The sequence below is a fragment of the Xenia sp. Carnegie-2017 genome, unplaced genomic scaffold (genome assembly GCF_021976095.1).
Source record: "Xenia sp. Carnegie-2017 unplaced genomic scaffold, XeniaSp_v1 HiC_scaffold_13, whole genome shotgun sequence".
NCBI classification, from domain to species: domain Eukaryota; kingdom Metazoa; phylum Cnidaria; class Anthozoa; order Malacalcyonacea; family Xeniidae; genus Xenia; species Xenia sp. Carnegie-2017.
The window spans coordinates 1,284,913-1,529,560 of NW_025813436.1; the positions used below are offsets into that span (position 1 = coordinate 1,284,913).

The 244,648-nt window shown below is 34.7% G+C and overlaps 16 protein-coding genes, 5 long non-coding RNA genes and 1 pseudogene across 25 annotated transcripts; 14 read left to right on the top strand and 8 right to left on the bottom strand.

Annotated features, from left to right (window-relative positions):
* Window positions 1-52,746: 52,746 nt before the first annotated feature.
* On the top strand, window positions 52,747-54,157 carry LOC124455135. Its single transcript, XM_047005863.1, has 5 exons — window positions 52,747-52,825; window positions 52,886-53,028; window positions 53,117-53,477; window positions 53,583-53,704; window positions 53,822-54,157. Exons 1-5 carry the CDS (start codon window positions 52,747-52,749, stop codon window positions 54,155-54,157), a joined length of 1,041 nt encoding a protein of 346 aa, XP_046861819.1.
* A 193-nt stretch (window positions 54,158-54,350) lies between these two features.
* Window positions 54,351-55,009, bottom strand: LOC124452976. The gene is made up of 2 exons (XR_006950926.1): window positions 54,881-55,009; window positions 54,351-54,765 (listed from the first exon to the last, which is right to left on the bottom strand). It is a non-coding gene; the product is annotated as an uncharacterized LOC124452976 (long non-coding RNA).
* A 9-nt stretch (window positions 55,010-55,018) lies between these two features.
* Window positions 55,019-58,199, bottom strand: LOC124455146 (annotated as a pseudogene).
* Window positions 58,200-90,322: 32,123 nt separating this feature from the next.
* LOC124455047 lies at window positions 90,323-95,030 on the top strand. Its single transcript, XR_006951675.1, has 3 exons — window positions 90,323-90,333; window positions 93,266-93,270; window positions 94,828-95,030. It is a non-coding gene; the product is annotated as an uncharacterized LOC124455047 (long non-coding RNA).
* A 6,417-nt stretch (window positions 95,031-101,447) lies between these two features.
* Window positions 101,448-102,595, bottom strand: LOC124455039. Its single transcript, XR_006951672.1, has 2 exons — window positions 102,463-102,595; window positions 101,448-101,615 (listed from the first exon to the last, which is right to left on the bottom strand). It is a non-coding gene; the product is annotated as an uncharacterized LOC124455039 (long non-coding RNA).
* Window positions 102,596-103,177: 582 nt separating this feature from the next.
* Window positions 103,178-105,545, top strand: LOC124455158 (eukaryotic translation initiation factor 5B-like). The gene is made up of 6 exons (XM_047005875.1): window positions 103,178-103,534; window positions 103,731-103,948; window positions 104,032-104,100; window positions 104,174-104,473; window positions 104,627-104,692; window positions 104,760-105,545. The coding sequence occupies exons 1-6, from the start codon at window positions 103,243-103,245 to the stop codon at window positions 105,405-105,407; spliced, it is 1,593 nt and encodes a 530-aa protein (XP_046861831.1). The 5' UTR covers window positions 103,178-103,242; the 3' UTR covers window positions 105,408-105,545.
* A 3,354-nt stretch (window positions 105,546-108,899) lies between these two features.
* On the top strand, window positions 108,900-116,604 carry LOC124455037 (dual specificity mitogen-activated protein kinase kinase 1-like). The gene is made up of 10 exons (XM_047005788.1): window positions 108,900-109,190; window positions 109,268-109,496; window positions 110,061-110,207; window positions 111,115-111,192; window positions 111,305-111,356; window positions 111,932-112,056; window positions 113,545-113,814; window positions 114,496-114,557; window positions 114,635-114,680; window positions 116,008-116,604. The coding sequence occupies exons 1-10, from the start codon at window positions 109,117-109,119 to the stop codon at window positions 116,104-116,106; spliced, it is 1,182 nt and encodes a 393-aa protein (XP_046861744.1). The 5' UTR covers window positions 108,900-109,116; the 3' UTR covers window positions 116,107-116,604.
* Window positions 116,605-117,876: 1,272 nt separating this feature from the next.
* LOC124448047 (histamine H2 receptor-like) lies at window positions 117,877-120,789 on the top strand. The gene is made up of 2 exons (XM_046999070.1): window positions 117,877-118,381; window positions 119,384-120,789. The coding sequence occupies exon 2, from the start codon at window positions 119,503-119,505 to the stop codon at window positions 120,430-120,432; it is 930 nt and encodes a 309-aa protein (XP_046855026.1). The 5' UTR covers window positions 117,877-118,381; window positions 119,384-119,502; the 3' UTR covers window positions 120,433-120,789.
* On the bottom strand, window positions 120,611-122,213 carry LOC124448074 (protein JTB-like). The gene is made up of 6 exons (XM_046999095.1): window positions 121,989-122,213; window positions 121,824-121,906; window positions 121,643-121,698; window positions 121,474-121,562; window positions 121,356-121,395; window positions 120,611-121,098 (listed from the first exon to the last, which is right to left on the bottom strand). Exons 1-6 carry the CDS (start codon window positions 122,066-122,068, stop codon window positions 120,985-120,987), a joined length of 462 nt encoding a protein of 153 aa, XP_046855051.1. The 5' UTR covers window positions 122,069-122,213; the 3' UTR covers window positions 120,611-120,984.
* On the top strand, window positions 122,189-130,809 carry LOC124448040 (GPI ethanolamine phosphate transferase 3-like). Its single transcript, XM_046999057.1, is given in 8 exon segments — window positions 122,189-122,597; window positions 122,600-122,833; window positions 124,312-124,452; window positions 125,721-125,937; window positions 126,933-128,755; window positions 128,818-128,964; window positions 129,801-130,018; window positions 130,080-130,809. Coding segments are annotated over 8 exon segments (3,219 nt in total). The 5' UTR covers window positions 122,189-122,416; the 3' UTR covers window positions 130,338-130,809.
* Window positions 130,810-131,334: 525 nt separating this feature from the next.
* On the top strand, window positions 131,335-137,689 carry LOC124448059 (oxidoreductase HTATIP2-like). Its single transcript, XM_046999074.1, has 6 exons — window positions 131,335-131,550; window positions 132,081-132,192; window positions 133,178-133,278; window positions 134,828-134,971; window positions 135,804-135,906; window positions 137,322-137,689. Exons 1-6 carry the CDS (start codon window positions 131,419-131,421, stop codon window positions 137,483-137,485), a joined length of 756 nt encoding a protein of 251 aa, XP_046855030.1. The 5' UTR covers window positions 131,335-131,418; the 3' UTR covers window positions 137,486-137,689.
* LOC124448068 (group XIIA secretory phospholipase A2-like) lies at window positions 133,273-134,331 on the bottom strand. The gene has a single exon (XM_046999083.1). It carries the CDS (start codon window positions 133,935-133,937, stop codon window positions 133,356-133,358), a length of 582 nt encoding a protein of 193 aa, XP_046855039.1. The 5' UTR covers window positions 133,938-134,331; the 3' UTR covers window positions 133,273-133,355.
* A 399-nt stretch (window positions 137,690-138,088) lies between the features above and the next one.
* Window positions 138,089-141,469, top strand: LOC124448081. Its single transcript, XR_006948914.1, has 2 exons — window positions 138,089-140,666; window positions 140,939-141,469. It is a non-coding gene; the product is annotated as an uncharacterized LOC124448081 (long non-coding RNA).
* Window positions 141,470-145,513: 4,044 nt separating this feature from the next.
* On the top strand, window positions 145,514-152,104 carry LOC124457375 (m7GpppN-mRNA hydrolase-like). 3 transcript variants are annotated; one of them, XM_047007639.1, is made up of 9 exons: window positions 145,514-145,624; window positions 145,756-145,904; window positions 147,396-147,523; window positions 147,949-148,047; window positions 149,292-149,372; window positions 149,538-149,609; window positions 150,332-150,444; window positions 151,094-151,332; window positions 151,539-152,104. In XM_047007639.1, exons 1-9 carry the CDS (start codon window positions 145,533-145,535, stop codon window positions 151,928-151,930), a joined length of 1,365 nt encoding a protein of 454 aa, XP_046863595.1. In that variant the 5' UTR covers window positions 145,514-145,532; the 3' UTR covers window positions 151,931-152,104. The 3 variants fall into 3 exon arrangements, with proteins under 3 accessions (XP_046863595.1, XP_046863602.1, XP_046863609.1); XM_047007653.1 differs by having other exon boundaries at window positions 145,547-145,667; XM_047007646.1 differs by lacking the exon at window positions 149,292-149,372.
* Window positions 152,105-154,874: 2,770 nt separating this feature from the next.
* LOC124456784 (immediate early response 3-interacting protein 1-like) lies at window positions 154,875-159,279 on the top strand. The gene is made up of 3 exons (XM_047007128.1): window positions 154,875-154,996; window positions 155,142-155,252; window positions 159,080-159,279. Exons 1-3 carry the CDS (start codon window positions 154,903-154,905, stop codon window positions 159,133-159,135), a joined length of 261 nt encoding a protein of 86 aa, XP_046863084.1. The 5' UTR covers window positions 154,875-154,902; the 3' UTR covers window positions 159,136-159,279.
* On the bottom strand, window positions 159,213-164,774 carry LOC124456772 (mitochondrial glycine transporter-like). Its single transcript, XM_047007123.1, has 10 exons — window positions 164,625-164,774; window positions 164,420-164,529; window positions 164,263-164,332; window positions 163,735-163,805; window positions 163,551-163,653; window positions 162,399-162,468; window positions 161,989-162,087; window positions 161,731-161,894; window positions 161,360-161,452; window positions 159,213-160,014 (listed from the first exon to the last, which is right to left on the bottom strand). The coding sequence occupies exons 1-10, from the start codon at window positions 164,643-164,645 to the stop codon at window positions 159,988-159,990; spliced, it is 828 nt and encodes a 275-aa protein (XP_046863079.1). The 5' UTR covers window positions 164,646-164,774; the 3' UTR covers window positions 159,213-159,987.
* Window positions 164,775-168,066: 3,292 nt separating this feature from the next.
* On the top strand, window positions 168,067-190,712 carry LOC124452262 (peptidyl-glycine alpha-amidating monooxygenase-like). The gene is made up of 19 exons (XM_047002848.1): window positions 168,067-168,444; window positions 168,935-168,989; window positions 169,453-169,540; window positions 170,018-170,112; window positions 170,284-170,361; window positions 170,861-170,909; window positions 171,001-171,068; window positions 171,840-171,923; window positions 172,051-172,127; window positions 172,482-172,532; window positions 172,871-172,929; window positions 173,873-174,421; window positions 174,504-174,696; window positions 186,099-186,241; window positions 187,438-187,517; window positions 187,608-187,793; window positions 188,831-188,940; window positions 189,105-189,203; window positions 189,300-190,712. Exons 1-19 carry the CDS (start codon window positions 168,334-168,336, stop codon window positions 189,387-189,389), a joined length of 2,265 nt encoding a protein of 754 aa, XP_046858804.1. The 5' UTR covers window positions 168,067-168,333; the 3' UTR covers window positions 189,390-190,712.
* Window positions 190,336-192,327, bottom strand: LOC124452273 (osteoclast-stimulating factor 1-like). The gene is made up of 10 exons (XM_047002857.1): window positions 192,231-192,327; window positions 192,117-192,163; window positions 191,966-192,016; window positions 191,729-191,846; window positions 191,596-191,633; window positions 191,317-191,386; window positions 191,067-191,116; window positions 190,926-191,004; window positions 190,765-190,857; window positions 190,336-190,685 (listed from the first exon to the last, which is right to left on the bottom strand). The coding sequence occupies exons 1-10, from the start codon at window positions 192,274-192,276 to the stop codon at window positions 190,636-190,638; spliced, it is 642 nt and encodes a 213-aa protein (XP_046858813.1). The 5' UTR covers window positions 192,277-192,327; the 3' UTR covers window positions 190,336-190,635.
* Window positions 192,328-194,196: 1,869 nt separating this feature from the next.
* Window positions 194,197-197,473, top strand: LOC124453386. The gene is made up of 3 exons (XM_047004205.1): window positions 194,197-195,614; window positions 196,008-196,173; window positions 196,325-197,473. The coding sequence occupies exons 1-3, from the start codon at window positions 194,198-194,200 to the stop codon at window positions 197,238-197,240; spliced, it is 2,499 nt and encodes an 832-aa protein (XP_046860161.1). The 5' UTR covers window position 194,197; the 3' UTR covers window positions 197,241-197,473.
* Window positions 197,474-215,379: 17,906 nt separating this feature from the next.
* On the top strand, window positions 215,380-218,852 carry LOC124454208. 3 transcript variants are annotated; one of them, XR_006951355.1, is made up of 5 exons: window positions 215,380-215,407; window positions 217,587-217,655; window positions 217,732-217,799; window positions 217,965-218,014; window positions 218,789-218,852. It is a non-coding gene; the product is annotated as an uncharacterized LOC124454208 (long non-coding RNA). The 3 variants fall into 3 exon arrangements; XR_006951354.1 differs by lacking the exon at window positions 215,380-215,407 and adding an exon at window positions 217,206-217,514; XR_006951353.1 differs by lacking the exon at window positions 215,380-215,407 and having other exon boundaries at window positions 217,222-217,655.
* Window positions 218,853-223,207: 4,355 nt separating this feature from the next.
* LOC124451595 (isoaspartyl peptidase/L-asparaginase-like) lies at window positions 223,208-228,991 on the top strand. Its single transcript, XM_047002218.1, has 7 exons — window positions 223,208-223,321; window positions 226,240-226,287; window positions 226,380-226,519; window positions 226,756-226,903; window positions 227,436-227,723; window positions 228,222-228,394; window positions 228,503-228,991. The coding sequence occupies exons 2-7, from the start codon at window positions 226,257-226,259 to the stop codon at window positions 228,689-228,691; spliced, it is 969 nt and encodes a 322-aa protein (XP_046858174.1). The 5' UTR covers window positions 223,208-223,321; window positions 226,240-226,256; the 3' UTR covers window positions 228,692-228,991.
* A 4,511-nt stretch (window positions 228,992-233,502) lies between these two features.
* LOC124455367 lies at window positions 233,503-237,253 on the bottom strand. Its single transcript, XM_047006021.1, has 6 exons — window positions 237,227-237,253; window positions 236,941-237,003; window positions 236,815-236,847; window positions 236,433-236,516; window positions 235,119-235,811; window positions 233,503-233,828 (listed from the first exon to the last, which is right to left on the bottom strand). Exons 1-5 carry the CDS (start codon window positions 237,251-237,253, stop codon window positions 235,155-235,157), a joined length of 864 nt encoding a protein of 287 aa, XP_046861977.1. The 3' UTR covers window positions 233,503-233,828; window positions 235,119-235,154.
* Window positions 237,254-244,648: the final 7,395 nt, after the last annotated feature.

Genomic DNA, 244,648 nt, shown 5'->3' on the forward strand with positions numbered 1-244,648 from the left:
TGTTACATACGCCATATTAACATAAATCGCATCACACATCTCGCATAAATTGACTCCTTGATAAATTGCATTCATGCATACACTTCACTTGTCCTTTACTTTACGATTTTGATGTAAATTTCTGCTGATAAACCCAAAACAATGTTGGCTTTTGAACATCAATGACTGAAATGTCGCTTATGGATCGTCTTTTGCCAAGCATTTACAATTCATCCATAAATTTTTCACCCTCTTTGAAAATTCCCAGTTTGAAAGTAGTATTCATGTCAACATATGAATTTGTAAAAGACTCATAAATTCCATCTGATTGTAGCGTTTAGTTTCTATCATGCTTCAGAAAATTACTATGAACGATCAAACATTCAATTCAGACATTGAGCTTGACATGTTAGTTCAGTTGGTTATCAGTCGAAATCGGTCAAACCAATCACAGTAAGACAAAAATTCAAATGAACCAATTGTAAGATAAAGCAATTCACTCCTTTATAGGTTAACACCCCTATTATCGGTCGAGATTATTCCAGACTGTCCACTGGATCTGGCCATTGACCAATAAAAATAGCGTTTCTTGCGTTCATAGACTCCATTATAAGTCGAACCAGTCAAGCTACCCTCTGCTTATCAGTCGGTTATTCCATTGAGTTTCCTATAACTCATCAACCAGATTGAGTTCTACATTGAACTCAATGGTTATTCCAGGTCAATTAAAATTCAACTGATCTTGGTTACCAAGGAGATATTCATTGCATTAGTCATTAGTTTTCAATAATAAATAAAGCTGGATTTTTATCACGAAGTAAATGCGATAATAAAGTAAGAATAATTAATGATTTTTAATTAATATGAATAGGTAATTTTTGAATTTCAAACATCAGTCGCGCGACGGATTTGACATACTCTAGATCCGCCCCTGCCTGTTGTCTCCTACAAGCAGCAAAGATACTGAGCTGTAAAGACAATTCCCTGATGCTTGAGATCTACAAGGTTCAAAATAATCCCTCTTTAGTTTAAATTTCTTTTGTGTTGTACTAAACAGCGTAACTTTAAATATGGAGCAATTATAGAATACCCGTCCAATTTCTAAAGGCACCCTTTAATTCTGCGGATACGTGGATACGCAGTGACGAGTTTAAAGAACGAGGCATAAGATAAGAGGACTATTACCTATATAAAGAAAGTTAGTTGAAGCTACGTTTTTTAGTGGATACGCGGATACGTGGATACGCATGACGAGTTTAAAGAACGAGGCATACAGATAAGGGATTCATTACCTATATAAAGAAAGATAATTGAAGCTTTTTGTTTTTAGGCGGGATTACGCGGATACGTGGATACGCAGTGACGAGTTTAAAGAACGAGGCATAAGATAAGAGTGACCATTACCTATATAAAGAAAGTTAGTTGAAGCCATGTTTTTAGTGATTACGCGGATACGTGGATACGCAGTGACGAGTTTAAAGAACGAGGCATAAGATAAAAGGATCTGATAATTATGATATAAAGAAAGATAGTTGAAGCTATGTTTTTTAGTGGATACGCGGATACGTGGATACGCATTGACGAGTTTAAAGAACGAGGTTCAGATATGAGGATTCATTAATTATATAAAGAAAGTTAGTTGAAGCTATGTTTTTTTGTGGATACGCGGATACGTGGATACGCAGTGACGAGTTTAAAGAACGAGGCATAAGATAAGAGGATTCATTAATTATATAAAGAAAGTTAATTGAAGCCATGTTTTTAGTGGAAATGCACGTGGATACGCAGGACGAGTTTAAAGAACGAGGCATAAAAATTGGTGGACTATTACTCTATAAAGAAAGATAGTTGAAGCTATGTTTTAGTGGATACGCGGATACGTGGATACCGCAGTGAGCGAAGAACGAGGCATTAAGATAAGAGGACTATTACCTATAGAAGAAAGATATTGAAGCTTATGTTTTTAGTGGATACATGGATACGTGGATACGCAGTGACGAGTTTAAGAACGATAACAAGATATGAGTGACTAGTACCTATATAAAGAAAGTTAGTTCAAGCTTATTGTTTTAGTGGATACCGCGGATACGTGGATACGCAGTGGACGAGTTTAAAGATGAGGCATAAGATATGAGGACTATTACTCATATAAAGAAAGTTAGTTAGTTACGTTTTAGTGGATACGCGGATACGTGGATACGCAGCAGACGAGTTTAAAGAGCGAGGCATAACATAAGAAAACTAGTACCTATATAAAGAAAGCTAGCTGAAGCATATTTTTTAAAGATTGATTCTAAAAAAGCAATTACAAACATATTTGCAAAGAAAATGGATTAAGAATATATCCAATGTAATAATAAATGCTTTCAAAATCCTCCAAATTTAAAATTTTGTCAAAGAATTTTTGTTGTTTTTCGATACCATTGATAGTTAGTGTATCATAGGAATTTTGGTAAATGTGAGGCGATGTTCTTGAATAACTTTTAACAGGTAGTTGAATAATGACCATTTAAGGAAGCATGTAATAGGAGCGTCATATAATTTTGTAATATGATTGTTGCCTACAAATGCTAAAGTAAAAGAAATAGCCAGCAATAAGCAGATTTTCTCATCACCATGAAATACGCAAAATGTATGGCGCTGAGGAAAGAAAATGTTGGGATTCAAGTAGCGGCAAGGGAAGGAAAAGCAAAAGAAAATCAAACAGATTTATCATTGCTACAATGCGAAAAGTGCTGCAAACGCAATGGTGAATGGATAGGAAGTTAATAACGAAAGCAAACCAAGGAAATGTTTATTGTACATACGACAAGCTTAAAGACGGCGTACTTACCAGTAGAAATTGTGTGATAAGTTGGCTAATGGAAAGGAAGCTGGATCGCTAGTAATCGGCTACGCCCTCGTTGTGATAGCGTTATGAAATTCAATGTGATGATAGGTCGGACGGTTGTAAATGGGAATGTAGAAAGCAAATAGGAGGTAAACGACATAAGATTGAGTTATCTATTCGGAAAGATAGTTGGTTTAAGGGCAGTAATTTAACGTTGAAGAAGTTCTCGTTGACATATTGGTGGTTAGAAATGTTAAACAGGAAAACAATGAGATTCTGAGGTAGATGTTATGGAAATACAGTAGTTGATTGGGGATCCTTTTTGTAGGAAATCTATGAGCTGAACTATTTTGAATGCAGAGAAAAATTTGCGTCCAGGTGTAAGGTGCAAATTGATGAGAGCAAATTTGGGAAACGAAAATATCATAGAGGACATAGTTTAGAAGGACAATGGGTATTTGGGGGTATAGAAGAGGGCAGTAGAAAGAGTTTTATGTTTGCAGTAGAAGACAGGAGTGAGAGAACGTTGTTGCCGATAATTGAAACAGTTATAGAAAAAGGCACGACAATCATATCGGACTGTTGGAAGGCTTATTTAAATGTAGAAACACGGTTAAGCACTTGCAAGTGAACCATTCAGTGGAATTCGTGAACAAAAATGGAGATCAGCTAATAAATAAATTGAAGGACATTGGCGCCAGGCCAAGGTAGTTTCCACCATTTGGCATACGAAAATATATAGTTCTCGTCGTATCTGGCAGAGTTTCTGTGGCGATACGAAAATAAAGGCAAAAGACTTATTCGAAGTTTTTGGAAGATGCTAAGAAGATATATGGGAACTTTGGAATGAAAGAATAAAGAATAAGATTGTAAGATGTAACATAATGCTAAAGTTGAAGCGATTAGAAATTCAGCAACATCAAGTCAATTTTAAAGAAAATATATATATAAGTTTCCAGATGGCGTGTTGTATGTAAGCCTGTTGAATAGCCATTTATATTTTGGTCATTATGGCTCTGCCTATGTTAAAAATTAAATATAAGATTTTGATGAATGCATATCCGCATATCAACTATAAATTGACTTTCGCAGTGACGTTGAATTTTTCTTGTATTTAATTATCACTGACCGCATAACTGTGTATGGACTACAAACCGTAGCCCGCACTGTTAACTGCTGACCGCGCATCCGCGTATCCATTAAAAATTGGATTTGTAGTAAGTGGACGGGTATTCTATAATCTAGCCTTAAATATTAAACATCCAATAATGTTATATTACGTATTTAAAAACAGCTAAGCACATGTAACATTGCCATATAAAGTTATTCATTCAGATTCTTAATTTCCTTACATAAATAGTATACCAGTATTTCAGTTAAATTTATAAGTTATTATCTTTCATTTAATTATTCGAATAAAATGCAAACTTCGATTGGTAAACGAAGGATTTCTGCACTGGCAAGTAATGCAAAATATAAGAATTACAAAACATCAGATATTGACAAGCTTATTAAAATTCAGATAAAAGCATCGTAATCGGACAGAAGTAGAATAAAAGCTAAATTGAACAGCCATATCAACACATCGTTACCTTGATTGCAGTGTAGATCTTTCCTGCGATTTCATACTGCTTGAATATATATGTCTCAGCGACATATTATGCCGGTACAGTGAATTGCCCAGTTTTGATCGAAGCAAGTAAGATGAACATCTTGGCTTTGAATTCAACTGCCCGCGTAGCTCGTTGTACGAAGCAACAGAGCTTTTGTTGTTGCTGTTCATTGCCTCTTGGGCTTCTAGAAAACAATCTCTATCCATTTTCAGAAGAAATTGCGTGCGGTAAATGTTAACGATACTAGTATCTCGAAAGTCGAAAGTCGAAAATAGTGAGGTACGCTTGCTGTACTTGAGGGAGTTGATAAAATGCACCAATAAAATGCACTGTTAGAATAAACATGGCACATCGTAACCAATCATAGACATTATTCCAAACAAAGTTCAAGGTCAAAAACAGCTAGTGCCTCAAAATATTCTCCTTATGCCTCAAAATTTTCCTTGGTACCTCAAAATTTCCTGAAGCCCCCAGAAACCATGGTAACTGCAAGTTTTAGCCAATCAAAATGCTCATTCAAGCTTGGGTATCTCAGTAGCCGCTGACAAGTACCTCAAAAAATCGCTTTGTTTCAAAAAGTAAAACTATAAAAACTGAATCAGATTTGAGTATTTTGCGATCAGATAATGAACGCTGATCGCAATAGTAACTAACTCAGTTAACTGGACTAAACCTATGATCTCAATTATTACGCAATTCTTTGAAAATTTTATGTACCCTCGCGTGAGGGTCTTGAGGTAAATCTCTAGATCCGCCACTGATATGTTCTATGTGTGATAAACAATGTTATTGAAATGGAGGGTATATAAAATATGAAATACAATCATAAGGAACACACCACAAAATGTGAACAAAGTTCAAAGAAGTTTTAGCTAGTTTGTTGGTTTAAAGAATGAATCATGAACATGAAGCCAGAAATAAGTTATCCTATATTTAACAACAAGAAGTGGAATTGACTAATTAAAATGACATAAAGAGGCAGCTGAAAGAAATTTTCATTGTATGATTGTAATGAAAAGCGTGCTGATAATGAAAGATTTATACAGACAAACTTGTCTTTATGTCTTTCGATAAACTTATCATGGGCTAGTGAATTTATGTGTATGCTGATGTATATATGACCAATCGAATATTAATATACTATTTATACCATGCTTGCAATCTTTATATGTCTTAATTTTACGATTATTTTTTTGCTTTTTTGTATTACCCTTTACCTCAAAATTTGAAATACTCTTGGTTCGACACCTTGATGGTCATTTTTGCATTAATTACTGCAAAGTAGGAATGGTACATTAAATTAAACAACCATTCCCAACTAACTCTAGTCTCGTCAGAAGAAACTACCTTCGAGGCTGCAAAGTGGAGGTTGAAACCCTGGCTGGAATAAGATGTTGTTAGGCTATACATAGATGACCTGAGAAATGGGAAAGTAGTGCTGGTTAACAGTAGAAAAACGACATTTCTATTAGTGTACTTTTCGAGAATGAAATGCGATACTTAGTATAATTTCGAGAAAAAACTGCCTGATGAGGAAGAAGAAGGAGGAGCGAAGAAAAAGATGAGAATCCATGCAAAACACCACTCTTAAAAAATTAAGTCTTTTGATCAAATTTTATGACTCACTGTGAACAGGGAACTATTTTCTTAAATTTTGAAAAGTCAGGAAACTTAGGAGCAAAACAGAATGCCCTAATATTCCCTTCTTACCTCCAGGTCCTCGTTCCTCAATTCGACTTTCTGTCGTCCACATCCGCCTCTGTACACCTAAGTGTATCAGCAGAGGGGCGAACCAAGTATCTTGTGCACACAGGAGGTCAGTGAATGGGTCAAGCCAAGTGCTCAACATCGGTGCCATCTGTTTTTGTTGTATTTACCTATTTTTTTATTAGTTTGAAGAGAAAGAAAACGAGTCGCTCTTGAACCCGAGGCGGTGCAATACTTACAACATAACATTCAGTATTCTACATATTTTTACTCGAAAAATGAGAAATAAAAGGACAAGATTAGAATCCGAGATAAGACACCACATGGCAATGCCTGACATTATGTATACTTTATTCATCTTTGTCTTTGCTGTTGGTAAAACATAAAGTGTCTAACAAAGTTAACTTTTGATAGCGACGCAAAGCAAAGCTCTTTTCTCCATATTTGCAACGAGGGTGACAAAGGAAAAGTGAAAGGTACTATTTATTAAGAGCCTGTGGTATGATTTGAAGACAATAAATGCTGTTCTGTCGCATACAGTTGTCAGTGTTGTCGTCGGTTTTCATGTCACTCGCCTGCGTGGCGGAGTGTTACAGTTAGCCGTGCTGTGATCTCACCATTCGGGCTTAAATCTTGTCTTTTATTTCAATTTTCGAGTTAAAATGAATATTTAACTGTACAATTAGGATTGCACGTTCTGGGTTAAGACCGACTCGTTTTGTTTTCCTTCAAACTAAAAAAGAAGGCTAGGCGGATGTGGACGCAGAAAGTTGAACTGAGAACGAGTGGAGGTAGAAGGCTTTTCAAAATTTAATAAATTAACTCTCTATGATCGTAGTGAGTCATAAAAAATTTTGAACAATTTGAGTTTTAATAGTGGTTTTTTGCATGGATTACTATAATTTTTCTTCGCTCTCCTCCTTCTTCCTCATCGGAGAGTGAGTTAATTCTGAAATTATACAAGTGTCACGTCCATTTTCGAATAACACAGCAAGAGAAATTCTACTTTCGTACTATTAACCTGCACTATTTTCCCGTTTCTAGGTCATCCTACAGCCTAACAACACCTTACTCAGACGGGGTTCGAACTCAACTTTGCAACCTCGAAAGGTTAGAAAAAAATAAAAAAAAGTATAATACTGCAGAAAATAGATAAACTTTAACAAATTCAAGTAATTTGAGATACCAAAATCTAGCCGTATTCATGCAATAGTGTACTTCGTGCATAATGTTGAAAATTGTAAAAACAGTTCAATTCTGATTTTAAGCATTTTTGCTTTTAGAAATTTAAGAATTGGTCTAATAAAATTCATCATTAAACATATATAACACTGGTCAACAGCAAATTTGGTGTCTCAGTTTTGTAAACTGATTTTGGACAATTTTGATGTGCTGAGTCCAAAAATAACATTATTTTTGCTGGGTCAGGTCGAGATTTTAAGCTATCGTTAATTTTCTATTTTTTAACTTTTAAATACCCGAGAAAGGTACAACAGAAGTACTAACCATTTACCTTTTAAAGTTCTATCATCTGAACAAATTTAAATTTTTTAGCTCTAGCAATACAAAGAAGAAAGCATTTGAATAAGCAATTATTGATTGAATTTCAATTAGGGAGTTAAGGTTTTGCGATTATTATGGGATATTTAAAGATAAAATAAGGCTTTATTTAGCCCATACTGGAATTCAACGCAAAACTTAATAAAACACACCAACATATTAATGTAAGTAAAAGTAATAAAAAAGTAATAAAAATAAGCCATATGTTTTTGCTATGTTTGTGGTGAATACACATTTGCACCAAATTGCAATACTGTCACCACCTTATCAAGCGCGTTTACTATGCATATTTTGGCATGAAGCCGGCGATCAAGACAAAAGTTGGGCACCTCACATGGTTTACAAAAGATGCACAGAGCATCTCGTCAATGGATAGAGCAAAGGCACGCAAAAGTCCATTAACTTTTGGCATCCCCAATGATTTTGCGAGAGCCTTCAAATCATGCAACTGATTGATACTTTTGTGCTATCAATGTCATGGGAACTAACAGAAAAATCGCACAACACTGAGTATCCCAATCTACCGTCAGCTATGCGCCCTACCTTATAGTGAAGTACCCCGTACTTGTATTTCAAGATACAAGTATTGAAGAAAGCAGTAGCCAGGATGAAACTCAAAGCATTGCCACTATCGATGATGCATCCTTTCCCAATGACAATGATGAGCAGCCAAAATTGTTTTCCAAAAACGAACTAAACGATCTTGTTCGCGATTTAGATTTGCCAAGACTCTGCCAAACTTCTTGCATCTCGTTTAAAGGACAAGAGCATGCTAAATGGTAAAGTTAAGGTAAGTTTCTTCCGTACCAGGCACCAGGAATTTTTAAGATATTTTGCTCAAGAAAAAGAATTAGTTTATCGCAATGACATAGTAGAGCTACTGAAACATCTCGGCGTACCTGAATTACAAATCAGAGGACTGGCGACTTTTTATCGACAGCAGCAAAAGGTCTTTGAAATGTGTGTTGCTACACAATGGAAATCAATTTGCATCTGCGCCATTGGCACATTCGACAACATTAAAAGAACAGCATGCAGCAATTAAGTACGTCCTAGAAAAAATTTCTTATGACCAACGTAATGTAGCTGATTTGCGTTGACTTAAAAATGGTCAACTCTTTGCTTGGTCAACAGTCTGGATTTACCAAATACCCATACTTTTATGCCTCTGGATAGTAGGGATCAAATATTCATCATTACGTGAAAAAGAATGGCCAGTACGTGAAGAGCTTGCGTTGTGGTAGAGCAAAAAATGTGATTAAACGCCTCTAGTTGACAAGGGACGTATTTATTTCCTCCACTGCACATAAAGTTCGGTTTGATAAGGCACTACTCAAAACTTTGATAAAAGATGGACGGTGTTTTCAGTTTGTTGTAAAATCTTCCCAATTTTTCAACTGAAAATTAAAAGCTGGTATTGATCCCGAAAACTTGGCTCTTTAAGCGATGAGTAAGGAGAGCGCTTCACCATGACTTAAGAGAAAAGTGGGACATGGTGATGATGGTGACAACTGTTGGAATTTAAAAGAGATGTGCAAGCACCAAACATTCGCGACAGTCAAAAAAAAACGAAAAATTTAGACCGTAATAGTGCAAACATTAAGTTTTCATTTTATTAAATGTACTGTACATGAAGTGTACATGATTCTTTCTTGGAATACTGTACTTTATCATAAAACTGACATTTTGTTTTGAAACATCTTGAAAACATGTAATCTTGAAAACATTGTTTTAAAAAAATATAACTAAAGTCGCATAATTTCAAATTCAAATTTGCAAAAAAATTTGACCTCCGAGAGCAAAATGAATGTTATTTCTAGATTTAGCATAGCAAAAATATAGTAAATCAGTCAAAAAATATCAGACACCTTTTACAAAGTTTCTTTTTGTTGACCAGTGTAATAAGTTCATGTTACCATCGTGAAACTTTGATATACTCAACCAATAAATTTTTAAAACGTGTTGGAGATGATCATGTACATTGATAACATTTTTAAAAATAATCTGTTTTCTTTCAAATGCATCATTGGGCTGTTTACATGATTCCGGCTAACCGAGTTATAGTGAGACGTGAAATGATTTCGAAATATTGAAAGGAGTCAAAACTTCAAGAGTAAAAATTAAAACTGTTTATTAAGCGCCACAAGTTATTTTCTGTTGTAATTCTCAAATTAGGTCACATTGCTTGTTGTAATTTTAAATGATTTGTGTAGTTATCAAACAAGAATATTGTGAAATTGCCAGAGAAGATTTATCTGATGATGAGTATTGAATCGTTTCCATTTGCAAAAATCATTTATCGCTTGACTGAATCAAGGCTACCCGGCTCATGTAATCAGCCCCATGGGTAAAGACATTATTCAATATATGACAGAAATCTATGTAGCAATTGGACGTTTATCAACAATCCTACGTATTTAGAATGAAATACGTAGCGAAAAACATGCAATTTGCTTTAATTTTTGATAAACATAAATTTTCAATAGACGCAATCATCGCGTGCTCTAGAAATGCATGGGAATCTTTTAGTCCTTGACATAAATGGAATGTTTGATGCAAGCAAAAATGAAGAGGAAATAATCGTAAGGATTTGGTGTTCAGAATAAAAAATAAAAAGGACAGATATTGGTAAGTGGTTGCTGATATAGTGAATACACTATATAATGCTGTTTTCATGCCGATGTAGTAAGTACAATGGTTTTCAGGGTCGTCACCAACTATTCTTATAGAAGTAATGTGTTTTCATGCATTTAAAATGAAATAGTTATAAACCTGAGAAGGACTGTTTTGTTGTTGTTGATGACGTTTCGACAACCTTAGCGGTAGTCACCTTCAGAGTCAAAATGAGGAGTAAACGTAAGAACCAGATAACAAATACCGGCTAACCTGACGTTTACTCCTCATTTGACTCTGAAGATGACTACCGCTAAGGTTGTCGAAACGTCAGTCAACAATAACAAAAACAGTGCTTTTCAGGACTATACCAACCTGGACGATCTACATCTACAAACATGTAACGATAATTCCCAGTAACAATTTACTTTATAGTTATAAACCAACGGTCAAGACTGACAATTTTGAAAAGCAATGTAGACATGTGTTGCTTGGTGGACAATTCTTAAGAAAAAATACTTGTAAGGAATAAGACTTACAATTTACATCATTCATATACCAACATATATATAAACTGTAATTGTAGCAGTTAAATACATTTGTTGTGCATTTTGGCATTGCTGGAAATACTTTTGTGATCGTTTTTCAATATTGAAAGAAGATTCTGTTAAAGAACTTGCTTCGCCTCAATAGTTACACATCTATGATTCACGGACTGTTCTAAATCCTTGGTGAACACATTCTATAAATGGCAAATCTACAAATGTTTTCGAATGCATTTTAAACTTGAGCACGCTTTCATTGTGTAAACTCTAATGCATGGGGCGTAAGCGAAGGAGGGCAGGGTGGCAGCTGCTATCCTAAAGACAGTTTGAATATTAAAATTGGGCAAATTTTAAACGTTAGGTGTAGAAATAAGGCCGATCCTACATTGCTAAAATTATCTGCAGCCGCTTTAGAAATGATAGTTCCGGTACGCCTATGCTGTGATGGCTGTATATTAGTTCTTTTTGTTTGATTCAATTCCATTTATTGGAATTCAAATTGGCCTAAGCAGCCATTGTTAATAAGTTGCTCCAAAATGCATCTCGCCACAGCACAAAATCAACACAAAGCCTTTTTGCTACATGCGATTGTTTATCAATATGGCAACCAGTGGAAATCGACGGTGAAAACACTACAGAAATTGCAACTTCAAAATTACTTTTGTATTCGTTTCTTTGAAGAGAACGCACGTATTGACACAGCTGTAATGGCTGTATTAGTTTTTCTGCTTATTCATTGAATATATTAACACAGTTTTCGCTTTTAAGGTTTTTAATTTGTTAAGTTTGAAGTACCTTTTTAGCACCATCCAACAATATATATAGCAGAAGTAAAAAAGCGAATACTGCTGACTGTTATTTAAAAATTAAAAAACACGCAGGTCTTTATTGCATTTTAAATTAAAAAAAAAACAGAAAAAGGGCCACTCTAGAATATTTGCAGATAATATATCATATCATATTTTAATGGCAGCATTTGTATTTTTGCATGTCGCAATATATGTATTTGGCATTGTTGGAAATAATTTTGTGATCACTTTTTCTGTCTTACTGGCAGACACGCGTCTGGAGGTCAAATATGGCTTCAAAAATTATTAGGCTTTCTATTACAGGTAGCCTTCCATATGTTATAGTTCAATAGTATAAAATATAAAAATATTCAACCAAAGGTTTAACTTTTAAAAATTTGAAAATCAATTGTGGACATGTTTTGCTTGCATGGTTTAGTGATGCAACCCTTAAAAATAGTGAAATATTGAGAAATTTTGTTTACTGAGAACGTGAGAGACTTACTCATATTCACCTTATAAACAATGATGGTAGTTATATATCGTGTGAGCGAAACACGGTTGTTAGTTTTTTTTCATCAAGTCAAGAACATGATGGCAAGTTGGCTATGAAAATTACAGAAGTGTTGCTTTCTGTCATCGAAAGCTTTAAAATAAATGATTTGGTTTTCGAGAACGAGCTTATTCATACCATATTGTAATGCTCCGTTCCTATAGTTATTGACTTTATTAAAAGTATGAAAATTTCGTTAAAACTAGATTTTCGCAATTTTCATACTTTTCAGATTAGAGGATTTAACAAGTGTGATCCAAAATACGTACAGCATAAGCAATGTTAAGATTAATTGAAACAGTAGATGAAAAAGCACTGCTAATATTCATTGAATATACAACCAAATAATAAATATTACCAGCTGCAAAGCAGAGAACTGTGCGGATGCCAACAAAAAAATTCTTACGATTCTGAGTGAGTCTTTGAAGACTTGAGCAGGGGGAGAAATGTGTATGAAATTGTATTGGATTGGAGTTAGCTCTTAGTGCTTTTTTTTGTTTGATAAATGCTCGGGCGATGATGGAGTAAGTTACAATCATGAATATTATTAGGAAAATGTAGAAACAGGAAAAAAAGGCAAACACTCGGTTAATGTAATAATGATTTCGATGATTCACAATGCACCCCTGAATTAAAAATCCAACTCTAGCGACCAAGCCAATGATGTAGCCTAAACCACAAATTATTTTTATCTTTCTTTTACTGAAGGAAGGCTTCAATGGATGAAGTATCGAACGATAACGTAGAACTGAAATGATTAACATCATACAAACTCCACTTGCTTGAAATAATATGTATTTGCCATTAGTTGAACATCTGAAAGAGATCGGAACGCTTTTTTAAGCGTAATATACGACAACAAAGAATATTATACTTAACAGTGAGAGTAAGTCACATATTGCGAAATGTAAGACAAGAAAGTATAGTTCTTCTAGGACACAAATTTATTTTAATTTGCTTTTTTCTGAATGCGAAGCCATTTTACGTTCTATTTATTAATAATTTATTTATATCTTTCTATCTATATATTTCTCTCTTGAATCTTTAAAAGAACATGCACCAACACTTTTTCAATATTCCACAGATGAAAAGATTGAAAAATAGTATTATAATGAAGAAAACTTTTATTATTTACTAGAAAAATGACGACGAGTGTCATTACTTATTTGGGTTCTAGTGTGCACGTATATATTGCTTAAGTTACTTTGCAGCTAACTTTGAGTTATTTTGGTTAGTTTCCTTGTTGTGTTATTCAAAGCAATTAAATTTTTAAACAACGCTTCAGAGGTCTTCCTTCTTCTTAATTCTATTATTAAATTTGTAAAAGGCATAATTCTTGTTTGAAGACTGTAAAATTTTTAAACATCTCCACTACTAGATTAGAACAGGAAACATGCAAGTGATTAAAAACGTTTTGTTATCTGCATTTGCTAAAATCGTCTTGTACAACACTTCCAAAAAGACAGCACTTGTCTGTCAAATATTCCATAGATTAATGGATTGAGAGCGTGCGATCCCAAAACAGCAAGACAACGACCAACAAATGAATGTATCCCTTTAGTTTCTGCTTTATAGTACTCCTGCAACCAAGCTGTCATAAAATAAATATGACCAACTGAAAAACAAAGAACCGTTAGTGCACAAACAAAAAATGTTTTCAAACTTCGAATATATCTTCTAAGACTTGAGCTGGTGGAGGATTGTACTAGAGAATTTGAAGGATTGGAGAGTGTTCGTAGTGCTTTTCTTTGTTTCATCAATGCTCGAGCGATTATGGAGTAAGTCACAGTCATGAAGATTATTGGGAAAATGTAGACACATGAATAAAACGCAAACAATCCGTAAATGAAATAACGACCTTGAGGATCCAAAATGCACTCTCGAATTATCACTCCAACTGTCGTAGCCAAACTAATGATGTACGCTAAACCACAAACAATTTTTATCTTTCGTCGACTGAAGGAAGGTTTCAATGGATGAACTATGGCACAATAACGTAGAACTGAAATGATCAACATCATACATACTCCACTTATTTCAAAAAAAGTATATATGCCGTCTATTGAGCAAAGCAACCAAAATGAGTTAATTTTTGAATTGATAAGTAAGATATGAAAATAAGAGAAATTTATCAATGCAAATGCGTCACATATCGCAAGATGCAAGATGAGAAAGTAATAGTTCTTCTTTAACAGAATCTTTTGTTTTAACAGTGTAACGATCACAAGAGTATTTCCAAAAATACCAAATGAACATACTAAACATATAAAAACAACTTGTACGGCCATGAAGATATGAAATGATATATTATCTGTCCAACTTTCCTAGAGAGGTCTTTTTTTCTGCGCTTCTTTAAAATGCAATGAAGAAATGTGCTTTTCAGTTTTCAAATAATAATCATCAATATTCGCTTTGTTTTAACTTCTGCAAGTATGCTGCTGTGTATAGTGCTAGAAATATACTTCAAAATGAACCAATTAAAAATCTTCAAAGTCAAAATTGTGTTAATATATTCAGTGAATAATCAAAAACTAAAAACATCCATTACAGCTAAAATAGATATGTGCGTTCTAAAGATTGAATTGAATACAAAATAATTTTAAAGTTGCCATTTATTTTACGTTTTTTTATAAAATGCGTTTTATGGATAAAATATAAAATATTCAAACATAGGGTTAAGTTTTAAAAATTTGAAAAGCAATCTATGGACTGTTTTGCTAGCATGGTTTAGTGATGTTATCCTATAAAGAATGTGAAATATTAACATTTTCACAAGTATACTTAAAGAATCGTTACTTTTTGTGCTTGCTGGTACACTGAATTTAAGTTCGCCATTACACAGTCTAATTTATTTGTAAAGTTAGCAGACAAGATTGACAAAAAACTCTATTTTACATTAATTATCATCGTTTTCGAAGTTATATGGACTATATTGACAAAACCCGTCATTTTCTCGACTCAGAAAATGACCGCACGCCATGATTAATGCGCAATGCATCTTGGTTGACAGGCATTCTTCAATTGAAAAACGTATTTTACGTGTTCACGCTGAAAAACTCTAATGGAAAATTATTTCTTGTGAGCAAAACACGGCTTGTCGTTTAACAGTAATATGATGGCAAAAACATTGAAGAAACATAGCATTCTGTTAATGAAAGTTTCTACATTTTCTCAATAATATTTACGGTCGTCGTTTACTTCATAATCACTCGAGTATTGACGAAACAAAAAAAAACCGTAAAAGGCATTCTTTAGCTCAACAGAGTCTTGTATAATCCTCCAGCAGCTAAAGTCAAAGATATACTCGGCATCTGAAATCATTCTTTGTCTGTTTCATTACGGTTCTCTGTTTTTGACTGGCACAAATTTCAGATGCCAGCTGTTTTACCTGCAGTTTTTACAAAAGAAAACACCTTGAATTTTCATGTTGGCGGTTCTTTGAGTATTCTTGGATCGCATGCTGTCTATCCGCTAATTTATGAATACTTTGAAAGACAAATGTCGTAATTCTGAATGTGTTGCACAAACAGCAAAATTTAAGCCAATCCAGAGAATAAAGCGTTTTCCATTTAATCACGTGCATGAATGGAGGTAAATGGTCTTAAATTTTTTTGTAGCTAAAAACGTACAAAGTCCATTGTAAATTATGCTCAATTCTATCAGAAACCAGAAAGCTTGAGACAAAACCATTTATCTCAAGATCATCAAGAAGACGTCCATAACGCTTCTTTCTAAATGTATTGCTTTTAAATTATATAAAGTTTCATAGACTTTCATAAAAATATGATTCTTTAAATTATAGGTGCAAAAGAGGGCTGGCTCTCTTTTCGTACGAGCTAACTTTTAAGTACATGGATTTCTTGTAGCTAACACGTATGAAGCCACCCGCCTGGCAGGGCTCCGGTAAACAGCTTCTTGTTAAAAGTCTAAAGATGATAGAATAAACGATCGCTGATTGTTTAAATTTTATTGAGTTTCTCACGTTTCTTATGTACGGCGGCGTAACATAAGCATATAAGTCGGGGAGGGGGGTTGTGAAGAGAGTTTGGGGGAGTTGTGGAGAGTTTCACACATGAGCTTTAGGAAAGTGATCGGTGAAACGCACCATCGGTCGGTTATGATACGATTTTCAAATTTCTTTTGAACAAATAAACCGATTTCCGATAATACAAATCGCTTATTTTCCCAAAATAAGTTTTGTATGCAATCAATTCATTAAGCATGATATTGCACCAACTGAATATCTTATTGCTGAGATCTGTATATATATTGGTGCATAAAATGTTGTGATATTGTTTATCGGTCATTATAACAGACATCTAATGACTTCTACTTGACTTCTAGGTTTTTTTTACTTCAAGATGTTTTACTTTTCCATCTTGTAGTACAAGCATTGACTTCTCTCATAAGTGGTATAAACTCTATATGTAAACAACAGGTGTTCTTTCGGGGATTCAAAGGTAGAATTAATAAACTGACTCTCACTTGGTCTAAATGTTCGTGTCTTTGTTTTAACTTTGATGAAATACATTTTGTTAATGAACGAAGAAGAAAACTTGATAAAAAAGTGCACATTTTTTCCCGAAGATTACTCAAAATAAACGATAATTCAAAAAATATATTGTTGTGAAAAAATGGTGAAAAAATTCTGCTGAAAAAAGTATATGTTGCAATATATATACACATACAAAATGTATTACAATGTGCCCTCCAGGCTATCGCCATAGTAAAATTGTGACTGCTGCACTTGGGACACAGGATATAATATATACAAGAAAATGGGAATTATTCGCACGTAAAGAGTCATCAACATTGGAGCAGCTTCACTTCCTACACAAATGCAAAGACGCTCTAAATGTCTCCAAGCTAAAAGCACGTGTAAATAAATATTTTTCATTCTGAAGGCTCGAAGCAACGAGTCGAAAGCTCAATAAAACTCACTTTAAATCCGGAGAAACTTTTATCTTTTATGCATTAAATGCCTGGATTACAAATTTTCAAAGAGCGGTGCCTGGATAAAAGAGCGCTCAATATTCTATATATTAGAAGAGCGTAAGATAAAATGAAACTCGGCGTGAAACTCCGAGTAGTGACAGCAAACATTTTGTTCATTTTATTTTAGTTCATTTTATATATATATATATATATATTTGAAAAATTGGTAACCTGTGACATATTATGAATCCAGAGAACTTTATATTATCATATATATATATATATATATAATGCATGAAATACTTGTATTGTGCAGTTCAATTCTTAAAAAAATTCATTCAGTCGGTGTCTTTAGTATTTTAATTATTTTCACTACTTTTATCATCGGAATACATTATATCAAAGGGTTTGCCGATGATTCATGATATTTTTCTATTGTTATACATGAAGTGCTTATATTACGAATTTTAGCTCCACTTTTTTATGAGCTTAATTGAAAATTTGGATTATTTGAAGAACTATGACATGTCGCTGGACTTAAACAGATAAATATAAGTTCCTTAATTTTGCCTCCAAAGTCGGGTACTATTTGCGAATTTTTTACGACGCCATATTGATACTTGTGACGTAGATAATTGAACACGTCTGTTTCCGTCAATATAATATTATATTATAGGAGGTGATTTGTCGTCGTTTTTCTTGTCTTAAAAACAAATAATGACAGTATTTTCAATAAAATATTAAAAAACAAGTTTTCCGGAAACAATGGTCTCAAATTAGTGCTCAGATAATTCGAATTCGATGTCTGAATGCGTATCTGATTCGAGCTCGGAATCCGTGGGTTATGTCGAGCATTTAAACGACTTCGCATATGACGATGAAGCGCTCGTAGGAGATGGTGATAAAGTGCATACTTCAGATGATACCGATGGAATTCTCCCTGCGACATTAGAACAACGAAGTGATGGCGTAACTCCACTCGGTGAATGGTAAGTTTTTGTTTTCTCCTGTTTGTAATATACATAAAGTTACTTTATAAACCACAATGCTCCCACGTTTCAGGTGTAATTGTCAATGCTGTCATACCGATTTGTTAGAAGGCACATTAGAGTACAGATGATGTAAGGAAATAGGACCAGCTTTGCAGAAAATGACATTCGATGGCAGCATTGAGAAAATATCATGCATAACACAGCATGCCAATTTTGGGCCTTTAGTTCTTGAGGCTGTCCTTGAAAACGTTGGGCCACTATTGAGAGGTAGGAATGGACGGCTTATCGCCGCCAAGCATCACAATCATTAAATATGTAAGATTGTAAATTTATGAGAAACAATGTTATCATCAACACTGTTTAACCAACACTGTTTCATCAACAATAATTACTCCAACCTTTTTATTTACTTCAGGTACTTGAGAGCTGTGGCATACAGATGGTTGATGCGATGGTTTTGTGGGTCTATGGGATGAGAGAATACTCGGCCTTTACCTACTTGTGTTTACCACATAAAGTTCTTTTCAACACATTTACTAACAATTTGCTCTCTACAATGGCCATCGAACCAATGTTTAATGTGTACTTTGATTTTCAGCCTTGCTGTTAAAGCAAAATTTTTCAAATAACTCAACCAATGAGTTAGAAAATACCATGAACATAGGTTGTTCATGCGAGTTTGCTCTCCATCAATTTTGTAACACGATTAAGAAAAACATATTATGAAATACAACAGAGATCTAATTCCTTTATAAGATAAAATACCTGACTGTATTACTTGTGGTATCTTCATCTAAATCTTCACTCTGACTAGACTCTTCAAAAAGAGGAGTAGTCCATGTATGATTCTCCTTCGAAAAGCTCTTCAGCACTCCCTGCATTCCATCGTCTAAATTAATGCTGGTCACCACGGATTTATTACGATTTTCCCTGATTTCGCTTCGATATTCATTTTGCAACTTCTGGCCTTTTTCTTCAAAGATGCTTTCGTCTTTATACCAGCTTAAAAGTCTTTTGTAAAGATGTAAGTTTTTTCTAAGACGATGGCATGATTTACATGGAGACTGGATTCACAAATATCTTCGCCAAATGCATGTAGTTCTTTCAAATGGCGAATCGTTTGTTTCCCAGTGCATACTTCAACATGCTCAGCTCCATCACTAGTAGATGGTACTTCGATAGAACATGTTTCCTTCCAGCGATGGCATATGGAGATTATGTCGAATAATCTACAAAACTTATATCGAATTTACATATGACAATGAAAATAATATGTTCGCAAACTTACTTGTCTTCGCTTCGATCGGTTATTTCGTCCTGTAATGGTTCAGGAATCCCAGCCACGTCAATGGTTGATAGCATCTTCTTCAACCTTTCTTTGAGCTTGACTTGCACGTTCAGCAAATTAAGGTCAAAACATGAATCTTCAAAATGCGCAGAATGACACGAGGTAGAGGAACCCCTAAACCCGGTCAACGTTTACGCACAAAATTTTACCCATTTTCTATGTCTTTGCGGCTCTGTTTCTTTTTAGGAAACAGGTGCATCGACATTCCTTCGGTTTTGAATCATTGGCGCAACTAATTTGATTAGAGGTCTGCCAGCAGCACAGCGTTTTCCTCCGCATTTTATTAAGATTACTAGTAGAATACGCCATGTTGATATATGTTCAACTTCTACGTCACAAATATTAGCATACCGATCAAAAAGTTCGCAAAAAAATGCTGAAAATCATGACTTTGAACGTCCGTAAAATCACTTTCACCAATCCAATTTCAATTATAATTGCAGATTTAAAATTGCTGAAACAAGGTCTTCAATTAAGCTCATAAAAAGGGGCTAAAATTCGTGATATAGGCACTTTAATGGGTATTATGAAATATCAGTTTTCGTGGTTGCTGATTGGTACATTTAAATACACATTACCCGCAGAAAGACAGTACAAATATATATACAGCATACAAGCATAGCTAATAGCGACAAAACAACAAGGAGACCGTACTTTAGTCAAACATTGCAACTTGACCCATTAACTGAAAAACAGTTTTCAATTGAAACATAGACTGATAAGAATACATCAATTTAATCGTTATGGCTGCTTTTGTATTTTTGCGTATTTGCATATGTGTATTTGGCATTGTTGGAAATACTCTTGTGATCGCTTTGATATTAAAACGAAAGATTCTATATTTATAAAGAAGAACTACTACATTCTTGTCTTGCATCTCGCAATATGTGACGCACTGGCACTGCTAAGTATATTTTTCATTCAGATGAAAAGCATCCCAATTTCTTTAAACTGCTCATATATAACTGGCATACATACCTTATTTAAAGTAAGTTTAGTTTCATTGATGTGATTCATTTCAGTCCTAAGTTATCGTGCGATAGTTCATCCATTGAAATCTTCCTTCAGTCGACGAAAGATAAAAATCGTTTGTGGTTCAGCGTACATAATTGGTTTGGTTAGGACAGTTGGAATGACTATTCAAGAGTTAATTGTAGATCCTCAACGTCGTTATGTCTTATACGAATTGTTTGCTTTTTATGTCTGCGTTTACATTTTTCCTATAATAATCATGACTGTTACCTACTTCGTAATCTTTCGGACATTGGTCAAACGAGGAAAAGCGCTAAGCGAACTGTCAAATTATGCATATCTATAATCCTCCACAAGTGAAAGTCCTCAAACATACACCCGAATTAGTAAAACATTTTTTTATCTGCGGTGCGAAAAATGTTTTTTACTTTGCAGTCAGTGGGTCTTGACATTACTAATTACTGGATGAGAAAGCTTGTATCAAGAACTATCTAGGCAATGGTTGGCCGAGCCAAAAATATTTTAAATCAGGCAATCAAAGGAATGAAAATCTGCTTTGAATATTTATAAAGAGATTTTGAAGCCTTACTCTTTGAGTGTGAGCCTGACGGGCGTAATCCATAACGTGAGATGACGATTGATTGACGACGACAATAATTTTCCGGCTTGTTTTTTGACTCATGGAAGTCGCGTAGCAACATATGTAGTAGGTTCTAGTGGTTGCGAAGATAGCAGCAGTTGAGCCATGGGAAACTTTCCCCCCTGCATTGGACCCTTGTGACTGCTTGCCTGTCAAATTTCAAAATCAGGCCCGACAATGTGTGTAAACTTCTCGTTCGTATGGCTTGACAATAACACATAATTTCAAGATTAATTTTTTCAAATTGACTTTCATGTGCATTTGAGTTGTTTTAGAATAATAAAAAAATTTACTTCGAAAGTGTCTCCTGGAAGCTTTAAGCGGTTTTTTACGAATACCAATATAGGCGATAACAGTTTGCACTTGTTTAAATTGAAGCATTTGTAGATAAGTACAGCTATGGCCCGCCTATCTGTACTAAAAACTGCACTTAATCAACTTCATTTCATCGTTGGCCAGCCCCAATGACCGTTTAGTTGTCTACAGTTTTCGTTCCAGCCAGTTATATTCCAAATATTCTGTTCACTGGCCGAACATAAAAATTTCTGAACGAGATAATGCAAAATCTATTCAAGCAGTAGAAAAGTTAATTTTATTCAATTTATCATTAAGTTACCCTAAAATATAATTGTACTTCAGTAGCACCCGAATTAAACGACGAGCAATATAGTTAATGATGTGAAATTGAGTTTTGCCAGGAAATGCATGATGTTATCGTACGTCCTAAGTGCTGCCATTTTAAATATTTATTGTAGTCAGATTTTGTTTCTGTATGTTTTAATTAGAATGTTGATTTTGAAAATACATTCCTCAGTCGCAGAGAGCTTTTGAACAGGCAATCGAAAAACTTACAGAAGTTTTTCAACAAACCGTCAATTGATGCACGCGAAATCTTTCAGATGTGAATTTCTGAAGAGACGACATTCCTTAACATCTCAAAAATAGCAGCTCCCTTTAAGGCAACCACTATTTCAACACAGAATTCCAAAATTAACCACCCCGCCCTCTTGAGAAGGACTCTATGCATATTTATATTTTAAAGTACTACGAAGAAAGAACAAACTCGAACTAATATCAAACTGGGCAAAACATTGATCACAACTAAGCGCTTATATACTTTACTTTGCTCTATCTTTAAAATAACAATGAGATGCTGCGATTTTTGTTGTCGTGATTTGTCTATTTGGCATCGTTGGAAATACTCTTGTGATCACTTCATTTTAAACGAAAGTTTTGCTCATGAACTACTACGTTGTTGTTTTCCATCTTGTGATATGTGACATGCTGGCATTAAGCTATGTATATTTCTATTCAGTTTGACAGTGTCCCATTTTAAAACTGCCTACATGCAAGTGGGTATAGATACTGTTTTAAATAAGTGGAGTTTCATGATGTTGATCATTTCAGTTCTACGTTATCGCGCGACAGTTCACCCATTGAAAATTTCCTTCAGTCGAGGAAAGATAAAAATCGTTTGTGGTTTAGCGTACATCATTGGTTTGGTTACGACAGTTGGAATGACAATTCAAGAGTGCATCAGATCCTCAAGGTCGTTATTACATTTACGAATGGTGTACATTTTTCGTTTGCTTTTACATTATCCCAATAATATTCATGACTGTCACTTACTCCATAATCGCTCAAGCATTGATCAAACAAAGAAAAGCACTACGAACATTCTCAAACCCAACACGACCTAATCTAAAAATCTTTGGTGCTTTAGTCTTCAAAGATATACTAGGAATAGTAAACATTTATAGTTTGCGTTTGCACAGTCCTTTGTTTTGCAGTGGGTCATGTTTGTTTTGGTTGTAAATGCACGTAGCATAGATATTCCTCCTTCATCAAATTCTTCCAACTAATCTATGCTACATTCCGTATTTTTGTCTCACGCGTTAAATCCTCTTGATCTATGGAATATTGGATAGAGAAATGCTGTATTTTGTGGGAAATGCTGCTCTAAAATAAGACCAGTCTAAAATGAATTGAGACTATAACGCGGAAAACTAGTCATCCAGCGGAATGCTTCATTTTGTAGGTTAGAAATTCTCATGTAGTTACTAGCTAAATAGTTTAGTTCGGAATTGTTTTGTAACATTTTTTCGTCATTTACAATCTCCAAACAAACTTCACTATTTTCTCTGTGTCTATAGCAGCTCAATTATATCAGCCTAACATTTTCATTGCAGTTTATCGACCATCTATATTGCAAACTTAGCTTAGTATAATGTAAATTAAGACAAGATCGCTTTTCTTCTCTGTTTGTGATGTGCGATATGCCAGCATCAACATTTATTCGTTGTAAAATTTACTTTCGTAATTAAACTTACGGAAATAGAATCAGTTTCTGTTGAGCGAAGATTATGTTGTAACGATTTGAAGACATAGGGTATTAGTAGTTGAAAGAGTTCACTTGATCATAAGGGAAATGTATCTATGATCTAAGTAGATGCTTTTGTACTGCTTTATGTACCCACATATTTTACGTCGTTACAACACATACACATACATGTAATTGTACATACATGTATGTGCAATTAAAGCTCATGCACTTAACATTAATTTTATAGAACCTCGTTAACTCTCAAGGGCAACAAAAGACTGCTGAGTCAGCGGGGGTTTAACTGCTCGAGGATATTGTTAAATTTCGTATATTAGGTGAGCATGCGAAAGCATTTGCAGTTCGCTGTTCATTTGCAATTATGAGCTACAATAAAAACATTATACAGATATTCCAAGTAAGATAAATCCCTAAGAACCAGTACTGTATATGATTCATGAATACAAACTGCATAAGCTAGATCAATAGCATCAAACTTGTCAGGCAAATTTTTCATATAGATTGGATATATCAATGATAATGCGTGATAGGAGAGAGTCCTCCATCTTTATCGCACTTCAATATTTTTCAAGGTGGGGAATTTCTCGCACTTCTTTATCGCACTAAAAGGAAAACAGGGTCGCTCTTATGGCACTTCAATGCCCTTTTCACTGAGAGGGGATTATTTTATTCCTTCGGCAACACAACATAAGGATTTTGTTAACGAGCGAAATCTTTATGGGATTGCCGTTCAGATGACGCTGTTTTAAGATATAGAAATTTTTCACCTCCAAAACTAAAAATCATATGAGTCTGAACTCATCCTACTTTCACCTTCTATACACTACTCGATCACGCTCTTGGTCACGTGGTGTAATATCCTGCTGAAATTGCCTCGTTAGAAACAGGTAGCCACTTGATACCTGTTTTGAACTAGTGAAAATGAGGAAGAAAAAAATCGAACTCTAGATAAGATTGCCAGCACTACTATTGCTCTTCCCTAATACCGAAATTTTTTTGGTAATTAATTGTTATTTTGATATGCCAACGGGCAAGATAAAATGCTGAATAACCAATTGTTGTTGTGAAAGACGGCTCATTTACAGTATATTAGAATGTGCAATGGAAAACGATATTCTAATGCCATGTTTTTGTTCAATATTGTATTTGTAAAAATAACAAAATGTTTCCATGGTGACTGCGCCATAAGTTATTCTCTTTTAATTCTGAAGTTGTTTCCATTCCCAAAAGGAAAGTCTTGGCACCGAGGTTGACAACATGTATTTTGCGCTGTGACAAAAAGCAAACCTTGGGAGAAAGCGATTGAATTACCACAACCATAATCATGCATATTTAATTAACGACCGATATTCTTGTCGGACAGGCATTCGTAAATGTACTGAGAGAAATTAATCCGTCAAACTAAAAAATCGGATGGAAATAGAACTTGCTCAATTCTTACCCGACATGATCAAAGGAAGCCGACTAGTCAAATTACATAAATTTGAAAAAGACTTGGAAACAAGAACAAAAATACGAAAAATATATCGATAAATGTACTGGATGGCGAAAATGCCTGCTCACATGACTTTAAATATTTAAACGAATATAAATATCAAAAAAATTATCGGATCGTCTGAGCAAGCAACCAAAAGTCGAAACGGAAACCATCAGACCTTTGATCATTGATTATTCATACAGATCAGCTTTAACTTCATGTAATTGAAATATTTTTATTTCTAGTGGTCGAATTGACCTTATCGTTAAATTAAGAAAACTTTGAATTGGTCAAGGTTGCTAAAATCCCTGACCAATCTAAGTGATTTAAGCAACTTGAAAGGGAATAATCACATTGGTCAATTTATATCGTAGACGCAGAAGCCTGCTTAATTTCTCGGCGCAAACCGAAAGTGAATTTTAACACTAAAGAACTAGTTCTATTCTTCACAACACGCGTAAGACCATGGATTCCTTCCATACGCAAGTCCTATATCTTTTTCAAAATAGCATGACTAAACATCTCAATCACGATTTCAAGTGGAATAAAAGAGAATATAAAAGTATTACAAATAACTTCACCTTTGGTTTCATATAATAAGGCTTTATAATCAATTGGTGTTCAGCAACTCAGTCATGGAAGACATAGATGTTCTCTCAGATGAACTATGACTGATGATGTAGCCACAAGCTTTCTATATTTCTTCATTTATTCGACGAATCATTTAGTACGAATCTTTGATCTAGCAATAGATTATGATATATGCGCGTGTAGCTGACGATACATTATGCAACCGTGGGATCAGTGCAATAAAATTTTCTAAAGGTTTTGTACACCTTGTAAATTTTTAATATGTATGCTTAATTATTCTAAGCCAATGTTGACTCTGAACTGTTTAAATAGCCATGCCGAATTTTTTGAGAGGATTTGCAATTAGTTTTACTGTCCTTTGTGGATTGAGAACAATATTGAAATGTCACTAGAACGATACATAGTACACTATTGAAATTAAGAACAGATGAGAAGAAATATAATGAGTGGCAATTTTTATCTACAGAGCGCATTCTTTATTTTATTTCGTCATAGCTTTAATATAAAATCATTGCTCTAAGGTGAGGTTTATTCACTGTCAACTGCCATTACTCGCAAAAGGAATGATAAATCAGAAACTTCAAATATTTCTTTGCCAGCTGACGAGAAGAAAGAAAGCAAAGAAGCGAACATCGTGGATAGCGGTGCCGAGAGCCTTAGCACTAAATTAAGCAGCCTACCCATTGTAACATCGTGTCTTCAAAGTGTCTCTGAAACCTGTCACTACATTAAAAAATCTAATTCTCTCGTCAAATATGGTTTTGAAATGGCCGAGAAAGCACTCTGTACTGTTAAAGCTGTTCTTGAGTCGAAACCGCTCGCAGCGATAACAAATTTGGCTATAGACCAAGGTAAGATAGTACTTGATTTGGGTGTATTTTAGTTTGTCTCTTCCATGAAATAACAAGACTTTTTGTTTTTTATAAGCTTTTAAATCTTTTCAATATCTAAAACACGGCAGAAACCATCAGCTCCTTCTTTCATAATGATTTGAAGGCCTATTTACAGTAGCCATTTTGCTCTAGTTTGCAACTTGGATAAAGAAGCCGGAAGTGTTGTCGACAAGCTTTGGAACTCTCATGAGAAAGTCGAAAAACCGCGCATCAGTGAAACCAAAGACGAACAGCAAGATGCTCCTACTCCAGCAAACAAAGACATTGTAGTACAAGAGGATCATCGTTTGAGTATTGAACATGTAAACACTATGATGAGATGAGAAGATTAGAACTTTCTTTGTATATATATAAAAAATTATATTTTATAAAGTCAAAGATTAATTTTGACATAAAGGTAGACATAAAGGTAGACGCAAAAGTAGACATAAAAGTAGACGCAAAGGTAGACATAAAGGTAGACATTAAGAGAGACATAAAGGTAGACAGAAAGGTAGACACAAAGGTGGACATAATGATAGACATAAAGGTAAAGACAGGGTCGGATCTAGGATTTTTCAAACATCATTCATAAAACGTCGGAGGCGCTCCGCACCTAGGGGGGTCTGAGGCTATTTCAGAGACTTAAAAATGCCATTTTCAGCGTTTTAGAGCATTACAAAATATATTTTGTGCGCATCATTTTTGCGTAAAAACAACACATTTTGTTTACGTTTTTTTAAAAAAAAAAAATAAAGTGAACAATACTTGAATAATTTGACAAATATTTAGGCTCATTATCATGCCAAATATATGGCTCATTAGCATGTCTAGAAACGTGTAATTTTACAATAATGCTATATTCAAAAACAGATATAGCCTTTAAAAATTTCTACCAAGTTGTCAGGCATAGACCCCCTAGAGACCCCCATTCAAACCTCTATGTAATGAGTTGAGTTAGAAATTTGATACTACAAGTGACAGTTCATAGATATAGAAAAGCTCAGACTTCAAACCATGCAAGTTTATTGTAACCCTTTACCCATCTCCACATCAGCATTAGCAAATTCACCTTTTGAGGTCTTTAATTATATAATTACATGAATGTTAAAATTGGTTCATGTGTCATGCTTACTGGTTATGATAAATATCTTTTCATATGATCAAAGCTCGTTTAAATGTAAATCTGAAATACTTTAGTTTAGAAATTATAATGATCATCAGAAAAATTACCTAGTGATCATGAAAAATACTTTGCTGTTTTGCCAAATTTCAAGGTTTATCTGCATACATAGGAAGACATTTTTACTTGTCAAAATGCTTTTCATACATCAATAGCTTTTTGGAATTCATGGCAAACAATCTGGTATGAGCCGTAGATTAACACACCTTTACATCTCTACATGAGGTGTTCATAGTTAGAAAAGGGACAATATGTGATACATGGGACAACATTTCATGTATGTGAAATAATTTAGGTTTAATACCATTCCAGTCAAATTGTCAAAATAAAAGCTTCATGGATCAGAAGACTCAAAATCACAGGTTATAGTAAACAGCTTCTCATGTAATCAATGTTAGTTTTCTCAAATCTTAAACAATATGTAGTATAACTGTCTAATGATTGAATGATCAATGATCATAAACTGAAAAGCCCCAAACATTTGTTTATGATAGCAATAATAGTATGGCGCCTTATACAGATTTTTTGTCCATTGAAATATATTTGCAGGAATGTAGGATTTCACGTTACATAACGGTCATGATTCCCTGCACCAAAGAAATCATAGCTAAAAGTCCTTTCGGCAACAAGTTTAGAAGCATCAATCTGCTTACCATACGCCATATTAACATAAATCGCATCACAAACTCGCATAAATTGACTTTGATATATTACATCGTGCATACACTTCATACTTGTCCTTTACTTACGATTTTGATGTAAATTTCAAGGATAAAATACAAACAATGTTGGCTTGCTTTTGAACCTATCAATGACTGAAATGTTGCTGCGATCGTCTTCTTGCTAAGCATTTACAATTCATCCATAAATTTTTCTGCCTCTTGAAAAAATCGTTTGGAAAGCAGCATTCATGTCAATATATAAATTTGTAAAGATTTAATAAATTCCATCTGATTGTAGTTTAGCCATCATGCTTTAGAAAAATTATTATGAAACGATCAAACATTCAAATCAGACAGTGAGCTTGACTATGTTAGTTCAGTTGGCTATCAGTCGAAAAAGGTCAAACCAATCACATTAAGACAAAAATTTAAACGAATCCACTACACGATAGCAAGTGGACTCTTTATAGGTCCGGCCACCCCGCCATCGGTCGAGATTGTCCAGATCGTCCACTGATCTGGCTATTGACCAATGACAAGCGTTTTGATGCACAGACTCCTTTATCCGTCGAACCAGTCAGTTTCACCCTGCCATCAGTCGGTTATTCCAGGTCAATTAAAATTCAACCGATTCAAGTCACAAGGAGATATTCATTGGATTAGTCATTAGTTTTCATTAATAAATAAAATGGATTTTATCACGAAGTAAATGCGATAATAAAGTAAGAATAATTAATGATTTTTTAACTAATATGAATAGGTAATTTTTGAGTTTCAAACATCAGTCGCGCGACGAATTTGACATACTGTAGATCCGCCCCTGGGTAAAGATAAAGGTAGACACAAAGGTAAAAACAAAGATAGACATAAAGGTAGACATAGAAGTAGACACAAAGGTAAACATAAAAGTAGACATAAAGTTAGACAACAGCTGGCAGACAGATAGACATTATAGTAGACATAAAAGGTGCAGACAGAAATAAAAATGATAAAGGTAGGCATAAAGATAGACATAAAGGTAGACGCAAAAGTAGACATAAAGGTAAACGCGAAGATAGACTTAAAGTTAGACATAAAGATAGATAAAAAGTTAGACATAAAGGTAGACGCAAAAGTAGACATAAAAGTAGACGCAAAGGTAAACATAAAGGTAGACATTAAGATAGACATAAAGGTAGACACAAAGGTAGACACAAAGGTGGACATAAAGATAGACATAAAGGTAGAGATAAAGGTAGACACAAAGGTAGACACAAAGATAGACACAAAGGTAGACATAGAAGTAGACACAAAGGTAAACATAAAGGTAGACATAAAGTTAGACACAAAGGTAGACAGAGATAGACATAAAGGTAGGCAAAAAGGTACAAAAAACGTAGACATAAATATAAACACAAAAGTAGTTAAAAGGTAGACATGAAGGTAGGCATAACCGATATAAAGGTAGGCATAAATGTAGACATGACGGTAGACACAAGAGGATCCGACTTTTTAAAATAGGGTACTCGATTACTTCTATAATCCGCTAAAATGATAATTGTTCCAGTATAAACTTTCAAAACAACATGTATTATATATTCTGTAAAGAAAGACAAAAATGTAAACATCCGATAATTAGCTATAAAATGCACAATTTCAGCCATCTAAAGGATGTGACCTTTTAAAATTTACTTATAGATATGAGCAGTTTCTTTCATACACCATGTATGAATAAAAAATTCATTCCATCACTTTATAAAACTTCACCATTCACAATAATAATTGGGAGAAATAAGAAACAGTCCGACGCAAGAAAGAACAATTGTTTTACAGACTGAAAATGTGTCCTGTAGGATTCATCTGTGTTTGGTTACGTATATATAATAAAGCATACAGAACATTAAAGTACAATAGAAACAACTGAGATTAAATGTGAACTGAACAAATAACTAAAAGTGCTCTAGCAGAGAACAGAAAGCTCGTATTCGACAAAGAATGTGATAATTTGTATGAATAGAAACAAGCAGAAAGAAGTTTAGATGAAAGACCCTTTTTAGGGCGATTTCGATGTTAAGGAACATTAACGGATGATTGGAAATGATTCGTAACGAAGATTGCACACAACTTATAAAAATTCAAACCAGAATCACAACAAGAAAAATTCTTTAACAGTGGATAAATCGTACCATATATCTTATTATTCAATGGTCATGCTGTTTTTATATAAACATCACATTGAATGCAAGTTTAACGCAAAAGACAAGATATTGTAGAACGCCTTCACGAGTAAATACAATCCTTCCTTATGACAGCTTATTTCTCTTCACAGGAATTACAGATGAATTTGGCCGGGTATTCAAATATACTGTCATGATGAAAATGTATAAACCTTATGTTGATATGTTCTATGTGTGATAAACAATGTCATTAAAATGGAGGGTATGTCTTGTAAAATATGTACGATAATCATAAAGATCACACCTCAAAATGTGAACGACAACAAAGTTTAAAGAAAGATTGTTATTTGCAGTGCGGTGTTTGAAATTGAATGAAGATATGATCTTCGCACTTTGCTAGACAATTTAAACAATTTTCTCATGAACCTCAAAAATTCAGGTGACTCAACGGGATTCGAACCCATGACCTCTGCAGTGCCGGTGCAGTGCTCTGACGAACTGAGCTATGAAGTCACACAGTGGAGAGCAGGTCAATTTGCTGGGCTAATGTTTTCCCGTGAAAGGAATGTAATATGAAAGATTGTTATTTGCAGTACGGTGTTTGAAATTGAATGAAGATATGATCTTTGCACTTTGCTGGACAATTTAAGCAATTGTCTCATGAACCTGAAAAATTCAGGTTGGCTTCGTCAGATAACATTGACCTCGGTCTGAATAATTCTTGATATCATGCTCAACCTCATCCAAGAATTGCTTATTGTATTCTAATCACTACAATACAAAAATCATGCAACTAATTATCAAACATTGTATTAAGTTCTATGGAATGTCAATGATTTCAATAAAATTTGCTATTTCGTATGCAGAAAATTTCCTATATAGTATAGGCTGTATTTTTGAGATGAATGCACCCGTTGAAGACCTTCTGACAAAAATATATGGAGCTGGATACTCATGCGGGAAAACATAAAAAAAGATAGTAAGAAGAATGGGTTGTGGTTGACAACTTGTCGTTAAAATTATCGTTATAGTAGGTACCATGTTAGATAAAAAACAAACTTTAAGTCAACACAAAGATTTAAAACAATAAAAAAACAAAAAAAATAGAAAATAATCAAATATATTTTAGATTAAAGACTTTTAGATAGAAATGTTGACGAATAATTTGACGAAATGCATAGGTAAGATGAAAGTAACTCCTTCGTAACTTGTCAGTAGTTCGTTAAAACAATACATACTTAACGAAGTTATATACTAACTGATTTTGACAAGAAGAAAATATATAAAAAGTATAATACTGCAGAAAATAGATAAAGCTTAACAAATTCAAGTAATTTGAGATGCCAAAAACTGGCCGTATTCATGCAATAGGGCACTTCGTGCATAATGCTGAAAATTGTAAAAACAGTTCAATTCTGATTTTAAGCATTTTGCTTTTAGAACTTTAAGAATTGCTCTAATAAAATTTATCATTAAACATATATAATAAGTTCATGTTACCATCGTAAAACTTTAATATACTCAACCAATAAATTGTTAAACGTGTTGGAGATGATCATGTACATTGATAGCATTTTCAAAAGTAATCTCTTTTCTGTCAAATGTATCATTGGGCTGTTTACATGATTCCGGTTAACCGAGTTTTAGTGAAGCGTGAAATGATTTCGAGATATTGAAAGGAGTCAAAACTTCAAGCGTAAAAATTACAAATAATTATTAAGCGCCACAAGTCATTCCTGTTGTAGTTCTCAAATTAGGCCAAATTGCTTGTTGTAATTTTAAATATTTTGTGTAGTTATCAAACCAGAATATTGTGAAATTGCCAGAGAAGATTTATCTTTTGACGAGTATTGAATCGTTTCCATTTGCCAAAATCATTTATCGCTTGACTGAATCGGGGCTACCCGAATAATGTAATCAGCCCCATAGGTTAAGACATTTATTCAATATATGACAGAACTTTATGTAGCAATTGGACGTTTAATAACAATCCTACTAATTTAGAATGAAATACGTAGCGAAAAACATGCAATTAACATTTGCTTTAATTTTTTGATAAACATAAATTTTCAATAGACGCAATTATCGCGTGTGCTCTAGAAATGCATGGGAATCTTTAGTCCTGACATAAATGAAATGTTTGATGCAAGCAAAAAAATGAAGAGGAAATATTCGTAAGGATTTGGTGTTCAGAATAAGAATAAAAAAGGACAGATATTGGTAAATGGTTGCCGATATAGTGAATACACTATATAGTGCTGTTTTCATGCCGATGTAGTGTTGTAAATGGTTTTCATGGTCGTCACTCAACTATTCTTGATAGCAGTAATGTGTTTTCATGCATTTAAATGAAATAGTTATAAACCAACGGTCAAGACTGACAAATTTTAAAAGCAATGTAGACATGTGCTGCTTGTGCGACAATTTTTAAGAGAGTACTTGTAAGGAATAAGACTTACAATTTACATCATTTGAGTTAGGTTTAATGAGTCATGCAACATGACTAATTTTTTATTTTTTTTAATACTGTTAATTTTAAGTGTTGTGAAAACGGCATAAAAATTTTAAAATGCGTTAGAGTTCATTGATTTTTAGTTATGTAATTACACATTATGAGCTATTATGTATTTAAATTGATCATTTAAAAGACAATTTCCTGCACAATAGCAATTTATACCAACATATATATAAACTGTAGTTGTAGCAGTTAAATACATTTGTTGTGCATTTTGGCATTGCTGGAAATACTTTTGTGATCGCTTCAATATTGAAAGAAGATTCTGTTCAAGAACTTGCTTCACTTCAATAGCTACACATCTACGATTCACGGCACTGGGTTCTAAATCCTTGGTGAAAACATTCTATAAATGGCAAATCTACAAATGTTTTCGAATTTATTTTAAACTTGAGAACACGCTTATTGAGTAAACTCTAATGCATAGGCGTAAGCGAACGAGGGCAGTGTGGCAGCTGCCATCCTAAAGACAGTTTGAATAATGAAAAGTTGGACAAATTTTAAACGTTAGGTGGGGGAAATAAGGCCGATCCTATATTGTTAAAATTATTCACAGCCGCTCCAGAAATGAACGTTCCGGTACGCTTATGCTTTGATAGCTGTATATTAGTTTTTTTTTGTTTGATTCAAATCCAATTTGATTTGAATTCAAATTGGCCTAAACAACCATGTTAACAGATTGCTAAAAAGGGAATCTGCGTTACACAGCACAAAATCAACACAAACACTTTTTGCTACATGCGATTGTCTATCAATATGGCAACCAGTGGAAATCGATGGTGAAAACACTGCAGAAAATGGCAACTTCAAAATTACTTTTGCATTCGTTTCGCTCAAGAGAACGCACGTATTGACACAGCTGTAATGGCTGTATTAGTTTTTGTACTTATTCATTGAATATATTAACACAGTTTTCGCTTTTAAGGTTTTTAATTGGTCAAGTTTGAAGTACGTTTTTAGCACCATCCAACAATACATATATTGCAGAAGTAAAAAAGCGAATACTGCTGACTGTTATTTAAAAATTGAAAAACACACAGGTCTTTATTACATTTTAAATTAAAAGAAAAAAAACAGAAAAAGGGCCACTCTAGAATATTTGCAGATAATCTATCATATCATATTTTAATGGCAGCATTTGTATTTTTGCATGTCGCAATATATGTATTTGGCATTTTTGGAAATACTCTTGTGATCACTTTTTCTAGTCTTACTAGGCAGACACGCGTGTCTGGAGGTTAAATTTGGCTTCAAAGAATTATTAGGCTTTTCTATTACAGGTAGCCTTCCATCTGTTATAGCTCAATAGTATAAAGTATAAAATATTCAACCAAAGGTTTAACTTTTAAAAATTTGAAAATCAATGTGTGGACATGTTTTGCTTGCATGGTTTAGTAATGCAACCCTTAAAAAAATAGTGAAATATTGAGAAATTTTCGAAAGTTTACTGAGAACGTGAGAGACTTATCTCATATGTTCAGTCTTATAAACAATGATGGTAGTTATATATCGTGTGAGCGAAACACGGCTGTTAGTTTTTTTTTCATCAAGTCAAGAACATGATGGCAAGTTGGCTATGAAAATTAAAGAAGCGTTGCTTTCTGTCATCGAAAGCTTTAAAATAAATGATTTGGTTTTTGAGAACGAGCTTATTCATATCATATTGTTATGCTAAGTTCTTATAGTTATTGACTTTATTAAAAGTATGAAAATTTCGTTAAAACTATATTTTTGGTAAGGCAATAAAATTTGAAGATGTTTCGTTTGTAGAAGTTTTTTAAACAGTCCGTTTTAAAGCACATTTTGCAGTATCAATAACAGTATGAAAGGGTTTGCTGATAGCTTATATTGCTATAAAATGTTGATTAATTGTTGATGCAATCTCGATTGTGCTTGGTTTAGAACCCAAAAGTAGTTTTCCAAGCCCTCCGCAAGCCTAATAATTCTTGCGTCCTCCCTTTTTCCACTAGATAAAGTTTTTGCTTAGATTTATATATCTTAACATAACTTGATGCAAAGTAGGAAGCAAGAAATTTAGTAAATATAAGTTGCATCCCCCCCTTCAAGTTCCTGACATATTCAAAGTATGTATGAAGATGTATTTCCTTAATACCATATAGAAAAATGCTACATTTCAAATCAGAACTAAACTCCATTCATGCTCCAAAATGAAACACAGTATTTAATAACTACTTCTTGATCTCTAAAATCAGTTAAATTTGTTGATTTTTTACGTTCTCCAGCAATTTGACCAATACAGGGTTTTTCTTTCCAATATTCCATAGATCAGAGGATTTAACGAGTGTGATCCCAAAATTCGTACAGCATAAGCAATGTTAAGATTAATTGAAACAGTAGATGAAAAAGCACTGCTAATATTGAGCGAATATACAACCAAATAATAAATATGACCAGCTACAAAGCAGAGAACTGTGCTAATGCAAACGAAAAAATTCTTACGCTTCTGAGTGAGTCTTTGAAGACTTGAGCAGGTGGAGAACAGTGTCCGAAATTGTATTGGATTGGAGTTAGCTCTTTGTGTTTTTTTTGTTTGATAAATTCTCGGGCGATTATGGAGTAAGTTACAATCATGAATATTATTGGTAAAATGTAGAAACAGGAAAAAAAGGCAAACACTTGGTTAATGTAATAATGATTTCGATGATCCACAATGAACCCCTTAAATAAAAATCCAACTCTAGCAACCAAGCCAATGATGTAGCCTAAACCACAAATTATTTTTATCTTTCGCTTACTGAAGGAAGGTTTCAATAGATGAAATATCACACGATAACATAGAACTGAAATGATTAACATCATACAAACTCCACTAGCTTGAAATAATATGTATTTGCCATTAGCAGAACATCTGAAAAAGATCGGAACGCTTTTCCAAGCGTAATATATGACAACGAAGAATAATATACTTAACAGTGAGAGTAAGTCACATATTGCGAGATGCAAGACAAGAAAGTATAGTTCATCTAGGACACAAATTTATTTTGATTTGCTTTTTTCTGAATGCAAAGCCATTTTAGGTTCTATTTATTAATAATTTATTTATATCTTTCTATCTATATATTTCTCTCTAGAATCTTTAAAAGAACATGCATCAATACTTTTCCAACATTCCACAGAAGAAAAAATTGAAAAATAGTATTATAATGAAGAAAACTTTTATTATTTACTAGAAAAATGACGACGAGTGTCATTACTTATTTGGGTTCTAGTGTGAACGTATATATTGCTTAAGTTATTTTGCAGATAACTTTGAGTTATTTTGGTTAGTTTCCGTGTTATGTTATTCAAAGCAATTAAATTTTTAAAGAACGCTTCAGAGGTCTTCCTTTTTCTTAATTCTATTATTAAATTTGTAAAAGGTATAATTCTTGTTTGAAGACTGTAAAATTTTTAAGCATCTCCACTACTAGATTAGAACTGGAATCATGCAAGTGATTAAAAACGTTTTGTTATCTGCATTTGCTTAAATTTGCTTTCCTGTGCAGCACTTCCAAAAGTGCAGCACTTTTCTGTCAAATATTCCATAGAGTAATGGATTGACAACGTACGACCCCAGAATACTAAGACAAATACCAACAAATATATATATCGTGTTAGTTTCTGCATTATAGAACCGCTGAAAAAGAGCTGTCATATAATAAATATGACCAACTGAAAAACAAAGAACCGTTAAAGCACAAACAAAAAATGTTTTCAAACTTCGAATATATCTTCGAAGACTTGAGCTGGTGGAGGATGGTACATGAGAATTTGTCAGATTGGATAGTGTGCGTAGTGCTTTTCTTTGTTTCATCAATGCTCGAGCTATTATGGAGTAAGTCACAGTCATGAAGATTATTGGGAAAATGTAGAAACATGAATAAAACGCAAACCATTTGTAAATGGAATAATGACCTTGAGGATCCACAATGCACTCTTGAAATATCATTCCAACTGTCGCAACCAAACCAATGATGTATGCTAAACAGCAAACGATTTTTATCTTTCCTCGACTGAAGGAAAGTTTCAATGGATGAACTGTCGCACGATATCGTAGAACTGAAATGATCAACATCATACATACTCCACTTATATGAAAAGGCAAACGTATGCGACTAAAATGTACGCAGCTGAACAAAAGTGGATTGATTTTCAAATTGATCTCAATGAGAAATATCAATAGTGAAAATGCGTCACATATTGCGAGATGTAAAACAAGAAAATAGTAGTTCTTCTTTAACAGAATCTTTTGTTTTAACAGTGTAACGATCACAAGAGTATTTCCAAAAATACCAAATGAAAGTACTAAACTTATAAAAACAACTTGTACGGCCATGAAGATATGAAATGATATATTATCTGTCCAACTTTCCTAGAGAGGTCTTTTTTCTGTGCTTCTCTTTTAAAATGCAATAAAGAAATGTGCTTTTGAGTTTTCAAATAATAATCATCAATATTCGCTTTTTTTTTACTTCTGCAATAAGTATGCTGTTGTATAGTGCTAGAAATATACTTCAAAATGAACCAATTAAAAAGCTTAAAAGTCAAAATTGTGTTACTATATTCAGTGAATAATCAAAAAAACTAAAACATCCATTACAGCTGTGTCGATATGTGCGTTCTAAAGATCGAAATGAATACAAAAATAATTTTACAGCTGCCATTTATTTACTTTTTTTTTATAAAATGCGTTTTTATGGATAAAATATAAAATATTCAAACATAGGGTTAAGTTTTAAAAATTTGAAAAGCAATCTATGGACTATTTTTCTTGCATGGTTTAGTGATGTTATCCTACAAAAAATGTGAAATATTAACATTTTCACAAGTATACTTAAAGGGGAACTCCACCCAAAAATAATGTGGGTCTTAAAACTTTATCCGTCCCGTGAAAATAAATATGCGGCAATTTTTTTGTTTGTTTGATTCAATATTTTCACAAAAATGAGTTGAAATGCTGCAGCTAGGGCATCCGGTGCATGGGAGCAGAAATATGTCAGCGGCTTGTATTGACGTCATATCATCAATTGCTCCTCAAAGCTTTATGTAAAGTCATTGCACATGCATAATAAACTTGCGTCAAAATGCTTCTCCTAATCACAAAATGTTTCGTCAGAATTTTTTATTCATAGGTATATACACAAGCAACTTTTATAGCTTACATGCAAGTATTGAGCTGGTTATTTGTATTTTGTTTAGTAGAACGATTTCACATCCATAAAGGCCATTATTGCACAAAGTTTCCGCAATTGCCATATAGAACTTGAATGTCGATTAATATTTTTAAAAAAATACGAAGGTTTTTTTTTGTGTGGAACTGTGCGTAATGCCAGTTTGTTTGTCCTCCGAATTCAACCTTAACAACAGTTTCCACTGATGTGAAACCAATCTATTGCCCTTAATAAACATTGAATAATACTAAACATGGTTGTGTAACTCATTATGGTTAGAAAATAATCCTACATAAAACCATTAAAAATAGCCTTCGTGCATAGAATTAAGGTGTAGTTTCTTGACGTAAAAGTATGAACTTATAGTTTCCTACTATTGTACATACTTCTTTTTAAGCACATTTGGGGGCGAAAATTTATTTCCCACGCACGAAACCATTGGTATAAATAGAAGTAAAATTAGAGACTACGCAGTAGAGTTGTTATTTGATAAGAAAAGTCGTACTTCTTTCTTAATAAAAAGTGATATGTGATAGCCCAGGGCATAATGCCAAGTATGGTACTGGTAAGATAGTAACTTTAATGTTGTGCAAAGTACTGAAGTCAGTTCTTCTAATGCTATGGAGAAAGAAGCATTTGAAAGATGTCTGTCAGTTGAAAAGCTAGTTCCTGTTAATAACAACAGATAGACATGCTCATCACAGTGCTATGAAAAATAAACCCTCATATTGATCACCAATATGATGTGTGGCATTTGTCTAAATCTGTAACAAAAAAACTAACAAAGAAGGCTAACATTAAGGGAAATGATGACTTGACCCATTGAATTAAGTCCATTTCTAATCATCTTTGGTGAGTTTGCAAGTTGTAAATAAGAATGCAGAAGAATTGGTGGAAAAATGGAAGTCTGTCCTTAACCACATTTCCAACAAGCATTTCTGGAAGGGGAACACATATTATTATCAATGTTGCCACCAACAATTAACAGAAAAAGAAACAAAGCAGAAGAAGTGGTTATCTCCTACTTCACAAGCATATATCGCTGCAGAGAAGGTGATATGTGACAAGAGGTTTTAAAGACCTGCGGAAGCTATCTGAGTTTTGTCACACAGAGAGTTGGAGGTTTACCATTCCCTACTGAAATATTGCCCAAAGCAAGAGCATTTTTCATTTCCTGGGATGGTAGCCCACTCAGTTAGCAGCATTAGATCATACAACAATATTAAACGTGATAAAGCAGTCATTAAGTCAGGGATAAACAAAGGGCAAGACTGTTACAAAATGATTTTGCTAAAAACACAGAAGCAATGGGTTTGTGCAAGGAATGAAAGAAAAGAAAGAGTACCTCAGTACATTGATAAAACTACTTGCGGATGTTGTGAATGCATGCAAACTGAGGAGATTGAACTTGTACATCATGGCGAGAATCTTCCAGTTAGGAACATTAAATCATGTCCACCCAGGAAAGAAGTACTTGTAAAGGAACATCAGTCTAGATTTGCATAAATGCCAGTGTGATAAAAGTTAGCTATGGCAATAGGTTTTGCCATACCCATATAATATGACGCTTGAATCAGTGAAGACAACTTTTGTACTACTCTGGCTATGCCACTTTTTAATATTGACATACAAAGTGAATTAGAATGTGGGTATACCTATATCATAATAAAATACTTCATCACCATAGTGAAGCTTCAAATTGAAATTCTGCAAGGCCAGTAGGTGAGCAGTTTCCTAATGCGAGTAACTGCACACATGGCGACACTCTACCTCTACCAAGACACCCTGCACCATTCCAACCTGTCTATGCAATGCATGCGGCAGTTGCTTCGGCCCACAATTATCCAAGCGCTTGTACTGGTACCAAGTTGTTTGTAAAACCCACCTGTTAAGACAAACAGGCTCAAAACCAGGATGTTGTGTGTAATGCAATAAAGGGACTTCGGTGGTCTCATTCGTTTCACTGCCTCTAAATTTTTGGCACAAATATTGGAAATCTCTTTGCAGCATAAACATTCCTGTTATTATCCATTATTTGGCAGCTACTGACACCTGAATATGTTAAGCAAAGGTTATCTTGAAAATGTCAAACCAACAAAATTATCGTTAATAAAACTTCAAAAATCTTATTATTATGTGTGTGTGGACGTGGTCAACTTCAAAACTGAAAACGTACTTTTATATACAGAAACAATGGTCTGTATAAATAACATTTTACTTACCCACCATTCAAGAATGTCGTTGAGAATCATCACCGCTATTAATATACAAAACCTGCTCGCATCCCCAAACTGTGAGCTTCTTCTACAGTTCATCAGCCGGCCATTCGGGCTCAAACTTTCATATGGCCGAATATTGTTTTGTTGATTGTCCTCCATTTCACCATCGACGGTAAATAAACCTTGAACAGCCAGTATGTTCTTCCTAAAAAAGCCATTATAAGCGATTGTTTTGTTTTGTGTTAGGTTGTGCACGTTATTGCTGTAACGAGCATGGCAGCACACATCTTGGGATATGCCGGCCCATTCCTCTACTGACTCTATATAGAGGTAAAACTGATACGTGTTCGTGTCTGTTAACAATTCCGGAGGGATTTTACGAATGAGGGGGAAGAACAATCACAATAAGGTAGAACCTTTTGAACTCCTGTAAGCTCTTTATTTCACGACTTTAAAACAAGAAGAAAAGTACGCAATATTCGATAAATGGACAACAACAAATATTGCCTCAGATTTATAAATATCTAAACGTATCTAAATACTTCAACAAACTATCCGACCTGTCTGACCAACAACAAAGACGGAACCAAAACAATAGGATCTAATAAACAGAACGAACAGGCCTCAGATAGAAAGAAAACTCTAACATGGCAAAATAAAACTCGACACCTAAAGAAAAGCTTAAAAGAGATAATGCATAAAATTTCGTCTGTCATTCTAATCACCCAATCATAACGTATGTATGAAACCACCTAGAATGCTGCTGCGCCACGGAGGTGTTCACGATGTCATTGCCTGAACCTGCAATTTTTCCAGCAATAGTTATTTTACTTTGTTGTAAACTCAACTCAACTGGTTTGACGATATGACGTCAAATAATTTCCGCTGACGCTTCTTGTGCCCACGCTGCTGTTCTCAAACAGCTCAAATAGCACTTTGAAGACGCGATTTTGTCAAAAATAAATAGCTGATGTAAAAGTTTCAAAATATAGTAACCTTTGTGCATAAAATGGAACTTTTAAGACAACATTATTTTTGGTGGAGTTCCCTTAAAGAATGCAAAAAGCAAATCAAAGATGAAAATGCGCCATTGTTTATAAGCATATCGTTACTTTTTGTGCTTGCCACTGAAATCAATTTCATTACACAGCTCTAATTCTATTTGAAAAGTTAGCAGAAAAGATTGACGTAAAAAATCTATTTTACATTAATTATCATCGTTTTCGAAGCTATATGATTACATTAACAAATCCGTCATTTTCGACTGAGAAAATGACCTTTCACGCCATGATTAATGCGCAATGCATCTTGGTTGACAGGCATTCTTCAATTGAAAAAACGTATTTTACGTGTTCACGATGATAAACTTTAATGGAAAAATTATTTCTTGTGAGCAAAAACGGCTGGTCGTTTAACAGTAATGTGATGGCAAAAATATTGAAGAAACATAGCATTCTCTTAATGAAAATTTCTACATTTTCTCAATAATATTTACGGTCGTCGTTTACTTCATAATCACTCGGGTATTGACGAAACAAAAAAAAAGCGCAAATGGCATTCTTGAGCTCAACAGAGTCCCGCAAAATCCTCCAGCAGTTAAAGTCAAAGATATACTCGGCATCTGAAATCATTCTTCGTCTGTTTCATTACGGTTCTCCGTTTTTGACTGGCTCAAATTTCAGATGCCAGCTGTTTTACCTGCAGTTTTTACAAAAGAAAACACCTTGAATTTTAATGTTCGCGGTTCTTTTAGTATTCTTGGATCGCATGCTGTCAATCCGCTATATTATGGAGTACTTTGAAAGACAAATGTTGTATTTCTGAAAATGTTGCACAAACAGCTAAATTAAGCCAATCCAGGGAACAAAGCGTTTTCCATTTAATCACGTGCATGCATGGAGGCAAATGGTCTTAAATTTTTTTGTAGCTAAAACGTAGAAAGTCCATTGTACATTATGCTCAATTCTATCAGAAACCAGAAAACGTGAGGCAAAACCATTTATCTCAAGATCATCAAGAAAACGTCCATAACGCTTTTTTCTAAATGTATTGCTTTTAAATTATATAAAGTTTTATAGACTTTCATAAAAATATGATTCTTTCAATTATAGGTGCAAAAGAGGGCTGGCTCTCTTTTCGTACGAACTAACTTTTAAGTACATGGATTTCTTGTAGCTAACACGTATGAAGCCACCCGCCTGGCAGGGCTCAGGTAAACAGCTTCTTGTTAAGAGTCTAAAGATGATAGAATAAACGATCGCTAATTGTTTAAATTTTATTGAGTTTCTCACGTTTCTTATGTACGGTGGCGTAACATAAGCATACAAGGCGTGGAGGGGGTTTGTAGAGAGAGTTTGGGGGAGTTGTGGAGAGTTACACACATCAGCTTCAGGAAAGTGATCGTTGAAACTACCATCGGTCGGTTATGATACGATTTTCAAATTTCTTTCGAACAAATAAACCGATTTCCGATAATACAAATCGCTTAATTTCCCCAAATAAGTTTTGTATGCAATCAATTCATTAAGCATGATATTGCACAAACTGAATATCTTATTGCTGAGATCTGTATATATATTGGTGCATAAAATGTTGTGATATTGTTTATCGGTCATTATAACAGACATCTAATGACTTCTACTTGACTTCTAGGTTTTTTACTTCAAGATGTTTTACTTTTCCATCTTGCAGTACAAACATTGAATTCTTTAATCTGTGGTATAAACTTTATATGTAAACAACAGGTGTTCTTTCGGAGATTCAAAGGTAGAATTAATAAACTGACTCTCACTTGGTCTAAATGTTCGTGTCTTTGTTTTAACTTTGATGAAGTACACGTCGTTAATGAATGAAGAAGAAAACTTGATAAAAAAGTGCACATTTTGTTTAGAAAATTACTCATTATAAACGATAATTCAAAAAATATATTGTTGTGAAAAAATGGTGAAAAAATTCTGCTGAAAAAAGTATATGTTGCAATATATATATACATACAAAATGTATTGTAATGTGCCCTCCAGGCTATCACCATAGTAAAATGATGACTCCTGCACTTGGGACACAGGATATAAAATATATATATATATATTGCATGAAGTACATGTATTGTGCAATTCAATACTTAAAAAAAGTCATTTGATGGTGTCTTATGTATTTTAATTATTTTCACGACTTTTAGCATCGGAAAACATTTGATCAAAGGGTTTTTCGATGATTCGTGATATTTTTCTAAATTTCGTCAAAGAATTATTATTTTTCCACTAAAGCTGCTTGTTTAATCAAATAGCAAACTCAATTGGTTTTAAAGAACACGTTTTTTTATAAAGCTGTAATTTGACGTTAGTAACTTAAGTTCTTTGTTGTTATGGTTAATGGGTATGATTATAAAATATAAGTTTTCGTAGTTTCTCATTGGTCCATTTAAGTACACATCACACAGAGAAATACAGTACACATATATACAGCATGCAAACATAGCTAAAAGCGAACTTCAACGAGACAGTACAGTAGTCAAAAATTTAAACTTTACGTATATAATCTGAAGAACAGTTTTTCAATTGAAATATAACAGATAAATATAGGTGAGATACATCAGTCGAATCGTTATGGCTGCTTTTGTATTTTTGCGTATTGCGATATGTACATTTGGCATCCTTGGAAATACTCTGGTGATCGCTTTGATATTAAAACGGAAGTCTTTATTTATAAAGAACTACGATATTCTTGTCTTGCATCTCTCAATATGTAACGTACTGGCACTGCTTAGCATATTTTTTAGTCAGATGGAAAGCATCCCATTTATTTTTAGATGTTCATATATAAGTGGCATAGGTACTGTATTTAAAGTAAGCGGAGTTTCTATGATGTTGATCATTTCAGTTATACGTTATCGTGCGATAATTCATCCATTGAAACTTTCCTTTAGTCGACGAAAGATAAAAATTTTTTGTGGCTTAGCGTACATTAATGGTTTGGTTACGACTGTTTGATTGACTATTAAAGGGTGCATTTTGGATCCTCGAGGTGATTATCTTATATACAAATTGTTCTTTTTTTATGTCTGCGTCTACATTTTTCCTATAATAATCATGACTGGGACCTACTTCATAATCGCCCGAGCATTGATGAAACGAGAAAAAACGGCAAAAGAACTCTCCAATTTGGCAAATCTATAATCCTCCACAAGTTAAAGTCTTCAAAGATGCATCCAAATTAGCAGGTAAAACATTTTTATCTCTCGATATGAAAAAGTTATCTATGCTTTGCAGTCAGTGAGTCATGACGTTACTAATTAGCTACTGGACGAGAAAGCGTGTTTCCAGAACTAGCTATCTGGGCAATATTTCAAGTCAAGCCATCAGTGGAATGAAAGTGTCCTCTTTGAATACTCATGAGGTGATTTTGAAGCCTCGCTTTGTGAGCGTGAGCCTGACGGGCGTAGGCCATGACGTGTGGTGAAGAATGACGACGACAATAATTTTCCAGGTTCATTTTAGACTCATGGATGTCGCTTAGCAACATATGTAGGTCATTGTGGTTAGGAAGCAGAGATATGTATAATAAACTAGATAGCGCATTGCATTACAACACCCAATCGAAAGTCGAAGCCAAAGTAATCGGGTGCCCATATGTTCATCATCCGACTACTAGGTCCCCCTCAAGGAGTGAAACCCAACTTTAATTTTCGACAGAGCTTTAATGACGAGGTAGGTCTGTTATGTTCGGAACTTAAAACCATGTATATCATAGCGGATTTTGTAGAAATATGTTTGTGATTAACATTATGATTACTTTTTTGTATCAAGTGAGACCTTCCAATATGGCGGCTCTGGCATCACAAAAAAGCGTAGTACGTTATCCAGTCTATTTCAGATCAGGATTAGGAAGAGGATAGCAGTTGAGCAATGGGAAATTACCTCCCCTGCATTGAACGCACTGTTTGCCTGTCAAATTTCAAAATGAACCTCGACCATGTGTGTAAACTGCTTGTTCGCTCGGCATTAACACATATTTTCTAGATTAATTTTTTGACTTGAATGTACATTTGAGTTTCTCTAGAACAATAAAACAAATTTACTTCTCAAGTGTCACCTAGAAGCTTTACTCTGTTTTGACAAATACAAGCTAGTTTAGGTGATACCAGTTTGCACTTGTTTAAATTGAAGCATTTGTTGATATGTACAGCTATGTTCCGCCTCTCTGTAGAAAACTTGAAAACTTTACTTAATCAATTTCATTTCATCGTTGATCGGCCACGTTGGCCTTATATTTGTCTTCAGTTATCTTTCCGGCCATTATATCTAAATATTGTGTTCACTGGCCGAACTTAAAAATTTCTGAACGAGATAATTCAAAATCTATTCAAGCAATAGAAAAGTACTTATTACTAAGTTACCCTGAAATATAATTGTATTTCAGTAGCACCCGAATTGAACGACGAGCAAATTAATCAATGATGAGAAATTGAGTTTTGCAAGGAAATGCATGATATTATCTTCTTAAGTGCTGTCTTTTCAATGTTTAATGTAGCTAGATTTTTAGTTTTTCATAAAATGTTTGGAAAATACATTCCTCACTAGCAGAGAGCCATTGAACAAGCAAACGAAAAACTGACATGAGTTTCACTTGCAAAAAATCAATTGATGCCCTTGCATAATTTCACTTATGACTTCTGAAGTAGACGACATTCCTTAACGTTTCAAAACTTGCAGCTTCCTTTAAAGTAGCCACTATTTCAACAAAGAATTGCCAAATCAACCTCAGCCGCACCTCTTGATACGGATTCTACCCATATTTACTTTAAAAGTAGCTATTACGAAAAAAAAGAATACTCAATTGTCAGTCAAACTAATATCGAACTGGACAAAAAGTTGAACTGGCCAGAACGCTTACTGTACTTTGCTCTATCCGTAAAATAACAACGAGAGATGTTGCAATTCTTGTTGTCGCAATCTGTGTATTTAACATTGTTGGAAATATTCTTGTGACCACTTCAATTTCAAAACGGAAGATTCTGTTGAGGAACATAATATATAATACTTTGTTGTTTTGCATCTTGCAATATGTGACCTGCAGGCATTGCTATGTATATTTCTCATCCAATTTTGCATCTTGCAATATGTGATCTGCAGGCATTGCTATGTATATTTCTCATTTAATTTGACATCGTCCCAATTTTGCTAAACTGCTCATTCATATGCAAGTGGTATAGATAGTTTGTTTAAAATAACGGAACTTCTATGATGTTGTTATGCTGATCATTTTCGATCTACGTTATCGTGCTATAGTTCATCCATTGAAACTTTCCTTTAGTCAACATAAGATAAAAATCATTTGCGGTTTAGCGTACATCATTGGTTTGGTCACAGCAGTTGGAATGACTATTGAAGTGTGCATGTAGAATCTCAAGGTCTTTATTACATTTACGAATGGTCCATATTTATTTCGTGTTTCTACATTTTTCCAATAATACTCATGACTGTGACTTACTCCATTATCGCTTGAGCATTGATGAAACAAAGAAAAGCGCTGAAAACACTCGCCAATGCAACACGACCAAATCTACAATCCTATACTTCTATTGAAACGTTCATCTATTGAAAATTTCCTTTGGTGAGTTTAGTCAACATAAGATAAAAATCGTTTGCGGTTTAGCGTACATCATTGGTTTGGTTACAGCAGTTGGAATGACCATTGAAGTGTGCATGTAGAACCTCAAGTTGTGGTGTAGGGAGAGAGAGTCCTCCAGCATCTCGCCCTAAGTGACGTTGCTGCATTGATAATCATATCTTTTATTGAGATCTTGCGTTACGCATATAATGCCGTCCCGATTTTAGTGGCATAGACGTTTTATTTCAAGTAAGTGGTGTTTCTAAATGACGTTGACCATTTCAGTTCTACGTTATCGTGGGACAATTCTTCCACTGAAACCTCTCCGTCGACGAAAGATAAAAATCGTTTGTGGCTTGGCGTACATCATTGGTTTGGTTATAACATTTGGAAGGAAAATTCAAGAGTGCATGATGGATCGCAGTTGTCTTCATTTAACTTATGAAATTATTGCTTTTTACCTCTGTTTCTATCTTTCTCAATCATATTCAAGGTTGTCATTTACTCCATAATTGCTCGGGCGTTGATGAATGAAAGAAAAGCGCTTAAGGCATTTTCAAGCTCAGCAGAATCTCGTGTAAAATCTTCCACCAACTCAAGTCAAAGACACACTGGCATCTTAAATCATTCTTCGTCTGTTTCATTACGGTTCTCTGTTTCTCATTGGTTCAAATTTATCACATGGCAGCTGTATTACATGCGGTTTCTACAGAAGAAAACACTTTGAATTTTCATGTTGGCGGTTCTTTCAGTATTCGTGGATTGCACGCTGTCAATCCGCTAATTTATGGAATATTTCACAAACAAGTGCTGTATTTCTGGAAGGGTTGCACAGACAGACAAATATAGCCTAATCCAGAGAACAAAACGTTTGCTATTTAATTACGTGTATGCATGGAGGCAAATGGTCTTAAAATGTTTTGTAGCTAAAACGTACAAAGTTCGTGAAACATTTCCCTCTATTCTATCAGAAATCAAAAACTTGAGGTAAAACCATTTATCTGAAAATCATCAAGAAGACGTCCACAGCGCATTTTTTTAAATGATTGTTTGTAAATTATAAAAAGTTTCATAAAATTTCATAAGAATATGATTCTGTCAATTATAGCTGCAAAAGAGGGCTGGCTCTCTTTTCGTACGAACTAACTTTTAAGTACATGGATTTCTTGTAGCTAACAAGTGCAAAGCCACCCGACTGGCAGGGCTCTTGTAAACAGCTTCTTGTTAACAGTCTAAAGATGATAAAACAAACGTTCTCTGATTGTTTAAATTTTATTGATTTTTCTCACGAACTTGAAGAATTGCAATAGTTCTTATGTAAGGGGGCCATTTCATAACCATACAGGGGGCAGTTGGGAGGGAAGTTTCCGGAAGCGGGTTTTGGTGGGTTACACACATCAGCTATACAGAGAAGTAGTCGTTGAGACGCATTATTGGTCGTTAATGATACTATTTTCAAATTACTTTTGAACAAATAAACCAATTTTCTTATATATAGCTGCTTTATGCATGAAATGTTATGATATTTTTCTCGGTCTTTACGACAGGCGTTTACTGACTTCCACTTGACTTCTAGGTTTTCTACTTCAAGGTGTACAAGGATTGGAGTACAAGCATTGAATTCTCCCATCTGTTGTATAAACGTGATAAGCAACAGGTGTGCTTTCGGGGATTTAAAAGAAAAGATTGAGAGAAATATTAGACAGACACTGACTTGGTCTAAATGTTCGTGTTTTTGTTTTAACTTTGATGAAATACACGTCGTTAATGAATGAAGAAGAAAACTTGTCGTAACTAACATAGTTCTGGCGTTGCCATTTTTTCGACAAATGTTTTAAACTCTACAGTTCTGCAAATATTTAAGTAAAAAAGCTCATATACTGTTCAGAAAATTACTCATTATATATAATAATTCGTATATTAAATTGTTCTCAAAAAATGGGGAAAATTTTTTCCATAAAGTATATGTATTGTGCAATATATATATATATATGATAATGATAAGGATTGTCTGGATTTGTTTTAAATTTTTATTAAGCTTTCCACTCGGTGCTTCGAGCCTTCGTCAGAATGTGACAATATATTATTTACAAAGATTTTGTAGGCGTTTGGAGCGTCTGATTGGTTGGTTAGTAGTTGAGTTGATATTATTGGATGGTTAAGATGCGTTGTCATGGTTTCGGGTGTATCGATTACATTAATGAAATTCGAGTGTTTTATTTTAGTGGTTGTGTTATTAGTTTGTTGTTTTGGTTTTGTCTTTAGTTGTGAATAGATGATGGGGATGTCAATATGTCTGTTAATTGTGTTGTTGTCTTTGCTGTACTATGCCTCTTTGAACTACTAACCAACCAATCAGACGCTCCAAACGCCTACAAAATCTTTGTAAATAATATATTGTCACATTCTGACGAAGGCTCGAAGCACCGAGTTGAAAGTTTAATAAAAATTTAAAACAAATCCAGAGAATCCTTATCATTATCATAATATGCCTGGTTACTAATTTTCAAATATATATATATATATATTATAGGAAGTTTATAATTTATGATTTTCCGTATAAAACAGTGCTCGATGCCCGAGAGCAGAGCGTAAATATTGGTAAGGAGAAGAAAATACACAAAACTACAATTTCCTCCCGACAAGCCTGTTTCGTGATTGCTCACTCTTCAGGGGATTTAATGAATAAAATACTTAAATGCTTAGATATATATACAAGATGATGACGGAAGCTAGTGTATTAATCAAGGTGTATAGTTTCAAGTTAAATGACGGAAGTTAGAGTATTAATTACGGTGTATGGTTACAAATTACATAGGAGTGTTTTGGATCTATGGCGACAAGAGGAAATAAGTTCGTTGCGTTTATTGAGGGATGATTTGGATGGTTGGTACAGGATGAAGAATTTTTCTTTAAGGCAAAGGTTGCATCTTTACTGGTGCTGTTGTATGGTTTGCTGTGTGTAATGATGTTCCATGAGATGTCGTGGTCGATATTGCTGTCTTTAAGGGTCCAAATGTGCTTACTGAGCTCGGTCGAGTTTCGTAGTTTTTTGTGGCGGAAAGAGGCAGTGTGATTTCTATGTCTAGTCTTAAATTCGTTTTCTGTAAGTCCAATGTACGTCTCAGTTGTGTTATTGTCTTTGCGTTTTACAGTAGCTTGGTAAACAACGGATGACTGCAGGCAATTTCCGTTAAGTGGGCAGTTTTGTTTTTGTCGGCAGTTGCATGTTTTTGTAAGTGTCTTTTTGTTCGCGGTGTTGTCGTTAGTTTTGTCTGATGTTCTCAGTATATGTTTGTTATGGTTGTTGATTATTTGTTCGATATTGTTCATGCAGCTGTAGCTGAGTTTGATGGTATTACGGTTGAATATTTTCCTGAGTTTATGGTCTATGGGGAAGTGTTTGTCGATTAATGAAAGGAATTTGTGGCCGATGTTCGTGTAGACGTTTTTGCTGAATGGAGGGTTGTACCAAAGTATATTTTGTCAAAAAACATCATTATACACGCTAAGAATTCATTCCTAGCGTGTATAATGATGTTTTTACTGTCGCTACTCAGGGTTTCACGCCGTGGGGCGATCTTCAGGCAACTAACAGATTCATCATTATTCGCTGATTATATACATCGATTAAAAGGTGTTAAGTTACATGACGGCATGCACTAAACATATCGGAACGTTTATTTAAAATGTTCTTTTTACGTCCTTTCAGGATAAGTAGTCTTCAAGGAAAAGACGGCAGGTTTTCTAGTTTTGTTCGGAGGTGGAAGTTGTTATATGAAGTCCCATTTAATGTTGTAGTTACGTTTGTTTTCTTTCAGTGTCCACGGGTATTTAGAAAGTTCTGTCTCGTTGCGGTATTTAATGTTTGTAATTGATTTAATGTGGTTTCGGTATCGTGTTTTAAAAGCGCATGCAGTAACACCTATATAAGTTTTTGTTTCGTTGTTGTCAGTCGTTGTCACGTCGGCTTTGTAAATCACGTTGGGTTTCAGGCAATTGCCATTTGTCGGGCATCGGTATTTCTGTCTGCAGTTACAGTTCTTTGGGGGGTTGTTCTTTTTCTGAGTTGATTCTGGGTTAAGTCTTTCTAAAATAGTCTTGTTGTGTCTGGTTATGAAAGTTTTCATGTTTTCGCCGCAGCTGTAGCTTACGCGTATTGTGTGTCGGTTGAATATCTTGGAGAGTATAGTATTTGGTGGGAAATGTTTGTCGATAAGTTGTAGGAAGTCGTGGGTGATGTGTGTTATTACGTTTTTGCTGTATGGTAGGTTAAACCAAGTGACGTTACGTTTTCTATTGCACGTAATGTTTACATTGATGTTTGGTTGTTGATGGATGTGGGTAGTTGGCGTAATACTGATGGTGGGTGGTCGGACGATCTGTGAGTGTAAAGAGGCTCGTCGTTGGGTTTTCTATATGGTTGGTAGGTGTCGATGCTAAGGTCAAAGGTTACGTCAAGGAAGTTCGTGCGTTCATGGTTTGTCATCGCTGTGATTTTTAGTCCAAGCTCATCAAATAGGTGTGAGAGGGTTTTTCTTTCTTTGTCGCAGAGTCTTCCAGATTTTGTATTTATGACTGCAAGGCCATCATCCCGGTATAAGCCGACGTTGTTCCCGTACCGGTGCTGCAGTTGATCAAGTAAGAATAGCCCTACAAGTTGCGTTTGGACCATGTTTTGTTTTGGTAAAAAAGAAGTGATTTTCTTGCGTGTTTTATAATGGTGTGGTCTTTTTCTGTGATTGTTGTGTATTGTTTTGCACATGCTAGGCATTTGTCCAGTAGGTGTTCGGTGATCGAAGGGTAAAAGTCTACTATGTCAAATGATATGAATGATTTTCTTTGTTCTTCGGTGATGGATTTAAACCAAGTGATAGCATCTGTTGTGTTGCGTCATTGGTTTAGTTTTAGTTCGTTTCGTATTACGTTGTTGATGTTGTCTAGGATGAATTTGCTCACTTTTCCGAGGTGGCTTTTTGCGGGTTTCGATTGTTTAGTGCATGCCGTCATGTAACTTAACACCTTTTAATCGATGTATATAGTAAGCGAATAATATATAATCTGTCACTTGCCTGAAGATCGCCCTACGGCGTGAAACTCTGAGTAGCGACAGCAAACGCTTGTTCATTTTATTTCATTTTATATTACCCTCTTCTAATATATAGGATATTGAGCGCTCTTTTATCCATGAATATTCTCCATTAATATATATATATAAACCGTACATCCTGTGTCCGAAGTGCAGGAGTCACCATTATACTATGGTGATAGCCGGGAGGGCACATTGTTATACACTTTGTATATATATATATTGCATGAAGTACATGTATTGTGCAATTCAATTCTTGAAAAAAAGTCATTCAGTTGGTGTCTTTAGTATTTTAATTATTCTCACGACTTTTAGCATCGGAAAACATTTTATCAAAGGGTTTGCTAATGATTCATGATATTTTTCTAAATTTGGTCAAAGAACTATTGTGATTCCACTAAGGCTGCTCGTTTAATCAAACGGCAAACTAAAATGGCTTTGAAGAACACGTTTTTTTATAAAGCTGTAATTTGACGCTACTAAAGCTCTTTGTTGTTATAGTTAATGGGTATTATTATGAAATATAAGTTTTCGTGGTTGCTCATTGGTACATTTAAATACACATTACCCGCAGAAAGACAGTACAAATATATATACAGCATACAAGCATAGCTAATAGCGACAAAAACAATAACGAGACCGTACTTTAGTCAAACATTGCAACTTGACCTATTAACTGAAAAAACAGTTTTTCAATACACCACTTTGGCGGTTTTCAAAAATGTGGAAACACGTGTTTGCTAAAGAGAAAAACTCGGACAAACATGGCGGAGTAATTTTATAACAATGGTTACGACGAAGAGGTGCACTTGGGGAACCTGCAAAAGCGATTCGCGGTATCCTGATCGTTTAAAACGAGACGCAAGTAGAAGCAAAGTATTTTTTTTACATTTTCCTGGGGAGAAATACCATAGCGACAAGTGAGAGCGCTGGATTCGTGCGTGTCATCGAGGTGACAGATTTGTGTGTACGAAAGACAGTTATATTTGTAGTCTTCATTTTGTGGGAGAAAATGGTCCTACTTTAGATAACCCAGACCCTATTTCAGCGATACAAAGTATTGAGAATGTAAGTGTTGACTGCTCATAAATGTGTGAATTATACGAAAGCTTGCTGAACGTTTTATAAGCTTATACATCATTTTAAATTCATATAGAGAAGAAAACTAACGGGAAAACGAAAAAAACCAATCACGAGGGTATATTATCCGCCACCAAAACGAACGTCAATCTCCAAAAAAGATGCAGCAGAGGCTCTTCTTTCCTTGAGCGAAAGGGAACACGCTAAAAGAGACGCAGCTGACGGCCTCCTATCCTTATGTGAAAATAGTACAACATCCCGTGATATCCAAGAGGACCAAGACGAACTTCTTCTTGTTGAAAAAGATGCTGCTGTTCAAACCAACCTAACTCATGAACATCTTAAAACTTATGCGACTGAGTCATTTGTTAACATCAGCAGTATACAGAAATGCATGTTTTTAGAAAATGTGGTTAATGATTCAGCCCATTATACAGGTATAAAATTTCATTTTTTACTATGTTGATTATAATTGCTTATGTTGGAAGCTATTGGAAATAATAAAGGACTTTGTGAGCTACTCTGAATTAATTTATCTGTAGGCCTACCAGGTGAAATGTTGAAAATACTTTTTGAGTTCGTGAAAGCAAAGGCTTCCAGGCTTATCAAATGGAAAGGGAAGAAAACAGCAAAATATAAACAAGAAAAAAAGAGCAGTGCTAGGGTACAGTAATATATAATCATACATATTGCTCAAGTAAATACTCTGGTTAATAGTTGTGTAATGCAGTTAATAGCTCCCTATGTATAATGAATGATAAGCACTTAATCATTTTTATAGATCCACAAAACTTCTACATGGGCTAAACTTTCAGTTTATGAGCAATTTATATTCACATTGGTCAGGATCAAAAGATTCCCTTGTCTCAAGATGTTATGTGATTTATTTGGAGTGTCAGAAACTGTTGGTAGCAGCATATTCTTGACATGGGTGAAGTTTCTTGAGAAAGAATTAAAGTTATTTATTCCATTTACCACTTTGAAAAACATGGAAGGAATAACCCGGCCTAAACTTTACGAATCTAATCCATGTCTTCGTGCACAATTGATTGCACAGAATCCTATAAACAAAAACCTTCTTCCGCAAGTCAACGTCGGACACATAGTAACTACATAGGCAGAAACACCTTCAAACTATTTATTTCAGCTTCTACATATCAACTATATTCTACATTGTTCAGTGGTTGCATAAGCGACAAGGAAATCATCAAGAGATGTGATTGTTGAAGAGTTAGCTGCAGGATGGCTGACAAAGGATTTAATATCCAGGATTTACTTGCCCTTCGACATGTCCGTTTAATTTCACCTCCAATTAAGCATAAAGGTAATGTTGGCACTGGTGTAACAACAATGACAAGGAGAGTAGCTACAAAGAGGATTCACATTGAAAGAATTATTCAACGACTCAAGTCATTTAGTATATTACAAGGTGTAATCCCATTAACAATGAAACAATATATTGATTCTGTTGCGTCTATCTGTGCAGCAATGGTTAATTTGCAACCACAGAATATTGCATCACCTTAAAAACATTGTATATAGAAGTTTTAAAAAATATACAATAAAATATTCCTTTGTGTTGATAAACTTAGATCAATGCAGAGTAAACAATGTGTGCAAAGTTCTGTGCCATTTATTTCTTTCCATTGTGGCATCCTTGTTACTGAACCATTTATGTTCCATGACAATGAAAGCATTGGGACATTTCTCATATTTTTCAATATTCTAAAAAATGTTGCGAGATTGAAAAAGTAAGCACTCTTCCCTATGTAATTGCATTGAGTATATCTTTCCTATTATTAAGCTCTAACTTGAAGAAACATGTAGTTTCCATAAATACCTTCAAGAAGTATTTAATAAAAAGTGATACAGAAACAGCACAGAGGTTTGAAGAGATTTCCTGCTGTTGGACCTACCAAATAATGCATATAGCAAGATTTATTTGCACAATATATTTTATTGGTGGCATGATAAGAACTCACTTTTTACAGACGAATGAGAATCTTGATCTTCGAATCCATTTACACTCCTTACTTGTGACACTATCCTCTCCTCTAGAATTAAGCAGATCATCAAGAGAATGCAAAGCAGATGATACATGCTTACATCCACCATCTCTACCACCAAGACAACAGCAATACGTATCAAGCACACTGCCGCGATTAGACCCGTTTCCTTCCAATATAAACCATAAATCGTAAACGTCTTTACCATCTTTAGTCATTTCTTTCATTGTAGGCTTAACCTTGCCTATATAAACATGGACCCCAGCATCTTGCCTGTATACTGTTAGCAAAGACTGAACATATCCATCGTAAAACAAACGATAGTTCTCGAACGACTTATAGGCTGCAAGACCCTGCTTGTCGTATTCCGATGAATGATATATAAGATGATTAAATATATCAAACAAGCCGAACGGGGGTGAATTTTTAAAATCATTTGAAACATTAATCGTAAATGGATCCGGCGGTTCAACGTCATGGAAACGACAACTTAAATTTACTTGCTGCTCGGCTATACTGACTGGCGGGATCAATGGAATGTTCATTTTTTCCACTGCACATGCAATGGCTACTAGTCCGGGCCATTGAGTTCTATTATAACTGGAGCGGCTAACTTTACTGGGGCGAGGACGCCAAAAAAATGGCGGCCAGAGGACGTATTTCCGCTGAAATGATCGCTTTGCAGAAAAATAATATTCTCAACCTCCCCCTGGTGTCTATAGTAAATTATAAAGAATTTTTCAAAAACAGTCACGATATCACAGAATATGGATATCGTTAGTTCCATATTCTGTGACGATATCTTTTTTGGCATTTCTTTTATAATGCCAACACTTCAATCGTTCAATTGTTGGATGTCGTAGTTTCCACAAAAAGGAACATATTGCTTCTCACAGGTGAGGTAGTTGTTTGTTTTGTTAGTCCCTCAACGATTGAAAAGCAATTATACATGCACTTGAAAAGCCATAAAATACATATTAAAGATCGTATTTTTAAGACTGACTTGAACGCCAAATATACTGCTTTTTTTCTGTTTTTGTTTATAAAATTCTGCATACTTTTCTGTCATTTGTTAATCCATGAAATCGTAAATTTACCCATTTATTTGCAAAATAGTTTCCCTAAAGCAAAAAAGACCCTGCACACATTTTGCTCTGTGAGTAAGTATCAAAAACAAATGATCAGCCCCAAAGATACCCATGATTTGTAGCAGAGCTTGTTATGTTCTATTTGCTGACAACATGCAGGGAAGATCAAGGAGTAAAGATGAGTGGAAGATGTTATTGACCAGGCAGAGTCTTAAAAAATGATAATGGTGTAAAGCTAATTGATTTATTGTCTGCCCTATCCAGAGTTATTTAATTTGATCGTGGTCAAATTCTATGGATGGAGACAATGGATTCACTAAGGATGCCTTGAATTCTTTGAAGTTAAAGTTCATGATCCAAAGAAAGATGGCAAGAAGGTTGTGTGTGTTTTGATGCTTAATGAAATGTCAATTCACAAACATGTAAAATGGAAGGCCATAAAGTTTGTGTCTATGTAAACATTTGTACTGAGATTGGTGATGACTCGATGTAGATGTGAAGCTTCAAACTGTATGCCATTATTTTATAACTTAATGTTTAAATCATGTCATATCTTTTATCAAAATATTTTAGTTGAGTGTAGTTTAATGTTACTAATATCTAATGCACTATACTGAAGCATTAAAGATCTTCATGTGATGAAACCTTTAAAGTTACTGTACTGTATATTTCTTTATATATTTTATATTTCTTTTAAGAAAATTTGACCTTATTTACCTATTAGAGTACAGAATGGAAATTTATCATATGCATTTACATTGTTGCTTTTAAAAGAAAACGTTTTTCACTTTTCAAAGCTTTCTACAAGTTTTTTGCTTCTTATTTCTTATCATGAGATTGATGATATAGAGGTAATATAATCCAATTCATTTCTACTTTCTAAAAGCTTTTAAGCTTCTAGCATAAAAAGTACACTATAGTTATGTAATTCATTTGTTTTATTGCCTTTATGACATATCTATTTGCACTTCATCATTCTTGTATGAACAAAACACCATGTGGATACTCAGAGAACAAAATGCACTACCAACTGCTTATGAAATTTATTATTGAGGTGAAAAACTGTGCTAATCATTCAAATTATAGTGCACTTTTATTTCAAATATAGGAAAACAAAACAAAGTGAAAAGAAAGGTAGAAGTATTAAAAACTACAAATGAATTATAAAACACCATTGGAAGCATAAGTGTTTTGATGATTATTTGCATTTTGCCCAATTCATATATCAATACAACAAAATCAAATGTGCTACAACTCTTTACAAGTATTTGATGCAGCTGCACTTCAGAACATCACAAAAAGGTTATTAAAGTAATTCTATACAATATTGTTTGTTTTCATTTACCAAACCTATGCAGACTTTGAGTCTTTTGAAATTCATATGAAACACATTACAAAATCCAAATATCCAGAGATTTAATATGTACTTTTTTAAAGAAACAAGTAAAATCCAATTGTGACAAAAGCCATTGCATGAAAAAAGAAGCAAAATAGCAATGATAACAAATAAGCTGACTTCTCTCTCGTGAACCGTGGAGATGAACTATGATATATTTTGTATAGACTAAAGAGTTTAATCGATCAAACAAGTTTGACGCTGGTAAAAAACGACACACATCTGCATTCATACATGTGTAGCCGACATATAGGTCTTCGTCGATAGTTATAAATGTATCCTCGTAGGAGCAGATAACTGACAACCACAGTTGACTCGCTGTTATGAATTTAAGGTTTTACCTTGATTTTCATCAAAAATTGCTTGCCGAATCCCAAATACAAACATAAATTTTCCTCACTCTTTCCTCAGGAGGGAGTGGGAAATTATGGAATTTTCGGAAAAGCGGTCAATTTCGGTAAATCTCAGCGGCAAAGGACGAAATCTACCATTTTTTTGGCGTTATCAGATATCTAAGGCCGCGCTTGAGATAGCCGCTCTAGTTATTATAGAACTCAATGGTCCCGGCTTCAGATAACTACTTACGGTTATACCTCTACTCTGCAGTTAACTTTTTAATTCGGGCAGTTTCATAGCTTTGAATTTCTCTTCACGTAACCTTTCTTCCATTTAAGCGCTTATATTTTGAAATAAAGAAATGTTAACATTTATTTTGCAAGAGAGCGAAACATATTTCTATTTCATATAGCAAATTAGTCATTGTTATGACTTCCGCCATGTTTGTCCGAGTTTTTCACTTAGCGAGCACGTGCTTTTATTCAAATAAAACCGCCAAAGTGGTCTATTGAAACATAGAATGATAAGAATACATCAATTTAATCGTTATGGCTGCTTTTGTATTTTTGCGTATTGCGATATGTGCATTTGGCATTGTTGGAATACTCTTGTGATCGCTTTGATATTAAAACGATAGATTCTGTTTATAAAGAAGAACTACTACATTCTTGTCTTGCATCTCGCAATAAGTGACGCACTGACACTGCTAAGTATATTTTTCATTCAGATGAAAAACATCCCAATTTCTTTAAACTGCTCATATATAGCTGGCATACATACTGCATTTAAAGTAAGTGGAGTTTCTTTGATGCTATTCATTTCAGTCCTACGTTATCGTGCGATAGTTCATCCATTGAAACTTTCCTTCAGTCAACGAAAGATAAAAATCATTCGTGGTTCAGCGTACATAATTGGTTTGGTTACGATAGTTGGAATGACTATTCAAGAGTGTATTGTAGATCCTCAACGTCGTTATGTCCTATACGAATTGTTTGCTTTTTATGTCTGCGTTTACATTTTCCCTATAATGTTCATGACTTTTACCTACTTCATAATCTTTCGAACATTGGTCAAACGAGGAAAAGCGCTAAGGGAACTGTCAAATTATGCATTTCTATAATCCTCCACAAGTGAAAGTCCTCAAACATACACCCAAATTAGTAAAACATTTTTTCATCCATGGTGTGAAAAATGTTTTTTACTTTCCAGTCAGTAGGTCATGACATTACTAATTACTGGATGGGAAAGCTTGTATCAAGAACTATATAGTAAATGGTTGGCCGAGCCAAAAATATTTTAAATCAGGTAATAATCAAAGAAATGAAAATGCTGTCTTTGAATATTTATTGACCACTTTTTGAGTGTGAGCCTGACGGGCGTAAGCCATGACGTGAGATGACGATTGATTGACGATGACAATAATTTTCCGGCTTGATTTTTGACTCATGGATGTCGCGTAGCAACATATGTAGTAGGTCCTAGTAGTTGCGAAGAAGGCAGCAGTTGAGCCATGGGAAACGACCCCCTGCATTGGACTCTTGTGACTGCTTGCCTGTCAAATTTCAAATTTCAAAATCAGGCCGACAATGTGTGTAAACTGCTCGTTCGTATGGCTTGACAATAGCACATATTTTCAAGATTAATGTTTCCAAATTGACTTTCATGTACATTTGAGTTCTTTTAGAATAATAAAAAAATTTACTTCAAAAGTGTCTCCTGGAAGCTTTAAGCGGTTTTGCCAAATACCGATATAGGCGATAACAGTTTGCACTTGTTTAAATTGAAGCATTTGTAGGTAAGTACAGCTATGGCCGCCTATCTTTACTAAAATTGCACTTAATCAACTTCATTTCATCGTTGGTCGGCCCCAATGACCGTGTAATTGTCTACAATTTTCGTTCCAGCCAGTTATATTCTAAATATTCTGTTCACTGGCCGAACTTAAAAATTTCTGAACGAGATAATGCAAAATCTATTCAAGCAGTAGAAAAGTTAATTTTATTCAACTTATCATTAAGTTACCCTAAAATATAATTGTACTTCAGTAGCACCCGAATTGAATGACGAGCAATATAGTTAATGATGAGAAATTGAGTTTTGCAAGGAAATGCATGATGTTATCGTACGTCCTAAGTGCTGCCATTTTAAATATTTAATGTAGTCAGATTTTGTTTCTGTATGTTTTAAATAGAATGTTAATTTGGAAAACACATTCCTCACTCGCAGAGAGCTTTTGAACAAGCAAACGAAAAACCTACAGAAGTTTTTCAACAAACCGTCAATTAATGCACGTGAATACTTTCAGATAAGACTCTCTGAAGAGACGATATTCCTTAACATCTCAAAAATAGCAGCTCCCTTTAAGGCAAACACTATTTCAACACAGAATTCCAAAATTAACCACCCCCGCCCTCTTGAGAAGGACTCTATGCATATTTATTTTAAAAGTACTACGAAGAAAGAACAAACTCGAACTAATATCAAACTGGGCAAACATTGATCACAACTAAGCTATATACTCTTTACTTTGCTCTATCCTTAAAATAACAATGAGAGATGCTGCGATTTTTGTTGTCGTGATTTGTCTATTTGGCATCGTTGGAAATACTCTTGTGATCACTTCAATTTTAAAACGGAAGTTTCTGTTCATGAAGAACTACTACGTTGTTGTTTTCCATCTTGCGATATGTGACATGCTGGCATTTTGCTATGTATATTTCATTCAGTTTGACAGTGTCCCAATTTTGCTAAACTGCTCATATGCAAGTGGCATAGATACTTTGTTTCAAATAAGTGGAGTTTCTATGATGTTGATCATTTTAGTTCTACGTTATCGTGTAACAGTTCATCCATTGAAACTTTCCTTCAGTCGAGGAAATATAAAAGTCGTTTGTGGCTTAGTGTACATCATTGGTTTGGTTACGACGGTTGGAATGACAATTCAAGAGTGCATCGTGGATCCTGAAGGTCTATATTACATCTACGAATGGTGTACATTTTTCGTTTGCTTTTACATTATCCCAATAATATTCATGACTGTCACTTACTCCATAATCGCTCAAGCATTGATCAAGCAAAGAAAAGCACTAAGAACATTCTCAAACCCAACACGACCTAATCTACAATCCTCAGGAAGCTGTAGTCCTCAAAGATATACTAGGAATAGTAAAACATTTCTAGTTTGTGTTTGCACAGTCCTCTGTTTTGCAGTGGGTCATGTTTGTTTTTTGGTTGTAAATGCGCGTAGCATAGATATTCCTCCTTCATCAAATTCTTCCACTAATCTATACATTGCTTTTTGCTGTCCGTATTTTTTGGCTCACACGTTAAATCCTCTGATCTATGGAATATTGATAGAGAAATGCTGTATTTATGGAAATGTTGCTCTAAAATAAGACCAGTCTATGAATTGAGACTATAACGCGGAAAACTAGTCATCCAACGGAATGCTTCATTTTGTGGTTAAAAATTGTTATGTAGTTACTTAGCTAAATAGTTTAGTTCGGAATTGTTTTGTAACATTTTTCGTCATTTTACAATCTCCAAACAAACTTCACTATTTCTGTGTCTATAGCAGCTCAATTATATCCAAACATTTTCATTGCAGTTTATCGACCATTCACGATATTTTTCATCTGAATCGATATTGGAATAATTTAGCGTAATATAATCTAAATTAAGAGTCAAAGATCGCTTTTCTTCGTTTGTGATGCAGCGATAAGCCAGCATTGACTTTTATTCGTTGTAAAATTTACTTTGTGATTAAACTTACGGAAATAGAATAAGTTTCGTTGATGTTTGGTTACGTTGTAAAGACGTACAATATGTGGGTACATAAAGCAGTACAAAAGCATCTACTTAGATCATAGGAAATGAATGTGCAATTAAAGCTCATGCACTTAACATAAATTTTATAGAACCTCATTAACTCTCAAGGGCAACAAAAACTGTTCGAGTCAGCGGGGGTTCAAGTTCTCAAAGATATTGTTAAATTTCGTATATTAGGTGAACATGCAAAAGCATTTGTAGTTTCGCTGTTCATGTGCAATTGTGAGCTACACAAAACATTATACAGATATTCCAAGTGTGATTAAATCCTTTAAAAACCAGTACTGTATATGATTCATGAATACGAACTGCATAAGCTAAATCAATATCATCAAACTTGTCAGGCAAATTTTTCATATAGATTGGATATATCAATGATAAGGGGGGGAGGGTAGAGAGAGAGAGTCCTCCATCTTTATCGCACTTCTCAATATTTTTTCAAGGAGGGGAATTTCTCGCACTGTATCGCACTGAAAGGAAAGCAGAGTCTGTTGTACTTTATGGCACTGTCAATGTTTCTTTTCACGGAGAGGGGGATTACTTTAATTCTTTCAGCAACACAACATAAGGATTTTGTTACCGAGCGAAATCCTTATGGGATTGCCGTTCAGATGACGCTGTTTCTAAGATATAGAAATTTTTCACCGCCAAAAACCAAAAAATCATATGAGTCAGAACTCATCCTTACCTTCACCTTTCTATACACTACTATTGATCACGCTCTTGGTCACGTGGCGTAATATCCAGCTGGAAATTGCCTCGTGTTATTGGACAGGTAGCCACTTGATACTGTTTTGAACTAGTGAAAAAATAAGGAAGAAAAAAATTAAAACTCTAGATAAGATTTCCAGCACTACCATTGCTCCTCCCTAATACCAAAGTTTTTGCTAACATTTTTTTAGTAGTTAATTGTTATTTTGATATGCCAACGTAGGGGAAAGATAAAAACGCTAAACAACCAATTGTTGTTGTGAAAGACGGCTCATTTACAGTATATTAGAATATGCAACGGAAAACGATATTCTAATGCCATGCATGTTGTTCAATATTGTGTTTGTAAAAAATAACAAAAATGTTTACATGATGACTGCGCCTTATGCTATTCCACTCTGTTTAATTCCCAGTTGCTTCTATATCAAAAAAAGGAAAGGTCTTTGCCACCGAGGTTGACAACATGTATTTTGCGCTGTGACAAAAAGCAAACCTTGGGAGAAGAGCGATTGAATTACCTCAATCGTAATCATGCATATTTAATTCACGACCGATATGCTTGTCGGACAGGCATTCGTAAAATGTACTGAGAGAAATTAACCAGTCAATATAAATAATCGGATAGAAATAGAACTTGCTCAATTTTTATCCGACATGATCAAAGGAGACCGACTAGACAAATTACATAAATTTGAAAAAGACTTGGAAACAAGAACAATAGTAAGAAAAATACATGGATAAATGTACTGGATGGCGAAAAAGCCTGCTCACGACTTTAAATATTCAAACGAATATAAGTATCAAAAAATTATCGGTCGTCCGATCAAGCAACCAAAAGTCTAAATAGAAACCATCAGACCTTTCCCTTGATCATTCATACAGATCAGCTTTACTTCATGTAATTGAAATATTTTATTTCTTAATTGACCTTATCGTTAAATTAAGAAAACTTTGAATTGGTGAAGGTTGCTAAAATCCCTGACCAAATCTAAGTGATTTAAGCAACTTGAACGGGAATAATCACATTGGTCAATTTATATCGTAGACGCAGAAGCCTGCTTAATTTATCTGCGCAAACCGAAAGTGAATTTTAACACTAAAGAACTAGTTCTATTCTTCACAACACGCGTAAGACCATGCATTCCTTCCATACGCAAGTCCTATATCTTTTTAAAAATAGCATGACTAAATATCTCAATCACCATTTCGAGTGGAATAAAAGAGAATATAAAAGTATTACAAATAACTTCACCTTTGGTTTCATATAATAAGGCTTTATAATCAATTGGTGTTCAGCAACTCAGTCATGGAAGACATAGATGTTCTCTCAGATGAACTATGACTGATGATGTAGCCACAAGCTTTCTATAGTTCTTTAATTATTCGACGAATCGTTTAGTACGAATCCTTGATCTAGCAATAGATTATGATATATGCGCGTGTAGCTGACAATACATTATGCACCCGTGGGATCAGCGTAATATACTTTTCTAAAGGTTTTGTACACCTTGTAAATTCTTAATATGTATGCTTAGTTATTCTAAGCCAATCTTGACTCTGAACTGTTTGAATAGCCATGCCGAATTGTTCGAGAGGATTTGCAATTAGTTTTACTGTCTTTTGTGGATTGAGAACAATGTTGAAACGTCACTAGAACGATACGGAGTACACTATTGAAATTCAGAACAGTGGCTATATGTCAAACGATTTATGAAAGGTAAACACGAAACTCGGCCATCGATACCAAAATATTGCCCAACATAAGATGTTAACGTTGCATTTAATTATCTCCACCCTCTGGCAACTCCGGTATCACTCTCCCTCAAAGAACTGTCTCACAGACTTGCTTTCCTCCTGTTACTCTTAAGGGGTCAAACTTGCAAAACGATTAATATATTATTCTTGATCATATATAGTCAGTTATTATGGCAGTCACTGAAGACCCAAAGGTACTCTTTGTTGTAACAGAAAAAACTCACACGTTTGAGACCGGTACTCATCGACAACCATTAAAAATTTTAGCCTCACTCTGCCGATAGAAGATTATGTAATCACTCTTGTTTTAAAATCTAAAACGTAATGGCCCCATTCTACATGGTGACACAATAAACTTTTATCAGTTTCCTATAAAGCCACACTGACTTATATACACTGAACCTTTCATAATGGGTTAAACGTTTCATCACAGTTGTTGATATTGACACATGCATCTATTTATACAAGTCATAGTACTAGGGCGGCTTCAACTTCTCCTCTTGTTTCAAAAAACTTTGATACAAAAGACATAATGTGTGCTACAGACTCATTTCAATACACATAATTCTTATTTTGGGAACGCTATTTTGGAGATCTTGACCTAATGAGTGTCTGTATTCACTTGTCTGATTAATTCATGTTTTAATTATTTCCTTTGCGATTGTATAATCACTTGTTTGTTGGCTGGTAATTCCAAATACTAGCACAATGTCTGCTCTGAAGTCTCCTACAACTAAGTAACGACTATAGCTAATGACGTAATAGAATTAACGTAAACGACACATGATATTAAGCACAAATGCCCGAACGGCTAAGCTTAGGGGGGGAGGCTTCTCGTCTGTGCCCTAACCCCTCCATACGCTCATGTTAATCAACTACAACAAAAATTTCTCCTTTCGGGCTCAGGTTACTCTAGATTACATTCACAGCAATCCCATAGTGTTTTTGTACATGAGGCTAGACACTTACATAATTGACCACAAACACAAAGTACAGAATAACAAACAGAGCTCAAAGCATAACATAAATTTAATATTAATTTAATAAAACCTTTATAAAGTTGTTAATTTAAAATAAAATGGAAACCCACATTATAGTTCACCCAACAAATATAATTCTCTCACATCACAATGAAGAGTATAGTAATATTTAAGAACTGATTCAGTGTTTGAAAAGCATTGCGATTTAAAATTTTTTAATCACCATAAAAACACTGTAATTGTCCTTTTTTTCTTCATGCCGACACGCTTGCCCCAAAATATAAATCAAACATAGATACTCACTTGCTAAAGAAAACCCTGAAATTTGCTATGAAAAATTTTGTATTGTAACGCATTTTTTGCATAGTAAATCAGGTATTCAATGGGGTTTACCTAGCAGGACAAATAGGCCTATTATCAACTGTCCACATTTAAACCATGGAAAAATCTAGTGATAACTTATGAAATAATTCCTGACTGGCGTTATTTTAAACAATCAAATATCCTGAAAGAAATTTAATTAACAGTAATTCATAGCTTTCAATTCAATGGACAAGTTTCACATTTTTTTATTTAAACAAATTTGGGAAAGTTTTATTTACCGTTCAAAATGCCATCATCACTTTTTCCTTCATCGTGAGTTGCGGCTGCATAAGCAACGGTACAAAGCAAACCAAGAGCAAAAACAAGATAAGTTCTCTTCATAATTATAATACATTAACCTGTCTTCTTCCCTTCTCAACAACTGACTGATGAATGATGATCGAAGACAATAACAAAAACTTAGATAGAGCACTGCAGTAAAAGAATCTGTTATGATTTACATAATTTTAAGATCTGTTTCATACGTTGCGTTTAATATGTGCCGAATTCAATGTAAATTGTACTTTCTTTTGTGTTATTTGGTAGTTAATGTATACAGGTGATACATAACTCTATCTGATTCAAACTTAATAAGCACTAAGTCATCTCGCATTGGCTTTTTATTTTCACCTCTGATGGTGCTTCCTCAATGAAATTTTCAAGGAAAAATATGATGGAAATTTTAATAGAAACGAAATGATTACGTAAGCAAACGCTAAGAAACGTGTTACTTCCAATTATTGCAATTCTTTGCAAACAATATGCATATGATCATGATACTTTTAGTATGTTACTCATAGAATAGAATCGATTATCAGGTAATGATGAGACATTTTTAGCTAATTTTGATTTGCAGATACTTCGTTGGAGTTTCTAGGCGTCATTGCAAACTGTCTAGCGTTTTTTGTGCTATTAGTCTACCTTTCCGACAGTAAACCCTTGTGCTAAAAATATGAGATCAACTTACTAATTTTGCACCATCAAATGGTCGGACATAGTATTGTTTCATGTAGCAAAGAGTCAATAAATGTTCTTGAGGCATTTGTAAATGTGATTCCAGTTCAACAAAACGATTATTTTTAAAGGCTTAAGATATAACATGCAGTAAATATTTTCCGTCAGATGATGATCATTAGGTTTAAAACGGGAATGTTGTTGCGCTGAAGGTTTTGTTTATAAAAACAAAGAAGGTTAAGTTATACACATGTATTAACATGTCGTTGGAAGGAATTAGCCAGCCCACTGAAGACTATTTATATCCGATTCCAGCTGAGTTGAATTTTCCAACAATTGTTTTTATGACATGTATGCATGATTCACTGTATAATGAATGAGATGTTATGATTTTTTCCAGGAGGGAAATGGTTAAACTTTAATGTTATACCTTGATTACCTTCTGCATTTTAAATATAAACGTTATGGGTGACTAAAATCATTATTACAAATGTCTCAAGCGCAATTTCCAACAATTCTATTGCCTCGGATGTACATAAATAATACTATGTCCGACTATTTGATTGTCCAAATGTTGCAATTTGCAGGACATTTAATCACTAATATCCTTGAAAACTTGCATTAATTTACTTTATAATAATCAGGTGTTGAAATGTCAAAAAAGTGATTAGCTTGTTAGTGATTACCAATGGTGGCGAAATGGCTTCTAAACCAGAAAAATACAAGAATATTTTGCCATTGCGAAAATAAAGTTGAACTCAAACAAAAGAATATAGCATAAATAACAATTGTGCAAACGTGAAACTCAACAGCAGAATCTTTACAGTTATATATACACATGAAATTGTTTGTAGAGATAAAGATGTTCATACGTCAGTAATATATTCGCATTAGTGAATCTTAATTTATCAGAGCTTCGTTATCATGTAATTGTACTTTGTAAAACTTTCCATCAGTGAAAGAAAATACCATTACATGTGGGTGATATTAGTTTGGAATATTGACCGCCAACAACTCATCCGTAGATCACCTTTAGGTTAAAACTACTCTCAGATAATTATTCATACAAGGGCCATCTACTTCTTTCAAGCCTCTATTGCTCATAAGTTAAAACTTTCTATACAATCAAGAGAATCTATCTACACTAACAAAAGAATGCCTTGGAATGCCTTGCCGTTCATTATTACCAAACAATTTAAAAATTCTTTGGAGAAATTTCGTATAGTTAACAAGCTTTCATTAAAATGAATGAAAAATTGAATTCGTTTCTCGAATAGAGAAACTGTATCTCCTTCACTCTAATTTTCCTTTAGTAAATTGTTTGTAGTTAATTGTAGATAAGAAAATTTGTTGCCAGCAATTGGGCCGTGTCATTGGGTAAACACAAAGTTAGACTTGAATGTAAATATAAAGATAGACATAAAGGTAGGCTTAAAGGTAGACAAAAAGGTAGACATAAAGGTAGACATAAAGGTAGAGATAAAGGTAGACAAAAAGGTAGACATAAAAGTAGACAAAGTTAGACACAATGATAGACACAAAGGTAGACATCAAGGTAGACATAAAAATAGACATTAAGGTAAACACAAAGCCAGACATTAAAGTAGACACAAAAGTAGACTTTTAGATAGACATAAAGATAGACATAAAGGTGGACATAAAGGTAGACATAAAGATAAACACAAAGTTAGACATAAAGCTAGACCAAAAAGTAGACAAAAAGGTAGACAGAGATAGACATAGAGGTAAGGAAAACGGTAAATACAATCCTTCCTTATGACAGCTTATTTCTCTTCACAGGAATTACAGATGAATTTGGCCGAGTCTTCAAATATACTGTCATGATGAAAATGTATAAACCTATGGTGATATGTTCTATGTGTGATAAAAAATGTTATTGAAATGGAGGGTATATAAAATATGAAATACAATCATAAGTAACTCGCCGAAAAATGTGAAGAAAGTTCAAAGAAGCTATCAGCTAGCTTGTTGGTTTAAAGAATGAATCATGAACGGGAAGCAGAAATAAGTTGTCCTTATATTTAACAACAAGAAGTGGAATTGGATTAATTAAAATGACATTGAAGAGGCAGCTGAAAGAAATCTTCATTGTATGATTGTATGAAAGCGTGCTGATAATGAAAGATTTGTACAGACAAATTTGTCTTTATGTCTTTCGATAAAACTTATCATGGGCTAGTGAATTTATGTGTAATGCTGATGTATATATGACCAATCGAATATTAATGTATACTATTTATACCATGCTTGCAATCTTTATATGTCTTAATTTTACGATTATTTTTTTGCTTTTTTGTATTACTCTTTACCTCAAAATTCTGAAATACTCTTGGTTCGACACCTTTGATAGTCATTGTTTTAGCATTAATTACTGCTAAGTAGGAATGGTACATTCAATTAAACAACCATTCCCAACGAACTCTCTGGTCTCGTCAGAAGACACTATCTTTCGAGGTTGCAAAGTGGAGGCTCAAACCTTGGCTAAAATAAGATGTTGTTAGGCTATACATAGGATGACCTGAGAAATTGGAAAATAGTGCTGGTTAACAGTAGAAAAACGAAATTTCTATTAGTGTACTTTTCGAGAATGAAATGCGACACTTAGTATAATTTCAGAAAAAACTCGCTCTCCGATGAGGAAGAAGAAAGAGGGAGCGAAGAAAAAAAAAGATAATAATCCATGCAAAACACCACTCTTAAAAAACTAAGTCTTTTGATGAAATTTTTTTTATGTCTCCCTGTGATCCGGGAAATATTTTTCCTAAATTTTGAAAAGTCAGGAAACTTAGGAGCAAACGGAACGACCTAATATTCCCCTTCTTACCTCCAGGCCCTCGTTCCTCAATTCGACTTTCTTTCGTCCACATCCGCCTCGTACACCTAAGTGTGTCAGCAGAGGGGCGAACCAAGGATCTTGTGCACAGGAGGTCAGTGATGGTCAGTCAAGCCAAGTGCTCAACATCGAAAGCTATCTGTTTTTTGTTGTATTTATCTATTTTTTTAATAGTTTCAAGGGAAAGAAAACGAGTCGGTCTTGAACCTGAGGCGGTGCAATACTTACACAATAACATTCAGTATTCTACATATTTTTACTCGAAAAATGAGAAATAAAAGGACAAGATTAGAATCCGAGATGTGTTATCACCACATGGCAATGCCTGACATTGTGTATACTTTATTCATCTTTGTCTTTGCTGTTGGTAAAACATAAAGTGTCTAACAAAGTTAACTTTTGATAGTGACGCAAAGCAAAGCTCTTACTCCATATTTGCAACGAGGGTGACAAAGGAAAAGTGAAAGATACTATTTATTGGTAGCCTGTGGTATGATTCGGAAGACAATAAATGCTGTTCTGTCGCAAATACAGTTGTTATGTTGTCGTCGGGTTTCCATGTCACTCGCCTGCGTTGCTGAGTGATACAGTTAGCCGTGCTGTGATCTCACCATTCGGGCTTAAATCTTGTCTTTCTAGTTCTCAATTTTCGAGTTAAAACATGTTGAATATTTAATTGTACATTTAGGATTGCAAGTTCTTGGGTTCAAGACCGATTCGTTTTGTTTTTCTTCGAACTAAAAGAAGAAGTACGAGGCGGATGTGGACGACAGAAAGTCGAACTGAGGAACGAGTGCCTGGAGGTAAGAATTACTTGAGTTTCCTGACTTTTCAAAATTTAAAAAATTAACTCTCTATGATCGTAGTGAGTCATAAATAATTTTGAAAAATTGAAATTTAAGAGTTTTTCTAGAATTTTGAACAATTTGAGTTTTAAGATTGGTTTTTGCATGGATTACCATAATTTTTTTTCGCTCTCCTCCTTCTTCCTCATCGGAGAGTGAGTTTATTCTGAAATTATACAAGGGTCACTATCCATATTTTGAATAACACAGCAAGAGAATTCTACTTTCGTACTATTAACCTGCACTATTTTCCCGTTTCTTAGGTCATCCTACAGCCTAACAACACCTTCCTCAGACGGGGTTTGAACCTCAACTTTGCAACCTCGAAAGGTTAGAAGAAAATAAAAAAAAAGTATAATACTGCCGAAAATGGATAAAGTTTAACGAATTCAAGTAATTTGAGATACCAAAATCTAGCCGTATTCATGCAATAGTGTACTTCGTGCATAATGTTGAAAATTGTAAAAACAGTCCAATTCTGATTTTAAGCATTTTTGCTTTTAGAAATTTAAGAATTGCTCTAATAAAATTCATCATTAAACATATATAATAAGTTCATGTTACCGTCGTGAAACTTTAATATACTCAACCAATAAATTGTTAAACGTGTTGTAGATGATCATGTGCATTGATAACATTTTTAAAAGTAATCTGTTTTCTTCAAATGCGTCATAGGGCTGTTTACATGATTCCGGCTAACCGAGTTTTAGTGAGGCGTGAAATGATTTCGAGATATTGAAAGGAGTCAAAACTTCAAGAGTAAAAATTAAAACTGCTTATTAAGCGCCACAAGTTATTTTCTGTTGTAATTCTCAAATTAGGCCAAATTGCTTGTTGTAATTTTAAATATTTTTTGTAGTTATCAAACCAGAATATTGTGAAATTTCCAGAGAGGATTCATCTGATGATGAGTATTGAATCGTTTCCATTTGCCAAAATCATTTATGGCTTGACTGAATCGGGGCTACCTGGTTAATGTAATCAGCCCCATACGTAAAGACATTTATTCAATATATGACAGAAGTTTATGTAGCAATTGGACGTTTAATAACAATCCTACGGATTTAGAATGAAATACGTAGCGAAAACACATGCAATTAACATTTGCTTTAATTTTTTGATAAACATAAATTTTCAATAGACGCAATCATCGCATGTGCTTTACAAATGCATGGGAATCTTTAGTCCTGACATAAATGGAATGTTTGATGAAAGCAAAAAATTGAAGAGGAAATAATCGTAAGGATTTGGTGTTCAGAATAAGAATAGAAAAAGGACAGATATTGGTAAATGGTTGCCGATATAGTGAATACACTATAAAGTGCTGTTTTCATGCCGATGTAGTGCTGTAAATGGTTTTCAGGGTCGTCACTCAACTTTTATTGATGGCAGTAATGTGTTTTCATGCATTTAAATGAAATAGTTATAAACCTGAGAAGGACTGTTTTTGTTGTTTTTCACTGACGTTTCGACAACCTTAGCAGTAGTCATCTTCAGAGTCAAAATCGGAGTCCAGAGGTAGTCATTTGACTCTGACGATGACTACCGCTAAGGTTGTCGAAACATCAGTCAACAACAACAAAAACTGTCCGTCTCAGGACTATACCAACCTGGACCATCTACATTTACAAACATGTAACGATACTCCCGGGTTTAAACCATTTACTTTATAGTTATAAACCAACGGTCAAGACTGACAAATTTGAAAAGCAATGTAGACATGTGTTGATTGCGTGACAATTTTTAAGAGAATACTTGTAAGGAATAAGACTTATAATTTACATCATTCGAATTAGGTATAATGAGTCATGCAACATGACTAATTCTTCATTTTTTTTGTTACTGTTAATTGTAGGTGTTGTGAAAACGGCATAAAACTTTAAAAATGCCTTAAAGTTCATTGATGTTTAGTTACATAATTACACATTATGAGCTATTATGTATTTCAATTGATCATTTCAAAGACAATTTCCTACACAATAGCAATTTATACCAACATATATATAAACTGTAGGTGTAGCAGTTAAATACATTTGTTGTGCATTTTGGCATTGCTGGAAATACTTTTGTGATCGCTTCAATATTGAAAAAAGATTCTGTTAAAGAACTTGCTTCACCTCAATAGTTACACATCTACGATTCACGGGACTGGTTTCTAAATCCTTGGCGAAAACATTCTATAAATGGCAAATCTACAAATGTTTTCGAATGCATTTTAAACTTGAGAGCACGCTTATTGAGTAAACTCTAATGCATAGGCGTAAGCGAAGGAGGGCAGGTTGGCAGCTGCTATCATAAAGACAGTTTGAATATTAAAAAGTTGGACAGATTTTAAACGTTAGGTGGGGGAAATAAGGCCGATCCTATATTGTCAAAATTATTCACAGCCGCTCCAGAAATGATAGTTCCGCCTATGTTCTGATGGCTGTATATTAGTTTTTTTTGTTTGAATGTTGAAAACACTGCAGAAAATGGCAACTTTAAAATTACTTTTGTATTCGTTTCGTTCAAGAGAACGCACATATTGACACAGCTGTAATGGCTGTATTAGTTTTTCTGCTTATTCATTGAATATATTAACACAGTTTTCGCTTTTAAGTTTTTTAATTGGTTAAGTTTGAAGTACGTTTTTAGCACCATCCAACAATATATATATTGCAGAAGTAAAAAAGCGAATACTACTGACTGTTATTTAAAAATTGAAAAACACACAGGTCTTTATTGCATTTTAAATTAAAAAAAGAAAAAGGGCCACTCTAGAATATTTGCAGATAATATACCATATCATATTTAATGGCAGCATTTGTATTTTTGCATGTTAACATGTATGTATTTGGCATTGTTGGAAATACACTTGTGATCACTTTTTCTAGTCTTACTGGGCTGACACGCGTGTCTGGAGGTCAAATTTGGCTTCAAAAAATTATTAGGCTTTTCTACTACAGGTAGCCTTCCATCTGTTATAGTTCAATAGTATAAAGTATAAAATATTCGATCAAAGGTTTGACTTTTAAAAATTTGAAAATCAATGTGTGTACATGTTTTGCTTGCATGGTTTAGTGATGCAACCCTTAAAAAAATAGTGAAATATTGAGAAATTTTCGAAAGTTTACTGAGAACGTGAGAGACTTATCTCATTTATTCACTCTTATAAACAATGATGGTAGTTATATATCGTGTGAACGAAACACGGTTGTTAGTTTTTTTTCATCAAGTCAAGAACATGATGGCAAGTTGGCTATGAAAATTAAAGAAGTGTTGCTTTCTGTCATCGAAAGCTTTGAAATAAATGATTTGGTTTTTGAGAACGAGCTTATTCATATCATATTGTTATGCTGCGCTCTTATAGTTATTGACTTTATTGAAAGTATGAAAATTTCGTCAAAACTAGATTTTCGGCAAGGCAATAAAATTTGAAGATGTTTCGTTTATAGTGGTTTTTAAACATTCCGTTTTAAAGCTTATTTTGCTGTATGAATAACAGCATGAAAGGGTTTGCTGATAGCTTATATTGCTATAAAATGTTGATTAATTGTTGATGCAATCTCGATTGTGCTTGGTTCAGAACCCGAAAATAGTTTTCCAAGCCCTCCACAAGCCCAATAATTTTTGAGTCCTCCCTTTTTCCACAAGATAAAATTTTTGCTTAGATTTATATATCTTAACATAACTTGATGCAAAGTAAGAAGCAAGAAATTTAGTAAATATAAGTTGCATTCCCCCTTTCAAGTTCCTGACCTATTCAAAGAATGTATGAAGATGTATTTCTTAAAATACTTCATCCAAAAATGCTACATTTCAAATATGAACTAAGCTCTATTAAAGCCTCAAAAGGAAACACAGTATTTAATAACCACTTCTTGATCTCTAAAATCAGTTAAATTTGTTGATTTTGCTTACGTTCTCAAGCAATTAGACCAATACATGATTTTTCTACCCAATATTCCATAGATCAGAGGATTTAACGAGTGTGATTCCAAAATACTTACAGCATAAGCAATGTTAATATTAATTGAAACAGTAGATGAAAAGGCACTGCTAATATTCAGCGAATACACAACCAAATAATATATATGACCAGCTGCAAAGCAGAGAAATGTGCTGATGCAAACGAAAAATTCTTACGATTCTGAGTGAGTCTTTAAAGACTTGAGCAGGTGGAGAACAGTGTATGAAATTGTATTGGATTGGAGTTAGCTCTTAGTGCTTTTTTTTGTTTGATAAATGCTCAGGCGATTATGGAGTAAGTTAGAATCATGAATATTATTGGGAAAATGTAGAAACAGGAAAAAAGGCAAACACTTGGTTAATGAAATAATGATTTCGATGATTCACAATGCACCCCTGAATTAAAAATCCAACTCTAGCAACCAAGCCAATGATGTAGCCTAAACCACAAATTGTTTTCATCTTTCGTTTACTGAAGGAAGGTTTCAATAGATGAAATATCACACGATAACATAGAACTGAAATGATTAACATCATAAAAACTCCATTTGCTTGAAATAATATGTATTTGCCATTAGCAGAACATCTGAAAAAGATCGGAACGCATTTCCAAGCGTAATATACGACAACGAAGAATAATATGCTTAACAGTGAAAGTAAGTCACATATTACGAGATGCAAGACAAGAAAGTAGTAGTTCTTCTAGGACACAAATTTATTTTAATTTGCTTTTTTCTGAATGCGAAGCCATTTTAGGTTCTATTTATTAATAATTTACTTGTATCTTTCTATCTATATACTTCTCTCTTGAATCTTTAAAAGAACATGCACCAACACTTTTTCAACATTCCACAGAAGAAAAGATTGAAAACTAGTATTATAATGAAGAAAACTTTTATTATTTACTAGAAAAACATACCACGAGTGTCATTACTTATTTGGGTTGTAGTGTGCACGTATATATTGCTTAAGTTATTTTGCAGCTAACTTTAAGTTATTTCGGTTAGTTTCCGTGTTGTGTTATTCAAAGCAATTAAATTTTTAAAGAACGCCTTAGAGGTCTTCCTTCTTCTTAATTCTATTATTAAATTTGTAAAATGTATAATTCTTGTTTCAAGACATTTAATTTTTTAAACATCTCCACTACTAGATTAGAACAGGAATCATGCAAGTGATTAAAAACGTTTTGTTATCTACATTTGCTTAAATTTGCTTTCCTGTGCAGCCCTTCCAAAAGTACAGCACTTTTCTGTCAAATATTCCATAGAGTAATGGATTGACAGCGTGCGATCCCAAAATACTAAGATAAACACCAACAAATACATGTGTCATGTTAGCTTCTGCATTATAGTACCACTGCAACCGAGCTGTTATATAATAAATACGACCAACTGAAAAACAAAGAACCGTTAGTGCACAAACAAAAAATGTTTTCAAACTTCGAATATATCTTCGAAGACCTGAGCTGGTGGAGTATTGTACATGAGAATTTGTCGAATTGGATATTGTTCGTAGTGCTTTTCTTTGTTTCATCAATACTCGAGCTATTATGGAGTAAGTCACAGTCATGAAGATTATTGGGAAAATATTGAAACATGAATTATACGCAAGCATTTGGTAAATGTAATAACGACGTTCAGGATCCACAACGCATATTAAAAGTATCATTCCAATCGTCGCAACCAAACCAATGATGTATGCTAAACCACAAACGATTTTTATCTTTCGTCGACTGAAGGAAAGTTTCAATGGATGAACTATCGCACGATAACGTAGAACAGAAATGATCAACATCATATATACTCCACTTACATCAAAAGACAAACGTATGCGATATATATGCGCAGCTGAACAAAAGAGGATTGAATTTCAAATAGATCCCAAAGAGAATTCTTACCAATAGTGAAAATACGTCACATATCGCGAGATGCAAAACAAGAAAGTAGTAGTTCTTCTTTAACAGAATCTGTTGTTTTAACAGTGTAACGATCACAAGAGTATTTCCAAAAATACCAAATGAATATACTAAACTTTTTAAAACAACGTGTACGGCCATGAAGATATGAAATGATATATTATCTGTCCAACTTTCCTAGAGAGGTCCTTTTTTTCTGTGCTTCTCTTTTAAAATGCAATAAAGAAATGTGCTTTTCAGTTTTCAAATAATAATCATCAATATTCGCTTTGCTCTTACTTCTGCAATATATATATTGTTGGATGGTGCTAAAAACGTACTTCAAACTTAACCAATTAAAAAACTTAAAAACGAAAACTGTGTTAATATATTCAGTGAATAATCAAAAAAACTAAAACATCCATTACAGCTGTGTCAATATGTGCGTTCTAAAGATTGAAATGAATACAAAAATAATTTTAAAGTTACCATTTATTTTACGTTTTTTTTTATAAAATGCGTTTTTATGGATAAAATATAAAATATTCAAACATAGGGTTAAGTTTTAAAAATTTGAAAAGCAATCTATGGACTGTTTTGCTTGCATGGTTTAGTGATGTTATCCTATAAAAAATGTGAAATATTAACATTTTCACAAGTATACTTAAAGAATACGTGTTAACCAAGATGCAATGCGCGCTATTGTTTATGTTTACATCATTACTTTTTGTGCCTGCTGGCACACTGAATTTAAGTTCGCCATTAGACAGTCTAATTTATTTGAAAAGTTAGCAGAAATGATTGACGAGAAACTCTATTTTACATTAATTATCATCGTTTTTGAAGTTATATGGACTACATTAACAAAATCTGTCATTTTCTCGACTCAGAAAATGACCGTCACGCATCTGAAATCATTCTTCGTCTGTTTCATTACGGTTCTATGTTTTTGACTGGCTCAAATTTATCAAATGACAACTGTTTACCTGCAGTTTTTACAATAGAAAACACCTTGAATTTTCATGTTCGCGGTTCTTTCAGTATTTTGAATCGCATGCTGTCAATCCGCTAATATATGGAGTACTTTGACAGACAAATGTCGTATTTCTGAAAGTGTTGCACAAACAGCCAAATTTAAGCCAATCCAGAGAACAAAGCGTTTTCCATTTATTCATGTGCATGCATGGAGGCAAATGGTCTTAAATTTTTTTGTAGCTAAAACGCACAAAGTCCATTGTACATTATGCTCAATTCTATCAGAAACCAGAAAACGTGAGGCAAAACCATTTATCTCAAGATCGTCAAGAAGACGTCCATAACGCTTCTTTCTGAATGTATTGCTTTCAAATTATATAAAGTTTCATAGACTTTCATAAAATATGATTCTTTCAATTATAGCTGCAAAAGAGGGCTGACTATTTTTTTCGTACGAACTAAGTTTTAAGTACATGGATTTTTTGTAGCTAACACGTATGAAGCCACCCGCCTGGCAGGGCTCAGGTAAACAGCTTCTTTTTAAAAGTCTAAAGATTATAGAATAAACGATCGCTAATTTTTTAAATTTTATAAAGTTTCTCACGAACTTTGCAATGTTTCTTATGTACGGCGGCGTAACATAAGCATACAAGGCGGGGAGGAGGGTTGTGAAGAGAGTTTGGGGGAGTTGTGGAGAGTTTCACACATCAACTTCAGGAAAGTGATCGGTGAAACGCACCATCGGTCGGTTATGATAAGATTTTCAAATTTCTTTTGAACAAATAAACCGATTTTCGATAATACAAGTCGCTTATTTTCCCCAAATAAGGTTTGTATGCAATCAATTCATTAAGCATGATATTGCACCAACTGAATATCTTATTGCTGAGATCTTTATATATATTGATGCATAAAATGTTGTGATATTGTTTATCGGTCACTATAACAGACATCTAATGACTTCTACTTGACTTCTTGTTTTTTTACTTCAAGATGTTTTACTTTTCCATCTTGTAGTACAAGCGTTGAATTCTCTCATCTGTGGTATAAACTCTATATGTAAACAACAGGTTTTCCTTCGGGGATTCAAAGGTAGAATTAATAAACTGACTCTCACTTGGTCTAAATATTCGTGTCTTTGTTTTAACTTTGATGATATACACTTTGTTAATGAATGAAGAAGAAAACTTGATAGGAATGTGCACATTTAGTTCAAAAGATTACTCATTATAAATGATAATTCAAAAACTATTTTGTTGTGAAAAAATGGTGAAAAAATTCTGCTGAAAAAAGTATATGTTGCAATATATATATACATACAAAATGTATTACAATGTTCCATCCAAGCTATCACCATAGTAAAATTGGGACTCCTTCACTTGGGACACAGGATATAATATAAATATACATATGCATTTTGCATAAATTATATATACATTTTGCATGAAATATATATATATTGCATGAAATACATGTATTGTGCAATTCAATTCTTAAAAAGTCATTCAGTTGGTGTCTTTAGTATTTTAATTATTTTCACGACTTTTAGCATCGGAAAACTTTTTATCAAAGGTTTGCCGATGATTCATGATATTTTTCTAAATTTGGTCAAAGAACTATTGTGATTCCACTAAAGCTGCTAGTTTAATCAAATGGCAAACTCAAATGGCTTTGAAGAACGCGTTTTTTATAAAGCTGTAACTTGACGCTACGAACTAAAGTTCTTTGTTGTTATAGTTAATGGGTATTATTATAAAATATCAGTTTTCGTGGTTGCTCATTGGTACATTTAAATACACATTACCCGCAGAAAGACAGTACAAATATATATACAGCATACAAGCATAGCTAATAGCGACAAAAACAACAACGAGACCGTACTTTAGTCAAACATTGCAACTTGACCTATTAACTGAAAAAACAATTTTTCAATTGAAACATAGACTGATAAGAATACATCAATTTAATCGTTATGGCTGCTTTTGTATTTTTCCATATTGCGATACGTGTATTTGGCATTGTTGGAAATACTCTTGTGATCGCTTTGATATTAAAACGAAAGATTCTGTTTATAAAGAAGAACTACTACATTCTTGTCTTGCATCTCGCAATATGTGACGCACAGGCACTGCTAAGTATCTTTCTCATTCAGATGAAAAGCATCCCAATTTCTTTAAACTGCTCATATATAGCTGGCATACATACTGTATTTAAACTAAGTGGAGTTTCTTTGATGCTATTCATTTCAGTCCTACGTTATCGTGCGATAGTTCATCCGTTGAAACTTTCCTTCAGTCAACGAAAGATAAAAATCATTTGTGGTTCAGCGTACATAATTTGTTTGTTTACGACTGTTGGAATGACTATTCAAGAGTGTATTGTAGATCCTCAACGTCGTTATGTCCTATACGAATTGTTTGCTTTTTATGTCTGCGTTTACATTTTCAATATAATGTTCATGACTGTTACCTACTTCATAATCTTTCGAACATTGGTCAAACGAGGAAAAGCGCTAAGCGAACTGTCAAATTATGCATATCTATAATCCTCCACAAGTGAAAGTCCTCAAACATACACCCAAACTAGTAAAACATTTTTTCATCTGCGGTGTGAAAAATGTTTTTTACTTTGCAGTCAGTGGGTCATGACATTACTAATTACTTGATGGAAAAGCGTGTATCAAGAACTATCTAGGCAATGGTTGGCCGAGCAAAAAATATTTTAAATCAGGCAATTAAAGGAATGAAAATGCCGTCTTTGAATATTTATAAAGAGATTTTGAAGCCACACTATTTGAGTGTGAGCCTGACGGGCGTAAGCCATGACGTGAGATGACGATTCATTGACGACGAAAATAATTTTCCGGCTTGATTTTTGACTTATCAATGTGGCATAGCAACATATGTAGTAGGTCCTAGTGGTTGCGAAGAAGGCAGCAGTTGAGCCATGGGAAATGACCCTCCTTTATTCGACTCTTGTGACTGCTTGCCTGTCAAATTTCAAAATCAGACCAGACAATGTGTGTAAACAGCTCGTTCGTATGGCTTGACAATAGCACATATTTTCAAGCTTAATTTTTTCGAATTGACTTTCATGTACATTTGAGTTGTTTTATAATAATAAAAAAATTTACTTAGAAAGTGTCTCCTGGAAGCTTTAAGCGGTTTTGACGAATACCAATATAGGCGATAACAGTTTGCACTTGTTTAAATTGAAGCATTTGTAGGTAAGTACAGCTATGGCCAGCCTATCTATACTAAAACTGTACTCAATCAACTTCATTTCATCGTTGGTCAGCCCCAATGACCGTGTAATTGTCTTCTGTTTTCGTTCCAGCCAGTTATATTCTAAATATTCAGTTCACTGGCCAAACATACAAAATTGCTGAACGAGATAATGCAAAATCTAATCAAGCAGTAGAAAAGTAAATTTTATTCAATCTATCATTAAGTTACCCTAAAATATAATTGTACTTCAGTAGCACCCGAATTGAACGACGAGCAATATAGTTAATGATGAGAAATTGAGTTTTGCAAGGAAATGCATGATGTTATCGTACGTCCTAAGTACTGCCATTTTAAATATTTATTGTAGTCAGATTTTGTTTCTCTATGTTTTAAATAGAATGTTAATCTGGAAAATACATTCCTCACTGGCAGAGAACTTTTGAACAAGCAAACGAAAAACTTACAGAAGTTTTCCAACAAACCGTCAATTGATGCACGCGAAATCTTTCAGATATGAATTTCTGAAGAGACGATATTCCTTAATCTCTCAAAAATAGCAGCTCCCTTTAAAGGCAACCACTATTTCAACACAGAATTCCAAAATTAACCACCTCCGCCCTCTTGAGACGGATTCTATGCATATTTATTTTAAAAGTACTACGAAAAAAGAGCACACTCGATCTAATATCAAACTGGGCAAAACATTGATCACAACTAAACGCTTATATACTTTACTTTGCTCTATCCTTAAAATAACAATAAGAGATGCTGCGATTTTTGTTGTCGTGATATGTCTATTTGGCATCGTTGGAAATACTCTTGTGATCACTTCAATTTTAAAACGGAAGTTTCCGTTCATGAAGAACTACTACGTTGTTGTTTTCCATCTTGCGATATGTGACATGCTGGCATTGCTATGTATATTTCTCATTCAGTTTGACAGTGTCCCAATTTTGCTAAACTGCTCATATGCAAGTGGCATAGATACTTTGTTTCAAATAAGCGGAGTTTCTATGATGTTGATCATTTCAGTTCTACGTTATCGCGCGACAGTTCATCCATTGAAAATTTCCTTCAGTCGAGGAAAGATAAAAATCGTTTGTGGTTTAGCGTACATCATTGGTTTGGTTACGACAGTTGGAATGACAATTCAAGAGTGCATCGTGGATCCTCAAGGTCTATATTACATTTACGAATGGTGTACATTTTTCGTTTGCTTTTACATTATCCCAATAATATTCATGACTGTCACTTACTCCATAATCTCTCAAGCATTGATCAAGCAAAGAAAAGCACTAAGAACATTCTCAAACCCAACACGACCTAATCTACAATCTTCCGGAAGCTCTAGTCCTCAAAGATATACTAGGAATAGTAAAACATTTATAGTTTGCGTTTGCACAGTCCTTTGTTTTGCAGTGGGTCATGTTTGTTTTTTGGTTGTAAATGCACGTAGCATAGATATTCCTCCTTCATCAAATTCTTCCACTAATCTATACATTGCTTTTGCTGTCCGTATTTTTGGCTCACACGCGTTAAATCCTCTGATCTATGGAATATTGGATGGAGAAATGCTGTATTTGTGGAAATGCTGCTCTAAAATAAGACCAGTCTAAATGAATTGAGACTATAACGCGGAAAACTAGTCATCCAACGGAATGCTTCATTTTGCAGGTTAGAAATTCTCATGTAGTTAATGGCTAAATAGTTTAGTTCGGAATTGTTTTGTAACACTTTTTCGTCATTTTTTACAATCTCCAAACAAACTTCACTATTTCTGTGTCTATAGCAGCTCAATTATATCAGCCCAAAATTTTCTCATTGCAGTTTATCGACCATCTATATTGCAATAATTTAGCTTAGTATAATCTAAATTAAGAGTCAAAGATCGCTTTTCTTCGTTTGTGATGCAGCAATATGCCAGCATTAACATTTATTCGTTGTAAAATTTACTTTGTGATTAAACTTACGTAAATAGAATAAGTTTCGTTGATGTTTGGTTACGTTGTAACGACGTACAATATGTGGGTACATAAAGCAGTACAAAAGCATCTACTTAGATCATACGAAATGTATGTGCAATTAAAGCTCATGCACTTAACATTAATTTAATAGAACCTCGTTAACTCTCAAGGGCAACAAAAGACTGCTGAGTCAGCGGGGGTTTAAGTGCTCGAGGATATTGTTAAATTTCGTATATTAGGTGAGCATGCGAAAGCATTTGCAGTTTCGCTGTTCATGTGCAATTATGAGCTACACAAAACATTATACAGATATTCCAAATGTGATTAAATCCCTTAAAAACCAGTACTGTATATGATTCATGAATACAAACTGCATAAGCTAGATCAATAGCATCAAACTTGTCAGGCAAATTTTTCATATAGATTGGATATGTCAATGATAATGCGGGGGGGATAGGGAGAGAGAGTCCTCCATCTTTATCGCACTTCTCAATATTTTTTCAAGGTGGGGAAATTCTCGCACTGTATCGCACTGAAAGGAAAACAGGGTCTGTCGCTCTTTATGGCACTCTCAATGTTCCTTTTCACGGAGAGGGGGATTACTTTATTCCTTTCGGCAACACAACATAAGGATTTTGTTAATGAGCGAAATCTTTATGGGATTGCCGTTCAGATGACGCTGTTTCTAAGATATAGAAATTTTTCACCTCCAAAAACCAAAAAATCATATGAGTCTGAACTCATCCTTACTTTCACCTTTCTATACACTACTATCGATCACGCTCTTGGTCACGTGGTGTAATATCCTGCTGGAAATTGCATCGTGTTATAGGACAGGTAGCCACTTGATACTGTTTTGAACTAGTGAAAAAATGAGGAAGAAAAAAAATCAAACTCTAGATAAGATTGCCAGCACTACCATTGCTCTTCCCTAATACCGAAATTTTTTTGGTAATTAATTGTTATTTTGATATGCCAACGTAGGGAAAGATAAAATGCTGAACAACCAATTGTTGTTGTGAAAGACGGCTCATTTACAGTATATTAGAATGTGCAACGGAAAACGATATTCTAATGCCATGTTTTTTGTTCAATATTGTATTTGTAAAAAATATCAAAAATGTTTCCATGGTGACTGCGCCGTATGCTATTCCTCTCTTTTTAATTCCCAGTTGCTTCCATTCACAAAAAAGGAAAGTCTTTGGCACCGAGGTTGACAACATGTATTTTGCGCTGTGACAAAAAGCAAACCTTGGGAGAAGAGCGATTGAATTACCACAACCATAATCATGCATATTTAATTAACGACCGATATGCTTGTCGGACAGGCATTCGTAAATGTACTGAGAGAAATTAATCCGTCAAACTAAAAAATCGGATGGAAATAGAACTTGCTCAATTTTTATCCGACATGATCAAAGGAGGCCGACTAGTCAAATTACATAAATTTGAAAAAGACTTGGAAACAAGAACAAAAATACGAAAAATATATCGATAAATGTACTGGATGGCGAAAATGCCTGCTCACATGACTTTAAATATTTAAACGAATATTAATATCAAAAAAATTATCGGATCGTCTGAGCAAGCAACCAAAAGTCGAAACGGAAACCATCAGAACTTTGATCATTGATCATTCATACAGATCAGCTTTAACTTCATGTAATTGACAAATTCATATATTGACATGAATGCTGCTGTCCAAACCGTGAATTTTTTCAAGAGGGTGAAAAATTTATGGATAAATTGTAAATGCTTGGCAAAGACGATCTCGCGAGCGACATTTCAGTCATTGATGTTCAAAAAAAAGCCAACATTGTTTTGAGTTTTATCAGCAGAAATTTACATCGAAAATCGTAAGTAAAGGACAAGTGAAGTGTATGCATGAATGTAATGTATCAAAGTCAATTTATGCGAGTGTGTGATGCGATTTATGTTAATATGGCGTATGGTAAGCAGATTGATGCTTCTAAAATTGTTGTTGCTGAAGGACTTTTAGCTATGATTTCTTTAGTGCTTGGGGAATCGTGGCCGTTATACGGCAGCGAAATCCTACATTCCTGCAAATATATTTCAATGGACAAAAAATGTGTGGCCATAAGGTGCCATACTATTATTTACTTTATCATAAACAAATGTTTGGGGCTTTTCAGTTTATGATCATTGGTCATTCAATCATTGGACAGTTATACTACATATTGTTTAAGATTTGAGAAAACTAACATTGATTACATGAGAAGCTGTTTACTATAATCTGTGATTTTGAGTCTTCTGATCCATGAAGCTTTTTATTTTGACAATTTGACTGAAATGGTATTACACATACATGAAATGTTGTCCCATGTCACATATTGTCCCCTTTTCTAACTGAGCACCTCATGTAGAGATGTAAAGGTGTGTTAATCTACGGCTCATACCAGATTGTTTGCCATAAATTCCAAAGGGCTATTGATGTATGAAAAGCATTTTCTATAAAGTAAAAATGTCTTCCTATGTATGCAGATAAACCTTGAAATTTGGCAAAACAGCAAAGTATTTTTCATGATCACTAGGTAATTTTTCTGATGATCATTATAATTTCTAAACTAAATTATTTCAGATTTACATTTAAACGAGCTTTGATCATATGAAAAGATATTTATTATAACCAGTAAGCATGACACATGAACCAATTTTAACATTTATGTAATTGCAAAATTAAAGACATGTTGGTTATATTCTGTTTGTATTTGCAAATACAATGCTACTAGTGATTGCTATATAGCACACCTTGCATATACTTACAGAAGATAATAGTCTAGTGAAATGCCTAATAAACATTTATGGCATTAAGTTGTCCTTAACTGCAAATTTTTACTCTGATAATTTTTGCTTAATCTTTGGCAGAAAAAAATTTTGAGTTTTTTCTCAAAAGGTGAATTTGCTGGCACTGATGTAGAGATGGGTGAAGTGTTACAATAAACTTACATGGTTTGAAGTCTGAGCTTTTCTATATCTATGAACTGTCACTTGTAGTACCAAATTTCTAACTTAACTCATTGCATAGAGGTTTGAATGGGGGTCTCTAGGGGGGTCTATGCATAACAACTTGGTAGAAATTTTTAAAGACTATATCTGTTTTGAATAGCATTACTGTGAAATGAATTTTACGTTCCTAGACATGCTAATGAGCCATATTTTTTGCATGATAATGAGCCTAAATATATGGCAAAACATTCAAGTATTGTTCATTTTTTGAAAAAACGTAAGCAAAATGTGTTGTTTTTACGCAAAAACGATGCCCGCAAAATACATTTTGTATTGCTCTAAAACGCTGAAAATGGCTCTGAAATTCAAAATTTTTCAGGGGAGAATGCCTCAGACCCCCAGGTGCGGAGCGACTCCGACGTTTTATGACTGATGTTTGAAAAATCCTAGATCCGCCCCTGCTTTACATATAAACTTGACCACTTGTATGATACTCAAGCCACAATGGTCGCACAACATGAAGTGCAATTAATTAATGAATGAATACATCAACCTTGTGCTATCAACAACGTTGATATATTCATTAATGAACAATAAAGATTTTGAGACAAATTTGAAATCTTCTTTAATTACTTAAAGAAGATTGGTCAACCCTGATGTTTGTTGATGTTTTCAATCTCCTGATCTTTTGGATTTACTGCGGATTCTCAAAAAGGTTTGTAAAGACTATGGCATCTTTGTTTTATTTACGTAGAGCATAAATTGTTAGTGTGATTAGTGATACCTATTAATTAGAGTCCACAACTCAACATCGACATTATGATGGTTTAGTGTTTTCCTAACATATTCACGTTATCACCGTTATATTTAATTAATTTATAGGCTATTTAAGAGTTTACTCAAATATACATGTGCTGATAAACCATTATGCTTTAACGCAGACTTCTGTTTTATTATATTGTTTGAGTATGAAAGTAATACAGTATCACTGAAATTCACTAGTACCTCTTATAATGCAATTATCAAGGCTGAAAGGCTTACTTTTAAAATCTTGAAATAGCTTATTCAAAGCAGCCAAATAATATAAAGAAAATTAATTTGTTTTCTTTACAGTGTCCAAATTGTTGATTCAATTCACTAATCCTTCATACTTGGCCTTGTGGTGTAGATTCATCAAGCATCTTTTATGAACTGGGATAGAATAGAACAAAATCCTTAAAAAGTGCATTATGTTAATTTAAATTGAGCGAGATAGTAATTTCAGTTTTATCTTAAGACAATTTTATTGTTGTTTTTACAGAAACAGCTTTCAAAAGACACTGCGAGAGAACTGCCTAATGTATCTGGCACTCCCTCGACTTCTCAAATATAAAGTAAACCAGATAGAAGGCGGAGAGTAAAAGTCAAGTTCGTAAAATAAACATTCTAAAACATGAATTCAACCCATCGGTGTGAAGGATATTTCATTAAATTGTTTTACCGTTTGATCATCGCCATGCATGCGCATACTATGTTAATAATTCATGGCCAAGCCAATGAGATTTTAATAAACAACCGTGAGAAATATTCTGCGTGTTTGGCAATTGTTGGGAAATAATTAAACTATAGATTTGCCAGAGGGAGAACGAAATTTTAATAAAAATGTTATTGCCCAACATAAAACTTTCCGTTTTATGAAGAAAAAAACGAAGAAAAAAACGAAGAAAAGAATGTTGAATAGAAAAATCCCACTTCTTTGTCTAATAGTCTTTGTAAACCTCAAGAACAAAAATAGTCACTGAACCGTATATGTAGGTGTCTATATATATATATAATATATATATTGCTGAGAAGAAGAAAATACATAAAAACTACAATTTCATCCCGACAAGCCTGTTTCGTGATTTCTCACTCTTCAGGGGATAATATTAAATGAATACAAAAGCATGTGCTAGATTATATATACAAGAGGAAGTTAGGGTAAAAATTAAGATAGAATTATATAATATGTTGAGTGTATGGTTACAAATTGGATAAAAGTGCCTTGTGTCTATGGCGACAAGAGGAGATAAGTTTGTTACGTTTGTTGAGTGATGATAGTTGTGGTTGGTAGGTGATAAAGAATTTTTATTTCAGGCATAGGTTGCATCTTTTGTTGGCGCTGTTCTACGGTTTGCTGTGAGTGATGATGTTCCATGAGATATCGTGAGCGATGTTGTTGTCTTTTAGTGTCCATATGTGTTTGCTGAGTTCAGCGGAGTTTCTTAGTTTTTTGTGGCGGAAAGAGGCAGTGTGGTTCCTGTGCCGAGTCTTAAATTCGTTTTCTGTAAGTCTCCTCTTGTCGCCATAAGACTCCAACGATTCAGTCATATATTCTTCCTTCATTGAATGCTTCTACAAATATGATCAGAAGATTCTACATTTGTTGAATCTTCTGATCTATAAAATGCTGGATAGAGAAATACCGCACGGCATTACTACTGAAATAGCTGTTAAAAAAATTGATAAAATTAAAATAATTATCATTCCACTTTGTTTTCGAATTTTTTATTTGCCCAAACGTTCATGCATTTAAATAGCTAAAATTGTATTAAAATTGTCGAACAGGAACAGTTTGAAAACGATTAACATTCAGAGATAAACACATGCACGCCGAGATCTGTGAGAATATTTTTTATATACAAAAAACGTTGTGATGGTAGTCATTGTTACAGGCATCTAATGTAAAATGTTTTAATTTTTAATCATGTGTCAAATAATGTCGTGTGATACCCAGCAAACAACTGATTTTCTTTTGTAGATTCAAATAAGGCAGAAATATTAACAAATTCAAAATTAAAAACATGTTCATTCAGAAGATAACTGGCCATATAATTGATTAAATTTCTATAAGATCGTATCGTTACCATGTCATTTAAAAATATTTTCAAGTTCTATAATATCGTTCTCCACAAACGTTTGAAATTATTATTAACACTACTTTGTTCAATTGCATTTGTCATTTGATTTATTAAAATTTATGTTTAATAATCATTTTCTCAGTTGTACATGCATAAATATCTCAATAGTGTTCATGCATGCCTGTCGTACAACGGACTCCAAACGGACTTTATTATTCTAAAATATTTGAACTTCAGTTCCTGCAAAATGTTATATCTCAGTCTGTCAACAGCTGACATGATGACTTCAACAATCGTTTTGCTTCGCGAAAAATGAGATCAATATGTTATCGGCAATTCATTATATCTTGACATGGTCAACCAATTTAGTGCAATAAAGTTTTTTCAAGAGATAATATTACACATCCAATGAAACAACGCAAACTTTATTATTTTTGGACTCGTTTCGTTTTAAGAACGCCCTCATTAAACACAGCTGTGAATGATGAGGTACAGTATTCAATATTTACGGAAAACACAGTTTATCATCACGTTTGAACAAGGAAGAAGAAGAAAGTAGGGCACTCCAAAGTTGGTCAGACAAATCATTAATAATGAAAGATATTGTAGTGTTCGTTGTGGCCATATGTGCTCTTGGCATTGCTGGAAATACTCTTGTGATCGCTCCAATTTTAAAGCAAAAGATTTTGTTAAAGAAGAACTGCTACTTTTTTATTTAAATCTCGAGATATGTGACGCATTTGTACTATTGAATATATTTCTCTTTGAGATCTTTGAACACTATTTGAAAAGCAATCCAATTTTTTTAAACTGCTTATATATAAGTAGCGTAGATACTTTTTCTCAAATAAGTGGAGTATCTATGATGTTGATCATTTCAGTTCTACTTTATCGTGCCATAGTTCATCCATTGAAACCTTCCTTCAGTCGACAAAAGATAAAAATCGTTTGTGGTTTAGCGTACATCATTGGTTTGATTACGACAGTTGGAATGACATTTTAAGAGTGCACTGTGGATCCTCAAGCTCGTTATTTGATTTACGAATTGTTTGCGTTTTATTCATGTTTCTACATTTTCCCAATAATCTTCATGACTGTGACTTACTCCATAATTGCTCAAGCATTGATTAAACAAAGAAAAGCACTACGAACACTCTCCAATCCGACACTTTCTCATCTAATCCTCCACCAGCTCAAGTGTTCAAAGATATACTCGGCATAGTAAGACATTTATTGTTTGTGTCAGCACAGTTTTCTGTTTCACGGTGGGTCACGCTTATTTTTTGGTTGTAGGCATGCTCTATATAAACAACACTGTTCCATCAAATTCAACCACTAATCTTTACGTCGTTTATGTTCTCCGTCTTTTTGGCTCACACGCGTTAAATCCTCTGATCTATGGAATATCGAATAGAAAAACGATGTGTTTATGGAATTGCTGCCCAAAAATAAGACCAATCTAAGTTGTTTTCAGTATCAAAAAGTAGAGATTTTTTATATAGGGGCTCCTTTATGTATTTCGAACATTATAAAGTAGCTAGAATATAATTTAGTTCTGAATTGCTTTGTGAGCGTTTATATGATTCTAAGAAATGCATTTTTGATGATTTCCAACAATTCATAATTTCATAACAGAATTGTAAATCAGGTCAGCATGTTTTCCATCTCTTTATTTACTTTACTAATAAAATAAATAAATGTGTTCGACATGATTATTTCAAAATTAATTTTGCAGAGTTCTTTCTGTGAACAAAATATTTAAAAGTAATCAGTTTCCTGTCAAATTTGTCGGAGATAAAGAAATTTATTCAATCTACAACAGCATTTTACAAAACAATTCAGCGTCTTTGTAAACATCGCATATTTTGCTTTATATGAACAAATAAATACTAAAATGAGATAAAAGAATTTTGACAGCATGCACACAGTGGCGTTTTACAAATGCAGTAGGCTAAGTAGGCTGAAGCCTACAGGCCCGCCTTTTCAAGACGCCCGTTGTATTTAGACATATTTCACCTTTTGGTTCTAAAGTTTGACCATATATGCTGCTGGAAACTTTACGATCTACTGTTTCAATGCTTAATGCGCAAAAATCATAAAGTGCAGGGGACGTACTCAGTTTGAACTTTAAATTTGTTCCTTAATGTTTACACAATATGAGTTACAAACAGAAGACAGGAAATGCTAAAGCATTGGAACGTAAAAAACGCAAACGTCATCAAAACACTGAACTTATTTGGAGGAACAAATATCACTTAAGAACCCACAGCTTTGTCGTAGCCTACAGGCCCCGTAATTAGTTATCCGCCACTGTATAAACGCAGTGCAATAACAGAAAACATACAAACTATAATGTCTTTATAACCTCAGTATTAGATACGAAATTCTCTTTCTAAAATGTACTTCAGTTTTTGGGTACTTTGAAAAATCTTATTAACCAGGCTTAACCGTTAAATAGTTTTGTCAGCTACTGCTTCGATACAACACGTAGCATTTCTCTATATTTTAGAGCGCTGTAAATATCTTACCTTTTAAAATGTTTACTTTTCGGCTTAAGAATGAGAATTTTTTTGAATTTTATAGATATGATTTGTGTACGCTAGTTCTTCAAAAGCAAAAATTGATTTTAAAAAAGTTCAATATTAGGAGGGTGGTCTGGTTTTAAGGGAAGATTTGAGAAAGGCTCTAGGTGATCAAAATATACTCTCAGATAAATGGAAAAATGCAGCAAATATGATCAGGAAGACAGGAAAAAGAATAGTCGTTGTAGTAAGAAGATTTTGAGAATGAATAGCAACGGATTAATAACATTAGTGAAAAAATGTACAGAATAACAAGAGGACTTAGAAGGATAAATAAGAGAACAGGAAGATATGTCATTCGGTTTAAAGATCAGGGATGTAAGAGATTAAAAGCACTATGTGAATATGAATATTTAGATCGTCTTCAACCGCCGCAAACAATGATTTCCTCACATCTTTGGCAGCCTTCTTCACTTATATGGTTTATAAACATTGTATACAAGAAGTATGATTTTGCACTGCCGAGAGATTTAGTGAGTGGGGTGTTGGTCGGCAGAAGGGGTCTCGTTGGTAATTATGAAATTGCCATGAAATGTCGTCAACAATAAACGTTAGTTTGACGGCTTGAATTTTCGTAAACTCTTTTATGATAGATTATTACACAACACAAGAAAATTCACTGTCTAAACTACCATGTACAAAATGACAAAGTACAAATAGATATTTATCATGTGACAGCTTGGTCACAGTATAGGAATACACATAGGGCCACTTCGCTGTGCAACTGACTGCTGTTATTTAATTAGTTTACCTGCTGCCCTTTGCCATATCGTTAATCCTATTGGTCACAGAATGCTTTTTACTGGCTGCCAATAGGGTAATCACATGCGTAATAAGATATGCGTGGCACGAAAAATTCATTGTAGTGGCCGTACTGTATGTTCTCTATACTATCGCTTGGTTGCATTGGTTTTACTTTTCAGAAACAAGCACGGTAAATCCATCACTTCTTATTGTGTTAGAATTTTGTGGTCGCCCGCTATCAGTCTATTAATATGTGTAATATTTGATAGACAAGTCCTGCACTTTTAGATGTGTTGAACAAAAATAGAAATTTAAGCTAATACAGATAACAGACGTTTGATATTCAATAACTCGCATTTTTCTTTTTCTATTAGTTTAGATGTTGAAACAACATACCTTTAATGCCTTTAAACGAATGTCCTTTTATGAGTTTAATTACAGAACCAAAAAAGACACTTTAAAAATATCTGCTTCGAATGATACAAGTTGAAACTGAAACTGACTAAAATATGATGAGTCACGAAATACAAATTTTCAAGCAATCTACTTGCATACTAGATCTTGAATAACACAATGCTTCCAAGAAATAATGATTATATCATTATGATTATATCATTATGACTATAGATTATATTTCAACTTTACATCCACGTGGAATATTCGACATTTAAGTAATGTTCTCTTGAACTATCAAGAGAGAAATATTGAGAGGAAAATGTTGTATTTTCTTAAAATTCAATTTTGACATTATATTTTTTAATGACAAAGTAACAATGCCATCGTTTTCATGACAAATGCATGCATGAATTTATATTTCACATTTTTACAGTTGAGTTGCAACGTTTGACGTATCTGCACGAAAATAAAATTGTGAAATGGTTTAAAATTGTGAAATGGTTTAATATTGCATGCTGTAAGGATACAAATACAGGGCTAAATAATTGACACATGATTCCAAGATTTGAGGCATGAAGAATACTTTTTGTTTGTATTGGCACATTTTCTGTTTTTTATTGAATCATGTTTATTTTGTGGTTTCAGACGTGCTATATATGAACAACACTCTTTCATCAAATTCTTCCACAAACATTTTGTTATGAAAAAAACACATAGAAACAACATGGGTTTCACGAGGGAATTTCATATGACCCCTTTTGTGATTTGCACGTTGATATATGCTTTGCATGCGGTTCCAAACAGCTTTTATTTACTGTAATAATTAATTTAAAGTAAGGCCCGTTTCAAATGTCGCATTTTACATGCGCCGAAAGCATTAACGACAAAAGAAAATGAAATAAAATTCCTCATTATCTTTTGTTTTAATTGCATTCGGCTCATGTAAAATGCAAAGTTAGAAACAAGCCTAAGCCATCTAGTCAATTGCTTTTTTAGACCAGTAGGAGCAATAACATGGTTAGCCGCATCCAGTAATCCAATTAAATATACAGTGCATTTTGCACCAAGTTGCACAATGGAGTAAGACTACTGTTTGTTTCTATACTGTGACTGTAACTTACTCCTTAATAACTCGAGCACTAATCAAACAAAGAAAAGCCCTTAGGCCCGTTTCAAACGTCAAACTTTACATGAGCCAAATGCAATTTAAAAGAAGATAATGAGGAAGTTCATTTCATTTTCTTTTGTCTTTAATGCATTCGGCGCATGTAAAATGCTATGTTTGAAACGGGCATAAGAGCACTCTCCAATGCAAAACCGTCTTATTTTCAATCCTCAAAACAGGGATAAATTTAAAACATAATTCTTTTGTCGGCAGAGGACGGGATTAGTCAACTATTAAAACAGCCTGCATAACGTGTAACTGAAAGAATGAACGGCATTTCTCTCCTTTGCAGATGACGTACACTCTTTCTTGATATTATAAATATCGGTTGGTTTTAAAAATTCATTTAGCAGACGTTGACTCCCGAGGAGTAGTCTGCCGAAATGCATCGTGTCGTTTAGTTTTTTAATAACTATTTGGTTAGTGTTGTTTACCTAAAACCGTTCTTTTAAGAACTATTAACTTTTTGCTTTACTATTTCGTTCATTCTAAAATATTTGAAATTCAATTCTTGCATAAAAGTCATTTTCTTAGTCCAGCAGCAGGCATGATTACTTCACAGATCGTTTCACTTGGGCAAAAAATTAGATGATTTGTTATCGGCAATTCATGGTATCTTGACATGGTCGAACAATTTAGTCTAATAAAGTTTGTCTAAGAGATCAAATTATGATTTCACAAACAACAAAACAACGCAAACTTGATTAGTTTTGGATTCGTATCGTTTTAAGAACGTGCCCTCATTAAACACAGCTGTGCATGATGCGATGCGGTGTTGAATATTTACTATGAAAACACTGAAAATACCGTTTATCATCACATTATAACAGGGAAATTGATAAAAAGAGGGCACTCCGAGTTGGCCAGAAAAATCATTGAGAATGAAAGGTTTTGTGGTTTCCGTTGTGGCAATATGTGTATTTGGTATTGTTGGAAATACCCTTGTGATCGCTTCAATAATAAAACAGAAGATTCTGCTAAAGAAAAATTTTTACTTTCTTTTCTTGCATCTTGCGATATGTGACGCATTCACGCTGCTATCTATCTTCTTTGTGCAGCTCAAAATCGTCACATTTTTGTCAAACTGCATAAATATTTTGGGTATATGTAGTTTAATTTTTCAAACAAGCGGAGTTACTATGATGTTGATCATTTCAGTTCTACGTTTTCGTGCAATAGTTCATCCATTGAAACCTTCCTTCAGTCGACGAAAGATAAAAATCATTTGTGGTTTAGCGTACATCATTGGTTTGGTTGCAGCAGTTTTACTTACTAATCTAGAGTGCATTAAATTTCCTCGACGTCGTTATTACATTTACGAATGGCTGCCTTTTTTTGCCTGTTTCTACATTTTCCCAATAATATTCATGACTGTAACTTACTCCATAATCGCTCGAGCGTTGATCAAACAAAGCAAAGCCCTAAGAGCATTCTCCAATGCAACACCGTCTCATTTTCAATGCTCCTCCAACTCAAGTTCTCAAAGATATACTCGGGGTTTAAAAACGTTTTTCATTTGTGCAATAACGGTTCTCTGTTTTTCGGTTGGTCATATTTATTATATGACAGCTAATGGATTGCATTTGTTTTATTCTGTTGAAACTAACAGAGTAAACTTATCAGTTGCTTATTGTGTAAGAATTTTGGGATCACACGCTGTCAATCCATTAATCTATGGAATATTTGACAGAAAAGTTTTGTACTTTTGGAAGTGGTGCACAAGAAGATAATTATTAGCTAATTCAGATAACAGGACGTTTGACAGTTGCTTACATGTTTCCTGTTTTAATGTTTAACTATTTACGTTTAATTAATGTTTCAAAAACAAGGCCTTTATTGAGTTCAGTATCAGAACCAAGAAGACCTCTAACTTGCTTACTGAAAAAATATTTTCCTCGAATGATACATGTTAAAACCTAAAACTAACTAGAATAAAGTCAAAGTTAGCTGCACATTACAGTTCTCAAGTAATCTTTACATAGATCCCGAATAAGACAATTTTTCCCAGATAATGAAAATTGTCTTTAGCTATATTGTATTTCATCCTGTCATTCACGTGGAATATTTGACAATTAAGAGAGTGCTGTTTTGAAATAGCATAAGAAAACTATAGAGAAATAAATAGAAATGTATTTGGATTGTCTTTATTAATTACTTTGAATAGTTCATGTAAAATTACAAACAACTGAAATTAGCTGATATTTGTTTTTAATCGACTGCGTTAGCCAGCTACAATGCCATCTTTTCTTTAACAAATGTATTCATTCCTAATTAGTTCACATTTTAGTTGCTCAAATGCAGTTTTAATGTTTGGTTTATCTGCGAATAAAATTATGAAACGCATATTGTTTGAAGAAAAAATATTGCTGCATGGTGAAAATGAAGTATTGGGAAAAAATTTTGATAGGAAATTCCATAATGTGTTACATGAAGCAAATATGAGGAGGGAGACAGGTAGAAAGGTACTTAGTGTGCTGTTTGGATGAAAGGTAGATAAGGAGACTTTGTGGATTAATAATATACTGTGGAAATTAAAAGATTGCCAAAGAAGATGTGTGGTTACTAGAAGGCTAAAAAGAGGAAATATGAGATACGGAAGATACGCCATAAGGGATGGAGCAATTAGGGATGGAAAACCTTTTCAATATTTTGAGGTGGGGATATCACTTCACAAGAAAATATGAATATTCAGATGCTCTATAAGCTGCTGGGAAAAACCATTCTCTTATCGCTTTAGACTTCGGTAGCCCTCTTCACTTCTATGGGATATGAATTTTGCATTTCACTTACTTGACGCACATTTTGGTCATTTATTCGTGACTATATTTAAGTATTCTAACAAATGTTGGTGTTTTCGCGTTAGAGACGACCTCACGCTGTAAGGACGTCTTTTTATTCTCATGTAAAGAGAGAAAAGACGACATTTAGGCATCTTAAGGATTGGCTTATTGGATAAATTTGCTGAAAAAATTCACTTTTACATTGGTAGTGAGCGAAGATGTTGGTCTGTAGAAGATGTCTCGTTAGTAATTATCAAACTACAATAAACATAACGTGAACAATTGGCGTTAGTTTGATGACTTCGATTTTCATGAACTCTTTTATGATTGATTTTTACGCGAAACAAGAAAATTTAATATCTAAGCTGTCAAACACAATAGCGAAACGTAAGAGTTTGTCCGGTGTCCCCAAATACTACCTAACCCACCCCCCTTCATTAAAAAAGGAGATATTTAATCACATCTTAATTCACTGACATATAGTTTAGACATTAAAACAAAATTGTCATCAATATATTGAAATCTCAGGAGCAGCTTTTGTTCGTCAAGCCTATTTGGATAAACTATAAAACACAAATTTGTCATAATATTGTCATCTTAAATGCTACAGTTCACTCAATTTTCATTACTATAGCTACCAATTTGTTGTAAGGAAAAGACCAGCAGCTGTATTTCATACCCACAGCATATAATTGATGCTAATTTTAAATATCATAATATGGAAAATAAGCATCATTCTTTAAGTATTCTTTCTCATCTTACATCGTGCGATATGTGACGAATTTGTATTGATAAACTTATCTTTTTTTTATATCTTGCTTATCAATTTAAAAATTAACTCATTTCGGTTGGCTTGCTCAATAAACGACATAGATACTTTTTTTCAAATAAGTGGAGTATCTATGATGTTGATCATTTCAGTTCTACGTTATCGTGCCATAGTTCATCCATTGATACCTTCCTTCAGTCGATGAAATGTGAACATCGTTTGGGGCTTAGCGTATATCATTAGTTTGGTTACGACAGTTGGAATGATATTTCCCAAGTGCGTTGTGGATCCTGAACGTCGTTATTACATTTACGACGTGATTGCATTTTATTCATGTGTCTACATTTTCCCAATAATCTTCATGATTGTGACTTACTCCATAATCGCTCGAGCATTGATGAAACAAAGAAAAGCACTACGAAAACCCTCCAATCCTTCACATTCTCAAGTACAATCCTACACCAGCTCAAGTCTTAGAAGATATATTCGAAGTTTGAAAACATTTTTTGTTTGTGCTTTAACGGTTATTTGTTTTTCAGTTGGTCGTATTTATTATATAACAGCTCAGTTGCAGTGGTACTATAAAGCAGCAACTAACTTGATACATGTATATGTTGGTATTTGTCTTAAGATTCTGGGGTCGCACGCTGTCAATCCATTAATCTATGGAATATTTGACAAACAAGTGCTTTCTTTTTGGAAAAGCTGTACAAGAAGATTTAATCAAATGCAGATAAAAAAACGTTTTTAATCACTTGTATGTTTCCAGTTCTAATATAGTAGTGGAGATGTTTAAAAATTTTAATGTCTTGAAACAAGAATTATACCTTTTACAAATTTAATAATAGAATTAAGAAGAAGGAAGACCTCTGAAGCGCTCTTTAAAAATTTACTTGCTTTGAATAACACAACACGGAAACTAACCAAATAACTTAAAGTTAGCTGCAAAATAACTTAAGCAATATATACGTGCACACTAGAACCCAAATAAGTAACGACACTCGTCGTCATTTTTCTAGTAAATAATAAAAGTTTTCTTCAATATAATACTATTTTTCAATCTTTTCTTCTGTGGAATGTTGGAAAAGTGTTGGTGCATGTCCTTTTAAACATTCAAGAGAGAAATGTAAAGATAGAAAGATATAGGTAAGTTATTAATGAATAGAACCTAAAATGGCTTCGCATTCAGAAAAAAGCAAATTAAAATAAATTTGTGTCCTTTTCCACTTTTGGAAACAATGCTTGTCTACTATAAAATGACCACTATTTGAAATATCTTGTATAAAATATAAAAGAGGTTAACAATAATGTCGCAAAAAAGATAAAAATAAAGGTTGACGTAAAGGTAGAAAAAGGTAGATATAAGTGTGATAGAGACAGGTTAGAATACTGATAACTAGAAAGTGGTGTTAAAATGTTTAATTTGTTTGTTAAGATCGGGGTTTTTTGGCGTATGTGTAAGGCTTCATCAAGTTTTGGAGAAAATTGAGTGTTGGCCGTTTCTAGGAAAGTGAAACATGAGCGAGTGTATTTGGAGTGTTTAAAACAATAAGTTAGAACTAATGAAAAAGAGCAGATGCGTAAACTTCTACTGCTATATTTTAACACACTTTACTTGAACAACTTAAAAAATAATGAACCGTTTTTCATGGCATTTGGAAAGTGAAATATTGAAAATATGAAAAAGCTACAAATTCTCGTAAAAACGTCATTTTTCGTTTCCGTCAGTTTATGCTTGTTTCCATGACCTTAAATATTGACAAGCATTTGATAATTGAGGTTATTGATATTTTATAGAATTTAATGTAATTATTTTGTGTAAAATAGTCAAAACTTACTGTTCAATATGGCTTTTCATCAAATAAAATATGATAAATTTGGATACTTTTGAATGCGTATTGTCTTAGGGAACGCGCCTGTTCACATTTGCAGCTGTGATGAGACGTCACGTGCCTGACGGGCATAAGCCATGACGTGAGATGACGATTGATTGAAGACGACAATAATTTTCCGGCTTGATTTTTGACACATGGATGTGGCGTAGCAACATATGTAGTAGGTCCTAGTGGTTGCGAAGAAGGCAGCCGTTGAGCCATGGGAAACGATCCCCCTGCATTGGACTCTTGTGACTGCTTGCCTGTCAAATTTCAAAATCAGGCCCGACAATGTGTGTAAACTGTTCGTTCGTATGGCTTGACAATAACACATATTTTTAAGATTAATTTTTCCAAATTGACTTTCATGTACATTTGAGTTCTTTAAGAATAATAAAAAAATTTACTTCAAATGTGTCTCCTGGAAGCTTTAAGCAGTTTTGCCGAATACCAATATAGGCGATAACAGTGTGCACTTGTTTAAATTGAAGCATTTGTAGGTAAGTACAGCTATGGCCCGCCTATTTGTACTAAAACTGCACTTAATCAACTTCATTTCATCGTTGGTCGGCCCCAATTACCGTGTAATTGTCTACAGTTTTCGTTCCAGCCAGTTATATTCTAAATATTCTGTTTACTGGCCGAACATTAAAATTTCTGAACGAGATAATGCAAAATCTATTCAAGCAGTAGAAAAGTTAATTTTATTCAATTTATCATTAAGTTACCCTAAAATATAATTGTACTTCAGTAGCACCCGAATTGAACGACGAGCAATATAGTTAATGATGAGAAATTGAGTTTTGCAAGGAAATGCATGATGTTATTGTACGTCCTAAGTGCTGCCATTTTAAATATTTAATGTAGTCAGATTTTGTTTCTGTATGTTTTAAATAGAATGTTAATTATGGAAAATACATTCCTCACTCGCAGAGAGCTTTTGAACAAGCAAACGAAAAACCTACAGAAGTTTTTCAACAAACCGTCAATTAATGCACGTGAATACTTTCAGATATGACTTTCTGAAGAGACGACATTCCTTAACATCTCAAAAATAGCATCTCCCTTTAAAGGCAACCACTATTTCAACACAGAATTCCAAAATTAACCACCCCCGCCCTCTTGAGACGGACTCTATGCATATTTATTTTAAAAGTACTACGAAGAAAGAACAAACTCGAACTAATATCAAACTGGACATAACATTGACCACAACGTAACGCTTATATACTTTACTTTGCTCTATCCTTAAAATAACAATGAGAGATGCTGCGATTTTTGTTGTCGTGATATGTCTATTTGGCATCGTTGGAAATACTCTTGTGATCACTTCAATTTTAAAACGGAAGTTTCTGTTCATGAAGAACTACTACGTTGTTGTTTTCCATCTTGCGATATGTGACATGCTGGCATTGCTATGTATATTTCTCATTCAGTTTGACAGTGTCCCAATTTTGCTAAATTGCTCATATGCAAGTGGCATAGATACTTTGTTTCAAATAAGTGGAGTTTCTATGATGTTGATCATTTCAGTTCTACGTTATCGTGTGACAGTTCATCCATTGAAACTTTCCTTCAGTCGAGGAAAGATAAAAATCGCTTGTGGTTTAGCGTACATCATTGGTTTGGTTACGACAGTTGGAATGACAATTCAAGAGTGCATCGTGGATCCTGAAGGTCTATATTACATTTACGAATGGTGTACATTTTTCGTTTGCTTTTACATTATCCCAATAATATTTATGACTGTCACTTACTCCATAATCGCTCAAGCATTGATCAAGCAAAGAAAAGCACTAAGAACATTCTCAAACCCAACACGACCTAATCTACAATCTTCAGGAAGCTCTAGTCCTCAAAGATATACTAGGAATAATAAAACATTTCTAGTTTGTGTTTGCACAGTCCTTTGTTTTGCAGTGGGTCATGTTTGTTTTTTGGTTGTAAATGCGCGTAGCATAGATATTCCTCCTTCATCAAATTCTTCCACTAATCTATACATTGCTTTTGCTGTCCGTATTTTTGGCTCACACGCGTTAAATCCTCTAATCTATGGAATATTGGATAGGGAAATGCTGTATTTATGGAAATGCTGCTCTAAAATAAGACCAGTCTAAGTGAATTGAGACTATAACGCGGAAAACTAGTCATCCAACGGAATGCTTCATTTTGTAGGTCAAAAATTGTCATATAGTTACTAGCTAAATAGTTTAGTTCAAAATTGTTTTGTAACATTTTTTCGTCATTTTTTACAATCTCCAAACAAACTTCACTATTTTTGTGTCTATAGCAGCTCAATTATATCCGCCAAACATTTTCTCATTGCAGTTTATCGACCATCTATATTGGAATAGTTTAGCTTAATATAATCTAAATTAAGAGTCAAAGATCGCTTTTCTTCGTTTGTGATGCAGCGATAAGCCAGCATTAACTTTTATTCGTTGTAAAATTTTCTTTGTGATTAAACTTACGGAAATAGAATAAGTTTCGTTGATGTTTGGTTACGTTGTAACGACGTACAATATGTGGGTACATAAAGCATTACAAAAGCATCTACTTAGATCATAGGAAATGAATGTGCAATTAAAGCTCATGCACTTAACATAAATTTTATAGAACCTCATTAACTCTCAAGGGCAACAAAAAACTGTTCGAGTCAGTGGGGGTTCAAGTTCTCGAGGATATTGTTAAATTTCGTGTATTAGGTGAACATGCAAAAGCATTTGCAGTTTCGCTGTTCATGTGCAATTGTGAGCTACACAAAACATTATACAGATATTCCAAGTGTGATTAAATCCTTTAAAAACCAGTACTGTATATGATTCATTAATACGAACTGCATAAGCTAGATCAATATCATCAAACTTGTCAGGCAAATTTTTCATATAGATTGGATATATCAATGATAATGGGGGTAGGAGAGAGAGTCCTCCATCTTTATCGCACTTCTCAATATTTTTCAAGGTGTGGGATTTCTCGCACTGTATCGCACTGAAAGGAAAGCAGAGTCTGTTGCACTTTATGGCACTGTCAATGTTTCTTTTCACGGAGAGGGGGACTTTTTTGGTAATTAATTGATATTTTGATATGCCAACGTAGGGGAAAGATAAAAATGCTGAACAACCAATTGTTGTTGTGAAAGACGGCTCATTTACAGTATATTAGAATGTGCAACGGAAAACGATATTCTAATGCCATGTTTTTTGTTCAATATTGTATTTGTAAAAAATGACAAAAGTGTTTCCATGGTGACTGCGCCTTATGCTATTCCACTCTGTTTAATTCCCAGTTGATTCTATATCCAAAAAAGAAAAGGTCTTTGTCACCGAGGTTGACAACATGTATTTTGCGCTGTGACAAAAAGCAAACCTTTGGGAGAAGAGCGATTGAATTACCTCAACCATAATCATGCATATTTAATACACAACCGATATGTTTGTCGGACAGGCATTCGTAAAATGTACTGAGAGAAATTAATCCGTCAAACTAAAAAATCGGATGGAAATAGAACTTGCTCAATTTTTATCCGACATGATCAAAGGTGGCCGACTAGTCAAATTACATAAATTTGAAAAAGACTTGGAAACAAGAACAAAAATACGAAAAATATATCGATAAATGTACTGGACGGCGAAAATGCCTGCTCACACGACTTTAAATATTTAAACGAATATAAATATAAAAAAATTATCGGTCGTCTGAACAAGCAACCAAAAGTCGAATTAGAAACCATCAGACCTTTGATCATTGATCATTCATACAGATCAGCTTTAACTTCATGTAATTGAAATATTTTTATTTCTAGTGGTCGAATTGACTTTATCGTTAAATTAAGAATACTTTGAATTGGTCAAGGTTGCTAAAATCCCTGACCAAATCTAAGTGATTCAAGCAACTTGAAAGGGAATAATCACATTGGTCAATTTATATCGTAGACGCAGAAGCCTGCTTAATTTCTCTGCGCAAACCGAAAGTGAATTTTAACACTAAAGAACTAGTTCTTTTCTTCACAAAACGCGTAAGACCATGGATTCCTTCCATACGCAAGTCCTATATCTTTTTCAAAATAGCACGACTAAATATCTCAATCACGATTTCAATTGGAATAAAAGAGAATATAAAAGTATTACAAATAACTTCACCTTTGGTTTCATATAATAAGGCTTTATAATCGATTGGTTTCAGCAACTCAATTATCGAAGACATCTTTATTCACAAGCTTTCTATATTTCTTCAACAATCCGACATACATTTAGTATGAATCTTTAAAGCCCACTGGTACAGATTGCGATCGACAAAGTTCCTAGTGTGCGCTGAAGTTTTGAACAACATTTGTCATTCGTGACAGATGAGTCTAATATCAAACGCGTTTGATATTTGACTCATCTGTCACGAATGACGAATGTTGTTCAAAACTTCAGCGCACACTAGGAAATTTTGTCGATCGCACTTGTCACGAATAACAAGTACGCGCGGCAAGTTCACCAGTGTGCGGCGGGCTTAATCTAGCAATAGATTTAAAATATTATGATATATGCGCATGTAGCTGACAATACATAATGCACCCGTGGGATCAGCGCAATAAATATTTCTAAAGGTTTTCTACACCTTGTAAATTTTTAATATGTATGATTAATTATTTTAAGCCAATGTTGACTCTGAACTGTTTAAATAGCCATGCTGAATTGTTTGAGAGGATTTGCAATTAGCTTTACTGTCCTTTGTGGATTGAGAACAATGTTGAAACGTCACTAGAACGATACGGAATACACTATTGAAATTCAGAACAGATGAGAAGAAATATAATGAGCGGCAATTTTTATCTACAGCACGCATTCTTTATTTTATTTCGTCATAGCTTTGATATAAAATCATTGCTCTAAGGTGAGGTTCATTCACTGTCGACTGCTATTACTCGCAAAATGTCTGATAAATCAGAAACTTCCAAGATTTCTTTGCCAGCTAACGGGAAGAAAGAAAGCAAAGAAGCGAACATCGTGGATAGCGGTGCCGAGAGCCTTAGCACTAAATTAAGCAGCCTACCCATTGTAACGTCCTCTCTTCAAAGCGTCTCTGAGACCTGTCACTACATTAAAAAATCTAATTCCCTCGTCAAATATGGTTTTGAAATGGCCGAGAAAGCACTCTGTACTGGTAAAGCTGTTCTTGAATCGAAACCGCTCGCACCGATAACAAATTTGGCTATAGACCAAGGTAAGATAGTACTCGATTTAGATGTATTTTAGTTCGTCTCTTCCATGAAAAAACAAGATTTTCTGTTTTTGATAATCTTCTAAATCTTTAAAATATCTAAAACACAGCAGAAACCATTAACCTCAGTCCGTTTCTAAACACGAAACTTCTTTCACAATGATTTGAAGGCCTATTTACAGTAGCCATTTTGCTCTAGTTTGCAACTTGGACAAAGAAGCTGGAAGTGTTGTCGACAAGCTTTGGAACTCTGATGAGAAAGTCGAAAAACCGCGCATCTGTGAAACCAAAGACGAACAGCAAGATGCTCCAACTCCAGCAAACATAGACGTTGTAGTGCAAGAGGAATCATCGTTTTACTTCATGTGCAAGACCATTGTGCGAATGACTGCCTTTGTAGTATGGATGAAGTTCAAAGTAAAGTTTTTAATCAACTTTTGAATGCAACTAGATTTTCTAAAATGATTTTAAAAGGATTTTCACTTGATATGTTCACGTAGGTCCTGTCTTTCTTCGTTTACTTGCCATGGACTATACCGAGTTACATGTTCTGGACTATCATTGGTTTTGTATGTATATTTTCATCAGTTCTGTTTTCTTCATATCGGTCTCTTATTTGTCAAGCTTTTGTTTTTTTTCCAGCTGGGATTTGGCAGTTGTGAGGAACGCGGTCAAAAGCGAAAGGACAGAGGCTCAATGTCAGGCGAATCAACTTGCATGGAGCCTTCTAACGTGAAACGTAAATATGGCGATCGTCAAAGTACGTCATCTGAAGAGGGAACTTTGATACAGATCTACAGTACTAACTACGTCGGTCGTAAAGATCCTGACTATGTTCCGGAGGAGCACGAGACGGAGGAAAGTAGCGAAGATTCCGGAAATGAGGAAGAGAAGGAAGAGCAAAGGAAGGAAGCTCTCCACCTGACTGATCAAATGGTTAAAGTGCGAGGAAATTTCTTTGTTTGTATCTGCTTTTCTTTAAAAGTTGCCTTTTCCATGAAAAGCTATTTGGGGGAGACGATGGGTGTGATAACTAAGGATGAGTTTTAAAGTGTTGTAGTTCTATTATTGCTTTAATGACTGTTTTCTTCGCAGGAAGGTATACCTCTATGTAAAGAAATAAAAGCGAATATGAAAGAGATTGAAAAGAAAATGAATAAGGTAAAATAGCAGGCCAACCGGCTTTTGAAATTCCTTCTGTATTTAAAATTTTTACCTATTGCTTCAGAAAGCGAATGATGCTCCTTCCTTGTCGGGGACTGGTATCGAAAATTTGGCAACGAAACCTCCCACCGGCAAGCCAACCGTAGCTAAGGAATCGATAGAGAAAGTCAGCAATCGCAATGCTAGTCCCATGGAGGAAATTTCTTTAAAAGAACACAGCAGTGAGGCTAAAGAAGAAAGCCTGGGAACAGAAAAAGCGGAAGCAGAAGTAGAAAAGGGTGGGAAAGAGATCGACCAAACTCGCAAATCGAGGCGCAGCTCCAAATCCCCGCTTCTCGAGAGGCTTTTGTCGCCGGGACGTAGAAGTCGCCGAAGTAAAAAGGACAAAGCAAAACCTGAATCTGAAACTACCGAAATATCGGACGAAGTATCAAAGAAATCAGACGAAAGTACAAAATCAAAAGCTCTTTCAGCAAGTCCTACGGCATCGTCTGACAATGCAAAAACGCCAAAGAAACACGACGATACTTCAAAGTCTGATGTAAAAGAAGAGAATGCTTCACTAATGAAGGGAGGACCAGAGAAATCGGAAATCCCCGTAAGTCCTTCAGAGCTTGAGACAAAGGCATCCACTGCTCAGGTTGTCAATGAATCTCTAAGAGCTGCCTCTGGTCCTTTTGATGTCTTCAAATTTGGAAAAAAATCGAAGTGATTTATTAGTTCTAACAGATTAAATTAAAAATATTGACAGAAAATATATTTCAAATCCCTATCAATAGTGCAATATGTATGTAAGCAGTTCAAAATATGAAGATAAAACCAAATTATGTAGTAAAATGTTAAAAATTTAGAATCATATTAAAATACGATTCATTAAATGGTATCGTTAGATATGAAAATTGATATTTCCTGCTGTTTTACACTAGAAATTGTTGTTTAGAAATCGGTTGCCCACATTAAGTGGCGTCGCCAGGGAGGGAAATGAAGCGGTCGCGTCCCCCCAGTTATTCCAGAGACCAATTTTGGGAAGAAGTGAAATAAATAAACAACTTATTTTCTGTTTACTGGCAAAGTATATATATAGTAAACCGCAATCTTGAGTGTTGTTGTCGATAAGATTGACTTGAATACACTTGTTCACACATTCTAGAAACGTGTCGCTTTATCATAATCCTACCTGTAAGAAATGACGTTTCAGAGAATATAATATCGTTTTGGAAAACATTTTTCAAGGGAGCATGTCTCTGAGGCCCCATTAAAGTCTAAAAAATTAGACAGTTGTATTGTCCCCCCCTCCCCCCCGCAGTCTGAACATCCTGGAGACGCTACCACAGAATAATGATTATACAGAATGGTCACTCAGCGTACAACGTGTTCTCATGTTGGCCATTATTCTAGCCAGATGATTAGGATTTCTAACTTGTTTCCAACCATTAAAATTACATCACGTCAATACTTAACAATGAATTCAAGAATATTTTGAGTTAAGAAATGACTTTGGATTATTTTAAAGGTATGGAAAAAGTCAAAACCCCTAATCATCTGGCTGGAATAATGGCGGCCACCATGCGCGGAACGACATGCGCGAGAACAAAAACATCAAAGGTTCCGACATGAGTGACTCTTATTCTGTGACGCTACTTTCAACAGTGCACGCAGACATTAACATAGTAAGTTCCTAAGTCGTTGTTTGGTTGTAAAATAAAAGCATGCTTAGTAAAACGGCTGAATTTTTACTTTTACAATTATGTGTTACGAGGTGAAACGAAAACTTAATCAAAATATATTATCGATAGCCTAGATACTTGAATGCACGCCATTATTTTATAGTTACTAGCAAGCAGACATTAAAATGATTCTCCAAAGAGAGGGACTTGCATAGAAGGCGCATTGAAAGTTTGAAGTTCGTCATTTAAATACATTTTGAGATAATAGTATTGCAATTACGCCTCCCTGTTTTCTCATACATCGTTCAAAGTTTCGAGAGAAAATCCGGAAAATTCTGAATGTAAAATATAAAAATATTTTATTTCATTTGAGTATCTTATTAATTTAAATTGAAATGAGTTTCCATGTTTCGACTCATTTGACGTTGTATAATATTATAATAAAAAATTTCAAAAGCGTTTTAAAATAAAACAAACTACAGACAATCAATAAAAGTTTTGAAGGCACACAATTTTGAGTTTCCAGCCTTGCTTCTTTTTAGTTCATTTCCATTTCTTTCCATAACCATTTGTTTTATCTTTGTTTCAAATTTCAACGCTAGGTTAGGATACGACTTCGGTTGCTTTTTTTATGTTTGCACGAAGTCAGATTTTAAGAGAAAATTAGCATCATTTCTTGGAAAATTTTGAACGCGTTGCTCTAAAAATGCTCAATAACTTTTAAATGATAATTTTTATGAATTTTACTTATGTAGCGTAGCTAACATTGCTATCTTTCATTAGTGTTTTATTAAAAATTTTCTCGCCGACTGAAATTACTATCATCCTAACTTATTGAATTGAAGAGTCTATAGCCGTCAACACTTTACAAAGTTTACACATTTGACTTCATTTTTTCCAAGGTGAAACTTTTTGGCTTCACCGTACTTTATTCAAAAATTTTTCAGGTGTCGACCGTCAAAAAATTGTACTTTATAGTCAAATTGGTTAGTTTTGTATAATTTGTGCCCAGTGCTCTTAATTGTAACGCGCAAGACATTAAAGGCACCAATTTAATTAAAAGTTCAACGTGCATCCAACTATCCAACGTCCAGCATTTTCATCCTTTTTAAATATCTGAAAAGGTTTTGTTCAAAAGAGCATTTTTTTACCCACAAAAATCAACCCAAAGAGTAAGAAATAACCTGTTTATATCTTATTTTGCTTTTCTGTAACTTTTCACCTAGAACTATGCATATTTTTGCGTTGAAACAAGTAAGGTGTCGTTTGTGCAAGTTTGTTGTTGAAATATATTGATTTACAAATGTATTGATTTACAAATTTACATGTTAAAAGTAAAAATATTCAACAAAATTTCATTTCATAACACTCCAAACACTAGCAATAAGCAACATTCTAAAGGAAAGACCGAAAGATCGAAAGAAATTGAAACATACAAACTTATGTCTTATTGTTTTTAACCGACAAATTTCTCTTGCTTAGCAAACATATCGACGAAGATTAGACGCCGATTTGCACAAAAATGATTTACAATTAAAACTATAAGTAGCTATACATCCAACAAGCCTTTTTTCATCACATTTATCAACAATTAAAGTATTTTTTTTTAATTATTTATAAAATTTTACAAACCATTTCATATTCGAGTCTTGAAGCATCTAGTTGTGTTTTGGCTGCATGAAAAGCGATTGACGTGTATTAAAATCATTTGGATGCCTGATTTCATTGGCTGATTTTGCTGAGCATTGTTAATTATTGATTTTTTCTAGCTTTCATTGGCTAAAAATCGAAATATGGAATATCTGGGTTAAGTTATCCGAGTTAGATGGTTTTTTACTTTTTTCCCCATTTTTCTTTGAAATGAAGATATTTAAAAATGGAAAAAACAGACTTCCGTTTTCATCACAAGCAATTGAACTATTTACAGTCTAAGTGCAGTAAATTTATTAGGCTTATAAGAAATCCTTTGCATTTGCTTTGAAAGGAATGATGAATAAGTAGCTCCATATGTAGAAGTGATGTAAGAGTATATATCCCACACGAAGGATCTTCTTACTAAACATAAGTAACTATCCTGCCCACTTATTTTTATGTATTAAACTCATTGAAAATATGATAATGTATCAAAACAACAAAGCAGAATTCAACCTTGTATGCTAATTTGTGGAAAATCATTCATTTAGTTATTTCATCACAATATTCAGTGCATTCGTTCTCCCTTCCCAGGCCCTCAACAAATCCCAGGGAATTCTTGGTCGTTATTTAGCAGGATCCGAAGACCAATAATTCTGAAATTAATTCAGAATAATTCAGAATAATTCAGAAACGTAATCTGACAAAATTTTATCTCGAAGTTAGATGTTCTAGATAAAAATTACAATTACAAGCAATTGTTTTTCCGATTCCTATTCCTAGCCGAAAAGTTTAGTCATTTTTATGTATGTTTATGGTGGTGGCGGGTGATGAAGGGTGATGATGGGTCATTGACTTTCGGAAATTCTCGACATTCTCCGGATTGCCCTGTTCGCAAGTGGATTTCGCATTATTCTTTCCTCGGTCCCTCGGTGCTCGTGTTCTAGAGGGGAGGTTCAGCGACGTTTGTTGGAAGAAATGTATCAATGTTTTTCCAGTAATTAGCTTCTATAACTTACTATTGCTGCTGCCACAGTTCGCGTGCAAACATCGCTGGACTTTGGAAATGCAATTTGCTGAAAATCAATAGCTTCTTTGAGCCTCGACAACCAGATACCCAAGATGGCGGATGGCAAAAAGATGAAAACTCGTCCGAAATTGGTGATTTTACCACCGCCAGTTGCAATACCCGAGAAGTATGTCTCTATTTCACGTCTTTCTATGACCCTCCTTTGCAAGATTTATCTTCTTTTTATTATTTTGCCTCGTTCAGCACGGACATCGAAACGTCATCTGGAACGGACGACATAAGCAAGAAGCTTGCCGATTTGGAAATGGATGACTGCCAACGCGAGCGTCTCATGTCTTTCTTGGCCGAGAAGCGAAAAATCGGCGATCTTAGCACAGAAGATTTCGAGAAATTAGATGAAATAGGCGCTGGAAATGGTGGTGTCGTGACGAAAGTTCTCCACAAACCAACTGGCTTGATTATGGCAAGGAAGGTACACAATATTTGTAATAAATTTGCCGGGATATTTGAAATTATTTTCCCGCCGAGAATGCTCGAATTCAGTTATATTTTATGTAGTTAATGTAGAAAACATTTAATCCGTTTGAAGACAGCGGACTTTTGAAATGAGCACAGAATTAGTGTATTCTGTGTTTGGTCAACATTGATGATTGGTCAACATTGCGCTCACAGCAATTTGTTTTTCATATAATTTGCGCAGTTCAACACCTTAGGCTTGTGGTGTGTTCATGAAGATGTCTCTTCCTTCTTGATTATTTTAAAACGTAGATTTTCCTCAGCACAATGTGTGCGCGAAAAGCGAATGTTTTGCCATTGAAATATTTTACCGTGAACTCATTGAATGCGTGAGCGAAAATTCTCCTCACAAAGAGTTCCATGAAACTCGCAAGTAAGACTTCAACTGTGCGTAAAATTACTCAAGGCAAAATCTCTCTTGCAACATTTGCTGCATTTACTCAACAATTGTGACATTAATGTCGCTAATTGAATGATCCCAGAATTCAGATGGTCTATAAAGCCTCTTTTATTTTCCTAGCTTATACACTTGGAGATCAAGCCGGCCATACGAAATCAAATCATTCGAGAGTTGAAAGTCTTACACGATTGCAATTCACCGTACATCGTTGGTTTTTACGGAGCTTTTTACAGCGATGGGGAAATATCCATTTGCATGGAACACATGGTGAGATAATACTTTAGTGTTGTTAAATTTTGTCGTAGAAAGTTATTCGATACATTTTTGAGCGGTATTGTTTGTTTTTTATGTTAATATTCTGGTGAGTGTGTTTAGAGTTCAAATTAACTGATATGCCGTTCTTCCCATAGACAAAAATGTTTTGTGGGTTGATATGTAACTTTAGACAGAAATCCTGCAGGTTTATCTAAGTTGGAATGATATAAGTTTGTTTAGTTGCGTTATGCCAAGTCAAGAGAAAATTTAACGTAAGGTTTTATATATTTGCTTTGATTTCAACTGTGACTTGACTGCAACCCAATAAAATGCTGTGATTTTTTCTCTTTCATTTCACTGTAATTGATAAATGTCAATGGTAAATTCTTATGTACCATCTTCACTGTGACATAAGTATAAGGAGATCAAGTACATTGATTTCTTATTTCTTTTGTATCATCCTCACTATGACATAAGTATAAGAGATCAAGTACATTGATTTCTTATGTACCATCTTCACTATGACATAAGTATAAGGAGATCATGTACATTGAATTCTTATGTATCATCTTCACTATGACATTAGTATAAGGAGATCAAGTATATTGATTTCTTTTGTACTATTCTCACTATGACATAAGTATAAGGAGATAAAGTACATTGATTTATTTTATATCATCTTCATTATGACATAAGTATAAGGAGATCAAGTACATTAATTTTTTATGTACCATCCTCACCATGACAAATATATAAGGAGATCAAGTGCATTAATTTTTTTATGTACTATCCTCACTATGACATAAGTGTGAAGAGATTTTATATTGGCTATTGACTTTAACATTTAAAAACTTTAACTTTGCGGTTTCTTGACTTGTGCATGATTTACTTGTCATGTAATTCTGTGTTCATTTTACAGGATGGTGGATCATTAGATCAAGTTCTAAAAAAAGCTGGTCGAATTCCAGAAGATATACTAGGGATAATAAGTATTGCTGTGAGTTTATAGTTCCTAATAATCCATCACCTCCATCATGGAATTCATTTCAACTCTTTGTTCTTCCAGTAGGATGTGACAAATTAACCTTGTTTTAACTGTTTTTCGATAGGTTCTTAAAGGTCTTAGTTATTTAAGAGAGAACCACAAGATTATTCACAGAGGTATGAAATTTCCATGATTACGCAGGAACTCAAGAATTAAGATCCTATCATTAAAAACACCAAGGCTGGTTTTCATACGGTTGTAGTGCTTGCGATAGCCTTCCTTGTCTCTATTTTTCTCAATCATCTGGCTACAGCTCTCATTAATAGGGTTGCATATTAAAATACTATAATGACTGAAAGGGTTCAAACCATTTACTTTAATGACTGAAAGCATATACAGACTGTGCGACCATAGATGCAAATTTTATATAGCAGATTTGCTCGATTGAGCTTGAACATCCCCCCTGTTCTGAATTTGCATCTATACAAAACATAATTAGACTAAATCTGGTAAATAAATATGCATGAAAGGCCATGCTGGTCACGGATGATTATTTGAGAACTTTAACAATCTTTAAGAAAGTTGCTGCCATTAAATATCAGATTCTTGCTAAGGGACTTGTGTTTCATAATTCTGGTGAAATTATCAGACAAAATTTTTCTTGAAGTTTTTGTTACAAATTTCATATGATCAGCTTTGCTATCCAATAGCAAATATGATATTTTACCAATTGGCTTTTCAATTCATCTAGATGTTAAACCGTCTAATATTTTGATCAGCTCAAGAGGCGAAATCAAATTGTGTGATTTTGGTGTTAGTGGACAATTGATTGACTCGATGGCAAACTCATTTGTCGGCACAAGATCTTACATGGCTGTAAGTAAAATTATCATTTCACCAACAAAACTGAAAATATAGCTGATGATTGCAGTTTGATTGCATGTGTGACTTTAACTAGTGGCAAAGTAGAATGCTATGTCAACTGTTTGACACTCATTTTCAAGAAGAAGGAAGAATACAAATTTTTTTGTTGTCAGTGAAGTCTATTGTCAGTGAAATATAAATTGTTATAAGGTTCGAAGTTGGAAGTATCATCACATGTTTTAATGTAAGTGGTCCAGTTTGGTAAGGCCTGTGGGTATTGATGTTGACTGACATTTCGACATCCTTAGCAGTGGTAGTCTTCTTGGTACACTTGACATTGGAGATGACTACTGCTAAGGTTGTCGAAACGTCAGTCAACATCAACATCAACAGTCTTTCTCAGTACTCTACGAAGAAGGATCTACATCTACAAACATGTAACGATACTCCCGGGCTCAAACCATTTACTTTAGTAAAGTTCATATAACATCTTGGCACGAGGTTGGAGGGATGGTGCGCGATTTTCTCACCACTTTTTTTGAAGCGTTTTAAGATGGTTGTATTGCATTCCTTGCCGCTTTTGCTTGTACGTAAGAATTTTGATAGTTGTGACGTCACATGCAAAGTCACTACAAATAAAGCGGAAGTAAATGCGACGTCTAACATCCGCTTACATATTCTTGTTCCAAAACAAAGCCGCGTATAATGCCATAATCGGAGAAACGAAGTTTGAATTTTGACACGCTTAGACGTTTTTAATAAAAACGTAACCTAGACGAGATCTGAATTCGCGCCATCGCACCATACTTGTCAGCAGTTTAACGTTTTAAATGGATATCAGAATTGTACTGGATACTGATATCCAGTCTGAATCTGGCACACCCTTTATTGAATAGTTAACACAAATTTAATCATCTGCGAGGAAGAATTTCGGCCTTGAAAATGAAAGGTTTCCGTTCATTTTTATTTGAACTACCGAAGAGGTACACCCGAGATTATGGAAATCACGCGTGACTGTCACGAAGTCCTTGAATCGGTCAAAATTTTCTCGAATCGTTTCACGCGTGAGTGTCACTATGATGATACGTGTAATGAAACATTATTTGCTTGCGTAATATATTGCTTCAAGTTGAAAGATGCAGATCGTCCAGGTTAGTAGAGTCCTGAGAAAGACTGTTGGTGTTGATGATTCTGCAACCTTAGCTGTAGTCATCTTCAGGGTCAAGTGTGTACCGCTAAGGCTGTCGAAACGTCAGTCAACATCAACACCAACAGTCTTTCTATGGACTCGACTAACCTGGACCATCTACATCAACCAAATTGTAACGATACTCCCAGGTTCAGACCGTTTACTTTAGAATATATATAGGCACATGTTAGATTACATTGCCATGAATTTCTTTGTGTTATTTGACAACTATTATCATACGCAAAAACAACCAAACATTGTTCTCGATAAGCCCGAGTTAACGCCTGATGCGAGTCTTGTTTCAATTTTAGCCCGAGCGACTACAGGGAAACATTTATTCAATACAATCAGATATTTGGAGTTTAGGTCTGTCTCTTGTTGAGATGGCGATTGGACGGTACCCCGTACCTCCACCGAACCCTGAGGATATTGATAAAGTTTTTAATGGTGATGTAAAGGACATGGCGTCACTCAACCCTGATACGATCGTGCCCGGAGCTCAAATACCTCAGGCTGTAAATGGAGGGGAAGTACCTAGGCCAATGGCTATCTTTGAGCTGCTGGACTATATTGTTAATGAGGTTTGTGTTTAAGTATTTTTCTGTTTCATGCTGCTTGTAAAGTATGTTCCTTGCAAAGCATCTCACATCAAGTCATTAGAATGGAACTTCAACATCAGTTCACGTCAGCTGAAGAAATAATAATGGAGTATATTAAGATTCTTACACAAAATCACTTCTGATCGTGATGAAGATACTTAACTGAAGTACATAAGGACTAAGTCTCAACATCAAATCACTGCTGATGAAGACGCTTGATTGAAGTGTAAAAGGACTCAAGTGTCAACATCAGATCACTCTTTATGAAGACACTATAATTAAGAATATAAAGACTCAAATTTCAACATCAAATCACTTCTGATGAAGACACTAGACTGGAGTATATAAGAAATGAAGTTTCAACATCAGATTACTCCTGGTGGAGACACTAGACAGGATTATGTAAGGACTTAAGTTTCAACATCAGATTACTTCTGATGAAGGCACTAGACTGGAGTATGTAAGAAATGAAGTTTCAACATCAGATTACTCCTGGTGGAGACACTAGACAGGAGTATGTAAGGACTTAAGTTTCAACATCAGATTACTTCTGATGAAGGCACTAGACTGGAGTATATAAGGACTCAAATTTCAACATGAGATCCTAATGAAGATCCAATGCTGGAGTAGAAACGCACTTCTAAACCCACTTCATTTTTCTAGCCTGCTCCACGTCTACCGGAGCGACATTTCTCTGATGATTTCAGGGAATTTGTACATAAATGGTGAGTTTCTTTGTTGAAATACTAATTCTTCGAGCGATGCCTTTAGACATTATGATCAATTTATACTTTGATTTTAGTCTCGTCAAAAACCCAAACGAACGTGCTAATCTCAAGTTCTTAATGGTTAGTAAAAGTAGTTTCGACCTTGTTTCAAGGATGTTACTTAAAGAATCAGTTTCGGTACCATGCTTTGCGCCCTTCCATGCTTATACTTTCGCACGGTGAATGAAGTACGGTTTTATGAACATTTATTAAAATATTTTTACACAGTGAAATAGGGACTTTGTGGTGATGACAAATCTAAAAATTGCTTTAGAAATAGCAAATAATTCTGGAACAGTTCTTTTGAGAACTATTGGGTTTATGTTTTGGTTTTAAACACTTCTCTTGAGAACTATTGGGTTTGTGTTTTGGTTTTAAACAGTTCTTTTGAGAACTATTGGGTTTGTGTTTTGGTTTTAAACAGTTCTTTTGAGAACTATTGGGTTTGTGTTTTGGTTTTAAACAGTTCTTTTGAGAACTGTTAGGTTATTATTTTGACCATTCACCGTGGTAATTGCTTTTTTAAAATTATATTTTTATAAGTTTCGTTTGAAGAGAAACTCCACCCTCACATATGTTTATGTTAAAAGTTGCATTCGTATACCAAGGTTACCTATCATTCCTTATTTACGAAAGCCGCCATTTCCGGATCACCTAAAATTGCCTACGAAGCGTGCAAAGACCCGAGACTCATTCTCTAAAGCACATCTTTCCAAGAACGCCTTCACGGTGTTGTGTCTTTCACAGACATCCTTAAGTCTACCTTTGCCTTGTCTCCTACGTAGTTAACAAACACATACAATCCAAACTGCCCAAAGTCGGTGGTCAAAGAAATCATATTTAATTATTAAGCAATCCACACCGGTTCTTCTCGGTGTTGAAGTGAATGCACGGTCACATGTTACATGCATGCTCTCGTTTTTGTCTGTGTCATGGCAACAGCATGGCGAAACAGTCAATTAGTTTTATAAAATAAACACAGTAAAACGCGTGCGCTGATTGCCCTACAGCTGCGTTTGCATTAGCGTGAGATATGCGATTTCAGATCTAAGCTCAAGCAGTTAAATCAGTCAATCAAAAAGCGAGGTATGCGTATCAATCATGAATAAATTTTAGTGGAAAAATCCAAACGTTGGTTTTAAATTTGTCTTTTTCGCATTATTATTTTATAAAAGAAATAAAAGATATTTTTTTGTCTGTTCTTGCTTATGTAAACCTCGGAGATGTTAGTGAGAACTGTCGAGCATGTAGAAACTCTCGACTTTCGGTCTCAGGCTTGCACTGATCTGCTTTCGAGTTCTCCCAAAAGTCTCCTCGGTGTGCATAAGCATGTGCAAACACAGTGATCATGTTTCATTTCTTAAGATTTTTTTACTGTCTATAAACCACGAGTTTTTTTTGGTTTTAGGGTCACCAATTTATCAAGAAAGCTGAGGAATCCAACATTGACTACGTTGGTTGGGTGCAGCGGACTCTAGACATTACGCCACAAACCACGACAGTATAAAGGGGACATCGAGGGATAAGTTTGTACATCGAATCATCTTTCTCGACTAGCTATCTTTAGTGAGTGGCCTTAGTGGTGCGCAAAAAATTAGAGATTTTTTTACTTTATTAGAAATTGAGATAATGCGGTTGTCTATGAGATCGTATTAATATTGAATTTCTTCTGAAACGTTTTCAAATAATAGTCGAAATATTTTATACAAATAACTACATGTAAGTGTTGTCCGAAGTTTTTGCCGCCTTTTTTACGTGTGATGGGATTTTTGACGGATGGCAAAATGTGTTTTTGAACGATGACGTCATTCAAACAATGACGTCATGATGACGTACCCTTGAGACTGCTATGAAGTCAATTCCAAATTCTGTCTTTATTAGATTTGTAGGTTATAATTTGGTGCGATAGCGTTGTCGTAATGACAATGTTTGGACAAATATGTTTTGTGAAAAACACAGTTTGTAAAAACTACAATTGAGAAATATATTTCGTTTTAAGACTTCATATGTTAAGTGCTCAATATCAAAGCAAGCAGTATAATACATAAAGGTATCTTTTCACTGACATCAATTGAGTCACAGTGGACTCTTGATCCATATCATTTCGGATGCTTTTGCCATTCGAAACAACCTGAATTGATCGCAAAACTGTCCGTCCTCGTTCCTATACAATGGTTGGAAAGATGTAATGACATATATGGACAGATGTTTCTTATGAAAATGCCATATATGGAAAGATATTTCTATTGACAACGCCATATATGGAAAGATATTTCTATTGACAACGCCATATATGGAAAGATATTTCTATTGACAACGCCATATATGGAAAGATGCTTCTTTTGACGATGCCATATATGGAAAAATGTTTTCTTTGACGATGCGACAACCACGACAACGGGTAAACATATGTTTGTTGATTTATATTACTGCTTTCGGTTTGCAGTTTTATCATATTTAGTCAAACTCAAACAAGGCCGTTGACTGGCTGACGCGCATGCGTAATAAGAAATGCCTCGGAGTGGACCTTCAGTGTATTCGTTATTGAAAAAATTAGCGATGAATATCGAAGACCAGGTTGAAGAAATTTGCAATTTCTGCTCGCAAATTTACAGAATACGTAGCTCTATTTTTTTTGCAATATTTATCTATCTTGAGACATACGTTTCAGTGAAGTGTGAGGGTAGACCAATATTGGTCCCTCTCCTCCCTTCTTAATTCGTTTGTGAATATTTTCCCACGTAATCCAGCTTGTGTTAATGCATTGTCGGGTTCTTACTGTTTTCTGACCTTTGCACCTGTCTTAAAGTAAACAGTCGCTTATGAGTACTTATAGACGTCAGTTGTGAAAATGACTAATGATTATGCACGTTGGTTGATTAATCTTGCCGGTCAGGGAGCGACACGTGACTATAGAGAAATTATAGAGAACTGGACGTGCGATGTAAGACACCGTAAAAATGGCATTACCTCAAGCAGGGGCGAGTCCATTAAATTCCATGCGTTAACCGTTGTTGCTTGCTGTTGGTTTGTGTCGGTATAAAAATGTTTTTCTTTGCTAAAATTTTGCTTGCATACTTGATGACTTACGCGAACATGTTTGTAAATGATGATCGTCCAGGTTAATAAAGTCCTTCTCAGGACTTTATTAACCTGGACGATCATCATTTACAAACATGTAACGATACTCCCGGGTTTAAACCATTTACTTTATCACGCAAACATTTATCGTGGAGGTTGAACATTAAAGTTTTTGATTGCATGATAATTGATGGCTTTCGTTCTGATGGAAAGCCACGCAGACAATTTACATGTATAATTTAAGTCCAAAAGTATTGTTTCATTCGGAGCAAGCACGACTTGTCAAAGCGATCACTTTGGAGCTCGTTTCTCTGCATTCTTGAATCCCGGCACGTTGGTGGTTGTTTTTCCTGGGAAAACGAAATTTCGTTCGATTTCCTTGTTTTCAAACATTTTAATTTTGATGCTATTAGCGTAATGCAATAAAATTACTGCTGTCATTTGTACACCTGCGCACGTATTGCAAGAAGACGAAACCTGTTTTCATTAAGTTTTCGAGTGAGATGATGACGAAACAGTTCAATTGAAAGCTCCGGGTCGCACACTGTCTTGACGTGTTTTCATTCAGCAGATTTCATAGAGCGTTTTAACACATCAATCCAGACAACGATGTACTTTCCTGTAAAATTCTGGTTGTCAGATGATTATATGAATGTCACATAGCTGTATAGAGTTTATGGGCAAGTTCTTGGTGATAGAAGGTAATTCATAGTGCTCATTCCTAATATCATATATTTGTTATTTAACATTTTTCGTGCGGCATCACAAAGCAAAACCACTTAGCAAATTGATAGTTCGTTGAAGAAGCCCAGCAGATCGCTTGTATTTATCGTTTGATTAGGGATTTTCCGCGCCTTTAAGTGATGGACAGTTCCAAACAACTTAACGTTCGTTTGAAGCTATACGTTTTCTGGTTACTACAATTTAGTGTTTTTATTTATTTGTGTACTTATTTTAGAACGATAGATCCCTCGTTGGTAATCTCTGCTACTCTAGCAATATTTGCTGTATATCTTGCTCGTTAGAGTTGTTGTGTGCGCGCGTTAGTAACGCCGCCTGTTGCGAAACTTTAAAACATACAAGTAAAACAAAAAAAGGCGTCCGACTAAAAATTGGGGCTTTCTATTAAATGTGTTTATATAAGACACAAGAAAAGTCGATCCTAGAACAGCGAATGGAAAAGTCGTTTAAACTAATTTTTCAAGATGTATCAAAGAAGGAAGACGTTTAGAAACTATTGGGATAATTTCAATGCATATCACTTTGCTAAGCCCACAGTTCACAAAGTATTTTCTAGTACGAGCATACATCTTTGTTCCGCAAAAGCTTTTCTGCTCCCGGATATTTAAAAGAACGTCTGACAGCAAAACACGTGCAGTAATGCACTATTAGAATTGGCATAGTCATCGGAAATTGGAAGCAGGGGTTAAACTTGAACGCTAATTTTGTGTGTGTATGTGTGTGTGTGGGGTTGTGTGATGAATATTCACCTGTTCTGCTTTGCCCTGATGATTTCTTTTTAAATTAAAATCGCTTTCAAAAGAAATCAATATGGCAGAGCTGAATATTTCAACATTCACCTCCACCCAACCCCTTAATAGCGTTCTTGTTTCGCCCCCTCCTGATTGAAAGTTCAATATAATTTCTAAATGTCTCCTTTCTCATACACCCCATTTATCATCTGTATGGTCTTATCTTCCTAGGAACACGAATTTTAGATTGACGGAATACCTCTTCGTTGAAAAACGTCAACTTGGAAGTAGTTTACAAGCCCGAAGCATGCGCGGACGTTTTCCGAATAATTTGCGTCGTATGATTTGAAATGAACGTCACGGGAAGTGAGGAAGCGGCTCGACTTCGCCGAATAACCATCGGCACATTCATGGCTTTCACAAATGTAGCGGTTTTTTGTGGCAATTATCTTGCGGTTGCATCTTTTTGCATCAATTCCAAACTTCACACCGTTACGAATTCTTTCATCGTGAGCATGTCCGTCGGGGATTTGCTGATCGCTTTGGTATGCATACCATCATTGCTCCTGGCTAACCTGTATGGTCCTCAGGTGCCCACAGGGGTAATTTATTGTCAGTTTTCCATCTCGATTACGGTGAGTCTTATGGGAGTGGCGATCGGAAATCTCGCCTTAAATTCGTTTGACAGATATCGCGTGATTTTGTATCCCTTGAAGTCTGACGTCACAAAACGTCACGTGTGTTGGAAGATTATCCTCGCGTGGCTGTTCGCGTTCGTTTTCGGCTTCCTTCCGTACTTTGGTTGGGGACGTTTGCCGAACGTGCGCAAAACGGACGAAACACTGTACTGTCAAGTGCGGGCAAATTTGTCGTGGAATTACACTTTGGCGTTTTTGTGTCTCGCCGGCACACCGTTTTCTCTGATGGGCGTGGCCTATTGGAGAATACTTACGACAGCACGACGTCATACAAAAGTCATAGTAGCGGACGCAGCAAGGTTTCATGGCTCTAAGCGCGTGGACTTTATCAAAGAAACTCGTGCCGCTAAATTGGTCGGCGCTATTTTGGCTGCTTTTATGATATGCTATTTACCGCTTTTCGTGATAGTCATTGTGGATTTGTCCACTAACGGACTCAACTCGCACGCTTACGTTGGTGGTGTATTAATGGCGACGATTAATTCGGCCATCAATCCATTCATAATGGCTGCGATGAATAGAGAGTACAGGCATACATTTTATCGCGTAGCACGATGCAGGTGGCGCAAGACTCGAGATTAAACTATTCGTTGAAAATAGAGATCAGTCGGCGATCACTCGCGATGCATGATAAATCGGGAATTGTCGTGCATCAGTCGTGTAAAGATCATGATAACAGCAATGTTGCATGCGTTAATTGCCAAAGTACGTCAATATGACAATATGCTGATCACGTGGAACAAATAAAAAATAGTGTATCTCCTTTATACTTAGGACTTTAGTTTTTCCATAAAACCTTACAATGATTGCTTTTTAAATGCTAATTTTTTGGCTTGGCTTTTCAACATTTGTTACTTACAAAGTTTTGGTGAAGTTGTAAAGATGTATAGACGTAATGGCCATTAGATGGTCAATTTATAAAATGTTTTCATTTTTTTATACAAGCAGCTCATCGAAACTAAAATGTTCACACTGCAAAAATATTAATGACTGGATGTTGACATCCATAATTCCTTGCAAACTTGTACCCAGGCTCTTTACTTTGATGCTCCTACCTCACTGAAGGCCTGAAGCATTAAGATCCTGGTAAGGGCTGAGCCTGGGTGAAAGGTTGAATTACTTGGTCAACAAAGCTTAGGTATCACCATTTATTTGTTGCCTAATTTTGCCAAGTACATGTTCATCAAGGTGTCTCGACCTGCACCACACAACTGAACTTGATAAAAGACCCAAGATGAGTGCAGTGATCTATAATTTAGAGAAAATACATATGATTTTATTCAAATGAATTTTAAGTGTGGTATTAGGTGTAGTATAGCCCAATTCCTGCTAGAGTGGAAGTTCTGTTAAGGTCTAGGCTTGTTTAAGTTCTTTCGAGGAACTTATTATTCTTGACTTGAAAAGAGTCTTTAGGGAAATCTACCAACCAATGAAGTTTCCCCACACTTGCTTGAGCCCACAATGACATTGGCTAAAAATGGGATGTATTTCATAGTATCACAAACCTGAAAAATCCAGAACTTTCTTTCTTCATTAGTACGACAGCTACAGTTTTGATTCATATTTAAAACTATATTAGTGAGATGTTAAGACAACTCATATTGCCTACTGTTGATTCATTACCTTGAATAAAACTCTTCACCAGTTGTTTCACATCGGTTTTTTTGCCTTTGTCCAGACTCCTGGCATTCAGGATATTTGCTAGGACTTTCCTTTAAAACAGAGTCAGTGTGTATTATTATGAAATAATAACACGTAGGTGAAACATTAAATAAGTAGATATTACGCTTACCAGCTGATACTTCAAACAGTTTTGGCATTCCTCTAGCAACACAACTTTACTGCAATCTGAATTGGAAAATTGTCTCATTAATATTTACGTGTCTGATATCTTCGAATACAACCATTTTTTATTTTTACAGAAAATTTACTACGGAAACTATCTTAAAAAAACAATGAAAAAACAACAAAACCTTCCGTTTGATTTCCGCCACGGAGTGCTTTTGTGTTGCTCGCCAAAGCAAAACTTACTAATTTTGACAGGTCTACATTCAAACTAGAAAAAATCAATGATCCATCATATTCAATATCAATTGTTCTACGCACGATTTAAAGTGATAATAATATTTTTGCTGTACCTAAGATTTAGGATCAAGAGACCAATGATCATCACAATCAATGCAAAAATAAATTTGGATTTGGATGACTTCGACGACATTTTGTTTACAGATTTTACAAATATGACTAGTTCCAGTCTTCATTCATCGACCTCTCTTTACTATTTTACTCAACGATCCAATAAACACCTCGAATGAAATGAGAGCTTGTATTTTAGTTTTTAGATCTCTTTAAATCTTCCCCAATGTACTTCCATTATGATAATATAAATACTTAAGTAGGTTGTCCTTGTTGATTGGCTCAGAAATCTTACATTTAGTGATAGAAAGAATTCATACACGTCTCTCTTAAATTAAACTGACAGAAATACTCTGTAGTATTTAGTTTTACATGAAGTATTGCTCATGAGAACACTTTATCATTCTCTCGCCAGAGATAGAGAAAATAAATGGGAAATTCTTCTCATGGACGAAACGTATTCTTTATTCTGATCGCTCAAACGTTATTATACTTCTTCGGAATATATGTATTCACTCGTGGATTCCTCTTAAACCGCATAGTGGTGCCCAAAAACAGCACATGTAAAGATGAAGAAATTTTTATTGGGTTGAATCGCGAAGCAAAAGATGACCACTGTTGGATGAAATCCGTTTTAAACGGGCAGTTCTTCTCCTAATTGATGCATTGAGATATGATTTTATGGTGTATGATGAAACCTTAGAAGCAAAAGATGAGTTAAGTTTTCAAAACAAGCTCAAAGTCATACATGAAGTTTTAAAGGACATGCCCAAAAATGGACGTAAGTGGAAGTTTGTTGCAGATCCACCAACTACTACAATGCAAAGAATCAAAGGAATTACTACAGGTATTTTGAGATAATTTGGGATCAAGTTTACCATATCATTGCTACTAGTATTTCTTCAGTTAGCAACAAACTCAACTTAGTAAGGCAAAGCATGTATCAGAGATCATGAATCATCTGATGTTGCCATGCTGAAACTTGAGCGCTTACATACTCTAGTGTAGTGTCTTCATCAGGAGTGACTTATGTTGAAACTTGAGTCATTATATACTCCAGTCTAGTGTCTTCATCTGGAGTGACTTATGTTGAAACTTGAGTCATTATATACTCCAGTCTAGTGTCTTCATCAGGAGTGATTTATATTGAAACTTGAGTCATTATGTACTCCAGTCTAGTGTCTTCATCAGGAGTGACTTATGTTGAAACTTGAGTCATTATATACTCCAGTCTAGTGTCTTCATCTGGAGTGACTTATGTTGAAACTTGAGTCATTATATACTCCAGTCTAGTGTCTTCATCAGGAGTGACTTATATTGAAACTTGAGTAATTATGTACTCCAGTCTAGTGTCTTCATCAGGAGTGACTTATGTTGAAACTTGAGTCATTATATACTCCAGTCTAGTGTCTTCATCAGGAGTGACTTATGTTGAAACTTGAGTCATTATATACTCCAGTCTAGTGTCTTCATCAGGAGTGACTTATATTGAAACTTGAGTCATTATGTACTCCAGTCTAGTGTCTTCATCTGGAGTGACTTATGTTAAAACTTGAGTCATTATACACTCCAGTCTAGTGTCTTCATCTGGAGTGACTTATGTTGAAACTTGAGTCATTATATACTCCAGTCTAGTGTCTTCATCAGGAGTGACTTATGTTAAAACTTGAGTCATTATATACTCCAGTCTAGTGTCTTCATCAGGAGTGACTTATGTTAAAACTTGAGTCATTATATACTCCAGTCTAGTGTCTTCATCTGGAGTGACTTATGTTGAAACTTGAGTCATTATATACTCCAGTCAAGTGTCTTCATGTGGAGTGACTCATATTGAAACTTGAGTCATTATATACTCCAGTCTGGTGTCTTCATCAGGAGTGACTTATGTTAAAACTTGAGTCATTATATACTCCAGTCTAGTGTCTTCATCAGGAGTGACTTATGTTGAAACTTGAGTCATTATATACTCCAGTCTAGTGTCTTCATCAGGAGTGACTTATGTTAAAACTTGAGTCATTGTATACTCCAGTCTAGTGTCTTCATCAGGAGTGACTTATGTTAAAACTTGAGTCATTATATACTCCAGTCTAGTGTCTTCATCAGGAGTGACTTATGTTAAAACTTGAGTCATTATATACTCCAGTCTAGTGTCATCTGCAGGAGTGATGTATTGAAACCTGATTGATTATATCTAGTTTAGTGTCTTTACAGAAAGTGCTTTTATTTTAAAACTGCAGTCTTTATGTTCTCCAATTTATTGATGTGGAATTGCTGAGACCAACATCATGATTTATTTTCAAAATTTCTTTTTACTTGAAAAAATAGGTGGTTTACCGACATTTATTGATGTTGGAGGCAACTTTGCCAGTTCTGAGATTCGCGAGGATAATGTCATAACACAACTGAAAAATCTTGGAAAAACGACAGTTTTTATTGGAGATGAAACATGGATGGGTCTTTTCCCAGGTAAAAAAACAGACAGAAAAAAGACTGGCATTTTGACAACTAAGTGGTATAGCCAACCCGTATATTTTACCCCACTATGTTAAGTTTGCTGTTCGATCACAGTAGAAGCAATAGATTTCTAAAGAGATGAATAATGTTAATGATTAGAAATTTACATAGCATGACCAAAACTTGCAGGCTGGCAACGTTATTGACTGAAAAGATTTGCAGACATTTGTAGGACATAATTGTCAAAGACACTTGAAGAATTTACTTCACAGTTTTATAAGCCAAGGTTTGAATAAGGCGAGGAAACAAAATGTGCGAAATTTTCATAACATAATACGGTGTTTTATAATACTAGTAGCTAACCAAAACATGCTTATTTCAAACAATAATATGCAATATCCTAATTTCCAGCCAAAACAACTATGATTTTGTAAATGACTTTAGAGCTGTGATTGTTCCAGAAATTTTATCTTTGTTTTGGTATTTTTAGAAGAGAAAACGTTCGGTTTTGGTTCGGTTTTTTAAAAAAATCTACCGTCCATTATAGGTACTTTAAGTGAAAAATTTATGCAATTTCCTAAAGCAAACAGCAAAAGTTTTTGTAAAATGCTAAAGTGCGAAGCAAAAAACCCACGTACGATTATATGGGTCGAAAGATGAGCACTTGGAAAGTGAGTTTTTTAAGGTAGACATCACAATTTCAAGCAATTTATTTTTTACTGACAAAAACTAGAGGAAAGAGAAAGTGAACTGTGGTAAAATAGCTTGGAGAAAAGAAAGAAAGCTTCGTTTCAGATTCTCATGTCATATAATACCACATAATAAATTTTTTATTAACCTAGCTCGCTGGGTCATAACGGAGAAATATAATGTGGACATAAAGTAAATGGTTTGAACCCGGGAGTATCGTTACATGTTTGTAAATGCAGATCGTCCAGGTTGGTATAGTCCTGAGAAGGACTTTTTTTGTTGTTGTTGACGGAAATGTTTTATTGTCAATGACAATACACATTTCCTGTACACACAGTACAATGACGTAAGAACCAGATAACAAATACGGCTAACCTGACGTTTACTCCTCATTTGACTCTGAAGATGACTACCGCTAAGGTTGTCGAAACGTCAGTCAACAACAACAAAAAAAGTCCTTCTCAGGACTATACCAACCTGGACGATCTGCATTTACAAACATATAATGTGGACATCTCACTTCGGTACGAAATTTCTCTGTTGAGACCCCGAGCTTTGTTGATAAGGGCTTATTAGTCACTGTATTTTAGGTGGTTTTTCAAGACAATATCCTTATCCTCCATTCAACGTGAAAGATTTGCACACGGTTGATAATGGTATCATATCTCATTTAATACCCGAGATAAAGCGGCCAGATTGGGATGTTGTCATTGCACACTTCTTGGGAGTTGACCATTGTGGTCATAGATACGGTCCATATCATCAGGCAATGGCTGAAAAATTGACGCAAATGAACGATGTGTTAAGGTAAACAATCCTTGAAATATACCCCTAACACTTTTGAGGCGATGTAGGATCGTTTAGTGGTGTTTTGGAGCGGGGCTTTTGTGGGGTGGGCTCAGCCTATTATGTTGATATTCTATTTCAAGTTGGGGTGAACTAAGCCCCCCCCTTCATGACTCTTTGAGATTGCATAAATGAGATTTTTATCTCGTTTAAATTCTGTCCTGAGAATCTTTACGTAGTGTTTTATAGACCGTGGATTATCGATGTTCTTTTGATTTGAAAAGTTTAGTGTAAGTGTGACGTTACAATAAAGCTTTGCATCAAAGTTGAAAAAGCGGTATTCTGGCAAAGTACCTTATTTCTTTTCCACTTTATTATTTTTATGATATCCACTCGAAATACATATCAGAAAGCGCCCTTGTTGAATATTTGACCTTGCTTCTATGTGATCATTATCAAAGGCCTGGATCGAGTATTGCACTTGCTGGCGGCAAATTTGAAAAATTAATGTTTCCTGCGAAATATTTTCGATAACAACTATTGCAAAAAGCCAGCGTTTGCCTGTGAATTCCTAAACTGTATGAGATATTAAGTTGAGCACGCTTAGTGCTGGTATAAATTTGCGAAACATCTGTGTATACATGAAGTGAGAAACATCTTGTGTATACTTAATCAAATGAACTGTATCTTAAATCTACTTCATATTTTCGAAAAATTTCCTGCGAGATACGTACATGTAGTTAACTAAGATACATGTGAATATCATTGCAGGCTCTTGTTTTCCACATTTATTAAGCTAACCGCCGACCTTTTAAAATCGATTCCCTCAGAATTTTGTAGTATAGATTGATTATGCCTTCAAGCATTCATAATGCAATTTATAGTACAAAAATATGAGCCTGCTATATACATATTTACATCTTAGTAAAGTGAAATTATTTGCGCTTGTTTGAGTGTAAAATCCCGCATACAAGCGTGTCCTTACTAACGATGATCTGTAATCATCAAACACACAGGTCGGTGATAGATTCTTTGGACAATGATACCATCTTGATGGTGTTCGGTGATCATGGTATGACTAGGACAGGTGACCACGGTGGTGACAGTGACAACGAAATTCAAGCTGGTCTATTCGTGTACAGTCCCATGCCAATCTTCAGTCGCGCGCACTACGAAGACGTCATATTTCAGACGGACATCGTTCCGACGTTGTCATTGCTTCTTGGGTCACCTATACCTTTTTCCAATCTGGGTATCGTAGTGCCCAGTCTTTTTGATGATTTAAAAAATTCAAGCGTTGCGAATGATGATTTTTCCCGTGTGGAAGCACTCCGCTTGAACGTTTTACAAGTTCAACGTTATTTAAAAGAATACTCGTTGTTGTCAAGCGATATTTCGTCAGGTGCTCTAAAAGAAATAACGGAATCCTTATTCCGCCAATTAAACTTCTCTAGTGCTAAGATGGTCGATAGGAACAATTTTTCGATCAATTCAGCACTAGCAAAAGAAAACGCTTATCTGACTTACTTAAAAGATGTCAGGGAACTCTGTCGCACGGTTTGGGCAAAGTTCGACCTTCCTGTTATTCAAACTGGTATTTTTTCCGTATCCATAACTTGTTTTTCCGGTTTTCTATTCTCTTTAGAACCGAAATTTATCTTACATGATAAAACTTTGACGTATCTGTTCCAGTATGGTTTTCTTTCATTGATTTCCGTAGTTATGGCCGCATACACATTTTCATATAAATTCGTCTGGATATTTTGCATTATTTATGTCTTGTCATGTGGATTGTTACTTTATTCATATTTTCTCGCCTATATCAGAGACAATTTTAAACTGCTCACGAAGGAAGGGCTCCTCGTGATTTTCGTATTCACTCTTCAGTTTCTGGGCCACTTTTCCAACTCTTACGTTGTGAACGAAGATAAAATTTTGCTCTTTCTAATACAAACCGTACTATTTATTTGCGGGACAAACTGTTTACTGGAAAATGTAAAATATGAATTGGGCAAAACGAAAAACCTCAAAGAACAAAAGAAAAATTATATGAAGAAGCTTGGCTTATTTCAAATGGTTCCCATGGAGACAAAACGTCAACTGGGATGTTTGTTTAGTCTCATGGTTGTAGTACGGTTGGGCTCATTGTTTTGGCCTTGTCGCGAAGAGCAAGTGAATTGTGTACCCGAACCAATACAAAATTTGCAACAAAATGGCTACCGTTTACTTGCAAGCGTCGGATTATTTCTTCTTGTTCCAGGCGTCCTGATTTTTTGGCTCAAAGCCAGTAGTAATTTATATGAATTTTCGTTCTCTAGTTTTGCGTTGAAGTGCGCGTTGCCGTTTGGCGCCTTTTTCGGTTGCGTTCATTGGCTCTTGCAGTATGTTCCTCCATCATTAATGGATCAAAATTTTCTTATTTTGTTCATTCATCAAATTCTCGCCCCTTGTATTCTTTATAGTTGTTGTTTTCTTGTCCTGTGTTGTATTGTTTACAAACCAATCACAGCGTTCTTTGTTTTACCGTGCCATTTGAGGAAAGAGTCGATACTTTACAGTCGGTCACTTTTAAAATCGATTGTGGAAATTTTCAAACATTTGCGCAGGGAATTAAGCGACTTCAGTGAAACTTCCGAGTCGCCTAATGTCTATGGGTTAGGTACGGTTTACTCGTCAGCACTGCTGATTGTGCTCGTCTGCGTTGCATTACCGTCGGCGCTCGTGCTCGGGGATGGCCTGGGACCCAGTGTGACGTTGATGATCCTTGAAATGTATTTATTACTGGAGTTCGACAAAAAGGCGGCTCTTGAAGCATCCGATGGAAAAGCAATGTCGTTCGGTTAGTACGAAAAGATTGTTATGTATCTGTAAATGATTTTAAACAATTGATTTTCGTTTCAGGTTCTTTGCTATTTTCGGTATTGACTTGGAGTCAACTGTCTTCGTATAATTTCTATGCCTCTGGACATCAAGCCACGATTCCGTCCATAAGATTCGAGGCGGCTTTCGTTGGCCTGCCCGGTGATATGAAAAATCTTCTTTTGCCCGGTGAGTGAAAGAGACTATTTTTATAATTTTGGCTTGATATAGGTGTTATATAACTCCAGTATAAAGCTCTTGTCGCAAGCCCATAATTTAATGTGCGTCGACTCGTTCGATGATCACCGCAGTTTTAAAACAACCTAAAGTTTCTCATAAAATGCCAGCAAAGGATATTTCGCATCAGTGTTGTTAATGATGGCAGTGACGAGTGTCAGTGTGTCGTGTTTTGCGCGCTTAGTGTATGTACTTAAATACAGGAACTTCCGCTGTTGTGAGAAGTCTTTGCATCTTTTCATCTGTTTTAGCACATTTTGCAATATTCATGTTGTTTTGACTCTACTCGGCTTAAGATGTTAAAGCGTCCTCTTTGGGGGTTACCTAAAGAGGCCAACCGACAGCACAAAGCATGACCCCAAGACCAATGATTTAGAGCCCAGTCCCCTTGAGGTCTGACTGCTATGTTAAGGTGAAGTTATTGGGTGAAGTGGGTAAAGGAAGGACGCCATCTTAAAAGGTGGCAGAAAGCGAAATTTTCAATCGAAAACAAATTAGAAGAAAGTTTAACAAACCAAGCATATAAAACATTTTCAAAATCAAACTTAGACTAACAACTCTGCAACTGTATATCAACGCAGAAGAGCAGATTTTGGTCGTAAATATCGTCAGTTTTGCCACTTTCCAAGATGGCAGTTTACCAAGTTTGCCTCACACGTATCGTATTCGACAAAGTCAGATGTCTGGTAGATAGGATTGTAGGTCATTGCCTGAGGCACATTCTTTTATACCACACGATAACTTCGTTTCCAGGTCTCCGCCATCTAAACTTTGCCCTTTCTTTATAGGCTTTCTTATATTACTAAATACATTAGCATCTGAGGTGCTGTTTGTTGTTGCGTTGCCGCTGATCATGTTTGTTAGAAAACGAAGGTACAGAAATAAAACGAGTGCTTCAGAGAATCAAAATCCTTTGGAGGAATTTGTCTACCATGAAAATCCGATGGTGCTCCGTTCCGATCTTTTCAGAGTTTGCACGTTGTACCAAGTTTGCAAAGCACTTCGGGTAAGTTCCATGTTTTGTTTATTGTCGTTCAAATCCAAATTACATCATATTTGATTTGTAGCTTCTCGGAGCAATGTCGGCGGCCGCCGTACATCGTCGTCATCTGATGGTATGGAAGATTTTCGCGCCAAAATTCATTTTTGAGGGTGTCTCTTTTATTGCGACATTGATTTTGACAACATTGATGTCGGTTTTTGTTCTGAGAATTGACATAGAATTGGATGAATGGTGCAAAAAGTTGCAGTTTTGGACGATTTTCAGTCAGCTTTCAGGAAAATCAGGAAGCAAAGCTTGTCCGTCAGTTTCCGCAAGAAAATAATGTTCTGTGATGTGAAATTTGATTCCAGTCCCCCGAACTTTCCATGATCCCCTCCCCCATGTGTGTTGAATGACGAATAATTGAGTGTAGAAAATATTTTTGCTATTTTCTTATCGCCTCAAAGAAATTTGTAATCAAAACTTGTATTTGTATACCGTAATTACTTTGTCCAGTATTCGAGCTAACCTGTTCCATTATAAGCGGAGCTAGATTTTACTTTATTTTACACCTCTACAGGGTGTATGCAAAAAGAACAGAGACTTTAGGAGCCGACGTATTAATTGTGATAATTTCAATGTCTATCTCTATGCTGAGCCCACGAGTACATAAAGTATTGTCAGCGAGCTACGTGCCTACATATATTTTGTTACAAGCACGAAAGTTTTTCTTGAAGTAACTTCTAACAGTAAAACATGCACAATAATGCACCAGGAGGAATAAAAATTAAGTGATTAAATGCAATGAAAGCTTACAATGGGGTTGATTCACGGGTTAATTTCTCAAGGCCTATTTTTTATTGACCCAGTGTAAATGTGGAAGGAGGGGGGGGGTTCATACATGCATGTAGAAAGCAAGTGATTTCAAAGGAATTTATAATACGGCAGGCAGAACATAAGGAATGTGATCACCAATTATCGAGGTGACTACGCCATTGCCTGACAGTTATTTTAGACTAGACTGGGGGCTGCTCCGTTCATTACAAAAATCTCTTGAAAAACAAATACATCAGGTTGTTTTATGCATAACGCTATTTGCGGTAAAAGTTACGTTAATCTTTCTACTTTATGGCTGTTTTCGTAGAAAAATAAATGTCGAGATCGATATGTGTCTGTCTGTACATATTGATTTCAAATGACTGACTTTGTTGAATTTTTTTGGAAAAGTTATATAAGCTTCTTTCATAGTCACGGGCAACCTGCCACTATTGTTCTATATTATGTTAATATATTTTGGTTTAAGGACGTCATATCCGGTGACATATATAAACCAACTTAAGAATTTAATATTCACCAATATTACGCAGACGGGCAGCACACACCCATCCACTAAGTTTATTCAAGTCGACCTTTATATTGATGTAATGGCAGAAAGCGAAGGAGCCGCAGAGCAAAGTTCGCCAAAGGTCTCGGAAGGAATGAATTTGAAGGCTCTTGTCATCGGGGGCACTGGAGCTACCGGCAAGAGTTTGATTGGAGAGCTGCTGTCAGCGAAGGTAATTGAAACATACATGCCCATTCAAAAGATATCGTTTTAATATCGGCCGCATCCTCTCTCATTTAACTCTGCATGCAAAATATGTTTTAAGTTTAATTCCGCTGTTGTCACTTAGTAATTATACGAAATTTGAGTGGTTAATATGTATGAACGTGAAAATATGCCGTGGAATTGCTGGTCTTGCAACTTGTATGAGATGAATTCTAGAAACGACGAATATTTTGCTTCGACATTGGATTGCGCAAATCAATTCAATCCGATTATGTATAAAATTAATGTTTCAAAATGTTACATATATAGTAGTCGTAGTATCTACAGTTTTAGTCCCCAGATTTTGCTTTGTAGTTCCAGCTTTTTTTAGCTTGTTTTCAACTTATTATTAACCTGATATTCATAGGTCATTGGTATCTCACTTAAACAGAAAATAGAACTGTTTAGTTTTGCAGCAGTGTTTAAAATTTCGTATTAATGAATAAACTCGGAATAAGTAATGACCCATTGGAATGACCATGCTTCCATTCTGTTTAGAATTTTGCAAAAGTGATTGCTCTTGGACGAAGGAATGCCACCGTGCCAGAGCAGTATAATGTCGACCAAGCAGAAGCTGAGAAAGAAGGCAGACTTGTTCAAGTTACTGTTGGTATGCCATTAATGCTTACATATGCAGCTATTCCGCATTAAGTTCTTGTATGAATGTTGTTCCCCTCCCTTATCGAGATGGTGATGCCACTGATGTTAACTTTAAAATTGTTGATGGTAACATTGAAATGGTTGTTGGTAACTTTAAAATGATTTGTGGTAAATTTAAAATGGTTGGTGGTATCTTTAAAATGGTTCGTGGTAACTTTAAAATGGTTGGTGGTAAATTTAAAATAGTTGGTGGTAACTTTAAAATGGTTGGGTGGTAACTTTAAAATGGTTGGTGATAACTTTAAAATGGTTGGTGATAACTTTAAAATGGTTGGTAATAACTTTAAAATGCTGTTTGGTAGTTTTTAACATTCTGTATGGCAACTTTTGAAATGATTAACTACTATTTCAAAACGGTTTATGTTAACTTGAAAATGCTTTATGGTAACTTTAAAATGGCTGATGGTAACTTTAAAATTCTTGGTGGTGTGGTAACTTTTTAATTGTTCGTGATAACTTTAAAATGGTTGGTGGTAAGTTTAAAGAAGTTGATGGTAACCAATGATAACCATTTTCAAAGTTACCATTGGTTTGTAGCAGTGGCTATGTCCATAAGGAGGACATGTTCACTCCATTCAGACAAATTTTTTAATCTTTCAAACTCTGTGAAGAAAATATGCAAAGGGGAGATTAAATAATTTTTAATGTTTCCTATGATGATTTTGACTGTGTGCTCACAACTTTAGCCAATTTCTTGTCATTCTGATTCATCCCAAGAAGATATCTTATGCATTAAAAGCTTTTTCCAAGTGCATGTGAGTAGATATGTTTATAAACAAAGTGGGATGTTACTTTTAAAATGATGTAAATTGAACAAAGCATTTATTGTGAGTAATGAACAAAATGATTTGCGGTGACTTTGAAGATATTTGATGGTAACTTTTCCATGAGATCACAGCATTTCAGTGATATCAGCACTTCTTGACAAATCATAGATTTTGAAACTCTTACAAAGGAGAGTGTAGCCGAACATTTCCAAGATGGGGATGTCTTCTTCAATACATTTGGAACTCAAAGAAACAAAGCTGGGTCAGCGGTGGGTGTTATACTTACAATTTAGTGACAATAGACTACAAAACTTTTCATTTATTTATTAGCTCTCTGAGTTTTTTCTTAAAGTTCTAATTTTTCTTTTTTCTTATTGGAGTCATATCTCTGCTTTGCATTTTTGTCTGCCTTGCTGCACGTGCATGCCTTTTTTTGGGCCATGGTGAATGGAGTACACCCCAACCCGATAGCTGCAGCATGCATCAACCCTCCCGTATTCTTGCAAATGTCCACCAAATCAGGGGGGTGAACTCTCTTTAACTCATTGCACACCTTATCCAGGCAATCTTTGAACCCTTTATCACATTTGTCGCGGTCAGCTTTGCAAACATCATAGCACTTGTCATGTGCATTGCAACAATTTTCAAAACTGGGGAAAATGCTCGTATCCAACTTTATACCCATGGATCCACAACCGTTGCTGCTAGGAATGTGTCCCGGTCTTGGCACTGGCTCCGAACCGTCCGGGCAGGTTGCTTTACATGATTGTTCGTCACCACTTGACATCAGTTTGAAAAAGCTCCCCAATGTTTCGATAGATTTTTGTTGATCGTCAGTGTCGCCATTTTCAAATTCGTTTTGTGCTAAAACGGCCGTTGAAACGAAAATAGAGAATGCCAACAGAAAAATATTGATCGGGATTTGCATGTCTTCTGTTTGTAATTAGAAACGTTTTCTGTTAAAACTTACAAAATATTTCGTTATAATTTCGCTTGTGCGAGTAGTTGGTGTATTTGGCTGTTATATTCTCCCAAAAATGTTGACGCTTTTATCCATGGTATCGAAGAAAGCGATTCCAGTCTTTTGTCTTCTGGTTTGAGCGATTCAATCTTGTCAAACAGTGGCCATTATTGCACTGAAGTAAGAGCTGCTTGTGGCAAAAGGACGACCATTGTCTGCGTCCTTTCTCTTATTTACATAAATAATTTATATCCAGCCAACCGTTTTACTTAATTATTTCTATATGCTTTATTAAAGGTACCACATACTAGAATCAGTACTGGCTAGAATTGTAATGATAAAGTTAATTTTGTATCCCATTCAAACAAACTGAAGCAAAGCTGAAATTTTTATGTCAATGATATTATCAAGTGTTAATGGTTAATATCAGATTACTCCAGCATGAATACATTAATTCATGTAATTATAATAAATTAAACTGAGTTTAACATTCAAGTTTCAACATCAGATTAATTCCAGTGAAAACACTACATTGTAGTATTTTAAAGAACTCAGGTTTTAACGTCAAATTACTCCTGATGAAGACCCTAGACTGGACTATAAAGCCCGCCGCACACTGGTGAACTTGCCGCGCGTACTTGTTATTCGTGACAAGTGTGATAAACAAAATTTCCTGGTGTGCGCGGAAGTTTTGAACAACATTCGTCATTCGTGACAGATGAGTCAAATATCAAACGCGTTTCAGGTTTCAGGATCATATCAATATTCATGATGACACTCTACTAATGTAGTACAGCATTGCTTCCAACTTATTCTTAAAACTTGAAAACTCAAAATTTGAATCTTAAAATCTCTAGGAGGCCTTCTTCAAGATTGATCACGACTATCCAATGAAATGCATCAAAATTGCGAAAGAATGCGGGGTGAAGCACGTCTCAGTGGTTACTTCAAATTACGCGAAAGCGGACAGTCGTTTGTTGTACTTGAAAACCAAAGGGCAGGTAAGCTCGAGTAAAGTCCGTTCCACTCCTCTTCTTACTTGGTTGAGGTTATGCGCTGAAAGACTTGCACTAGTTCATTGAATATGCGGTTCTTCAAGGCTTTGTATGCCATTGAACTTTTTCGTAATTTTTTTCTGTGCTCAAAGTTTTTCGGTGTCTTTTGGTCTAGTTGTCTTGAAATTTTATAAGTTTGATCATACTTCTTCAAATATAATGGTATTTTTAAAAGCTACCACAAGGGTTACTGTTTAATTTTTATAAATATATAAATGTTTTTACTTTTTGAATTTTTTTTACAAAAGAACCGAGTCTACTTGCAATAATGACAAATTCGCTTTAATTCAGCCCTCCCTGACTTGTCGCTCTTCCTGCCAAAAATGAAGCTGGCAATCCCGCTAGTGCCATTTTTCATGCGCAGCCAAAAGAAAGTTCATTACGACAATAATCTATAAAGCTAGACTTATTCTCGTTTTACTGGAGGTAAACAGTGTGCTCATCATTCAAGCATACTCATGTAAAGATAGCCGTCCAGTTACGTATTTAGTTCAGTGATCTAAGATTTCAACTTATGAAACTTTTTGCCACGCAATGTGTCCGTTAAACTACACCTGTACCAAAATAGTTTTTACATTTTACCTCGTCCATACAGTATTTACTGATTCGTTTTAAAGTATGAAAAAATTAACCTACGCAACAGGTTTGGGTTTCTTTGGAAGATATTTTAAATGTAGATTCCTATAAATGGCGACTATCCGTATTTCTTGGGTGAGATCATAGGCCATATAAGGTCATTATATGATGTATCAAACTTTCTGCGTTACGGTCATTTTAGATTGAAGAAGATTGCAAGAAGCTCGAGTTCGAACGTGTTAGTATCATTCGACCGGGCTTGTTGGGACGCGGCCCTGACGCTAAAATGTCTGAAAAATTTTTCGGTAAGTCTGTTTTGTCACTTTCCCATTTTGTAACGCGCTTCTACTGATATTCACTTCTGTATTGACGATCGAAACCTACTGTCAAAAGATAACAGAAAATATTCACTGAAAGGGGAGGGAATTGTTGTAACGTACCTGTTATGGTAGGGTTAGTTGTACTGAAGAGAAGGGTGCACCCTCCCGGCCGTGGTTTGAGTAAGTACAGGAGAGGCGCCACTTTCCCTGCGGAATGTTTATAATACTGTGCAAAGCAAAAACAATTGTAATTAGTCTTTAATGGAGCAACCGTTCCAAAAATATCTTTCAATCATTGTGTAAAAGTAACAAAACAAGGCACGCCAAACTTACCACCAAAATGTAATTCAAATTAGAGCACTTTCCCCCTTGTAACAAAATCATCCTGGATCCATCCCTGTGTTGTACTGCGATCTCTGTGTTCGTTCTCGTATACTATTATAGTTATTGTTACATATGTGCTGTGTATGTTGAATGTGATTGGTTCGTACATAGTCACATGACTTGAAATTAAAAGTAGTGAGTTTTGTTTTCCTCGATTTTCAATCAGTGCTCTCACTTTTAGGGAATTATCCTTAATAATAGGATTTTCTAAAGGCTTTGAGGATATTTTAAAGATGTTTTTATACTTTAAATTAATATACACTTAATAATATTTAATGTTTTATTACAAATACAACGTTGACAAACTTCAAAACAGCAAAACACGAGGAAAAACCATGAAAAAGCATTTTTTGAGCCTATGTGCTCACGCCTTGTAGTAATTTTTGCAAATTTAAGGAATTTAATGGTAATTTGAGAAATTTTAAGCATTTTCTAAGGACTAGGAAATTTGATTGTGAGAGCACTGCTTTCAATGTTTCCCCAGGCCAACTTGGGAAAAAAACTCACTCTTTACCTCGGAGCATACATTTAATTGTATAAAGTAGACATTGTTTTGGCGAGCGTGCATAATGAAGGACCGTTATATTTTCTCATCTCTGCTTGCTAGACACGGAATAAAATTGAAATAGATACAATTTGTGACGTTATACGTCTGGAAACTTACCGACGGTTCACTTGTGATTTGAGAAAGTGCCTGGCAGTCTGTCTTATTATTGCTTGCACTGGAGTCTGGGGGAAGTATAGGTTTATGAATTTGAAATCTAGCTAAAAATTTTGCTTCCATGGATTCCTTATTATTATATAATTTCATTGAATTTCTCTGATGCTTTCTACCGGAAGCGAAGTCAACTGAGTCGGCGTCGAAACTCCCAGAGTTTATTGAGCATTCTAGCTTCTGGAAATATACCATGTTTCACCAAGGTTTTGTATTGCAAACCGGCACTTCTATCACTTCTATCTCTTCTTCACTTGACATTTCACGAAATTGACCCAATCTTTCGTCTGTCTTTTTAAAGGGTTTTTCTTCAAAGCGATACAAGTCACTGATATAGCAAAGGCAATGCGTATCGATGCCGAGAATGTGGCTAAAACCTTGAAATCAGGTGAAACCTCAGGTATGGAGAAGTGTCGCATTTTCTTCAATGCTGATGTTTGGAACATGATCAAGGACGTAGAATGAAATTAATATATCGGGTTTTGCCTAAAATAGTTACTTGCACTATATTTTCATATCAGCAAAATAACTGTCACTTTTTTCATCGTTTGTTTTCTTGGATTCCTAAACTATGCATGCTTTTTGTTTGCTTAAAGTATTCTCTCTGTTTCCTAAAGTCTCATGTTCTTTGTTTCGTAAAGTATTAATATATTCTGTTTCCTTGAAGTATTCATGTTCTCTGTTTCCTAAAATATTCATGTTCTCTGTTTCCTAAAATATTCATGTTCTCTGTTTCCTAAAATATTCATGTTCTCTGTTTCCTAAGTATTCATGTTTTCTGTTTCCTAAAATATTCATGTTCTCTGTTTCCTAAAGTATTCATGTTCTCTGTTTCCTAAAGTATTCATGTTCTCTGTTTCCCACAATATTCATGTGCTCTGTTTCCTAAACTATTCAATTTCTTTGTTTCCTAAAATATTCATATTCTTAGTTTCCTAAAGTATTCATGTTCTCTGCTTAAAGTACTAATGTTCTCTGTTTCGTAAAGTATTCATGTTCTCTGTTTCAGTATTCATGTTTTCTGTTTCCTAAAGTATTCATGTACTCTGTTTCCTATAAAGTATTCATATTCTCTGTTTCCTAAAGTATTCATATACTCTTTTCCTAAAGTATTCATGTACTCTGTTTCATAAAGTTTTCATGTACTCTGTTTCGTAAAGTATTCATGTACTCTGTTTCCTAAAGTATTCATGTACTCTTTTCCTAAAGTATTTTATGTACTCTGTTTCCTAAAGTATTCATGTTTTCTGTTTCCTAGAGTATTCATGTACTCTGTTTCCTAAAGTATTCATGTACTCTTTTCCTAAAGTATTCATGTACTCTGTTTCCTAAAGTATTCATGTTTTCTGTTTCCTAAAGTATTCATGTACTCTGTTTCCTAAAGTATTCATGTTTTCTGTTTCCTAAATTATTCATGTACTCTGTTTCCTATAAAAGTATTCATATTCTCTGTTTCCTAAAGTATTCATGTACTCTGTTTCGTAAAGTATTCATGTACTCTGTTTCCTAAAGTATTCATGTACTCTTTTCCTAAAGTATTTTATGTACTCTGTTTCCTAAAGTATTCATGTTTTCTGTTTCCTAGAGTATTCATGTACTCTGTTTCCTAAAGTATTCATGTACTCTTTTCCTAAAGTATTCATGTACTCTGTTTCCTATAAAGTATTCATATTCTCTGTTTCCTAAAGTATTCATATACTCTTTTCCTAAAGTATTCATGTACTCTGTTTCATAAAGTTTTCATGTACTCTGTTTCGTAAAGTATTCATGTACTCTGTTTCCTAAAGTATTCATGTACTCTTTTCCTAAAGTATTTTATGTACTCTGTTTCCTAAAGTATTCATGTTTTCTGTTTCCTAGAGTATTCATGTACTCTGTTTCCTAAACTATTCATGTACTCTTTTCCTAAAGTATTCATGTACTCTGTTTCCTAAAGTATTCATGTTTTCTGTTTCCTAAAGTATTCATGTACTCTGTTTCCTAAAGTATTCATGTTTTCTGTTTCCTAAATTATTCATGTACTCTGTTTCCTATAAAAGTATTCATATTCTCTGTTTCCTAAAGTATTCATGTACTCTGCTTCCTAAAGTATTCATGTTCTCTGTTTCATAAAGTATTCATGTTCTCTGTTTCCTAAAGTATTCATGTTCTCTGTTTCCTGAGGTATTTTAATCATCTGTTTCCTATTCATGTTTTGTGTTAATCGTGTTTTCAAATACGCTCAACTTTGTCTTTAAAGTATTCATGTTCTTTGTTTCCAAAGGTATTCATTTGTTGTACTAATGTTTCGTCTTCTGTGTATCTATGATATTTGATGATTCAATATCATCGACTTTCGAAAGTTTCCATGTTTTTGTAGCCAAAGTTGCCAATTTTTATAAAGCAATTTCATTGTGCTTTCAAAGATAATATCGTATCTCACGGATTCTTGCGTGCATGAGCGTTTAAAAATACACACTTTTCACAGCATATATTCCTGTACAGGTGTCTAATATTTCTTATCGGAAAGAAGTTTTCTTCTTACTAATTCGGTCATTCAAATACTTTTTTGGCTTTTTAAATGATTTGCCAAACTAAATGGGGCAAATGACGTTGCGAGGAAGTTCGTGTTGGAACTCGTTGAAAGTCTTTGTCTTAAACACTTTTATTTATGCATAGTTACTTGGAAGGAATATTTTAGGCATTTAATGATTCCAATTGTTACATCGACCAGCATTTTTTGTTTGTAAATAAAACCGCCGAAACGAAGAAGTCGCTTCCTCTTTCGATGTTTAATTATTGTATTTCCTTATCATCCTAACATATCGTTGATGGCAGTCTTTCGATGCTCGTACCTGACGCGTTTTAAATTACCTGCGTTATCTAATCCACAAGACTGTGTTGTTGTCTGAATTGTTTAACAAGTAAACAAATTTTATCGTTTATAACGTGAAGAAATTGTCTATGCTTGGTCGCTGTAAGGTTTAATGTTGTGTCGAAATATGGCTTAAAGAAACGTCTGGGAAAGACATAAACGGCAATTTCGTGAAATGAAAATATTCACACGGAGGATTTTTAGCGAGTTTTCTCTTGTCGTTGTGGTTGCGATGTTTATTGTAGGAATTTCACAAGCGAAACACTGTAGTATTTTTGATCAACTCGAGTCAAAGAAGTGCACAAAATATTGTTGTGGGGATTGGAGCATTCTTTTTGCCATGAAACGTGTGAAGGATTCTCCTGTAGAACGAACAGTGAATGTGGCAGTGGATGTTGTAATGAGGGAAAATGCCGTAAAAATTGTGCTCCAGTGCGCTTGATTATCGGTGTGACAATTACTTTCGTCGTAACATTGACTTTGTTGGTTGTTTTAATGCTCGTTCGCTGTTATCTCCGTAAGAAAAATCCTCCACAAACAAATAACGTGGCTCGTAGTCATTTTGTAGACATGGGCGAACCTTATTGGCGTGTTCGTACGCTTAACTCAACTACGCCTCGACCTTCCATGCAAATCTCGTCTTCTCCTCGACCGTCCATACAAATCTCATCTTCTCCTCGACCGTCCATGCAAACCTCAAATTCTCCTCGACCGTCAATACAAACCTCAACCAGCACGACTGAAACTGACTGCGACGTGGAAAAGCCTTCTTCCGAATCTTGATTTTTTATGGTAGAATTAATGCTTACAATACGAAGCTCATTTGTATTGACAAAGCTTGTTTACTTCGTTATAAATTAAGCTAATATCTTTGAAACGAAGAGACGGTTAATCGGTTGCTTGAGTATACAAGTGCTCAATTATATTATATATATACGCTAAATCGCACATTAGTCTATTGAAATTATCACCTGATGATTGCTATCAGTAAAAAAATTAGTGGCATTTAGTGAAATTTCATGATGGGGAAATTACGTGAAGTACATTTCATTTTTTATCTTAAGCTCTTAAGAAGATCGTGGTAATCTTCAAGTGTGCTTTCAACAAAAAAACGCGAACAGTTTCGGCTGGGCAACATTTGGCTTTCGAAATAAGATTTCTGCAGGATATCAATGGCAATCGAACTGTAACAATCTAGGAAATTATCAAACTGTTATTTCAAGAGAGTTTGTTCTGTTCTCACGGAATGTTGTTCCTGTCGCCCACACGGGCCTACTAGTATTTCGTCATCTTGAAAAATATATCGTAATCAAAAATAAAATAATATATACATAAGGTAATCTTTCTAGTAATTTATTGTCCTATCTTTTATATAATGAGTGGTAAAAATTTTATCTGATTCCTGGCGGACGAGAGACGTAAACGATTCTGTTTTATTTAATCTTGAAGAATAACAGCAACTTTACGAAGTTAGTTGCATAATTAGCATATCGGACTCCAGTTAAAATAAGTATGATTTCGATTAAACTTTTCATCGACCTGATAGCGGTTATGCCTGATGTGAAAGTTGACAGAAATAAAATTTTGCAATGCAATTTTCTTCCTCTTCAAACGATCTGTTTTGCTAGTGGGGCTATCTCCAGGAGACCGAGTAATTTGGGCTTCGTGTGATAAAGAATGCTTACTTGGCATTGTTGGAGGCCACAGTATTGCCATAGTTACCTATCGTGTTGTAATCACACCCATTGGATAATTGAAAAAGTTTTGTAGCTAAATGAAAGAAGTTGTTTTGGTCTTACATCGGACGTGTTGTTATTAAATCGCGATAAATACAGGGGCGTAAATCCTGGGGGAGTATCGAAGGGTGGATCACTAGCGATGGCCAAAAATTTACGGGTAGCATCTTGTTAGGCAAAACTTAGTATTCGTCGAGTAAAATTCAGAAAGTGTTCGAAGAGAAGTGAAGCTCTCTGAAATGTGAACGTGAAACTTTCTCACAAAGCTGTCACTCCTTTCTTGTTTATTCTTGGAGCAATATGAACGATCAACGTAATAATATATTACGAAACTTTTGAAAAAATCTCATGACTGCGAATTGGATGTTTATTGATTCAGACTGACCTCAAAAAAGTTGTTAACTTCTAAATTAATTTTTACGTAAAATATTTTCGGAAATATTACAGATCAAACGCACCCTGGAATAATACTTTCAACAGCAGAAATTATATCTTAAATTATGCGTTGTTAGTTTTTTTGCGAAGTATGGCATGTATAAAAAATTGCGCAGTTACCAAAAAGTATATCGCAATATAAACTGAAATAATTTCCACTGATGTATTCCTGCGTTCCAGTCCTCCAGTGCTCGCTGTTTTTCCCCAAATCTGTATCATCTGTATTTGAGCCGTTATAATTTTTGAAGTACGCATTTCGCCAATTCACAAGCTGTTAAATAACTGAAGACGACAAATGTCGTCAAAATCACCCCGCTCGTGTTACCACCCTCGATAATTGTGACACACATAAAAGAGTAAATCGGGTGAGGGAAATGCACGTTGCCTACGCTTGTAACCAAGGATACTTTACTACACAGTGATACAATAGTAATATTAATAAGTTGACTGTTTATATTGAAGCCAAGCTGGCCGAGATAGCCCGTTAAGTGAGATCTCCCTACGTCAGGGCATTGGGGGCAAGTGCCCCCCCCTTTTTGCAACAGGGAAAATGTGCCCTTTTTCATGGTATAGAAATGCCCTTGTTTTAGGTAAAATTGGACTGAAGAAGTTTTTCTTAGATACAAGTAGCCCCGAGAGTAGAACAAAGTCTGTCGGCATCATGCGAAATCAGCTATAGCTTAGTTTTTGATTTTGATTACCCAGATGGATCAAAAATCGCGTTTGTCGATTGAGGTTGTCTTCGTTTGTCAACTGTTACTTGCATAAATGCCTTGAAGACAAACTTGCAGCGTCAACGAGACAACTTCTCTTTGTTTTACGACCAAGTAGTTGCTTCAAGCAAGGCTATCAACTTTGCAGGCGATCCAACACAACCAAGACCGAAGAAAGTTCCGTGACGACTTTAACACGGAGATGGCGAGCAACGCCCACCGTGCCCAGTATGTTGATGCAATTGATGCGTGCTTGGCTTCATTACTGGAGCGCTTCGATCAAAAAGCATATTCTGTATTGATGAACATCGAAACCGTGCTCATTAATGCAGCAAACGGGCGTAAGTTTGAGTTGAATGATGAAGTTGAACACCTTTACGAAAATGACTTCGACTTTGACCAGCTGAAGGCGGAGTTAAAGCTTCTTGAAGGAATGATCTCGCAGCGACTTTCAGAAGTAAAGAAGGTGACATCAATTGACACCATAACATCAATATTCTGAACCGAAGAAAATAACTCATCGCAGATTGTCATGGTAATGTCTAATGTTGTCCGACTCTTGCAGATTTACCTTCTTGCTCCAATGAGCGCAGCCTCTGGAGAACGATCTTTTTCATGCCAGCGGCTTGTCAAGACACATCTCAGGAGCCATTGGCAGCACGCTACAATAATCTTATTGCTATTCATGTAAACAAGGCCAAACCTGACGAACTGGACTTACGTTTAATAGCTAAGGACTTTGTTCTGAAAAACGAACGTAGGGTTAGATTTTTTGGGAAATTTTAATGAGATCGCATTACTTAATAAAATTGTTCATGTAGTCATCTTAGTTCAATTTGTTAGCACGCACGCCGAGCAGTAGAGAATACGCATAGCATTCTAAGAATGTCTACCAATATTTTGCAGACTTTGAAACTTAATCATGATTCATGCAACAATATTACTTCATGAAACATGAAGTAATATACTAAAACAGTAAGCTGCAAACTCACATGCCCTTTTCGGTCAGTGCCCCCACTTTGAGATATTTCCGCTGCCCCTGCCCTACGTAGTAGGTATTATATTAAAAAAATCTCTTTGCATTTATATGGCGACACGGGGAATGGTTCAAGAGTGAACTTTGCTGCGATACAAAGATGATGGAGCATTTGATTGATAATCTGTCTGATTATAAGTAGAAGATGCTTTATAAAAATCTTTATTTCGACCGCGAAAAACGTCTCGGCAAGCCAGATGAACGTCATATAAACACATCAAAAATTCATCTCGCTTACCGGTCTATCCCAGAGCCATGTATTTTCAAACGAGTTTGGATACGTGTTTATTCCAAAGCCATCATCAGAGAATGTATATAATATATTAATCCTAACACGGTTTTAATATGCACATAAAAAACATGTGACTTGGACGAGATTTGAACTCGCACCTTCGGGATACTAGTCCGCCGCTCTACCTGTTGAGCTACCAAGTGGGCTAGTATCCCGAAGGTGCGAGTTCAAATCTCGTCCAAGTCACGTGTTTTACATGTGCATATTAAAACCGTGTTAGGATTAATATATTATATGGATAGGTGTTGTTCTCCACATTTTGCATTATGATCATTGTGATTGGGTAGATATGGTCACATGGGCATCCAGCCGCTATTTTTGTTCCAAAAGCGCAAATTATAACCATTTCTTACATAGAAAATAAATTATAAAAAAATGCGTGCAATGATTTTATGTTGCGTTGTAATAGTACCAGTCAAAACGATGAATAATAGAAAGATACGCGCTCCCTTGTGGCAAAACAGTATTAATGGCGTATACGTAAATTACATCCACTGCATTAAATAAATTCTTTTCTATCATGACATCTATAAACAACTGAATTCTAAATGTAGGGATCGCTGTCTATTCATCAATAAGAAAACTCAACAGAAATTTGTCTTTCCACCATTTAATGCTTTCTATTTACTGGCTTTTGGAACAAAAATGGCGGACGCAAAGGCAATTTTACTTCCGATTCTGGGCTATCCCGCTAGTTGGCCAGCCCGGTTCCATATAAACAGCTCCTAACCTTGTTGCGAGTAATGTTTTTAGTGAAACACCTTAATCGTGTTTTTCATTTCTCAACTTTATAAGCATATCGTGTAAAATAGTATCTGTAAACCTTCTACTCACTGTCCTCCTAAATGCCATGAGCAGCAAACGTCCAAGCCAATCACAGAGTCCCGGGCCTGTGACAGGTATAGCCAGTTTTAAAGGTGAAAGGTCTACTTATTTTGTCCTTTGGTCTTCTTTCCTCAACATGCCATTGAATGATTATTGATGAAAATGTTAAAAACAGTTTTGCTAACAACAATCCGATTTTGCGACGTTCTTTTGTCCCCACACACACACACACACTTTTCAAACCTTTCCGCGGCCCCTGTCAAGATGTCTTGTTTTTTCGGAATGTGTTTTTTACTATATTGAGTTTACAAGATAATGTTTTTTGGAGTGTGTCTTATCATTTGTTTTTTGAAATTGTCGGCTGGAAAAGGACTGTTTTATAACTTTTACATGATATGCGTATTCATTTGAGAAATGAAAAACATGATTTAGATGTTTCACGAAAAACAACACTAGCAATAAATATAGTCAACTATTATTATTGCTATTATTGCTATTATATTTCTGAATAGCGAGTGTGTGGCATTATTAAATTGACAGTGATACAACATTTACATATCGATCGTGTAACACGTTTCACGCGTAGTTTGCGTGACAAGGTTTTGTTGGAAATGTGACAAGATGGCGACCAAAACATTGCGAGAAAGCAGTTTCATCGATCCAACTGTCGTTTATACGTCTATACCTGACGCAATTCTGGAGGATTTATGCAGGTATATGATTAAAAAAGTCCTTGAAGTGCTAAAGGAGAATCAAGTAATTTCTGAAACGTTTGTTTTTGCCTGTTTTGATATCTGTCAAAAATGTTATAGTTTTTGATTACAATCATTTCTCATTTTTTCAGCCGCTTTCTCATAAACTTGCCTTCGGAAGATAAGGATGACATGGTTCGTGTTTTCTTTCAAATTGAACAAGCTCATTGGTATTACATCGACTTCTACTGCCAAGAACAAAATTTACCATCGTATGGATTAAAAGAATTCTCTAAAATAAGTATCCTCTATCTTGCTTGAAAGGCCTGTATGTGTGGTTCTGTCACTGTGGTTAGTTTGATTCACAATGTATGGTGCCATGTTTGTGAGCCTGTATGTGTGGTTCTGTCACTGTGGTTAGTTTGATTCACAATGTATGGTGCCGTGTTTGTGGGCTTGTATGTGTGGTTCTGTCACTGTGGTTAGTTTGGTTCACAATGTATGGTGCCGTGTTTGTAGGCCTGTATGTGTGGTTCTATCACTGTGGTTAGTTTGGTTCACAATGTATGGTGCCATGTTTGTAGGCCTGTATGTGTGGTTCTGTCACTGTGGTTAGTTTGGTTCACAATGTATGGTGCCATGTTTGTAGGCCTGTATGTGTGGTTCTATCACTGTGGTTAGTTTGGTTCACAATGTATGGTGCCATGTTTATAGGCCTGTATGTGTGGTTCTGTCACTGTGGTTAGTTTGGCTCACAATGTATGGTGCCATGTTTGTAGGCCTGTATGTGTGGTTCTGTCACTGTGGTTAGTTTGGCTCACAATGTATGGTGCCATGTTTGTAGGCCTGTATGTGTGGTTCTGTCACTGTGGTTAGTTTGGTTCACAATGTATGGTGCCGTGTTTGTAGGCCTGTATGTGTGGTTCTATCACTGTGGTTAGTTTGGTTCACAATGTATGGTGCCATGTTTGTAGGCCTGTATGTGTGGTTCTGTCACTGTGGTTAGTTTGGTTCACAATGTATGGTGCCATGTTTATAGGCCTGTATGTGTGGTTCTGTCACTGTGGTTAGTTTGGCTCACAATGTATGGTGCCATGTTTGTAGGTCTGTATGTGTGGTTCTGTCACTGTGGTTAGTTTGGCTCACAATGTATGGTGCCGTGTGCCTGTATGTGTGGTTCTGTCACTGTGGTTAGTTTGGTTCACAATGTATGGTGCCGTGTTTGTAGGCCTGTATGTGTGGTTCTGTATCACTGTATGGTTAGTTTAGTTTGGTTCACAATGTATGGTGCCATGTTTGTAGGCCTGTATGTGTGGTTCTGTCACTGTGGTTAGTTTGGCTCACAATGTATGGTGCCATGTTTGTAGGTCTGTATGTGTGGTTCTGTCACTGTGGTTAGTTTGGCTCACAATGTATGGTGCCGTTTGTAGGCCTGTATGTGTGGTTCTGTCACTGTGGTTAGTTTGGTTCACAATGTATGGTGCCGTGTGTAGGCCTGTATGTGTGGTTCTATCACTGTGGTTAGTTTGGTTCACAATGTATGGTGCCATGTTTGTAGGCCTGTATGTGTGGTTCTGTCACTGTGGTTAGTTTGGTTCACAAAGTATGGTGCCGTGTTTGTTTAGGTTTAAGTGAGTACTGATCTGCACCATATTATACCTAAATATGTTTGTTTGTAATATGTTCAATTGAAAGCAATCCTCTATACTATGTTATATTGTAGTTTAAGTGAAAGCACTGTTTTATCCTGCCTGTTTTGGAGCATCTTCAGTCTTTCCTTAACGTCTGGCATTCTTTGAGAAATTTCCTTTTCTCAACAAGAGCAATCAAACCATCGATAAACTAATGAACACATGGAAAAAATACAAGTTCAGTGTCCCTGTTTATGGAGCCATTTTGTTGAATTCGGAACTGGACAAGGTCAGAGAATTGGCTTTTTTTCCACAAACAAAACATGAAATGCATCCCCACTTAGTTCCAATGTCTTAAACTAACTTGGATAAATTATGAAAGACATGATGGCCACCAGCATTAGCATATCAGACAGGCTTAGAGGGGATTGAAGGGTACCCCTAATACCAGACTTTTTTGGCAGACTAGTCCGGTAAGGCGATATCTTTGTTTGTTTGAACAAAAGTGAATGAAGTCATTGAACATTGAACATGTTGTGACTACCCCTCCCCACTGAAAAGAAAAATCAACCTTAGACTCATGTTAAAACTAAAGTATAAATCTTATTTGAAATGCAATATGTTCTTTTGCTATGTCATTTCAATTATATCAAACATCCCCTCATAACACCACAACAAGTTTCGATGAAATTGGATTTTTCCTTTTCTTTTCAGTGTGTCCTAGTTCAAGCCTTTACAAACAAACCAACTTGGGGTTTTCCTCGTGGCAAATTGAATAAAGAGGAATCTGCTTATGAATGCTCTATAAGAGAGGTGATGTATTAAGTTTTTCTATTCCCTATGACATCAGAAAAGCCTAAGGAATTTGCTATTCCTCTTGAGCAAAATGAGGAATTTTCGTTTTTGATTTCTCACAAAATTATTTGGATGGGATGACGAAATATTTGGCTAGTTTAGTGATATGTCTCTCTGTGATTGTTACTTGCTACAAATGAAACAATTTCATATTTTTGGAGAGTTTTCATAAACCTGATGCATGCGCAGTTTTACTCTTGCTGTGTGCGTGTTTTATTCAATCCTTCTCAGATAATCCAGAATCTCTTAATAGTCTTTGTGATCCAATCCAGAAACCTGCAATCCATGTTACTGAATCAAGAATCCAATGAGTTTAATCCAAAAGCGTCTAGGATTATCCAATTGCAAAACCAGCCCTTTATTTTTATAGTGCAAATATTTGTGTATTCAATCACTGGAAACGCAAAGAATGGAAATAATTTTGTAAAGTGATGAATAATAATTTGATGAAAAATTTGCCTTGTAGGAGGTAAAGGCCCGTTCACACGATCCGATTTTCCGACTTTTGGTTTCTTGTTCATTAGGTCCGATAGTTTCGATGATATTTTTATTCGTTTAGATATTTATAGTCTCGAAACCAGCCATTTATGTTATCGAGTATATTCGTCGATATATTTGCGTATTTTTCTACTTGAAATCAAGTCTTTTTCAAATCTAATTTCTCGCGTTAGCTCAAATTTGGGAAGTATAGAGAGTTAAAGGCTTGAAACTAGTCGGCTTCCTTTGATGTTGTCGAATGAAAATAGAGTAAGTTCTATTTCCATTCGATTTTTGAGACTGTCGGAGGCTCACTTTATACGTGTTAACACGATCCGCTTTTTGGGATCCGACAATATCGGATACGACAAATCGGATCCTGTGAACGGGCCTTTAAAAGATGGGGCAAGAATTGGCCTAGCCAGACCGCAATTTCGTTCTGGAGGAATGAATAATACTAATGATTAGCATGAAGAAATTGCTGACTGGCTACGCTACTGGGGTAGGAATTGCCGCTGGGGGTATCTTGCATTGGCTATCAAGTGTAGACACTTCAAAATGGACTCTTCTAAACTGAAACGTTTTGGCATCTGAGTTCACGTAGCAATTTCTTCCTATAGTTATCATGTCAAAACATTGAAACATGTTTTTAACATTTCTGGTCCAACATGACTGACGCCATTATTCCAATGTGCGCCAACGTCTTCCTATTCATCCATTTAAAGGTTTTGGAAGAAACGGGTTTTAACATCCAACCGTTTGCGAACAAAGACGATTATATCGAGAGTTCTCTTCACGATCACCTGGTAATGGATCTTGTCATTTGAATCGTAATTTTTTTTGTATTTCACGGGATCTTTGATATTTGATACAGTGAAGTATTAGCTTTCGGGGTTCCCGTTATTTTTTTTTGCGAATAAATAAGTATTTTCCTTGATATTTGATATTTTTTTATATTATGTACAATTTAGGTGCGTTTATACATCGTTCAAAACGTTCCCATTGATACAGAATTCAAGACAAGAACACGAGGAGAAATAAAGGTTTTGATTATGATTATTGTATGTTTAGCTTTTTATATTTAATTGTTTGAACCTGGGAGTATCATTATATGTTTGTATTTGGGAGCCACTTTCTCTCTTGTTTTGTAAGAAATTGGTTCTGAAAAGTTTTTCCGAGGCGGAGTTTTTCTGAGAATGACTGTTGGTGTTGATGTTGAATGCTGAGGCGGATCAATGCTCAATTATCGGGAGGGGTTTGCAGATTTTTCAAGGGGGGTGCATGGTTATCCTAGCTAAAGTTTGCAAATTTTCAAGTTATTGTGAAGGTGTACAGAACCTTGCGTGATGAAGGTGTTTTTCCTTTCTAAGAAATCTTTGTATGTTTTTTCTTAACGAATGCAGCGTTTGGTAATTTATTTCAATTTAACTGTTTCAATGAAAATCGTGTGTGGTAATATTCAGTTGCAAATGGTGGAAGTATAAAATATGTAATTGCTTTGTAAACAATTACATATGTTGTAACTGTACAATTTCATTGCCTCTAATACTGTTGTATTAATCGTCCACATTACGTAATACCATTTCAGAATTTGTCTTGGGTGAGGGGAGGGTGCGTACCCGTTTTGATTGACGCTTGATCGGCTTCGACATCCATAGCGTTGGACCTTGTGAATGACCACCGCTAAGGTAGTCGTATCAACACCAACGCCATGGTTTTTGTTGTCATTGATGAATCAATTTTGGTTTGTTTTACCTTTCATTAGGATATTCAATGGTTTAACATCAAAGATCTACCAGTTCATAAGAAAGATTCGCGAATGAAGGATACGATTGGTCTTAGTGCTAATAATTTTTTCATGGTGACACCGTTTATGAAGTAAGAATCGATCAAATTGTATTTGGTTTTAAGAACTCGCAACATTCACATGGTTTTGCACTACGCATGCGTCAAAGCGACTTTTTACAGAAATGATTCGCCTAGTGGGGACTTCTTGATTCTTACCAAACAAAACATAGATATTTGACGTTGAGTGCGTTTTAGTGTTTCAAACTTTTTTGTCATCCACGGCTCGTAAGAAGTTTTCAAAACTTTCTACTACAAATTTCTCACAACGAAAGTCAACAATGAAATCTCACATGTGGTAATATATTACGTCAATCTTGTTTTATTTTTTGCGTTGCTAGTGACATTCACGCGTGCAATAATAGAGAAAGATTTTGATTGGTTCAATGATTTCGTGCAAGTCACGCGCGATATGTGAAATGTCGCGACATGACAGAAACAACGCATTTTTCAACTCATGATATCTTCGGCAACTGAAGCGATTACACTTAATTAAAACTTTATTTTTTTGTTCGAATTCATTCGCGAAATTGATTTCCGAAGTCTTCCTGTTGCATTAACTGTGATGCATAGGAGGTTCTAGAAGATTTTGCACATTTATTTTTTTATACAATTTAATGAAAATGTCTCAAAGTTTTTATACGGGAAATATTTCTCAAGCATGTTCCCTGTTCAACGATAGAGAATTGAAAAAATGGATAAGCGAGAAACGATCAATGGTCTCCCTTGAAGAAGAGACAAGGAATTCGCATCCACAAGCTCAACTTCAACGTTTGCTACAGTCGGAAGAGGCCCGCTTGAGTATCGAAAACACACGTGTCAATGAAGAAAGACGCAAAGAAGAAGCACAAAAGAAATTCCTTCACCAAATGGCCGTATATCATCCGTTATCACCGATCGAAAATCGCAAGTCAGTCAAAGGTAAGCGGCTTTTGTCATTATTTTTTCATTGTTCGACAGTGCAATCACCCAAATGGCGCGGGATCTTAGTTGTCCCAAAAATTCGACAAAAAACATTTTCCAAAAACTGGGCAAAGTATATTTTCCAAAACAGTCTTTCAAAAGTAGGGCGAAAGTGTACATATTTTGATGGTAAACATACATTTACACGTTTTCATGGATTTCAGCTGGTTTTGGTAAAACGGCGCGCAAACAGGCTAAATTTCCATCGGAACATCCAGATACAAGACAGACAAGTGGTCCAGTGTCTTTCAAAATACTGAAAAGATCGGAAACAGGTCGTCGCAACAGCCCGGACGGCAGGCGAGATCTATCGAGGTCGTCGTTGAGTCCTTCGGCAATCCAGGAATCACAACTCAGTCACACAAGAACTTTATCACCTTCGAAGAATTCAGCGTTCACGCGTGTTTCGCGCACGAAAAACGCGCGACCTTCGAGACAAAACAATTTGCTTTTTTCTAAAAGCTCTGCAATCTTTAAGGGCTTCAGGATTGCTCCTTCGGCATGGCTAAATTTTCGATTTGATAAAAAGCTGTTTTTTGAAGCTTTGAAAAATTAATCGTCGCGACTCTTCGTATCAATTTTTATAAATAATGGTATGTTTTTAAACTAGCATAAAAATAAGTCAGCCATGATTTTAGATACTGTACATTTTGATTGTAGATACGTTTTTTTTAATTTTCTCATTATATTTTTATAACAGTTTTTTCAATAGAAACTTATTCTTTGATAATTCTTTTTTCCCATTTTGAAAAGTGTGATACCTCCGAAAAGCTTTAACCTACGTTTTCCTAAGCCTAATCAATCTTTGTTTGTTTTGACTTTTAAGACAATTTGAGATTGTTTGTTATTAAACTTTCTTCCTTACCTTTAATTCCTTCGAATTACTCCATCTCTCGCAATTGGAGATGATTAAAATCATGACGTCATAGGGCCCCGGAAGGATATTTTTACCCTTGCATCCACAATATCTCACGGCGGCCACAGCCCCGTCTTTGAATAATTTAATGGAGATAGAATTTATGCTATTTTTTGCTATTAACGACAACGCATTAATTAAAAAAAACTTTATTTTCCACGGGTCCAACAAAATATCAAGGAAATTGTGTATTAATTCAGTTCGGTAAAAGTTCATTTGGAACATTTGAAACTATTTTAATATGAAAGTTGTAATCATTTAAATGAAAAAAGTTTTGCGCCGCAGAAGTGTCCTAACTGCTTGCACTTCCCGCAAAGATGTTGTGGGTGTTTTATGCTCGGATCGCCAACGTCCAAACCTTCTGGTTTTTCCAGCGGTCTTCTTGTTGTTGCAAAAACGTTGGCGCCACAGTTTTGACATTCCTGTCCGGCGTTTGCCCAGCTGTGTGCACTCATCCAAGACCGGCCACATTCCTGGCAATGGTATTCTCCAAAACACCTTTTGTCCTGAGATTTAGACTGAAAAAGAACCGACAAAAGAATATCTTTAATTTGAGTGACAATCGTACAGCGTAGTGAGGAACCCATTCTACGTGCGTCATAAAATATCAACAACATAACGCATGCGCTGATTGTCTGTAGCTGAGTTTGCATCAGCCTGTGCAAACCGATCTCAGCTCAATCAAAGAGAATTTGCAAATCAATCATGAATATATGTTCGAAGAAAAATTAAAATATTTGTTTTTATTCAATCTGTATTGCATTGCTGTTATTTTATAAAGGAAATAAGAGATGTTTTTCTTGTGTGCTCAGGCTCATGCTTTGGTCTTAAACTTTGGTCTCGTGTTTGTACTGATCTACTCTCGAGTTTTCCAAACGGTCTCCTCGGCTTGCACAACCCTTTGCAAACACAGTAAATGTCTATTACTTATTAACTTCTGTTACATTGTACTAAGTATTTTGCTTGAAATGTTCAAACTATACCGCATTTTTTTCTAAAGAACCGACTTCTTCAACAGATGTTGATCATCGGATTATTCGCCACTAGTGTTTAGTGTTTTCATCATTGATGTAATTTCCAAATCCCAAGTCCTTTTATACTCCAGTCTATGGCTTCTCTCGGGATTATTCGACTATTTAAAACTTGTGTATAATTAATCATCTCCTCTTTACCGAACGCGACACATGAATTTCAGTGTTTTTCGGAAGACGTGTCAATTGAATATCTGCGCCCCTACTCAAGTTACAGAAAGCACAGAACTTTCTAAGAAAATAAATCTTTTCGAAGAATAGAGGAAGTCTTCCTATGTCAGCTTGTAACCGAAAGTAGATACAAAAATGATTTTTTCGAAGAAAATTTAATGATTTCGTTCATGTTTAATTGTTAACGAACATTCTTGCTGCATTTTATTGCCGACTGCAAAATAAAGTTAACTTTCTTCTCGAAAAAAAATTCCTCTCAAGCTTTGTTCATATTATGCTGTTAATATTGAGGCATTTGCCCGAGAACAATTAAACGTGAGTATGACAATGTAGTTCTGTTACTCTACCTTGTTGTACGGCGTTTGTTTTCGTCGGGTGTAATTTTTCACCTTCATTATTGCTTGTTATAGCTTGTATGGTATCTGCTCGTCCAGAGTGTGACTGTAACTAGCATTAGCTATTACGCAAACCTGCTTTATAACCATGCAGTAATTTGATATCGAAATTTTAGACCTAAAATAATTCGCTCCTGTGCCGGGTTTTCTGATTGGCCTTTTCGAGGCCAAATTACTCGAATTTGGCTTCTTTTTTTACTTGCTTAGCCTCGAAAAACATTGGCTTTTCTTTCCTATTTTAGTCTCATTGATATAATGGAATCAATTGCACGAGAAATGACGAAACAGAGAAACATGCTATTACTGTTCGGATCGTAAACTTTATTATTTAAATAACGCAGTTTGAACATAATTACAAAATTTGAACTAATTTCATAAAAGATAAACACGTAAAACAGCGAAAAGGTATTTATTCTGTCGCTAGTGCCAGGCTCTTTGCTGCTGCCGAATGGAGGCGTCTTATGATCACTGCATATGATATGCACATTATTGTTTTTTTAATAGTGTGTATTCTGCATAGTTATTACCTCGTGAATTCGGCTACTTTTTATAAAGTTTGGCCTGATTTTATACGGTGTTTGGCTCCGAGCATGCGCTGAAACCTGTGAATCCAGCTCCATGGCATTCATCAGCCGTGGTCTGCTGTTGAAACTCGAGTCCTTATATACTCCGGTTACTCAGGAGTAAGAAAGGAATATTATTTCAGATTTATTAAGAAAAACCCCATAGTTATGGGCTGCCAATGCTATTACGTGCATAGTTAATTGTACGTCGCTTTCTTTATTGGTCGCGAGAAAATGAAGAATCTAAATACCGAACTTCTATTTGAATGTGTTTGCATATTAAAGATTGACATTAAAAACGAGCCTCAGAAGAATCAGTGAGAAGACTAGTGGTTATCTTCTACACATTCACTTACGAATAAAAATTCAACTTCGTACCCAGGCTTTGTCAATAAGGTTGTTCCTGTTTGGTGGAATAAGGACCTGGGAACGAAAGTACCAATATTTCCAACATGGCGGTGACGTTGTATGCTTTTCTTGAAGCGATGTTGCTTCTCGTTAACGCAGTTGCCATTCTAAACGAGGAAAGATTCTTATCAAAAGTAAGTTGAAAACCTCTCTTGTCTATATTTCTTCCCTATTCAATTGCTCTGTTTCAAGCAGTCATACAAGCTATATTTATAAAAATCCGAATAGCGACTAATCGAATTTATGAATCAATGAACATATTGTTTGTTATCTCGTTTTGAAGTTGGCTGGGCCCGTGACCAGATAAACCAGTCTCAAGGATTCGGTCATGAAGAAAAGGGAATCAAACAACAGATAGCAAATTTAGTGCATGCCGTGAGAACTGTTATGAGAGGTAAGTGAAAGGCTGAGAGCAAAATGCCATTAATACTAATTGGTTCTTCTGCTTTTTGTTTCACTTACAGCTTTACTCCCAGACTGTCGTAGGGTTCGCAGCTCCGACTCTATTCCACCAAAAATTCATAATCTTTATCATGTCTAGTGTTGATCTTTTCTCAATTATATGATTTTCTCTATAAGTTTGAAAATTTGTAATCCAGGCATTGAATATATAAAAGATAAAACGTTTCTCCGGATTTTTTAAATGATTTTTTATTGAGCTTTCGACTCGTTGCTTCGAGCCTTCATCAGAATGAAAAATATTATTTACACGTGCTTTTTAGCTTGGAGACGTTTAGAGCGTCTGTAGGAAGTGAAGCTGCTCCAATGTTGATGACTCTTTACGTGCGAATAATTCCCATTTTCTTGTTCTTCTGAGAATATCTATCCCATATGTCGATTTTATAAGTTTGAAAATTTGTAATCCAGGCATTGAATATATAAAAGATAAAACGTTTCTCCGGATTTTTAAATGATTTTTATTGAGCTTTCGACTCGTTGCTTCGAGCCTTCATCAGAATGAAAAATATTTATTTACACGTGCTTTTTAGCTTGGAGACGTTTAGAGCGTCTGTAGGAAGTGAAGCTGCTCCAATGTTGATGACTCTTTACGTGCGAATAATTCCCATTTTCTTGTTCTTCTGAGAATATCTATCCCATATGTCGATTTTATAAGTTTGAAAATTTGTAATCCAGGCATTGAATATATAAAAGATAAAACGTTTCTCCGGATTTTTTAAATGATTTTTTATTGAGCTTTCGACTCGTTGCTTCGAGCCTTCATCAGAATGAAAAATATTATTTACACGTGCTTTTTAGCTTGGAGACGTTTAGAGCGTCTGTAGGAAGTGAAGCTGCTCCAATGTTGATGACTCTTTACGTGCGAATAATTCCCATTTTCTTGTTCTTCTGAGAATATCTATCCCATATGTCGATTTTATAAGTTTGAAAATTTGTAATCCAGGCATTGAATATATAAAAGATAAAACGTTTCTCCGGATTTTTTAAATGATTTTTTATTGAGCTTTCGACTCGTTGCTTCGAGCCTTCATCAGAATGAAAAATATTATTTACACGTGCTTTTTAGCTTGGAGACGTTTAGAGCGTCTGTAGGAAGTGAAGCTGCTCCAATGTTGATTTTCTCTATGGATCCATTCCATCTGACCATCTCTACCTTGGTCTGCCTGTCCTTGGTTCCCTCTATCTTCAGCTCCATAATATTTTAATTGTTTATCCTTGGTTTCATGTTTATTTTAAATCAAAACCTGCTTTGCTTCTCCTTATATTTTTCACTGAAACCATCAAAATGTGCAACAGCAGATTTTCCACTGACGAAATTCATTGAACTATAAATTACATTGCAAGTGTACAGCTTGTGGTTTGATTACATTATTCAAGTTAGTTTTCCATCCAAAATGAATTGAAATTTCATAAGATGAATGTTGAAAGTGGGTTTCTCTATAGACCATAGAAAAGACCAACATAGTCACTTGTGATACCCAGGGAGAATGCGGTCGTGTGCTGCATCCCTTACTCAAACGCTTGGTTAAGCAGACTATATTTGCTTGGGTAAACAGCTCATGCTCGGATTATTTTTCTAATACACATTACACATTTAATAAATACGACAAGTTTTTTTTAAAATTCGTAAACATGTTTCAACATCTCATGATGCAATCTTCAGTATAATATAGAATATTATGTATGTATAAATAAATATGTATTGTAGGAATATGATACAGTGATTGTTTATACAATTATGAGTTGATTATATATTAATATCACAACGAAATAGTGGTTAGAATTAATGATGAGTGCATTTACAGACTTAATATAGTGTTAAAACGAAAAACTTAGTTTTGTTAATGTGAAGTTTTTCTTTGATTTTGAGTGCGAATGTAGTATGTGCAGTGTCGATGATTTTAAAGCAAGAGGGTGAATAGTTAGTTTTGCATGAAGGTGATTTTAAAAGGTGTCAAAAGATATGTAAGTTTTTGTCAGTTGTGGTTTGTTCCCTGATTCTGGTGGATAAGTGACGGGAAGTTTCGCCAATATATCGGGAATTACATCCCGCACAATCGAATTGGTACACCACCATAGATTTAATGGAATCAGGGATAGGATCTTTGAATGAGAAGTAGTTTTTGATTTTAAAGGAATTGAAAATTAGTCGGATGTTAATGTCAGTGCAGAAGCGTTTGATGATGTTTGTAAGTCTGCGTTGTGTGTGTCGTGAATGATGTCCGATGTACGGTAGTTTGAAGTAAAGAGTTTTTATGGACTGTTCGTTGTTGTTGGTCGTGATGGTTATATCGGATGTTTTAATGTTTGCTTTGCAGTTAGTATTAGTTTAGTCATGGAGATATCGTTTGACGGTTTTGTTGATGAAGTGTAGTGGGAAAGAGTTGCGTAATAAAATAGATGTGATGTTCTTTAGGTCTTGTTGAAAGCCATTGTCGGTGTTGTTAATTTTGTATGCTCTGTCTATAAGTGTGCGTATTAATCCAGTCTTGTATGAAAGAGGTGTAAAACTGAAGTAGTCTGTCAATAGTCCTGTGTAGGTTGGTTTACGATAAGTTCACGTTTTATAGGTGTTATGTGATCTTGTTAATAAAATGTCTATAAAACGTAGTTGGTTTTGTCTTTCAGTTTCGAAAAAAAATTTAACGTTTGCGTGTTGTTTGTTGACGTAACTAAAAAAGTGCTGGCGGTAGAATAATTGTTTTGTATCGTTGTAGTTAGTAATACAGTTTTGTTCATGTGAGCCCATAAAGATGTTTGCAAGTATAGGTGCTAGGGGAGAACCCATTGCAGCACCGTCAGTCTGGTCGTAAAATTTTCCATCAAATAAAAAATGTGTTTGTGCCGTTGCTATTAAAAACAGTTGTTTTAGGTCTGTCTTGTTCATGGTGAACTTAGGGTTGTCGGTGAAAATAGCGTCAATGGCTAGATCAATCGTTTCAGTAAGCGGTATGTTAGTGAATAGGCTTTCAACATAGTAGGAGATTAAGAATTTGTGACAAGAAGCGGATGAGTTGAAAGATGAGAGTTCGTCGAGGAAAGTGAAAGAATCTTTAGTGGAGTGGTCATCTGGTATGAGTGGTGTTAGTATGGAACTGAGATACTTAGCTATAGATTGTAATTGTAAGAGTATTTCGATGAGAATATTGGTCGTAGTGGATGCGGTTGTTCTGCTTCACGTTTCTTGTGTAACTTGAGTGAGACATAAAAACGGGATGGTTGAGAGCCTTTAGGGACAATGTCATTTTATACTTGGTTGTCAATTGAACCCTTCTTTCTTAGTTTTCTTGGCAGTCGTTGTAATTTAGCTTCTCTGGATAGTGTAGGATTTTCTTCAAGCGGTTTGAACTTTACCGTTTTTTTTTATTACTCGAAGACGGTATGTTTGACGATCTAAGATGACAACGCCAATTTTTTTTCATACGAATCTGGTTTCCGCGTGGCAAATCTCTCGCTATTATTCTGCCATTGCCTTTGTCAGGTTTCAGAATAATAAGATTGGGATTGTTACGAATGTTTTTAAGGATCTGATTTCTCTGATAATTTGTGACTAACTTAGCTATTTACTTCAAAAACTGTGTTAAGAGATCCAGTTTGTTGTTGCCATAACCATGAACGTTTCTCGGCTATTTTTTATTCTACATACAACGATCTCGTGGAAAAGACAATTTTACACGTGGTTAGCTTGATTGGCACCTAATATCTGTGTTAGTTTAGGGTTTTTCTCTTAAATACTGACTTATATAATTTTTTTCGTTATAGTGCCGCTTATTTTTCTCAATGGCTTAGCGATAGTATTGGAATTGTTATTGGGATGAAGTCTAGTCAATGAAATGAACAGTAATGTACACGAATAGAAATGAACGGCTCTATTGGAAAAAATAATATGACTTCGTTTTGTACAGAAAGAACTTTAATAATTGTAATGATACATCAAAGAGAATCGTATGTACAAGGATGTAGCTTGTTCGCGTTCCGAGATTTAGAATTTAAAAAATCAAATTACCAAATAGTAATTTTATTAAATTACCGTAGAGTCTAGAAAGTAGCTCTCCTGAATGAATGCAGCCTCCCCCTGAAAGTAACCTTCCCCTCCTGAAAGCAGCCTTGCCCTTCTGAAAGTAGCCTTGCCCTCCTGAAAGTAGCCTCCTCCTCCTCCTGAAAGTAGCCTCACCCTCCTGAAAGTAGCCTCCCTCTCCTAGAGGTAGCCTCCCACTCCTAGAGGTAGGCTCCCCTCCTTGATCTAGGCTCCCCTTTCTAGAAGTAGGCTCTCCCTCCTAGAGGTAGGCTCCCCTTCTTGAGGTAGGCTCCCCCTCCTAGAGGTTGGCTCCCCCTCGAAAGTAGCCACTTTTTCAATAACTAAAGAATGGGAAAAGTAACCGCCGTCTTTGTGGAATTTTTAATAGCTTCACAAAATATATACTTTTTATCCAAATAAAACGTTCATGTACATTTGCGTCAACTAGCTACCACAAATTTTTACCAGACTAGACCGTTTCTTCATGGATTATGAGTTGACCATTGGAGTTAACCGATGGTGATTTCAAAGTAACCCCTTGAGGCTACTGATCTCGCACTGAACATTCCAGACTCTACGGTATTGTTTCAAGTTAAAACAATCAAAACATTTAGTGCAGTGTTCATGCAAAGACTTTTCCCCCAAACAGTTTTTATTTGATTCCAACGACCGACATTATCTAAAGGAAATAAAAAAGAGTAAAGACTCGTTTACGACTCATATGCTTTTGGTTAAAGGGGCGAAAAGTGAAACGAAAATTTTTCTATTTGAAGTATGTTTTCATTGAAGAGAACCCTAAAAATAGACAACATGCATTATTACGTCACTTATTAGTCACGCACTTGAAAACATTGCAATATGGCCACCTAGCCAAAGAGATCGTCCAGGTTGGTGTAGTCCTGAGAAGGACTGTTTTTTTTGTTGTTGATTGACGTTTCGACAACCTTAGCGGTAGTCATCTTCAGAGTCAAATGACTAAATTCATTTGACTCTGAAGATGACTACCGCTAAGGTTGTCGAAACGTCAGTCAACAACAACAAAAACAGTCCTTCTCAGGACTTTATTAACCTGGACGATCATCATTTACAAACATGTAACGATAACTCCCGGGTTCAAACCATTTATTTTAGCAAAAGAGAGTTTACTGCTGTTCTTAGTCACGTTTCTGAGGCATAAAGTACGACTGAAGGCCCTAGTTCTTTCGAAAACTTTTGCCCGGGTCTTCAGGAAACTTCTAGCTCAGAAAGTCGCGGCGAATCTAAGATAGACGATTCGATATTTGATCTTTAAATCGATTGCCAACTATTGTTCCGAAAGCCACAAAACCTTCTCAACCAAAACCTCGTCCAACTGAAAGCAAGAATTAGGACGCCTTTTGCTGGAATTACGAAACGCTTGAAACCAAGCAGATTGCTTTCTCAAGTAAACTCTCAATGCAATTGCAATGTTTTCATTTGCGTAACTGCTGAGTGACCTAATAATGCAAATTGTGTATTACTGTGGACTTTCTAAAACAGTTTATTTGTATCACTTTTCGTTATCGAGATGTTGAAGTTTTTGTTATGTCCGGTTTATACGGCTAGTGACGTCATATTGCATCTTATAAAATATACAAAATAAAACACGTGCGGTGATTGGTGTAAAGCTGTGTTTGCGTTAGCATTTGCAAACACATAATGCACTCTTATTTTTTAAATTAAACGCTGCAAATTTATAAATATCCCGGTGGGTGTTACTTATCAGCAAATTATTCCTGATTATTCCTTTTATCTTTATGCAATGTGACGTCACGTTCTGTATAAATCGGACATCACACAAAGCTTCAATATCTTGAGAATGCAAAGAGACGTGACTAAACTGTTTTAGAAAGAACAATTTCATTTTAAGAGTTCTTCTCAATGAAAATGTTCGCAATTTAAACAAGAAACATTTTCGTTATACAGGCCCTTTGCCAGGTGAATTTAGAATTATGACATTGTATTATTACAATCCTTGATCATAGTGAATTTCATGTGAAACTGACCTTCTCATATATTGTCCAAGTCGTGGCTGCCATTAATGTTCGTCTTGTTGCACGTGGTGCAAAACCTTTAAAGAATCCTTGAATCCCGTTTTCCTACGACAAAAAGAAACTTGTAACCAACAACACTCACCTCATCACTTCGTTTATATTTATAAAATAACAACAACACAACGCGTGCGCAGATTGGGCTATAGCCGAGTTTGCATTAGCCTGTGAAAACCGATCTAATCTCGATAAATTAAATCAATCGAAGAGATTCTCGAGTTTCGGTCTCGGGTTTGCACTGATCCGCTTTCGAGTTCTCCTCGGTTTGCATAAGCCTGTGCAAACACAGTAAACATCTTTTATTTCTTAAATACAAGTGTTCGTACATAGAAAACACTTTGAACCATCTCAAGATTGCTGTAAGGTCCCGTGCTTGCTTGTATCGATGTTTTTACAACATCGGCAGGGTGCGTTAGTAGAGAAGCAAGAAGACCAGATAATAGTCCACACATTGATACTGCAAGAGAATTGACTTCTTCTGTACCAAGGCCTGTGAGAGGAAATGAAAAATATTTCACTTGTTGTCACGGTAGAATTGGCGTTATCCGACGCGTTATACGTAGATTGAGGTTTACTCATCTTACTTTGTTTCACTATGTCTTTAATTTGACCATAAAACATTAGGTATATCCCTGAGAATGGTGCATCGCGTAATATTGTTGAAAAACTTCCCCTGTATAGACCTTAAACATTTAGAAAAACAACATTGTTTATGCTAATTCCAGTTGGAAGGTCGTTTTGTTACTTTTTTGCAATATGACTAAGAGGTTGGCCTGCGGACAGGCTGCCCACAAAAACAGCATAGAGAATTCTAAGTTCAGAGCTGTGCTTAAAGTTCAGAGCTGTGCTTAAAGTTGAGAGCTGTGCTTGAAGTTCAAAGCTGTGCTTAAAGTTCAAAGCTGTGCTTAAAGTTCAAAGCTGTGCTTAAAGTTCAAAGCTGTGCTTAAAGTTCAAAGCTGTGCTTAAAGTTCAAAGCTGTGCTTAAAGTACGAACCGTTAAATCCTTCTGTTGACCAAATTTCTTTCAAAGCACCTAGAACTGTTTTGTATTTATAGCATCCACTCTGAAACAAAAATATCATATACTGTTTTGTAGTATTTTTCCACATGTGATATAACCATACATGGATATTTTAATAAATTTCACAAAACCAAATTGTTTATGGCTATGTTCAAAATTATTTGTTGGGCTCTAATATTTATATTGAAAGTCTGTTTCCCGTCTGGCACTTCATTGGCAGCAATATTGATAAATGATATAACCATATATGGATATGACAATCTGTACTGGCTACCATGCACCATTAAGGCACCCCCCTGATTTGAATTGAAATGCAATTACTTCAGGGTGAGCTACAGACAAGGGCAATTGAAAAAACAATACAACAGCTCATTTTTGGATTAGCTTTACATTTCAATAGTCATAAAACATTTTAAATACATGACAAATTTCTTTAGAGCAAACATGTCTCAGCATACTTTATGCCATTTTAAGTGCTAAGTGAATCAGCTAAGGAAACCTTTCCTTCACATTTCTGGGCCAAGTCGTGAATAAAAGAAACATTAATGGAAATGTTATTAAAATTAACTAATTTAAAACTGACATTTAAAATTCAGTGGTCAGCCATCATGACTTAATTATTTTGACCAAGAGTCAAATGCTGTATGTATATGATTCCTCTTTTTTCCAGCTATTAAGAGGGATACACCGCGATAGCCAAATAGCAGCTCAGTTTCATTTGAAAACACTTTAAAAACATTGGTAATGGTTAAAAATGTCTAAAGTAGATAATTTCACCAACTGCTTTGTCATTTAATGTAAATGTAGCAAAGAATGAGCTGCTGTAATTTATTTCACCTAATGCCTGATAAGCCCTGAGGTGTTTATAAATTTCACCCTTAAAATGGCTAACTATCATGTGAACAAATAGTTGGCCATTGTTGTACACTGGCAGTCAAACAGAAATGCCATAAGATATGTGTAACAATGTTGGATAGCAATTTTGGATGGTGTAACCTACATACATCTAATGTTTTAGCATTTTGTCTCATTGTTACACTATTAGACTATCTTTATTGCTAGTGAGCAGTTCATTTTGACTGCCTATATGTATGATCAATGCTACTTCCTCAACTTGTACCATACCTCAAAACGAATCTTGATAATATTGGCTGGCATTAGGCACAATGCTGCAACACTTCGCGCTGTTGCACCTGAAGTGAACCATATGAAACTGCTGTGATTTTTTCTACATACATAAAACAGTCATCAATTGTTTACCACCTTGCTTTTCTAAATCCCATAGATATATTATAAGCTTAAATGTCACCTTAGTCCAGCATCCATCACATGCAAACAGCCATAGTATATTCCAACTCCAGGAACGGTCCGATACAGGGACTATTGTTGACAATTTAAAAATTTCGCATTGAATATCAAAGTAGACTTATGTGCTGGTCAATGTAAACCCCTCTACCCTCTGTCTCTAAAATTGCTCAAATACGATATAAAATTGTGTATTCCTTAGTGTTTCTTTCATTCTAATAGCAGAAAAAGGCCAGTCAAATTTTTTGCATTCTATAAGGTCAACACAAGACATATGGCTGTATTCTAAAGCTTGTTAAACTTGTGGAACAAAGAAAGCATGCTTTCTCACTAATCGTATGCAAACTCGTTTCTCTATGAATGAAAAGAGTTTTGCGAAAGTATTTCAAGCAAAGCAATCAGTTGAGTTAGAATACTGTCACTGAATGACAGGGGGGAGCTTCAAAGCTCATCCGACCTACGTAATCTTGTAAAAAGGCATGTATGGTCACATTGGAACTGGTGGGTTATTGTTTGGCTTTTGTAGACTTACTGGAATCACTCCCTTCCATAATCCTCGTACTTTATCCGTTTTCCAAACATTTACAAGTGATTGCCATAACCTTTCATGAAAAGAAAAACTATTTTAGCCGGATAATAAGTATGCCTCATCCCCCCCCCCCTTTCATTGGGAATGTTTGTTCATTTACCCATGCCCTTTGTTGATTTGTATCCTTGTCTTAACGAGATCCAATGGCTGAAAAAGTAATGTTGAAGTTGCACCACAAAACGATCCACAAACTATCGCCGTTTTCAAATTCTGTATGTTGAAATATAACGTTAGATAATCACGAGTGACGTGATGATTTTGGGTCGTTTTGGTTCGGCATAAGAAAACATAATATTCCCTGAGACCTTAGCTTTCTTTTCGCTCATGTTTTGTCGCGTTTAGTTCAATAGTCGCGCAGTTTTTCGACGAAACCTTCCGTCCATGTTTACATTTCTATTTTTTCAATTTTCCTCATGGCACAACCATGGGTAGTAATTACATCATTGCTGTTGACCTTACGTCATAAGATGAATAATCAAGTATTTCAAAAACCCATCACATCCTTGACCGGACGAGAATTTTATTTCACAAAGTACAATAAAAAGAGAATATATACCTAAAAATATATCTTGTAAACTCAAATTTAAGTTATAATCAAGATTCAATTGAAACTGTAATGTTTAGGTTTTTATTTCAAATCTTCCAGGTATTTATAGTGGGTTAATAAAATAAGACGCACGCAGTGGGGTAACGAAGGTACTTCAAAAACCATGACCAGCCGACAATTTAAAGAAGTATAATATAAAACAAATTCCGAAGAAGCAAGACATCTTGAGATTGCAAAATATGAATCAAAACAAGACGAGAAGTAAACTGTAAATTTTCGACTTTATTTCAAAGTCATCCTCAGAATGATTCTGTCTGAGGATGACTTTGAAATAAAGTCGAAAATTTACAGTTTACTTCTCGTTTTGTTGATTCATATTTTGCAATCTCAAGATGTCTTGCTTCTTCGAAGGTACTTCAGGTTCTAAATTTCTTAAAAGAAATTTAAATCCCCAATCATTGAGAGACCTAACTATCTTATGGCGCGCCAAGATGGACAATATTACCAAAATCGAAAATATTTACAACGAAACACATTATCGTATGTCGAAAATAATATACTGGCAACTTTTTCAATATTTGTAAAACGAAACGCAAAAATATAAAAGAAAACGAAAATTCGTTTACCATAATTTATATATACACAACGAAATTTATTTTTCAAGTTATGAAAGTTATTTTTATAAAACGAAACTCATTTATATAAAACGAAATTGACATTCATAAAACGACATTTTCTTCGAACAAACGACATTTTTTACCGCTTTTTTGCGGCCATTATTTTGTAGCCTGCAAAGAGCCATCCACCAGAGCCCTCTATAGTATAAGAGTTGGGACAAACGGTCTGGGGCGAGCGCGGAGCCGCCATTTTGGTTCCTACTTGCAAAGTGAAACTATAATAATACTATTGGAAATTGGGTTTATATGCAAAAGAAGAAAGCAATTTAAGCTTATTCCATGGTAGTATCAAATATATTAGGAATAATAGCAAGCTCTTTGCGTTTTTTTAACGATTTGCGGCAGACCTGATTTAATTTCATTGGTTTGAGCTTCGTTTGCGGTTTACTAGTTCTTGCTTCAAATTGATCGTGACCCATTGTAAGAAGTATTTTTCGTACGTGAACGTGTTTTCTCGGCTTATGTTCCGACTCTGTAACAAGTTTTCAAGATCTTTAAGCTTGGTGGCAAGCGGCAATGTTGTCCTGGCTTCAGTGTTATCAAATACTTGGACAAGACTTTGTTCGAAACTTTGAATCATAGTAATCATGCAGATTTGGTCCGGAGAGATTTGTGTTCAAGATTTGTAACAATTTAATGGTAGTGAGTGATTTATGCCCCAATTTAAGCCAAGCATGATATTTTTTATTCTGAAAGATCACAAAATTTTCTTGCTCAGCAGAAAATGACAGACTTTTTTACTTTTTAGTTATTGAAATATGCAATGATTTGACCAAGATGCATTTGACCTTAAACGTTTTATTCCTGTATATGAAGTTATTTCGCCTTTATCACTTTATAAAGTTTATTTCTAATAAAGTTTGTTAGGGATTCTGCTGAAAATTTTGGTGAAGCATTTCTTTAAAATGAATATATTATTTCTATAATATGAAACATTTCTGTTGTTGTTTGTTTGCTATAAATGCTACTGTTTGTAGTCTTTTATACAGCATATGAGTCTGATCCAATCTTTAATTTAGCAGAGTTAAATTTATTGGTTGAGGAATGACAAAACTTCTATATGTGTTTAATGATCAAACAGGGGTGTGTTGGAGGGAGCTCAGCCCCGTTTGTTCAAATTCTATGCCTTGTATTGCCAGTGAAATATATATATCAAAAAGCTAGCAGCACCTAAATATATATCAGAAAGCCGGCAATATTTTAATATATATGAGAAAGGCAGCAACAGTTGTAATATACATTAAAAAGCCCAAATAGCTGAAATTATGGAGATATGCCTCTGTGATCTTATAAACCAAAACCTACAATTAAAATATCATCAACAAGTCTAGAAGAGAAGTAATGTTCTACTTTGAGCTACAGAAGTAGGATACATTTGTCCAATTCAATACCAAAAATATATTGTACTCAGCTGTTTCATTGAATATCCTAATTATAATTACTTCATTTTTAAATGATGAACTAAAAATACAAAATACAACATGGAAAATCATAAGAGTTTCTGTGATTTGGTGTAGTTGTTTTAGTGTGGAAGTGGCTGAGAATTGAGAGGTTTGTAGATTGATCAATTTCAGAACATAATGAGAAATCATCTTCGATTAAAAAACAAGCTTTGGAGTAAGAAAACTATTGAAACTGCATCAGCACGAACTTTGCAATGTGATTTGCCCCAAAAATGTTTCTCTACTTGAGTCAGTTAATTGAACCTTATATCAAAAGCAGTTCAGCACAACAATCACCATGCGCAATCAAATTTCGTAAGTTCGACGTAAAGGCATTTCTTTCATTTTTTTCGTAATCCTCGATTTATGCGATATGTAATGACATTTAGTAGCCTTCAACAATCAGTTATTACACACTTATCCATAAAAACGCAATATTATCTCAAAATACTGTATTACTAGCAGCAATTGCTATATAAACACAAGCTAAAATTTCAAAACTAGGAACCAAAATGGCGGAAATTGATCAGGTGATCAATATTGACCAATCAACGTAAGCTAAACGGATAACAATAGATGTCCCAACTCTTATACTATAGAGGGCTCTGACTATCTACACCAGTGTGAGAGCAAAAGTATTGTTTTTCTGCAATGAAACTTATCGATAACGATAGGCTTTGTCAGTTTTTGGTGATCAGTCTGTAATCAGTATAAATTGCATGGAATCTCCCCAACCCAGAATCAGAAACATTTATTGGAAAATATATGTTTCTCGTTCTCGTTCTCGTTTCCAGTCAGCGCGCGCTGACCATTATATTGACAGTATTATCCAGAATATAAACCCATAATTTGCCCTATTAACCTTGGGTATTTTGCAAGGAAAATGATTACATTTATAAAATGTTTTCGTTTGAAAATATCTTCATTTTATTGGTTTTTCAGCAATAACTTTTCCATTAGTTTACGGTTTTTCCGAATGTCCTTTTATCTCGGCATTTCTTGTTTATCCCAAACAAATTCTATTAAGGAATTTTTTAAGTTATTAAGGAATTCCTCGCGTAATTTCTTTGATGCTCTTTGTGATCCACTTTTCCCTTTCAGCTCTCGGCGGTAAATTGATATTCGTCTCTTTGAAATACTACTCAAAGTTGACTTCATTTTCATAATAACACGACATCGCATGGAATTGAATTTATTGACTTTCAAGGGGGAAGTTTATCTTCAAAAGAGCGGCCGAAAATTTATCGGCGAAGAACTCATTATTAATCAACATCCAGCAGCTGTCATGTGAAATTATCGTTCGTTTGGGAAAATTTGACATTCTGATTTAAAATCTCGAAGCTTCGAAATGAACTCAAGAATTCTTTATATTCTTATATTTGTAACATTTACGTGTCATTTTAACCAAGGGAAAATGGAAAAGATTTCACTTCGCATGCCGGGTGTTAGTCCTCGAAGAGTAAGTGCTTGTAACATTCTCTGATAATTTCATGATTTTATCTGCACTTTCTGTTTGTTTTGCTCTTTGTGAAGTTAAGAAATTGTACCTTGTTTTGCAACGTTTCTTAAACCGTTTTACTTCGCGGAAGAACTTTATCTCTAACGAATACTGTTGAGACTCAAAAAAACTTATCTCGAGTTCTTAAAAAATACAATACGCGCTCTGACAATTTTCACTAATCATTGACGAAAAGCATTTGTGTTTCATCCAAAGACATCATTAGAGAAACAGAAAATGAATTCTATCGAAAGTTTAAACACATATAATATAGATAATAAAATCTGTTGAGTTCTAACGAATTCCCGTTCGAATAAGACTTCGAATTACCTGTGTTTCGTCTTGGTATATTCGGTTAGTCGACTTGTTGACAATGATTTACTAGCTCATAAGTTAATGCACAAACTTTCCCGAAACCGATATGAATGCAATTAATTTGTTTTTCTTTCAGAATGATAGCTACATTTGTACATCACTGGAGCTATCTGAAGATCCCGTTTACATTGGTATGTGTTAAGATTTTAATTGAAATCTTTCTTTTGCCTTGATAGAAATGTGCGGGAAACTTTGCTAATGAAGTAGACAGAAAAAGGTTATTTTCAAAAAGCTTCTGACTCTTATCTTTGTACAGACAGCAAAGGCAAAAGAATGTTTTCACTTTCTTCTTCATGGTTAATTTATTTTGTTTGGCTGCGGCAATTTATGTATGACTGGACATTAATCCAATTGGCAACTTTTTGGCAGATAGTGTCTGGAATACATATGGATCTAGGGCAAAATGTACCTTGTGATCCCTTTTTTCCTTTCCCATGGCTCAGTTTACTCCCATATTACCATCCTTTATTGTAGGTACCCCTAGAGTTGGGGCTTAGAGCAAATGCCTTCTACCCCATGACACCACCCTCACTATCTTATGGTGAGTTGATTTTATACTTGGTAATAAAGTCCAATGTTCTTTGGTTATTTTAGTGAAATTTGAGCCAAATGCTCATAAAGAAAGGGCCCATCACATGCTGTTGTTTGGATGTGAAGAACCAGGAAGTGATGAGAAATTTTGGTATGAAACAAAACATAAAAAAGTCTGTGACATTAGAAAAGAAAATTATACATGTCTGTGTAAGCAGCCTGTTTATCTCGTCCTTTATGTTGGTGTTAACAGTTACGAAATTTACATGTTGCCACTAAAACTAGCACCTGGCTGGTCTACTTAGCAGTGGTGCCTTACAGCCATATTAGGGGGGCAGCCCACTTTGCCCTACCCCCCCCTTGTTGGCTACTTTACATGTTTAGTGTTCAGCATTGGCTCTTGGAAAGAGTGTTTATTGTCTCTAGCCTACCGCTTAGCTCATAATGCTATAGGTGTTTGTAAAAATAAAATGTTCAAGGGATTCCTCAGAGACTTTCAATTGGATATCTTCACATGTAAGGCCTTTTAATTCTTTAAGGCCTTTTAATTCATCAACCAGAAAATATTGGAACAAGTAAAATCAGAAATCTGTGTCTCTTAGTATATTTGCATGATGTCTTTCACTAGGAACTGTGGAGATATGGGATCTGGAACATGTTCTGGCTCAGAATCCATTCTATTTGGATGGGCACGTGATGCTCCTGCATTGAAACTACCCAAAGGTTGGATTACTATCCTATAGAAAGTTTCACAGACTGTTGAACATTGTGTAATTTCGCAGCATCCAATCAACTTTCGAGACATGTTTTGCACATCAAATCTTTTGCTTTTACAACATTCCAGTATTGTCAACTGGTTGATGTCTTTATTTCTCTTTATTGCACATTCTGTAGATGTTGGATTTAAAATTGGTGGTAATACCAAAATTCAATATCTCACGCTTCAAATACATTATGTTCATGCTCTCAAAGGTGAAGTAACAAAATTCATTCTCTTCAACCAAAACTTAACATGTCTTGTGATTTACTTAAGAAATAAAAGATTTTTACCGTGTATGCAAAGGCTTTTGCAAAGCAAGGAGATTTTAGGGAAAATTTGAGAACAGTTCAGTGCAAGACTGAAGGTTGAGGGTTGCATAAGCCAGTGCAAACACAAAAAACTTCTTTTGTTTCTTATATAAAATAACAATAATCTGCAACACCCAAATTTAAAACAAACGTTTTAATTTTTCACCTACAATGTATTCATGTTCGATTGATTGATCAATTGATTGATCGATTGGTTGATTTGATTGATTGATTTGATTGATTTGATTGGTTGGTCACAGATCGGTTTGCACAGACCAATCAGCACACATGTTGCATTGTTTTTAATTTATAAATAAAGTTTTCTCACAAATTTATTATCAGTTTCATAAAGGAGATTAAGGTGATATTTATTAAATTGAACCTTTCGATGTTCATTTTTTAGAAAGTGTTTTTGACAGTTCTGGATTAACGATGAAAATAACCAAAGCTCCGTAAGTTGTTTTTCAATACTTTATGTAAACTTGTGGGTAGTGAAGTTTGAAAAATGAGTTCAGTAAATTTTTTTTCCCTTCAACTTATCAGCCAATTAAACCTTGCATCAATATATCTCCTGGTAGCTGGATATGCATCAATACCTCCACACACTAAAGGTATGCCACAAGTTGTATCTGAGCAGTTGTTGAACTCAACTATGTATATGTCACTTAATGTATGGTTTAATGTTGAAGATTGAGTCCTTACATACTCCAGTCTAGTGTCTTCATCAGTAGTGATCTAATGTGGAAACTTGAGTTCCAGTCTAGTGTCTTCAGTGTGCGAATTAACGGTGTGCAATGTGCAATTTGCACATCGTTTTATCTAAAATGAAAACAATTGCACATCACTTTTTCAAACGATGTGCAAAAATCAGCGGTTTTAACGAAAAACGCTGTCGTAAATCATATGAATTTGTTCACGTTTAAAAATATTAATTTAGCATTTAGCGCTATATAACAATTAACGTAATAAAACACATTGTGTCAACATGGATTTTAATGCCGTGCAGCGCACTCGTTTATAATGTAAAGATCAGTAAAGACTAAGCTTGAAAACTTACTTCAATTTATGTGGTAGTAATCAATAAAGAAGTTTTTTGCATATCGTTTGAAAAGTGATGTGTAATTGTGTTCATTTTAGCTAAAACGATGTGCAAATTGCACATTGCACACCGTTCATTCGCACACTGCTTATATACTCCAGTCTAGTGCCTTCATCAGAAGTAATCTGATGTTGAAATTTGAGTCCTTACATACTACAGTCTAGTGTCTTCATCTGGAGTGATCTGAAGTTAAAACTTGAGTCCTTTCATACTCCAGTCTAGTGTCTTCATCAGGAGAGATCTAATGTTAAAATATTGAGTGCATCATTTTTTATTTCAATAGGTTATCATGTCGATGTTGCCTGTAAATATGACAGTGATCAAGATATACATGCATTTGCTTTTCGCACTCACGCTCATGACTTAAGTACGTTTTCTGTAATGCGTCAATTTAGCTCTTCGTGACATTGCAAGAGATATTTGTCATTCAGCGAAGTCTGCGTAACTTATCTTTAGTCGTGATGTTTCATTAAATCTTATTCCCATAACTGTAGGCCGTGTGATTACTGGATATAGAGTGAGAAACAACATGTGGACGATGTTGGGTAAAGGGGACCCCCATGCCCCACAGGTAGGATGAATCCTATATCTTGAAACGTCATTTTAAACTTCAGCGGGTAATTACTGGTTGTAATTGTGTAATGTTAATCAATTTGTTTGATCCATGGTGTTTTTAAGTATTTATTGAACATTGTACTTTTTTGTAGACTTTCTATCTAATATTGTGCTCTTCTGTAGGCTTTCTATTAAATTTTCTCTTTTTTGTAGGCTTTCTATCCAATGTTGTGCTCTTTTGTAGGCTTTCTATCCAATGTTGTGCTCTTTTGTAGGCTTTCTATTAAATTTTCTCTTTTTTTGTAGGCTTTCTATCCAATGTTGTGCTCTTTTGTAGACTTTCTATTAAATTTTCTCTCTTTTTTTGTAGGCTTTCTATCCAATGGACAATGTTACAACAATAAGGAAAGGAGATATTTTGGTACGTTTTTATTTAGATGAAAAACTGAAAAGCGTTAAACATTAAACATGAAACTAATCTCTGTCAATCCGAGCTTAAACTTTTGCACGAAGCGTGTAGAATACGAAAGTTTACAGGAATGTAGACCTTCGTTGAAGAGTAACGGAAATTGATGTACTCGCATTATATGATGCCATGTACAGTACACTATTTTTCGTAAGGACAGCTTTTTTAAGATTTTTCAGGTCGACTTTTCAAAAAGTTAGAACAAATTAAGAATAATTAGGCTGACGAAAAAAATTACATAATGAAGAAAATAATATCTTGGCATCTTTATTTAAATACAACAACGTATTTAGGCGGCAAGATGTACATACGATACTTTACACAGTGGAAGAAGAAAGGCGACAGGAATGGGGTAAGTTTTTTGTAAATGGTTTCTTAATTACCCTTACCAAAATTTCATATCTCGGATTCAATAGATTTTACATGGTTATCGCGTAGTAACCTGATTGGCTAATGGCAAATTACGTAATGTTTTGTCACATAGAAGTACCTTATTACGTATGTGATTAGCATAATGGCATCCAGTCAATTACATTTACCGATCAGAAGGAACGCTGAGACCCGTTTCATACGTTGGACTTGACATGAGCCGAATGCATTTCAAACAAAGACAATGAAAAAGTTTATCCCATTTTCTTCGGCCTTTGTGGACGTTTGAAACATGCCTGAGATGACTACATGCATCTTGTGATTTAATGAAAGGGTTTGTAAAACGAAAATTTTTGCTATGAAAATTACATGTATTGTCGTTGAAGATAACTCTTAAAATGTCCGATTTATACACAAAGTGACGTCACATTACATAACGAGAATTTGACTTCTTAAGAATATTTGCTTATATGTTACATCAACCCGACACAGTTCCTGTCTTGTAAAGTTTTGATGGTATAAAAAGTTTTTCATCCAAAAGTTCACTGGAAGTTGAAGGATTTCAAAATTTGCAGCGACTCATTTTGCAATGTGACGTCACTATCTCTACAAATCGGACATCACAAAAAACTTCGATATGTTGAGAATGCAAAGAAATATGACGAAACTGTTTTAGAAAATCCACTGTCATTTTATTAGTTCTTCTCGATGAAACTGTAATTTTTATGGCAAATTTTCGTTTTAATGGCCTTTAAATATACAACACCAAGTTGCTCACAAAAATGGCCCTACTGTTTATTCCTTGAATTTAGAAAGAAAAGTTTTCATTTTCATTCAAAACGTTTTTTCTTTAAACAATCATAGAGTATTTATGATAAACAAATGCGTTTTTTTTTTACACCAACCTTATCGGATATTTTACGTAGGTCAACGGCGGCCGACGAGATGTGCAACTTCTACATGATGTTTTATCGCAGTGCGAATACTAATGTCGAAATTCCAGAAACATGCTTTGATCAGATCACCTACCGAAGCCTTTACGATTCTTTTCCGAATGGTTCCGATGTTGCCCTGTCTTCTGGTTCCCATCATCACCACCATCATCACGTCAATTCAAACGAACGGCGTAATGAAATCATCACAGAGTCCAACATCACCGTAGGTAGTACGTCAATGCCCGAGCAGACATCGAATATTTCCGACTACACGTTAAAGGACACTAGTATTGAACACAACATGTCTGACATTGTCCACCATCGCTTAACAAGTTCAACTCAATCATTGAGCCGTGAAACAAGCACTAACACCCCTAAGCCAACGATGAACAGTCAATGGACATCGATTCCTAATGTAACCATGGTGACCTCGTGGCCGTCGTCCGTTACTGAGGGTTTGGGGCAAGTCACGGGACTTGCAGTGGATTCATCAGATTATCTGTTCCTCTTTCATCGTTGTGAACGAGTTTGGGATTGGAAGTTGGTATTTTTGAGTTGAGGATCGTTTCCCTCTCATCGATTGCTTTCCACTCAAGTTTCGTATAATTTTTGCTATTTTTAGTACATTCTCTCGAGACAACGTTTTTCAAAATGCTCAATCACGTGGTCCTATCCGTAGTCCCACAATTCTCATATTGGATAGTGTCAGCGGTAAGGTTTTGGAGAAACATGGTAGCAATATGTTTTACCTCCCCCACGGTATGACAATTGACCATCAAGATAATCTCTGGCTTACCGACGTTGGTCGGCACCAGGTAAGGTGACACAGGTCACGGATGTGTGTAATGAAATTTTCCAGTGTTTTGCGCATGTCACGAAGCTTTTCCCGCATACTTCACCTTAGCATGTAGAGTTTGAAAATTTGAAGAAAGGTCTTGAAAAGATCCATGATTAAGGCTTATACATAGCAGTAGCGAAACTGGCCCGTTTTAACTCCTACAATGCGAATATATTTGTTTGCTCTCAGTGGCCAAAAGAATTAATGAAATTAATTTTCTGAAGAGATAATTTTGCTGAAAAATTTGCATTGTCGGAGTAAAAGATCGGGCTGACTTCGCTACTCAAACAGCCATGTGCAATTGACCGTGCAGCGTGCATAAATTAACGTGTGTTGTAGTTTCAAAACTTGACTTTACTCATTGTTGCTAAGCGTACGCGTTTACTTATGGAAGATGTTCTTTTTATTCAATAAACAACCGTGACATGTCGAAATTTGGCAAGTATGGAAAGACGTTTGAAAAACGTTAAACTTTATCGTTAGATATTAGACTTTAAATTGATATTAGAGAGATTTAGCAAACACGACGTATCGTCTAAGACGCCGTGAAAATGACGTAATTATGGCGTGGACTAAACCATATATGGATATATCATGCCATTTTTACGCCATTTTCACGACCTCTTAAACGATACGTCGTGTTTGCTAAAGCTCCCTATTGGTGAAACATAGTTTGTCTTTGTTGTCGACTCGAACTGCAACACTTTGCTATTAACCAACGCTATCTCAGGGTTACGCCTTAGAAACAATCAGATAGCTGTATAGTAACGTCAAGTTAGCTGTATAGCAACGTCAAGTTAGCTGTATAGTAACGTCAAGTTAGCTGTATAGTAACATCAAGTTAGCTGTATAGCAACGTCAAGTTAGCTGTATAGTAACATCAAGTTAGCTGTATAGTAACGTCAAGTTAGCTGTATAGTAACGTCAAGTTTGCTGTATAGTAACGTCAAGTTAGCTGTATAGTAACGTCAAGTTAGCTGTATAGTAACGTCAAGTTTGCTGTATAGTAACGTCAAGTTAGCTGTATAGTAACGTCAAGTTAGCTGTTTAGTAACGTCAAGTTAGTTGTATAGTAACGTCAAGTTAGCTGTATAGTAACGTCAAGTTTGCTGTATAGTAACGTCAAGTTTGCTGTATAGTAACGTCAAGTTAGCTGTATAGTAACGTCAAGTTAGCTGTATAGTAACGTCAAGTTAGTTGTATAGTAACGTCAAGTTAGCTGTATAGTAACATCAAGTTAGTTGTATAGTAACATCAAGTTAGATGTATAGTAACGTCAAGTTAGATGTATAGTAACGTCAAGTTAGATGTATAGTAACGTCAAGTTAGGTGTATAGTAACGTCAAGTTAGCTTTATAGTAATGTCAAGTTAGCTGTATAGTAACGTCAAGTTAGCTGTATAGTAATGTCAAGTTTTCTGTATAGTAACGTCAAGTTAGCTGTATAGTAACGTCAAGTTAGCTGTATAGTAACGTCAAGTTAGCTGTATAGTAACGTCAAGTTAGCTGTATAGTAACGTCAATTTTGCTGTATAGTAACTTCAAGTTTGCTGTATAGCAACGTCAAGTTAGCTGTATAGTAACGTCAAGTTAGTTGTATAGTAACGTCAAGTTAGTTGTATAGTAACATCAAGTTAGTTGTATAGTAACGTCAAGTTAGCTGTATAGTAACATCAAGTTAGCTGTATAGTAACGTCAAGTTAGCTGTATAGTAACGTCAAGTTAGATGTATAGTAACGTCAAGTTAGATGTATAGTAACGTCAAGTTAGATGTATAGTAACGTCAAGTTAGCTTTATAGTAATGTCAAGTTAGCTGTATAATAACGTCAAGTTAGCTGTATAGTAACGTCAAGTTAGCTGTTCAGTAACATCAAGTTAGCTGTATAGCAACGTCAAGTTAGCTGTATAGTAACGTCAAGTTAGTTGTATAGTAACATCAAGTAAGCTGTATAGTAACGTCAAGTTAGTTGTATAGTAACGTCAAGTTGGCTGTATAGTAACATCAAGTTAGCTGTATAGTAACATGAAGTTAGTTGTATAGTAACATGAAGTTAGTTGTATAGTAACATGAAGTTAGTTGTATAGTAACGTCAAGTTGGCTGTATAGTAACATCAAGTTAGCTGTATAGTAACATGAAGTTAGTTGTATAGTAACATGAAGTTAGTTGTATAGTAACATGAAGTTAGTTGTATAGTAACGTCAAGTTAGCTGTATAGTAACATCAAGTTAGCTGTATAGCAACGTCAAGTTAGCTGTATAGTAACGTCAAGTTAGCTGTATAGTAACGTCAAGTTTGCTGTATAGTAACGTCAAGTTAGCTGTATAGTAACGTCAAGTTAGCTGTATAGTAACGTCAAGTTTGCTGTATAGTAACGTCAAGTTAGCTGTATAGTAACGTCAAGTTAGCTGTATAGTAACCTCAAGTTAGCTGTATAGTAACGTCAAGTTTGCTGTATAGTAACGTCAAGTTTGCTGTATAGTAACGTCAAGTTAGCTGTATAGTAACATCAAGTAAGCTGTATAGTAACGTCAAGTTAGCTGTATAGTAACATCAAGTTAGTTGTATAGTAACGTCAAGTTGGCTGTATAGTAACATCAAGTTAGCTGTATAGTAACATGAAGTTAGTTGTATAGTAACATGAAGTTAGTTGTATAGTAACCTGAAGTTAGTTGTATAGTAACATCAAGTTAGCTGTATAGTAACATGAAGTTAGTTGTATAGTAACATGAAGTTAGTTGTATAGTAACATGAAGTTAGTTGTATAGTAACGTCAAGTTGGCTGTATAGTAACATCAAGTTAGCTGTATAGTAACATGAAGTTAGTTGTATAGTAACATGAAGTTAGTTGTATAGTAACGTCAAGTTAGCTGTATAGTAACATCAAGTTAGCTGTATAGCAACGTCAAGTTAGCTGTATAGTAACGTCAAGTTAGCTGTATAGTAACGTCAAGTTTGCTGTATAGTAACGTCAAGTTAGCTGTATAGTAACGTCAAGTTAGCTGTATAGTAACGTCAAGTTTGCTGTATAGTAACGTCAAGTTAGCTGTATAGTAACGTCAAGTTAGCTGTATAGTAACCTCAAGTTAGCTGTATAGTAACGTCAAGCTGTATAGTAACGTCAAGTTTGCTGTATAGTAACGTCAAGTTAGCTGTATAGTAACATCAAGTAAGCTGTATAGTAACGTCAAGTTAGCTGTATAGTAACATCAAGTTAGTTGTATAGTAACGTCAAGTTGGCTGTATAGTAACATCAAGTTAGCTGTATAGTAACATGAAGTTAGTTGTATAGTAACATGAAGTTAGTTGTATAGTAACATGAAGTTAGTTGTATAGTAACGTCAAGTTGGCTGTATAGTAACATCAAGTTAGCTGTATAGTAACATGAAGTTAGTTGTATAGTAACATGAAGTTAGTTGTATAGTAACATGAAGTTAGTTGTATAGTAACGTCAAGTTAGCTGTATAGTAACATCAAGTTAGCTGTATAGCAACGTCAAGTTAGCTGTATAGTAACGTCAAGTTAGCTGTATAGTAACGTCAAGTTTGCTGTATAGTAACGTCAAGTTAGCTGTATAGTAACGTCAAGTTTGCTGTATAGTAACGTCAAGTTAGCTGTATAGTAACGTCAAGTTAGCTGTATAGTAACCTCAAGTTAGCTGTATAGTAACGTCAAGTTTGCTGTATAGTAACGTCAAGTTTGCTGTATAGTAACGTCAAGTTAGCTGTATAGTAACGTCAAGTTAGCTGTATAGTAACGTCAAGTTAGCTGTATAGTAACGTCAAGTTAGCTGTATAGTAACGTCAAGTTAGCTGTATAGTAACGTCAAGTTAGTTGTATAGTAACATCAAGTTAGATGTATAGTAACGTCAAGTTAGATGTATAGTAACGTCAAGTTAGTTGTATAGTAACATCAAGTTAGCTGTATAGTAACATGAAGTTAGTTGTATAGTAACATGAAGTTAGTTGTATAGTAACATGAAGTTAGTTGTATAGTAACGTCAAGTTAGCTGTATAGTAACATCAAGTTAGCTGTATAGCAACGTCAAGTTAGCTGTATAGTAACGTCAAGTTAGCTGTATAGCAACGTCAAGTTAGCTGTATAGTAACGTCAAGTTAGCTGTATAGGAACGTCAAGTTTGCTGTATAGTAACGTCAAGTTAGCTGTATAGTAACGTCAAGTTAGCTGTATAGTAACGTCAAGTTTGCTGTATAGTAACGTCAAGTTAGCTGTATAGTAACGTCAAGTTAGCTGTATAGTAACGTCAAGTTAGCTGTATAGTAACGTCAAGTTTGCTGTATAGTAACGTCAAGTTTGCTGTATAGTAACGTCAAGTTAGCTGTATAGTAACGTCAAGTTAGCTGTATAGTAACGTCAAGTTAGCTGTATAGTAACGTCAAGTTAGCTGTATAGTAACTTCAAGTTAGCTGTATAGTAACGTCAAGTTAGTTGTATAGTAACATCAAGTTAGATGTATAGTAACGTCAAGTTAGATGTATAGTAACGTCAAGTTAGTTGTATAGTAACATCAAGTTAGCTGTATAGTAACGTCAAGTTAGATGTATAGTAACGTCAAGTTAGTTGTATAGTAACATCAAGTTAGCTGTATAGTAACGTCAAGTTAGCTGTATAGTAACATCAAGTTAGCTGTATAGTAACGTCAAGTTAGCTGTATAGTAACGTCAAGTTTGCTGTATAGTAACGTCAAGTTAGCTGTATAGTAACGTCAAGTTAGCTGTATAGTAACATGAAGTTAGTTGTATAGTAACATGAAGTTAGTGGTATAGTAACATGAAGTTAATTGTATAGTAACGTCAAGTTAGCTGTATAGTAACATCAAGTTAGCTGTATAGCAACGTCAAGTTAGCTGTATAGTAACGTCAAGTTAGCTGTATAGTAACGTCAAGTTAGCTGTATAGTAACGTCAATTTTGCTGTATAGTAACTTCAAGTTTGCTGTATAGCAACGTCAAGTTAGCTGTATAGTAACGTCAAGTTAGTTGTATAGTAACATCAAGTTAGCTGTATAGTAACGTCAAGTTAGCTGTATAGTAACGTCAAGTTAGTTGTATAGTAACGTCAAGTTAGTTGTATAGTAACATCATGTTAGTTGTATAGTAACATCAAGTTAGATGTACAGTAACGTCAAGTTAGATGTATAGTAACGTCAAGTTAGATGTATAGCAACGTCAAGTTAGCTGTATAGTAACGTCAAGTTAGCTGTATAGTAACATCAAGTTAGCTGTATAGCAACGTCAAGTTAGCTGTATAGTAACATCAAGTTAGCTGTATATCAACGTCAAGTTAGCTGTATAGTAACGTCAAGTTAGTTGTATAGTAACGTCAAGTTAGCTTTATAGTAACGTCAAGTTAGCTGTATAGTAACGTCAAGTTAGCTGTATAGTAACGTCAAGTTGGCTGTATAGTAACGTCAAGTTAGCTGTATAGTAACGTCAAGTTAGCTGTATAGTAACGTCAAGTTAGCTGTATAGTAACGTCAAGTTAGTTGTATAGTAACGTCAAGTTAGCTGTATAGTAACGTCAAGTTAGCTGTATAGTAACGTCAAGTTAGTTGTATAGTAACGTCAAGTTAGCTGTATAGTAACGTCAAGTTAGCTGTATAGTAACGTCAAGTTAGCTGTATAGTAACGTCAAGTTAGCTGTATAGTAACGTCAAGTTAGCTGTATAGTAACATCAAGTTAGCTGTATAGTAACGTCAAGTTAGCTGTATAGTAACGTCAAGTTAGTTGTATAGTAACATCAAGTTAGTTGTATAGTAACGTCAAGTTGGCTGTATAGTAACATCAAGTTAGCTGTATAGTAACATGAAGTTAGTTGTATAGTAACATGAAGTTAGTTGTATAGTAACGTCAAGTTAGCTGTATAGTAACATCAAGTTAGCTGTATAGTAACGTCAAGTTAGCTGTATAGTAACGTCAAGTTAGCTGTATAGTAACGTCAAGTTTGCTGTATAGTAACGTCAAGTTAGCTGTATAGTAACGTCAAGTTAGCTGTATAGTAACGTCAAGTTAGCTGTATAGTAACGTCAAGTTAGCTGTATAGTAACGTCAAGTTAGCTGTATAGTAACGTCAAGTTAGCTGTATAGTAACGTCAAGTTTGCTGTATAGTAACGTCAAGTTTGCTGTATAGTAACGTCAAGTTAGCTGTATAGTAACGTCAAGTAAGCTGTATAGTAACGTCAAGTTAGCTGTATAGTAACGTCAAGTTAGTTGTATAGTAACGTCAAGTTAGCTGTATAGTAACGTCAAGTTAGCTGTATAGTAACATCAAGTTAGTTGTATAGTAACATCAAGTTAGTTGTATAGTAACGTGAAGTTAGTTGTATAGTAACGTCAAGTTGGCTGTATAGTAACATCAAGTTAGCTGTATAGTAACATCAAGTTAGTTGTATAGTAACGTCAAGTTAGTTGTATAGTAACGTCAAGTTAGCTGTATAGTAACGTCAAGTTAGCTGTATAGTAACGTCAAGTTAGCTGTATAGTAACGTCAAGTTAGCTGTATAGTAACGTCAAGTTAGCTGTATAGTAACGTCAAGTTTGCTGTATAGTAACGTCAAGTTAGCTGTATAGTAACGTCAAGTTAGCTGTATAGTAACGTCAAGTTAGCTGTATAGTAACGTCAAGTTAGCTGTATAGTAACGTCAAGTTAGCTGTATAGTAACGTCAAGTTTGCTGTATAGTAACGTCAAGTTTGCTGTATAGTAACGTCAAGTTAGCTGTATAGTAACGTCAAGTTAGCTGTATAGTAACGTCAAGTTAGCTGTATAGTAACGTCAAGTTAGCTGTATAGTAACGTCAAGTTAGCTGTATAGTAACGTCAAGTTAGTTGTATAGTAACGTCAAGTTAGATGTATAGTAACGTCAAGTTAGATGTATAGTAACGTCAAGTTAGTTGTATAGTAACGTCAAGTTAGCTGTATAGTAACGTCAAGTTAGTTGTATAGTAACATCAAGTTAGTTGTATAGTAACGTCAAGTTAGTTGTATAGTAACGTCAAGTTAGCTGTATAGTAACATCAAGTTAGCTGTATAGTAACGTCAAGTTAGCTGTATAGTAACGTCAAGTTAGCTGTATAGCAACGTCAAGTTAGCTGTATAGTAACGTCAAGTTAGCTGTATAGTAACGTCAAGTTTGCTGTATAGTAACGTCAAGTTAGCTGTATAGTAACGTCAAGTTAGCTGTATAGTAACGTCAAGTTTGCTGTATAGTAACGTCAAGTTAGCTGTATAGTAACGTCAAGTTAGCTGTATAGTAACGTCAAGTTAGCTGTATAGTAACGTCAAGTTTGCTGTATAGTAACGTCAAGTTAGCTGTATAGTAACGTCAAGTTAGCTGTATAGTAACGTCAAGTTAGCTGTATAGTAACGTCAAGTTAGCTGTATAGTAACGTCAAGTTAGCTGTATAGTAACGTCAAGTTAGCTGTATAGTAACGTCAAGTTAGTTGTATAGTAACGTCAAGTTAGATGTATAGTAACGTCAAGTTAGCTGTATAGTAACGTCAAGTTAGTTGTATAGTAACGTCAAGTTAGCTGTATAGTAACGTCAAGTTAGATGTATAGTAACGTCAAGTTAGTTGTATAGTAACATCAAGTTAGCTGTATAGTAACGTCAAGTTAGCTGTATAGTAACGTCAAGTTAGCTGTATAGTAACGTCAAGTTAGCTGTATAGTAACGTCAAGTTTGCTGTATAGTAACGTCAAGTTAGCTGTATAGTAACGTCAAGTTAGCTGTATAGTAACGTGAAGTTAGTTGTATAGTAACGTCAAGTTAGTGGTATAGTAACGTCAAGTTAATTGTATAGTAACGTCAAGTTAGCTGTATAGTAACATCAAGTTAGCTGTATAGTAACGTCAAGTTAGCTGTATAGTAACGTCAAGTTAGCTGTATAGTAACGTCAAGTTAGCTGTATAGTAACGTCAAGTTAGCTGTATAGTAACGTCAAGTTAGTTGTATAGTAACGTCAAGTTAGCTGTATAGTAACGTCAAGTTAGCTGTATAGTAACGTCAAGTTAGCTGTATAGTAACGTCAAGTTAGCTGTATAGTAACGTCAAGTTAGCTGTATAGTAACGTCAAGTTAGCTGTATAGTAACGTCAAGTTAGCTGTATAGTAACGTCAAGTTTGCTGTATAGTAACGTCAAGTTAGCTGTATAGTAACGTCAAGTTAGCTGTATAGTAACGTCAAGTTAGCTGTATAGTAACGTCAAGTTAGCTGTATAGTAACGTCAAGTTAGCTGTATAGTAACGTCAAGTTAGCTGTATAGTAACGTCAAGTTAGCTGTATAGTAACGTCAAGTTAGCTGTATAGTAACGTCAAGTTAGCTGTATAGTAACGTCAAGTTAGCTGTATAGTAACGTCAAGTTAGTTGTATAGTAACGTCAAGTTAGCTGTATAGTAACGTCAAGTTAGATGTATAGTAACGTCAAGTTAGTTGTATAGTAACGTCAAGTTAGCTGTATAGTAACATCAAGTTAGCTGTATAGTAACATCAAGTTAGTTGTATAGTAACGTCAAGTTAGTTGTATAGTAACGTCAAGTTAGCTGTATAGTAACGTCAAGTTAGCTGTATAGTAACGTCAAGTTAGCTGTATAGTAACGTCAAGTTAGCTGTATAGCAACGTCAAGTTAGCTGTATAGTAACGTCAAGTTAGCTGTATAGTAACGTCAAGTTTGCTGTATAGTAACGTCAAGTTAGCTGTATAGTAACGTCAAGTTAGCTGTATAGTAACGTCAAGTTTGCTGTATAGTAACGTCAAGTTAGCTGTATAGTAACGTCAAATTAGCTGTATAGTAACCTGAAGTTAGCTGTATAGTAACGTCAAGTTTGCTGTATAGTAACGTCAAGTTTGCTGTATAGTAACGTCAAGTTAGCTGTATAGTAACGTCAAGTTAGCTGTATAGTAACGTCAAGTTAGCTGTATAGTAACGTCAAGTTAGCTGTATAGTAACGTCAAGTTAGCTGTATAGTAACGTCAAGTTAGTTGTATAGTAACGTCAAGTTAGATGTATAGTAACGTCAAGTTAGATGTATAGTAACGTCAAGTTAGTTGTATAGTAACATCAAGTTAGCTGTATAGTAACGTCAAGTTAGATGTATAGTAACGTCAAGTTAGTTGTATAGTAACGTCAAGTTAGCTGTATAGTAACGTCAAGTTAGCTGTATAGTAACGTCAAGTTAGCTGTATAGTAACGTCAAGTTAGCTGTATAGTAACGTCAAGTTTGCTGTATAGTAACGTCAAGTTAGCTGTATAGTAACGTCAAGTTAGCTGTATAGTAACATCAAGTTAGTTGTATAGTAACATCAAGTTAGTGGTATAGTAACATCAAGTTAATTGTATAGTAACGTCAAGTTAGCTGTATAGTAACGTCAAGTTAGCTGTATAGTAACGTCAAGTTAGCTGTATAGTAACGTCAAGTTAGCTGTATAGTAACGTCAAGTTAGCTGTATAGTAACGTCAAGTTTGCTGTATAGTAACGTCAAGTTTGCTGTATAGTAACGTCAAGTTAGCTGTATAGTAACGTCAAGTTAGTTGTATAGTAACATCAAGTTAGCTGTATAGTAACGTCAAGTTAGCTGTATAGTAACGTCAAGTTAGTTGTATAGTAACGTCAAGTTAGTTGTATAGTAACATCAAGTTAGTTGTATAGTAACATCAAGTTAGATGTATAGTAACGTCAAGTTAGATGTATAGTAACGTCAAGTTAGATGTATAGTAACGTCAAGTTAGCTGTATAGTAACGTCAAGTTAGCTGTATAGTAACGTCAAGTTAGCTGTATATCAACGTCAAGTTAGCTGTATAGTAACGTCAAGTTAGTTGTATAGTAACGTCAAGTTAGCTTTATAGTAATGTCAAGTTAGCTGTATAGTAACGTCAAGTTAGCTGTATAGTAACGTCAAGTTAGCTGTATAGTAACGTCAAGTTAGCAGTATAGTAACGTCAAGTTAGCTGTATAGTAACGTCAAGTTAGCTGTATAGTAACATCAAGTTAGTTGTATAGTAACGTCAAGTTAGCTGTATAGTAACGTCAAGTTAGCTGTATAGTAACGTCAAGTTAGCTGTATAGTAACGTCAAGTTAGCTGTATAGTAACGTCAAGTTAGCTGTATAGTAACGTCAAGTTAGTTGTATAGTAACGTCAAGTTAGCTGTATAGTAACATCAAGTTAGTTGTATAGTAACGTCAAGTTAGATGTATAGTAACGTCAAGTTATGTATAGTAACGTCAAGTTAGATGTATAGTAACGTCAAGTTAGGTGTATAGTAACGTCAAGTTAGCTGTATAGTAACGTCAAGTTAGCTGTATAGTAACGTCAAGTTAGCTGTATAGTAACGTCAAGTTAGCTGTATAGTAACGTCAAGTAAGTATAGTATGTATAGTAATGTCAAGTTAGCTGTATAGTAACGTCAAGTTAGCTGTATAGTAACGTCAAGTTAGCTGTATAGTAACGTCAAGTTAGCTGTATAGTAACATCAAGTTAGCTGTATAGCAACGTCAAGTTAGCTGTATAGTAACGTCAAGTTAGATGTATAGTAATAGTAACGTCAAGTTAGCTGTATAGTAACGTCAAGTTAGCTGTATAGTAACGTCAAGTTAGCTGTATAGTAACATCAAGTTAGCTGTATAGTAACGTCAAGTTAGCTGTATAGTAACGTCAAGTTAGTTGTATAGTAACATCAAGTTAGTTGTATAGTAACGTCAAGTTGGCTGTATAGTAACATCAAGTTAGCTGTATAGTAACATGAAGTTAGTTGTATAGTAACATGAAGTTAGTTGTATAGTAACGTCAAGTTTGCTGTATAGTAACGTCAAGTTAGCTGTATAGTAACGTCAAGTTAGCTGTATAGTAACGTCAAGTTAGCTGTATAGTAACGTCAAGTTAGCTTTATAGTAACGTCAAGTTTGCTGTATAGTAACGTCAAGTTTGCTGTATAGTAACGTCAAGTTAGCTGTATAGTAACGTCAAGTTAGCTGTATAGTAACGTCAAGTTAGCTGTATAGTAACGTCAAGTTAGCTGTATAGTAACGTCAAGTTTGCTGTATAGTAACGTCAAGTTAACCGTTAGTAAAGTCAAGATTTGAAACTATGACAACTGTTTAATTTATGCACCTCGCATGGTCAATTGCAAATGGCTGTAACTACCTTTAATCTGTTCTAAACAATTATTCCTTATGTATGAACTATTCCGGCCTTATGACAATTGTCGTTTCAGACAGACCGAGTAAAGTTGGTCGACCATTTTTAGTTGATTTGGTTAAATTTTTCAGCTATTTGGACCCGAAATCTTGTGAGATTTATAGAAAAATTTACACTATCTTTCGTGTGTTCATATCAGTGTTCATTTTCATTCTTCAAGGTGCTCAAGTTTCCTCGCGGTGAATATAAAAAACCCTCGCTGGTTTTAGGAGAAAAACTATTCCCAGGCTCCGGTCATGAGCATTTCTGTAAACCTACCGACGTCGCTGTGGAAATATCTGGAGTATTTTATGTTGCGGACGGGTAAGGCAATATTTATAAAATGTTTAAGGAAATATAGCTATATGGTATTTAGAAGTATTCTGAGGCTTGCGCAGTATAAAACGTGATATCCTGTTTTTTTTACTTCATTTAATTGTGCTCGAAAGAGGTATTTTTACACAAGCTAAGTCGAGCATCATAGTTTCTAGGTTTTTTCGGATAAGACTTGGTCTCCCTCGCGATCTCTTTTATATACGACTAATCACATCAAGTGGTGAATGCACTTGATTAGTTTCCAATATGTTATTGACCAATCACATCAAGTGGTGAATGCATTTGATACTGCTTGCTTCTATTCGTGCTCGCTGTTGAAGCTTCCTCTACTTTCTTGGTACACATATTTTAGACTAAATATATGTAAAGAGGCTGAGATCTGATTAAAATTTTCTCACAAAAGTGCTAGCCCATAGTAATTCGTGCATCACATACGTACGCTACAATTTTGATTTTTACAATTGTAACTTTCAAACGACTTAACGCTTATCTCAATGGATGACGCTCAATTAGCGTTTGCATATTGTTATGTGCATAGTTATGATTTCATCAAAAGATTTTGCAATGTTTCAAAGGGAAACTACTAGAGGAAAAGGGGGTGTGTGCTAAATTTGGTGATTGAAGTATTGTATGAAAAATATGGTGTGCAATACCAGAATCTGAAAAGTTATCTTGTTTGGCAGTTTTTGTATGTACCATTTTGTCATTCTAAATGTTTCAAAAAGTTCGGAAACAGAAATCTACAAATTACTGACATATACAAATATTGAATATTGTATATAAATGTTAAATATAGTTTAGATATTATGCATTTATTGTAATTATCAGTATTAAATACATGGGTACTTAGTAAATACAAAATATATTAATCCTAACACGGTGTTAATATGCACATGAAAAACATGTGACTTGGACGAGATTTGAACTCGCACCTTCGGGATACTAGTCCGCCGTTCTACATGTTGAGTTACCAAGCCCACAGGGATTGGAGACGAGTCAAATTTCTTAAAACTGCGTATGGACGAGAGATTCTCGCCACTATAGTAGTTAACTGGAGTAAACTACTATAGTGGCGAGAACCTCTCGTCCATACGCAGTTTTAGTAAATATAAATATCGAAAAAATGTTACAAAGTCGTTAACGAATGAATTCAACGAATGCAGAAAACATAAAATATTTTGCAGATATTGTAATTCGAGAATTATGAAGTTTTCGTCGCAAGGTCGACTCATGAAAGTTTGGGGAAAATCTTCAATTCAGTTTGGTGAGTACACCGTAATCTTTGACAAAAACAAGCCACTGCTACTGTCTTCGTTTCAAGTAATTTAACTTTCTATTTTATGTCATTTTGTAGGACGAGTTCCCAGTTCCTTCAACATACCCCATAGTCTGGCTCTGGACCATAAACGATCCATGTTGTACGTCGCGGACCGAGAAAATGGCCGTGTTCAATGTTTTGATACGTATGGAAAATTTCACAAGGAAATTTCTTCACCAAAATTCGGAGGCCTGGTGTTCGCCGTTGATTTCAACGAGAAAGGTAGGCAGTATATAATGCATATCCTGGTTTTTGGGTTTTTTATCAGTATTAAAGTGTTTATAATGACAGGAAGTTTTCTCGCTCAGTTTGATAATTGTATGTCAATGAACTTTTAAAATCACTTAAATTGTGTTAGGATAGTTTGCTCAGTTTCCAGGTATTATGACGACTACGATGATCAACTTCATTTCAACACACATGTTATTTTCAGCAAAATTAAAATACAGCTTAGTTTACGATAAATTACTTTAAAAAAATATTTACCAATAAAATATACTGATGTAAAATATATCACATTACATAGTTAGCTTCAGAAAATTGTACTTTTCATCAACAGTTTACCACAAAATATTACCAATATATACACTTATATATGCACCACCATCATTCATCTACAGGTGTATTCATTAAATCTTATACTTATCAACTAAACGTTCCAACGCAGTAAAAATGTTGCTCCTTTAAATGTCATAATGCAATTTATAAAATAAAAATAATAAAACGCGTGCGCTGATTGGTCTATAGCCGTGTTTGCATTAGCCTGTGCAAAACAGATCTGAGCTCAACCAATCAAATCAATCATAACAATCAATCAGTCAAAGAGAATTTGCAAATCGATCATGAATACATTTTAGAGGAAAAGTTTGCATTATTGTTATTTTATGAAAGAAATAAAAGATGTTTTTCGAGAACTCTCGAGCAGGTGCAACCCTCGACCTTCTGTCTCGGGCTTGCACTGATCTGCTCTCGAGTTCTCCCAAAGGTCTACTTGGTTTGCATAAGCCTTACAAACACAGTAAACATCTTTTATTTCTTGAGTGATGTCAGAGTGAAGTCAATTTTATCGTTAACAAAGTTAATTGTCTAGAGGAAGAAGAAAGGGCAGTTCCGTTGAAAAATTTATTAAGTCATTTTAAATGTTCTTTGCAACGTAATCAGAAAGTTGTGTGTTGTAGAATTTCGTTTCATACACACTTAAGATAAATCCTGATAGTCGCGAAATAACTGCCTTCTCTTATTTGTGTACATTTGTGTAGATGGTCTTTTATATGCAGTTAATAGCGGAGTTGATGTTAAAGTGCAAGGATTCTCAATCGACCCAGAGAGTGGAAAGATTTTTGCAACATGGAGCCCTCCTTCCACTAAGGTGGGAATAAATGGCGACTTCAGTTTCTTTTTTAACACATAAAACTCGATTATAATGTTGTAAAATCTTTAGTGCAGACACTGATGGGAGGCTCTATGAGCATGCGCTGATGAGTTCATAGCAAAACCTTAACGATTTCATCTTAGATTGATTTTCGTTTCCAGGGATTTTCACAGCCACATGATTTGGTCTCAAATGGCTCCAATATTTTGTCGCTGAGATCGGCCCTAATAAGGTGTGGAAATTCCGAAATTCGATCGCAGGTATGAATGATGCGAATCCAGGAAACCATTTTGATTGGTTATTAAGGTTGTCTCGTTTGGTCATTAACCAATCATTTCTTACATTTCTTCAATTAGCTTCGGAAGACGAGAATTTCGCGCGCCAAGTTGATGCCGATATTGTTAATGCGACTTTTCCGCAAGGTTTCGACAACGTCACTACGGTAAATCCCGACGGTTTTCGACAGCTGGACGACTCCAGCAATGCATTGATGATTCTCGTACCCCTAAGCATAACAATTTGTGTGATTTTTGCAGCAGCATGTGTAGTGTGTAGAGTTCTTAGATCTAGGAGTAAGCCCAAGTATGACATTATGGATATATCACTGGGAAACTACAGGACGTCTGAGGATTGGTGTAGCACAGTGAGCTGTTGTAATAGATCCCATCAGAATATAGAGGAACTTTATTTGATGGATAGCGATAGTGATGTAGAGTTATACCCCGATGTTCGTGTGGGTAAAAAGTGAACTTCTTGTGAAAATGTACAAAATTTTCCAAATATATATAAATAGTAATGTGTTTTACCACTGGTTTTATCAAGTTATGGATAAATGATGGATAACAGAGGATGAGGTTTTGTTACCATAGTTACGTACAGGAAGAATGTCCACGAACGAACGAAACAAAGATATCACATTTGAAAGGACTAAGCTCATTTAGTTTTGCATTCATTTAAATCCAAATAAAACAATAAATAATCCGAAATGTCATCAGATTGGACTCCTGCTTTTACTGGAGAACGTATTGCGCGACAGAAAGTGAAACGGACGCAGACAAGTTCATCTATTTTAACCGAAAAATCTTTCTCAAACCGAGAAGCTGGCCCTGACAAAAAATTGAAGGATTTCTCTCCACACGAACACTCGACGACGTTAGACGCTTTGAATGTGCTTTCTGAGGAAGAGCTGGACGACTTTTTGAAGCAATCTTTGGCTTTAAATAAAAAGTTGAAAGAGCATTTAAGAGATGAAAATATGAATGAGCAAGGACAGATGACTTACATGGCTAAGAATACCTTAGTTTTACCTCCAATCGTCCACAAAACGAGCAGTTTAAAGAATAATTTGACGAAGAATAGATAGTTGAAGCCATCATTGGGCAGGTGGAGAAGTTTTTAAGTGTCAATTACATTTATTAAAGACAACATGTTTGATATAGTACAAAACAAAACATTAATTCATTGATAATACAATTCTTGAAATGCAAGATTTGATGGAAACCATGAAACAACTACTCTAAGTTCTCTCTACTAGTCAGTATTTGTTGCACATGGATACTTATGGTGAACTGAGTACATGGTGTACATGGATGGATTGAGATGAGAAAAGAACTTCAATGTTGCAATAATGTATGCCAAAATTGTTAAGCTAATTTTTTTAAAAAAATGTTCTGTTTGATAAATAGTTCTTTGTTAATCTGAATCATTGTCGTCATCACCATAGTCATCATTTGTATCAACAGCTAAAAAATAAAGAATAAGAAAAAATACATTTATACTTATCATGTTTTTCCACGTAAGATTAAAATTGCTCTCTCCTACCTAAGGCACCTCGAAGCAAAACTGCACATTCCGGATTTCTGGCCAAATCATATGGAGTATTTTTATCATTATTCTTGATCATTGTGTTGGCTCCTAAATATTTTTCACTAATGAGTTCACATTGCTTGATTTATTGGGTAGAAATTCTTTCCAATGCAAACCTTTGTCTAAGAGCATTTTAACAATATCTGAATGCCCTTTCCATGAAGCGGAATGCAACGGTGTGTCTCCAAGCTTGTTCTAAATAAAAAAATAGTTCAAGTGTCTTGAAACTCAATTGGCAATTGACTTGGTTTTCAAACCTGACTATTAATTTCAATTCTGTTTTGCTTCAGCAATATATCAACACATTCTAGAATAATGAAATTTGTTTGATTATGATTGGCAAAATATGACGCTCTTATTAACCATCATTAACCATTGGTAAAGTTTTTGCCAAGAAATATGCACCAAGTCCCTATAGTAATGGCTGCCCGAAATGTTTCTAAGCCAATCAAAGCATGTTATTTTTGTGAAGTAAAGATTATTACAGGTAATCAATCAGTATAATACCTGCATGACCACATTGAGAAGCCCAATGCAAAGCTGTACATCCAGCCTTGTCAAGTCCATTTACAGATACCTGAAATTGATTTATTTATCTGAGTTTCATTCATGTTACACTTTATGGATTTCGATCAGAAGGATTTGAGATCACTGTCAGATTTGTCATGTATTTTGGCTAATATGTTGTTAGAAAGGCAAGTTACTTTTTGCCAGAGTTTATATAAAGGTATAAGTACTATAATATCATTAAAATTGGATCTAGCCAATTATATTATGACATCATACTTTGTTTCCAAGACATTCATTCAGGAAGTTGATGTTTCCTGTAATGTTAAACACAATGATAGCTCAAATTGCATGTAATTCGTGCAATTCTATTGTGAAATATCATGAAATGGTTTCATTACGGCTACCACACCTCTCTTCGCTGCTTCGTGAAGTGGATTTTCGACGGCTTCTGTGTGAGCTTCGACATAGTTTGATGGTATCAAGCCCACTTTGTTTCGAACTCTAGCTTTCCACCATTCTCCTTGCGTCTAAATTCGCGTGAAGAAATCGTGTTTAGACAAGAAAGCAATTGCTAATATTGACAATTTAACATATATTGAACCTGCTTAAACCATCACAATGTACAATAGCACTTAAGTGAACAAACCTTGTCTATTATGTACAGAACATCTTCTTCCTCAAAACTCAATTCATCTTTCTACAAAAACATAAAAAAGGATTAAAATATTAGGCATAAACCTAACTATATTTGCTTCTACGATCAAACTTCCTCGACGTCAATATAAAGTATAGTAAACCTGCTGTGCTTCGTAGCGATAAAGAGCGCGAACGACCTGAACATGACCTAAAGAAAACGCCAAACTTTTTAATCTAATCTTTTCCAATAGAAAGCAACTCAAAAAACACGTTACCAGGCCGGCTTGGTGGAGGAGGGGCAGATCTTCTTGGCGCTGACATTTTGTATTTTGTTCTTTTTTGTTAATTATAACTACTTCCGCATTTATATGGCTTATATTTATTATGCTAAACCGGATATAGTTTATTGTAAATATTCTAATTTATTCGTTTTTATAATTAATCAAGGTGAATTAAATCTCGTTGATTGCAAATTGCAACAAACTTTTGTACCAAATAACACACCGGGACGGTCTAGGAAATTACAGAGGGGTGGGGAGGTGGGTGCTGGGGGACAGTAAATTTTTGCTTACGGCGTTCTTTTTTCGACTCGTGAAATTTCAAATTATAAAAACGACTTTTTGAAATTGACGAGTCCTGTAAAATTACAACTATTCAAATGTCGTCTATAAAATAACAAAAAAAACCTATCAAATAACCTATCAAATATAGTTTCTAATTAAATGACGACATTTGAAATTCTGTTTGCCAACAAAAGGGAGACATAAATGCAAACAAAAAGACACAAAGGTAGACCTAAAGTAAGACATAAAGGTAGACACAAAGGTAGACATAAAGGTAGACATAAAGATAGACACAAAGGTAGACATAAAGGTAGACATAAAGTAAGGCATAAAGGTAGACATAAAGATAGACACAAAGGTAGACATAAAGGTAGACATAAAGTAAGACATAAAGGTAGACATAAAGGTAGACATAAAGATAGACACAAAGGTAGACATAAAGGTAGACATAAAGTAAGACATAAAGGTAGACATAAAGGTAGACATAAAGATAGACACAAAGGTAGACATAAAGTAAGACATAAAGGTAGACATAAAGGTAGACATAAAGGTAGACGTAAAGGTAGACAAAAAGAGACAATAAAGAACGTTGAAACAACAACTTCTATAAAATGATGACTTTCTGTTAAGTTTCAACTCTTATAAAGCGACAGCTTTTCAAATGTCGTTTTCTACCAAAATGACTGCATGATTACAAGATTACATGATAACATGATTAATTTAATTTTTGTTTAGGAAAAGGTGTTTAAGTACTTTAGCAAACGTGAAGTACTTACATCTTGACTAATCACGAAATGTACGTTGTGTAGACAAATATAGTTAAAGTAGTTGATGTAGTCATTACAGACGACATGAACGACATTTTAAAAAGTTAATATTTCACTAGAGAAGACATGAGACGACTTTTAAAAACGTCGTTATTTTACAGGAGTAGTTATGTAGGATAGTACAAAATGTGTTAACTATGTCCGAAAAAATACGTTCAATTATCCCCAACGCTAAAGTAATTAAAGGTTGTGTCTTCTTACGAGACCAGAGAGTTCGTTGGAGATAGTTGCTTAATTTAATGTACCATTCCAACTTTGTAGTAATTGATTCAAAAAAATGACTCTTAAGCGGTAACTTATGAAGTAAATCGCGTTGTAAAATGACCAATGGCCCGATGCAACTTGATGTTGAGACTAAAATTGGATTGTTTTCTTCAAGCTTCGCTTCGTCAGGATAGTAAAATTCATTCTTGCCATGATAACTTTCATCTGAATACTTTTTACTTTCTCGTAGAACAATTTAAGTCGCTTTTAAATCATATTTAAAAATTTACATTTCACTTGGTAAACAAATACATTGCCAAAAAATATCGCTTGTGCCCAAGGGCAGATATCGTAAAAAGCTGCCCGCTCAGGCCGCCAATCAAATTGCTGGAAATCAAAAAATATCACTTTGGACCGCAAAATAAAAAATAAATGATATTTCTCTGAAATTTACAATGCTGACCTAAAATTTATATGCTGCAATGCCACTCCTGCTTATATTTTTAAATTGAATTATAAAATCAAAAATTTTCAAGGAAAGCTACAAAAATATCGCCATCAAATAAACGTCATGTCAAAGAAATAAAAAATAACGAAAATATGGTCATCATTTTGGTGGATAACATTCAGTTGATAATGCCATTCAAGATGGCGGATTGTACACAATATGAAATTTCTAAAAAATCGTCTTTCCATGATACATTGTGGGCTTTAAAATCAACGAAATACATTTCTTTGCTGCAGAATCACTCCCCAGATATTTACGAGACATTGCTTCGGCAGGATTTACTTGCATTTATTGAAAATTTGAAGAGAAATTTGGAAGAGTTGAAGGACGAACAAGGTTCAAACGGAAAATTAAAATCAGAGAAAAGAGACGAAATCCTTTTGGAATTAAATGTATTAAGAGACGTTTTTACGACCCTCGAATTCAAATTTGTAACTCGCTCGTCAAAAATGGCATTTTTCAAATCGAATTTCGTAAATGAGAACGAGTTATTTCAACTTTTGCTAAACTGTCTTAACTGTGACGATCAGTTCATTGCATTTCAAAGCCATTGTTGTTTAGTGCAACTGGCTAAATGCCTACCAGATGCCTCAGTGTGTAGGGTTATTGATAAGCTGGTCAATTTTGGCATGTCTCGACAAAGGCATCTAGCCTGTAGTTGGTCACTGGTCTACACAGTTGAATTGATTAAAGAAATCTTTTTAGAGTCAGAAAATAGCACGAATGTTTGTGAAAAGAGTTCTCCATCACATGAATCTACCACAAAATATTATATTCCCAATGATAAAAAAGACGTACCCTATGTTTTGTTTTGTCATTGGTTGAAATTGACTGATCATATTTTGGTAAATTTGCTGAAATCTTTGAGTGGTATGCATACAAAATCTTACAAGTTCAAGCAACAGCCTTGTTTTCACAGTTTTCAGCAAATTCTTACCACTCTACTTTCTCTGGGAAAAATACTATTTGCATCATGTGATCCCCTTGCGTCCAACCAAATCTTAGGAATCGAACAACTTGAATCAGATGAGAGAAGTTGTACTTTGGCTGCAGCAGAAGAATCTAAATTTATTGAATGCAAAAAAGAGTCAGCGGAAACAGAGTTTAAAAGCTTGTGTGAGCTTAAAAAATTACCCTCAAGAAGTGTTGACAAAGCTAACAATGGTTTGCAGCTGACAATGTTTATTGATATCATTTCTAAACTCCTTCAAGTCAACCTCAGTGAATGCTCGTTGCATTTCCGACGTACAATTTATCAATTTTTCCTGGAGCTGGCAGGTTCTCTAATGACTGATTATAAAGACATGAACCGTGAAATGTCCGAACAAAGAAATGTGGATGCCAAAGAGTGGATCTGTCATACCATACTCAATAAAAACCCACTTCTACTCACTGGTATACCATTATGTCACGGCAAGTCATATTTTGGTGGTGTTGGAGGTGAATGTATGGCAAGTGCTTGTCATAGCAAACCAGTTTCTGATGAAGTCAGTTCAAGAAAAGCTTTGCTTTTAGTTGTTAAAGTCATTATGGTGTCAAATGTTGTTGATTCAAAGGGTAAGTTCAATTTCAGCAGCACTATCAGATGAACTAGTGTGTTCATCTGAAGGCTGGTCATCACCGCCTTTAACTTGAATCCTCTTTCTTTTATACTTCTGTGGAGAATCTTAGCAAGGATATGTCTGATATATAAATTCGCGTGGATGTGCATGCTTTCCAATTTATTTAATTATCTCTGTTAATTATTTCTCAGCGAAACTCAACAATTACAGAGAATCAGCGTGCAAATAATACAATCCGACGAACAAAACGTAATCTGGGAAAAGTCTCAAGAAAACTCCATCATTAAAGAGAATTAGAGTGTAGAACTAGACAACTAAACTAATTTTGTTACAGCGGCGACTATTCAAATGTATAAAATGACTAACCTTATATTCATTATTATTTAAGCCACGCCACAATCTCATCTTAAATATTGGATGGATTATGTCAAGAATATATCACAACCAAAATCGACGACATTTTGGTTAATCAACTTATTTTCTGGTCAAGATGACGAACTAGTTGAATTACTCTACTGTCTTCTAAAGCTCTACCTGGAGTATAATAATGAAAGGTAGTTATTTTGATATGGTAATATTGGCTCCCAATATTTAAACTTTGAAATGTTTCCACTTCTTCTCCTCCTTTCTCTAATATAACCTATCCTGTTGCTCATGCAGACACATGTCGCTAATATTAGCTCATTTTGCTTGATTTCTTTTCAGCGAAAAGCAGATTATACCTGAAATACGTGATATGTGGAGCCAGCTTAATCCTCACGTGCTTTTCTTGCAATTTATGAAGTCAATTGACTTCGACAATTCATTATTGCTCGATTTTTTGATATCAAACGAGACACATTTTTTGATGTACTTTCACTGTTATCTTCGATACCTGGCCAATGATTGGCAATGTTTTGTCCAATTAGCACTGCTGGAAGACAGAGTAGTTAAAACTATTGATTGTGAAGAAAGTGATGAAGCAAGTGATCATTTGGACGCCCGTAATGATGAACCTATTAACGGTGTCAGCTTTTATAACTTTGCTGCCGATGTTGATGAGAATAGCATAGATATTGAAGCAACTATTGCTGCTGATGATTATGTTGACGACAGTTTTAGTACTGATGATGAAAATAACGAGATTGATTATTGTGGTGTCAATATGGATGACGATAGTGGTGACATCAAAACGTATGAAAATAATGCCCGTATTGAAGATAAAAGTATGAAAGTTTGCATGATTGATCACGTGAACACGAGCGATTTTGAAAGTGCTAATGATAAAAGCAAATGTACCGTCAATAATGATGAAACTCAAGACTGTTTTGTTACTGGTAAAAATAAAGATAATAGAGAAAATATTGATAATAGTCACATAGCTATCAATAAATACATTGAAAATCATGTTCAGGCGAGCAGTATTAAGGACAATGTAATTAATCATAGTAGAGATGTTAGTAATTTTGATCTATCCAGAAAAAGTTCTGTAGACCAGACACTATCATGTTTGATTCGTCTACGTTTTACTATTGATCGTATGACATGTAAAGGAATATTTCCCTATCCTGTTGAAGCTTTGGTTAGAATTATGAAGTACGTAGAAGCTGTGTACGAAAATTTTGAAGAAAATTTATTGTAAGTTTGTTTTTCCTATATTGAAGCATTGTTAGAAGCTAATGTATTATTGAGTCTTTTTATGTTCCAGAGACTGTAACATACTTAACACTTAAAATGCCAAACAGCGTAAACGTATGTTGTAAATTTTTGATATTGATATTTTTTGTTTCGGAGATCACGTTTTAAATCTGTTGTAGATAGTTAATCATCATATTTCTTTCGCGTTTGAATTACAATCAGTTCAATTCAAACCTAGATTGTTTTTGCAAAACGAAACGTATTCCAGTATCCCAGGATGCTTGTTACATGTATATTCCAATTTGGTCGGTCAAATATTTGACTAGCATAATCTCTCAACATTTATAATTTCCGTTTTGAATGAAGTGGAATCAATATACTGAGAAGAAGGTACAGGTACAGTCAGTAGTGAAGTGGAGAAAATTCTGCTGTAATTGATAGAGTAGCTATTAGCTCTGCTGAGAGAATACTGCAGTTTATTTTTGCAATTTAGAGCAATACTAATGATTTGCACCACCTTGAATCGCTTTTAAAATTTACAGAATTTTGCAGATATCCTTTTCAGAAGGCATCAATTTTTATCTTCATTGCCTTTTTCTCCGCCAAACGTGGTAGAATATAAGTGCTTCGTGAACAGATGATCAACTGAACGAGAGTGACCAAAATTAGGCATAGCATCTGAAGTCTTAGGGCCTGTTCATATGAGCCCGGTTAGCGAAACATCTTGCCATACATTTAATATTTACGCCGTGTTAATATTTACGCCGTGTTCATTGAGAAAGCGGGCTGGCCCGGTTGCCGAGATCTCCGCTGTAGGAGACGAGATCATAGTTTGGCGGGATGAAAATTTTCCAAATAAACTCGCTAGTTTGCTTACTGAGATGAAATGATGATTAATTAAAAACATGGTGAACAATGGAGTGGAGCCGGGAATTAAGACAAAATAAACGAATTATACGCTGAAATAATGGCATGATTTAAAGTTTGATTCAATATTTGAAGATAACAGTAGTATTCAAAACAGGGGCGGATCTAGAGTATGTCAAATCCGTCGCGCGACTGATGTTTGAAACTCAAAAATTACCTATTCATATTAGTTAAAAAGTCATTAATTATTCTTACTTTATTATCGCATTTACTTCGTGATAAAAATCCAGCTTTATTTATTATTGAAAACTAATGACAAATAAATGAATATCTCCTTGGTAACCAGATCAGTTGAATTTTAATTGACCTGGAATAACCAACTGATAAGCGGGATGGCTTGACTGGTTCGACATATAAAGGAGTCTATGAACGCCAAAAACGCTTATTTCATTGGTCAATAGCCAGATCAGTGGACGATCTGGAATAATCTCGACCGATAAGCGGGGTGACCGGACCTATAAGGGAGTCCATTTCCATCGTGTAATTGGTTCGTTTAAATTTTTGCCTTACTGTGATTGGTTTGACCTATTTCGACTGATAGCCAACTGAACTAACATAGTCAAGCTCACTGTCTGAATTGAATGTTTGATCGTTTCATAATAATTTTCTAAAGCATGATAGAAACTAAACTACAATCAGATGGAATTTATGGAAATCTTTTACAAATTCATATATTGACACGAATGCTGCTTTCCAAACTGGGAATTTTTTCAAGAGGGCGAAAAATTTATGGATGAATTGTAAATGCTTGGCAAGACGATCTCGCGAGCGACATTTCAGTCATTGATGTTCAAAAGCAAGCCAACATTGTTTTGAGTTTTATCAGCAGAAATTTACATCCAAAATCGTAAGTAAAGGACAACTGAAGTGTATGCATGAATGTAATATATCAAAGTCAATTTATGCGAGTGTGTGATGCGATTTATGTTAATATGGCGTATGGTAAGCAGATTGATGCTTCTAAAATTGTTGTTGCCGAAGGACTTTTAGCTATGATTTCTTTTGTGCTTGGGGAATCGTGACCGTTATATGGCAGCGAAATCCTACATTCATGCAAATATATTTCAATGGACAAAAAATCTGTAGCCATAAGGCGCCATACTATTATTTACTTTATCATAAACAAATGTTTGGGGCTTTTCAGTTTATGATCATTGATCATTCAATCATTGAACAGTTATACTACATATTGTTTAAGATTTGAGAAAACTAAAATTGATTACATGAGAAGCTGTTTACTATAACCTGTGATTTTGAGTCTTCTGATCCATGAAGCTTTTTATTTTGACAATTTGACTGGAATGGTATTAAACCTGAGTATTTCACATACATGAAATGTTGTCTCATGTCACATATTGTCCCCTTTTCTGACTGAACACCTCATGTAGAGATGTAAAGTTGTGTTAATCTACGGCTCATACCAGATTGTTTGCCATAAATTCCAAAGGGCTATTGATGTATGAAAAGCATTTTCTATAAAGTAAAAATGTCTTCCTATGTATGCAGATGAACCTTGAAATTTGGCAAAACAGCAAAGTATTTTTCATGATCACTAGGTAATTTTTCTGATGATCATTATAATTTCTAAACTAAATTATTTCAGATTTACATTTAAACGAGCTTTGATCATATGAAAAGATATTTATCATAACCAGTAAGCATGACACATGGACCAATTTTAACATTCATGTAATTATATAATTAAAGACATGTTGGTTACATTCTGTTTGTATTTGATAATACAATGCTACTAGTGACTGCTATATAGCACACCTTGCAGAATATAATAGTCAAGTGAAATGCCTAATAAACACTTATGGCATTAAGCTGTCCTTAACTGCAAATTTTCACTGTGATAATTTTTGCTTAATCTTTGGCAGAAAAAATTTTAAGTTTTTTCTCAAAAGGTGAATTTGCTAATACTTATGTGGAGATATGTAAAGGGTTACAATAAACTTGCATGGTTTGAAGTTTTGAAGTCTGAGCTTTTCTCAGACTTTTCTATATCTATGAACTGTCACTTGTAGTACCAAATTTCTAACTTAACTCATTACATAGAGGTTTGAATGGGGGTCTCTAGGGGGGTCTATGCCTGACAACTTGGTAGAAATTTTTAAAGGCTATATCTGTTTTTGAATATAGCATTATTGTAAAATATATTTTACGTTCCTAGACATGCTAATCAGCCATATATTTGGCATAATAATGAGCCTAAATAATTGGCAAAACATTCAAGTACTGTTCACTTCATATTTTTTTTTTTTTGAAAAAAACGTAACCAAAATGTGTTGTATTTACACAAAAACGATGCCCACAAAATACATTTTGTATTGCTCTAAATAGCTGAAAATGGCATTTTCAAGGCTCTGAAATTCAAAATTTCTCAGGAGAGATAGCCTCAGACCCCCCCAGGTGCGGAGCGCCTCCGACGTTTTATGACTGATGTTTGAAAAATCCTAGATCCGCCCCTGATTCAAAACAAAATCAAGGTATATAAACGGCATAAACTCATAAAATACTAAAAATTCCGGTCTATGATGCGCCATGTCAATTTAAACTTGCAGAAATTGGGTAAGTGCTGTTTTTGCTATTTCGTCTCGGTAGATGGGATTGAATTTCTCATATAGTAGTAGTAGTTTCGTATGGTCACACCTCCATGTGTGTCTCATCAAGCCAGCTTGCGAAGTTATCATCTGCTTTGTGCACTGTTGCGTAGCCGCCTTCAATGCGTGTGAACGGACATTGCAGGATGATATGTCCATATTCTGGTTGGTGGCGCTACATGATGGGCAAGTTGGCGAGTCTTTGTAGCCCCATCGGTATAGGTTGTTAGCTGTTCTGCCCTGTTTCGATCTTATTCGGTTACAAGTGCTCCATTGTTTACGAGTTAGCTTCTTGAAACCAGGAAGAGGGACATTTGTGGGATCTTTAATTAGATCAGCACCCCTTGGTTTATTTTCATACCATTGTTCTTTCCATGCATTGTTGAGGTCAAACGATTCAATCTTGGAGTTATAAAAAGGTTTTCGTGATTTAAGTCTCGAAGTAGTTGGGGCAGACTGGATAATAGTTTTTAGTGGAGTGTCAATTAGTGTATTTTCAATGCGATGATGTTGTTTCTGTGTTGCTTCCTGTCTGCGTATGTTAGGTGGAGCTATAGCACTCATTACAGGTAGCCAAGAGGTTGGGGTTGATTTCAATGTCCCGGAAATTGTTCGCATTGTGTCATTTAGCAATACATATAGCTTATTGACGTGTTTAGAGCGAGACCAAACTGGAGCACAATATTCTGCAACACTGTATGATAGGGCAAGAGATGATGTCCTAAGTACCGTTGGAGTGGCCCCCCACGATGTTCCTGCCAGTTTTTTAATTATGCCATTTCGTTTTCGCAGTTTTGTGGCAGTGTTTTCAATGTGCTGTTTGTATGTTAGCGAGCGATCTAAAGTCACACCCAGGTATTTTGGAGATGAGTCATATGGTAATTTTGAGTTGCCTACACGTATTGCAAGTTGTAGATTTGCCTTGTAATTGTCCAAGTGGAAGAGGGTGCTTACAGTTTTTGTTGTGTTCATATTTAGGTACCACTTGTTGAAAAAGATTTGTAGTTTTGTTGTATCATGGCTGAGGGTTTCTTGAATTTGTTTAATATCGCTAGATTGGTGTGATAGTACGAAGTCATCAGCGTAGTCAAGTTTGAGAGAGGTGGTCTGTGGTAAGTCACTGATATAGATGTTGAACAAAGTTGGTGCTAGGACTGAACCTTGGGGAACACCGTTTTTTATAGTTCTCTTTTTGCTTATTTCGTCACCCAAACATACATGATAAATTCTTGATCCAGACATTTTATTCAAAAGCTTTAGTGTTTTCTTACAAGGGATACATTTGGCTAACTTATACATCAAACCGTTGTGCCATACCGTGTCGTAAGCCGCAGATAGATCAATAAATAGCTCCAGTTTTCTGTTTTCTTTCATATCCCATTTCGATGTATGTCGTTAAGGCCAGAACTTGTTCAGTGGCATCTCTACCTGGTCGAAAGCCTGCTTGTTCTATTGGGATATAGGGGTCGAGTTGGGGTGCTATTCTGGTCAGTAGTATTCTCTCTAGAAGTTTAAAAAAACAACACAACAGAGAAATTGGGCGATAACTTGATGGATCGTTTGAGGGTTTTCCAGGTTTGAGGATGGCAAGTATTTTAGCTTCTCTCAAGGTCTGTGGGTATTCTGATTTGTCAATAACATCCGAGAGAGATAATGCAAGCCAGTTGATCGCCTTGTGGCCTAAATGTTTGATCATGTCTGGATAGATACCATCTATTCCGGCTGCCTTGCCAGCTTTCATTTGTTTAATTGCAGTGTCAACTTCTTGCTTACTAACTGGCATTGAAGAAAAGCTGTCATCCGGGCTTGATTTGTATAAGCGTTGGTATTCATGTCTGATTTCTTTTTCGAATTTATGGATTGGTTTATGGGTGCTACGCTGTTTTATTTGTTTTGCGATATCTTCAACGTTAATCGGTGCCTCCTGTGTTGTTTGCGGGCGTTTATCTGGGTCAAGTTTTTTCAAGAGGTTCCATGCCTTTCTGCTTGAGTGGCAGAAGTCCGTGTTTTCTACTGTTTCCTGCCATTTCTTGCAACGTCCTTTTTGTAGAGATTTTAGCAGTTCCTCAGCTATGCTTTGGTCCTGTGTTTCTTCATATCTTTTAAGAAGAGTTTGACTTTCTTCTGTCCAGCAAGGGATGTAAGTAGATCGCTGGCCTCTTGGAATAAATTTTCTGGCACTACGTAGAATGAGTTTGGTGAAGCGGGGGATGTTTTCCTGTACGGGTTGTATTCTTGGGCATGTTCTCTCTATGGACTTAGTGAAATCATTCCAATTTGCTTTTTGGAAATTCCATCTAGGTTTAGGGAGAGATGGTGTGATGGGAATATTTAGACCTATTGTGATAAGAAGAGGTCTGTGTTGGCTTTTGGGGAATGAACCGAGGACTTGACGAGAGGAATAGAGTGGTATGTCATTGTTATCCTTGGATACGAATGTTAGGTCAGTAGAGTATTCTCTTTTCCATCTTGCAGAGAAGAAAGTGCCCTTTTCTCGCGGATCAAACAATAGATGCATATTATTTTGTGATGTCCATGTGCTGATGTCTTCACCAGCTGTATTGTTCGTTCTGTAACCCCAGTCTGAATGATGACTGTTGAAATCACCTGTGATATCTGTAGGGTGACTGATGTGTGGTAGAGGTGGTGATGGCCAGTTCTCATTCGGTGGTTTATAGATGTTAATTAGAGTAGTTCCGCCATAGTGGACAATAGTACGATGGACATTATTTTCAGTTGGAACAGATTGTATCACTGAGGATAATTGGGGATGTTTTGAAAAAACCATTGTGCCATATTTTTCATGGAAGATGGCGTCAACAACCGAGTAATTTGTGATAGTGTATCTCGATGATGGACTGTTCTTTACAACATGGGTCTCTTGTAGAAAGAGAATATCAACTTTGTTATCATGAAGAAGTTTTGATAAGTATTCACATTTGGCCATAGACAATCCTTCGACATTTAAGGACAGTAAGTTCACTGTTGGGCCAATGTTGAGATGGGAGCCAGCTTGGCTCAATGAGCGGACCTTTTTTTTTTCCTGGGCGACGTCCGAGCCAGTATGGTTTTCTCTATTTGGACTAGTCATGAGTTTGGAGGTGTGGTTCCGGGAGTTCGACATCGAAGTTCGGAGACCGGGTTTGGATCATTCTTAGTTTTCCTTCAGTAAAGTACTTAAGCCCCTGCACGACGGCTACGTGATGATCCAGGCGCAGGGGAATTTCTCATATGAAAGCGAGGTAATAATTGGCTCGCTCAGTGGGACGTATCGTTAACTGGGCTCATAAGAACAGGCCCTTAGAAAGATCTCCAAAGTCTGGGCTGTACACATGGACAAAAAAATTGCTAAGACGATGGGTGCCCCGCAAAAGGGGAAACAACATAGAGTAAGAGAACATCATGAAAAACTGACTTTATGACGTTTATGGTTCTAATAATCTGCTCGTGCATAAAATATTTCTGGTCAGTAATTTCGCAAATACAGTAGAACACTAAAGCTACAACAACATGAAAAAACATTTGCTGTTATCGAGGGCAAATAAAAAAATTATGTGAAAAAAGTGAGGTCATTATACTCTCGAGCGGCAATTCCCAAGTTAGGTGATTTTATGCATTTTAACATAACAAGATGCTTGCTGAACATTTAGTGTAGCTATGGAAGAGCTTTGCAATGTTTTTACCATAGGAATTTTTGATGCCAAAAGTTTGATATTGTTTTTGAAATCAATTTTAAGTGAGTCGAGAGATGGAAATATATGGATTTTTACAATGTCGAAGAAACGAAGCAGGCCGTGAATCAATGTGCTCAAAAACACAACCTTTCCTGCACACCTCACACAACAAATAATTACTTTCATAATGTTAGAGAATGATGCAGAAGCGAATAATCAACGTGGTCCCAAAAGCGATAAGTGAGCACAATAAGCCGAAATTTACGTTTTGTTCACGATGACGTCATCAATACTAAAACATTGGCAAATTCAAAAAATTCTCTGTACAATTAGATAGACTAGTGTGAGATAAGTAAAAAAGTACATTACACCATTTACTTCAGTCACTCTTTTATGAAGCATCAACGAATGTTTTCTACATAATGCTGAGCAAGCATTTTAAGGTCTTGTCTTATGCCATAACGTTTTAAATTTTTCTTAGTAAAATAATTTTGAACGAATCAAATCTGAGTAAGTGTTTAATTAAGAATTGCATTCACCAATTGTATAGACGAAAAGAAGAACTCGGCAAAAAAGAATTGTGTAAAAACAGCAAACAGAAAAAACCTAGGTGGATGATTTCTTGTTCATAATGAGAAAAAGAGTGGACAATTTGAATCCATAACATATAAAATGCTTCATATTTATTGCAATCAAATACTCAGTCCAGCATGATTCTTTCAAAATTATTTCATTAATTATATATGTCATTAAAGAAAGGCGACAGGGATCAAAAATCTGGTGTTCTAAGGATTTGTTTTGAGATTTAGATGACAGCCGATAAAACGGGCGAGTCGTCAGGTCTGTCTGTAGTACAAGACAAAACCTTAATATGCTGAGTCAGTACCATGGTAAAAACATTTGTTGATGGTCAATAAGAGAGTGACTGTAAATAAACGGTGTAATATACATTTTTACTTATCTCATAGTAGATTTTTTAAATTTGCAAATTTTTTGGTTTTGATAATTATTGATGACGTCATAGTGAGTATTACGTACATTTCACGTGGGACCACATTGATTACTTGCTTTTGCATTAATCTCTATAAAACTAAAAAAGAAATTATTAGTTGTGAGTGGTGTGCAGCGAAAATCGTTTTTCGAGCACATTTTTACCGTCTGGTCTACGGTCTGTTTTATTTGTCGTTTGGAGTGACTGCATGAGACGATTTGTCGATATTGTGTGTGTCCTTTTATTGGTTGTAATTTATGATTGATCTGATTTTGCTTATTTTGCGTGGTATTACTTCACTCTCTTTGTCAATTTTGTTTTGGTTTGATCTCCACGTGCGTCGGAAAGGTGAACCGTTTTTATATTAATGCTGTCTGAAAATTGCATCTGCATGAAACTCATAGTAGCCAGACCATGAGTGGGCAGCACACTCATTGCTAAGACGATGGGTGAGCAGAAAAGAGTGGGCAGCACACAAATTTGTTCCGAATTTACTCGCAGGAACTTATTCGAAAGTACAGAGTCGATTTAAAATACAGTTGTATCAAAACGTATATCATTCTGTAAATTAAACAATACAATTCAAGAATTCACAAGCAACCGCTTACTGCAATGCGTAAAGGTTTATTTTGAACAGTTGTTATGAAAGTAAAAAAAATTTATCGTAGGAAATAAACGTTTGAAATTTGCCGCCAGTAAGTGAAATACACACTCCAGGCCTGAACAAGACATTCTGACAAAACAAATTTTCATCGAGAATTTGTAAGCATAATCTTTTCTGTTTTAACTTCATATACAATTTTGCTTGCATGTTTGGGGTAAGTAAATGTTAAGAAAAATGTTCCGGTAGGCTAGATATTTAATACACTTATAAAAACAACAATAAGAAACATAATATGCAAATTACAATAGCTTTCACTAAAATGACAATTTTTGAAATTAAAAATGTTTTTGCCTTTTTGTGCTTGAGGGTGCCCATACTTCCTGTGGCCTGGTCTGCTGTAATTTCAGCATTACATTCCCAAAAGAAAATATATGAAAACAGTAGTGAACCAAATCAATTGATAAAAGTATGCATAATGTTTTTTTCAAAATTTGCAACATGACATACTTGCCAAACATTGATGACGTTTGTGCTCACGCAGGCTGCACATGACATTTTACAACAATATATGCTTAAAAAGTGTAGTATAATAGCAATTTTACCAATGATAAATAAGTATTAGAAAAACATGCTACATAATGCATATATTTATTTTTTATTTAGCGGTCCAATGCGATATTTTTTTGATTTCCAGCAATTTGATTGGCTGCCTGAGCGGGCAGCTTTTTATGAGAAAAAAACACCGTTTTTAGATAACAGCGCGCGTTTTTCGTGCTTAATAGTTTTACGCAACAATTTTGTTAAAATACTAAAATACACAAAACAGTAAGGATAAAAAAGGCAATGATAAAAATTTGCTAACGAAACCATATATACTTGTCAACATGTCACCAACACAGCTTGCATTTTAGGCCTACCGTGGTCAAGGCAAATGCACATGTTAGTGGTCTTCTTAACTGTGCTTCGCAAAAAAAATCAGAGATAATGCAGATAAACTAAAAAAATAATGCAAAGAAAAACTCAAATCAATATTTAGCAAATTATTAGCTATTAAAGTTCAGAGAGCATTAAGAACAACTTACTTGTTTGACGATGCATAATTCAAGAAAGCCAATGACTTTGTCATCTGATTTAATGGTTATTAAGGTTAGGCTTGCATACTAAATGGAATGCTCTTTGGTATAAAGCCAACCCAGATATAATGTTAAATTATTATCTCTGGTAACTGGCAAAATATGGGACAACAACCTCAAAAGCACATATATGTGCCCTGTAAACCCATGTAGCATTAGCCAACCAAAGACACTACGTTTTTGATATGGCATCAATAATGGGACAACAACCTCGAAAGCACAAATATGTGCAAAGTAACGCCCATTCAACAATTACATGTAAATATAATGACAATGCATACGTACTTCACTCTTGGAAAGTTACCGTCATAAGAATTTAGCATTCTCATCACACATTTCTCAGTCTTACGGCATATCTGGAGAACATCGTCTGTTGGTATTTTAAGGCCACCGTGGCTTTCCACTCTACAAAAAGATCGAGAGCCTTATCTTTTGATGTATACAGAGCAGCAATACATGTTTCACATCTTATCTTTCTTGCAATCATTCTTACAACATAACCTGCAATGTAAGATATAGCTGCTTTCTTATACTAAGACAAAACAATGAAGTTAGGTACGTCACAATAGTCACGATCGTTTTCAACTGGTTGACGCAACTCCATGTCAAATCTTCTTGAAGTTGTCATGTCTAAAATATCTGCCAATAAATCATTTGTTTTACAACGGTCATTAACTCTAGTCAAAATTTCAGTATTATCCTGAACAATGCACACTGTAAAAAATGATTGGTTAAAATAATCATATGATTGGTTAAAGTAACCACAAATATATTGGTTAAAGTGGTCAAATGCATCTGAGGTAACCAATTTTTATGGTTATTTTAGCCGATCAATTTTTACAGTGCAGTTACTATGACCTCCTTTAATGTTATGTTACTATAACAATCATTAACTGCTTGTCTTTGCTGATTTGAACTGAATTGACGTTGGGCTGTTATTCCAACCGTCAGCTGCTCGTACTGCTGAAAAGAAAAGCTCTAAATGATCTTGGCTCGTCTTATATGTTAACAGATACCTGCATGAGAACAGGATTTTCACAATCAACAAAATCCTCTGCCAATCCCTTCACAGCATCAATACACATTAGGAAACTTTAAATAAGAGCTTTGAAATGTTTTTTTATCAAATTTTTGAAATGAATTTTTCTATTTGAATGGTGGTTTCATAATGTTTTAGAAAGCAATTTTAAGTCTGTCTAGTAATGGAAATATATATGCTTTTACGATGTCGATGAAATGAAGGTGTTGTTTAGTTCGTTATTAGAGTTACTGCTTGAGACCACGATTTCGCTTGAGTTCCTTATTGATTAAAATTTATGTTGGCTCTGATTTTACTGAGCATGGTAGTACTTTACTCTCTTTGAAATATTTAGATTTTATTGATCTTCGCAAACGTCGGCCTGAAAATTGCATCTGCATGAAACTCATAGACTCATAACAGCAAGAAACTCACACAAAGCAAGTGTTTAATGAAAATTATGAGTTTTGACGAAAATTTGCAAACATTATTTTGACTTGATATACATAGTTATACCAGCATTTCTGGTGCAAGGTAATGTTTTTTTCTATAAAAATTTTCGAATTGGAAAAAGCGTACGCGGTAAGAGATCTGAGCACAAGACACTAAAAAGCACAGAGAGGTTTTCAGCCAACTCTCTGCCTGTATGACGAAGCAGTTTTAGACACTCAAACTTTCTGATTATTTTAAGTTTGGTAACTGTGGACTTATCAGGTAATGGAGATGACAAATGACAAATAAAAAAGCTCTATTAGCAATCTTAATTATCACCATGCTGCGTACTCTACAAATAACTTGGCAATATTTGTGTCATTTTTAGTGAAGTAGTGTAAATTGCCTGTTATATAACAATTAATTTCCTAAGAGAAAAATAGTACCAAAATTTCGACTCAAGTAGACACAATCAGCTAACTGACGACAGCTTCAACCTCACAAAATTAATACTTTTTGCACGCTATAGGATGTATAAGCACAATAGCTACAAAATTTTCAAGATAATCCCCAGCAAAAATAATACGCATCAACATAGATACTTTTTTAAAAGCATTTGGCGCAGGATGTCCATCTTCCAAAAAGCCTGTTACGTTACAAGAGACATATACAAATTTTCTATACTGAAACTGTTATATAACTAAGCGCTAAGGCAGGGGCGGATCTAGAGTATGTCAAATCCGTCCCGCGACTGATGTTTGAAACTCAAAAATTACCTATTCATATTAGTTAAAAATTCATTAATTATTCTTACTTTATTATTCATTAATTATTATTACATTTACTTCGTGATAAAAATCCAGCTTTATTTATTATTAAAAACTAATGACTAATCCAATGAATATCTCCTTGGTAACCAGATCAGTTGAATTTTATTTGACCTGGAATAACCGACTGATAAGCGGGGAGGCTTGACTGGTTCGACCATTGAGTTCTATAATAACTGGAGGGGAAACGTCAACAAAATTAGTATAAATTATTAGCGCGCGGCCGCGTGGTCAAAAACATGGCGGATTTTGGTGGTCAAAGTCAGCGGAGAGACGCGGGCTCATGAAATAAAATTTTTGTCGCCCACCCTGATTTGACCACCACGATTGCGAGTATAGAAAATATCAAAACTATTTATTTTCCTAACATAAACACTTTTTTAAAACTTTATTTATTAAACTGCCAACTTTTGTGGTTTGCGGATGCTGAAATAGCGACAGAAAAGGGAACATTTCTTGACTCCGGTAAGTAGCACAGTATTAGTTTTACTATTTTGTTTTTAACACGATACTTGAAGAGTGTTTCTACTACTAAGTTTTAATTTAAAGTTATTTTGGTCCAGTCTTGTTTGTTCTTCACTTAATCGCTCGTCAGACGTGGCGAAGCTGTCAATTTTCATCGATTTTTGCATCCATCTTGTATCATGATCAAGGCATCAAGCTAAACTCTCCTGATTTGTATTGAGTTTACCTCCCAAAAATGGGGCATAATTTGTTCATGTTTTTTTTTTTTGAAAAGATGAAGGGAAATTTTACAACAGAGTTGTGTTGAAATGAATGCAGTGCCATGCAAAATTAATGAGAACTATGGTATATGTTGTATAATAAAAATAACTATTAAACTGCTTGCCTGCTCAATTTGACTGACTGTATAGTGTAGACAATTATAATGGGATTGGAAAGTTGATTTATGCAAACAATTTTAAAGTACTACTTAGCGTTTCTGTAAATGAAGTATTTATTGCTATAATAAACAGGTTACTACTTCAAAACCAAGATAAAAGTAGTGTGTTGTACAATAGTTGTTGTTTGAGCAAAACAGAAGAGTAGTAGTGCTCGAAGGGGTTAGCATTTTTGAAAAATTATATCTTGTTCATGACATATATTACACAACTCCAAAAAACTGTAAGTAATGCACAATAATATCTATAGAACTTGATAAATTTCTTCACCTACACTGTCAAATAACTATTTTGCCTTCATGCAGCAATAGACAGTGTTTTTGTCAGAGAAACCAATGCACTTTAGTTTCCAAGTTTGTAATTTCAATGGAAAATTAATGTAGTTCTGTTCAGTAATAGATCCAAGATTCTGCCAAGCAGTTTACAAAATACAAATTACCAAGCAACAGTGTCATGGTGTTTTGAATTTTTTTCCTTTTTGTAGCTCTTCTAGTTCAACATACTTTCTTTATGAGTTTTCAGTAGATTTATCAGGTAATGACAATACACTTATGATACTTATCCATGGTAAACTCTCAGTTGACTTATGTCGTAGGACTAAAGCAAACATTTTCCCGCTTCCTTAGGAGCATTTTTACACAGATTTATCGATTTGAAGCAAGAAAAATAGGTGCACCAAACTGTTTACAAACAGTCAAACACACAAAGCATGAAATAATGTATAAGTTTGACGAGATTGACAGGTCTAGTAAAGAATGCCGTTTGATTTTCACTTTTAAAAGGCTAAAATGTCATAAAATAACGTAAATGTTACATCCAAAATATTCGTTTCTCTACCGTCGATCTTCTTTATTTTGATGCGTGTCTGTACTGTGTTTTTCACGCAATGCTGAAGCATTATTTTCACATGATATGCTGTCGGTATCGTAACTGTTTTTTTCTCACTTGTTTTCGTTCATACAAACAGTATTAGAAATCAGGAGGGAGTGAATATTGAAAAAAATTTTTAAAGTGGAAGTTTTGACCACCAAAATCCGCCATTACCGCCATGTTTTTGACCACGGGGTCCACGGGGTCCATATATTTGGCATAATGAGCCTAAATATTTGGCAAAACATTCAAGTATTGTTCACTTCATTTTTTTTTTGAAAAAAACGTAACCAAAATGTGTTGTATTTACGCAAAAACGATGCCCACAAAATACATTTTGTAATGCTCTAAAACGCTGAAAATGGCATTTTTAAGGCTCTGAAATTCAAAATTTCTCAGGAGATACACTCAGACCCCCCCAGGTGCGGAGCGCCTCCGACGTTTTATGACTGATGTTTGAAAAATCCTAGATCCGCCCCTGCGCTAAGGATAACTTTCTTTAATTCTTTTGTTCTGCCCCTTTTTGACTACGGCGATATAATATGGGGAGGCCGGGGCAACACTACACTTATGACAGAGCTACAGATCCTTCACAATAAGGCTGCGCGAATCATTTTAGATATTCCCCCTACTGCTTCCGCGAGCGATGCACTTTCAAGGCTCCATTGGAAACCTCTAGAAAGGCGGAGAGCCGAACATCGTGCTATTTTCATGTTTAAGGTAGTTAATAACCTTTTTATGCACACTTTTCACTGCTGTTTTAACAGTAACTATCATAACTATAATACACGATCAAAGCGAAATATCCGCAAATCATTCGCACACAGAAAATGGGGGCACTGGATAATAATAAATTTTGCAGCGGACGTTTGGAATGCCTTACCCCTTTCCTTAAGAGATGTGCCCACCTTAAGCCAATTTAAGCGTGGTATCAAAAAAGCACTATTTTAATTAGTTTCGTTTTTAGCATGTTAATTTTCAAATGATGAAGTTTTATCTTCATATTTTTCGATTTGTATTCTTTTTCTTTTCATTTTTAAGTAGTTATATTATATTTAGTTACTTTTTAGAGGACCCCTCTGTAAACCACTTTTTAATGATGTTGGCATCCTCAATAAAGATTAGCTATTATTATTATTATTAAACCATTGCGCGAGAACAATTCAAGAATGTTAAAATTTCAAGATAGATTTCAAAATAGCAAATACCATGGTGAATGGTGATAATAACAATGTAATAGTTCTTAAAAGAACTGTTTTAACCAAAACACTAACCAAACAATTCATAGGAACCGTTATTTACAGCTAGAAAGAGACACTATGCATTTCGGCAGACTACTCGTCAGGTGTCAACGTCTGCTAAATGAGAACCTCAAAACCATGCTATATTTATAACGTTACTAAAGGTCTATGTCATCCCTATTTTTAGAGATGACACTTAAAACAGAGACAGATTAAACACGTAATCCTTTTGTCAGCAAAGGACAGGATTAGTCAATTTAATTAATACCGACTCCATGACGCGTAGCTGGAATAACGAGCGACATTTTTTAATAATTCTGAAGTTTTCATCAGAATAAGCATTGGCACAGCGAGTATTGCTCAAAAGATATTTTCCAATCGCTGAATCACATAGAATCGGATTTTCACTTTTACACACGTTTTGGTAGTTGTCGTAAAGGAACAGTTTTTCCTGAAAGAAGCTGGTACTGTTATTCTTTCCTCAACCTTTGAAGTCCTACCTACATAGCAGGCATCACATGTTAGGACTTCTCATATGTAGGTAAGACTTCTCAAGGTTGAGTGAAAGAATAAAACAGCATGTACCAACTTCTTTCAGGAAAAAAACTGTTCCTACTACAAAACGTAAGTCAAAAAATCATCTATGTTCAGCGATTGAAAATATCTTTGAGCAATACTGCTGTGCAATGCTTATTCTGATGAAAACTTTAGAATTATTAAATGTCGCTCGTTATTCTTACGCGTCATGGAGTCGTATTAATTGACTAATCTGTCCTTTGCTGACAAAAGATTGCGTGTTAATCTGTCTCTGTTGTGTCATCTAAAAATAGGATGAATGACCTTGTAACGTTATAAATATAGCATGGTTTAAGGTTCTCATTGGAGACGTTGACACTGGTAGTCTGCCGAAATGCCTGTCTTTCTACTAAATAACGTTCCACAATTGTTTGAGTTAAAACAGTTCTTTTAAGAACTATTACATAGTTATTATCACCATTCACCATGGTATTTGCTATTTTGAAATCTATCTTTAAGTTTGTCACCACGACAAGGTCTCTGTTTCATTAGTTAAAATTTCAGTTGGCGTAATTGGTAACCTGATTTATTTTCCCCTTTCTATTCTAGAACATGCGAGAATTTGTCAAAACACATTACTTTACCATTGACTGCGCCATTTTCTCTCATTTAAGACGACGCAAACACTAGAAATGCATAGCTTGTATTGTTTTATGGAATATGTATTGTTTTAGCTTCTTATTATCTAACAAATTATTGTAATTTGCATAATTGTCTCAAACAAAATGAAGGTAAAAACCCAGAAATAGATGAAAGTTGAAAGCCGAGCATTAAGATCTTTAATTAAAGAAAATTGCGCAGTAGATTGTAATACACCACCATTCCATAAATTCCAACTCAGTAAAACTTGACTAATATATGTTATCTCCCACTAATTTATCACGACATTATGTTTTGTTTGAGATCATACACACATTTTTTCATCGCGTATATAAGACCATTGCACATAAGTTAATTGGAAATTATGTAATCTTGAGCAAAATGTAAGTGAATTTCAGTTGAGCTGCAATGTAGATTATAATTATCTGTTTGTTTTCAATGTTAGCTACATTGCCACGACATCTACATTATAGGTATATGAATGAGACATGCAAGGCATTCACAAAATTTAACATGCATTTTCTGCACGATTAGTATGAGCAATTCAAAAAATGTTCATCCTTAACATAATATTTCTGAATTGATGAAAAGAATAATTTTAAGATGCATTTTAAGATGCAAACATTTCTGTATTTGGAATGCTTCCGCACACAAGATTTTCACATAAAATATATGAACTTATATATCAAGAAAATGGCATTAGCTACAAATAGATTATCAGGTCAAAAGCTAATCGTATATTGAACATTCCTAAATTTACTATTAAATTCTAGAGTTAGTTTGATGTTGTTTATTGCTATATAATAGTAACTATAAACAAATACATCGAAATCTACATAAATATTTGTGAAGGTTTACTTATAATGAAAAGTTCTTAATGTGCAGCATGCATATAATAATCTTATATAATAAACATGTTTTCTTTACTTTGGTAATGTTAAACTATTTACTAGATGATAATGATGCTGGATTTGTGGCCATTCACTTTTGCTCACAAAAATGAATTGCGTTAAAGCGATTCTACACAAGAAGTCGAGTTGTCAGAAGTCTTTTTTTCTGCAACTGACTTGCACATATTACCAAGGAAACTATCTATCACATAGTTTTAAAATTATGTCTTGCTGTATTTGCTACGGGGCTTATGGCTCAAAATAATTTCTCGCACGCAATAAATATATTTCTCTACTCTTTATACTCTTGAGTGGTAATTTCACAAAGTTTGATGAATTAATTCAATTTGTCATAGCTTGTCGCTTGCTGAAAATTTTGCTGGCTAAATAAGAGCTTTGAAAAATTTTTATCAATCTGAATTTCGATTTTAATGGAGGTTTTATAATGTTTTAGAAAGCAATTTCAATTTGGTCTAGAAATGGGATTATAATTATGGACATTTACGATCTCAAAGGGACGAAGGTGCTGTTTCGTTTGTCGTTTGAGGGACTGCTTGAGACCATTTGACGGGTTCATGTGTGTTCTTTTATTGCTATAGAATAATGTTTGATCTGATTTTAATAAGTATCGGACTATTATACTCTCTTTGGCCATTAAATTGCAAAATCAAATCGTTTTTGTGCTATTTCTTTCCTGAGAATTCTTCTGCATTCATGAAATTCATAAACTCACTGTAGCAACACATTCAGACTATAAAGAACTGTTTGAAATTTATGAGTTTTATCGAAAATGTGTAAACACAATCTTTTCTATTTTATCTTGATATACATAGTTATACTACCATTTCTGGGGCTGGTAAATAGGAGCAGTGGCGGATCTAGGGTAAGTCAGAACACATTATAGCACCTCATTTTGAATCCAAAATACTATTACATTAAATCTGCAGGTTAAAAAATTCAAAAGAGTATTTTGAAGGTAAAATCTTACTAATATGATCGTTTATAAAGTATTTTGAATTGTAAAAAAAACCATGACCAGACGACAGTTTAAAAAAAAATATATAAAGCCAATTTCGAAAAAACAAGACATCTTGAGATTCAAAAATATGCATAAAAACAAGACGAGACGTGAACTGCATATTTTCGACTTTATTTCAAAGTCATCCTCAGACAGAATGATACTTAAAACCATACATACACATATATATTTACAACGCACGAAATAAGTAAACGGAAGTAAGCAATAAATTGTCGGCTTCAAATTGTCGGCTGGTCATGGTTTTTGGTCTAAACTCGGAAACACAGACTCTGATTTACACAATCAATGCATACGCTATCAAAGATCACAACGACGTTATGAGAAAGCTTTACTTGATTTGAAAGTCTTAGTCAATTGTAAGAATAATCAAGTCTACGCTAAATTTCTAAGATGGAAGAACATCACACAAATCCCCAGAAAAAATAATACGCATCAATATAGCTACTTTTTCTAAAAGCATTCGGCGCAGGATGTCTATCTTCCAAAATAGCCTGTTACATTACAAACGACATATACAAATTTTCTATTCTGAAACCATCGCGCGAGAACAATTCAAGAATGTTAAAATTTCAGTTGGCGTAATTGGTAACCTGATTCATTTTCCCCTCTCTATTTTAGAACATGCGAGAATTTGTCAAAACACATTACTTTACCACTGACTGCGCCATTTTCTCTCGTTTAAGACGACGCAAAACCTAGAAATGTATAGCTTGTATTGTTTTATGGAATATGTATTGTTTTAGCTTGTTATTATCTTACAAATTATTGTAATTTACATAATTATCTCAAACAAAATGAAGATAAAAACCCAGAAATAGATGAAAGGTGAAAGCCGAGCATTTAGATCTTTAATTAAAGAAAATTGCGCAGTAGATTGTAATACACCGCCATTCCATAAATTCCATCTCAGTAAAACGTGACTAATATATGTTATCTCTCACTAATTTATCACGACATTGAGTTTTGTTTGAGATCATACACACATTTTTTTATCACGCAAACAAGACCATTGCACATAAGTTAATTAAAAATTAAGTAATCTGGAGCAAAATATAAGGGAATTTCAGTTGAGCTGCAATGTAGATTATAATTATCTGTTTGTTTTCAATGTTAGCTACATTGCCACGACATCTATATTATAGGTATATGAATGAGACATGCAGGGCATTCAGAAAATTTAACATGCATTTTCTGCACGATTAGTATGAGCAATTTAAAAAATGTTCATCCTTAACATAATATTTCTGAATTGATGAAAAGAATAATTTTAAGATGCATTTTAAGATGCAAACTTTTCTGTGTTTGGCATGTTTCCGCACACAAGATTTTCACATAAAATATATGAACTTATATATCAAGAAAATGGCATTAGCTACAAATAGACAATCAGGTCAAAAGCTAATCGTATATTGACATTCCTAAATTTACTATTAAATTCTAGAGGCAGTTTGATGTTGTTTATTGCTATATAATAGTAACTATAAACAAATACATCGAAATCTACATAAATCTTTGTGAAGGTTTACTTATAATGAAAAGTTCTTAATGTGCAGCATGCATATAATAATCTTATATAATAAACATGTTTTCTTTACTTTGGTAATGTTAAACTATTTACGAGATGATGAAGATGCTGGATTTGTGGCCATTCACTTTTGCTCACGAAAATGAATTGCGTTAAAGCGACTCTACACAAGAAGTCGAGTTGTCAGAAGTCTTTTTTTCTGCAACTGATTTGCACATATTACCAAGGAAACTATCTATCACATAGCCTTAAAATTATGTCTTGCTGTATTCGCTACGGGGCGTTAGGCTCAAAACAATTTCTCTTATACATCTCACACGCAATAAATATATTTCTCCACTCTTTATATTCTTGAGTGGTAATTTCACAAAGTTTGGTGAATTAATTCAATTTGTCATAACTTGTCGCTTGCTGAGAATTTTGCTGGTTAAATAAGAGCTTTGAAATGTTTTTATCAATCTGAATTTCGATTTTAATGGAGGTTTTATAATGTTTTAGAAAGCAATTTTAAAATGGTCTAGAAATGGGAATATAATTATGGACTTTTACGATCTCGAAAGGACGAAGGTGCTGTTTCGTTTGTCGTTTGAGGGACTGCTTGAGATCATTTGACGGGTTCATATGTGTTCTTTTATTGCTATAGAATAATGTTTGATCTGATTTTAATAAGCATCGGACTATTATACTCTCTTTGGCCATTAAATAGCAAAGGTAAATCGTTTTTGTGCTATTTTTTCCTGAGAATTGCATCTGCATTCATGAAATTCATAAACTCACTGTAGCACACATTCAGACTATAAAGAGCTGTTTGAAATTTATGAGTTTTATCGAAAATGTGTAAACACAATCTTTTCTATTTTAACTTGATATACATAGTTATACTACCATTTCTGGGGCTGGTAAACAGGAGCAGTGGCGGATCTAGGGTAAGTCAGAACACATTATAGCACCTCATTTTGAATCCAAAATACTATTACATTAACTCTGCAGGTTAAAAAATTCAAATGAGTATTTTGAAGGTAAAATCTTACTAATATGATCGTTTATAAAGTATTTTGAATTGTAAAAAAAGCCATGACCAGACGACAATTAAAAAAAAAATATATAAAGCAAATTCCGAAAAAACAAGACATATTCAGATTCTAAAATATGCATCAAAACAAGACGAGACGTGAACTGCAAATTTTCGACTGTATTTCAAAGTCATCCTCAGACAGAATGATATTTAAAACCATACATACACATATATATTTACAACGCACGAAATAAGTAAACGGAAGTAAGCAATAAATTGTCGGCTTTAAATTGTCGGCTGTTCATGGTTTTTGGTCTAAACTCGGAAACACAGACTCTGATTTACACAATCAATGCATACGCTATCAAAGATCACAACGACGTTATGAGAAAGCTCTACTTGATTTGAAATTCTTAATCAATTGTAAGAATAATCAAGTCTACGCTAAATTTCTAAGATGGAAGAACATCACACAAATCCCCAGAAAAAATAATACGCATCAATATAGCTACTCTTTCTAAAAGCATTCGGCGCAGGATGTCTATCTTCCAAAATAGCCTGTTACGTTACAAGCGACATATACAAATTTTCTATTCTGAAACCATTGCGCGAGAACAATTCAAGAATGTTAAAATTTCAGTTGGCGTAATTGGTAACCTGATTCATTTTCCCCTTTCTATTTTAGAACATGCGAGAATTTGTCAAAACACATTACTTTATCACTGACAGCGCCATTTTCTCTCATTTAAGACGATGCAAAACCTGGAATGTATAGCTTGTATTGTTTTATGGAATATGTATGTTTTAGCTTGTTATTATCTAACAAATTATTGTAATTTATAATTATCTCAAACAAAATGAAGATAAAACCCAGAAATAGATGAAAGGTGAAAGCCGAGCATTAAGATTTTAATTAAAGAAAATTGCACAGTAGATTGTAATACACCGCCATTCCATAAATTCCATCTCAGTAAAACTTGACTAATATATGTTATCTCTCACTAATTTATCACGACATTGAGTTTTGTTTGAGATCATACACACATTTTTATCACGTAAACAAGACCATTGCACATAAGTTAATTAAAATTAAGTAATCTGGAGCAAAATATAAGGGAATTTCAGTTGAGCTGCAATGTAGATTATAATTATCTGTTTGTTTTCAATGTTAGCTACATTGCCACGACATCTATATTATAGGTATATGAATGAGACATGCAGGGCATTCAGAAAATTTAACATGCATTTTCTGCACGATTAGTATGAGCAATTTAAAAAATGTTCATCCTTAACATAATATTTCTGAATTGATGAAAAGAATAATTTTAAGATGCATTTTAAGATGCAAACTTTTCTGTGTTTGGCATGTTTCCGCACACAAGATTTTCACATAAAATATATGAACTTATATATCAAGAAAATGGCATTAGCTACAAATAGATTATCAGGTCAAAAGCTAATCGTATATTGAACATTCCTAAATTTACTATTAAATTCTAGAGTTAGTTTGATGTTGTTTATTGCTATATAATAGTAACTATAAACAAATACATCGAAATCTACATAAATATTTGTGAAGGTTTACTTATAATGAAAAGTTCTTAATGTGCAGCATGCATATAATAATCTTATATAATAAACATGTTTTCTTTACTTTGGTAATGTTAAACTATTTACGAGATGATGAAGATGCTGGATTTGTGGCCATTCACTTTTGCTCACGAAAATGAATTGCGTTAAAGCGACTCTACACAAGAAGTCGAGTTGTCAGAAGTCTTTTTTTCTGCAACTGATTTGCACATATTACCAAGGAAACTATCTATCACATAGCCTTAAAATTATGTCTTGCTGTATTCGCTACGGGGCGTTAGGCTCAAAACAATTTCTCTTATACATCTCACACGCAATAAATATATTTCTCCACTCTTTATATTCTTGAGTGGTAATTTCACAAAGTTTGGTGAATTAATTCAATTTGTCATAACTTGTCGCTTGCTGAGAATTTTGCTGGTTAAATAAGAGCTTTGAAATGTTTTTATCAATCTGAATTTCGATTTTAATGGAGGTTTTATAATGTTTTAGAAAGCAATTTTAAAATGGTCTAGAAATGGGAATATAATTATGGACTTTACGATCTCGAAAGGACGAAGGTGCTGTTTCGTTTGTCGTTTGAGGGACTGCTTGAGATCATTTGACGGGTTCATATGTGTTCTTTTATTGCTATAGAATAATGTTTGATCTGATTTTAATAAGCATCGGACTATTATACTCTCTTTGGCCATTAAATAGCAAAGGTAAATCGTTTTTGTGCTATTTTTTCCTGAGAATTGCATCTGCATTCATGAAATTCATAAACTCACTGTAGCACACATTCAGACTATAAAGAGCTGTTTGAAATTTATGAGTTTTATCGAAAATGTGTAAACACAATCTTTTCTATTTTAACTTGATATACATAGTTATACTACCATTTCTGGGGCTGGTAAACAGGAGCAGTGGCGGATCTAGGGTAAGTCAGAACACATTATAGCACCTCATTTTGAATCCAAAATACTATTACATTAACTCTGCAGGTTAAAAAAATTCAAATGAGTATTTTGAAGGTAAAATCTTACTAATATGATCGTTTATAAAGTATTTTGAATTGTAAAAAAAGCCATGACCAGACGACAATTAAAAAAAAAATATATAAAGCAAATTCCGAAAAAACAAGACATATTCAGATTCTAAAATATGCATCAAAACAAGACGAGACGTGAACTGCAAATTTTCGACTGTATTTCAAAGTCATCCTCAGACAGAATGATATTTAAAACCATACATACACATATATATTTACAACGCACGAAATAAGTAAACGGAAGTAAGCAATAAATTGTCGGCTTTAAATTGTCGGCTGTTCATGGTTTTTGGTCTAAACTCGGAAACACAGACTCTGATTTACGCAATCAATGCATACGCTATCAAAGATCACAACGACGTTATGAGAAAGCTCTACTTGATTTGAAATTCTTAATCAATTGTAAGAATAATCAAGTCTACGCTAAATTTCTAAGATGGAAGAACATCACACAAATCCCCAGAAAAAATAATACGCATCAATATAGCTACTCTTTCTAAAAGCATTCGGCGCAGGATGTCTATCTTCCAAAATAGCCTGTTACGTTACAAGCGACATATACAAATTTTCTATTCTGAAACCATTGCGCGAGAACAATTCAAGAATGTTAAAATTTCAGTTGGCGTAATTGGTAACCTGATTCATTTTCCCCTTTCTATTTTAGAACATGCGAGAATTTGTCAAAACACATTACTTTATCACTGACAGCGCCATTTTCTCTCATTTAATACGATGCAAAACCTGGAATGTATAGCTTGTATTGTTTTATGGAATATGTACTGTTTTAGCTTGTTATTATCTAACAAATTATTGTAATTTACATAATTATCTCAAACAAAATGAAGATAAAAACCCCAGAAAAAAGATGAAAGGTGAAAGCCGAGCATTAAGATTATTAATTAAAGAAAATTGCACAGTAGATTGTAATACACCGCCATTCCATAAATTCCATCTCAGTAAAACGTGACTAATATATGTTATCTCTCACTAATTTATCACGACATTGAGTTTTGTTTGAGATCATACACACATTTTTTTTATCACGTAAACAAGACCATTGCACATAAGTTAATCAAAAATTAAGTAATCTGGAGCAAAATATAAGGGAATTTCAGTTGAGCTGCAATGTAGATTATAATTATCTGTTTGTTTTCAATGTTAGCTACATTGCCACGACATCTATATTATAGGTATATGAATGAGACATGCAGGGCATTCAGAAAATTTAACATGCATTTTCTGCACGATTAGTATGAGCAATTTAAAAAATGTTCATCCTTAACATAATATTTCTGAATTGATGAAAAGAATAATTTTAAGATGCATTTTAAGATGCAAACTTTTCTGTGTTTGGCATGTTTGGCAAAGAATAATTTTAAGATGCACTTTGAGATGAACACATTTTTACACTAAAGCTATTTTTGTGTTTTGCATGCTTCCGTACACGAGACTTTTCACATTGAGCAACATTTAAAATTAAAGAAATTAAGATTGAAATTCCTTTAAAACTTTAACGAAGCACGAATCATATTAATTGCAACCTGCAATAAGGCTTATTGAAGAAATTGCAATTTTTTCTCTTCAATTCAGCTTTGAAATTATGTCATAAAATATCTTTCATCTTAAACAATCAATCACTTTGATTCATTGTTTGATTTTTAACTTATATATCAAGAAACTGGTAATAGCTACAAAGAGACAATCAGGTCGAAAGCTAATCGCATATTGACTATTCCTAAATTTACTATTAAATTCTAGAGGCAGTTTGATGTTGCTTATTGCTATATAACAATAAGTATAAACAAATACATCGAAATGTACATAAATCTTTGTGAAGGTTTACTTTTCACTGAAGTGAACAAGTTTAAGTGGTTCAGTGAACGTACCTGACTTTTGTTAAACGGTTAAATCAATATTTGATTCCCAATTTTGCGCAATCTTTAATTATCGAAATAGCTCAAAAGACGGTAAATGCCTACTTTATAGCTCTAAGTTAGAGACTAGGAAAACAATTTTGTTTGATTTACAAGCACTCTTCTGGTACAATCTAGAAAATAATTGCAATAGAGTTTTCGATTGAGAAAACATACAAAAGAAACAAGTAATTTGCAAATTATGAAATAAAGCAGTCCAGTTGCAATGAAAGACCACACAAACCACTAAAATCAACATCATTGATTCTTATACTTGACACTTACATCATGTTTCCTAGCTCACTGATAAAAGGATCATAATTATCAAAACTATGAATATGAACTTTAAGATGCATTTTAAGGGGAATTTTGGTAAGTTGAATAATGTTTGGTAAGTTGGATAAGTTTTTTTTTGTACTCAAGATTTTGAAAGATGACAAACTCTTTAAACGAAAGAATAATTGAAAAGCCTGTGGTGAATATAATTGCAAACAATTTTATTAATTTTTACAACCAATCTAAAAAATGAATATGTTGGAATTTGCATGAATTTTTCATGTAGCTATTATAAATTCATGAAGGAGTTATTTATATTCTGCACCCTAAACTAAATTTTCATTTTTAAGCTAACTGCCTTTAGGAAAACATTGTCGTTGATGGTAACTTTCATGGTGCTTACTTAAAGGTATGAATTTGAACATACAAATCCTAAATATAGCTTTTAAATAAAAGCATTTTAAAAAAGTGCTTTGGAGTTAATATACAGTTGGTGTTAAAATTCTTGAAGAAAAACGCAAATTTTCGCTTTTCTATAGTTGTTTTGGATTAAAAATAATGTCAGTTATCGAATATATTTTAATGATATTAAGGCTTTATTTTGCTGTTGCTACATTTCTTTCACAATTATACAACCTGTGTAGTTTTTGTTCACAGTTTTCTCACAAAGCCGTATGCATATATATATACATATATATAGGAAGTTTATAGGTGATGATTCTCCGTATAAAACAGTGCTCGATGCCCGAGAGAATATATATACAAGATGACGGAAGTTAGTATATTAATTAAGGTAAATAGTTACAAGTTAGATGACGGAAGTTAGCGTATTAATTGAGCTGTATAGTTACGAATTACATAGGAGAGTTTAGATCTATGGCGACAAGAGGAAAGAAGTTCGTTGCTTTTATTGAGGGAGGATTTGGATGGTTGGTAAAGGATGAAGAATTTTTCTTTGATGCAAAGATTGCATCTTTTACTAGTGCTGTTGTACGGTTTGCTGTGGGTGATGATGTTCCATAAGATGTCGTGGTCAATGTTGCTGTCTTTAAGGGTCCAAATGTGGTTACTGAGTTCGATCGAGTCTCGTAGTTTTTTGTGGCGGAAAGAGGCAGTGTGATTTCTATGTCTAGTCATAAATTCGTTTTCTGTATGTCTATTGTACGTCTCAGGTGTGTTATTGTCCTTGCGTTTCACAGTAGCTTGGTAGACGACGGATGATTGTAGGCAGTTTCCGTTAAGTGGACAGTTTTGCTTTTGTCGGCAGTTTCATGTTTTTGTTTGTGTTTTTTGTTCGCGGTGTTGTCGTTAGTTTTGTCTGATGTTCTCAGTATATGTTTGTTATGATTGTTGATTATTTGTTCCATATTGTTCATGCAGCTGTAGCTGAGTTTGATGGTGTTACGGTTGAATATTTTCCTGAGTTTATGGTCTATGGGGAAGTGAGAATAGAGATTCAAAAAAATCTTACTTGCAAATATGAAAGTAAAGCTAAGATGAGCGGATCTGTTTAAGTCAGATAAAAAAGCCAATATTTAGTAAGTTGACCTAGCGTAAAACAAATTGAAACGTGATAGAAAAGAAATTTTATTGCCACCGAACAGCATAGTAAGTTCAAGTTCAAGCCAGACTCATGTAGACCTGAGATAGCTGAAGCACCATCAATTTGAAGAGCTAGCAAATCTTTTTTCCTTGATTAAAAAGAGAAAGAATAAATTAGACAGTCAGTAGAGAAAGTCACGATAGGTGGAAGAAATCATTAGTTGCAACAAAAAATAAAAATTGCTACAAAAGACATATACATGTTTCTAGATGTACATTGTCCAGGTTAATAGGGTCCTGAGAAAGACTGTTGGTTTTAATGTTGACTGACGTTTCGAAAACCTTAGGCCTAGTTCAAACGTAAAACTTTACATGAACCTAACGTATTTAAAAAAAAGATAATGAGGAAGTTTATCTCATTTTGTTTTATCCTGAATGCATTCGGTGCATGTAAAGCTCTACGTTTGAAACTGGCCTTAGCGGCACTTATCTTAGACTCAAGTGACAAAGTTGGTTATGCTATAGCTCTTTTAAAGACAATGGTAAACATTAACAATGATAAATTTATGGAGCTGCTATATTCATGGAATATAAAGTTTAAAAATGAAGAAACTATCAAACTGAAGTGACAAATTTCTAACTTCATCCATTGATGCACCTCATCCATGGTCACAGAAAGTCAGCAAAATAATCCACTGTTTCCAACACCGAATTTGCCATTAATATTCGATTTTCAAACAATGCCAAACTTTTAACCATCGCAAAATTTCCAATGGATGCCATCAGCAAATTTGGCTTTATCAGCATTTCATTGCAAGACCTCTTTCATATCTATTCACTAAGTTTGCATTTTAACCATGTGAACTTTAACATGCAACCACCCTTTCGAGTAACTCTCCAATATGATGATATGGATCGTGGATTTTTCAACAACAAAAATTAAAAATCAATGTCATTGCAGTTAAAAATACCATGATTTTTCCATTAATTAATACATTGAAGAATAGAGTAAAGTTTCATTCATCTTTTACCATGGGTGTCGTTTTAAGCTGACGCTCACGCGTGCAAATTCTCAAGTGTAGAAATTGAGTTCGACTGTGTAAATTTAATTCAAGGTTGAATCAAATTAATAATTTGCTGCATTCTGCCGAACATGCTACAACTTGCACAGCTTAAGAGAAATTTGCCTTTTAAGCTAAGCCTAAATATATAATACTCCATCATCTTTTATTATATTAATTTCTAGCTGTAAAATTCAAAGACATTTTCAAGAAAGTATTTTTAAAACAAAAGAATTGCATGTTTTGAGAACACTGTTTTCAGACTACACTTTTATTATATGAAAATTGAGTCAAATCTTTGTACTTAAGTCCTTGTCGATGTAATTTAATGAATTTGCCTGCACAATGTAGAAATTACTAATTTTCACAACAACTAACTTAGTGCACAGTTTTCTCAGCTTAAGCTCCGTCTTATTTTACTTTTTTCAGAAAACAGTTTTTTTACGCTTGAAACCCGTTCTGCTTGATTCCTTATAGCATATAAAAAATTGGTATCTTATACGCCAGACAAAGTTGATCGCGGTTCGGAATCGATCGGTGAATAAGATTTTTTTATATTCTACTAAATTAAAAATTTTTTTGCCTAAATAATGCAGATCACATAACCTGTTTGGCGAGGTAACTCGTTTGCGTTGCTTGGTCAGTGAGTGTCGTGGCTTTGAATGCAAATAATTGTTTCCGACCAGTTGACTTTATTTAAAGTCATTTTCGTTGTATTTCATAGGTTTTTTGTAGAAAAGAATGAATGCAAATCTAGAGAACTCATCAGCTGGTAAATTGTTTTCAGTTTAATCAAAGAAATAAATACATGTAAATTTTTTTCATGAAACTGACTGCAAGTGATCTCCCATTGGATTCTTTTAGATGAAGCTTTGAATACAATTCTACCAAGAATCGTTGTACAAGTTAGCCCATCGTATTATTTTGTTTTTGCTGGTCATATAGAAAAAATAACCCAAGCTCTTAATGAAGCTTGCCGAATGGGATACGACGTTCTTTGTAATGTATGTTTTCTATATTTCTGATCACAAATGACAACTAGCTGTTTTTTTTAGAATGTTCTAAATTCGTGCTTTGTTATAGCTAGTTCTTGACGATATAAAACTAACATGATAAGTTATTTATTTTCTCTATCAAAAAAATGCTTTCGCTTGCATCTGTAACAACCATAAACCTATTGAATACAGTCTACATTTCTCAAAAGGACCCTTTAAATGCAGAATTCGCTTTGAACTTTTAGGGTGGAACAGCCGTGGATGCTGTTGAGAAAACTATTTGCAGTATTGAAGATAATTTTTTCTTCAATTGTGGTTATGGATCATTCTTAAATAATGACGGGGATATTGAATGTGATGCAATGATAATGGATGGTAATACTTTAGACACAGGTAATGTAGTTAGTACACACATGGTATTATAAGATAAAAAAACAGTAAATTGCCTTCGCTGACTGACCAATAGCTATGTTAACATTAGCCTACACAATACAGATCTGAGATCAACCAATAAAAATCAAACAACCATTCAATCAATCAAAGAGAATTTGCAAATCAATCATGAATACATTTTAGAGGAGTATTAAAATGTTTCCAAAGTTCTCAATCTGTTTTTTCCCAATTATTTTGATTTTATAAAAGAAGCAAACGATGTTTTTTGTGCTTAAGGAAACCTCAGAGACGTTTGTGAGAACTTTCAAGCATGTGCAACTCTCGACCTTTGGTCTTGGGCTTGCACTGATCTGCTCTTAAGTTCTCCAAAAGGTCTCCTCGGTTTGTATAAGCCTGTGTAAACACAGTAAACATCTTTTATTTCTTAACTATAACCTGCAAATTTATTGTTTGAGTAGCTACATGATAGGTTGAAATCCGTTCATTAATGTCCCAGTCTTTGAAAAAAATCACCTAAATTACTATTATACAGGTGCAGTAATGGCTGCTCGAAACTTTAAAAATCCTGTCGCCATTGCTCGACAGATAATGGAAAAAACCATTCACAGCGCAATAGCAGGAGACGGAGTTCTGGATTTTGCTAAAAAAATTGAATTTGAAACATGCACAAATGACCAACTGAAGCATCCACAGGCAGAAGAATATCGAATCAATTACGATCAATTACCAAAAATCATTGAAAAACATTTTGGTGTATGTGATTCCGTCTCAGCTGTTGCAATGGATAAAGATGGGCATTTTGCATGTGCACTTTCTTCAGGTGATGGTTTGTTTTACAACTAAATATTCTTATTTCCGCCTATTTAACGCCAAATTATCCCTTATAAAGAAATCTTTGACCAGAACCATAAGTTATGAGAGTATATAGGCACAGAATTGCGTTAAAATTCATTAAATATGCTTTTGATTAATATACAAACAAAACCAAAACCGAAAATTGGATGGTTGATTCATCGCTGAAAATTCGAGGACTGTTCATGAACTGCAAAAGTTGTTCCTTACGCGAAGGTTTTTAACGTTGGAATCGATGACTGGTATTTTAACATTTCATTTTCCCGCCAAAATTTTGTTGGTCTTTAGTTGTTATTGTATATTGACAATAATTCACGGCCAATACCATATTTAACATCACACTTTGTACTTATGACTTAAAATACAGCCATAAAATTTGTATTTGTTAATTTCAAATAGAGAAAATTGAAAAATTCTCATAAGATCACGCACTCAACTTTTAAGCTAATTTGGATTTTTTTCTTAGGTGGTCTTCCAGGAAAGCTTAAAGGCAGACTTAGTGAGGCCTGTACGGTCGGGTGTGGTGGTTACGCCAATAAATATGGCGCTGCAGCAACTGGTGGTTATGGAGAGGCAATAAGGAAAATGACCTTGGCAAGACAAGTAGTTTTCAATATGGAGTCTGGACAAGATGCTCAGGTAGCTGATCAAATGTCACTTCAACGCACGGGCATTTTACGATAACTGAAAGTCAGGAAAGAATGAAATAAATTTGTGTATCTTTAAATTTATTTTTCTACGACATAGGCCTCTGTTAGGAATGCGTTGCAACTGATGAAAGAAACCTTACCAAGGAAAGATTTTCCTCTTGCTTCTGCAATTTCAATTGATTGCAATGGTAAAATTGGTGTGGAAAGTGAAACATCCATACTTTGGTCAAGCATTGCTGGTGGAGAAAAATGGTGTGGCATGAAGATGAAGCCAAAAAAGGAATAAAAACACGCCAACAAATAATATGAAACAACACATTTCTAGGAAATAACCCATTGCACTGTTTATCTTCTATTTGTAGTATTTTTTAATCCAAGCCTTTATGGAAGATATTTTTTTTCTTGACAGCAGACGTTGAAAAATATATCTTGGCGCAATTCAAAAATTATGTATTTACTCGAAGCATTGCACAAAAATGAGCAAAAAGAATTGCAAGTTCTAGTTTAGTTTTTGTTATCTTCATTGTTCATTTTCTTACTTGATGAATAAAATAAATGAAATCATACGTACGTTTGTACATACGCATTTGCGATGGTTTTTTCATTCCTCAAAAAAAATCCTGTAAGGTCAAAAAAATTTCCTGGCATGATGTTGCCATGCTGAAAGACCTTGTTAAGCCTTCATTTAATCTACATCATTTGGGCATATTACTTTATTTGTAACCACGAAAAACTTGAAAACTTTCAAAAAAAGAATCAAAATATAAAAGCAAACTTGCTCACTATCCTATGAAAATCACTGTATTTTCTCAAAAGCTAAAACTCGCTATTTTAGACTTTCTAAACGAATAATCGTGCACGACAATATGATGCGATGTGTCATACAGTTGGAAGATAAATTCTAGTGTACGCAGACCATGGACTAAACTTTAGTGCGCACAATACTTCATGCAAAGCTAAAAACAATTTTGAACAGAAAATTACAAGGTCGACGATAAAAATGTATAAAATAAATTTAGAGTAATCAATGATGATATTTGGGAGTGATTAAACATTAATAAAGTAGATACAAGTCGGATCATCAACAACGAGCAGTCCACATCCTTCAAACATCAAGTATTTGTTTACACATGTATGACCCTGTGTAATAGTGTATGATACGTATATAAAAATCCACTGAAAGTGGCATTATTAAGCATATGTCTATCACCTCAACCATCCTTGTGTGCACTTTACACGTATCTCACTCAAGTGTGAATGTAAGAATGTTTTGAGAATTCAGATGATAGAATTGATTACAATTTTCTCCTCCTGTCGCTAATTACAAAACTCATATTCCCTCTATCATCATAGTATTCCAATGTAGTTATATATTCGATATTTACATCCGAACATCCAAATTAAACTTTTCTGCACGTAGCAAGGACGGAGTATTTTATTAATATTGCCAAATGATAAGTAGAAAGTTCAATTATGTCTATCAACCAATAGTTTGTCTCAGTCCCTCTTTTTGAGTGCATAAATTGTAAGAAGCACATGTTTACCTTTATCAACAACATCTCCAGCAATACTGATTTGCATGCAGAGGATTTCAATCATTAATTTTTCTAATTATCAAATACTTAGTACTGCACAGTAAAGTTGAGAGCCTTCGAGTAAGTGAACATACAATTGAGATAAGCTTTCCTCCTCCTATTTGTTGTTCATTCGAACAATACCATAAAGATGAAGGAAGCTGACGTACCAAGATGCGAAAACAGAAAAAAACTACGAAAGTCAATTAATCATCCAGGTAGATGAGCAGGTATTTCGAGCACAACATCATTTGTTATTTACCAACCATTTTACCTAGATCTTGATGATTTTAAGGGCTTGCAAAAACTATATTTAAACTATGTAGAGTGTTTAAAAAAACAGGTTAATCGATTCTATTCGATATACATATATCAGGCCAATTTATGATGTATTGTCTGATTATGAGCTATTTTTATCGCAAAAGAAAATTACCCATTTGCCATATTCCGCCATTTTTTAAGCCACTTTATTATTAAAACTTTGTTAATTGAATTTTGAAACGTAACTCATAAAAATTAATGCCCAACATAAAGTTTTGATTAGAGCCATAGGAATAGACCAAAAAAACAAATTGCAAAATTAAATTTATTGTAATGTTTCGTCTTTACTCAAGACATCTTTAGACATATAATAAATAGGATGTTAAGACAAGATATTATATTTACAAAAAGGTGTTAAATTACTACTAAAGGAGGCGGTGTCAAATGGATATATGATAAGGAAGTTAGGAAGTAAAATAAAGAGCAATTAAAAGAGGTTAAGTGGAATGGAGTTTCCTCGCACATTAAGTGAAGGCTTATATTTATTGATTAGAAGGCTTTCATGAATGGAGAGTTCATAAGAATCGTTAGAACAGGAGACTATTTTAAAGTCGTCTGAGTTGGGGGTGTGTCTATTTGCGTTAATGCGAGCAAGAATGCTTGATCACGCAGGGTGGGAAACTTGGTTGCCTGTAAGGGGGAATATTCCCATTTCTTCCAAAATCTGGTGTGCAGATGACGTGTGGTTTGATCCACATACGAAGCGTTGCGGTTGTAGAGTTTTTCAAAGGGTGTTAGGAAGGTGCAAATGTTTAACTTTTTCGGTGGGATGGAAAAGTTAAACATTTTCATTCCTCCGATCACGTCCCTCTCTTTCTTGATTATCTGAACCGACAACACCCTAACATCACATTCACAGCTGAAGTCGAACAAAACAGAAAGCTCTCATTTCCAGGGGCGGATCTAGGATTTTTCAAACATCAGTCATAAAACGTTGGAGGCGCTCCGCACCTCGGGGGGGGGGGTCTGAGGCATTCTCCCCTGAGAAATTTTGAATTTCAGAGCCTTGAAAATGCCATTTTCAGCGTTTTAGAGCAATAAAAAATGTATTTTGTGGGCATCGAAAATTGTGCACCTGCCTTCCTTGCTTATTAGGTAACTGTTACAGAAAGTGTGACGACTTGAAGAAAATTTTTTTAATAAAAAAATATCTAATATTTTTTAAATGCAACCCATACGTGAAATAAAAAATATTCTGGTTTCTGAGAACACTGAAATTATAAGCAATCTACTATCAAATTGGATTATTTTATTTAAACATGTAGCTGGTGTATATAGATTTAGCAAGAATATTTTTCTAATGAAGTGGTGTATGCTCTAAGCTAATGCTCTGGTGTATTGTCTGTGGTTTAAAAATTTATTATTAAATGCAATTAGTGATCAATTTTTGTGCTGCAACAACTTGGTCATCTCACAGCTATCCATCTCAATTTAAAATCAGATGCACATACTTACAACTAAATTTTGTGCAGTGCAATATTTGAAAAATAAGTCATTGTTCATAACCCTTGTAGTAGCATCGACAAAGTTAAAAAAGCTGGCAAAACAACATTGTTGCTCTAAGTCAATCCAGAAAATTAAAAATGCTGTAAGTATGCAGGGGCGGATCCAGCTCAAAATGTGACGGTGTCTGGGGGGTCTGGGAACATGCTCCCCCAGAAAAGTTTTAAATTTTAACTCCCTGAACTGCGTTTTCCTGCATTTTGTGGGCAGAATACAAAAAAATACTGTCATGACTAAATCAATAAAATGATTGACTTTAAGAGTTTTTTCTAATTTTGGTAATGCATGCACGTCATGGATAAAAACGTATAATTTTGAAATTTCGTTCAGCTTCTTCTACAACTGCTGCTTGATTGCCTCTTTTTGTAAAAAGTTGAGAGTGCAGCATTACACAAGCCATAGGAAAGGCATTTTTATATGAAGTAAATGCCCTATAGTCATGCAATGATTTGATACGGGGGTGCTTAGCATAGTATGAAGCATTTTTATATAACTCAATACTGGTGAGGCACCACAGTATGTTGGAAAGATTTTCATTTGTAATCAGGGGAATAGAACAAGCATTTTGAAGACAATTTCATCAGCCAAAGTACTAAAACATGTTGAGTAGAAAGTATTCTATATATTTTACCTAGTTGAGGGAATTAAATCATTTTTTTAATGTTAGAGAATGATCATGTCCAAAGCAATGAGCTTCAACTATACAACAAACCAGCAATCTTAATGTTATGTATTGAGTAAGAGAATCATTATTTATTTATCTATAGGGTACAAAGCAACCAGCTTGGAGAATTGGTTGCAATTTTTCAGCAAACTTTAAAAATTGAGAAGGATAATTATTATTTATTATTTATATAACAATAGGGTACAAAGCAAACATAGAGAACACAGTTGTAGTGTTATAGAAAGGTCTAAGAACTGAAGAGGTTGCTCATTTGTATAACTATATGGTCAAAGCAACCCAATGTCAGGAATATAGTTGCAGTGTTATGGCAAGCATTAAAAATTGACAAGCAGTATAATTATTTATATACAACTTTTGGGTACAAAGCAAACACTGTCAGGGACACAGCTCCACTTTTGTAGCAAGCTTTATTAATTGAGGAGGTGCTTTATTTGTACATATATCTAGATGGTACAAAGTAACCAGCTTTTGGGAATAAAGAACTTTGCATTTTTATAGCAACCTTAAGTTTTGAGGAGGAAGCTTATTATTTATATGTTTAATTTGGTACAAAGCAACCAGTGAGTTTTGAAAATACATTCAAAAAGCGTTCACAAGTTTCTTCAGCTTCGAAATCTCGATGGAAATATCTTCTTGAATATCCAAATAACTGAAACTTCGACTTTGTTGGCTTGGCGCAGAATATCAAAACTCGCACTGTATGAGGCCATTGTAGATAAACAATGTATAATAATATTGATTTTGACAAGCTCTTTTTCCCATCTGCAACGTTGTCACAGTCATTGTGCAACAAAATTATGACTGAGGTGTCGATCTCATGGTGTCACTTGCACAAAAAGCTTGAGCTGTGATTGGCTTGACACCCTTTCACGGTGTCAGAAGATGGCAAATTGCGCAACATTCAAACCGCCGACAATGTCAACAATGCTCTATCACAAAATCGCAGGCTCATTTACGAGTAATTACGTAGTTAACTCCAAAGAAATGCCGCTAAATCCATAGATCTTTCAAAAATTTCATACGTCATAGCATGTAGCGCCGCGTCGACATTATTATTTGGTTATTTACGACAAAATTTACTATTTATTCGTGTTTTATGAGGATCGTGTTAAAATAATGCTGTGTAAAGTAAGAAAATATAAATCTATATACGTTTGAATGAAACATTAGAATCTTTCTCATATTATTTAAGTTCTTTGATATATTCAGTCTCTGTAATGCGTTATTGCATAATTTATAAAAATCTGACGGTGTCATTTTACACACATGACATCCCCTGAATATAAGTTAACAATCCCACATATTCTGAGCAAGTTTTCCACTTTGACAAACCAAGAATCCTGCAAAAAGTTAGGACATATTTGTCTAGATTGTATTTATATTTTAATATGTAGACTTATCAATTGCTATAGTTTTCATTCAATCAACACACAACATTAATAATTATGAAATTTTTCACTATGCTTAGAACCAGGGGCGGATCTAGAGTACGTCAAATCCGTCGCGCGACTGATGTTTGAAATTCAAAATTTACCTATTTATATTAATTAAAAATTCATTAATTGTTCTTACTTTATTATCGCATTTACTATCGTGATAAAAATCCAGCTTTATTTATTATTGAAAACTAATGACTAATGCAATGAATATCTCGTTGGTAACCAGATCAGTTGAATTTTAATTGACCTGGAATAACCGACTGATAAGCGGGGTGGCTTGACTGGTTCGACTGATAAAAGAGTCTGAACGCCAAAAACGCTTATTTCATTGGTCAATAGCCAGATCAGTGGACGATCTGGAATAATCTCGACCGATAAGCGGGATGGCCGGACCTATAAGGGAGTCCACTTGCTATCGTGTAATTGGTTCGTTTAAATTTTTGTCTTACTGTGATTGGTTTGACCTATTTCGACTGATAGCCAACTGAACTAACATAGTCAAGCTCACTCTCTGAATTGAATGTTTGATCGTTTCATAGTAATTTTCTAAGCCCCTGCTTAGAACAACAAGCCATTTACACTTCTCTTTATGATACTTCATTATATTTCTTAAGGCGTTTAGTTACTTTTGAACATTTTTGAATACACACATCACATTGTTTGTGATGTGATTATACAATAAAAATACATATGAAGTATAATACTGCCAATGCCCAATATGGTCAATATACAATGTAGAAAAAGATTAAAGAAAGAATATTTATTCAAACTTGAACAGAAACTTTTAGTATTTTGCATTTTTGTCTGTATTTAGTTTGTTAAAAAAGGCGATCGTCATTCGTACATTTTTATATGAAGGAAATATTCTAAAGGCTATGGATTATATGAAACTTGTCAATTGTATAATACTGGCTGCTGACATAAAATCATAAATGTGCAGGCGTGTACGTCTGTTAACCATTATCTAGTGCCGACCTATGCAAGCGTGGTATTTTCTCTCTTACAACTTTGTAACGACTTCGGACATATGTAAAACTGTCACGTGCAGAAAGTGTAAAAATTCCTTGTAATTTTCCCAGGATTTACTGTACAGCTGGATGTGAAAAGACGAAAGAAAATTAGATAAAATTCCTCATTATCTTTTGTTTTGAATGCATTCGACTGATGTAAAATGCGACGTATAAAACTGACCTTAATTTGTACAACGTCGTGTTGAATATATGAGTCTTAAGCTCTCTTTAACTCCTTGATATTATTTGCATGACCAGATTTATATTCCGCTTCACATTTGTCCATTTTACAGTTGGACCATTCTTCAGCGATCACGATCTTTTCGCCCTTTCTTGACAGCACAAACAGATGTAAACTGAGAACATTCTCGAAGCCTTGGATTTCGTTGGTTCCATAAGTCCCGTCGGAAATGTGAACCTCTCCAGTTCTTTCGTCCTTGATCAAGTTCAAACAGTGGCTGGTCTTCTCTGTGACACATCTCAAAATTGCTGCTGTATTCTTTGAAGATTTTAACTTCTCCTTTGCTTTTTCTAACACATCCGTGTTGTTGCCATCCAAATCAGGGAATATTGGTTCCAGGAAACCTTCGTCTTCATATTTACACACAACGTACGGACATTTCAAAAGATCATCATTTTTGTCAACTTTTTTTAACATTTCCACTAAGTCTTCAAATGATACCTGACTTGAACGACGGTACATTACAGTAATCTCCTCCGCAATTTTTTTTATCGTTAAAGACTTCATCAATTTTTGCGATGTCCTTGTAGGGCACATATTTGCGCCTTCCTCTTTCAGCAACGTCATCATTGCATTGCTACCACATGGTGCGTGATTACATGCAAGGACTCCTACTGGATCCAGTCGGGAGACCTAAAACATATTATATACTTTAGGTACAAAACAGTATCAATTACTTTAAAACCAAGAGTATAAAAGCTGACTTTAATCTTGTAAATGTTAGTATTTTTTTGTTCAATGTAAGTACTTTGAATCTCCTTCACATAGAGACTATTATTGAATGAGTTTTTAGCAGGTAATTATTTGATAATTTGAAAATTTGAGGTAATTATTTGATAATTTGAAAAGCAAATTCACAATTACATGCATCAGCTAACTAAAATAATTACAGAGAAAATTGCCATGATAAAATCTATAAACGAGATAATTGATTGAGATTATTGAGATTATTTGAATATTTCACCAATGGATTTTCATTCCTAAAATGCCTGTAGCATACAGTAATGCCAATATTAGATACATCTACTGAAACCAGTTACGTTTTAAGAGAATTTACAGAAAATTGAGGTAAGCTCCGTTTGTTTGTCAGAATCAAGAAGAAAAAAAAAGACGTGTGAAGTTGTGTAAAATTAAGATTTAGTATAAAATAAAACGAAAATGATATGTTATAGTCATTAATAATGACAGCTAGCGATGATGAATGTCAAGTGATAAATGATTTTGATATCATGAAGTTGTTACCAAAACATTTACCTGGTTAGAACCAAGCCGTTTCTCTTTCGAGTTTTTCCAAAATGATATTTTTGACATCAAAGATGAAGGAGTAAAGATTGTGCTCTGAAAAAAACAAGGTGGACTTAGTAATTCCTCGACAATTGGCAAGGTTTTTTTCAGGAAAACACGTCGAAAACACTAGCAAACAAACCGATAGCTTACATGGCTTATTAAACTAATGTGGTTGCTCCTCAATCAGATACTGAATTGTGTTTTCACATTCTCAAGCCCTGCTTTTTAGTGCTAGTTAATTAAAAACAGCTTTTGTTCAGTTGGTCCATAGTTTTAGAATTCAAAAGATTCAGTGAAGAATTTACCGGTTACTTTACTGAAAGCACTGTTTTGTTAGATATATCCTCACCCTCTTTCGACACTGTCCACAAATGAAATCATCCTGACATCATAACCAAAATTTGCATGTTCGTAATTTACTATAACCATAATTTATAAAAGGTTTTGGATTCATCATAATAATTCATAAACATACCTTACTGTTTGTACCTGGTTCGTGTGCAAGCCCTTCTCTCTTGATCTTCTGCAAATTTTTTGGCTGCAATTGACAAATAACCAAGCAATAATAAAATATACACATGTAACGTATCAAATGTACAAGTACGAAGGAACTGTGTTGTTTAGGGAAAGACTCACTTTAAAAATACATTATCTGCAACAAGAATTTGTAGTTTTGTGGGGAATGGAACCGGAGAATCTATGGTGCACATAATAAAAGTTAATACAAAATTCAACAACAATTAAACACTAAAACTTCAAACCTTCTGCTCATATTTTCCCAAGTACATTTTTCCAGTGAAAAATTCTATCCATAAAATCACAAGCGAAATAGCACTACATGTTGACATTCAACGTTAAGCGAGTTTATTTAAATGGTTGATTGAAGGGAAAACTGTTTGAAAATTGTACATACAGATTTCGTAAATCCTTGTGCATATTTTTTCTTCCAGTTCTTCAGACATTGAAGCTCAGCATCATCAATTGCAGTTCTGGATTTTTCTATGACATCTGCTAATTCTCGTAACTAAAAATTTAATTTGAAAGCTAAAAATGAACAAAAAATACCTAGCAAATATTATGGTCCATAATGTTCTTATCATGAAGTGACAATCATCTAACAATCCATAATGCGCTGTTAGCCAATCACAATATTTCAACAAACCTTTCAATTGTTGACAGTTTTAGTTTGGCGATCATCTACTGCGTCATACATAAGAAGCATATGAACTATAACACAAACCAAACTTTCTTGCTACATATTTACATGTGATGTTTGCATGGTTTATTTAAATTTCATTTTTTTGTTCAAATACTACCATAAACTCTTGGCAAATATATAATTGAATCATCGACAGCAAGTTTGAATAATCGTAATCCCTGCGTGGGCAGAAAAAGAAAAGCTAAGCAAATTAGTCCTATAACTTTCGTAGTTCTCATTGCCTGATGGAACTCTTAAAATATTTCCTAAGCCTTGTTTTAAAGATGGTTGATCACATCATCACAAAATTTATCTTTCCCGTACCTCGTTAATGAATTCCTCTGTTCTCGCCATATTAGCTACCTGAAAACGCTGTCAATTTAAAGCGTGTGACTTTTTCTGAATAAGAAGAATAAAATCTTGTTTAATGTATCCTTCTTTCCAATGCGGTTTTCTGTGGATAAAATGAAAGATAGTGCAATTTAACAAGATGTACATTATAAGTGCGGCACTTGATTTGACAAATGACGCATAACAAATTCCTATCATCTCGCGAAAAGAACAACACTAAAGGTATTTGTCCTAATGATCTTTCAAATACTCACTTTCTTTCTTTTAAATCGCAGAACAATGTTTACAGTTTTGTTAACTATAATGAAACGAACGCCTTTCAAACGAACTCTGTACAAAGTCTTTTTAACGAAAAAACTGAATACGTATGCAAAATTTTTTCCAAGGTCACATGAAATAGCACTTGATTATAATAACAATTGATTAAAATTTTTAGTTGTTTGAGGAATGTAAACATCTTGTTGTTGGGTATAATGCATAACGTAATAAAAAAACCAGACGCAGAAAAATATTTAGATTAGCTACGTTCACTTTCTTCTCCCTTTACTCATTTAATCTGATCTTTGGCAAATTTAATATTGAAAACAGCGTTTGAGTATTCACGAAAAAAATTAAATATTGAAAGTTACACAATTGCGTTGTGTTTTATCTGATGAAAAACTTAAAAACCCACAATGTGAATGCTGATGATACAATTTTGTATTTAATGCAAAATGCAAATTTTTGCTAAATGCAAAACCTAATAAGTGGTGGCAAGAGGTCAAACAACCCAGTGGAAACTATGAATTTAACTGAAAAAAATTGAAGACATGTTATCTACAGAATTAGATAACGATGAAAAAATTTTATGCGATAAAATCAACACATCCTTTATAAATGTGATGCAAGAATATTCTCCGCTATCTCCTGATGAATATATGTCTATGGATGAGAACGATCAGTTCATCGAAGTCAACAAAATCGAGGTTGTTAAAAAGTTAAGAAAAATTAGTCACTCAAAGGCCGGCAGTCCTGATGGTCTCCTTAATTGGGTACTGAAATATCAATGAGTGTTTACTTTATGTTGGCAATATCGAGGGCCCAGCCTCCCCTCCCAATGAGCAGACGTAATGCTCTAAAAAAACACAAAATCAGTGTGGAAACTATGAAGGCCAGAAAGGTAGAAGGCAATTTTAATTGACTACCTAAATATGTTACTACCAACCCCAACTGTTGTCGCGAATAATGTATCTGCTGATTGATGTTGTGATAATGTACAGGTACTCACTTGAACTAATGTATTTTGATATGGCTGGTGATATTAAAAGCGTTCGCTTGTAACAAATTTCTTCTTTGTTGAGGTCGCTGACGTGTCATTTATTTCGTTTTGTTTTTTTAACTGCGCAATATGGACTTTGAATTGTTTTTTTACACAATGATGATGCAATGTCGATTGTGATTGATTAAGAGCAAACAGATAGTTATCAATACGCAACATACACAACCAAAACATTGTAAATTATCTGTAGGTGACGTAATTTTTAGTATGAAAATTGTAAACGCAAAAAGTCTTATGGCGGAATCGTCGAGGTTTGCAAGCATTTCACAAACGGATTTGGCTTGAATTTTTTAAAATAATAACAGGAATAACACTGATGTGAATAACACGTTCAGTCAAAAAACAAGAGAAGATTTTGCATCTTTCGATCTCAAATCTCCTACATGTAAAGGTGGAAACGTTTTATTATGTTTAGAAACATCTACGATTAGTTCTTTGGATTTAGATACGCTAAGTTTCATTTTGTTCTGTGTTCCATGTGGGATGCTTTCGGTAGCAGTACAGTCATCGACTAATTCCCATTGACCCGGCCACCATTCTAAAAGATCTTTAATCATTACTTGGAAAAGTATCGGACACAAAACTGTTCATTCGGTTACACCACTGTTGATGGCTCGCCATTCAGAGACACAATCGTTTAGTTTCATGCTTTGTTTTCTTTCAGTTAAGAAGTTTCGTTCTTTATTTTTTCAGAGACTTTCATGTTTCATAACTTCTTTAGTAAAATGTTGTGCTCGATAAGATCGAGAGATTTAGAAAAATCTAGAATTGAAACTCGCACTGAGTTACCGGTTCTGTCAGTTTTACAAAGCAAGTGGTAAAAGAAACTGATCAGACCGTGAGAAGGAGAAGAATTAGGAATTGATCTAAATTATTTTAGATCAATAACTTCCCATATGGAATTAAAAAACCCAATGCATGAATTCTTAATATTTTCACTCCTCTTTCCTTACTGACAACATTGCGGCCAATATGCGCGAGGATAAGTTTTTGCGAGACTGAGCCATTGAGTTCTATAATAACTGGAAGGGCTAAGTGGACTAGGGCGATGTTGTCAAAAACATGGATGCCACATGACCTATTTCCGCTGAAATGTTCGCTTTGCAGAAAAAATTACTCTCGACCTCCCCCTGTCCTTTATAGTAAATTATATAGGATTTATTAAAAACAAACACGTTTTTGTGTTATGTCTACTATAATGCCAACACTTTTATCGTTCAATTGTTGAATACCCTAATGAGCACAAAAAGGAACATCTCACTGTAACAGGTAAGATATTTGCTTGTTTTGTTTGTTCATCAAAGATTGAAAAGCAATTAATACTCTTAAAAAGACACAAAATCTAGAAGACCGTATTAAAAACACTGACTTTCATACCAAATATACTGATATTTTCCTGTTTTTTGTTATGAAATTCAATAATTTTACCCATCTATTAGCAAAATAGTGTCCCTGATGCCAAAATAGAGCCCGCACAGTTTCTCAGTGAATAGATAACATGAAGAAACTGCCACCTCCACCAGTAACCATAAAATGGAGCACAATTTGTTCTGATCCTATTTGCTGACAACACAAAGCGATGATCAGTTTGCAAAGTGTTTCAGGAATATGATGCAGGATTAACACCATTTCATCATTATTTCAGGAGTTTTTGACCATGGTCTAATTTTAGGGATGGGGACGATATATTAATGATTCCTTGAATGCTTTGAAAAGAAAGTAAAGGTAGCAAAGAAAGATGGCGAAGCAAGGTGGCTGTAAGCGCTTGGATACTTGATGCAATGTCAATTCACAGTACTGTAAAATGGTCATTAAGTTTGTGTTTATGTAGATATTGATATTGATACTGAGATTGATGATTTATGACTCACTTTTTTATAAGTAAATGGTCAAATCATGTCATATCTTTATTAAAATATTTCTGTAGAGTGTTGTTTGAATGTTACTAATATCTAATGAATGCTATATTGAAGCATTAAAGAAAACTTCAAATTTGTAGTACTATATATTTCTTCCTTACTTCAGTTTTTACCTTAAATGACATTTTGAGCTATTTACCTATTATAGCAAAGAATGGACATGTGGCATTTGCTTTATTTCCTGCTTTTTTAAAAACGGGAAAACTTTTTGACTTTTCCAAGTGCTTCTTCAATTTTTTGCATCGTGAGTTTGTTCACGATATGGATGAGAAACAGGTAGTACAAATCTGTAACTATATAATTTCTAAAAATCTTTAAGGTTTCTTTAAATTATAGATCTAAATGTTTAACTATTAAAGGTTACTAGGTAATTTGTATACAATATTTATTTTTATTTATCAATGACCTATACCCATCATCTCTTATGCTAACTTGAGTCGTTTAGAAATTTAAATGAAAATTAATCACACAAAATCAAAAATATTGAGTCAAGAGGTAACTTTTCAGCCATTTATTCATTTATACAGAGTGGCATGCATGTACAAGAGCAAATCTTACAATTGTGACGAAAAACCAAAAGGCCATTACATGAAAGAAAGCAAAAAAGTAATGAGAATGAATGACTCAAAATGAGCTAGCACTTCTCACGGCAACCGTACAGATAATCCAAGATGTACTTTTTCTTCGTATAAACCATAAAGTTTAATAAGGCAAACAAGTTTGAATGTTGACGTCGCTGCGTCGTGCATCTGCTTTGATATGTAGCCAGCAAAAAGCTTCTTCGTCGGTAGTTATAAAAACGCATGTTCGTAAGAGCCGACAACTAACAACCACAGTTGACTCGCTGTTATGAATTTCAGTTTTTTACCTTGATTTTAGATCATAAGTTTGCTTGTCAAATGCCAAATAAGAAAATACTTTTTGCTGGACAATTTTCGTCTCAGGATCAGTGACTCAACGATTCGAAATGATCTTGCCGGTGCATATTCACAAAACATTCAAAATACTTTTCTCACTCTTTCTTCAGTCAGAAATTGCAAAATTTTCTACAAAGCAGTCAATTTCAGTGAATGTCAGCGGAAATAGATAAATTTTACCACCTTTTTGACAACATCTGATATCTAAAGCCGCTCTTGAGATAGCCGCTCCAGTTATTATAGAACTAAATGATGTGAGCATACTGTACAATACCTATATAGTGGTTCAGTTCACTGATTCAGTAACAGACAATTTTAGGACCTGGAAATATTTGTTGAAACAATTGATTTTAAAATATAGTGTCTCTAATTTTACCAAACTAGTTAACAGCATGGAGGGCGAATTATTAAGTCCCATTAAATTACTTGGAAGGGAAAAGGGGCCTGGAACATGTTGTCAAAAACATCGATGCCGAAAGGAAATTTTGGGTGAAAACTTTCCTCTTGAAAAATTATTTTTGTCATTCACTCGCTCGTGATTTCTAAATACTGAAAGTAAAACCAGTGAAAATAATGGCGAAAACAATCACGATTAGAGAGAACACTGACATCACGAGGTACCGCACGCTAGTGTCCAGGACCGGGTATATCAGAATGCAATTTTCGTCAAAACGGTATTTTTAACCATTGATATTTTCACTTCTATTATACTTACACGAATACTATAGAAAAGCTAAACGCTCATCACACTAAGTGCATTCTGAACTTTTAACTCATACCAAAATGTACAAAGGTGAAACTTTATTTTATAAACACGTTGTGGAAACTTCTCCAATTGTCACAATTCGTTTTATTATAGATAAGTTTGCATAAATCCACTGATTTGTACTAGTAGTTCATTCGTAGTTCATATCCTGGGCTAAATGCTCTTGGTAGTTGGTAGCTCATGTCTATCAACAGTTCTCCCTTGTAAGCAAATATTGGTTAAAAGTAGCCAAATTTTAGCAAAAGACCAAATTCGTTTCTTAAGTTTCTTCATTCTGTATGGCATTAAGTGAACTTTAATATACACTGGAACAATATGTCAGAGGGAATTGAAGCAATATGATGGCAGCCATTTAGGTCGCTCTAGTCCTTTGGTAGACTAAATAGAATTTTTATATTTATAAATTTGCAAAAGTGAACTTGTCCTTGACATAGCTAATCGTTCAAACCACCCAAATATTTTAGTTCCATGTTAAATACACAAACTCAAAAGATTTTTAAAAATTGAGCAATTTGCAAGAGAAATGGTGTTTTTAGAAGCATATATATATACAGCTCAGATCATTACTAAGAATGCAAGATCCTCGCAAAAGAGTTTTAAAAGAGTTTAAAATCTTCATCTTATGAATTTACTTTTTTTATGTAAATGCATATGAAGATTATATTTTAAATACATAAAATTTGTTCTTTTACTGTCAGTGTAAAGCATAAAAAGAGAGAAAATAAAATAAACACATTCATAAAACGGGCCGGTAAGCTTAGTATATAATATTGTTAAAAGAAAACAATAAATAAACGAGGAAAATAGTGAGTCATCAAATAAGATATATCAGTGGAACAATTTTAAACGTAAAAGTCGTAAATTATAAACTATCAGTTTTACAAAATGCTTTAAATATTATATATTTTCTCTATTTCTTGTCATTCAGTCCATCGTCATTCATTGTTTTAGTTAGTCGATCAATCCCTAGATTATTGCCGATTATTTTCTCTTTACAAATATCCTGCTGTAGCATACACTAAGTATAGCGATACAATTTTAAAGCACAAAATCTGTCAAAAACAACAGTGAATATTTTTTCACGTTTGTCAACTGCCAAGAAGCCAAAACAAACGTCAGTTGCAGAAGAAAACAATTAGAAACTGAATTATTTCAGAGGAGAGTTGATTAAAATTTAGCTGGATGTTTGGCTTGAACCAATCACGGGATAAAACAATACAAGTTATGGTTCCAGTAAATTTTATACATTTCACTCGTGATTATAAATTTACCATGGTTACATTTATTACAATGATGTCTTTAGTAGTGTTAGTACGAGCATTGAGCAATCCTTTCTATTGCTTCTTATGATTCTGACATTATCATAAGATATACCATAATATATGATAACAAAGGCATAGTGATTTACTTTTTTCAAGGAGACTGGGACTTTAGGAATCTTAGATCTTAGGATTTCAATTAAATTACACTGGGGAGTGTAGGTCATGCAATGTTTATAGCTTTCACCAATCAATAATCTCATCAACTACATGCTGCACATTGTCCTTTACAATAGACTAACTTTTCTCAGCTATCGTGTACTGATGTCTACTTTCTTGGAGATTTTGATAAATGTCATGTAAAAATAGAACAGCATACACAATTATATGCAAAAATAAATACTGTTGGATCTTGTAGTTCTCCAATTTCTTTTAGTGCTTGCTGTTGTAATGTT

Coding starts and splice junctions, on each gene's coding strand:
- LOC124455135 (XM_047005863.1), top strand. CDS start 52,747: ATGGTTACGACGAAGAGGTGCACTTGGGGAACCTGCAAAAGCGATTCG. Junction 53,029..53,116: donor CGATACAAAGTATTGAGAAT/GTAAGTGTTGAC, acceptor AAATTCATATAG/AGAAGAAAACTAACGGGAAA. Junction 53,705..53,821: donor AAAAAAAGAGCAGTGCTAGG/GTACAGTAATAT, acceptor TCATTTTTATAG/ATCCACAAAACTTCTACATG.
- LOC124455158 (XM_047005875.1), top strand. CDS start 103,243: ATGTCTGATAAATCAGAAACTTCCAAGATTTCTTTGCCAGCTAACGGG. Junction 104,101..104,173: donor TCTGGACTATCATTGGTTTT/GTATGTATATTT, acceptor TTTTTTTTCCAG/CTGGGATTTGGCAGTTGTGA. Junction 104,474..104,626: donor TGACTGATCAAATGGTTAAA/GTGCGAGGAAAT, acceptor TTTTCTTCGCAG/GAAGGTATACCTCTATGTAA.
- LOC124455037 (XM_047005788.1), top strand. CDS start 109,117: ATGGCGGATGGCAAAAAGATGAAAACTCGTCCGAAATTGGTGATTTTA. Junction 110,208..111,114: donor CCATTTGCATGGAACACATG/GTGAGATAATAC, acceptor TTCATTTTACAG/GATGGTGGATCATTAGATCA. Junction 114,558..114,634: donor AGGGAATTTGTACATAAATG/GTGAGTTTCTTT, acceptor CTTTGATTTTAG/TCTCGTCAAAAACCCAAACG.
- LOC124448047 (XM_046999070.1), top strand. CDS start 119,503: ATGAACGTCACGGGAAGTGAGGAAGCGGCTCGACTTCGCCGAATAACC.
- LOC124448074 (XM_046999095.1), bottom strand. CDS start 122,068: ATGTCGTCGAAGTCATCCAAATCCAAATTTATTTTTGCATTGATTGTG. Junction 121,563..121,642: donor ACTGTTTGAAGTATCAGCTG/GTAAGCGTAATA, acceptor TCTGTTTTAAAG/GAAAGTCCTAGCAAATATCC. Junction 121,396..121,473: donor GGTGAAGAGTTTTATTCAAG/GTAATGAATCAA, acceptor TCAAAACTGTAG/CTGTCGTACTAATGAAGAAA.
- LOC124448059 (XM_046999074.1), top strand. CDS start 131,419: ATGGCAGAAAGCGAAGGAGCCGCAGAGCAAAGTTCGCCAAAGGTCTCG. Junction 132,193..133,177: donor ACTTGTTCAAGTTACTGTTG/GTATGCCATTAA, acceptor GACAAATCATAG/ATTTTGAAACTCTTACAAAG. Junction 134,972..135,803: donor ACTTGAAAACCAAAGGGCAG/GTAAGCTCGAGT, acceptor CGGTCATTTTAG/ATTGAAGAAGATTGCAAGAA.
- LOC124448068 (XM_046999083.1), bottom strand. CDS start 133,937: ATGCAAATCCCGATCAATATTTTTCTGTTGGCATTCTCTATTTTCGTT.
- LOC124457375 (XM_047007639.1), top strand. CDS start 145,533: ATGGCGACCAAAACATTGCGAGAAAGCAGTTTCATCGATCCAACTGTC. Junction 145,625..145,755: donor ATTCTGGAGGATTTATGCAG/GTATATGATTAA, acceptor TCATTTTTTCAG/CCGCTTTCTCATAAACTTGC. Junction 150,445..151,093: donor ATGGTGACACCGTTTATGAA/GTAAGAATCGAT, acceptor GTTCAACGATAG/AGAATTGAAAAAATGGATAA.
- LOC124456784 (XM_047007128.1), top strand. CDS start 154,903: ATGGCGGTGACGTTGTATGCTTTTCTTGAAGCGATGTTGCTTCTCGTT. Junction 154,997..155,141: donor AAGATTCTTATCAAAAGTAA/GTTGAAAACCTC, acceptor CTCGTTTTGAAG/TTGGCTGGGCCCGTGACCAG. Junction 155,253..159,079: donor CGTGAGAACTGTTATGAGAG/GTAAGTGAAAGG, acceptor TTTTCGTTATAG/TGCCGCTTATTTTTCTCAAT.
- LOC124456772 (XM_047007123.1), bottom strand. CDS start 164,645: ATGAGCGAAAAGAAAGCTAAG. Junction 164,333..164,419: donor CAAATCAACAAAGGGCATGG/GTAAATGAACAA, acceptor TTTTCATGAAAG/GTTATGGCAATCACTTGTAA. Junction 162,469..163,550: donor TTATCAAGATTCGTTTTGAG/GTATGGTACAAG, acceptor TTTTTGTTTCAG/AGTGGATGCTATAAATACAA.
- LOC124452262 (XM_047002848.1), top strand. CDS start 168,334: ATGAACTCAAGAATTCTTTATATTCTTATATTTGTAACATTTACGTGT. Junction 171,069..171,839: donor AATACCTCCACACACTAAAG/GTATGCCACAAG, acceptor TTATTTCAATAG/GTTATCATGTCGATGTTGCC. Junction 186,242..187,437: donor GTATTTTATGTTGCGGACGG/GTAAGGCAATAT, acceptor AATATTTTGCAG/ATATTGTAATTCGAGAATTA.
- LOC124452273 (XM_047002857.1), bottom strand. CDS start 192,276: ATGTCAGCGCCAAGAAGATCTGCCCCTCCTCCACCAAGCCGGCCTG. Junction 192,164..192,230: donor TCCTCCACCAAGCCGGCCTG/GTAACGTGTTTT, acceptor CGTTTTCTTTAG/GTCATGTTCAGGTCGTTCGC. Junction 191,387..191,595: donor ATGAATGTCTTGGAAACAAA/GTATGATGTCAT, acceptor AATCAATTTCAG/GTATCTGTAAATGGACTTGA.
- LOC124453386 (XM_047004205.1), top strand. CDS start 194,198: ATGGCGGATTGTACACAATATGAAATTTCTAAAAAATCGTCTTTCCAT. Junction 195,615..196,007: donor AAATGTTGTTGATTCAAAGG/GTAAGTTCAATT, acceptor TTATTATTTAAG/CCACGCCACAATCTCATCTT. Junction 196,174..196,324: donor CTGGAGTATAATAATGAAAG/GTAGTTATTTTG, acceptor ATTTCTTTTCAG/CGAAAAGCAGATTATACCTG.
- LOC124451595 (XM_047002218.1), top strand. CDS start 226,257: ATGAATGCAAATCTAGAGAACTCATCAGCTG. Junction 226,288..226,379: donor TCTAGAGAACTCATCAGCTG/GTAAATTGTTTT, acceptor GGATTCTTTTAG/ATGAAGCTTTGAATACAATT. Junction 228,395..228,502: donor AGTCTGGACAAGATGCTCAG/GTAGCTGATCAA, acceptor TCTACGACATAG/GCCTCTGTTAGGAATGCGTT.
- LOC124455367 (XM_047006021.1), bottom strand. CDS start 237,253: ATGTACTTGGGAAAATATGAGCAGAAG. Junction 237,004..237,226: donor TGGGAAAATATGAGCAGAAG/GTTTGAAGTTTT, acceptor TGTCAATTGCAG/CCAAAAAATTTGCAGAAGAT. Junction 236,848..236,940: donor AACCAGGTACAAACAGTAAG/GTATGTTTATGA, acceptor TTATGATGTCAG/GATGATTTCATTTGTGGACA.